At 43.6% G+C, this 288,358-nt stretch overlaps 1 protein-coding gene and 1 long non-coding RNA gene across 2 annotated transcripts; one reads left to right on the top strand and one right to left on the bottom strand.

Annotated features, from left to right (window-relative positions):
• Window positions 1-66,820: 66,820 nt before the first annotated feature.
• On the top strand, window positions 66,821-249,569 carry LOC126109750 (serine protease 33-like). The gene is made up of 6 exons (XM_049914801.1): window positions 66,821-67,274; window positions 155,603-155,745; window positions 165,922-166,028; window positions 206,970-207,115; window positions 219,982-220,268; window positions 249,175-249,569. Exons 1-6 carry the CDS (start codon window positions 67,178-67,180, stop codon window positions 249,355-249,357), a joined length of 963 nt encoding a protein of 320 aa, XP_049770758.1. The 5' UTR covers window positions 66,821-67,177; the 3' UTR covers window positions 249,358-249,569.
• Window positions 249,570-261,512: 11,943 nt separating this feature from the next.
• On the bottom strand, window positions 261,513-287,522 carry LOC126109622 (uncharacterized). The gene is made up of 4 exons (XR_007523697.1): window positions 287,394-287,522; window positions 279,396-279,449; window positions 279,251-279,314; window positions 261,513-262,320 (listed from the first exon to the last, which is right to left on the bottom strand). It is a non-coding gene; the product is annotated as an uncharacterized LOC126109622 (long non-coding RNA).
• Between the last annotated feature and the right edge of the window lie 836 nt (window positions 287,523-288,358).

Here is a 288,358-nt window from a genome sequence, read left to right as displayed (position 1 = left end):
CATTATCGTTACAGATATGAAGATGGTTCTAGCGGAACCGAAATCGATCATGTGAATAAGCATTTTTTTGCAATCAAGACGGATTATAAATAACATTGGAAAAACCAGTGATTGCGGTTATCTTGTCAGACATTATGTCTGTCTTTGTAAACCATAGTCTTCGCTCACATCCGATATCGTATTCAGAAGTGCAGCTTTCTGTCCGCTTGGAGCGCTGCTATTACAGTTTATAATAAAGGATTGTCTGACTGTACGTGTTAGACACTGTATTACTGACTATATACACTCCTGGAAATTGAAATAAGAACACCGTGAATTCATTGTCCCAGGAAGGGGAAACTTTATTGACACATTCCTGGGGTCAGATACATCACATGGTCACACTGACAGAACCACAGGCACATAGACACAGGCAACAGAGCATGCACAATGTCGGCACTAGTATAGTGTATATCCACCTTTCGCAGCAATGCAAGCTGCTATTCTCCCATGGAGACGATCGTAGAGATGCTGGATGTAGTCCTGTGGAACGGCTTGCCATGCCATTTCCACCTGGCGCCTCAGTTGGACCAGCGTTCGTGCTGGACGTGCAGACCGCGTGAGACGACGCTTCATCCAGTCCCAAACATGCTCAATGGGGGACAGATCCGGAGATCTTGCTGGCCAGGGTAGTTGACTTACACCTTCTAGAGCACGTTGGGTGGCACGGGATACATGCGGACGTGCATTGTCCTGTTGGAACAGCAAGTTCCCTTGCCGGTCTAGGAATGGTAGAACGATGGGTTCGATGACGGTTTGGATGTACCGTGCACTATTCAGTGTCCCCTCGACGATCACCAGTGGTGTACGGCCAGTGTAGGAGATCGCTCCCCACACCCTGATGCCGGGTGTTGGCCCTGTGTGCCTCGGTCGTATGCAGTCCTGATTGTGGCGCTCACCTGCACGGCGCCAAACACGCATACGACCATCATTGGCACCAAGGCAGAAGCGACTCTCATCGCTGAAGACGACACGTCTCCATTCGTCCCTCCATTCACGCCTGTCGCGACACCACTGGAGGCGGGCTGCACGATGTTGGGGCGTGAGCGGAAGACGGCCTAACGGTGTGCGGGACCGTAGCCCAGCTTCATGGAGACGGTTGCGAATGGTCCTCGCCGATACCCCAGGAGCAACAGTGTCCCTAATTTGCTGGGAAGTGGCGGCGCGGTCCCCTACGGCACTGCGTAGGATCCTACGGTCTTGGCGTGCATCCGTGCGTCGCTGCGGTCCGGTCCCAGGTCGACGGGCACGTGCACCTTCCGCCGACCACTGGCGACAACATCGATGTACTGTGGAGACCTCACGCCCCACGTGTTGAGCAATTCGGCGGTACGTCCACCCGGCCTCCCGCATGCCCACAATATGCCCTCGCTCAAAGTCCGTCAACTGCACATACGGTTCACGTCCACGCTGTCGCGGCATGCTACCAGTGTTAAAGACTGCGATTGAGCTCCGTATGCCACGGCAAACTGGCTGACACTGACGGCGGCCATTCGACGGCCAACACCGCGGTTCCTGGTGTGTCCGCTGTGCCGTGCGTGTGATCATTGCTTGTACAGCCCTCTCGCAGTGTCCGGAGCAAGTATGGTGGGTCTGACACACCGGTGTCAATGTGTTCTTTTTTCCATTTCCAGGAGTGTACGTAAACGATGACAAAGCGCTTATTCCGGTTCACTTTAATATATAGCCGTTCTACAGTGAGACAGCATAACCTCAGACTAAACAAGTATCTAATTCTTGCCAGCGTTACCGTTCCATTGTAGGACCTCTTCGAAGCGTCTCTCGACGCAGTAATTTAATTTCCGCCTGCTGTTAGGCTGTATACGACGCCGTTGGTACCTTGCTGCTGACATTTAGAATCAACGAGTGTTGGCCTTATTGAATTTCTCGTGACGCTTAACACGCGTTGCTCTCAACCCTTATACATGAATGCGAGCCGTTTTCGGACAGAATCTGTGCGGTGGATTTTCGATCATCGCTTTGGTAGAACTGCCAGTTAAAACAAACCAGGTTTTACGGTAACTTGTTGATATTACGAAAACATGCAATACCACTTTCTTACTGTTTGCACAGTGTAGTAGTAGTCTGGAGAAGTTGTTCAAATATGGTCCATTACTTAATGATAATTTTCTGTGTCATGCTACGAATGTTAATTTTCCTACAAAGTTTTACGATGAAGTACAATATACAATCTTGTTTTCATTTCTGCGTCGTAAAATTGATGGAATATCATTCATAAGAAATATTAGATATATATGATTAATTTACAGACTTCATTTTCAAACTTAGTTCAATCTGTTCCCGTGAGTGGCGCCGTTATAGCATGTCTTCAAGAGGGCTGCTACACTTGACGTTCGTCAGAAGCAACGTGTTGTCTTAGAATTCCTGTGCTGTGAAAACGAGACAGTGGGAAACAGCCACAAGAGGTTGAAAAAGGTGTATGGAGATGCTGCTGTCGATCGCAGTACAGTTAGTCGGTGGGCAAGCAGGTTACGTGATGAAAGCGGGCACGGCAATATTGAGGATTGTCCTCGCAGCGGCAGGCCTCGTACTGCACACACTCCAGACAACGTGCAGAGAGTTAACGAATTGGTGACTGCTGACAGACGCATCACAGTGAACGAATTGTCACGCTACGTTGGGATAGGGGAAGGAAGTGTTTGCAGAATACTGAAAGTTTGGCCTTTAAAAAAGGTTTGTGCCAGGTGGATTCCCAGGATGTTGACAGTGGCTCACAAAGAAACAAGTAAAACGGTATGCAGCGAACATTTAGAACAGTACGAGAATGGTGGAGATGAATTTCTTAGAAGAATTGTGACAGGTGATGAAACATGGCTCCATCATTTTTCACCAGAGACGAAGAGGCAATCAATGAAGTGGCATCACGCAAATTCACCCAAGAAAAAAATTCAAAACCACACCGTCTGCTGGAAAAGTTATCGCTACGGTGTTTTTCGATTCCGAAGGACCCCTGCTTGTGGACACCATGCCAAGTGGAACCACCATAAATTCTGACGCATATGTGACGACACTGAATAAACTTCAAGCTCGACTGAGTCGTGTTCGACCACATCGGCAAAAGCAGGATGCTTGGCTGTTGCACGACAATGCACGGCCTCATGTCAGTCAAAAAACAGTGGAAGCGATCACAAAACTCGGATGGACAACACTGAAACACCCGCCTTACAGTCCTGACCTGGCTCCATGTGACTATCATCTCTTTGGGAAACTGAAAGACTCTCCTCGTGGAACAAGGTTTGAAGATGATGACTCCCTTGTGCACGCTGCCAAACGGTGGCTCCAACAGGTTGGTCCAGAATTTTACCGTGCGGGTATACAGGCGCTGGTTCCAAGATGACGTAAGGCACTTGAGAGGGATGGAAATTATGTGGAGAAATGAAAATATCGTTCCTGAAGGATGTATCTAGACACTGTAAAACTTTCAAACATGTAGAATAAAAGATGGATTTCAAAAAACAAAATAGTGTGCATTTCTTTTGGGGTGACCCTCGTACATTTACGATGAAATTCGCGCTAGTTCACTTTGTCACTTCGGGACATTCTCTCCTTAGTGTTCACTTATAAAATGAGATACTGTGCAGTCTGTCTTTGTTCGAACATTATGATGTAGTACGTATGAAAATGCTTCTGAGTTCTCTTAAAATATGCTTTGTGAAATCTGTGACGAGGGAACTAAAAATAAAAAACATTAATACCAAGAACATGGTATCAAGCTTCAGTTCTATCAGAGAAAACACGCTGCACCGTATGTAATTTCATTAAGGTTATGCAATGCAAGCTACTATTTGACACTGACGCCAAATTCAAGTTAGGCAATTGTTATACAGGATGCCCCACACAGAACGGGCAGGCCTCACGTATCGGTTAATTATCTCCAGCCGAACTGCTCGTGAAGTGGCAACCCTGCTCCAAAGTTGGCTACACTGCATTTAATCGGAAAGTTGAGTGCAGCAATGTGTTCGTGCGTCAGTTGTTAGAAGCACATACTAATGCTACAGAAATGGGGCAGTTTGTTTTACAACAGCGAATTGATATTATGGAATGTTACGTAAAGACAGGCTCCATCACAGACGGTGAAAGAATGTTTCAGGTGAAGTATTCTGGTAGGGAACCCACCGGACCAGCTCTATTCAAGACCTGTACAAGAAATGGAGGATCCGTTCAGAATGTGCAAAGGAATGGCGACCGACAGCGGTGAACAATGAAACTATAGACAGAATTCGCATCGACACTACGAGAAGTCCTCGGAAGTTGGTAAAGAGGTTACCACAGAAGGTTGATGTACCACGTAGATACTAAAAGATATGAAATTAAAAGCCTGTCGATTGAGTATGGTGCAAGAGTTGAAATTTGACGATTAGGAGAAACGAGTTCATTGTTGTAAGTGGCTGTTAACATCATTTGCTAATAGAGAGATGACGCCTGGTTTCATTTGTCAGGTTATGTAAACTCCCAGAATTGTAGATACTGGTCGCGGGTCAACCCACGTACTCTGCATGAAGAACGTCTCCACTCAGAGAAGATAGTTGTTTGGTGTATGTCCCACATACCCATTAATGGCCCGATATTTTTCTATAAGGGCTTAAACAGTACCAGATCCCTAGAGATCTTTGACTCTTTCTCTGCACAATTAACAGACGGAGAGAAGCTGTATGCAGTATTGCAACATGATGGAGCAACCTATCACACTTCCAACCTAAGTGTGGTCCACTTCACCAACGTGTTCCCTGAAGGTAGACGTCAGTAGACGCTTCTGGCCCCTACGGTCCCTGGACTTAACATAGTTTGGTTTTTTATTTATGGGGTACACAAAAAGGAAAGTGTCTGCTGTCAATCCTCTCACAATAGACGACCTTATATGGAACAGTACTATATGTAATAACAACATGACGCCTGCAGATTGGTTCAAATGACTCTAAGCACTATGGGACTTAACAGCCGGCCGGTGTGTCCGAGCAGTTCTATGCGCTTCAGTCTGGAACCGCGCGACCGCTACGGTCGCAGGTTCGAATCCTGTCTCGGGCATGGATGTGTGTGATGTCCTTAGGTTAGTTAGGTTTAGGTAATTCAAAGTTCTAGGGGACTGATGACCTCAGCTGTTAAGTCCCATAGTGCTCAGAACAATTTTGAAAGTAAATTACAAGAATTTACTTAATAGAGTATGCGCATACGTAATTTAACAAATGTACCAGACGCCACCTGTTCGTAATAGTGTTATAATTAATATAAATGACGTGCCTTCCGCTACCCAGTTTCATGTGACGCAGTATGTGAAGGTTGCGTTGTGTGGACTGGTTACTCCCGTAACTGAAATTGCAGGTACGTTCTGGTACATTTGATGGTGATTCAATAGGATGAAAAAGGTTTACATTCGTCAAATAGTAAATTAGTATCATTATCGTTACAGATCTGAAAATGGTTCTAGAGGAACCGACACCGGTCATGTGAATAAACATTTTATGCAGCCAAGACCGATTATAAGTAACATTGGAAAACCACTGAATGCCGTTATCCCATCAGAAATTATGTCTGTTTTTGCAAAACTAATGTATCCAATGTATGATACTTCCGTTTAGCCGGCCGGGTTGTCTGAGCGGGTCTAGGCGCTTCAGTCTGGAACGGCGCGACCACTACGGTCGCAGGTTCGAATCCTTCCTCGGGCATGGATGTGTGTGATGTCCTTAGGTTAGTTAGGTTTAAGTAGTTCTAAGCTCTAGGGGACTGATGACCTCAGATGTTAATCCATAGTGTTCAGAGCCATTTCAATTTCCGTTTAAGATCCTTGAAAATGGCCCAAAGTCGAAATTGTACAATTGTACAGGAAATGAAGAGAATGGCAGCGGAATACTTCAACAAATCTTTCAAAAAGACAGTCATTGTTGATGGGTGATGCATTTTTTTTTAGTGGCCAAACTGACTTCAAGAAAAATGCTGTAAAACTGAGAGAAGATTACATCTCTTAATACCACCGTTAATTTTGCGGAACCGCTGTCTGTTATTTACGGGCGAAATGGAATTGTAGCTTGGAGACTGTTGCCAGATCATTTAAGGCTCTGCGCTTGCATTCTTAAACGCTTCGTGATGGTCCGCAGTTAATCTCAGGGACGCTAATTGTATTCGGCCCTTGCGTCTCCACGCCACGAACCGTTAAGCTCGTGTTGGCCGTTCGCTGCAACATTCGTAAAGCATTTCATGTATCTTTCACCTATTAGGAGAACTATTAAAATCAGAACTCATGAGACTTAACTAATTTACATTAATTTTAGTGCAAATGGTTCTTAAGGTACTATATGACACATCAGATTTGTCTACACAAAAGAAAGATTAGTTGCTTATACGCAATAAGTGCGTCCCATCAGTATAAAAGCTAACAGATAAGAGGAACAGAACAGGAACGCTCTTTACTCACTTTCCAAAAGAAAACGAAAACGTATTATGATCGATCGCAATCGGCGACAACCTGACTGCGGCTGTATATTCGAAGTGTTATTAATGAAATTATGTCCGCCCCAGTAGCTGAGTGGTCAGCGTGACGGATTGCCGTCCTCCGGGCCCGGGTTCGATTCCCGGCTGGGTCGGAGATTTTCTCCGCTCAGGGACTGGGTGTTGTGTTGTGTTCATCATCATTTCATCCCCATCCGGCGTGCAGGTCGCCCAATGTGGCGCCGAATGTAATAAGACCTGTGCCAAGGCGGCCGGACCTGCCCCGCGAGGGGCCTCCCGGCCAATGACGCCAAACGCTCATTTCCATTTCCAATGAAATTATAACTACATTTCACAAAAATCATGTACATAGATAGATATGAAGTTATTTACAGTAAAAGAAGAGATTATTACGCATTTTTGTTCTTTCCGTCGTTTTTTCAACGTTACATTCACATAAAATTACGTGGGTCTGCCCATGTAACGCTTCACCCTCGTATGCATATACACATATCCAAAAAAAGTTTTGTATGACCTCGGTTCCGAGTGTTGGCCGGCCGGTGTGGCCGTGCGGTTCTAAGCGCGTCAGTTTGGAACCGCGTGACCGCTACGGTCGCAGGTTCGAATCCTACCTCGGGCATGGATGTGTGTGATGTCCTTAGATTAGTTAGGTTTAAGTAGTTCTAAGTTCTAGGGGACTGATGACCTCAGTAGTTAATTCCCATAGTGCTCAGAGCCATTTGAACCATTTTTTGAACCGAGTGTTGCAGAACCTGTACAGAAAATTGGATTAGAGATCAACATTATCATCATTTCCGCCATTTTTATTGCTCATGAAAAGCACACAGTACATGTTGTACCACCATACAGCGAGACCTTCAGAGGTGGTGGTCCAGATTGCTGTACACACTGGTACCTCTAACACCCAGTAGCACGTCCTCTTGCATTGATGCATGCCTCTATTCGTCGTGGCATACTGTCTACAAGTTCATCAAGGCCCTTTTGGTCAGATTGTAAATCCGTCAGAGAGGTTGGTGGGTCACGTCGTCCATAAACAGCCCTTTTCAATCTATCCCAGGCTTGTTGGATACGGTTCATGTCTGGATAGCATGCTGGCCACTCTAGTCGAGCGTTGTCGTTATCCTGAAGGAAGTCATTCACAAGATGTGCACGACGAGGATGCGAACAGTCGTCCATGAAGACGAACACCTCGCCAATATGTTTCCTGATACGTTGCACTATCGGTCGAAGGATGGCATTCACATATCTTACAGACGTTACGGCGCCTACCATGACCACCAGCGGCGTACGTTGACCCCACATAATGCCACCCCAAAACAGCAGGGAACGTCCATCTTGCTTCACTCGCTGGACAGCGTGCCTAAGGCGTTCAGCCTGACCGGGTTCCCTCCAAACACGTCTCCGACGATTGTATGGTTGAAGGCATATGCGACACTCATTGGTGAAGAGAACGTGAGGACAATCCTGAGCGTTCCATTCGGCATGTTGTTGGGCCCATCTGTACCGCATTGCATGGTGTCGTGGTTGCAAAGATAGACCTCGCCATGGACGTCGGGGGTGAAGTTGCGGATCATGCAGTCTACTGTGCACAGTTTGGGTCGTAACACGACGTCCTGTGGCTGCACGAAAAGCGTTATTCAACATGATGGCGTTGCTGTCAGGGTTCCTCCGACCCCATAATCTGTAGCGTTCATCCACTGCAGTAGTAGACCTAGGGTAGCCTGAGCGAGGCATCTCATCGACAGTTCCTTTCTCTCTGTATCTCCTCCATGTCCGAACAACATCGCTTCGGTTCACCCCGAGACGCCTGGACACTTCCCTTGTTGAGAGTCCTTCCTGGCACAAAGTGCGGACGCGATCGAACCCCGGATTGACCGTCTAGGCATGGCTGAACTACAGACAACATAAGCCGTGTACCTCCTTCCTGCTCGAAAGACTGGAAGTGATCCGCTGTCGGACCTCTACCATCTAATAGGCACTTCTCATGCATAGTTGTTCACATCTTTAGACGGGTTTAGTGACCTCCCTGAACAGTCAAAGGGACGGTGTCTGTGGCACAATGTCCACGGTCAACATCTATCTTCAGGAGTTCTGGGAACTGTGTGTATATATACACTCCTGGAAATTGAAATAAGAACACCGTGAATTCATTGTCCCAGGAAGGGGAAACTTTATTGACACATTCCTGGGGTCAGATACATCACATGATCACACTGACAGAACCACAGGCACATAGACACAGGCAACAGAGCATGCACAATGTCGGCACTAGTACAGTGTATATCCACCTTTCGCAGCAATGCAGGCTGCTATTCTCCCATGGAGACGATCGTAGAGATGCTGGATGTAGTCCTGTGGAACGGCTTGCCATGCCATTTCCACCTGGCGCCTCAGTTGGACCAGCGTTCGTGCTGGACGTGCAGACCGCGTGAGACGACGCTTCATCCAGTCCCAAACATGCACAATGGGGGACAGATCCGGAGATCTTGCTGGCCAGGGTAGTTGACTTACACCTTCTAGAGCACGTTGGGTGGCACGGGATACATGCGGACGTGCATTGTCCTGTTGGAACAGCAAGTTCCCTTGCCGGTCTAGGAATGGTAGAACGATAGGTTCGATGACGGTTTGGATGTACCGTGCACTATTCAGTGTCCCCTCGACGATCACCAGTGGTGTACGGCCAGTGTAGGAGATCGCTCCCCACACCATGATGCCGGGTGTTGGCCCTGTGTGCCTCGGTCGTATGCAGTCCTGATTGTGGCGCTCACCTGCACGGCGCCAAACACGCATACGACCATCATTGGCACCAAGGCAGAAGCGACTCTCATCGCTGAAGACGACACGTCTCCATTCGTCCCTCCATTCACGCCTGTCGCGACACCACTGGAGGCGGGCTGCACGATGTTGGGGCGTGAGCGGAAGACGGCCTAACGGTGTGCGGGACCGTAGCCCAGCTTCATGGAGACGGTTGCGAATGGTCCTCGCCGATACCCCAGGAACAACAGTGTCCCTAATTTGCTGGGAAGTGGCGGTGCGGTCCCCTACAGCACTGCGTAGGATCCTACGGTCTTGGCGTGCATCCGTGCGTCGCTGCGGTCCGGTCCCAGGTCGACGGGCACGTGCACCTTCCGCCGACCACTGGCGACAACATCGATGTACTGTGGAGACCTCACGCCCCACGTGTTGAGCAATTCGGCGGTACGTCCACCCGGCCTCCCGCATGCCCACTATACGCCCTCGCTCAAAGTCCGTCAGCTGCACATACGGTTCACGTCCACGCTGTCGCGGCATGCTACCAGTGTTAAAGACTGCGATGGAGCTCCGTATGCCACGGCAAACTGGCTGACACTGACGGCGGCGGTGCACAAATGCTGCGCAGCTAGCGCCATTCGACGGCCAACACCGCGGTTCCTGGTGTGTCCGCTGTGCCGTGCGTGTGATCATTGCTTGTACAGCCCTCTCGCAGTGTCCGGAGCAAGTATGGTGGGTCTGACACACCGGTGTCAATGTGTTCTTTTTTCCATTTCCAGGAGTGTATTTGTCAGAAACAAACCGTTTCTGCTTGTGGCGTAAGACACGACGAAATGTTTGAAACTTTACTATGAATGATGGAGGTGGGTTTACTTTAAAGAAAATCGATATGGGAAATTCTGATTATTGACAAAAAGACTGCTAAACATAAGAAGACTCGAATAATTACAAAATTCCCTTATTGCAAACAAACTACCAACATGTGCCCGAGCAGAGTTCAATATACCACTATTCTTGAAAAAAAGAATGTCAAAACTGCACTCGCAGTAAAGATTCTGGACAGCCGTGACTGCGTTCGACTACAAACAATTGATGTTCCGGTTAACATGAGAGGCACCCACATACCTTGCTCATACTGTGGCATCAAGCAGTCAGGCCTGCAAGATGAGTGGACTGCCAAGCGAGTGGATTCATTTTTTATTTATCAAGTAACATGAGCTCTAGTACTCACAATTAAGTTAAAAGTTATTCTCCTGCTTGGATATTACGCAACGGAAACGCACATCTGACTATTAGTAATTTACACAACACTGACTGTTCACTACGCACTGGCAATACCACATTTTCTTTCTTATTTAACGGCTTTTATCAACACGTGGCCATCGCACTGAATATGAATGGCGCACACATTATAAATTCTGGATATCATGACAACATACAATTCGAAGGAAAAGGCCACCAATCTTTTTCTTGTCACTATCTTATTTATTCCGATAAATTCTATAACCTAAACACACAAATTCTATAACCTACAACAATAACACATGAGTAATTCCGCCCAGTGGGCATGGCTCTTTACATTGGTGATTCTCTATCTTATGGTCTCGTAATTATTTAATGCTACAGTGCACTTTCTGGATAGGATGGTGGATCTTTTTCTATATCTCATACTTCGACTCTCACAACCATCATCACGAAACTTTCCTCCAGACCGAGCGGTACAAAAGGAACATGCATAACCCACTACCTCTGAAACTACCTTGCTACTCTCCCATGCAAACCACACATACTTCAATTACACGACATACACCACACTGCAACATGGAATACGACATAAGGAATAGTCACAACATTATAATCACATCACTTTCAGCTTTCCCACTTCAATTAGTATTCATCCCAGTTCCACACGACACTGCCCCACTTCATAATTTTTCTTTCCTACTACTAACTCTGGACGTTATATGCACGTCTTCCTGTGCAATGCAAGCCAAGTGGCGTTGCTGGATAGACGGCTGACTCACCTTGCTTCTCTCTCAGAGTATTATAGTTTGAATCAAGCGTCACACGGAAACACAACACGCAAAGTAATATTAAGAACATATTCATCACACACGCGAGTCCTCAACTGATACCATGGACGAGTACTTCTCTTTATCCTTTGTCTCATACACAGATTGAGACTCACACAGTACTCACCACGTGGAAGTACTCATCTCTAATTTCAAGTCCTGCACACGCCATTTCTTACATATTTCAAACTTATAGTACACACGCTAGTAATCCAGCTTAAGTTAAGCACTCAGAAGTATATCAACTTATTGCTACACGTGGTTTCATAGTGACCGTTGGTCACTTCCGAACATTGCTACGATCCCATTAATATTACCTGCCTGACATTTAATTCTCCCCACAAAAGTTCCTGAAATAGAGAAATTATTATTCTAAACTACTCTGAAGTATTTCACATGCATACCATGTCTCCACTCTTTTGTCCTTACGGATCACGCCTAAGACAGGTCTTACCAACACTAGATCCAGCGGCAGAGTGCTGAAACATGGCCGTTCTTCAGGTCATCTCGCACCTCTGTCGAGGTGGGGGAAGACCATGCTACCGTATTGGTCAGCCACATTTCAGGCGCTCAAATCTCAGGTAAGTTTCATCTCTTTGGTTCCAAGATGATCATATATTCACATTCACTATCTGCGGTTAGCAGACGACCATACTTTCATTCATTTCACAGATCTCACCAAACTGGATGTAGGGCCTTATTTTGTGGGAGTGCATATGTGATCAATTAAATAAATAAATTGTCATTCTTTCCCACACTGGTATCCTGCTTCGCTGTATTAATTGAAATTGAGTTATTTTTCCAAAAAATATGTTGTACTGACAAGAATAACAAAGAATGTTGTACCTATTTTCAATGTCGGGCGGTACTGTGCCCTTTCAAACAACAGTACAATGAATCGAGAAATATTACTAATGCGTGCACGTATTTCGCACCCTGCCTGCAGTTGTTCAAATATTATAGCCCGCGTCCACATTCTCCGAGAACCGGGTCGGTTCGTATCTGTGTGAACGCGCGGCCTGCATTGTGCAGGTATTGTTAGCCGTGTGTGGTGCTGCGCGCTTGAGTTCGGCCAGCGCTGCTGGGGCGTGGCGTGTGTGCCGTGGCATTCCGCGTATGTGAGACGTGTCCCTATACACACAGACACACACATGTACACGGCCACACCGAATGCATTCGCTGTATACGCATTCAGACGTGTACCTCCTTCCTGGCTGAATGACTGGAACTGATCGGCTGTCGGACCCCCTCCGTGTAATAGGCGCTGCTCATGAATGGTTGTTTACAATTTTTGAGGGGTTTAGTGACATCTCTGAACAGTCAAAGGGACTGTGTCTGTGATACAATATTCGCAGTCAACGTCTATCTACAAGAGTTCCGAGAACCGGGGTGAAACGTTTTTTGAAGCCTTTGTTATACCCTGCAGTTGCATTTTTTCGGCAGCATACATAAACGATTTATCAGGTAGGACCGTAAGGCTGTTTGCTAACGATATTGTTATGTACATAAAATGTATTGTCCGTATCACGCGAGTGTTACGGAAATGCTTCAGGAACTCTGGTGGGAGTCTCTAGAGGAAAGGAGGAGTTCCTTTCGTGAATCGCTACTGAGAAAATTTAGAGAACCAGCATTTGAGGCTGACTGCAGTACAGTTTTACTGCCGCCAACTTACATTTCGCGGAAAGACCACAAAGATAAGATAATAGAGATTAGGGCTAGTACAGATCCATATAGGCAGTCATTTTTCCATCGTTCTGTTTGGGAGTGGAACAGGGATGGAAGATGCTAGTTGTGGTACGAGGTACCCTCCGCCACGCACCGTATGGTGGATTGCGGAGTGTGTATTAGATGTAGAATAGATAGTAAGGAAACGTAGTAAAACTTGAACAAAAATTCTACGTGGTGCAAAGAGCAGCAGCTCTCTAGATGTGGGTAAATGTAAGATAATTCGTACAACAGAGACGAAGAAATTAGTTCAAATGGTTCAAATGGCTCTGAGCACCATGGGACTTAACATCTGTGGTCATCAGTCCCGTAGAACTTAGAACTACTTAAACCTAACTAACCTAAGGACATCACACACATCCATGCCCGAGGCAGGATTCGAACCTGCGACCGTAGCAGTCCCGCGGTTCCGGACTGCAGCGCCTAGAACCGCACGGCCACCACGACCGGCAAGAAATTAGTAATGTCAGATTACAAATCAGTAGTAAGCATTTTGATCACCTCATGTCATGTAAGTATTTAGGAGTACCAAGAAGCGATACGAAATTGCACTGCCTGGTGCAATCCAAGACGGATTCATTCCTATAATGAATATTTTAGGACGCTTGCACACACAGTTGCAGTGCGAGATCTGCAGTGGATACAATGAATCAAGCGATTTAGGAATTAGGTCGACGTCCACAAAATTCATCGGTGACTGTAGAACAGCAACAATGAAACAGTCGTTTCTGAAGTTCGTTGTTCCCGAAAAGTTCAAAGAATCGACTTCATGCATTGTCGTTGAGTTACGCTTTACGAAAATCGTGCAAAGTCATGCAATGTAAATCTCCACGCGAGATTTATTTATTTGGACGCCTAATGAACTTCCCATACTTTTAACAGTTATAATTCATTATTAATATTTGTACATACACTATGTGATCAAAAGTGTTGCGACACCCCAAAAACATACGTTTTTCATATTAGGTGCATTGTGCTCCCACCTACTGCCAGGTATTCCACATCAGCGACCTCAGTAGTCATTAGACATCGTGAGAGAGCAGAGGTCAGAAACACAGAAGACATAGTTGCTGAATCGTTCAAAGAAGAGTTTCATATCAAAAAAATTATACTTTTAAAGCTGGCGCCAGGCATAAAACGTCATCCGAAATTGAGCTGAATGCTTTCTCAGATAATTATTTTGAACAATTAGTTCGTGACCCTACTGGAAGCGTAAATGGTTGTGAAATTATACTCGACCTTTTAGTATGAAATAACCATGGACAAATAGTGGGTATAGTGGCAAATACAGGGATTAGCGACCACAAGGCAGTTATTGCTAGGCTGAATACCGTAACATCCACAACCATCAAAAAGAAAAAGAAAGTATATGTATTTAAAAAAGACAATAAAAATGTTCTTAACGCCTTTTTAAGAGACAGTTTCCTCTCCTTATGATCTGATGATGTAAGCGTAGAAAAGTTGCGGAATGATTTCAAAGAGATAGTATCGACAGCAATTGAGAGGTACGAGGTGCATTCAAGTTCTAAGGACTCCGATTTTTTTTTCTAATTAACTACTCACCCGAAATCGATGAAACTGGCGTTACTTCTCGACGTAATCGCCCTGCAGACGTACACATTTTTCACAACGCTGACGCCATGATTCCATGGCAGCGGCGAAGGCTTCTTTAGGAGTCTGTTTTGACCACTGGAAAATCGCTGACGCAATAGCAGCACGGCTGGTGAATGTGCAGCCACGGAGAATGTCTTTCATTGTTGGAAAAAGCCAAAAGTCACTAGGAGCCGGGTCAGGTGAGTAGGGAGCATGAGAAATCACTTCAAAGTTGTTATCACGAAGAAACTGTTTCGTAACTTTAGCTAGATGTGCGGGTGCGTTGTCTTGGTGAAACAGCACACACGCAGCCCTTCCCGGACGTTTTTGTTGCAGTGCAGGAAGGAATTTGTTCTTCAAAACATTTTCGTAGGATGCACCTGTTACCGTAGTGCCCTTTGGAACGCAATGGGTAAGGATTACGCCCTCCAAGTCCCAGAACATGAACACCATCATTTTTTCAGCACTGGCGGTTACCCGAATTTTTTTTGGTGGCAGTGAATCTGTGTGCTTCCATTGAGCTGACTGGCGCTTTGTTTCTGGATTGAAAATTGGCATAACGTCTCATCCATTATCACATCCGACGAAAAGAAAGTCCCATTCATGCTGTCGTTGCGCGTCAACATTGCTTGGCAACATGCCACACGGGCAGCCATGTGGTCGTCCGTCAGCATTCGTAGCACCCACCTGGATGACACTTTTGGCATTTTCAGGTCGTCAATCAGGATTGTGTGCACAGAACCCACAGAAATGCCAACACTGGAGGCGATCTGTTCAACAGTCATTTGGCGATCCCCCAAAACAATTCTCTCCACTTTCTCGATCGTGTCGTCAGACCAGCTTGTGCGAGCCCGAGGTTGTTTCGGTTTGTTGTCACATGATGTTCTGCCTTCATTAATCTGTCGCACCCACGAATGCACTTTCGACACATCCATAACTCCATCACCACATGTCTCCTTCAACTGTCGATGAATTTCAATTGGTTTCACACCACGCAAATTCAGAAAACGAATGATTGCACGCTGTGCAAGTAAGGAAAATGTCGCCATTTTAAGTATTTAAAACAGTTCTCATTCTCGCCGCTGGCAGTAAAATTCTATCTGCCATACGGTGCTGCCATCTCTGGGACGTATTGACAATGAACGCGGCCTCATTTTAAAACAATGCGCATGTTTCTATCTCTTTACAGTCCGGAGAAAAAAAATCGGAGCCCTTAGAACTTGAATGCACCTCGTACATACCACATAAATTAAGAAGTGATGGTACTGATGCCTCATGGTACACAAAACGGGTCACATCACTGTTGCATAACGAAAAAAGCACGCAAAATTTAAAAGAATGCAAAATCCACAAGATTGGCTAAGTTTTACAGAAGTTCGAAATATAGCGCGTATTTCAATGCGAAATGCTTTTAATAATTACCACGACGAAACTGTGTCCGGAACCTGGCAGAAAATCCAAAGAGATTTTGGTCATACATAAAGCACACTTATGGCAAGAGGCAATCAATACCTTCACTGCGCGATAACAACGGTGAAGTCACTGATGACAGTGCCACAAAAGCAGAGTTATTAAAAACGATTTTGCGAAACTCCTTCACAAAAGAAGACAAAGTAAATACACTCCTGGAAATGGAAAAAAGAACACATTGACACCGGTGTGTCAGACCCACCATACTTGCTCCGGACACTGCGAGAGGGCTGTACAAGCAATGATCACACGCACGGCACAGCGGACACACCAGGAACCGCGGTGTTGGCCGTCGAATGGCGCTAGCTGCGCAGCATTTGTGCACCGCCGCCGTCAGTGTCAGACAGTTTGCCGTGGCATACGGAGCTCCATCGCAGTCTTTAACACTGGTAGCATGCCGCGACAGCGTGGACGTGAACCGTATGTGCAGTTGACGGACTTTGAGCGAGGGCGTATAGTGGGCATGCGGGAGGCCGGATGGACGTACCGCCGAATTGCTCAACACGTGGGGCGTGAGGTCTCCACAGTACATCGATGTTGTCGCCAGTGGTCGGCGGAAGGTGCACGTGCCCGTCGACCTGGGACCGGACCGCAGCGACGCACGGATGCACGCCAAGACCGTAGGATCCTACGCAATGCCGCAGGGGACCGCACCGCCACTTCCCAGCAAATTAGGGACACTGTTGCTCCTGGGGTATCGGCGAGGACCATTCGCAACCGTCTCCATGAAGCTGGGCTACGGTCCCGCACACCGTTAGGCCGTCTTCCGCTCACGGCCCAACATCGTGCAGCCCGCCTCCAGTGGTGTCGCGACAGGCGTGAATGGAGGGACGAATGGAGACGTGTCGTCTTCAGCGATGAGAGTCGCTTCTGCCTTGGTGCCAATGATAGTCGTATGCGTGTTGGGCGCCGTGCAGGTGAGCGCCACAATCAGGACTGCATACGACCGAGGCACACAGGGCCCACACCCAGCATCATGGTGTGAGGAGCGATATCCTACACTGGCCGTACACCACTGGTGATCGTCGAGGGGACACTGAATAGTGCACGGTACATCCAAACCGTCATCGAACCCATCGTTCTACCATTCCTAGACCGGCAAGGGAACTTGCTGTTCCAACAGGACAATGCACGTCCGCATGTATCCCGTGCCACCCAACGTGCTCTAGAAGGTGTAAGTCAACTACCCTGGCCAGCAAGATCTCCGGATCTGTCCCCCATTGAGCATGTTTGGGACTGGATGTAGCGTCGTCTCACGCGGTCTGCACGTCCAGCACGATCGCTGGTCCAACTGAGGCGCCAGGTGGAAATGGCATGGCAAGCTGTTCCACAGGACTACATCCAGCATCTCTACGATCGTCTCCATGGGAGAATAGCAGCCTGCATTGCTGCGAAAGGTGGATATACACTGTACTAGTGCCGACATTGTGCATGCTCTGTTGCCTGTGTCTATGTGCCTGTGGTTCTGTCAGTGTAATCATGTGATGTATCTGACCCCAGGAATGTGTCAATAAAGTTTCCCCTTCCTGGGACAATGAATTCACGGTGTTCTTTTTTCAATTTCCAGGAGTGTATTTCTGAATTCCAATCAAGAACAACTGCCAAGATGAGAAACATAGAAGTACATATCCTCGGTGTGACAAAGCAGCTTAAATCATTTAATAAAAGCAAGGATTCCGGTCCAGATTGTATACCAGTCAGGTTCCTCTCAGAGTATGCTGATAAAATAGCTCCATATTTAGCAGTTATAGACAACAGCTCGCTCACAGAAAGATCCGTACCTAAAGACTGGGAAATTGCTCAAGTCACACCAATACCCAAAAAGGGAAGGAGGAGAAATCCGTTGAATTACAGGCCCATATCACTAACGTAGATTTGCAGTAGGGTTTGGGAACATATACTGTGTTCGAAAATTATGAATTACCTCGAAAAAAACAATTTATTGACATATAGTCAGCACGGTTTCAGAAAATATCGTTCTTGCGAAACACAACTAGCTCTTTTTACTCATGAAGTAATGAATCCTATCGACACGAGATGTCAAATTGATTCCATATTTTTAGTTTTCCAGAAGGCTCTCGAAGTTCCTCACAAGCGTCTTCTAACCAAACTACGTGCCTGTGGAATATCGCCTCAGTTGTGCGACTGGATTCGTGATTTCCTGTCAGAAAGGTCACATTTCGTAGTGATAGACGGAAAGTCATCGAGTAAAACAGAAGTAATATCCGGCGTTCCCCAAGGAAGTGTTATAGGCTCTCTATTATTCCTGATCTATGTTAACGACATAGGAGACAATCTGAGTATCCCTCTTAGACTGTTTGAAGATGATGCTGTCATTTACCGTCTTGCAAAGTCAACAAAGACGAAAACGAATTGCAAAATGATTTAGATACGATATCTTTAGGGTGCGAAAAGTGGCAGTTGACCCTGAATAAAGAAACGTGCGAAGTTCTTCACATGAGTACTAAAAGAAATCAGCTAAATTTCGATTACGCGATAAGTCACACAAATCTGAAGGCTGTAAATTCAGCTAAATACTTAGGGATTACAATTACAAATAACCAAACTTGGACCGATCACACAGACAGTGTTGTGGGTATCTCAATACAAAGACTGCGATTCATTGGCAAAACACTTAAAAGGTGCAAGAGACTGTTTACACCACGCTTGTCCGCCCTATTCTGGAGTATTGCTGTGCGGTGTAGGATTCGCATCAGGTGGGACTGACGGATGACATCGAATATGTACAAAGAAGGGCACCTCGTTTTGTATTCTCGCGAAACAGGGGAGAGAGTGCCACAGACATGAAACGTAAATTGGAGTGGCAGTCATTAAAACAAAAGCGATTTTCGTTGCCACGGCATCTCCTCATGAAGTTTCAATCACCAGTTTTTTCCTCCGATAGGAAAAACATTCTGTTGGCACCCACCTACATAGGGAGAAATGATCGTCACGATAAAATAAGAGAAATCAGGGCTCGCACAGAAAAATTTAAGTGCTCGTCTTTACCGCGTGCCGCTGGAGAGTGGAACGGTAGAGAGAGACAGCTTGAAGGTGGTTCATTGAACCCTCTTCCAGGCACTTTATTGCGAATAGCAGAGTAATCACGTAGACGTAGACGTACCTTACGTCCTTCTCAATTTTAATCTTGCACAACTGAGTGTAGTCAGAGGTTTACTACGCACGGCCTGGGCTTCATACCCCAACTTCAACACAGCAACTACTCAGGAATGCACCACGCACATAACTCTATGATATACTGTACAATAGCAAATGGTAAATTTCAGAAAGATAGTAATGTCGCATTTCAATAACGTCATGTTATACTCCAGTGAAGAAATTAAAAAGGCGACCGCAGTATCTAGGAACATAAAATTATCTCTCGGTGTCAAAACTGAAACCAGTTTTTAAGTTCTGAATGAGAACAAACGGCACATATTCGATAGTACTACATTCCAGGTTTCCCCAGTACGGGCAGTCTGTATCGCATACCTCCCTGAGGCGTGAACGGTTGCGTTCCTGGGAGAAGCTTCGGAGGGAATGAACGCGTCCCATCTGCGACGCGCAGAACATTCGTCGATACTTCCTTTTTCCTCTTTTTTCCCTCTTTAGATTCCCCGAAGGTGCAGCGCTGCGCTGTTTTTCCCCCTCGCCGCCCTGCAGCTGACGAAACACGGCGCCGCTCCCATTGTCTCGCCCGTGAGTAGAATGGCGAATGCGCGCCAAGCGAGCACGATCGAAAAAAACTACGCACACAAAATTTTAGAATCTCTAGATGACACAGATAGAAGATGTTTTTTATTCACCATTGGGAGTCCATGAAGGTTTGAAGCCAGCGACGTTCAGAGACGGTGTTCAGACTGTCGGGTTGGTTTGAATATTGTTCAATTGTGTTTCGGTCACAAAATAAAATTATTCTTAAAAGAAAATTACTACACTCACGTTCACAAATTAAGGATAATTGCAGAATGTTGTCCCACACAACGTGGCACTGTACAAAACTGGCGCTAATATCATAGGCAAATAGGGAACACACACTACACAGATCTGTAAGCCCACGGTATTGGTGATAAGTTGAGAAAACCGTCCCGAAAAACATGTGCCACAAAACGCCACTGTTTCTTGCGCATGTTCCCCTACATCCATATGGGATATGATTCTTGCATCAGTGCCTGTCGGAGCTCCTGAAGTGTCCTAGAGGTGCTGCGATACTTCGACCGAGAGCATCCCAGACGTGCTCGATGGGGTTTAGGTCTGGAGGACAGGCAGGCCACTCCATTCGCCTGATATTTTGTTTTAACGTACTCCTCCACGATGGCAGCTCGGTGGGGCCGTGCGTTATCATCAATCAGGAGGAATGTGGGACCCACTGCACCCCTGAAAAGATGGACATACTGGTGCAAAATGACGTCCCGATACACCTGACCTGTTCAGTTCCTCTGTCAAAGACATGCAGAGGTGTGCGTGCACCAATCATAATCCCATCTCCCACACCATCAAACCACAACCTCCATACACATCCCTTTCAAGGACGTTAAGGGGTTGGTATCTGGTTCCTGGTTCACGCCAGATGAAAACCCGGCGAGAATCACCGTTCACACTATACCAGACTTGTCCGAGAACATAACCTGGGACCACTGTTCCAATGACCCTGTACTGTGTTCTTGATACCGGGCTTTACGGTCTCTCCTGTGACCAGGGGTCAGTGGAATGCACCTTGCAGGTCTCTGGGCGAATAAACCGTGTCTGTTCAGTCGTCTGTAGACTGTGTGTCTGGAGACAACTGTTCCAGTGGCTGCGGTAAGGTCCTGAGCAAGGCTACCTGCAGTACTCCGTGGCCATCTTCGGGCACTGATGGTGAGATATCGGTCTTCTTGTGGTGTTGTACACTGTGGACGTGCCGTACCGTAGCGCCTGGACACGTTTCCTGTCTGCTGGAATCGTTGCCATAATATTGAGATCACACTTTGTGGCACACGGAGGGCCCGTGCTATGACCTTGGTTCTAGGCGCTTCAGTCTGGAACCGCGAGACCGCTGAGGGTCGCAGGTTCGAATCCTGCTTCGGGCATGGATGTGTGTGGTGTCCTTAGGTTAGTTAGGTTTAAGTAGTTCTGTTCTAGGGGACTGATGACCTCAGAAGTTAAGTCCCATAGTGCTCAGAGCCATTTGCACCATTTGTTACAACCTGCTGTGTTTGACCAGCCTCCAGTCGCCCTAGTATTCTACCCCTCATAACGTCATCAATATGTGTTCTTTGAGCCATTTCCAACGCACAGTCACCATTAGCACGTCTGAAAACGTCTGCACACTTACTCGCTGCACCGTACTCTTACGTGCACCAACATACCTCTGAGTATGTGGACTGCCGCCAGCGCCACAGTGCGACGACTGCAGGTCAAATTCACCGCATGGTCACATCCCGAGGTGATTTAAACCCGCAAACCGCCCACCAGAGCGTTGTTTCACCATGTATCAGCACTATCCTTAATTTATGAGCATGATTGTATAAAGGAAGTTCGAAGGCCTTACAGTCCAGGATCCTTACGCCAATCGGGCAAAATCGCAGTGAGCACTGAGGCAACCATCGCAGTGACGCACCACGTTGAAGATATACGTTTCTAAATCACCGTGTGCTGCTGCGTAAAGAAGTCCGTAATTGCTTTCTGCACGTCCTCTTCCGACAGGAATCGCCGACCCTTCAAGGCCCTTTGTAAGGGATCGAAGACATGATAATTGTATGGGGCGAGATCAGGATTATAGGGTGGATGCTCGAGTGTGTCCCAGTTCATTTGGCGTAACTTCTGACCCCTCCCAGGCCGACTGACCTGTGTCGAATCGTGACTACCACAGAACTCGGTGCACCATTACATAACGGTGATTTTAACTGACATGCTACGCCACAGACATTCTTCACTCTCTGATGGATGTCTACCAGTGTTTGTCCTTCGGTAGCCACGAAAATAAAAACGGCACATTGATCATATTTGGTCCCTATTTGTAAAATAGTAGCAATACGAGGGCCATTCAAAAAGTAGGGAAAGTTTTGGCATTTAAAAAAAAGCAAGTAAAAGAAATACTTTTTATTATATACATCTGAAAGAGCGACTGACATAATACTTTCCCACATAGTCACCAACCACATTGAGGCACTTAGCGGTGGACAAGCTTTGAAAGACCTGCGTCATAAAATTCTGCCTCCTGAGACTTCAGCCAGTGAGTCACGCCCGCCTGGAGTCCCGTGTCGTCATCAAAGCGCTGCGTTGCAAGCCAGTTCTCCATGGTGGGAAAGAAGTGGAAGTCGCTTGATGCAAGATCGGGGCTGTAGGGCCATTTGAATGAATTAAGGAGTTCTTTAGTGCGGTTTGCCGTGTGAGATCGGGCATTGTCGTGCAAAAACAAAATTTTGGACGTCAGCTTTCCTCGGCGTTTGTTTTGAACTGCTCTTCCAAGTCGTGCAAAGTTTGACAGTACCGGGCTGAATTTATGGTTTCTCCATGTTCGAGAAAACCAATAAGAAGCACACCTTGCCTATCCCAAAACACTGTCGCCATCAACTTCCTTGCTGAAAAGGTTTGCAAACATTTTCTTGGTTTTTGGGGGGACCTTATGAGGCCCCACTCCATGGACTGTAATTTTATCTCGCAGTTGACGTGTTTCACCCAAGTCTCGTCACTGGTTACGATTCGATCCAGTAATGAATCACAATGTTTTTGGTAGGCCTCCAGAAATGTCAATGTTGCCCCCATTCCCTGTTCTTTATGGTGCTTTGTAAGCATTGTGGACACCCATCGTGCACAAAATTTGTGGTAGCCTAGCTTTTGAGTGACAATTTCAAACAACGAAGTCCGTGAAACTTTTGGAAAGGAAATCGAAAGCTCCGTTATTGTGAAGCGACGGTTTTCACGAATCGTTTCAACTTTAGCGACAAGATCGTCAGTCACAATGCCCTTGCGTCCACTCTTCTCTTCGTCATGAACGTTGGTTCAGTCATTTTTAAACCGAATGCACTATTTCCGGACGGAACATTCACTCACTACGTTGTTTCCGTACACTTCGCACAGTTAACGATAAATTTCCATAGGTTTTAGGTTTTTTGCCAACAAGAACCGTATCACAGGCCGCACCTCACAACTGGCGGGATTTTCGATTGCAGCACACATTTCAAATTCAAATATCGAAAAACCCAGACGCGCAGAGACGTTCCCGCTGTCACGGATGGATGCCAACTGAACTGCCGAGCACGCACACACAAAAATATATGCGATCGGCGCGCGCCTAGCGGCGTCAGACGGAAACATTCCCTACTTTCTCAATAACCCTCGTAGTTCACATTTCCTCATTTACCGCATGCATGTCGTAAAGACATTAATGCCACACTAATCCCCTAGTTTCATGCCGATGCTTATATACCCTTATCAGGTTCGCGCTACGTTGCATATAAGCTGCAACTACACTCTTAAACGGAAACATGTTGGTCGCCCCTTGTATTAATCACTATTTTATAAGAGTGTAATGCTCGTTGCGAAAGTTACCAATAAGTATATTTTTTCCGGTACTAGGATTCACACATGACACAGTGTGACTGAGTGTACAGCTTGTGAAATGAAGATATTAACTACCAGGAACTCTTTAAGGCACAAGCGGCATAAGCCGCTGCTTGGGGTTGAATCCGCACAAAATACTGTGACTGATAGACCCGCAGTTGGCAGGGCACGCATAGTTAGGCGGGAGGGGGGGGGGGGGGGTAGTTGTGGGAGGTATGATCAGGAGCTGCAGGGGAAATGCCGAGCAATCTAAGGGAAGTGCCACTCCAAACAGAGGCCTATGGTGACATTTTTTGAAATTACTAAGTTGAGCCCCTTCACGCCCACACGTGCATGGTGACCATTCAAAAAGATCTTTCACCTCTGCTTTGATTAGTATCTAAAGAGAATTCAGATGAAAATGCCGCGATTTATTTCCGCCTGGCTTGTTATGCATTTGTAACTTTCAGAGAAGCGTCAAGTGTGGCGAATTTTGAGTAATACCTACACATTTCTCTTGTTTCTATGTTAAAATTTATTCTTTTGCTCAAACCCGGCGGTGTTTAGATAGTGTCACCTCTCTGACATGTTATGTTCAAATGGTTCAAAATGGCTCTGAGCACTATGCGACTTAACTTCTGAGGTCATCAGTCGCCTAGAACTTAGAAATAATTAAACCTAACTAACCTAAGGACATCACACACATCCATGCCCGAGGCAGGATTCGAACCTGCGACCGTAGCGTTCACGCGGTTCCAGACTGAAGCGCCTTTAACCGCATGGCCACACTGGCCGGCTGACATGTTGTGTACGCACAATTGAGAGCGATTTCTGAATCTGTGCTTTATTAAATTTGTTAACTGAGGAACTGAGAAAAAGTAAGGTCAGTAGCTTATTAAAAAAGCACATCCAGTGTACAAAATAAACGTTTAATGTCTTCACTTATATTGTTCCAAAACCGATAGCGTTTCTCGTTTCACCAGCTATCAATGGGCCATGAAAAGTACATACTTTCACCGAAAAAGTTTGTAGTTAGTGGAATAAAATGGTAGATACTGAAGTTTTGGGTTGGTGTTCTTTGTGGGAGGAGACGAGACAGCGAGGTCATCGGTCTCATCGGATTAGGGAAGGACGGGGAAGGAAGTCGGCCGTGCCCTTTGAAAGAAACCATCCCGGCATTTTCCTGGAGCGATTTAGGGAAATCACGGAAAACCTAAATCTGGATGGCCGGACGCGGGATTGAACCATCGTCCTCCCGAACGCGAGTCCAGTGTGCAAGCCACTGCGCCACCTCACTCGGTCTGAAGTTTTGGATAATAACCATATGGTAAAATACTCTCCTCTTTGCCTGCTATCATTTGCCAAATACTTATTTGGATATCTCAAATCGTTTATGAAATGTGAGGAATGCTGTGGACATTTCTTCTGGCTTTATCGCTGGCGCGGCGCGATCGCTAATGAGTGTGCTACGTCAGATCAATTTTCTCAAGACTGGTAACTAATAGAGACCTCAACCCAAGTCTAAATAAAAATTCAGTATTTTACGTAAATTTTATACCCAGCAACTTATTATGAAATTTGCATCAAACTCAAATCATAGCGACCCCCATTTTTCATTGCAAAGATTTTCCGAATTTCGCGCATTGTGTTACTTTCATGTAAATATCAAAATAACTACGACCGTTAACTAAGCGATGGGCACATCATCACGAAGCCGACATGTAAAGCTATAAGTAACGTAAAAATGATTTTTTTTTTTTTGAGAAATGTTTCTGTAAAATCTGTGGTGTCACCGCCAGACACCACACTTGCTAGGTGGTAGCTTTAAATCGACCGCGGTCCATTAGTACATGTCGGACCCGCGTGTCGCCACTGTCAGTAATTGCAGACCGAGCGCCACCACACGGCAGGTCTAGAGAGACGTACGAGCACTCAGCCCCAGTTGTACGACGACTTTGCTAGCGACAACACTGACGAAGCCTTTCTCTCATTTGCCGAGAGATAGTTAGAATAGCCTTCAGCTAAGTCCATGGCTACGACCTAGCAAGACGCCGTATTCCATTGATATTGAAATTCTATTACTGTATCAACAAGAGCAATGTTCTACAAATGTGGATTAAAGTTAAGTATTCCAGCAGCTACGTACTTTTCTTTATAACATTCATTCCGTATCCTGTTTCAGACCTCAGCCAGGCGCTTGAGTTAAACGCGTGCATTTCGGCCTTCTCTAGCTATATAGCAAAATCATTTGAGAAATACGGCAGGGCGTGCGCCTTCATTCTGTTGTCGCCGACAGGTCGAAACAAATGAATGAACTAGCCCAGTACTTGGACGGAAATTGACCACAGCACATTGGCCAATTTATTCTGCGCAGACTCTACCAGGAGTGCAACATTTGTATACAGCGTGTATCACAAGTAGTAGCCGAAACTGACACAGGCAAAACCGTACGACAGAAAAGTGATGTATGGGAAGGGCATCAATTGAAGTCGTTTGTGTGGAAACATGTTCTCGAACCGGGCCTTGTCCACTAGACACGTACTGTACTCCGCACTTTGTACTTTTTACGATGTTTTACTGTACTATGCACTTTGTACTTTTTACGATGTTTCTATGATAGCAAAATTGAGAAATAAAGGTCACGTATGCTTAAACATCTCTGATTTGTAGGTAGTTCCCACAATGGAGAAGAAATTGCTTTATCATGCACTTCACAACAGAAAAACCATCTAGTCGACAGCACAGCTTAACAGTAACTATGGAATGGCTACTAGATTGCTGTGGGGCTTACACAGCATTATTGTTATTATTATTATCTTTAATAGGAGTGATCAGACACAAAATATTAGCAGCCTGAAGTCTTTGTTTCTGCCAGTTCAGGAGCAAAGAGTTCAGCAATCATATGATTTACAAGCAATAAGTATAGTGCATACATTTTAACTTGGATGATTTGAAATGGGGGGGGGTCTTCATTTATGTGGCCATATTGCACATACTTACTTTACAATTCCTGAGTTTATTTTCGTTCCGGCGCTACAAGAAAATGCTTGTTTTTCCCACCAGACGCGTTTCGCTTTATTGAAGTAAACCATCATCAGCCCGCCCGGCTAGCCGCGCGGTCTAACGCGCTGCTTCCCGAGCGGGAAGGCGCGCCGGTCCCCGGCACGAATCCTCCCGGCGGGTTAGTGTCGAGGTCCGGTGTGCCGGCCAGCCTGTGGATGGTTTTTAAGGCGGTTTTTCATCTACCTTGGCGAATGCGGGCTAGTTCCCCTTATTCTGCCTCAGTTACACTGTGTCTGCGATTGCTGCGCAAACACTATCTCCATGTACGCATACACCATAATTACTCTACCACGCATTTGTGGTTACACTCGTCTGGTATGAGACGTTCGGGGGAGGGGGTGGGGGGGGGGAAGGGGGGCTCCACCGGGGGCGGAACTGCACAATAACACTGGGTTCAGTGTGGGGCGGCGGTGGGGTGGGTGGACTGCTGTGGCCTGTTGTGGGATTGTGAACCGCTGAGGGCTACGGCAGGGACGAAGGCTCTCTTTCGTTTCTATGTTTCCGGTTTCAATACACAGTACAATACACACCATCATCAGGGGTCTTTAATTAAACGTATCTACAATTTGATTTGTTTTTAGGTTCAAAAATCAGTTCATTAACTATGGTATTTGTCGGTTTTCATTTACAATAATTCCTGGTTGGGGTTTCGCCTACATCAGGAAATGCCATCTGCTACATCCTTAGTTCCTTCCTTCATTAGACACTGATACTTGTGGTCTCATTTTCGCTGCTTTGCGGAGCTATGTATTTTTTACGTTTTACACCCTTTTTCGCACACCACTATCATTTTTATTAGTATACTTCTAAATAAGTATTGTGTTTTTACTGTTGCCAGCATCGCCACTAGTTTACCTTTGACCCATAATTTTTTTTTCTTTTCTATCTTTTTCTCTGTAGTTAATTACATGTGTGTTACTCTATTTCATTATGTTGCTGTGTATTTATATATTGTGTAAGAGTAATGAATGGATACTGACGGAGTTCCTTTGTATCGCGAATTGGTGGGGGAGGGAGGAGCAAAGATGAGTGGACATAAATGCATGGTAGTGTGGTGGAGAGTGAGCTGAAGGGAAAGGTGTGGAGCAAGAGGTGAAATGAAATTGGGGGGGGGAGGGGGGCAGGGGGGGGGAGGGGGGCAGGAGGGGGGATTAACTGGAGTACGAAAAAGTGCTGTGTAAAACGTAAAAAAATATGTAGGTGCAAAAAATTGAAAAATCAGGCCACATGTAGAAGTGTCTAAAGAAGAAAGAAACCAAAGACGTGCTACTAGATGACATTTCCTGATATAGGCGAAATACCAAGCAGGAGTTACCATAAGTAAAAACCAACAAATTTATAACGAGCTGTTTTCCAATCTTAGAAAACCAAACAAATTGTAAATATCTTTAATTACAAACCATTGCTGACGCTTTATTTCAATAAAGCGAAACGCGACTGATTAGAAAAACTCGCGATTTCTTGTAGTTGTGACGACGGAACAAAATTACTCTGACGAATTAAACGGGGGTGTCTGAACTGGGTGGAGCAATTGGCGCTAGCGACAGGAGTCATGCAGAGGAAGCATGTCTTGTAACAAGTGTCAATACGAATAGTTAGCTTTCCTTTCTGAGGAGATGGACGTAGCACTCAAACGCTCTGAGAATTGCTTCATAATTCCATAAAAAAAAGTTTGTTTGAAATAACCAGCACCAGTACCTCAGTAAATCGTTAATTCCTGGTTTAATAAAACACTTACAAAATAAAATGTCATTTATATTTATGTTTCGTCATATATATTTGTAGTAATACTAATCATAAAATTGTTTGTGTTTAGATTAGTAATGGCGTAGTACACCAAAGATCAAGGGCATGCTGCTGTTTATTTTTTTTTCTTTTTTTATTTTACGTCGATGGCAGAGGTATTTTCGAAACTTTGTGTCAGTGACAGAATTAAGCGCCGCAGTATTATGTCGGCGAAGACAAACTAACATTTAATTTACTTGGCTAGAATATATGAATTTACTCATTTCCATTTGTGCATTAAAAACTTAACGAAGTTCCTCTGCTTCTTCCGATAAATTTTATTTGTATTTGACTTCTTGGCTAGGAGAAACGAAGTTACTGATGAAGTGAACCTTGTTATCGACTGAGGTAAGGAAAGTTAAACAGCGACGGAATGCAGAGGTCATACTTTAACTTCCATTGCGAAGTACCGGCGTATAGCTAGTTTTAAAAATTAAAGTGTCCAAAGAAAATGGTTTGTGGACAGTAAAATACCTAAAACTTAAAACGAAGAGAGAAAGCCCGCCTTATATAAGACACTGTTTTATAATTTTGTATTCAGCCACACATGTTTCAGCACTTTTTGTTCTATTTTCAGTGGGTTTATTTTTTATTTTCTTCGTCACATCAAGCTATGCCTCATGCGAGAAATAAAGTAAACAAGTAACCCATTGCAGATAGCACAGAAAGTGTTGAAACGTGTCTGGGCGAAGGCAGTTTTTCTTAGCAATCTCGGAAAAAAGAAGTACCACAAGACGATTACTCCTGAAATGGAGTATCCAGCCCAGAATGCTGACCTGAAATCGAATAGAAAGCGGGCGTCCAACATCCAACGCCACCGGTTTCGACTCTTGAAACAGAACGGATTCCACAGACATTCCGACACATTGAGAGCGTCCCCAGAGTCAGAAATGACTAAGACGGAAACACGAAGACGGAGCAGGCGTCACGGCTAATCTACATCTACATCCACGTGATTACTCTGCTATTCACAATAAAGTGATCGGCAGAGGGTTCAATGTACCACCTACAAGCTGTCTCTCTACCGTTCCACTCTCGAACGGCTGTTCGAGCCCTGATTTCTCTTATTTTATCGTTATGATCATTTCTCCCTATGTATGTGGGTGCCAACAGAATGTTTTCGCGATCGGAGGAGAAAACTGGTGATTGAAATTTCATGAGAAAATCCCGTCGCAACGAAAAACGCCTTTGTATTAATGATTGCCACTCTAATTCACGTTTCATGTCTGTGGCACTATCTGCCCTATTCCGCGATAATAGAAAACGAGCTGCCCTTCTTTGTACTTTTTCGATGTCATCCGTCAGTCCCACCTGATGTGGATCCCACACCGCACAGTAGTACTCCAGAATAGGGCGGACAAGCGTAGTGTAAGCAGTCTCTTTGGTAGACCTGTTGCACCTTCCATGTGTTCTGCCAATGAATCGCAGTCTTTGGTTGGCTCTGCCCACAACATTATCTATGTGATCGTTCCAATTCTGGTTATTTGTAATGTAATCCCTAAGTATTTAGTTGAATTTACAGCCTTCAGATACGTGTGACTTATCGCGTAATCGAAATTTAGCGAATATCTTTTAGTACTCATGTGAAGAACTTCACACTTTTCTTTATTCAGGGTCAACTGCCACTTTTCGCACCATGCAAATATCTTATTTAAATCATTTTGTAAATCGTTTTAGTCATCTGATGACTTTACAAGACGGTAAATGGCAGCATCATCTGCAAACAATCTAAGACGGCTACTCATATTGACCCCTGTGTCGTTAAACACTTCCTTGGGGAACGCCGGATATTACTTCCGTTTTACTCGATGACTTTCCGTCTATTACTACGAGCTGTGACCTTCCTGACAGGAAATCACGAATCCAGTCGCACAACTGAGGCGATACTCCGTAGGCACTCAGTTTGGTTAGAGGACGCTTGTGAGGAACGGTGTCGAATGCCTTCTGGAATGGAATCAATTTGAAATGCCCTGTCGATAGCACTTATCACTTCATGAATATGAAGAACTAGTTGTGTTTCACAACAACGATATTTTCTGAAACTGTGTTGCCTATGTGCCAATAAATCGTTTTCTTCCAGGTACTTCATAATGTTTGAATACAGTATATGTTCCAAAACCCTACTGCAAATCGACGTTAGTGGTATGGGCCTGTAATTCAGCGGATTACTCCTACTCCCCTTTTTGAGCAATTTTCCAGTCTTTAGGTACGGATCTTCCTGTGAGCGAACGGTTGTATATAATTCCTAAATATGGAGCTACTGTGTCACCATACTCTGAGAGCAACCTAAGTCGTATACAATCTGGACCGGAAGCCTTGCTTTTATTGATGTAAGCTGCTTTGTTACACCGAGGATATCTATTTCTATGTTTCTCATGTTGACAGCTGTTCTTGATTGGAATTCAGGAATAATTATTTCGTCTTCTTCGGTGAAGGAGTTTCGGAAACCCGTGTTTAATAACTCTGCTTTTGTGGCAGTGTTCTCAGTGACCTCACCGTTGTTATCGCCCAGTGAAGGTATTGACGCGTCTTGCCACTGGTGTGTTTTATGTATGACCAGAATCTCCTTGGGTTTTCTGCCAGATTTCGAGTAAGAGTTTCGTTGTGGAATTTATTGAAAGCATCTCGCACTGAATTACGCGCTATATTTCGAACTTCTGCAAAACTCTGCCAGTCTTGGGGATTTTACGTTCTTTTAAATTTAACATGCTTTTTTTGCTGCTTCTCCAACAGCGATCAGACCCGTTTTGTGTACCATGGGGGATCAGTACCATCACTGATTAATTTATGTGGTATATACCTTTCAATTGCTGTCGATACTATATCTTTGAAATCATTCCACATCTTTTGTATGTTTACATGATCAGATCGGAAGGAGTGCAGACTGTCTATTAAAAAGGCGTTAAGAGCATTTTTATCAGCTTTTTTAAATAGATACTGTGGTGTCACCGCCAGACACCACAATTGCTAGGTGGTAGCCTTTAAATCGGCCGCGGTCCGTTAGTATACGTCGGACCCGCGTGTCGCCACTGTCAGGGATTGCAGACCGAGCGCCGCCACACGGCAGGTCTAGAGACAGATCCTAGCACTCGCCCCAGTTGTACAGCCGACTTTGCTAGCGATGCTACACTGACAAATACGCTCTCATTTGCCGAGACGATAGTTAGCATAGCCTTCAGCTACGTCATTTGCTACGACCTAGCAAGGCGCCAGTATCATTTAATATTTATCTATGGATGCCTGTACCGTCAGAGAGATGTTCACCAATTGTGGATTAAAGTTAAGTATTCTACCAGTTACTCTTGTTTTACTAGTCTTATTTCTCTGACCTGTTCCAGACCTCACGCCAGCCTGCGTGAGCTTAATCGCGTGCCTTTCGGCTTCCTCCAAACTCCGTGAATTGGCTCCTGCCAATTCACAACAGATATACTTCGCGTTTCTTTTTAATGGTTGTAGGAGTTACGGTATTCAGCCTAGCAGCAACTGCCTTGTGGTCGCTAATCCTTGTATTCGACACGATATTCGATATTTGTCCAGTATTATTTTTTGCTAAGAGGTCAAGTATGCAGAATGAGATTTTCACTCTGCAGCGGAGTGTGCGGTGATATGAAACTTCCTGGCAGATTAAAACTGTGTGCCGGACAGAGACTCGAACTCGGGACCTTTGCCTTTCGCGGGCAAGTGCTCTACCATCTGAGCTATCCAAGCACGACTCACGTCCCGTCCTCACAGCTTTACTTCCGCCAGTACCTCGTCTCCTACTTTCCAAACTTCACAGAAGGTCTCCTGCGAACCTAGCAGAACTAGCTCTCCTGGAAGAAAGGATATTGCGGAGACATGGCTTAGCCACAGCCTTGGGGATGTTTCCAGAATGAGATTTTCACTCTGCAGCGGAGTGTGCGGTGATATGAAACTTCCAGGTAGATTAAAACTGTGTGCCGGACCGAGACTCGAACTCGGGACCTTGGCCTTTCGCGGGCAAGCGCTCTACCATCTGAGCTATCCAAGCACGACTTACGCCTCGTCCTAACAGCTTTACGCCTACGAGGTACTGGCGGAAGTCAAGCTGTGAGGACGGGGCGTGAGCCGTGCTTGGATAGCTCATTGGCCTTTCGCGGGCAAGCGCTCTACCATCTGAGCTATCCAAGCACGACTTACGCCTCGTCCTAACAGCTTTACGCCTACGAGGTACTGGCGGAAGTCAAGCTGTGAGGACGGGGCGTGAGCCGTGCTTGGATAGCTCAGATTGTAGAGCACTTGCCCGCGAAAGGCAAAGATTCCGAGTTTCGGTCCGGCACACAGTTTTAATCTTCCAGGAAGTTTCAGGTCAAGTATGCCTTCGCAACCATTTACGCGTCGAGTGGGATCGTGAACTAATTTTTCAAAATAATTTTCTTAGATATCATTCAGTCCAATTTCGGATGACGTTTTCTGCCTGCCGCCGGCTTTAAACGTATAATTTTTCCAGCATATCGAGGGTAGATTAAAGTCACCACCGATTATAATTGTGTTTATGTATATCCTCCGTGACGATTATCATTTAAAATTCGCGTCGGGTTCCCATGTTTTCCGAGATTAACTCCGGGAGTCGGAGTGCCGTAGTGCAGTTGCCTGGGCGTGTTTTCTCTGTGTGAGGACCGGCCAGATATACGCCTCGCGGCTGTGGTTATATCGGAGCAGGCCAAACAGGAGCCCGCTGTAGAAACAAACGACGGCTGCGGACACAGGCCACCTGGTCAGCTTAGCACATTCCCCGGTTGCTTCACGGCTTAGCTCTTCGGCACTTTCTGCTAACTGGCGTCAGGGGACGAAGAGCAGAAGTGTTTCTGTACCTGCCGGCTGGCGCTGCTGGCAGTCACCCGGATCCAAAACAGTCTTGACCTCTGGTGACTCAGTCAATGTCCTTGGTCATTCTATAAAGTGCAAACATCAAACAGGAAACGCTACTGCGACACCCTGTAGATACCACTAACACGTAGGAGATATACTGTATGAACAGGCTCTAACAGCACTGCAATACGTAGGTGAAAAGCTCTCTCTCTCTCTCTCTCTCTCTCTCTTTTTTTTTTTTTTTTTTTTTGCTGTGAGACCACACTGATGGGGTCATCGGTCCCTTGGCTTACTTAAACTAACTTACGCTAAGGACAACACACACTCCCATGCCCGACGGGGGAGCGGTGCGAATCGTGACAAGACGCCTTAGACCGCACGGCTACCCCGCGCGGCTCGTAATACTGCAGTAAGTTGTACTGACAAGACCTTGCCCAAGCTCAACGACGTAAACTGTGTGACGTGAAATAATAGTCTGTACTAACACAATGACATCGCGTAAGATTTGATACTCAGTATCCTATGCTATAAATCACACTACAGCTCACTACAATATCACTTTGTACAAAAGGATAAACACAGTAACACTCATCCGGCCGCAGTGGCCGAGCGGTTCTAGGCGCCTCAGTCTGTATAACGTCCTCTGGCAGCACGCATCCACAGCGAAAGTTAAAAGAACATTTCGATGTATAATGCTTACTGTAACAAATAATTTATATGTATTTCTGTTAATCGAATTTCAAAAGGACACTTAATTTTGTGAGGAAAATATAATTACGAATTTTGCTATTATAAATGATTATTCAAAGAGTGTGAAATACTATCTGTGGCGGAGGATGTGAAAACCGCCACAGAAGAAGTGATATGTAATGAGAAATGACAAAGGCTGTAGAAGAATTAGTTAAGATATAAATAGGCAATATATTGTAATAGAATCGCTTGTCTTCTGCACGGACTGAATGGGAGAGGAACCAGTGGCGTTGTATTAGGTTCTTACGTCGTCTTCATTTGTCATAAGTCGATGATCGACGCCATTTGTAGCTGGGATTGTAAAAGGTGTGTAAAGATTCTAATTGTTTCTGTTAAAATATATTTATCTAGTAAAATCTGTTCGTCAGAATTACTGCAAAGTTCGCACCGAACATTACCCATTTTATTTAAGAAATTTCAACTTTTTATTGGATATCGCTGGCGGTGCGGAGCTGCGCCGCGAGCGAGCAGTCTGGGGCAACGGCAGATTTAAACATACGATCGCAAATACATCCACATCCTAAAAAGGGTACAGGTAAAGGTGAACGAAAATAATAACGACCACATCCTAAAAAGGGTACAGGTAAAGGTGAACGAAAATAATAAAGTGTTTCTTTTCACAGCATTCCAAACCCAGAATAAAAGGAGATAGTAGATTTTATCTTGTGCATTTACAGGTGGATACAAGCTGCAGCTTTTGTAAATTTTCATTCAAAAAGTGATAAATTATGAACATATCGTAAAGTGTATTTAAAAGTAGATAATTTTTCAGGAGAGATTAGCAATATAAAAGAAAACATTTTCATATAGTAAAGATAGTCTTATGCTTCAAAGCTAGGTGGGGTATATCCAGTTAAACAAAAATCCACTGCAACGTGAAAATGTTTGCTAAGTTCGATGGACAATAATATTTTCATTCTTGCACAAACAGCTTTAGTACTTGAATAAAAGTAAAACTTGAATCATTATTTTGGAATATTCAAAGAAATTCACTTTTATTAATCTTCAACAGAATATTTCATATGTAAAGTAATAATCACAGATGGAAAATTTATTGCAACCTTTGATTTCTCATGCCCATCGATGTATATGTTAAGTTCAATCTCAACGGTTTCCCAATCAAATTAAACGCAAAAAGCAAAGAAACTTTAAAACCAGACGGTCAACTACCGAATAATTAAAACAGACAGAATCGCATTAAATCTGGAACCGCGTGACCGCTACGGTCGCAGGTTCGAATCCTGCCTCCAGCATGGATGTGTGTGATGTCCTTAGGTTAGTTAGGTTTAAGTAGTTCTAAGTTCTAGGGGACTGATGACCTCAGACGTTAAGTCCTATAGTGCTCAGAGCCATTTGAACCATTTGAACAATAACACATTTCGTTGTAAAATGGGGTCAATGGTAGCCATCTGGATATTAATTACAACAACGTATCTATCAGGGTTCACAAGGTTCGAAAGATAAATCACCACCAAAGCTAGTATCAATCACCAGCAATATACTAAATGCGACACTCTTCAGGGAGTGGGAATGATATATTTACTGTACCAATAACAGCAACCTACAGCGAAGGTGCTCTGACAACATAGCTAAACCCTTTCTTACCAACGTAGGCACCAGAACCGACAGCTTTCGTGTATAACTGATGAATACGTCATACAGATCCGTTGCCTGTTTTAGTTGTTAAAACTTCAACGAATAATTGTACATGCAAACAATCAGTGTGACCGTTATAAATTTTACGTAAACTGGAGAACATAAAGATGTAATTTAAAATTGTTTATCTTTCGTTGTCAGTCGGAGGTGATAGTCACTGGGCGCCAAGTCAGGACTATAGGGTATAGGGTGTGTGGGTGATTATGTTCCACTGAAACTGTTGCAGGAGAGCAACGGTTTTTCGAGCGATGTGTGGGCGAGCGTTGTCATGAAGAATGTGCACGCCCTTGCTCAACATTCCTCTTCTCCGGTTCTGCATTGCTCGTTTGAGTCTGACAGTACCTGCCAGAGTTAATTGTGGTCCCAACGATTCAGCTCCGACGACGAGGTGAGAGAAGAGGTTCATAACTTTCTGAACGGCATGGCGGCGAGCTGGTACGACATGGGCATACAAAAACTGCCACAGCGTCTACAAAAATGCATCGACAGAAATGGTGATAATGTCGAAAAACAGCTAAATGTTCAAGCTGTGAACTGATGTAAACCATTGTAGAAACAAACAGGTCTATGTACTTATAAAAAATAGGAGATCTTACTTTTGGGATTACCCTCGTAAATACAGATTAATTATCTTTCTTTTCGTTCCAAGTTATTAACTGAAAAATACTATTCCTTCTCTTTAGGGTTTTAATTTCTTTGAACTTTGCTTTTACCAATATACTTTATTGGCCTTTGGATTTCATTTGATACGAAAAGATATATTCGGGATATTACTCTGCTTTGAAATGAACTTTTGAATATTTTTCTTGTAATACTGTAGGGATAAAGGACAAGTCGTGTACTGACTTTTTCAGCTCAAAACAGTTAACTGTTTATGTCCTGCCATTAATTGGTTTACAGATACAAGTCGGCGTATTACCTTACGAGTCCTGGTTCTCTATTCAAAAACTCACTAGGCGGAAATGCAATTAAAGAAAACGGTCACCGGCACTTTTCAACTACATGTACTTTAAATAATCAAACAAGCCTGAACTGCTTCAGGCGTTGACTTCCACGATGCACTATTATTTAAAACTCAAAACACCGCACACTATGATCTTTATTAGAGAGAATTAACTTGTTTTCTAATAAATGGTTCTTAATTTGTCGTTGAGGGAGAAGGGAAAATATTTCAAACTCTCAGTAAACTTCCTATTCTTTCTCAATAAATTATTACGTAGGACCGACGGCACATTCAGCGCATCCAATGAGATTACATGAATTTACTTTATTACTTCGCTCTCGCCGAAGTCACACAATAAATCCTGACCAATGTAACTATTCCTCGATGCTTGCGTACTTCTATACGACCAGAATAATGCAGTGCAACGCTGCTACCCCTTACTGCGTGCTTTAATCCTCAACCACAATGTAACTAAACGACTTCGGGCGAACTTGTCTCTTCACGTACACCATACAACGGAAAACCTCCCTAAAATATTGAAACACGGTGCGCCTACAAACGCGTAGCTGTTAAGCAGCACAACACACCATTGATCACAAATAGGAGAAATTAATCTTACGCTTCAATAAATCGGAGGTTTTCCCATACTTGGTGAGTCTGCACTCTACCAAAATCGGCGAAATAATCACTTTCTACACAGTCAGCATCTACATGGATACTCTGCAAATCACATTCAAGTGCGTGGCAGGGGGTTCATCGAACCACCTTCACAGTTCTCCATTATTCCAATCTTTCTGTAAAAGCTCTGATTTCCCTTATTTTATCGTGGTGATCGTTCCGCCCTATTTAGGTCGGTGTCAACAAAATATTTTCGCATTCGGAGGAGAAAGTTGGTGATTGGAATTGCGTGAGAAGATTCCGTCGCAACGCAAAACGCCTTTCTTTTAATGATGTCCAGCCCAAATCATGTCTCATTTCTGTGACACTCTCTCCCATATTTGGCGATAATACAAAACGTGCTGCCTTTCTTTGAACTTTTTCGATGCACTCAGTCAGTCCTATCTGGTAAGGATCCCACACCGCGCAGCAGTATTGTAAAACAGGACGGACAAGAGTAGTGTAGGCAGTCTCCTTAGTAGGTGTGTTACATTTTCTAAGTGTCCTGACAATAAAACGCAGTCTTTGGTTAGCCTTCCCCACCAAATTTTCTACGTGTTCTAGTATGATAAAAAATTATTATTATTATTATTACGTTAAATATATTTCAATTCTATCAATTTAAATCGGTATTTCATACTAGAATGTCGTGTTTCCAGTCTGGCACAGCTTTGCCACAGGAGACACGAAAGCGGTCGAAGACGTCCGTCTTCTGGTCGGCTCCTGATCGTTGTCAGAAGGAGGCTAGGTTTTGATTACGCAAAGACTTCTGTTATTTGGAAAAGAACAACCTGGATTTCTTTACGTAATTAGTACGAATTTTATAATTACCTAAGGGACCTTTAATAGTGAACAATAAAATTGCATTTGCAGATGAAATCATTAATAAATGGGGCAGCTATGAATTGTATAGAAGACAAGGAGCGGCCTTCTGTCTACGACCAGGATGCCGCAGTATTCTCTGCTGTAGTAAAGGCTGTTTGACATTTATAAAAATAATATGGCATTGAGGATAAAAAAGTATAAAGGAAAAGAACAGAATAAGAAGTCTGGTAAACACTAAATATATTCAAACAATTCTCACTAGCAAAATTAGGGCTTATTTATAAACAATACAACTTACATAATTACTTTTCTAACAGTATGGTGCGATCAGATTTCAGCCTGTCCTGTGCTGTCTCCTTGGTTCACGTTTTTTCTTTTTTTGTCACAAATTATAGTCACTACTTTTCTCCTTTCGTTGAAGACAATTCTTGCACTGTTCAACACCTCCAATAACAATAACTTGCTGATTTACAGTTTCGAACATGAATTACCTTAATTTTATTAATTAATAATGTCTGCGCGCTAGCAAGACCGCTCACTTTTTTAACTTAAAGTCGACCTCCTTTACGTTTTCACATAACAAGCAGAAGCACATTAAAATCTGAAGATCTACAAAAGTTTTCTACCGTCATCTTTTATTTAGATCGAAGCGGAACGACAGTTCAGCTTCTGTTAAAATGTTTCTTTGACTGCGCAATCGATGTATTAGCGTCCGCGCTAGATGCGCATCTTTACAGTTATGTAAATTATACAAAACAAATGTCTTTCAAAGGGTACTCAAAGCTTTCGTAGGACGGAAATACCAATAATTTCACATCGCTTCCCGCGTGAGGAGTAATGAGTCTGAAAGATCGTTACGACTCACGCGCAGTCGTAATATTATTGGATTCACGTACTTAGTGAATGAAGTATTTAAGGATCTCTCCTTGTAGGGAGCAAAACAAACATAAGGCACATAGAATTATATACGTTTCATACTAAGTCGTCAAAGCTACTCACAGTTGCTTGATCATTAACAAACTTGGTTGTGGCATGATGCCATCATAAGTGTTCAAGGATTTAACATAGGTTCTCAAGAATTACTCTCATTCAGTCAATTGAAACTTTGAAATACTAACATAGATAGAAGTACAAATTAAATACACATACAGATACAAATATACATAAATATTGACAATAAGAAAAAAATTCTATTACAATATTGGTGCATTTCCGCCAATTGTGAACAGAACATAAAACTTTTATCACTCTTTCTCGTAGCGACATCACTCTTCACTTTGTAGTTGGGAGTATTTCCCATGAACTCGGGTGATTTTCACAAGGGAATTCTTTCATCGCCTTTCACTTTTCACTGCACTAAAACTGGGGATCACCTTTTCACATTCTGGTGAAAAAACACTGGGAATTTCACTATGTGAAGGGGAAGTGATATTTCTTGACTCGACGATCCATCGGGTCATGTCGGGAATCAGGAAAGTTGATGACTGGTTCAATGACGAATGAGTCAGTTTGGTGGCTGTCTTAATCTCATTCCAATTCATGTTTCAGCACATGAAAATACAGAAAAAAAAATCTGTATTAGGACTTGCTCATTAACTAGCATCTTAATCTAAGGGAATATAGAGTAAGAATTTAAGACAATAAAAATTACTACATATACTATGTACATATACATTGTATATTATTCATATTTTGTGTCTAGGTTTTATATTCTTTCGTTAGCAAATATCAGCAAAACACGTTTCGTCTTTCTTAAGCAATGTATTTAGCAATATTGCCGTAGCAATTTTCATAGTTAAGGAGAAGTCATCATTAGTGTCCTTTTAATGTAAATATAGTAAAATCGTGCGTAGTTTATCAACGTTTTATTGTTTTTATGTCCATTTTCATCTCAAATCTGGAGCACGCTCGCGCCCGTTACGGAGAGGAATGCTTATTGTTGAGTGCGGGCCGGCGAGCAGTCATTGAATGTTGCCAGAGTGCTTCACAGTCACGTGGTAACGAACTGGCGGTTTGACAGCGTTGGCAGTCCGCGTCCTGCACAAGGCAGATAGTTCAGTGGCTTCCAACCCTCCTTTTGTTTTTAACTTGTGCATTCTGTTGAATCGTGGGTACTGGAGCAGCTCGTCAAGGCGACATGGTCAACCTGGACGGTAAATTGACTGCACCAGCAACGAATAACAGTCATCGATGAAAATGACTACTGTCACCTATTGTAGTAAGTACAATAGCTTGTCTATCCTTTGACTGATAGTCACTGTATCGTCGTTACAACGTGAGAATACTTGTAATGCTACTTCACACGCGGAACATCACACGCGTCCATAAGTTTAGTACAGTTTTGATTCACACAAGAGATAACTAGTTTTTCGTGTCCATACATGTGCCAAATTACGATTTTACACACGTGTCCATTATTTTGTCACTGAGTCACACGCAGCAATCCACACGTGTCCATATATGTGTCTCTATACCACAGAGTAGCACAGGTAATGCTAAAATTACTTATGATAAAAGGATCATTTACAGAACAAACATAGTTTTTTTTAATTACTGTCCAAGACCTAACGAAAAACGTGTTCGCTATTCTGAATGGTGCTTCTGATGCACGTTAGATTTTACATGTATTTTAAATCTGATTCTTTTCCTTTTTCTTATTTTCTATAACAGCCTTTTTTTTCTCGATTACATCAATAATCAGTAAAATATACCCACTTTGGCGTGCCGAACAATTCACGTTCAAAACTTCATCTAACAGAAATCGGGAAAATTATTCCTATTTCCTAGGATGCTTTTGCTCACAGCAAATCAGATTTACATCACGTTTCGATAAGTAACTGCAGATACGCATTAACCAACGAGCCACGATCGTCAATACACACAACATACACACGTCAAGTCTTTTGAACCAATTTCCAAATTTCTTCCCCTACCGGGTAGGGTAGAAAGGTAAGAATGCTAAAGAGGAAAACTACAATAGGATAGTGCAAGGAAATGAAAGATACGAAGATAGATAATAGGTGAAATAATCAGTTGAGCAAATTCATTCTTCGGCTCCACCGTTTTTAGTGTCATCCACGTGGCATAACTTGACTTCAGTATTAAAATGTCGCACAAATCCGCTTCCAAAGCATCTTCAAATATATATATTTCAAAATCACGGCATGCGGACATAGCAGAAGAATATAAGCAGATTATCTCAGCCCTCAACTAGGTGTATTAATATCGAAGGTTTCTGTATAATACTCGTGACATAGGAATAGTCTCTCTAAGTTTCTCCAATACAGGACCTAATTCTTATTATAAATGCAAATTTCTTAACTGGTTGACTCATAGTAATAAATAAATTAAAGTTGCTCTCCAGTTGTGAGTACCACTATTCATTTCTTTGTATATTAACTATATGTTGCTGCTTATACTCGGTGTAATCTACAGATTACAATGTATCAGTTTTGCATCGTACATGGTTCTAGCGACTTAAAATATCAGTCCTTTGAAAGCTTAACTTAGGTTAATACTTCACATATACGGACATTCTGGTCTGAATGAGGGATTGAAAGAAAACCTTTACTACTTGGTAAAAAGGAGATTTGCCATAACTTAAAACTAAAACAGCAGGTGGCACATCCCTTACTCAATTCAACGACTGCAGTCTTTTATTGCTCAAGAAACTTAAAACTACCTTAAAACTAAAGCAAATCTTATTTTCCAAATCCGTAGAGTACCTTCTTCAATCACTTCATATCTTTCAAGCTCCATCATAACTTTGTGTCCACCTCACTCAAATGATTACGTCACCTGCAGAATACATGTACAGTACATGCTGTTGATTCACATACTTTCTAAACAGATCACACTCTTGTTTCAAGTTGCAGCTTAACATAATAAATGATATTTTTTTATGTTTTTCATGGTACTTCTTTAGGTTTACATGGTGGTAAAGTCCTTTTATTCGTCCACTAACTGGATCTGCCAACACGTAACAACCAATATGTCGCTTCCTGACTATAACAAACGGCCCTTCGTATAGGTGTTGCCACTTACGATTTTTACGTAAGATGAGAGATGGTTTGAAGTGTGTTCTCAGAAGAACACGCTCGTTCAGGCGATACGACAGAACTTTATTGACATGCTTGTCAAATGCCTTTTTTCTTAAATTGGCATGAGTTGTGAGAGAGATCAGGGCTTGTCTTAACTTATTATCTAGGTTGACTTCTGGACCTTCTATCTTGGGGATGGGATCAGTCCATTCATTGCTTTCCCTTTGCCTGGAGATTAGTTCTGAAGGTGTGAAACCGGTAAAAGTGTGCTTTTAGTTTTCCGCATGTTCATTAGATTGAAATTCGCTCACAATTACTTTTGAAGTACCGGGCGGTACGCTCGATACGAAGTTTGCTTCCGTATTCCACCGAAGTTGCGAGCTATTTGCCGGAATTTCAGTCGAGATGGTGTGTGTTGGCGGGTTTGCTCGGGCATAATAGATGCGAGAATTTTGAGGTTCATGATTTTGACTTTGATAGTTAGTAAAAGGTGGAGGACTATTCCTAAAGTTTGGAGCATACTGTTGTTTTTATTGCTTGGAAGGATCTGGAGCATTTCTCCCTCGAGAACAGTGCTGGAATCTAGGCTGGTTACCATACTGCTGTTGACTGTTGGTGTTAATCCAACGTCCTTTTCCATTGAAATTATTATTATTTTGGCGATCGTTATTGTAGTGATAGCGATCATTGTAAGTAACTGGTGAATTACCGTATTGCTGTTGTGTTGTCTGGTATATGGGGTGGTACCTGTTTTGATCCTGGAATTTATGTTTCTGCTTCCCGTTACGGCGATAGTAGTTGTTATTATCGCACGGAACGTCGTGTCCTTTACTGTTGTTGGGTTGGTATGACATACCTGAGTCTGCGCCTACACCGTGCGGCTGTGTAGTGTGCGGGCCAAGATTACAATTACTCCGCGCACTAGCACGCACGTCTTCTTGAATCATGTCAAGGTTGTCAAGTACTGACAGAAAAGCCTCCGTGTTGTCGTCACTGAATTTACTAACTTCTCCCTGATTGATACCGGTAGCTTTGACTTAAGGATCATAATTACGTCCTTCGTGGAAATGGGCGTGTCCCAATATTGTATTTTTCGCAGGTATTTCTCGAAGTACCTACGGAGACCAGCACTTCTCGCGTTAAACGGTTCAGCATTATATACCTCCTTTCTAAGGCGTTGTTGTATGCCTGAACTCCAGAATTTGTTCAGAAATTGCTTTTCGAAGTCAGCGTAATTATTACATCTGTCAAGTACTTCTGTTCCCCAGACAGAACCCTCTCCTTGAATGTAACCTACTATAAAGTGCATACGTTGCTTGTCATTCCAGCTCTCAGGAAAAACACCATTAAATGACTTCAGAAAACCCATTGGGTGGATGTTGCGTTTCTCTGGCAGAAAGAGCTGGAACACGCGGTGCTTGAGAACGCTTTCTTCTTTCATTAGCTCGACAAGAGTTACTTGATCATTCTGGTTGCGTACTAACGGATTCTTACTGCTGTGTCCATGTACAAATGGAGAGAATTCAACACGAGACGCGGGATTATTATTATATTCATGTTCTGAAGAAAGCAAGTATGAATGCTCACTTCTATTGTCATTAGGAAAATCATTGACTTGTCGTTTCAACTGCTCGATTTCCTCAGTGAGGTGTCGTTTCCACTCGGGAAGGTCTCGGTGAAAAACTCTACGAATCTCTCCTAATTCAGTGAGAATCGTATCTCCTGATGTACCTGGAGCAGCTAAAACTTCAACTGTGGCTGACTTAACGGCTTCTTTTAAGTCGTGTTGAACCTTGTTTTCTATGTACTGTTCCTTAGTCTCGACCCATTCTACAAATTCTTTTCCTATTGTGGAACGTACGTTGGCTGCAGCATCATTCACCCTCTTTTCAATGTTTATTTCGGATAGCGCCTGTGTCAGGTCATTGACCTGGCCTTGCAGAGTGACGACATTGTCTGCAAGCTTGTTTATTTTAGCTCCGACCTCAGCGGATTTTTTTGAAACTTCTGTTGTAACTGCCTGGCAACTTTCGATTTGTACTTTGATGTCTTTGTGCACGTTACCTACTGTGCTCTCACATGCATCTACCTTCTGCAGAATACCTTCTATCCTTTCATTAACTTTAGTACTTAATTCCGAGATATATTCCACCGTGACTGTCCTTATTCTTGCCTCTAAGTTGGCATCAATATTATCTAACCTATTTTTCATTGTACCAATCATGGTATTCAGGTCAAACCATTTTCGCTCTGTCTCCCGTTCCTTTTGCCTTTCTTTTTGTTCCCTTTCTTGTCTATCTCGTTGTTTTTGTAATTTATAAGCTTCCCTTTCCCGTTTCTCCTGTTCTCTATCACGTTGTTTTTGTAATTTATAAGCTTCCCTTTCCAGTTTCTCCTGTTCTCTATCACGTTGTTCTTGTAATTTATAAGCTTCCCTTTCCAGTTTCTCCTGTTCTCTTTCTTGAAAAAAAATTCTCATCATTTCAACCATCAAATTTTCTCCCGCTTGCTGTGACGATGATTGCTGTGACGATACGTCACGCACACCATCATCGTCTACCGTTCTCTCCATTCGCGAATCGGGTCTGCCTGTTCCCGTTCGCGAACGTAGTGGGTATGACTTGACAACTGTGTCATCACCGTCATCCAGACTGTTTGTCGGCTTTCCTTTGTCATCTGCCATGTTTATTTTCAAGTTTGTGACGTAACTGCTCAAAGAAATATTTCGCGGTACGCCGATCGTCAACTCTCAGATGCGCGCGCTGATAGTCAAACGTCACACCACGGTAGGTGACAATTGCAGAGCTATACCGGGTAGAAGACAAGATGGCACCTAACTTTGAAAATAAGTGACAAACACCTACTAGACACTTAATCCAGCTATTATGGCATCCATCTTGTGTTCTTAACCGTAGCAACAATGAAGATGCTAATAATGCTAACAAATAAACTTTGCATGAAGAGATGATCAGAAACGAATTCTAACTACGTAAATAAGCAACTCTGCAAGGAAATAACGGCGATAGGATAAAATGAAGCAGTAAGGAAAGAAATTCCGGAAATCAGTTTTTTTTTATACAAGACGCGAGATTTTATGCGTAATGAAAACCGTACTTACATCAGTCGTTTTGCGCACTGCTGTCATTTTTCGAATTTTTTTTTTAATACTTCCTCGGTTTCGTTCAGTACTTCCTTTACGGCTTCCCGATGTCCACCGGATGATGTCATGAAACAATAACAGAACAGATTAAAATTTTTTATCAGGTCCCTGTTCGGGCGCCAGATCTAGTATGATAAAAAAATTATTATTATTATTATTATTATTATTACGTTAAATATATTTCAATTCTGTCAATTTAAATCGGTATTTCATACTAGAATGTCGTGTTGCCAGTCTGGCACAGCTTTGCCACAGGAGACACGAAAGCGGTCGAAGACGTCCGTCTTCTGGTCGGCTCCTGATCGTTGTCAGAAGGAGGCTAGGTTTTGATTACGCAAAGACTTCTATTATTTGGAAAAGAACAACCTGGATTTCTTTACGTAATTAGTACGAATTTTATAATTACCTAAGGGACCTTTAATAGTGAACAATAAAATTGCATTTGCAGATGAAATCATTAATAAATGGGGCAGCTATGAATTGTACAGAAGACAAGGAGCGGCCTTCTGTCTACGACCAGGATGCCGCAGTATTCTCTGCTGTAGTAAAGGCTGTTTATCCTCCATGCCATATTATAAAAATAATATGGCATGGAGGATAAAAAAGTATAAAGGAAAAGAACAGAATAAGAAGTCTGGTAAACACTAAATATATTCAAACAATTCTCACTAGCAAAATTAGGGCTTATTTATAAACAATACAACTTACATAATTACTTTTCTAACAGTATGGTGCGATCAGATTTCAGCCTGTCCTGTGCTGTCTCCTTGGTTCACGTTTTTTTTTTTTGTCACAAATTATAGTCACTACTTTTCTCCTTTCGTTGAAGACAATTCTTGCACTGTTCAACACCTCCAATAACAATAACTTGCTGATTTACAGTTTCGAACATGAATTACCTTAATTTTATTAATTAATAATGTCTGCGCGCTAGCAAGACCGCTCATTTTTTTAACTTAAAGTCGACCTCCTTTACGTTTTCACATAACAAGCAGAAGCACATTAAAATCTGAAGATCTACAAAAGTTTTCTACCGTCATCTTTTATTTAGATCGTAGCGGAACGACAGTTCAGCTTCTGTTAAAATGTTTCTTTGACTGCGCAATCGATGTATTAGCGTCCGCGCTAGATGCGCATCTTTACAGTTATGTAAATTATACAAAACAAATGTCTTTCAAAGGGTACTCAAAGCTTTCGTAGGACGGAAATACCAATAATATTACAATGTTCCTTCCAATTTAAGTTGCTAGTAATTGTAATTCCTAGGTATTCAGCTGAATTTACGGCCTTTAGATTTGACTGATTTGTCGCGTAACCGAGCTTAAACGGATTCCTTTTAGTAATGTGGATTATCTCACACTTTTCGTTATTTAGTGTCAACTACCAACTATCGCACTATTCAGATATCTTTTCTAAATCGTTTTGCAGTTTGTTTTGATCTTCTAATGACTTCATTAGTCGATAAACGACAGCGTCATCTGCAAACAACGGAAGACGGCTGCTCAGATTGACTCCAAAATCGTTTATATAGATTTGGGGAACGCCAGAAATCACTTCCGTTTTACTCGATGACTAACCGTCAATTACTACGAATCTTTCGAAATTATCTCTCTACTCGAATTACACCTGCTTTGAACACACTTGAGTTCTGTATCCGTTGCAGACTAATTCACGTATCGTAAGAGTGTGCCTATCGCATCACACTGCTGAGATTCTCTCCCTCGTTGCTGCTTAAAACCAGCGCCCTAGACCGCTTTTTTTGTGTGTGTCGGAGGGAACAGGTTACGGGCTGGCGGAGTCTGGGGTCGCATTCCGAGGCCTGGCCACCATGTCTGCACCTCCCTTTCCTGGGAATGTGGACCAAGGTATGAAAGGTATTTGTATACCGGGTGATCAAAAAGTCAGTATAAATTTGAAAACTGAATAAATCACGGAATAATGTAGATGGAGAGGTACAAATTGGCACACATGCTTGGAATGACATGGGGTTTTATTAGAACCAAAAAAATACAAAAGTTCAAAAAATGTCCGACAGATGGCGCTTCATATGATCAGAATAGCAATAATTAGCATAACAAAGTAAGACAAAGCAAAGATGACATTCTTTACAGGAAATGCTCAATATGTCCACCATCATTCCTCAACAATAGCTGTAGTCGAGGAATAATGTTGTGAACAGCACTGTAAAGCATGCCCGGAGTTATGGTGAGGCATTAGCGTCGGATGTTGTCTTTCAGCATCCCTAGAGATGTCGGTCGATCACGACACACTTGTGACTTCAGGTAACCCCAAAGCCAATAATCGCACGGACTGAGGTCTGGGGACCTGGGAGGCCAAGCATGACGAAAGTGGCAGCTGAGCACACGAACATCACCAAACGATGCGAGCAAGAGATCTTTCACGCGTCTAGCAATATGGGATGGAACGCCATCCTGCATAAACATCGTACGTTCCAGCAGGTGTTTATTAGCCAGGCTGGGGATGATGCGCTTCTGTAACATATCGGCGTACCTCTCACCCGTCACGGTAGCAGTTACAAAACCACAATCACGCATTTCCTCGAAGAAAAAAGGCCCGATAACTGTAAATGTGGTAAATCCAACCCATACCGTGACTTTCTCGTCGTGCAATGGAGTTTCCACAACAGTTCTAGGATTTTCGGTAACCCAAATTCTGCAGTTGTGGGCGTTGACAGATCCTCGGAGCGTGAAATGAGCTTTGTCGGTCCACAACACGTTACTCAACCAATCGTCATCTTTCGCCATCTTTTGAAACGCCAACACCGCAAATGCCCTCCGCTTCACTAAATCGCCAGGTAACAGTTCATGATGCCGATGGATTTAGTACGGATAGCATCGGAGGGTACGCGTCAGTGCCAACCAAACAGTAGTGTATGGAATGCCGGTGCGACGTGCGGCTGCACGAGCACTGACTTCCCGGTACATGGACGAACCCGCTACAGTCTCCATTTCTTCCTGAACTGTCTCAGCAGCATTACGCCTTGTGCTCGGTCGGCCACTACGGGGATCTATCGTCTAAGCAACCCGTGGCTTTCAAACTTCGAAATCATTCTCGCCACAGCTGCATTTGTCAACGGACCCTTACCCGTTCGAATACCCTTCCTATGGCGATAGGATCGTAACGCTGAACTAGCACATTCCGCATTCTGATAATATGGCTTCACTAAAAGCGCATTTTCAGGTAACGTCAACATGCTGCGACTGCTGGCGCATCTGATTCTCTCTCTCTTTTTTTCCTTTATTGGGTTTCGATTCCCCGTAAAGGGGGCGGGCTGGCAGCAGCTTATTACGCCGCTCTTCAGCCTATCTCTCTCTCATCAGAGCTCCTTTTATACACGATTTTCATGCGCAGTCACTGACGTTTTGCTGTCCAGCGCCATCTGTCGGACATTTTGTGAACCTTTTTCTTTGTTTTAATAAAACCCCATGTCATTCCAAGCATGTGTGTCAATTTGTACCTCTCTATCTACATTATTCCGTGGTTTATTAAGTTTTCAAATTTATAATGACTTTTTGATCACCCGGTACATATATATTTAATTTTTATTTGCTGTGTTTCTCGTGTCTATTGATTTTTATTGTCTTTCATTGATGCTAAACACAACATACAGAAACTGAAGGTGCCATTCAACGCATCCAAAAGTAAAAACGGCTCCTAACGCAGTTTAGATTTAAAGAGTTCACTAGAAAAAGAAAGAAAAGAAAACGGGACCCTGCAACGGCCCTATTGGCGTGTATCCAGGTCGGCTTCTCGTTAGCATAAATACTCTGCATAGTCCCCTGAATACATCAGGCTTGAACGTCAGTTCCTGAACGTTGAGCTGCCTCGTCATTTCCCTTCTGATACCCGGAACACCCCAGCTAACCGGAGGGTCCGTGAATAACGAACCCAAGTAATTGGCAAAACGTGTTCTGTATTTCATGTGTCACCGCAAGATATCATGTTGCTCTTGCAGTACGTACCAGAAGTATATGACGTTCTTGTCATCGGTGCGGTACAAATAATACGTCGCCATCGCCTTTATCCAGTTTACGGCGTTTGTCCTGGCGCCGGGAGAGTATACTTTGTCCGGGAAAAGTAGGTCGTCAGCTTTGATCGCCGTGTGCACCGTACGCAGTAAAAGGGCCAGCATTTTCCTCGTTAGAAGCCAACAGTCGATTGCCGTGCGACGGACCAAACGGTGCTCGTCGGAGTCGACGACCGCGCAGTGCGGGCATATCGGCTTGTCGACCAGATGAATAGAGTGCAGTCGTTGACGGTTCGGGTTCAAAACGGCTCTGAGCACTATGGGAGTTAACATCTGGGGTCATCAGTCCCCTAGACTTAGAACTACTTAAACCTAATTTAACCTAAGGATTTTTTTTCAGTGCCAAGTAGACGCTGACATAATGTGCCAGACACCACACTTGCTAGGTGGTAGCTTTAAATCGGCCGCGGTCCGCTAGTATACCACGGACCCGCGTGTCGCCACTGTCAGTAATTGCAGACCGAGCTCCGCCACACGGCAGGTCTAGAGAGAGGCGTACTAGCACTGAACCCAGTTGTACAGCCGACGTTGCTAGCCATGGTTCACTGAGAATTACGCTCTCATTTGCCGAGACGATAGTAGCATAGCCTTCAGCTACATTTGCTACGCCGGCCGCGGTGGTCTAGCGGTTCTGGCGCTGCAGTCCGGAACCGCGGGAGTGCTACGGTCGCAGGTTCGAATCCTGCCTCGGGCATGGGTGTGTGTGATGTCCTTAGGTTAGTTAGGTTTAAGTAGTTCTAAGTTCTAGGGGACTTATGACTTAACATGTTGAGTCCCATAGTGCTCAGAGCCTACATTTGCTACGACCTAGCAAGGCGCCATTACCAGTATAGATATTGAGATCCTATTAATGTATCATCAAGAGCGATGTTCTACAAATGTGGATTAAAGTTAAGTATTCCAGAACCTACGTGCTTTTCTTTATAGCATTCATTACGTATCCTGTTTCAGACCTCACGCCAGCCTGCGTGAGTTTAAGCGCGTGCCTTTCGGCTTCCTCGCATTGTGTCTAGGCTGTCTTGTCTAGACACGACACATCACACACATCCATGCCTGAGGCGGGATTCGAAACTGCGACCATAGCAGTCGCGCGGTCCCGGACTGAAGCGCCTAGAATCGTTCGGCCACAGCGGCCGGCGACGGTTCGGGAATTTGCCGTTCACCACTTCGTATCACAATGCGCGTACCTCTGTAGGGAGGGAGGGGAGATGGACCGCTCTCCATGTTCTCTGCCAGTGTATCACCGGATACTTCTGTTCGGCCACATAGCGAGATTGTTGCTGAAGGAGTCTTCCGTATATGTCGTTGTGGGCAACCTGGTCTCCGGCAAACTGTGCTGAACGTAACTGCAATCGATGAAGAAGTTCCGAAGGCGTGCGAGTGCTGCCGTGATGTGGCCTGCATTTACTGGTGGACAGACTGAATGGGGAGCCAGTTGGTCGATCACAGCGCCCTTTAAGGGGCTCCGGAACGCCCTATACTTGCAATGTTACAATAACGCTTATAAATTACATCTTTCCTCACAAAGTATTTGAGGTAGGAAGTTGAACTTTTTACAGATTATTTATTGGAATATGGGCTACAACATAACACAGTGATTTTACAAAATTTTAGTTCAGTTATTAAAGATGATTTTTTTTTCAATTGTAATGAAAATTCACAACATTGTTTTGCAATTTTTTATTTATATATTCAATAATATACAGTTTTTTGGAAAAAGGCTGTGTAAAATTATGCACAAGGTATTGTGTAACATTTACTGAAAGTTTGAAACAAATATGTTTGGAAGATCCTTACAAAACATGTAATTAGTATGAGAAAATAAAAGTTTTGGGAATCGAGCGACAAAGATTGGATTAACTTTTTAGTGCATTCCAGGTCCATAGGATGGATTATCTTCATCCTCTGCAATCGCCTCCTCCAGCTTCCTCCTGTTCCTCCTCCTGTTTACTCTTGCTTGTATTTCTAGACTCTTTACAGCCCTGTCTGCAGCCCGAAGGCGTTCCTTGTCTAAAGCAAGCATCGCTCGTACCATGTTAGAACCTATCTTCATTCCCATATTTCTAAATACCTTGCACCTTACAATGTTGAAATCATTGAAAGTCGCAACAGCATCTTACACACCAAAGTGAAGTGTTTCTATTCCAACAAATACAGTCTTGGGGATTCTCGACCATATAACACTATTTACACTTTCATTGGGGTTTTGAGTTTTTCCGTGAATACACTTTTTCAACAGTTCAGGTGCTGCTAAGCCTCTGAAAATAGGTTTTATCACCTTCATTATTGCATGAGGCAGACTATGCTTATGAGTGTACACTTCACCAGTTAGCAATCCTTTGTTATATTTACACCAACTGTCTTCTTCTTTGGGACACAAGCTATGTTGGGGATTTTCATCGGTTGAAGAAGTATGAAAAAAAAGAGCCCAAACAGCCTTCTTCATTTCGTCGACACTTTGTGTATTTTGCCTAATAGCCTTTACTTTTACTCATTATTATACTTCAACAAATCAGAGACTCAAGAAACAGAATTATTTACGAATATTTTCGAGATAACGACAGAGTAAATAAACATGAAACAATCGACAATCACACCAGCGATATATATTGAACCATCACAGGTTAGCCACAACACATACTTTATCTCACATCACTAAAATGTACCTGATGAACACGGACGTTAATAATAACACCATTTGGCAGCAGTTTAACAGCGCCACAGTGGGTCACGCCCATGTAGAACACATTTCAAAAAAAAATTAAAAATAGTTGTAGTCTTCGGAATTGAATAAATTATATATCTATTAAAAGGTAATAGTCTGCAGATTCGGAAAACGCAAAAAAGTACAAATTGAACTTTTCATGATTTTGAGCCTTTCCGGAGCCCCTTAAGGTGACGTGCTAGGTTCTCCAATAGCGTTGCATCGTACTAAGAAATAGCGCACGCGCCCTGTCCACGTTTACGAGTCCGATGCCTCCTCCTCTCTGTGGCAGCGTCAAGTTATCGTAGCGGATTTCGAAGAGGAGGTCAGCACTTACGAAATGCCCGAGGACCGGCTGAAGTCTTGATGCGATCGTGGTGGGCAACGGCAGTGTGTGTGCCAAGAGATTTTTTCTCTGTGCCAAGTAGACGCTGACATAATGTGCCTGCTGGAACATGTCTATGGCGCGCAGTGCATGTTGTCGTACAAACGCGCGAATCTGTCGCCGTAGCCGTCGATAATTATCGGCCGCTGTACGTCGTATGTTTCCATGGGATACCACTCCCAAACGTTTGAGTGTGGGGACCTCGGTGATGGGCACTGCTGTCCCTGGTGGCAGCCGTCTGCCCGCCTCCACACATCGGGTCTCTCGTAGGTTGATGACACTACCCGCCACCGCTCCATACTGCTCGAGCAGCTGGGCGTTGCAAACTCGCTGACGTGACAGGACACAGATTTTCTCGAACATTGGGTGTCACACACCTACAAAATTTTGACACAAAAAATATAAGAATACTTTATAAACCTCTTAACAAACTCTTCATTAACTCAAAACATTAAAGTCGATAATAAGTTGAGGCGATACTAAGAAGTGATGCACTTTTTCGAGCTGAGGATGTTTGGCGCGTTACAAAACGTATGGGCTTTAAACAAAATGCGAGGCCACAGTAACGAAAGACTTTCGGTTTGGAGCTGTACCGGCTTTATATGAAGGTCGTATTGCTTCAATTATGTTGTTATAGGACGCGCAGTAACATGTCAAGTTTCGGTGTGATCAGCAGAATGGTTTTGCTAGTACGACTTTCTAAACCAGTCTTGTTGTTGTTGTTGTGGTCATCTGTTCGAAGACTGGTTTTATACTGCAGCCTGCACCCACTTAAGTCTGTTTATTGTATTCAACCCCTGGAATACCTCTACAGTGTTTAGTCTCCCGCCACAGTTCCCTCCTGTACCAAACTGAGGTTTCCTTGAGGTCTCAGAGTGTGTCCTGTCAACCGAATCTTTCCTTTAGTCCAGTTGAGCCAAAACTTTCTTTCTTCGACTGTTGAGTTCACTGCCATCTCATTAGTTATTCAATCCATCCACCTCACTTTCGGAATTCGTCTTTAGCATTCTTCTGTAACACCACTTTTCCAAACCTTCTATTCTCTTCTTATTTTCCATGTTTTGCCTCTTACAAGGCTATAGAAACCCGTTGACGAAAGACTTTCTAATACTTAAATTTATAATTTAGAAGTTAACAAATTCCTCTTTTTCAGAAATTCTTTCCTTGCAATAGCCGTTGTTCATTTGTTTCCTCTTTAGCTTGGCCTTCATCAATTATTTTGTGGTGTCACCGCCAGACACCACACTTGCTAGGTGGTAGCCTTTAAATCGGCCGCGGTCCATTAGTACATGTCGGACCCGCGTGTCGCCACTGTCAGTAATTGCAGACCGAGCGCCACCACACGGCAGGTCTAGAGAGACGTACTAGCACTCGCCCCAGTTGTACGACGACTTTGCTAGCGACTACACTGACGAAGCCTTTCTCTCATTTGCCGGGAGACAGTTGGAGTAGCCTTCAGCTAAGTCCATGACTACGACCTAGCAAGGCGCCATTAGCCTTACAGTGCTTGTAGTTAAAGACTCTCTCTTGTATTATCAAGAGCGATGTACCACAAGGATGAATTAAAGTTAAGTATAACATCAGCTACGTACTTTTCTTTATAGTATTCATTCCGTATCCTGTTTCAGACTTAAGCAAGCCTGCGTGAATTAAACGCGTGCCTTTCGGTTACCCGTCACTGTGGACTGGCTGTCTTGTCAGTCCACAACATATTTTGCTGCTGACACCCAAACATCCAGATTTCAGACACTCAGATCGATACTGAACACTGTATGTCGTTAGTGTATGAACCAAAGCTCCGATTTAATTCGTCCTATGTGCTGTCGGCGGGCAGAACGGCCGTAAACGCTAGCTAAAAGTAACACCAGGGCTATGGAGCACAGCAAAAGAACAGCTCTATCTGCTACATCCAGCTTCTCTGGGGAAGTTGGTGGATCTTTAGATCACCGTACAAACTGTGCTGGGTTCAAAACTGCCAGCGCCGTAGCTCAGCGTGTTCGATCAGAGGGTTAGCTGCCCTCTGTAATTAAAAAAAAAACTGAGTTAATGGATCGACGATGAACTTGAATAGGCGTCATGGGTCGTCCGTCCCGAACTAATACAACGACCAGTCAAGAACAAAATTAGGGAAAAAAAAATCTTCAATGATGACAACTTTTTATAACTGTACTATTCGTCAAAGTGTTACATGGGATAACATGTTTATGGCATATAAAAGGGCTGTTCGGTGTTCCAGTGACGATAAAAATTGGTTCAAATGGCTCTGAGCACTATGGGACTTAACTTCTCAGGTCATCAGTCTCCTAGAACTTAGAACTACTTAAACCTAACTAACCTAAGGACATCACACACACCCATACCCGAGGCAGGATTCGAACCTGCGACCGTAGCGGTCGCGCGGTTCCAGACTGTAGCGCGTAGAACCGCTCGGCCACCCTGGTCGGCCCAGTGATGGCAACTTTTTCTTATTGTACTATGCATGAAACTGATACATGGGACAACATGTTTATGACATATAAAAGGGCTGTTTGGATAACGCAGCAATGTTCTCTTGACAGTCTGCTTTCGCTTAGTTCCGCTGAGGCGCGCGCCGGCCGCTGTCCTACGCTCGCAGGTTCGAATCCTGCCTCGGGCATGGATGTGTGAGATGTTCTTAGGTTAGTTAGGTTTAAGTAGTTCTAAGTCTAGGGGACTGATGACCTCAGATGTTAAGTCCCATAGTGCTTAGAGCCATTTGAACCATTTTGAGCTGGAGTAGCAGCGCGGTTTGAGGCGCCATGTCACGAATTGCACGGCCTCTCCCGCCGGAGGTTCCAGTCCTCCTTCAGGCATGGGGGCGTGTGTGTGTTGTCCTAGAGTAATTTAGTTAACGGTAATTTAAGTAGTGTGTAAGTCTAGGGACCGATCACCTCAGCAGCTTGGTGCCTTAGGAATATACACACTTTTTTTTCGTTTCTCTGAAAGTCGCAAACCTACAGAGTACATTTGTAGTTTCACGGAATATACAGTCAGAACAGAAGAATAAAAAAACAAATGCATCACGCGTGCGGAAGTGTGAGGTAGCTGTTTCTTTATTCTACAATTCCCACGGTTCATGTTTATTCTATGAAACTATATGTGCGCTAGCTGCTTCATCACAAGTGGTGTCTGTTATGTCGCACATGTGCGACAGAACACCGTATCTATCTATACAAATGTACCTACTCTATAGGTTTGTCGCTTTCAACTAACGGAGCGAAAGCAGACAGCCTAAAGAATATTGCTACAATCTCCGAAAAGTCGCTTTACATGCCAGGAAAATGTTCTCCCGCATAACAGTTTCGCGAGTAAACAGTATAAAAAAAATTGTCGTCAGTGAGATTTGTACGCGGTGTCGTAGGTATGAGGAGCACACCCTCTACCAGTCCACTGTATTGTAATAATACGAGGGTGAGTCAAATGAAAACCTTAAATATTTTTTTTTTAATATTATTTATTGTGCAGAATTGGTACAAAGCTGTATCACTTTTCAACATAGTCTCCCCCACGCTCAATGCAAGTCCTCCAGTGCTTACAAAGTGTATAAATTCCTTTAGAAAAAAATTCTTTTGGTAGTTCACGCAACCACTCATGCACCGCGTGGCGTACTTCTTCATCAGAACGGAACTTCTTTCCTCCCATTGCGTCTTTGTGTGGTTCAAACATATGGAAATCACTTGGGGCAAGGTCTGGTGAGTATGGAGTATGAGGAAGACACTCAAAATGCAGGTCTGTGGATGTTGCAACTGTTGTACGGCCAGTGTGGGGCCTTGCATTGTCATGTTGCAAAAGGACACCTGCTGACAGCAATCCACGTTGCTTTGATTTGATTGCAGGCCGCAGATGATTTTTTAGGAGATCTGTGTACGATGCACTGGTGACAGTGGTCCCTCTAGGCATGTAATACTCGAAAATGACGCTTTTTTCGTCCCACAAGAGAGTCACCATAACCTTCCCTGCTGATGGTTCTGTTCGAAACTTCTTTGGTTTTGGTGATGAGGAATGGCGCCATTCCTTGCTCGCTCTCTTTGTTTCCGGTTGGTGAAAGTGAACCCAGGTTTCGTCCCCAGTAACGATTCTTGCAAGCAAGCCATCACCTTCTCGTTCAAAGCGCCGAGGAATATCTTCACAAGCATCAACACGTCGTTCTCTCATTTTAGGAGTCAGCTGCCGTGGCACCCATCTTGCAGACACTTTGTGAAACTGGAGCACATCATGCACAATGTGGTGTGCTGATCCATGACTAATGTGTAAACATGCTGCAATGTCATTCACTGTCACTCGGCGGTTTTCCTTCGCTATGGATTCAACTGCTGCAATGTTCTGTGGAGTCACAACTCGTTGTGCCTGACCTGGACGAGGAGCATCTTCCACTGAAGTCACACCATTTGCGAACTTCCTACTCCATTCGTAGACTTGCTGCTGTGACAAACATGCATCGCCGTACTGAACCTTCATTCGTCGATGAATTTCAATAGTTTCCACACCTTCACTACTTAAAACCGAATAACAGAACGCTCTTCTTCCCTGGTGCAAGTCGCAAGTGGGGCGGCCATCTTTATACTGATACTGCGACGGTATGTGTGCATCTGCACTATGCTGCCACCTACAGGCCATTCTGCACGCTGTTTGTAGCACGCTTACCAGCTTACAGAATAACGGCGCGAAATTTCGATTTGTTATTACAAATTTAAAGTTTTCATATGACTCACCCTCGTAATAAAAAAGTGACATAATTAAAATGGAAAAAATTAAAGGATAGTTCAATTGCAGTGTTAGTAAATGTTCTGCGTGTACGAAATTGTGCTATTCTTCATTCACTTTGCCTTGCATCGCTTCTTTTTTTTTCTTTGTGTGTATGTCCATCACTATATATATACATATATATATACTAATTATATCTGTCGCCTTCTGAAAGCTCTTACACTTCTGTTAATCTTACGAAATAGGACCAAATGGTTCAAATGGCTCTGAGCACTATGAGACTTAACATCTGTGGTCATCAGTCCCCTAGAACTTAGAACTACTTAAACCTAACTAACCTAAGGACATCACGCACATCCATGCCCGAGGCAGGATTCGAACCTGCGACCGTAGCAGTGGCGCGGTTCCGGACTGAGCACCTAGACCACCGCGGCCGGCGAAATAGGACCACGGACTTCCTCTCCTACATTTCAATTGTAGATGCAGACAGCCGACTCCAAGGACACCAGTGCCTCTCAAGATGAAGGAAATCCTCCCAACTTGGCCCCACTTCACTTCAATAAAAATTCTTAATACTGTTGTTAAGTCTTCTCTTATTCAGAATCACATATAATACATAACACTCGTAGCACGTCATACTTCGAGCAGTACATCTTAACCAACCTTCTACATACGAGAGAATGAAACAAAATCATGTACAAAGAAAAGTGAATGATGTTTTTTGTTCATTTGTCTGCGCCTTACTGCGCATTCATAATTAATGTCTTTGCCGACGCTTATGGTCGATCCTTACTTCTGCCATTATCGCTGTTTCATTTTTTTAACAGATTTTAACTTTACCATAGCTGTGGGGGTCTTTCACTATGTACCTACACATCACCCACGCGACATCTACAAAACAATCCTGTGCTGCGTAGTTCTGGTATCACTTTTTATTACCGTTTACGTATGTTCTATTGGACGACAGTACATAGCACAAATTAAATATTTGTTTTCGTTTATACTCTCCCGACATACAACGTGTAGTATCGTTCCGAGTGTCTGAAATCTCTGCCCGCATCTCGTGGTCGTGCGGTAGCGTTCTCGCTTCCCACACCCGGGTTCCCGGGTTCGATTCCCGGCGGGGTCAGGGATTTTCTCTGCCTCGTGATGGCTGGGTGTTGTGTGCTGTCCTTAGGTTAGTTAGGTTTAAATAGTTCTAAGTTCTAGGGGACTGATGACTGTAGATGTTAAGTCCCATAGTGCTCAGAGCCATTTGAATTTTGTCTGAAATCTGGAGATTTGTGTATCAGATATGAAAACTGATCTATTACTTTTAATGTCTCATTCCTAAACTATCACACTTTGATTGTAGCCCCATCAATCGCATACACTGCAGTACTTGACCCAGAGCAGTAGCTGTGGAAACACAAAAAATAGGTTAGGCCGCCATTACCACTCTGCAATCCCCAGCTCCCAGAGGATTTTCAGTTTATATCTTGCCAATGCAAAACAGGTTGCCGGGGTCGGTGTGGGTATAAACCAGCAAGACTGTTCTGCACGAAACTGTTCCAGCAATTTGAATGGTCGTGCTCCAACAGCGTCGTCAAATTTGATGTAGAATACGATCAGGAGAAACCCCTTGCAGTACCTCTGTCTGAAGCAGCTGAGGCGACAGAAAGTATCTGGTACGTGGATTCCCTTATTCGTACCACACTTACCTACCATATCTTAGATACCATAAAAGAGGAAGCGAGATGCAATTATGCTTGGTAGTCACAATTTGTAATTAAGACAGTTTATTGACATTACGCCTTTTAAGGAATTTGACAATTACAAATTGTGGACGAGCCACTAGACAAAGCTTTGCAAATACAGTTAGAAACCCAATGTACTCAGTACTCAAATAAGTCCCTTAAGAGAAAGTGATAAAAAACTAAATGTGCCAGGCATTTATAGAAACCTTGAGTATAGCAATTATCAATTACTTCACATAGCCACTTCCTCAAAATTCTTAAAACCAGTTATTACATTAAGATGGCCACACTTAAAACATTCTTCACCAAAGTACCCTCATAAACTTACTATTTCAATCTGTTAAAGAAGCACTTGTTAAAAGGTCAATTACAAACTCAACGTTGCTGGGGACTAATACCCCTCGCTTTATTTTCCCTTATTTAGAAAACAGAATTACTGACAAACTTCAAAAATTCAAACTCCCACATTTCCCTCAAAATACACTCCTGGAAATGGAAAAAAGAACACATTGACACCGGTGTGTCAGACCCACCATACTTGCTCCGGACACTGCGAGAGGGCTGTACAAGCAATGATCACACGCACGGCACAGCGGACACACCAGGAACCGCGGTGTTGGTCGTCGAATGGCGCTAGCTGCGCAGCATTTGTGCACCGCCGCCGTCAGTGTCAGCCAGTTTGCCGTGGCATACGGAGCTCCATCGCAGTCTTTAACACTGGTAGCATGCCGCGACAGCGTGGACGTGAACCGTATGTGCAGTTGATGGACTTTGAGCGAGGACGTATAGTGGGCATGCGGGAGGCCGGGTGGACGTACCGCCGAATTGCTCAACACGTGGGGCGTGAGGTCTCCACAGTACATCGATGTTGTCGCCAGTGGTCGGCGGAAGGTGCACGTGCCCGTCGACCTGGGACCGGACCGCAGCGACGCACGGATGCACGCCAAGACCGTAGGATCCTACGCAGTGCCGTAGGGGACCGCACCGCCACTTCCCAGCAAATTAGGGACACTGTTGCTCCTGGGGTATCGGCGAGGACCATTCGCAACCGTCTCCATGAAGCTGGGCTACGGTCCCGCACACCGTTAGGCCGTCTTCCGCTCACGCCCCAACATCGTGCAGCCCGCCTCCAGTGGTGTCGCGACAGGCGTGAATGGAGGGACGAATGGAGACGTGTCGTCTTCAGCGATGAGAGTCGCTTCTGCCTTGGTGCCAATGATGGTCGTATGCGTGTTTGGCACCGTGCAGGTGAGCGCCACAATCAGGACTGCATACGTCCGAGGCACACAGGGCCAACACCCGGCATCATGGTGTGGGGAGCGATCTCCTACACTGGCCGTACACCACTGGTGATCGTCGAGGGGACACTGAATAGTGCACGGTACATCCAAACCGTCATCGAACCCATCGTTCTACCATTCCTAGACCGGCAAGGGAACTTGCTGTTACAACAGGAAAATGCACGTCCGCATGTATCCCGTGCCACCCAACGTGCTCTAGAAGGTGTAAGTCAACTACCCTGGCCAGCAAGGTCTCCGGATCTGTCCCCCATTGAGCATGTTTGGGACTGGATGAAGCGTCGTCTCACGCGGTCTGCACGTCCAGCACGAACGCTGGTCCAACTGAGGCGCCAGGTGGAAATGGCATGGCAAGCCGTTCCACAGGACTACATCCAGCATCTCTACGATCGTCTCCATGGGAGAATAGCAGCCTGCATTGCTGCGAAAGGTGGATATACACTGTACTAGTGCCGACATTGTGCATGCTCTGTTGCCTGTGTCTATGTGCCTGTGGTTCTGTCAGTGTGATCATGTGATGTATCTGACCCCAGGAATGTGTCAATAAAGTTTCCCCTTCCTGGGACAATGAATTCACGGTGTTCTTATTTTAATTTCCAGGAGTGTACATACAATGAATACAGTAACCAATAAAGGGTGACTTAATGACATTTCAACACTAGTGCCAAGCTAAGATCCAGTTACATAACATGACAGAACCACTTACATAAAAAACTACAACAGAAACACTGATCTTTAAAAATGAATGTTCTTGTGGTCAGACGTGTTAATAAAAGACTACTAGAAAGAGCTGCGCAAGGAACTCAGCCGATGCTATGCATTTTAAAGTTTAGCCAATTGCCAGTCGCCAGTCGCTAATATTTAAGGGGCTCCGGAAAGGCTCAAAATCATGAAAAGTTCAATTTTTACTTTTTTGCGTTTTCTGAATCTGCAGACTATTACCTTTTAATAGATATATAATTTATTCAATTCGGAAGACTACAACTATTTTTAAATTTTTTTTTTGAAATGTGTTCTACATGGGCGTGACCCACTGTGACGCTGTTAAACTGCTGTCAAATTGTGTTATTATTAACGTCCGTGTTCATCAGGTACATTTTAGTGATGTGAGATAAAGTATGTGTTGTGGCTAACCTGTGATGGTTCAATATATATCGCTGGTGTGATTGTCGATTGTTTCATGTTTATTTACTCTGTCGTTATCTCGAAAATATTCGTAATTAATTCTGTTTCTTGAGTCTCTGTTTTGTTGAAGTATAATAATGAGTAAAAGTAAAGTTATTAGAAATCCTCTGAAGGCTTTTAAGAAAAGGAGAAATGTTGTAAAGCCAAAGGTATGTGTTATTACTGTAAATAATAACATTCTAACATGGTACGAGCGATGCTTGCTTTAGACAAGGAACGCCTTCGGGCTGCAGACAGGGCTGTAAAGAGTCTAGAAATACAAGCAAGAGTAAAGGAGGAGGAACAAGAGGAAGCTGGAGGAGGAGTTTGCAGAGGATGAAGATAATCCATCCTATAGACCTGGAATGCACTAAAAAGTTAATCCAATCTTTGTCGCTCGATTCCCAAAACTTTTATTTTCTCATACTAATTACATGTTTTGTAAGGATCTTCCAAACATATTTGTTTCAAACTTTCAGTAAATGTTACACAGTACCTTCTGCATAATTTAACACAGCCTGTTTCCAAAAAACTGTATATTTTTGAATATATAAATAAAAAATTGCAAAACAATGTTGTGAATTTTCATTACAATTGAAAAAAAATCATCTTTAATAACTGAACTAAAATTTTGTAAAATCCCTGTGTTAAGCTGTAGCCCATATTCCAATAAATAATCTGTAAAAAGTTCAACTTCCTACCTCAAATACTTTGTGAGGGAAGGTGTAATTTATAAGCGTTATTTTAACATTGCAAGTATAGGGCGTTCCGGAGCCCCTTAAGGAAACAGGTTCGTATAAGAACTGGTTACATACAATATATATTTATATATCTACCAGCTTAACCGGCCTTGGTGGAAAGAAGATAAATACTAAACTTCGGAAGGCGGTATGTGAACAGCTTCCGGCAGTGGCCAGGTTCTTAAACACTGCCAGGTCTAGACATTTCACTCCCCGCCAAGGCGCTGGCACAATCAAAGACATTCCAATAACTCAAACATACAAACACTCGGCAGAACCTTCTGACTCGATATATGCATAAGCGTGTAAAGGAACACGTTTCACTACGGACGAATTCGGAACTTTGACCTTTATCATTTTACTCATGGGCAACTGTATTAATAGAGTGTAGGCTTTGAGAACGCCAACGTATCATTTGATTACGAGAAACACAGAGCACTAGTAAAACTTCTGAGAAAGCTTTCAGATAACGGCCACCATTTAACTAGGCCAACTGAACTCTTCCACCATCTCCAAAGTTCGACTATGAAAGTCTCACCATAATAATAAAATTTTAAATGCCTCTGAGTGCGTCGGTCAACAAAACAAAATTACGACCACTTACTCCTTATCACGTACACAATGCGAAGGAGCGGATTCCACGGCTTCACCGCTTCACTTCAAATTTTGTTCCCAGCGAAGTCATAGAACTCGTGTCTCCAAGCTGCCCATGTCGCCAAAACGCCCGACCAACTTCACACCACAACATATAACGGTCATCACGCTCGTTCGGCAGCCGATGACACTCGTCTCCCAGCGAATGTCGCGAAATCTCGAGGGTTACCTGTCGAAGGCTAACAACCATGGAGGTAAGAATAGAGGGAGACGCCGTGACGTCACAGCTGTGAAGCCGAGGGTAGCCATCTCAATCCGACCAAAACATTCCTGCTGTAAGCTTGTGTGCATAGGCTTGTCGCTCGCTTTTCGAAGGATTTTGCGCTATTATGGTGACTTGTGTGGTGTTCGGATGTACGAATCGTTCTCATTGTGATGCGAAATCGAAGGGAATAACATTTCATGTGTAAGTTGTCTCGTTAAGTGTTATTTTACAACTTCATTGTGAATGAACGTGTGCTACATCGGTACTTGTACTATTGCGTGTTTTTCTCCTGTACGATTTTAGATTTCCTAAAAATGAAAGTCGGAAAGCTCTGTGGGAGAATGCCGTGAGGAGGAAGAATTGGCGTGCGTCTAAATGGAGCACTATATGTTCTCAGCATTTCCGAAAAGAGAACATAGGCCGAACTTCCCTTTCAACAGTAAGGCTCCGAGAAAATGCTGTACCATCAGTTTTCCCTACACACCCAAAACATTTGCAAAAGGTATGTTAATTCAAAGAATTAAATTCTTAGTTTTCAGGTTCACGTTTCAGTATAATACGTACGTATCGTCGATAACCGAAGTGTTGAGTAACTCACTTTGTCTTCATCATTAAAAGCTAACACTACATTAACTGGCGTAAAGTATAGGCCTAAACAGGACACTGTGTAGATTTGCCATTGTATGTACCGTATGTCAGTAAATATTGGTGGTAATGAACAGTGTTTCCCAGTAGTGTAACGTAACTGAAATGTCCCAGTACGTATTACAAACAAGATGTATTTATGGGGCTTTGGAGGGAGGGTATAGCTAACTTAGTTTTCAGTTTCTATTATTTAGTTTGTGATACACGTTTATTACTGAATTAACAAAACTGTATCGTTTACATTGAAGGCTAGCTATTCGTAATATTACATTAAAAACTATTTTTAATCAGAAGAAACACGGAATTTCGCCTTCACGAGATTTTATTTTAAACAGAAACTTTGAAACAACCAATCTGATGACGTAACATGCGTATATGGTGCAATTAGCGACTGTAATACACGCAGCGCTATAGCACACTGGCAATGTCTTGGTCAGAGTGTCATGGCAGCGAGCCACGCCCCCATGGCGTCAAAACGTAGTACGGCTGGGATACGTAGCGCCATCTCCCCTTATTCTTACCTCCATGCTAACAACCAACTCGCTTCGCCCGCCAACCCGGAAGATAAGACACGCGAAAAGCAAAGATAGCTTAGCTCAACCACAATCGATCTCAACGATACATGAACAAAATAACACTGGCGCCAGCTCGCCACGGCTCAGTATCATTTCGTGTAATATTTTGCAGCATTATGCATCTTTGCTTATCAATTTTTCTCAGTTGAGATATTAATTATTCAAGTTGCGGTTTTTGAGGTGAAGAACAACACAACTCAATGTTCAGTCTGGACCTTCCGCAACCCCTGACGCTTTGCTTGGACCTACTATCGCTAACGACCTTTCACCTAACCTTCTAGTGCCCAAAAAATATGGTCTAGGCCACCAACAGCCACACGTACATCGGTAAAAAAAATATAAAAAAGCTGCGCACGTGACGTCACTACAGTTATTTCTTCATACATCGACAGTTAACTATACAACTTACCTGAATGTTGTACCCATATTCTATTACTAAATAGCTCCTTTCTTTTCCGGATGAACAGCCCGCCCGAAGTGATGACCCAATTCTGGGTTTGACATTCACTCATTTCACGACATACTGCATATTCATCTTTCTATTCAGCACCATGTGCCTAACATGTGGTAAATATAATTTTATAATGTATTCGTCAGACTAGATTTCCCATTAGTTCATTCAAAACAATTTTTAGCTGTGAGGACAGAAAAGAATGGTTGAAATGGCTCTAAGCACTATGGGACTTAACATCTGAGGTCATCAAACCCCTAGACTTAGAACTACTTAAACCTAACTAACCTAAGGACATCACACACATCCATGGCCGAGACAGAATTCGAACCTGCGACCGAAGCAGCAGCGCGGTTCCGGACTGAAGCGCCTAGAACCGCTCGGCCACAATGGCTGGCAAAGGACAGAAAGATTTTGTAATTTTCGCTCTGTTCCCTCCCCGCTTGTGAGTAAATTGAATGTTACAGACGTTCTTGTACCTTCGCGTGGTGTAGCGGTTTTTGTTAATAACATGTACACTTTTCCTGCTGTAAAGGGTGGGAGTGGGCGTTTTTGACGCTCTCGTGGAAGGCCCAAAACATCGTTCCTTTTCAGCGCGCTCTGGCGCCGATAGCGCTCATCAGAAAATCGAATCTGGCTACTGCATTTTGTAGGAAATTTTTTTCTCCAATTTTGTATACAGTTGTCACATTCGAAAAACGCACAGTTTTCTAGACACCGCCGAAAAACTGAAAAAAGTGCAACAATTTTTTTTTTTTTTTTTTTTTTTTTTTTTGCGCTTTTCGTTGGGGAACGACCTCCTACATTCAGCAAACATGAAATTCCTATTCAGCATCCACCAAAAAACATAGAAACTTCCAAAATCTTACCGCAGGGAAATCACTGTTTGACTCGGGTATAAATACAACTTCCTTATTTTCTGTTAACACCGATGGTATAGAAGAAACCAAAACAGCGTATTGTGCATACAATTTTTGTTCGAGATTACATACACTATTAAATAAAAATTTTATAAACAAAGAGAAAAAACTGTATATATAAAGAGAAACAATGTATTTAGTAGTTGTGCTGTAACAGCACAACTCCTAAATAGATTATTTCTCTTTATATACACAGTTTTTTTCTGTTTATTTATAAAATTTTTGTTTAATAGTGTATGTTAAGAAAACTTTTTCATACATCACAACACAGCTCCTAAATACATTCTTTCTCTTTATGTATACAGTTTTTACTCTATGTCCACCCAAATGTTTATTACAGCATCATGCAAAAATTTGAAGTAAATCAATCTAGAACTTTTCAAGAGATTTTGTTAGAATGTACGTATGTTACAAAATATGCAGCTTATGTCCTTTCGAATGTTTGTTAGAGTAAGATGTAAGAATTTGAAGCAAGTCAGTTAAGATCTTTTCGAGAATTTTGGGGACTACGTGTGACAATGTCTCATTTTTATAGAGTAATACAGATGAAATTAGATCACTGCCTCGATTGTATATGTGGAGCAACTGTATCTGGTTAAATGAGCTCTACCTGAAAGCGAATAAAATAAAAAATGAAAAATAGGCTATTAAATTGTGTCCATGTCGAGTTAGGCGAGATTATCTATCGGTGTTTCCATTGAATGTGTGGCGCTCCTTACAAGACAATAGCACACGTATACCAGAACAGTATCCAGTTACATGCACAGTCGTTGACATTCAGCGCGTCGGAAAGTGCGAGCAAAAAACTGGCCTTTTGTGCAGGGTTACCTGTAATGAGCCAAGGGAAAAGTGTCCGAGAATAAAAGAAGCGGGACGGAAAGAAAATAGAAAGGGAGAAACAAGTCGCTGCCGCAATGGAAAGCGGCTGAGTACCGCCGTCACGTACATCTGCCCGTGCGGCGTTCCCTTTCTTGCGGGACGAACAAAGTGCGCGACAATTCAGTGAGCACGCCGACATGCCCCACAGACGGACGCGCGGCGCCTATGGCCGCCACTGGCCTACTGATCCATAAAACGCCAGCTGGAAAGGAGGAAAAATTTGTCGCAAAGCGGTGGATGCACTTTCGCTCGCTCAGATGCTGCCTACCCCCTCCTTCGGACTCGGCGCGGTCCTTGCGTCACAAACCTGCGCACGCGCAGTCTTCAATAGCGCGCTGACAAGTGACAGTCGCCGTCTGCGATCGTCAAATGTTCCCGCGCTTATCGTCAGCTAGAAGACTGCGCGCCCTCGCCAAGACGTTTAAAACAGTGGACAAGCCCGCGCACGCGCAGTCCTGATCCGCAGGCCGACAACTGACTGTTGCTCTAGCCGATTGTCAAATGTTCCCGCGGCTGGCTTCGACTGGCAGTTAGCGCGGACAGGCGAGGATTTCTAAAACGTTGCACAGGCTGCATATGCGTAGTGTGTTAGATCAGTGCTCAATATTATAGTGTTTATACGCAGACATATATCCGACAAACGCTGTTTACAGCTAATTTCATTGAAGCGTGAGGAGAATAATGACATTGTTAAAATTGAGTGATGCGCCGTTATACCTCGTTACAATTTGAAGCTGGCAACACGTTGTTGGTGATACTGGTTGTTGTCTGCCTCCTCCATGCTGCATATGGTGTTCCAGGTAAAAAAAATTCAATTTTTTGGGAAATCATTTACAGCATTTGTATATCATGTACACATTATTTGTTTCGTAGGCCCATAGTAATGACATGCTCTCGAATAACACGAAATAAAAACAAAATATATAATGTATAAATAATGAAAATTCATATAGTATGCAAATAATGATTCTTTTTAGTGTCTAAAGATTTTTCAGCCCATTTGTACCGCCATCAGTAATGTTAAGGTCTGCGCGATCTTCTCTAAATTGTTACATGACTTGTCACATTTATTTTGTGGTATCTGTCCTCGTGTAAATGCTCATAAATTGTGTAAATACGTGCTGAAAGGCGGGAAACATTTTTAATGAACCGCAATAGCGAGTGGTGAGCAACCACACAATAAGCAACATAAACATTGTGATCTATGAAGTTGTAGATTGCGAATATGATTCATTAAAATTTGTCTGCGTGTATTTCTGCAACAAATAAACATGCAGATGGGACATTTAACCACAAAATAATGTGTCAAGCTGTACAATAACGTATGGGCATTAAAATGAGTTGTTGTTTGCATAATAGGCGGACCAGCATTTTCATAATATAGCCTGCAGGCACGGCTGCATTTAGAGCTGCAAAACAATTGACATGCTACGTAACATTTAATGTTCTTTTCATGGAATGTCAGTCTGCTACCTTACTAAAATTTGATAAAGTGTGTTTAGATGGTGGTACTTGGTTGTTTAGGAAATGTAGAATATTGACAGGATGATGTTGAATGACTATTTGGGTTAATTTGAAAACGTATGTGACGTTGCAAATATTACTTTGAAGCGCATGCCTTTAACGCTAATTCGGAAGTGTGGTAATCGAAACCCCTTTTCGCCGGCCAGGGTGGCCGAGCGTTTCTAGGCGCTTCAGTCTGGAACTGCGCGACCGCTACGGTCGCCGGTTCGAATCCTGCCTCGGGCATGGATGTGTGTGATGTCCTTAGGTTAATTAGGTTTAAGTAGTTCTCAGTTCTAGGGGACTGATGACCTCAGGTGTTAAGTCTCATTGTGCTCAGAGCCATATGAATCAGTTGAAACCCCTCTTCCTGAATTCGTGGTTGTGATGACACATTGATTTGTAGCGCAGTCCAAGTTCTAAGTTAGGCTGGAGGGTGACAATCCGGTTGCGAGTTGGCGAAGCCAACGAATCTGAAAGTAAAAAATCTGATTGTGGTAAAAAAATTGAGCGGCAGTGGCGCCTAATTTTTACGTCCGCGCCGTATTGAAAAAAATGCGAGGAATTCAATACGTAACTTTTACCCTAATTCTGGCACGAGCATAGAGAGAAATGGTTGTTGTCAGAAATGCTGTATGAATGACGGATTCTCACTACCAGACAGTGTAAAATGTTTTTGCACGACAAGTTGAAGATTCGCGCGGTGGCTATCGGGAAATGCAGGAGGCGTGGATATCTTTGACCTAGTGCCGATTTTCTCCACTTATGGCAACTCCAGTAAAATCGTCAACTTATTGTGTACAAGCGCAGCCTTGTTATTACAACGACACCAGCGACAGTTTATCCATGTGGGTGCGCTATGGGTCCGCAGCAACGGCGTCCAGTTTTACCGAGGGAAATTGCTAGCTGATAGTTGTGACTTCACGATAGTAACACTTTTCAATGAGCCTTTTGCTTTCATGTTTGCCTCTTCCAACAAAAGTTTGATGGCGTTGCATTTAATAACAGCTGCCTGATTATGAAAAACTTTCCCTGCACCTAGAGTGTGCAGTAACTGCATTGCTCGCTATCAGTAGAGATAGAACAACGGAAATGAAGTGCATTGTGAACAGGCGACAGTCATCTGACGGACTACGGGATTGAATTGCCCAGGGCTCGGGACCAGAAAGCATTTCTGCATACGTATTATGTTATTTTGTGGAGCTCTACTGCGATGTATTACTATTCTCTTATGCCCTTGTGCTTAAGAGGCCTTATTCCTTGTCATGTCGTGCACAATACTAAATGGTTCAAACGGCTCTGAGCACTATGGGACTTAACATCTGAGGTCATCAGTCCCCTAGAACTTAGAACTACTTAAACCTAATTAACCTAAGGACATCACACACATCCATGCCCGAGGCAGGATCCGAACCTGCGACCGTAGCAGTCGCGCGGTTCCAGACTGTAGCGCCTAGAACCGCTCGGGTACCGCGGCCAGCGAAGACGAAGAGATAGAGAAAGTATGTGAGGATATTGAAAGGGCAATGCTTTACATAGAGGGAGTTGAAAATGTAATAGTCATGGGGTCTGGAATGCAGTTTTAGGGGAAGGAGTAGAAGAAAGGGTTACAGGAGAATATGTGCTTGGGCCGAGGAATGATAGAGGAGAAAGACTGAGTTCTGCAATAAATTTCAGTTAGTAATAGCGAATTCTCTGTTTAATAACCACAAGAGGAGGTGGTATACTTGAAAAAAACCGGGTGATACGGGAAGATTTCAGTTAGATTACATCATGATCAGACAGCGATTTCGAAATCAAATACTGGATTGTAAGGCCCAGGAGCAGATTTAGACTCAGATCACAATGTAGCAGTGATGAAGAGTAGGCTGACGTTTAAGAGACTAGTCGGGAAAAATCAATGCGCAAAGATGTGAGATACAGAAGGATTAAGGAATGAAGACATGCGCTTGAAGTTCTCTGAGGCTATATATACTGAGATAAGGAATAGCTCAGTAGGCACTTCAGTTGAAGAAGAATCGGCAATCGGCAATCACAGAAGTTGGAAAAAAACTATTGATAGAAAGAAGGTAAATGTGGAGGAACCATGGCTAACAGAAGTACTTCAGTTGATCGACGAAAGAAAGAAGTACAAAAACATTCTTGGAAATTCAGGAATGCAGAAATGTAAGTCACTTAGGAATGAAATAAATAGGAATTGCAGTGAAGTAAAGGCGAAATAGCTGCATGAAACATGTGAAGAAATTGAAAAAGAAATTTTTTTAGTATAGATAGAAGTAAAAACAGCTATCGGTGAAATTAAAAGCAATAATGGTAACATTAAAAGTGCAACGGGAATTCCGCTGTTAAATGCAGAGGAGAGAGCGAATAGGTGGAAAAAGTACATTGAAAGCCTCTATGATGGGGGGTACTTGTCTGATGACGTTATACTGTAGAATAAGAAACAGACCTTAGTGTAGAAGAAATAGGGGATCCAGTATTAGAAAAAGATTTTAAAAGAGCTTTGCAAAACTTAACGTCGAATGAAGCCGAAGGGATAGATAACTTTCCATCATATTTCTAAAATCATTGGGGGAAGTGGCAACAGAACGACTATTCACGTTGGTGTGTAGAATGCATGAGTCTGGCGATATACCCTCTGAATTTTGAAAAAACGTCATTCACACAATTCGGAAGATTGCAAAGGTCGACAGGTGCGAGAATTATCTCACAATCAGCTTAACAGTTCAGGCATCCAAGTTGTTGACAAGAATAATTTACAGAAGAATGGAAAGAGAATGCGTTAGATGACGATCAGTATGGCCGCTGTAAAGGTAAAGGCACCAGGAGGTGGTTGATAAGGGAAGCAACACTAAAAAAAAAACTGGGGCACATTCATAGGATTTGTCGACCTGGAGAAAGCGTTCGACAATGTAAAATGTTGTAAGATGTTGGAAATTCTAAGAAAAATAGGGGTAAGCTATAGGGATAGGCGAGTAATATACAATATGTACAAGAACCAAGAGGGAACAATACGACTGGAAGACCTAGAATTAAAAAGTATGTAAGACAGGGATATATTCTTTCGCCCCTACTGTTCAATCTGTACACCGAACAAGCAACCGCAGATATAAAAGAAATGTTCAAGAGTGGAATTAAAATTCAAGGTGAAAGGATATCAATGATAAGATTTGCTGATGATATCGTTATCCTCAGTGAAATTTAAGAACAATTACAAGATCTGCTGAATGAAATGAACAGTCTAATGAGTACAGAATTTTGACTGAGAGTAAATTGAAGAGAGGCGAAAGCAACGAGAAGTAGCAGAAATGAGAACAGCGAGAAACTTAACATCAGGATTGGTGGTCACGAAGTAGATGAAGTGAAGGAATTCCGCTACCTAGACAGCAAAATACGAGTAACCCATGACGGACGGAGCAAGGAGGACTAGAAAGCATTAGCCAACAAAAGTGTACTAGTATCAAACATCGGCCTTAAATTGAGAAAGAAATTTCTGAGAATGTACATTTGGAGCACAGCAATGTATGGTAGTGACACATGAACTGTGGGAAAACCGGGAAAGAAGAGAATCGAAGAATTTGAGACGTGGCGCTACCGATGAATTTTGAAAATTAATTGGACTAATAAGGTAGAGAACGATGAGATTTTCCGCAGGATCGGCGAAGAAAGAAAGTTGTTGGAAACAGTAGCAAGAAGAAGGGACATGTGTTACGACATCAGGGAATAACTTCCACGGTATCAGAGGGAGCTGTAGAGGGCATAAACTGTAGAGGAAGACAGAGATTGGAATACATCCAGCAAATAATTGAGGAGGTAGGTTGCAAGTGCTGCTCGGAGATGAAGAGGTTGGCACAGGAGAGCAAATCGTAACGGGATACATCAAACCAGTCAGAAAACTGACGACTCGAAAAAAAGATAAAACCTCTTGTCAGTTGTTTGTTTCTCTACCCCAGGAATGATTGTTACTACGTCGTCCATACCGGGGTCTTTGCGATGATCAAACGACTGTTCTTCCATACGGGAGTCTGTCCAATGGTCACACGACTGTTTGTTTGGACAATCCTCTGTGTGGACGATTTCCTAAACACGAAATTTAAAACTGAGATTTTTGCTGTCTTCTACTGCCACACCAGGCAGGTCAACGAGCGACTGACAGAAGCGTAAGACCCACTTAATGATTTTACATATAACCAGAATTTTCTCGAAATTAGAATTATATTAATACCTTCAGGGGCTAATGGGCGTTAATATATATCAACGGGGAGAGGTGATAATGTGTGTGCCCCGACCGGGACTCGAACTCGGGATCTCCTGCTTACATGGCAGACTCTTTGAATTCGAAACTCGATTACAGCATGCTGTTTCTCACGCACTGGCGTAGTTACGTTACACACCGCCATGTTACACGCTACAATTCGGAGACCTCTAGAGGTAGAGGGCTGTAAATATCTAGACATGAAGGATAAAGATGTACACTGAAGCGCCAAAGAAACTTGCATAGGCATGTGTATTCAGATACAGAGATATGTAAACAGGCAGAATACGGAGCTGCGGCCGGCAACGCCTATATAAGACAACAAGTGTCTGGCGCAGTTGTTAGATTGATTACTGCTGCTACAATGGCAGGTTATCAAGATTGAAGTGAGTTTGAACGTGGTGTTATAGTCGGCGCACGAGCGATGGGACGCAGGATCTCCAAGGTTGCGATGAAGTGGGGATTTTCCCGTACGACCATTTCACGAGTGTACCGTGAATATCAGGAATCCGGCAAAACATTAAATCTCTGACACGCTGCGGCCGGAGAAAGACCCTGGAAGAACAGGACCAACGACGACTGAAGAGAATGTTCAACGTAACAGAAGTGCAACTGTTCCGCAAATTGCTGCAGATTTCAATGCTGGGCCATCAACAAGAGTCAGCGTGCGGAACATTCAACGAAACATCATAGATATGGGCTTTCGGAGCCGAAGGCCCACTCGTGTACCCTTGATGACTGCACGACACTAAGCTTTACGCCTCGCCTGCGCCCGTCAAGACGTTGCCTGGTCGGACGAGTCTCGTTTCAAACTGGTTCAAAATGGTTCAAATGGCTCTGAGAACTATGGGACTTAACTTCTACGGTCATCAGTCCCCTAGAACTTAGAACTACTTAAACCTAACTAACCTAAGGACATCACACACATCCATGCCCGAGGCAGGATTCGAACCTGCGACCGTAGCGGTCGCGCGGTTCTAGACTGTAGCGCCTAGAACCGCTCGGCCACTCCGGCCGGCGTCGTTTCAAACTGTATCGAGGGAATAGACGTGTACGGGTATGGAGACAACCTCATGAATCCATGGACCGTGCATGTTAGCAGGGGGCTGTTCAAGCTGGTGGAAGCTCTGTAATGGTGTGGGGCGTATGCAGTTGACTGACATAGGAGCACTGATACGTCTAGACACGACTCTGACTGGTGACACATACGTAAACATCCTGTCTGATCACCTGCATCCATTCATGTCCTTTATGCACTCCTACGCACTTGGGCAATTGCAGCAGTACAATGCGACTCCCCACAGAATGGCTCCAGGAATACTCTTCTGAGTTTAAACATTTCCGCTGGCCACCAAACTCCCCAGACATGAACATTATTGAACACTGCAGGATTCATGGTGTCATTTCCCGCTAGCACTACTTCAGACATTAGTCGAGTCCATGCCACGTCGTGTTGCTGTACTTCTGCGTGCTCGCGAGGGCTCTACACGATATTTGGGAGCTGTACCAGTTTCTTTGGCTCTTCGGTGTTGAATGTTAATAACATTAGATTTATTTGTGTAGCACTAAGAGTTTTCACATAAAAAATTCTGAAGCATTACTTTTCAGCACACCTTTTTAGATATTCAGTAGTAAGGGAGAAATTAGAAATGCAACTAAAGACCCAAAGAAGAATGGGAGTAGGCATTAGGAGTGATTTACAATGGAATGACCATATAAAATTAATCGTCGATAAAGCAGATGCTAGACTGAGATTCATTGGAAGAATCCTAAGGGAATGCAGTCCGAAATCAAAGGAAGTAGCTTACAGTACACTTGTTCGCCCACTGCTTGAATACTGCTCACTGGTGTGGGATCCGTACCAGATAGGATTGATAGTACAGATAGAGAAGACCCAACGGAGACCAGCACGCTTCGTTACAGAATCATTTAGTAATCGCGAAATGATAGATAAACTCCAGTGGAAGACTCTGCAAGAGAGACGCTCAGTCGCTCGGTACGGGCTTTTGTTGAAGTTTCGATAACATACCCTCACCGAGGAGTCAAGCAGTATATTGCTCCCTCCTACGTATATCTCGCGAAGAGACCATGAGGATAAAATCAGAGAGATTAGAGCCAATAAAGAGGCATACCGTCAATCTTTCTTTCCACGAACAATATGAAACTGGAATAGAAGGGAGAACCGATAGAGGTACTCAAGGTACGCTCCGCCACACACCGTCGGATGGCTTGCGGAGTATGGATGTAGATGTAGATGTTCTTCGTATGCAGGTACAAAGACTTCCTAAACTAGCAATGGATTATAAACCGCGTGGCAAGAAACAAAATTTTGGAAATTTGTGTTAAGGTTCTGTGGGACCAAACTGCTGAGGCCATAGGTCCCTAGGGTTACACACTAATTAAACTAACTTACGCTAAGGACAACACACACACACACACACACGCCGGAGGGAGGACTCGGACCTCCGCCGGGGAGAGTCGCGCGAACCGTGGCAAGGCCCCAAAGACCGCGCGGGGTACTTACATAACGATGTAAGTAGGCTGTTTATGTTTTCTTATTGGCAACGTTACGTAGCGCTCTATATGAAAATCACTGGCTGTGCTGTGTGCAGTCTGTGGCTAGTTTGCATTGTTGTCTGCCATTGTAGTGTTGGGCAGCGGCAGCTGGATGTCAACAGCGCGTAGCGTTGCGCAGTTAGAGGTGAGCCGCCAGCAGTGGTGGATGTGTGGAAGGAAATGGCGGAGTTTTGAAATTACATATATTATGACTTTTGATGATATTAAGGTAAATACATTGTTTGTTCTCTATTAAAATCTTTCATTTGCTAACTATCCCTGTCAGTAGCTTGTGCCTTCCGTAGTTTGAATCTTTTATTTAGCTGGCAGTAGTGGCGCTCGCTGTATTGCAGTAGTTCGAGTAACGAAGATTTCTGGTGAGGTAAGTGATTTGTGAAACGTATAGGTTAATGTTAGTCAGGGCCATTCTTTTGTAGGGATTTTTTAAAGTCAGATTGCGTTGCGCTAAAAATATTGTGTGTCAGTTTAAGCACAGTCGTTTCCAATTGTTCTAAGGGGACGTTTCAACGAGAAAGAGATGGTGAGGCCGGAACAGACTATAGGCCTAACCCTGGAGTGACGGAAGGAGAATACTAGTGTCAACCTGAGCTAATGCCTTAGTGCGTGTAGTCGCAAGGATTTTATCGGCAGTAGTACGACGCCGGGAGTCATAACAGCCAGCTAAACAGCCACCAGCTTGGATACTGGCAGCTCCGGACTTTCCTTCTGCTGCATAAAGTGTTTAGCAGTGCCCACATGTCAAGGACGCGCTGGACAATAGCCCCATCAAAGTGCGCGGCACGCTTTCTTCCAGCAGCGAGAGCTGGAGCGGAAATAACTGTCGTTTGTAGAAGGCGTCCCCGCGTTCAGTTGACGGCTGGGAGAGTGTGATTCGCCACACCGCTGCAGTGGAACCTACGAGGCGAAAGCAGTGGACAACATGTGTTAAGGAAACTTGTACTAACGGTATTGAGACTGAGGCGCCTTACTGTTTAACTTTCGAATTCAGATAGCTTTTCTCTTTTTATGTGTAACTCCAATACTGATCCATAGGTCAAAGTTCATAGATAATATTATTTGTACATCATGATCTTTGCTATAGCAGGTATTTTCCAGTTCCTAAAGGAAATCAAAGAAAAATTCGGAGTAGGAATTAAAGTTCAGGGAGAAGCAATATAAAATTTTGAGGTTTGCCGATGACATTGCAATTCTCTCAGAGACAGCAAATGGATTGGAATAGCAGTTGAGCGGGATGGACCGTAGATTTTAGACAACTAGAGAATACAAGCTTTTGAAATATGGTGCTGCAAGACAATGCTGAAGATTGGGATCTCGTAACTAATGAGGAGGTGCTGAATAAAACTGGGGAGATAAGAAATTTGTTGCACAACTTGATTAAAAGAAGCAATCGATTGATACGACACATTCTGAGACATAAAGGGATCACCAATTTAGTACTGTAGGAAAGTGTAGGTGGTATAAATCATAGAGGGAGACAGAGAGATGGTTACAGTGAGCAGATTCAGGGGGATATAGGTTGCAGTAGTTATTCGGAGGTGAAGTGGCTCGCACAGGATAAAGTAGTGTGGAGAGCTGCATCAGAGCAGTTTTCGTACTGAAGACCACAACAACTACTACATCAATAATAATAACAAGAGTTAAATCTGAGACACAGTAATAATATTTCAAGGAATTTTCTGTCCTCTACGAAATTTCTTCCTGTATATTTCCTTTCCTGGTTGGCTTACTTCCTAGATATCTGAAAACATCTACTTCTTTCATAATTTTCCCATGATAGCCGTAGAAAGGCAAGTGGTATCGTATTATCAAATGGTTCAAATGGCTCTGAGCACTATGGGACTTAACATCTATGGTCATCAGTCTCCTAGAACTTAGAACTACTTAAACCTAACTAACCTAAGGACATCACACAACACCCAGTCATCACGAGGCAGAGAAAATCCCTGACCCCGCCGGGAATCGAACCCGGGCGAGGGAAGCGAGAACGCTACCGCACGACCACGAGCTGCGGACTATCGTATTATCATCGCTAGCAACAATCAAACGTGCATCGGACCAAAACAAGTTAAATGCGTAAATGTAGTATATAAATTATAGATTTATAAACTTTCTAAAGAAATTGCAAGTAAAACGAAATCTGTATCTGTTCGTTTAAGGCAGCTACAGTACAGTGTCTTTAAGACGACGTATAGTAAAAAACGGATTTTATTTGCTAGTCATATGTTGATAATGACGCATAAGCGATTAATTAACAATAAAAGAAAAAAATCTAAAATTTAGAACTGTAGAACTGACAAAATATACTTTGTATTATTTTGGGGACGTAGCAAAGACGCTCCGTCCCCGCCTTAGCCTTCAGTGGTCCACTCACCTCACACCGAACCCAGGGTTATTGTACGGTTCGGTCCCCAGTTGTCCCCCCCCCCCCCCCTCCCGCAGCAATCGTCGACATGATCGTTTTGGTGGTCTTGGTGTTATGATGTACGGAGGCGTAGTTTTGCATGGGCGTATTGACCTCCGAACCTTTGAGCAAGGTACACTGGCCGGTCGACGATGTTATTCACACTGATGCGATACAGCAGTGGTAGTCAACCCGGACCCGGACGATTAGTGGGCGTTCAAGCTTACATGGTGGGCAGTAGGCGGTTAAAAACATTTGCGTTAGGTTATCATAAAATTTTGACAATGTACTTGGTAAGTGATTTTTATTATGTGGTTTTGTTGCGACTCTACTTTATAAATATTATAACATAAAGTTACTTTCCTACTTCATAAGTCACATTACTGTATAACTGGAGGTAGGTTAAAAAATTTTACTACTGACGAAAACACCAAAGTGGGCTCTTGACGGAAAGGTTGACTATCTCTATGATACCGTATTCAAAACTGTAGCTTTCTATCTGCTTCGGCCGCTTCTGTCTCAGTGTACGAAAAAAATGGACAGGAGTTTCGTGACTGTATATGCTAAGACTGTGGTTTCAGTGGCATGGTATATTACCTGGAAAGCAAATGGCGAGATTTTCTGCACATAAATACTGACGGATCCAAAGCACCTGAGGGAGTTGGTTGCGCATATTATTTCCTTAGGTTGCAGGTAGCTAAAAAGTTTTTATTACCACCAGCATGTAGCACTTACATTGCATTAAGTAACTGTAATTAAAGGAGCAGTTTGGAAGTGAAGAAGGTAACAAAACGCTATTTCTGACTGACTCTTAGAAGCATTCTGAATCAATCAGAGCATTGAAAGTGGAAAGCTGATCACCTACTTTTTGTTGTGCCTTTTTCCCGCATCGGCGTTGCATCTGTATGGTTATTAGCGGTTTTGGCACTGTTAATTTAGGGGAGGGGGGGGGGGGCAGATGCCCTTCCTGTCGCTACTCCGTTATCCCCGGGACAGGATATGAGCACGCCACCTGGCGGCATTCGTCTGGAAGTGTGCGAAAATTTAAATGTTTTCTAATCATGTAACTGAAGTACGGTGACCTGAGCACCAGCCTGGTATTCATCTAGAGGGATATGGAAAACCGCCTAAAAACAACACCCAGGCCGGCCGGTTCACCGACCTTCGTCTTTAATACTGCTGACAGATTCGAAAAGGGGACGGCACACCTCCCTGTCCCGGAGGCGTCGGTTTAATACGTGCAGCTTGAACGTTAAATTGTTTAGATTTATTTTTGTGAAAGTGATTCTGTAATGTTGATTCTATTGCAATGTTAACTTTTCTGTTAAGACGCTAAACTTTGGCATTCTTGCTTTGAATGGAGCGTATATCAGCTCTTAAATCAGATAGTTTGCTTAACGCTGTAACTGTTTGTAACAAAATTCTACTGCGAGAATGCATTGAGAAATCTTAACTGCGAGAATTCTAAGAAAATGTTTACCTGTCTGAAACTTACTGTTACCACAAAATCTGACTATGAACTTTGATGAAAAACTGATTGTATTGTATTGTATTGTATATTAAGCGGGACCTAGAAATGACGTAGAGGCTCCAGGCTCCGTCCCCGCCGCAGCCGCAATCCCACGACGACTCGACTACCGCAGTCCACTTCACCCCTCCACCGCCCCACCACACCGAGCCCAGGGTTATTGTGCGGTTTGGGCCCCGGTGGACACCCCCCCCCCCCCCCCAGGGAACGCGTCTCACACAACACGAGTGTAACCCCTATGTTTGCGTGGGAGAGTGATGCTGGTGTACGCGTACGTGGAGAACTTGTTATCGCAGCAATCGCCGACATTGTGTAACTGAGGCGGAACCAGCCCGCATTCGCCGATTCAGATGGAAAACCGCCTAAAAACCATTCACAGATTGGCCGGCTCACCGGACCTCGACACAGGTCCGCCGGGCGGATTCGTGCCGGGGACCAGGCGCTCCTTTCCATTCGGGAAAGCCGTGCGTTAGACCGAACGGCTAGCCGGGCGGGCGATAAACTGACTACTTTGACACTGAGGTTGGCCCATGTGAAATATAACTAAATGCCGGCCGGTGTGGCCGAGTGGTTCTAGGAGCGCCAGTCTGGAACCGCGCGACTGCTACGGTCGCAGGTTCGAATCCTGCGTCGGGCATGGATGTGTGTGGTGTCCTTAGGTTACTTAGGTTTAAGTGGTTCTAAGTTCTAGGGGACAGATGACCTCAGATGTTAAGTCCCATAGTGCTCAGAGCCATTTGAACAATATAACTAAAGAAATAATGTTTTCTACACAATTTGGCTTACCTGGGCCATACTGAGTAACACCGTGCAAACTGCTCGCGTAGATACAGCACATCTCCATGTCCGCCTCCGTAGTGCAGCGGTAGCGTTACCGCTTACCACGCAAGGGGGCCCGGGTTCGCATCCCGGCAGGGGACTGGGTGTTGTGGGTCCTTCATGATTTTCATCATCACTGACACGTAAGTCGCCGAAGTGGCGTAACTAAAAGGTATTGCAGTACGGCGGCCGAATCCCGAAGGGAATATCCTGGCCAATAAATGCCATACAGTCATTTCATTTCATTTCAGCGCGTCTCGATAACAGAGCTGCAAGACCTAACTACTGAAATACGCAACGGTGCAATGTGTTCTCTAAAAATATTGGTATCATTGTTGGTTTAACATTTTTGATAATGGTTTTAAATAAACTGGAAATTATGTTTCCACATACCAAAAGTCAACGACCCCGTGCTGAATGAACTTAAATGAACTTGACTTACTAACGTTTGAAACTTGTAAGCTACTACAAACAGCATAGTGAACGCATTATTGTTGCCAAGATAGATACGAAGCCCACGCCTACCACAGTAGTACAAGTTTATATGCCAACTAGCTCTGCAGATGACGAAGAAATTGAAGAAATGTATGATGAAATAAAAGAAATTATTCAGATAGTGAAGGGAGACGAAAATTTAATAGTCATGGGTGACTGGAATTCGGTAATAGGAAAAGGAAGAGAAGGAAACGTAGTAGGTGAATATGGAATGGGATTAAGGAATGAAAGAGGAAGCCGCCTGGTAGAATTTTGCACAGAGCATAACTTAATCATAGCTAACACTTGGTTCAAGAACCATAATAGAAGGTTGTATACATGGAAGATGCCTGGAGATACTGACAGATTTCAGATAGATTATATAATGGTAAGTCAGAGATTTAGGAACCAGGTTTTAGACATTTACAAGTGCAGATGTGGACTCTGGCCACAATCTATTGGTTATGAACTGTAGATCAAAACTAAATAAACTGCAAAAAGGTGGGAATTTAAGGAGATGGGTCCTGGATAAACTGACAGAACCAGAGGTTGTAGAGAGTTTCAGGGAGAGAACGATTGACAAGAATAGGGGAAAGAAATACAGTAGAAGAAGAATGGGTAGTTTTGAGAGATGAAATAGTGAAGGCAGCAGAGGATCAGGTAGGTAAAAAGAAGAGGGCTAATAGAAATCCTTCAGTAACAGAAGAGATACTGAATTTAATTGATGAAAGGGGAAAATACAAAAATGCAGTAAATAAAGCAGGCAAAAAGGAGAACAAACGTCTCAAAAATGAGTTTGACAGGAAGTGCAAAATGGCTTAGCATGGATGGCTAGAGGACAAATGTAAGGATGTAGAGGCGCCTATCAGTAGGGGTAAGATAGATACTGCCTACAGGAAAATTAAAGAGACCTGTGGACAAAAGAGAACCACTTGCATGAATATCAAGAGCTCAGATGGAAACCCAGTCCTAAGCAAAGAAGGGAAAGCAGAAAGGTGGAAGGAGTATATAGAGGGTCTATACAAAGGCAATGTTCTTGAGGACAATATTATAGAAATGTAAGAGAATGTAGATAAAGGTGAAATAGGAGCTTTGATACTGCGTGAAGAGTTTGACAGAACACTGAAAGACCTAAGTCGAAACAAGGCCCCGGGAGTAGACAACATTCCATTATAACTACTGACAGCCTTGGGTGATCCAGACCTAACAAAACTCTACCATCTAGTGAGCAACATGTATGGAACAGGCGAAATACCCTCAGACTTCAAGAAGAATATAATAATTCCAATCCAAAAGAAAGCAGGTGTTGACAGATGTGAAAATTACCGAACTGTCAGTTTAATAAGCCACGGCTCCAAAATACTAACACGAATTCTTTACAGACGAATGGAAAAACTGGTAGAAGCCGACCTCGGAGAAGATCAGTTTGGATACCGTAGAAATGTTGGTATACTGTCTTTGAAACTCTAAAGGTGGCAGGGGTAAAATACAGGGAGCGAAGGGCTATTTACAATTTGTACATAAACCAGATGGCAGTCATACGAGGCGAGGGGTACGGAAGGGAAGCAGTGGTTGGGAAGGGAGTGAGACAGGGTTGTAGCCTATCCCCGATGTTACTCAAACTTAATATCGAACAAGCAATAAAGGGAAAAAAAATTCGTAGTGGGTATTAAAATCCATGGAGAAGAAATAAAAATTTTGAGGTTCGCCGATGACATCGTAATTCTGTCAGAAACAGCAATGGACTTGGAAGAGCAGTTGAACGGAATGGACAGTGTCATGAAAGGAGGGTATAAGATGAACATCAACAAAAGCAAAACGAGGATAATGGAATGTAGTCGAATTAAGTCAGGTGATGCTGTGGGAATTAGATTAGGAAATGAGACACTTAAAGTAGTAAAGGAGTTTTGCTATTTGGGGAGCAAAATAACTGATGATGGTCGAAGTAGAGAGGATATAAAATGTAGACTGGCAATGGCAAGGAAAGCGTTTCTGAAGAAGAGAAATTTGTTAACATCGAATATAGATTTAAGTCGTTTCTGAAAGTATTTGTATGGAGTGTAGCCATGTATGGAAGTGAAACATGGACAATAAATAGTTTGGACAAGAAGAGAATAGAAGCTTTCGAAATGTGGTGCTACAGGAGAATGCTGAAGATTAGGTGGGTAGATCACATAACTAATGAGGAGGTATTGAATAGAATTGGGGAGAAGAGTTTGTGGCACAACTTGACGAGAAGAAGGGACCGGTTCGTAGGACATGTTCTGAGGCATCAAGGGATCACCAATTTAGTATTGGAGGACACGTGGAGGGTAAAAATCGTGGAGGGAGACCAAGAGATGAGTACACTAAACAGATTCAGGAGGCTGTAGGCTGCAGTACGTAGTGGAAGATGAAGCAGCTTGCACAGGATAGAGTAGCATGGAGAGCTGCATCAAACCAGTCTCAGGACTGAAGACCACAACAAGAACAACAACAACATGAAAACGTCGTGTCTATTGTGAAGTCATTCTCACAGCACGTTTCAGCGTAAAATCGCCAAAACCACAGATGAAATACAGCAGCTTTTATTCCTTCGGTTTTTCCCCCTACTTTAATTTCAGTTAGTTGCTTCAGAAAATCTGTTCTTATAAGGTAAATATCAATTCTTGAGGTAAATATATCTTGATTTATAAATCAAAATATCCACTGAATAACGTTCAATAGTTGATAAATATTCATTGCGTATAATCAGTGTACTCATTACTGCCACGTATAGCGACGTTAATTTTCACTGATTTGTAATCAAGCGTGGCTAGATAAGTCATGAATACAGAACATAATTTCAGAATTCATAATTTCATTTTTTTACAATGTTTTGTCTCTTGCCTTCCCTGTTCGCTGCATCGGACTACCTCCTGTCACTGACGGCTGTCAACTCGTTAACACGGGCGTCCGGCCACTCGACACGAGAATTTGTCGTTACTCATCCGCCACTTCCCGCGATGAACGTGAAACAGGCAAAACGAACCAAAATACATATTCGTAGTGTTACATCTTATCAGGAAAAAATACACTAATAAAAAATCTGTAATACGTCGTATCTGTGTGTTTGTCTGTTTGAACACAGTAATCTCCAAAACTACTACTGGCCATTAAAATTGCTACACCAAGAAGAAATGCAGATGATAAACAGGTATTCATTGGACAAATATATTATACTAGAACTGACATGTGATTACATTTTCACGCAATTTTTGTGTATAGATCCTGAGAAATCAGTACCCCGAACAACCACCCCGGGCCGTAATAACGGCCTTGATATGCCTGGGCATTGAGTCAAACAAAGCTTGGATGGCGTGTACAGGTACAGCTGCCCATGTAGCTTCAACACGGTACCACAGTTCATCAAGACTAGTGACTGTCGTATTGTGACGAGCCAGTTGCTCGGCCACCATTGACCAGACGTTTCCAATTGGTGACAGATCTGGAGAATATGCTGGCCAGGGCAGCAGCCGAACATTTTCTGTATCCAGAAAGGCCCGTACAGGACCTGCAACACGCGGTCGTGCATTATCCTTCTGAAATGTAGGGTTTCGCAGGGATCGAATGAAGGGTAGAGCCACGAGCCGTAACACATATGAAATGTAATGTCCACTGTCCAAAGTGCCGTCAGTGCAAACAAGAGGTGACCGAGACGTGTAATCAATGGTACCCCATACCATCAAGCCGGGTGATACGCCGGTATGGCGATGACGAATACACGCTTCCAATGTGCGTTACCCGCGATGTCGCCAAACACGGATGCGACCATCATGATGCTGTAAACAGAACCTGGATTCATCCGAAAAAATGACGTTTCGCACTCAGGTTGGTCGTTGAGTACACCATTGCAGGCGCTCCTGTCTGTGATGCAGCGTCAAGGGTAACCGCAGCCACGGTCTCAGAGCTGATAGTCCATGGTGCTGCAAGCGTAGTCGAACTGTTTGTGCAGATGGTTGTTGTCTTGAAAACGTCCCCATCTGTTGACTCAGGGATCGAGGCGTGGCTGCACGATCCGTTGCAGCACTGCTGATGAGATGCCTGTCATCTCGACTGCTAGTGATACTAGGTCGCTGGGATCCAGCACGGCGTTCCCTCCTGAACCCACCGATTCCATATTCTGCTAAGAGTGATTGGATCTCGACCAACGCGAGCAGCAATGTCGTGAAACGGTAAATCGCAATCGCGATAGGCTACAATCCGACCTTTATCAAAGTCTGAAACGTGATGGCCGGCCGCGGTGCTCTCGCGGTTAAGGCGCTCAGTCCGGAACCGCGCGACTGCTCCGGTTGCAGGTTCGAATCCTGCCTCGGGCATGGATGTGTGTGATGTCCTTAGGTTAGTTAGGTTTAAGTAGTTCTAAGTTCTAGGGGACTGATGACCACAGATGTTAAGTCCCATACTGCTCATAGCCATTATGAAACATGATGGTACGCATTTCTCCTCCTTACACGAGGCATCACAACAACGTTTCAGCAGGCAACGCCGGTCAATTGCTGTTTGTATATGAGAAATCGGTTGGAAACTTTCCTGATGTCAGAACGTTGTAGGTGTCGCCACCGGCGCCAACCTTGTGTGAATGCTCTGGAAAGCTAATCATTTGCATATCACAGCATCTTCCTCCTGTCGGTTAAATTTCGCTTCTGTAGCACGTCAGCTTCGTGGTGTAGCAATTTTAATGGCCAGTAGTGTACTAGACGAATTGAGGAGAGCCGGAGCAAAACGCGATATATCCACTTTTGCTGTATTCGCGTGTTGGAGCTGCAGGGGGGAGATACGGGAGTAATAATAGATGGTGCCACAAAAAAAATTTCAGCAGAACGCGACATCAAGTGTTTTATGGTGTGTTTCTTCTTTTTATAGCTTGTGGAACCATTTAGAAATCACTATTTGTTACTTTCTGTATTAACGGCAAATGCGAATTTATTGGTTTTTGTTCCGGCGCTCCTCAATTTTCGTGGGATTTTGGCAGATATCTTGAGCATAGCTTGGGACACCGCATATGTTTTATTTCATCTAAATCTGATTACGAAAGAACAGCTATCGTAATTAATGTTTTTATCCATACCAGTATTTCAAATCCGATGGTCCTCCGTTACGTTCTCATGACTAACCGTTCAAGCGATTTCGATGAAATCTGGGATGGAGATAGCTTGAACTCTGAGGAAGAACACAGGCTTATTTAGAACGTGTGTAGTACAAGATACTTGCTCACTACATTTACATGCCACACATCTTCCGAAGGATTAAAACCGAATTTCGGAAACCGGTTTTCGCTGTCCTGTTTGCATGTTAAGGTCTGAAGCTGATTTGCTAGCCTAGTTAAATATGGCGTCTGGAAAGCAGCTATTCCAGTTTCTGATTTAGGCAGCACAGTTGCTATCTCTCTTCACCTAAATACTAAGAGGCAGACAGCTTTACGATCGGTCTAATATTTCTGTTTCTCCTTGATTGTACAATAAGCCACTCCATCCGTATTAGTCCATATTTTGAAAACAAGACGCAACCTGACAGCTCAAACACGTTTAAAAAACGGTTGTGCGTTTAAATGGGAGCGAATATTGATTATGGAAGTGCGAAACCGGCAGCTAGAAACGGATTTCCAGAATCGATTTTGGAGTCTTTCACAAACCAGAATCGGTATTGGTAAATCGCTTCACCAAATCCAGTTTTGGGAGCGCATGTAAACATAGTGGCTGGTTTGAAGAATATTACGCCATTTAGGGAAAATATTTACTCTTTGAAAAATCTGCTTACCGTATTGACCTTTGTTCTCTATCATATTTCTATGAAACGCTTTTATTGGTTGATACATGCTACGTGACAGGATTCAAAGCAATTAATACAATCTCCAATGTGTTTGAGCCATAGTTCCACATTGTTTGTTGCATAATGTGCACACTGTGTAATGTATAGCAACTTCAATGGCAGGATGCATAGATGTGCGTTCCTGCGTATCACCATCTGTACGCACTGCTCGGCAGCTACGTTGGGACAGCGTGGGTGGGGGAAGTGGGGCACACATCATGAGCTGTGCTCACCCTAACAGGCAGGCAGGTGAGGGCAGCTGACGTTATTGCACGTACAGTAGGTTGTTTACTCACCATCATGTATCATAACAAAAAATAAGATATGTCAGCACAACCGCAGGTAACAGCTACTGCATGAATAAATTATAATAATGCATCTAATACTTATCGCTACTTACTGTCTTCTGTATTGAGTGGTGGAAGAGATTACAAGTGATAGAGTGTTTATAAATATTGTAGATGTGCCGTATTGTGTCGTCAAAAAAATGGTCCAAATGGCTCTGAGGACTATGGGACTTAACTTCTGAGGTCATCAGTCCCCTAGAACTTAGAACTACTTCAACTTAACTAACCTACGGACACCACACACATCCATGCCCGAGGCACGATTCGAACCTGCGACCGTAGTCTGTCGCCGAGATAGCTATCCTTGACAGCCAACTTTCAGTGCAGAACGCTATGCAGAAGATAGCACGTGCATGTACAGTGAACTGTAAACTTCCTCTGCATGCTGTGGGACTCTACCACAATGCACTTTCTCCTCGATAGTTGTCTTCGCCGCAAGCTTGCGTGCGCACCGGCTGTGTTACCAGTGGGCACAGAGGGATGTAGTCTCGTGGTTGACTAGGGCCTTGAGTACTCATAGCACTGTTTCCACTTTAGGCATCTCTCCTGTGAATATTATGGCTAGATGCAAGGCAGCATCATACTACTGGCTGCAGGGTGGAAACCAAGCTAAGATTCAGCACATAATAGGGTGTAATTTTGACACTAATATACTGTACAATTCGGGGAATGATTCATTTCCTTACGGGACATGGTCCGTGCCCAGCTTACCTGCGTAGGACTGTGGGGCGCAACACAAGCATACAAGCCTCTGGTGTACAGAGCACCCTGGGACTTGTAATCTTGCAGTGCCCGACTTATGATGTTGATGGGACACCTATCAATTAACAATATGAATGGTGTATATAACTTTGTGGCAACGGCCTTGCCGCAGTGGATACACCGGTCCCCTTGAGATCACCGAAGTTAGCGCTGTCGGGCGTGGTCGGCACTTGGATGGGTGGCCATCCAGGCCGCCATGCGCTGTTGCCATTTTTCGGGGTGCACTCAAGTCTCATGATGCCAAGTAGCTACTCGACCGAATACACTCCTGGAAATGGAAAAAAGAACACATTGACACCGGTGTGTCAGACCCATCATACTTGCTCCGGACACTGCGAGAGGGCTGTACAAGCAATGATCACACGCACGGCACAGCGGACACACCAGGAACCGCGGTGTTGGCCGTCGAATGGCGCTAGCTGCGCAGCATTTGTGCACCGCCGCCGTCAGTGTCAGCCAGATTGCCGTGGCATACGGAGCTCCATCGCAGTCGTTAACACTGGTAGCATGCCGCGACAGCGTGGACGTGAACCGTATGTGCAGTTGACGGACTTTGAGCGAGGGCGTATAGTGGGCATGCGGGAGGTCGGGTGGACGTACCGCCGAATTGCTCAACACGTGGGGCGTGAGGTCTCCACAGTACATCGATGTTGTCGCCAGTGGTCGGCGGAAGGTGCACGTGCCCGTCGACCTGGGACCGGACCGCAGCGACGCACGGATGCACGCCAAGACCGTAGGATCCTACGCAGTGCCGTAGGGGACCGCACCGCCACTTCCCAGCAAATTAGGGACACTGTTGCTCCTGGGGTATCGGCGAGGACCATTCGCAACCGTCTCCATGAAGCTGGGCTACGGTCCCGCACACCGTTAGGCCGTCTTCCGCTCACGCCCCAACATCGTGCAGCCCGCCTCCAGTGGTGTCGCGACAGGCGTGAATGGAGGGACGAATGGAGACGTGTCGTCTTCAGCGATGAGAGTCGCTTCTGCCTTGGTGCCAATGATGGTCGTATGCGTGTTTGGCGCCGTGCAGGTGAGCGCCACAATCAGGACTGCATACGACCGAGGCACACAGGGCCAACACCCGGCATCATGGTGTGGGGAGCGATCTCCTACACTGGCCGTACACCACTGGTGATCGTCGAGGGGACACTGAATAGTCCACGGTACATCCAAACCGTCATCGAACCCATCGTTCTACCATTCCTAGACCGGCAAGGGAACTTGCTGTTCCAACAGGACAATGCACGTCCGCATGTATCCCGTGCCACCCAACGTGCTCTAGAAGGTGTAAGTCAACTACCCTGGCCAGCAAGATCTCCGGATCTGTCCCCCATTGAGCATGTTTGGGACTGGATGAAGCGTCGTCTCACGCGGTCTGCACGTCCAGCACGAACGCTGGTCCAACTGAGGCGCCAGGTGGAAATGGCATGGCAAGCCGTTCCACAGGACTACATCCAGCATCTCTACTATCGTCTCCATGGGAGAATAGCAGCCTGCATTGCTGCGAAAGGTGGATATACACTGTACTAGTGCCGACATTGTGCATGCTCTGTTGCCTGTGTCTATGTGCCTGTGGTTCTGTCAGTGTGATCATGTGATGTATCTGACCCCAGGAATGTGTCAATAAAGTTTCCCCTTCCTGGGACAATGAATTCACGGTGTCCTTATTTCAATTTCCAGGAGTGTATGTAACGCAGCCAATGAGATTGCTGCTAACGTAGAACCTTTTCTCCTCGCGGATCACACTAGCGCAGTGATACCTGAACGCTCGAGGTATTATAACAAGTGTACAGACCTCCGATTAGTCAGTCTGCGTTAGTCTATAGTCAAGTTTCAGCCTGCGCCTAATAAGATTACCATATTCCTGTACATAGCCATGAAGATAAATGAATAGACACTTTGTCAAGTATCAGAGATATGTGAGATTAAGATTAACGTACCAAGACCAAAGGAACTTCAGATTGTCAATTGTAAATAGCATCCAGAATCAAGTTAAGTAATGTTTATGCTTGTTATTATTTTAATAAATGTATGTGAAAATTAATCAAGTTCTGTTTAAAGTTGGTAACCGTCAATCTGCTACTCTAAGCGTGCAAGTGGCATTTCTATCGTCTGACCTAACGGCAGAAGATAAACACGCCACGATAAGACCACGAGGCATATTGCAGACACTCGGTTACTTCGTTAGAGCGACAAGTCAGGTAATCTGATGGTGTGTGTACTGAAGGTCTTACAGTACGCACACCACAATGAGTAATTCGGTAAACTCATCATAGTACACTTTCAACACCGCGCATAGAGTAAAAGCCGTATGACTCGTTGCATTGTCCTGCTGGCGGATGCCATCGCACCGAGGAAAATTAAACAGTATGCAGGAGTGGACATGGTCCCGAGCATAGATCCAGATTTTTGTTGATCCACTGTGCTTTCTAGAATGACAAGATCACCAAGGGAATGCCATTCCCTCGACCATAACGCTGTCTCCTGCGGCCTAGACCCTTCCAACGATTGTTGCCGGGTGTTTGCTTTCACACGTTCAAGCCAAAGGCTATGACTCTGATGGAGCATAAAACGTGACTCAGCTGAAAAGGCCTCCTGTATTCATTCAGTGGACCTCAAGTTGCGGCACTGGGGTGTAAATTCCAGTCTTCGTCGCCAATGAACAGCAGTCACCATGGGTGCATGGAACAGGCACCTGTTGCAGAGGCCCATGCTCAGCAACGTTCGCTGAGCAGTCGATGAGCAGACACTGTTGGTAGCGTTAGTTGCTCAAAGTTGCACGTCCTTGTGCCCGTACACATCTCCGTAGCGGTACTTGAGTCCTCTCAGCTCTTGCCTGTGCTGCACCACAACTAACTCGGCGCCAGTTTTGCATAGCGCCATTTTTCTGTGCACAGTATACACTACCGACCATTAAAATTGCTACACCACGAAGATGACGTGCTACAGACGCGAAATTTAACCGACAGGAAGAAGATGCTGTGATATGCAAATGATTAGCTTTTCAGAGCATTCACACGAGGTTGGCGCCGGTGGCGACACCTACAACGTGCTGACATGAGGAAAGTTTCCAACCGATTTCTCATACACAAACAACAGTTGATCGGCGTTGCCTGGTGAAACGTTGTTGTGATCCCTCGTGTAAGAAGGAGAAATGCGTACCATCACGTTTCCAGCTTTGATAAAGGTCGGATTGTAGCCTATCGCGATTACGGTTTATCGTATCGCGACATTCCTGCTCGCGTTGGTCGAGATCCAATGACTGTTAGCAGAATATGCAATCGGTGGGTTCAGGAGGGTAATACGGAACGCCGTGCTGGATCCCAACGGCCTCGTATCACTAGCAGTCGAGCCGACAGGCATTTTATCCGCATGGCTGTAACGGATCGTGCAGCCACGTCTCGATCCCTGCGTCAAGAGACGGGGACGTCCGCAAGACAACAACCATCTGCACGAACAGTTAGACGACGTTTGCAGCAGCATGGACTATCAGCTCGGAGACCACGGTTGCGGTTACCCTTGACGCTGCATCACAGACAGGAGCGCCTGCGATGGTGTACTTAACGACGAACCTGAGTGCACGAATGCCAAACGTCATTTTTTCGGATGACACCAGGGTCTGTTTACAGCATCATGATGGTCGCATCCGTGTTTGGCGACATCGCGGTGAACGCACTTTGGAAGCGTGTATTCGTCATCGCCATACTGGCGTATCACCCGGCGTGATGGTATGGGATGCCATTGGTTACACGTCTCGGTCACCTCTTGTACGCATTAACGGCACTTTGAACAGTGGACATTACATTTCAGATGTGTTACGACCCGTCGCTCTACCCTTTATTCCATCCCTACGAAACCCTAATTTCAGCAGGATAATGCACGACCGCATGTTGCAGGTCCTGTATGGGCCTTTCTGGATACAGAAAATGTTCGACTGCTGCCCTGGCCAGCGCATTCTCCAGATCTCTCAGCAGCTGAAAACGTCTGGCCAATGGTGGCCGAGCAACTGGCTCGTCACAATACGCCAGTCACTACTCCTGATGAACTGTGGTAACGTGTTGAAGCTGCATGGGCAGCTGTACCTGTACACGCCATCCAAGCTCTGTTTGACTTAATGCCCAGGCGTATTAAGGTTGTTATTACGGACAGAGGTGTTTCTTCTGCGTACTGATTTCTCAGGATCTATGCACCCAAATTGCGTGAAAATGTAATCACATGTCGGTTCTAGTATAATATATTTGTCCGATGAATACCCGTTTTTCATCTGCATTTCGTCATGGTGTGGCAATTTTAATCGCCAGTAGTGTACATTAACCACGGCGCACCCAAACAGTCTAGAAACTTAGCATTTTGGGAAATGCTTCCACTCTTGGCCCAAAAGCCAATGATCATGCTCTTTAGAACGCCCCGTTCTCACATTTCGACAAAGGCTTCATTGTTTTCATGTTACTCTATCCTGTGCAAGCTTCTTCATCTCCCAGTACCTACTGCAACCTACATACTTCTGAATCTGTTTAGTGTAGTCATCTCTTGGTCTCCCTCTACCATTTTTACCCTTCACGCTGCCCTCCAATACCAAATTGGTGATCCCTTGATGTCTCAGAACATGTCCTACCAACCGATCCCTTCTTCTACTTAAGTTGTGTCACAAGCTCCTCTTCTCCCCAATTCTATTCAATACCTCCTCATTAGTTATGCGATCAACCCACCTAATCTTCAGCATTCTTCTGTAGCACCACATTTCGAGAGCTTCTATCCTCTTCTTGTCCAAACTATTTATCGTCCACGTTTCACTTCCATACAATGCTTACTCCATACAGATACTTTCAGAAACGACTTCCTGACACTTAAATCTATACTCGATGTTAACAAATTTCTCTTCTCCAGAAACGCTTTCCTTGCAATTTCCAGTCTACAATTTATATCCTCTCTACTTCGACCACCATCAGTTATTTTACTCCCCAAATAGCAAAACTCCTTTACTACTTCAAGTGTCTCATTTCCTAATCTAATTCCCTCAGCATCACCCAACTTCATTCGACTAGATTCCATCATTCTCGTTTTGTTTTTGTTGATGTTCATCTTATATCCTCCTTTCAAGACACTGTCCATTCCGTTCTACTGCTCTTCTAAGTCCTTTGCTGTCTCTGACAGAATTACAATGTCATCGGCGAACCTCAAAGTTTTTATTTCTTCTTCATACCTATTCCGAATTTTTCTTTTGTTTCCTTTACTGCTTGCTCAGAGAAGTAATGGCCAACTTTTTGGGCAACGTCAAACATAACTATAATAAAACCATGATTTAAATAATATTCCAGAGTTTCATGATATTAGAATGTAACATGAGTGTGAATCTTCATTTTCTACATTCAGATATTCACTTTTTTCCGCGAAACTTGGAAAAGTCAGTGAGGAAGAAAGATCACGGTCCCAGGACATCAAGGTGATTGGAAAGAGATGCCAGGCAAGATGGAAAGCAAACATGTTGGCTGACTTCTGTGGTATGCTAAAAAGAGCTGAAACTGCTGAATGGAGACAATCAAGGAAGACAAGGTTCTCCCCTTGCCAGAAAGAACTTGATGCAGTGAAATCGGCGAAGGGAAGTTAAACTACCATAATGTGTTGTGTTTTTACAGTAACTGATAGCTTACTTAAGTGAACATAAAACGACTATCCACTCTAATGAATGGTGTAGTTATTCTATACAAGGTTACAAAATAATAGTTAACTATTAACGCAATTTTAAAAAAATCCCCGTCAATAGAAAAATGTGATTTCAGCTAAAACTTCAGAAGTGATTTGTAGGAGAATCTGACGTGGTATAAAAAAAATCCGATTTGTAATCAGAATGAGAAATATTTTAGATGTCACTTTACAGTCATAAAAATCGTGCCAAAATTTATAAAATGCAGCTAAGTGTTATTAACACTGTTGTAAAGGTAACGGAAAGAAGCGTGCCGAATTTAAAAGAACAAAAAATATCCTAGATAAAAAAATATCCTAGATTGGCGATGTTTTACGGAAGCATGAAATTTACCGCGGATTACAATGCGAGGTGATTATAATAGTTTGCACGAAGAACTGTGTCCCGAAATTTGGTATAAAATCCAAAGAGATTCTCGTCGTATGTAATGTACATCAGCGACAAGACATTAGCTGTGGCATGGTTTATATTGGAACAACTAAAAGGAGTGTTAACACCCGCCTAACAGAACACAAAAGGAACTGTAGATTGGGACAGATTGACAAATCAGCTGGAGCGGAACACGTTTTCAGAGACGGTGATGACGAAATAAAATTTAGTGAGACAAACGTGATAGCTAGGACCTCACATTATTATACCCGCATGTATAGAGAAGCTATAGAGATCTACAATCACGGAAATAATTTTAATAGAAAAGAAGAAGGATTAAAACTAGACAAGATATGGCGGTCGACTTTGCACCAACGAAGTGACAATCGATTACCTGTAATCGAGAGAGATGGCACTAGCCAGAGATAGTTTTAAAGTCGAAAGCACGTGATGAGTGGTGACGCCATCTAAGCGCTGTATATAAGCGGGACCACCAGCGCCTGGCAGCCAGTCGCCGACTCACCTCAGAAGATGTTGCCCGCAATAGGTAACGAAACGTCAGGAAGGAGTAGTTGTTTTATATATGGACCACGGCAATTCAGCCCGGAAGTTTTAATCAATGAAGACGCCGGCCGTGAAAGCTTACATGTTATGATTCTGGCTACCTCCGCTGCTGTCACCCCTCTCTGGAAATCAAACAGAAGAATATGTCGGAAATGTTCCCGCTTTCTCCACTTGGCTCCACATTTTCTAGCATCCACAGTTACTCTCACTATCACCAAATGGCAATATGTGAACTCAAATAGCAACAGTGAACTACAAGTAAAAAATTACAATGGAGAAATAAAACCATAGCAACCGGAATACCAACATGCAACATAATACGAACTTATGGACCAACCTAATAACTTGAAGGTGTTCGATGCAACCTCTGCCAGGCACTTAATATTGAATTACAGAGTAATCATGTAGATGTAGATGAAGTTGCGGCAGGGTGCTTCACGCATGTCAGGAGACTGAAAAGAAAAAAAAGTAAGAACGCGGTTGAATTTGTAAGTAGGCTGTTTAGGTTTTTATATTGGTAACGCCAAGTAGCACTCTGTATGAAAATCACTGGCTCTCCTGTGTGCAGTCTATGTCTGGTTTGTACTGTTGAAAAATTGTCTATTGTAGTGGGCAGTTGGCTGTTAACAGCGCGTAGCGTTGCGCAGTTGGAGGTGAGCCGCCAGCAGTGATGGATGTGGGGAGAGAGAGATGGCGGAGTTTTGAGAGCGGATGATCTGGACGTGTGTCCATCAGAGACAGTAAATTTGTAAGACTTGATGTCATGAACTGATATATATATTATGACTTTTGAACACTATTAAGGTAAATACATTGTTTGTTCTTTATCAAAATCTTTCATTTGCTACCTGTGCCTTCAGTAGTTTGAATCTTTTATTTAGCTGGCAGTAGTGGCACTCGCTGTATTGCAGTAGTTCGAGTAACGAAGATTTTTGTGAGGTAAGTGATTTATGAAAGGTATAGGTTATTGTTAGTCAGGGCCATTGTTTTGTAGGGATTATTAAAAGTCAGATTGTGTTGCGCTAAAAATGTTGCGTGTCAGTTTAGTGTTGATCAGAATAAGTTATGAGAGTAATGCCTGAGTACGTTTAGATTTGCTCAGCTGTTTGAAAAGCAAATAATGTAAGAGGTTTATCAGCACAGTCATTCATTAATTTTTCTAAGGGGACGTTTCAAATTTAGAATCGTCGATGTTGGTTTCGATGCAGAAGGTCCCTTCGCTTCTGGTGGGTCACGCTCTGAGAACATGTCGGGATTCACGAAATCCAACTGGAACGTAGTTGAGCCCGTTTGGCGGGTACGGGCGCAGAAACTGGTCGGCGATGCGGCGACGGGCGTGAGAAACGGGTCGCAAAAGTGTCCACTCGACCTGGAGAACTGGCTGCGCTTCGGGTGCCTCCGGTCTGCCCTGGAGCAGCGGATGTGCCGATCAGCTCAGCAGCGGCGGGCGGGCCTCGCTGGACTCCAGCCCCTCTGCCCCATGTCCCACTGACGGCACGGGCTAGGCTTGGTCACTCAGGCTGCTTGATCTCCAGTGTCAGTGGTCCCATATCTTAGCATGAAGCGCACGTTCGTCCAGTTGTGAAACTCCTCCTTGAATCTTTCCTCTCTCTTCCATAAATCCGTACTTGTAACGACCACTCTCTCTCTCTCTCTCTCACTCTCACTCTCATACACACACACACACACACACACACACACACACACATATATATATATATATATATATATATATATATATATATATATATATATATACCGGGTGGTCAAAAAGTCAGTATAAATTTGAAAACTGAATAAATCACGGAAAAATTTAGATAGAGAGATACAAATTGACACACATGCTTGAAATGACATGGGGTTTTATTAGAACCAAAAAATACAAAAATTCAAAAAATGTCCGACAGACGGCGCTTCATCTGATCAGAATAGCAATAATTAGCATAACAAGGTAAGACAAAGCAAAGATGATGTTCTCTACAGGAAATGCTCAATATGTCCACAGTCATTCCTCAACCATAGCTGTAGTCGAGGAATAATGTTGTGAACAACACTGTAAAGCATGTCCGGAGTTATGGTGAGGCGTTGGCGTCCGATATTGTCTTTCAGCATCCCTAGAGATGTCGGTCGATCACGATACACTTGCGACTTCAGGTAACCTCAAAGCCAATAATCGCACGAACTGAGGTCTGGGAATCTGGGAGGCCAAGCATGACGAAAGTGGCGGCTGAGCACACGATCATCACCAAACGACGCGCGCAAGAGATCTTTCCCGCGTCTAGCAATATGGGGTGGAGCGCCATCCTGCATAAACATCGTACGTTCCAGCAGTTGTTTATCAGCCAGGCTGGGGATGATGCGCTTCTGTAACATATCGGCGTACCTCTCACCCGTCACGGTAGCAGTTACAAAATCAGAATCACGCATTTCCTCGAAGCAAAAAGGCCCGATAACGGTAGATGTGGTAAATCCCACCCTTACCGTGACTTACTCGTCGTGCAATGGAGTTTCCACGACAGTTCTAGGATTTTCGGTAGCCCAAATTCTGCAGTTGTGGGCATTGACAGACCCTCGGAGCGTGAAATGAGCTTCGTCGGTCCACAACACGTTACCCAACCAATCGTCATCTTCCGCCATCTTTTGAAACGCCCACACCGCAAATGCCCTCCGCTTCACTAAATTGCCAGGTAACAGTGCATGATGGCGATGGGTTTTGTACGGAGAGCATCGGAGGGTACGCCTAAGTGCCAACCAAACAGTAGTGTATGGAATGCCGGTGCGACGTGCGACTGTACGAGCGCTGACTTCCCCGTGCATACCGGTAGACGAACCAGCTACAGTCTCCATTTCTTCCTGAACTGTCTCAGCAGCATTACGCCTTGTGCTCGGTCGGCCACTACGGGGTCTGTCGTCGAACTTCGAAATCACTTTCGCCACAGCTGCATTTGTCAATGGACCTTTACCCGTTCGAATCCCCTTCCTATGGCGATAGGATCCTAACGCTGAACTAGCACATTCCGCATTCTGATAATATGGCTTCACTAAAAGCGCCTTTTCAGGTAACGTCAACATGCTGCGACTGCTGGCGCATCTGATTCTCTCTCTCATTACAGCTGCTTTTATACGCGATTGTCACGCGCAGTCACTGACGTTTTGCTGTCCAGCGCCATCTGTCGGACATTTTGTGAACTTTGTTTGTTTTGTGGTTCTAATAAAACCCCATGTCATTCCAAGCATGTGTGTCAATTTTTACCTCTCTATCTACATTATTCCGTGGTTTATTAAGTTTTCAAATTCATACTGACTTTTTGATTACCCAGTATACATATATATATATACGTAGACACAAACACACACTGTGTGTCCCAAAGGAATTCTCAATATCAAAGGATATGACAGGAACGATCTTTTCAAACAAACAATTCTGTAAGAACAGGCACGCACCAGTCAGTCACAATCCCATTAGCTTTTATTCCTAGATTGCAGTTTATTCCTAGAATTCTGAAGGGATGCAGTCCTTCAACAAAAGAAATTGCTTACAATACGTTAGTTCGTCTAGTCTTAGAGTATTGTTCGTCTGTTTGGGACCCTTACCAGTTGGGTCTGATTCAAGAGTTTGAGAAGGTCCAAAGAAGAGCGGCAAGATTCGTGACTGGTACATTTATCCATCACGAGGACGTTACAAATCTCATAGAAAGTTTGAAGTGGGACGCACTTGCAGATAGACGACGCGCTAAGCTGAAGGGGCTCCTCACTAAATTCCGAAATCCGATCTTCGCCGAGGATGTAAAGCATATATTATTACCACCAACTTTCAAATAGCGCAATGATCACCATTCAAAGATAAGGGAAATTAGAGCTCGTTCTGAGGCGTTCAGACAGTCGTTTTTCCCTGGCGCGATCAGCGAATGGAACAGTGGGGGAGAAATGTGACTTTGGCGCGACTTGTGCCCTCCGCCACACAACGCTTGGTGGCTAGCGGAGTATATATGTAGATGTAGACATTATTCTTGGAAATCTAGTGTCCTTCTGCCTATAACTGTAAGAAGATGTGGTGACATGAACTGCGGCTAGTCTGTTGAAATATAACTAAAATGCACTAAAGATAGCTATTTATAGGCCACATCTAGATTTGCAAGAATAATAAAAGCTAATGGAATTGCGACTGACTGCTGTGTGTCTCTCCTTCCTTATAGTCTACTATCGCTGTGCGCAGCGGTGCAAATGGTTCAAAGGGCTCTGAGCACCGTGGGACTAAACTTCCGAGGTCATCAGTCCTCTAGAACTTAGAACTACTTAAACCTAACTAACCTAAGGACATCACACACATCCATGCCCGAGGCAGGATTCGGCAGGATTCGAACCTGCGACCGTAGCGGTCTCGCGGTTCCAGACTGTAGCGCCTAGAACCGCTCGGCCACCCCGAACGGCCGCAGCGTTTCCTGATGGAATCAAAGTCTACATAACCGGGGCTCTAAAATACATACCTTAAGAGCTATGAGCACTTCTTCATCTCTGCTGTTGGGAAACACGTCTCTTCTACTGAACCATTGTTCATAGCTCCTAAGATATGATTTTTGGAGCCCATGTTTACTAGACAATTTTTTCTTGTTTTGGTCCATACCACCTGCTCACAAAAAATGGAAGGCAATGAGCTTGCCTGCAGTAGAACTTCAAAACAGTTACCAAATACTGCTTTAAGCAACACCAAATTTTACCAATTTGTCGGTAGACGACCCCAACTGTCCTTTTGTTAACCCATATTCCATACCCCCAAACCCTCTCCCCCCCGTTAGACCCCCCCCCATGTCTGACTTCTATAATCGCCTCTGACGTATCTTACAGAATGTACGAAAAAATTATGCGAATTACCTGAAAGATCCAAGAAAACCGCTTTTATTCAAAATGAATATCAAAAACATGTGCGATTTGTATCAATCTTTTCCCGAATAAATAAAAAGAATTGCGATAACACTACGGATGTGAAACGACAGAGTCGCGCCGCGGGCAACTCGAAAAATGTGCCGTACAGCGAAGCACGGCCGAGCTGGACCAACGCTCGTCCATAGCGCACGGCGCAACAATCATGGCGCCGGTGTGAAAGGGTTAATTTATCTGGAGCACAGTGAGAAGTAAGTCTAACGCCAGAACATTCATATACACTACCTTATGATAATTATCCTGTGTCCACCATTCACCGTTACGACAGCTTCAACTCTACTGAAGACACTTTCAATGAGGTGTGTGTCAATCGCTGTGGAGGAATGGCAGTCCATTCTTCTTAAAGAGCCGAAACCAGAGGAAGTCTTTTCTTGGTTTTGTGTCGGGCGAAGATTTGTATGGAAGTGAAACATGGACGATAAACAGTTTAGAGAAGAGAAAAACAGACGCTTATGAAATGTGGTGCTCAAGAGGAATGCTGAAGATTAGCTAGATCACGTAACTAATGAGAAGTTATTGAATAGAACTGAGGCGACAAAAAATTTGTGGCGCAAACTAAATGAAAGAAGGGATCGAATTTAGTACTGGAAAGAAGTATGGGTTGGGGGGGGGGGGGGGGGGAGGGAGGCGTAAACTGGCGCGGAGGTTATTTTGTGGTGGAGGGGAGTGAGGGAATGGTTATTGCCATTTCCAGCCCACGTCCCCCACCGCCCACATATAACTTACCGCCAGCCCCAATCCTATCAACAAAATATATAAATGATTTTAATGAATTAATACTTTGTTTACAGCAGTGCTTAGTACGTTTTTACCGGTCGAATGTGCCCCGCCGCGAATTCCTCTCCTGCTCTAACCTCTTCATCTCAGAGCAGCACTTGCAACCTACGTCCTCAATTATTTGCTGGATGTATTCCAAGCTCTGTGTTCCTTTACAGTTTTTGCCCTCTACTGCTTCCCCTAGTACCATGCAAGTCAGTCCCTGAAGTCTTAACAGATGTCCTGTCATCCTATCCCTTCTCCTTGACAGTGTTTTCCACATATTCCTTTCCTCTCCCATTCTGCGCACAACCTCTTCATTCCTTACCTTATTATTCCACCAAATTTTCATCATTCGTCTGTTGCACCACATCTCAAATGCTTCTATTCTCTTCTGTTCTAGTTTTTGCACAATCCATGTTTTACTACCGTACAATGCAGTGTTCCAAACGTACATTTTCAGAAATTTCTTCGTCGGTTGTGAACATGGTCTAGAGATGGATTGTGCGCCCGTGTAAATGGAGTGCTGTTCTTTCTGTCTACGTTCGAGAAAGTCACTCTTTTTGTAATTTTTATCTTTCTGGAGGCATATATTTCTTTCTGTGTTGCCTTAAATTTCTGTGGTTTACCGGGTCTGGCACGTAGTAGTGGTAGTTTCTTCGTCCATGAATTACTTTTGCAAGGATATTGAACATGTCATGGTTTTACAGTTTAAGAACAACAAAATTAACATAACTGATATACACAGGGTGAACGTTAATAAAACGCACAAACTGCAGGGAAGGATTCATGACAGGAAATGACCAAAAAAGGTCCTGTGAACTTACGACCAAACATGGACGGTGCGCGTGAAAGGACAATAAATCGTCGCGGAAGACAGTACAGAGCTGCATTGCATTCATATCACAATGTGGCCTCCATGGGCTTGAAGGCGATAGGAATAGTAGCTGTTATCATGCAGGATGTACATAAGCGTACTTTGGAGTGCACCATATTGGCTGGTCCGCAGCCCGTGGTATTGCGGTAGCATTCTCGCTTCCCGCGCACGGGGTCCCGGGTTCGATTCACGGCAGGGTGAGGGATTTTTCCTGCCTCGAGATGACTAGGTGTTGTTGTCTCGTCTTCATCATCATCATTCATCCCCATTACTGTCGGAGGAAGACAATGGCAAACGACCTCCACTAGGTCCTTGCCATGTCATTTTCCATCTCAGCCATACGACTATGGAACGCGCTCCCCTGTGATCTGCGTCTTACTCAGAACCACTCAACATTCAAGAGGGAACTCAAGACTTACATATTAGGGACGGTATAGCCACCATTGTTGTGCCCCTCTCATCTTTTTCTTTCTCCTCTCCATCATAGCTTCGAATTTTACCATTCTATTTCTCTTCCTCTAACCTATCTACCTCTTCTATATCTCTTTCACCCCATTCTGTCGTCTTATGTCTCTGCTTGATGAGAATAACTCACAAGCTGCGAGAATATAACGAGAAAATTCCCAACTAGCAATAGGACTGACATTCATAAAAGAAAAATATGTTTACTTTCATATACATAGTCATTATTAGTATTATTATTATTCTTGATTGTTATAATTATTTTTTGATTGTTATAATTATCATTGTACTACTTTTATAATCTCTATTCTTTTCTTTAACATTAATACTGTATAACATGTTATATGCCCTTAATGTTCTGTAGAAACTGAAATTTGTTGAATCTGAGTATGCCTGGTTAGGTGTAAGAGAGGGCCTGAAGGCCCTAATCTTGCCAGGTAAAATAAATGCATAAATAAAAAAATAAAATAAAAATAGTACGACGCTATGGGTCTCCTGCATCGTCCCCAATGCTCCTCGGAGTATGGGACCTCATCACCATATTAGCTGGTCACTTCCTGGAGCTTTACTGGTATTCGTCTCAATATCCTGTAAAACCAGGTCCTCCAAATCTGGTGTGCGCACAGTACGCCGCCTCCTCGCACGTTCGTCTATCTGAAAGGACCCATGGTCACAGAAACGCCTGAAAACGACATGAAATGTTGTGTGATGTGGTTGGTACCTGTGAGGTCACTTCTTTTGGTGTAACCGTGCTGCCTCTCGACCGTCTCCGTCTGCTTGGCCGTACACAAACATAAACTCGGCTCGTTGCCGACGTGAATACCGGACCACTCTGCTGCTTACAGTACGCTGCGTCAATCAGACAGCCTGCAACACACAGGGAATATACGGCACGTGGTCAGAGGAACTTTCATTCATCAGCGCCATCTATCGTGGCAACGATGCATTTCCGGACAGAGGTTCATAGGACTCGTTTTTTCTCCATCTCCAGGTCAGAAATTTGCTCCTGCAATTTGTTGGTTTAATTAATGTTCATCCTGTATACGAGGTGTGGCTAGAAAAACACCGGACGAGTACTGGTGAAACAATAAAACGAATGCAATAAGGCTGAAAGTCGCGTGGCCTGTCACGTGACTCTCGCTCCGCCTACTGCTCGAGTTTCATCTGCCTCCTGCACTCAGTCTGCCCGTGGCGTCTGTTTTAAGTAGTTGACGTTTTGTCTGTGCGTCGGAAAATGTTGAGTGTACAGAAAGAACAGCGTGTTAACATCAAATTTTGTTTCAAACTAGGAAAATCTGCAAGTGAAACGTTTGTAATGTTACAACAAGTGTACGGCGATGATTGTTTATCGCGAACACAAGTGTTTGAGTGGTTTAAATGATTTAAAGATGACCGCGAAGACACCAGTGATGACACTCGCACACTTTGTTCATGTTGAAACTTGCATGAAGAATCTGCCTAACACTTTCCTTGTCAACTCCTGTTAACTCAGACACTGCTCTGATTGTTAAACGGCGATCTTGTCGAACAAGTTTACCGATTTTTTCAATGTTTGCATCAGTTTTTGCTGATAATGGTCTGCCAGTGCGAGTGTCATCACCGGTGTCTTCGCGGCCATCTTTAAATCGTTTAAACCACTCAAACACTTGTGTTCGCGATAAACAATCATCGCCGTACACTTGTTGTAACATTACAAACGTTTCACTTGCAGATTTTCCTAGTTTGAAACAAAATTTGATGTTAACATGCTGTTCTTTCTGTACACTCAACATTTTCCGACGCACAGACAAAACGTCAACTACGTAAAACAGACGCCACGGGCAGACTGAGTGCAGGAGGCAGATGAAACTCGAGCAGTAGGCGGAGCGAGAGTCACGTGACAGGCCACGCGACTTTCAGCCTTATTGCATTCCTTTTATTGTTTCACCAGTACTAGTCCGGTTTTTTTCTAGCCACACCTCGTACAGGATGGTCCATTGATAGTGACCAGGCCAAATATCTGAGGAAATAAGTATCAAACGAAAAAACTACAAAGAACGAAACTCGTCTAGCTTGAAGGGGGAAACCCGATGGCGCTATGGTTGGCCCGCTAGATGGCGCTGCCATAGGTAAAACGGATATCAACTGCGTTTTTTTAAAATAGGAACCCCCATTTTTTATTACATATTCGTGTAATACGTAAAGAAATATGAACGTTTTAGTTGGACCACTTTTTTCGCTTTGTGATAGATAGTGCTGTAATAGTCACAAACGTATAAGTACGTGGTATCACGTAACATTCCGCCCGTGCGGACGGTCTTTGCTTCGTGATACATTACCCGTGTTAAAATGGACCGTTTACCAATTGCGGAAATCTCGATATGGTGTTGATGTATGGCTATTGTGATCAAAATGCCCAACGGGCGTGTGCTATGTATGCTGCTCGGTATCCTGGACGACATCATCCGAGTGTCCGGACCGTTCGCCGGATACTTACGTTATTTAAGGACACAGCATGTGTTCAGGCACATGTGAAACGTCAACCACGACCTGCAACAAATGATGATGCCCAAGTAGGTGTTTTAGCTGCTGTCGCGGCTGATCCGCACATCAGTAGCAGACAAATTGCGCGAGAATCGGGAATCTGAAAAACATCGATGCTGAGAATGCTACATCAATATCGATTACACCCATACGATATTTATATGCACCAGGAATTGCATGGCGACGACTTCGAACGTCGTGTACAGTTCTGCCACTGAGCACAAGAGAAATTACGGGACGATGACAGATTTTTTGCACGCGTTCTATTTAGCGACGAAGCGTCATTCACCAACAGCGATAACGTAAGCCGGCATAATATGCACTACTGGGCAACGGAAAATCCACTATGGCTGCGACAAGTGGAACATCAGCGACCTTGGCGGGTTAATGTATGGTGCGGCATTATGGGAGGAAGGATAATTGGCCCACATTTTATCGACGGCAATCTAAATGGTGCAATGAATGCTGATTTCCCACGTAATATTATACCGATGTTACTACAATATGTTTCACTTCATGACAGAATGGCGATGTACTTCCAAATGATGGATGTCCGGCACACAGCTCGCGTGCGTTTGAAGCGGTATTGAATAGCATATTTCATGACAGGTGGATGGCCCGCACGTTCACCGGATCTGACGTCCCCGAATTTCTTGCTGTGGGGAAAGTTGAAGGATATTTGCTATCGTGATCCACCGACAAAGCCTGACAACATTCGTCAGCGCATTCTCAATGTATGTGCGAACATTACGGAAGGCGAACTACTCGCTGTTCAGACGAATGTCGTTACACGTATTGCCAAATGCACTGAGGTTGACGGACATCATTTTGAACATTTATTGCATTAATGTGGTATTTACAGGTAATCACGCTGTAACAGCATGCGTTCTCAGAAATGATAAATTTACAAAGGTACATGTATCACATTGGAACAATAGAAATAAAATGTTCAAACGTACCTACGTTCTGTATTGTAATTTAAAAAACCTATCCTACCAACTGTTCGTCTAAAATTGTCAGCCATATTACAGCCATATTACAGCGCCATCTATCACAAAGTGAAAAAAGTAGTCCAACTAAAACATTCATATTTCTTTACGTACTACACGAATATGTAATAAAAAAGGGGGTTCCTATGTAAAAAAACGCAGTTGATATCCGTTTGACTTGCGGCAGCGCCATCTAGCGGGCCAACCATAGAGCCATCTGGTTTCGCCCTTCAGACAAATTTCGTTCTTTGTAGTTTTTTCGTTTGATGCTTATTTCGTGAGATATTTGGCCCGGTCACGACCAGTGGACCACCCTGTACAGAATTTACACACATACAGGTTGTAATAGAACTGGTCAGTGACACTCTCCCTCTTTAACATTTTTCTCGATACATTCAAATAAATATACGAGGGTTGTCCAGAAAGTAAGTTCCGATCAGTCGCGAAATGGAAACCACTGGGAAAATCTGGTAAAGCTTTGTACAGATGTGTTGTGCAGGGTCTCTAGTATGCCCGTCGATCGCGTCGCGTCGCTCTTTTCAGTTCTGAGTGAACAGTCAGCACGTAAAGATGCGTAGGGAATAGCGTCTCCCGCCAAGTATGACGGCCTGGTTAGAGATTTCGCCTGTGTCATGCAGCCCACATAACACAACTGTCGAGCAGTTCCTTCTTCATGCCAATTATCGGCCGCACACTGCAGGGGCAATGAAGACGCTCTTGCAGCGTTTTCGGTTAGAAGTATTTGATCACCCACAATTAAGTTCGTAATTGGCTCCCCCTGAGTCTCATCTCTGCTCACAAGAACCGCTGGCTATGAAGACAAAATTTTTCCACAGACAACGAGCTGCAGACTTCTGCAGATAACTGGCGGAAAGCACAGGGGGCTGCTTTCTATGACGAGGATATCGAAAAGTTGATACAGCGACTATGCAGAGAAGTAGGTGGAAGGTGTACCTAACTATTGCAAATAAAACCTTTCTGGTTTTGATTGTGGTTTCCATTTCACGACCGATCGGAACTTACTTCCTGCACAACCCACGTACTATCCGATCCTCTTGCTTTCTTTATAGATCGCAACTAGTAAATTTTTATTTGTTACGCAGCTTATAGAAGTACTAATAAAATTAATAGTGTCACTTTTGTTGTGACTTGGCAAGACAGCCAAGCCACTATGATGGGTAGCCGAAAAGCACGCGTTGAAGCTCACGCAGGCTGGCGTGAGGTCTGGAACAGTTATAGGAGTTTATAGTAGGAAGAAAAGTACGTAGCTTTGGGAATACTTAACTTTAATCCATAATTGGTGAAGATCGGTCTGACGGTACGTGCATCCCAAGATAAATAGCAAATGATAATGGCGCCTTGCTAGGTCGTAGCAAATGACGTAGCTGAAGGCTATGCTAACTATCGTGTCGGCAAATGAGAGCGTAATTTGTCAGTGAACCATCGCTAGCAAAGTCGGCTGTACAACTGGGGCGAGTGCTAGGAAGTCTCTCTAGACCTGCCGTGTGGCGGCGCTCGGTCTGAAATCACTGACAGTGGCGACAAGCGGGTCCGTCGTATACTAGCGGACCGCGGCTGATTTAAAGGCTACCACCTAGCAAGTGTGGTGTCTGGCGGTGACACCACAACTTTCCCTCTTCAAACTGAAATACAAGGCATCTGTTTTCATTATGTTCATCTAGTGACCCGCCCCGGCTTTCTACTTGTAGCACCAAGTGTGTGTGTGGCCGGCCGACTTGTCTGGCGTAATTGTAATAAAGTTACCGGGCGTGTCTCTTAAGAATCTTCAGGTGCATTTTCTCTGCTGTTTCAGCAGATATTTGTGATTTCGCTTTTCCAATGTTTAGCTGGTGTCAACCCAAACAGTTACTCCACGCCACATCTTTCATGCATCACCCATTCTCAACAGACAGCGTTGGTTTGTTTCCCACTACAAAAAAAGTTATTTCTCAAGCTGAACTGTGCGAGCTGATTCGGAAGAGCGCTCTCACATTCGTCTACTTCGATATTCGTTTTATCGATACGTATTAACAAGGACCTCCATATCGGCATCCAGGGACGCCTGTGGCTGTGGATGACACGGCGGCCGGTCAGTGCTGTTGGGCCTTCATGGCCTGTTTGGCCGGAGTTTAGTTAAGTTCATTAACAGGGACAGTAAAACACAAAGAATAACGACTACTTCAGCATCAGCGACAGCGCCGCCCTGCACCACGGTGGCTGCTACCGCCACGCATGCAGCGCTACTGAGTCGCTGCTGGAGTCCAATGAAAAGAATATCGATCTAGACGAATGTGACCTGGAAAAAGCGTTCGACAATATAAAATGGTGCAAGCTGTTCGAGATTCTGAAAAAAGTAGGGGTAAGCTATAGGAAGAGACGGGTCATATACAATATGTACAACAACCAAGAGGGAATAATGAGAGTGGACGATCAAGAACGAAGTGCTCGTATTAAGAAGGGTGTAAGACAAGGCTGTAGCCTTTCGCCCCTACTCTTCAATCTGTACATCGAGGAAGCAATGATGGAAATAAAAGAAAGGTTCAGGAGTGGAATTAAAATACAAGGTGAAAGGATATCAATGATACGATTCGCTGATGACATTGCTATCCTGAGTGAAAGTGAAGAAGAATTAAATGATCTGCTGAACGGAATGAACAGTCTAATGAGTACACAGTATGGTTTGAGAGTAAATCGGAGAGAGGCGAAGGTAATGAGAAGTAGTAGAAATGAGAACAGCGAGAAACTTAACATCAGGATTGATGGTCACGAGGTCAATGAAGTTAAGGAATTCTGCTACCTAGGCAGTAAAATAACCAATGACGGACGGAGCAAGGAGGACATCAAAAGCAGACTCGCTATGGCAAAAAAGGCATTTCTGGCCAAAAGAAGTCTACTAATATCAAATACCGGCCTTAATTTGAGGAAGAAATTTCTGAGGATGTACGTCTGGAGTACAGCACTATATGGTAGTGAAACATGGACTGTGGGAAAATCGGAACAGAAGAGAATCGAAGCATTTGAGATGTGGTGCTATAGACGAATGTTGTAAATTAGGTGGACTGATAAGGTAAGGAATGAGGAGGTTCTACGCAGAATCGGAGAGGATAGGAATATGTGGAAAACACTGATAAGGGGAAGGGACAGGATGATAGGACATCTGCTAAGACATGACTTCCATGGTACTAGAGGGAGCTGTAGAGGGCAAAAACTGTAGAGGAAGACAGAGATTGGAATACGTCAAGCGAATAATTCAGGACGTAGGTTGCAAGTGCTATTCTGAGATGAAGAGGTTAGCACAGGAAAGGAATTCGTGGCGGGCCGCATCAAACCAGTCAGTAGACTGATGACCAAAAAGAAAAAAAAAAAAAAAAACGAATGTGAAAGCGCCCTTCCGAATGGGCGTGTAAAATTGCGCTTTAAAAATAACTTTGTTTGCAATGGGAAACAAACCGACGATGTCTGTTGACGATGGCCGCCGCATGAATTGTTTGGGCTGACACCAGCTACACATTGCAAACGTCAAATTGCAAATATCTCCAAAACAACAGAGAAAATGCGCCTCACGGCTCTTAGTAGAGGTTCAAATGGTTCAGATGGCTCTAAGCACTATGGAACTTAACATCTGAGGTTGGCAGTTGGAACTTCCATTTAAGGAGATTGTCCCTCGATCTTGCGGCTTCGGTCCGTAGTCTGTTCAAGGACTTCCAGATGGTCCACTTCTCCATGTGTCCAGGTGGCAGGGATTCCTGTTGTGTCATCCAGTCTGCAGGTGTTGGCATCTTTGTTTCCACTTGCTGAGTCGGGTAGCCGCAGCTGATCCTTCTAAGGGCTTTGAGGTTGTTAGGGAACTCTTCCTGGACTTCAGTCTTGGCTTGGCAGGTTGATGTCCAAAGAGTGGATGTGAGGTCACTGTATTTGATTTATGCCTCTCGATGTTAGCGGCTACTTCTGATGTCACATGGAGCTATCCCAGCGAGACATTGAACTTTGTCCATTGCAGTTGGCCTTAGGCAGCCTGTAACAACGCTACAGGCTTACAAAGCACTCGTTCGGCCTATACTTCAGTATTGCCCATCAGTGCGGGATCCGTACGGGGTCGGGTTGACAGAAGAGATAGAGAAGAGCGGCGTGTTTCGTCACGGGGTTATTTGGTAAGCGTGATAGCGTTACGGAGATGTGTAGCAAACTCAAGTCGCAGACTCTGCAAGAGAGGCGCTCTGCATCGCGGTGTAGCTTGCTGTCCAGGTTTCGAGAGGGTGCGTTTCTGGATGAGGTATCGAATATATTGCTTCCACCTACTTATACCTCCCGAGATCACGAATGTAAAATTAGAGAGATTCGAGCGCGCGCGGAGGATTTCCGGCAGTCGTTCTTCCCGCGAACCATACGCGACTGGAACAGTAAAGGGAGGTAATGACAATGGCACGTAAAGTGCCCTCCGCCACACACCGTTGGATAGCTTGCGGAGTATAAATGTAGATGTAGATGTAGATGTACAGCTGTCATTTAAGGGGAGCCGGAGGTGGTCAAACCCAAAAAATTACGATTTTTTTTTCCCTACCGAAAATTAATTGGAACGTTCCTCTTTAATGTAAACTTTGAATTATTGTTCTACTCGCCCTAGAAGTGGACTTATTACCATTTCCCCCCACGCCTGCAGAGGAAATGGGCGGCCGCTGAATGCATGTAACACCCTCTCGTAACTTCCTGGCGAACTGCTTGGGATTTTCTCGGCCTGTTACACATACCGCGCCTTATGTTACGCATACAGCGAGTGTGCAAGGGTTGGCTACAGTGTTTTCTGTAACAAATGAAGCGCTAAGAGCGCGGAACATCGTCTCTCTGCTGTTTACCGTTTCGAATTAGTCCAGTGTTGCGCCTGTTGTTGGTAGTATTATACTTCTTGTGTAAAGCGTTGTTCTGGTTACGATGTAACGTTTTAGTAACCGTGTATATAAGAAGAGGAAGAACGTAGGGAAAAGAAATTAACACTAATACCAAGTTGCGATACTACAATTACTGAAACAGTGCGTTCTTCTGCTAAGCAACACATGGCCAGCCATAGCCCTGTGACATCTTCTAGCAAGAAGCTGACTGGTGAAAGTGACAGATTTCGTGAATACGTTCGTGACAGTGATGATATTAACGAAGTACTGAATATTGGATTATTATCTTCTGGGCTGAAAGAAAGTGCTCTGTGCAAAATGTGTTCAAGTGTAAGAGTGGGACTAGAGATAACAAAGCACTTTCGTTTAGCTTGTGAGATGAAGATAATCTGTGTATGTTGCAAGTATCAAGTGACTTTCTACAATTCACATGCCAGTCTCTTTGGTGAAAATGGACGATCTAGAGTGTTTGATGTGAATGTTTGACTTGTGTATGGTCTCCGATCCATTGGAAAAGGGTCTGCTGCTGGTAAACTGTTTTGTGGTATTATGAACTGGCCATCGCCTCCAAGCAAATTAGGGTTCTACTGTGAACTGGTAGGATCCTCTGTTGAAGATGTGGCTTTGAAAACCATGAAGGAAGCAGTGGAGGAATCTGTAGGGATGAACGGGTGGTTCTAGGGATTTGGTAGTGGCATTAGATGGTTCCTGGCAAAAGAGGGGTCATAAATCCCTGAATGGGGTTGTAACTGCCACTTGTGGTGATAGTTCAAAAGTGATAGATGTTGCAATATTATCAAAACATTGTAGGTGCAAAAATAAAATAAAGCACAGGAGACACAGTGGAACCTGTGAGGCAAATTTTAGTGGATCAAGTGGAGCAATGGAAGTGGATGGAGTGAAACAAATTTTTGAACGTTCAGTTCCCAGATACAACGTTAGGTACAAATACTACCTTGGGGATGGTGACTCTAAAGGTTTCAAGACTATAGAGGAACTGAAACCATATGGAAATGAATTTGTAGTTGAAAAAAAGTTGGAATGCATTGGGCATGTGCAAAAGCGTATGGATGCACAGCTTCGAAGGCTCAAACAAACTTTGGGTTCAAGTAAGCTCAGTGATGGAAAGACAATAGGAGGGAGAGGCAGGCTTACTGATGAGGTGATTGAACATCTACAGAGATACTGTGGGTATGCTATAAGGCAAAATACTAGTAATGTTAGTGACATGCGAAAAGCAGTGTGGGCATTGTTCCTTCATACTGCCTCTTCCAATGAATACCCTCAACACAGCCTGTGCCCAAAAGATTCCTGGTGTAAATATAATGCAAAAAAGGACTATGATCACAAACATGGTTTGCCAGCAGCTGTGATAAATGCAATAAAACCAATTTTTCATGACTTAGCACAGCCAGAATTGTTACACAAATGTCTACTTGGAAAGACGCAGAATCCTAATGAGAGCGTAAACAATTTGATTTGGAAAGTGATTCCTAAAAGGGTGTTTGTAAGCATAAAAACACTGCACTTTGGCATGTATGATGCAATAGCAACATACAACCAAGGGAACAGTGTGAAGTGCGAAGTTCTGAAGGCATTAGGATTTACAGCTGGGGTGAACACTGTACGAGCACTAAGAAATATTGACAGAGAAAGGATAAGAGGAGCAGAAAGAAGAGAAAGGCAATGAAGTATGATGGAACAACAGGCCGGAAAAGAAGACAGCAGAGAAAGCTTTTGGAGGATGAAGAAGAAGATCCTGATAATCCATCCTATAGTGCAGGAATGTATTGAGGAACTTTGATAGCCATTTCCCGTAAATTAGAATTTTTCGAATATAAAGAACATTTTCTCAATATCCACTCAAGCTAGAGAGATGAAATTTTTATACAGCACTCCTAGTGGTCAAACTTACATTGTAACACAGCCATTTGGCAACATGTTCTGTAGTTTCATTTCAGTTTAATTATAAAGCAATTATTTGTAAAAAAATTTGGGTCATTAATAAAAAAAATAATTGGAAGGAAACTAGAAAAGATACTCCAAAATCCCTCTGTCATAACTGCAATACTAAACCATTCTATATGTAAAAAAATTCAAATTTTTCTATTTGGTAGTTTATTCATAAATGTTCTTCAAACTTAGTGATTTTAACATGAGCAGCATAGGCACCTCCGGCTCCCCTTAAGGCTACATCAACCTGCTTTGCATATACAGAATTGTACTACACTGGGCTAGCATACTCTCCTGGAGAATAGCATAAAGCAAGAGCTGTTGTTCTTACGTTAGTGGATGTGTACCCCAGTTCGATCCCGCCAGTTTCTGAAGAAGGCAGTTTCTGAAGGATACTTTCTGCTTCAGGTTCAGACAACGTTCCTTGTAGGTCAGTGTACGGTCGAGAGTGACACCCAAATATCTGGGGTGGGAGCAATATTCTAGTGCAACTTCATTCCAGAACATTTCATATTTCGTGTCAGCTTGTTTATGTTTCTGATGGAATGAACACACTTGCGATTTCTTAGGATTGGGTGCGAGTTGATTCTTTTCATAGTAAGTATCAAGCTGTTGTAGACGGTGTGTAAGCATTATCTCTTCATCTTCAAACCGATTGCCCTGGGCAGCGACAGCAAGGTCATCAGCATGTATGAAGCTTTTGCATCCTTGAGGCAGTGGTTGATCGTTGGTGTACACATTAAATAAAATAGGTGACAGTATACTTCCTTGAGGGAGTCCGTTCTTTCGAATTCTCCATCGGCTGCATTTTCCTTGGAAGTCCACGAAAAAACGTCGATTCTGTAGGAGTGTTGTAATTATCCTCGTCAGCGCGTAGCTCAGGTAGCAAAGACGGTTGCACTCGCGGTACAAGAAAGATCGGGAGAATGAGGACAGGCAAAAGTTAGTAGAGATTCGTGCTGCTGTAAAAAGAGCGATGCGCGAAGCATTCAACCACTACCACCGTCATACCTTAGCAAAAGATCTTGCTGAAAACCCAAGGAAATTCTGGTCTTACGTAAAATCGGTAAGCGGGTCGAAGGCTTCCATCCAGTCACTCACTGATCAGTCTGGCCTGGCAACGGAAGACAGCGAAGCGAAAGCTGAAATTTTAAATTTAGCATTTGAGAGATCTTTCACGCAGGAGGATCGTACAATCATACCGCCGTTTGAGTCTCGTACAGATTCCCGTATGGAGGACATAGTGATAGACATCCCAGGGGTTGTGAAGCAGCTGAATGGGTTGAAAGTAAATAAATTGCCAGGTCCTGATGGGATTCCAGTTCGGTTTCACAGAGAGTGCTCTACTGCATTGGCTCCTTACTTAGCTTGCACTTATCGCGAATCTCTTGCCCAGCGTAAAGTCCCGAGCGACTGGAAAAAAGCGCAGGTGGCGCCTGTATATAAGAAGGGTAGAAGGACGGATCCTCAAAATTACAGACTAATATCCTTAACATCGGTTTGTTGCAGGCTTCTCGAACATATTCTCAGTTCGAATATAATGAATTTCCTTGAGACAGAGAAGTTGCTGTCTGTGCATCAGCGCGGCTTTAGAAAGCATCGCTCCTGTGAAACGCAACTCCCCCTTTTTTTACATGATATCTTGCGAACCATGGATGAAGGGTATCAAACGGATGCCATATTCCTTGACTTCCGGAAAGCGTTTGACTCGGTGCCCCACTGCAGACTCCTAACTAAGGTATGAGCATATGGGATTGGTTTCCAAGTATGTGAGTGGCTCGAAGACTTCTTAAGTAATAGAACCCAGTACGTTGGCCTCGATGGTGAGTGTTCATCGGAGGTGGGAGTATCATCTGGAGTGTGGTAGGTCCGCTGTTGTTTTCTATCTACATAAATGATCTTTTGGATCAGGTTGTAGATTTTGTACGGAAATACTCTGTGGTTCACGGTGTCAAAGGCCGCCAAAAGTTCAACAAAAGCTACACTTGTTATCTTTCTCTGCTCAAAGCCATCTTCTGTCAACTGAGTAAGATAAAGGATTTGTGAAGTGCAATTCTTGCCTGGTCTAAAGCCAGCTTGAGAGGTAAATGACTGATTAAAAAGCAATCCGAAAACTCCGTAGCTCGACTGGGATTTGGCCTCTCGACCTTTCTGCTCAGCCATGCACTTCACTTTTTTTTACGCTAGGCCACCAGTCGCGAAAAAGGTTCCTGTCAAACTTCGCCCTCCTCTGCCGTCTCGAAGGCTGTTTACTTTACTTCTTCTCCCAACAGATGCCGCATGATGTGTAAATGACCTCCTCATAGGACTGTCACTCCAAACACCAATTAAACATGCAACAGATAACAAAACGTATATTACACACTCGCCGTTACTTCGCATCAGTAAATTATACACATATACCTCCCCCGTGAATCAATCTATCTATCGATTGGTGACAGCCCTATCAGAATCCCTACATTAGTTTCTGAGATTGGCCTGACATACAGACGCAGATAATACAGTTGTAGATGTTATTTTATTGCGTATTTGGCAAATGTAAACTTCCTTGAGGGTTTCTTATGCTTTCTCTGCAAGAAGTTTGTTGTGGGTTCGCAGGAGAGCCAACACCGGTTTTGATAGGAAGCCGAAAGGCACGCTTTTAGCTCACGCAGGCTGGCGTGAGGTCTGGAACAGGTCAAGGAAATTAGACTTTAGCAAAAAAACTGACGAAGCTGGTGGAATACTTAACTTTAATCCATAAATGGTGAACGTCGCTCTTGGTGGTACATGTTTTACAGCATCAATAGTAACTGGTAATGGCGCCTTGCTAGGTCGTAGCAAATGACGTAGCTGAAGGCTAATGAGAGCGTATTTTGTCAGTGAACCATCGCTAGCAAAGTCGGTTGTACCACTGGGGCGAGTGCTAGGAAGTCTCTCTAGACCTGCCGTGTGGCGGCGCTCGGTCTGCAATCACTGATAGTGGCGACACGCGGGTCCGACGTATACTAACGGACCGCGGCCGATTTAAAGGCTACCACCTAGCAAGTGTGGCGTCTGGCGGTGACACCACATTCCTCCCCCGCAAATTTCCTCCCTTTTAATCGACGATTTGACAAATTTCCACAAGCGCTCATATTATGTATGTGGGCCGATGGATCGTCCGACGAGACAAATTCCATAGAATGCAATTCATGCTGGAATCTTTCTTTTTTCAAGGTGTAGCAAGACTTAAAGCCATGGTTCAAAGGGGTTAAGCACTATGGGACTTAACATCTGAGGTCATCAGTCTCCTAGACTTAGAACTGCTTAAAACTAACTAACCTAAGGACATCACACACATTCATGCCCGAGGCAGGATTCGAACCTGCGACCGTAGAACCAGCGCGGTTCCGGACTGAAGCGTCTAGAACCGCTCAGCCACAGCGGCCGGCTTTAAAGCCATTTGTTATAACTCTGGTCCCTGGCAACGAATGTTTTTCCTGTCATAATTGTTCACACATCACTTTTCACATGAGTCTTACTAAAGATTGAATTTGCGACCTCGCACTCAAGGAATTGCTTGTGAGTTATCGACAAACACCGCTTGCGACTACTACGCGTTCTGTCGAGATGTCGGCTATGTGATATTCGCGGATGACAGTACTCCTATCGGTGAACAAAACAGGATAGCTGAAATAGACGAACCGTATATAGCTACTAAGAAATGCAGTAAAGGACGGTCACTAAAAAATGAAACTGAATAGAAAAACTGATCTTCGGAGGCATTGAAAGGGAATCCTGGAAGTGCTTCATAGTTCGCTTATATTCGAGGTGCAAGAAAACTTCTGTCTCTCTCATAAAGCACTTCATCTTACCAGGGATCAAAGTTGTAACAGATCGCTTTAAATCCTACAGTACAATGAGGAAAGGAGGATTCTGAGCCGTGTGTCTCGATGAGCGACGTTCCCGCCGCCGGTACGGGTCATCTTTCCGGCGGTGTGCGCAGAGCGCGCCGTGGCGCCACCTACTAGGGCGATGAGGGAGCGAGGGCTAAGCTCTAGCAAGTAGCGAGGATTTTGCTTTGGGACGCCTAGCAGTAACGTCGTTTGCCAAGTCTGGCGGATAGTACAGGTGCCGTGCGAGGCAGCAGGAAGAGCGCATCTAAAAGGGGCTGATTACTGGGGTGACGGCGCCGTAGCAAATATCGCCGGGGTGGAAGCAGTCACGTCACTGGGAAGTCGCTGGTGTATTTCGCTTGCTACATATCTCCGGGCACCGGGATCTGCGGTGGCTGGCTTCGTCGAACAAGCAAGAGGGTAAGGGCCTTGCTTGTGCTGTAAATTGTGGTCGGAATCGACTATTGGGTTCAGTGCTGCTGACTTCATTTTCTTGTCCGGCCGTTGCTACTCCTACTGAGTCTGCCCTCGACTGTGTTTAATTTCAACTCGCTTAGTACGCAATGTTCTAGTGAGAGCTGTATGTGATGTGATGATTAACATTTACTAGGGCCTGGACTGCTGATACATTCTGTTTTTAGATTGCTACTGTCAGTGTTTAACCTTCATTGAAAACAGTTTGGCTTGTCCTTGTCTAAGTGCCGTCTGGTTATTGTATTTATATGACACGACGGAGTTAAGCTGGCCAATTGCTTTAGATATACATGGATTAAATTTTCTCTGGATGTATTTTGCCGTGAATTGCACTAACATTACTGTCACGTTTCTGTCTGAAGTACACTAGCGGCCATTAAAATTGCTACACCACGAAGATGACGTGCTACAGACGCGAAATTTAACCGACAGAAGAGATGCTGTGATTTGCAAATGATTAGCTTTTCAGAGCATTCACAGAATGTTGGCGTCGGTGGCGATACCTACAACGTGCTGACATCAGGAAAGTTTCCAACCGATTTCTCATACACAAACAGCAGTTGACCGGCGTTGCCTGGTGAAACGTTGTTGCGATGCCTCGTGTAAGGAGGAGAAATGCGTACCATCACGTTTCCGATTTTGATAAAGGTCGGATTGTAGCCTATCGCGATTGCGATTTATCGTATCGCGAGATTGCTGCTCGCGTTAGTCGAGATCCAATGACTGTTAGGAGAATATCGAATCGGTGGATTCAGGAAGGTAATACGGAACGCCGTGCTGGATCCCAACGACCTCGTGTCACTAGCAGTCGAGATGACAGGCATCTTATCCGCATGGCTGTAACGGATCGTGCAGCCACGTCTCGATCCCTGAGTCAACAGATGGGGACGTTTGCAGGACAACAACCATCTGCACGAACAGTTCGACGACTTTTGCAGCAGCATGGACTATCAGCTCGGAGACCATGGCTGCGGTTACCGTTGACGCTGCATCACAGACAGGAGCGCCTGCGATGGTGTACTCAGCGACGAACCTTGCTTCACGTATGGCGAAACGTCATTTTGTCGGATGAATCCAGGTTCTGTTTACAGCATAATGATGGTAGCATGCGTGTTTGGCGACATCGCACTGAACGCACGTTGGAAGTGTGTATTCGTCATCGCCATACTGGTGTATCACCCGGCGTGATGGTATGGCGTGCCATTTGTTACAAGTCTCGGTCACCTCTTGTTCGCATTGACGGCACTTTGAACAGTGGACGTTACATTTCAGATGTGTTACGACCCGTGGCTCTACCCTTCATTCGATCCCCGCGAGCCCTACATTTCAGCAGGATAATGCACGACCGCATGTTGCAGGTCCTGTACTGGCCTTTCTGGATACAGAAAATGTTCGACTGCTACCCTGGCCAGCACATTGTCCAGATTTCTCACGAACTGTAAACGTCTGGTCAATGGTAGCCGAGCAACTGGCTCGTCACAATACGCCAGTCAGTACTCTTGCTAGCCGGCCGAAGTGGCCGTGCGGTTAAAGGCGCTGCAGTCTGGAACCGCAAGACCGCTACGGTCGCAGGTTCGAATCCTGCCTCGGGCATGGATGTTTGTGATGTCCTTAGGTTAGTTAGGTTTAACTAGTTCTAAGTTCTAGGGGACTAATGACCTCAGCAGTTGAGTCCCATAGTGCTCAGAGCCATTTGAACCATCCAGTACTCTTGCTGAACTGTGGTATCGAGTTGAAGCTGCACGGGCAGCTGTACCTCTACACGCCATCCAAGCTCTGTTTGAGCCAATGCCCAGGCGTATCAAGGCCGTTATTACGGCGAGAGGTGGTTATTATGGCTACTGATTTCTCAGGATCTATGCACCCAAATTGCGTGAAAATGTAATCACATGTTAGCTCTAGTATAATGTGTTTGTCCAATCAATACCCGTCTATCATCTGCTTTTCTTCTTGGTGTAGCAATTTTAATGGCCAGTAGTGGAGAATTCCTTCCCAACTTGGAGATACATTTTTCATGTAACCTTATTCTGCGAAAAAAAGTTGCGACGTGATGAATGTAAAAATGAGGAACGCTATTAGGAAATGTTTCGCGGTGGGGGGGTGGGCGGAGAGTGGGTTTACACGTGGGTCCTATGCTCATCTGCCCCCTTCCCCACCTGTACCCGCAAACCGGTTGGGTCCGCGCCATGGAGTGTCATCTCTTTCCTTGTATTCCTCTAGTAAGTGGAAACAGTCGGCTGGTTTGGTGTATCACGTTTCTATGCTCAAATCATCTAAAGCTCTAACAGTCGACTGTCTTGTGATGTGCTTAAGAAGCAAGAGACCCGGTCTGTGCAGTAGTATGGTATACGAGGCCACGAGGAACATCTACAGGATTTGAATAAAACTAAAAAACACGTGAGAAATGCAGATGCTAACCAAGACTGCCGTGTGCGCTGTTGTATTTGACAACGACCAGCAACTGTGCAATGTTCTCAATACGTCGCAAGCGTCAGACGTGGTCAAAACAGTGTTCTGTGTAGCTGTGAGTGCATTATTTTGGAGCTGTGTGCATTCGACCGTTCGCAAAGTATCGGTGTTCGTACGGTGGCTGCTTCCGTAACCAAGATATCCGAACTGATTGGTGTTCCAGGAGGCACCGTATCGAAGATTTATATCGTATGGCCGGCCGGAGTGGACGTGCGGTTCTAGGCGCTGCAGTCTGGAGCCGAGCGACCACTGCGGTCGCAGGTTCGGATCCTGCCTCGGGCACGGATGTGTGTCATGTCCTTAGGTTAGTTAGGTTTAATTAGTTCTAAGTTCTCGGCGACTGATAACCTCAGAAGTTAAGTCGCGTAGTGTACAGAGCCATTTGGACCATTTTATATCGTATGCACGGAAAGCGGAAACGCATCCTCCCTATTTCACAACGCGGACGAGAGAGTGGTTGTCACTGATCGTGCCAGACGGTCATTGAAGAGGATTGTGACGAATAATAAGAGGACGACAACTGCAAAACTGACTGCAGAAGTGAATGTCGTACTCGCGAACACTGTCAGCACCAAAACGAAGCGACGGGAGCTCCGGAAACAGGAAATTCCAGTGAAATTCCAAAACCACTCATCTGCGGTGCAAATGCCCATAACAGGAAAACGTGCTGCGGCGGCCACAAAACCTGGGCTGTAGAACAATGGAAGAAAGTCGTTAGGTCGGACGAGTCTTGTTTCGCACTGTTTCCCATTTCTGATGCCAAGATTGAAACATGACGCCGGTTCGGTGATGATTTGGGCAGTCATATCGTAGTATTGGACTTGGGGTGGCGTCTTTGACTCAGAATCAAAACGTCTTCGGTCTCGGGTCCGAATCCCGCCGGTGCTTAAACTTTGATTAGTAATCAGCATTGGTGGCCGAAAACTTCCAGCATAAGAAGTCACCCTCATTCTGCCAACAGCCTTGTCAAAGACGGCGGAGGAGCGGACAGAGGTCCAGGTCACTGTCTTGTCCTTTGGGTGCGTAACTGCCCCTAAAGGCGGAAATCAACAAAGATCAACGGCATGAGAATGCAGAAGGCAATGGAAACCATTGCAGTAAAGACACGTAACGTGTATCCACAGGACGGCCTGTAACTGAAGAAGTATCATGGTGATCTCTCCTTTAGCAAAAGATTTCGGTATAGTCCCCCATTCGGATCTCCGGGATGCGACTGCCAAGGGGGAAGTTACCATGAGAAAAAGACTGAATAATCAACGAAATAACAACATTATACTAGTCGGAGAGTCGAATGTCAGAAGCTTGAACGTGGTAGGGAAACTAGAAAATTTGAAAAGGGAAATGCAAAGGCTCTCAATCTGGATATAGTAGGGGTCTGTAAAGTGAAATGGAAAGAAGGATTCCTGGCCAGATGAGTATAGGGTAATATCAACAGCACCAGAAAATGGTATAACAGGTGTAGGATTCGTTATGAATAGGAAGGTAGGGCAGAGGGTGTGTTACTGTGAACAGTTCAGTGATAGGGTTATTCTTTATCAGAATCGACAGTAAACTAACACCGACAACGACATGTCTTTAATATAGCCCCATGAAAACGTGTCGCATGTGTTCAGATCCGGAGAATATGGCGGCCAATTGAGGCCGATGCCAGTGGCCTCTGGGTACCCCAGAGCCAGAATGCGGTCCCCAAAGAGCTCCTCCAGGACATCAAACACTCTCCTGCTTCGATGGGGTCGGGCTCCGTCTTGCATGAACCATATCTTGTCGAAATCAGGGCCACTTTGGATAATACGGATAAAATCATCTTCCAAAACCTTCACGTACCGTTCGGTAGTCGTTGTGCCATCGAGGAATATCGCACCGATTACTCTGTGACTGGACTTTGCACACCACAGTCACCCGTTGAGGGTGAAGAGACTTGTCACTCGCGCAATGCTGATTCTCAGTCTCCAAAATGCGCCCGTTTTGCTTACTGATGAACCCATCCAAAAGAATGTGGACTTTGTCCCTAAACCAAACCATACAGCGCATACTAATTCCCATCACGGACCGCCGCCAACCGTACAGTTTGAACGTCCTAACGCAAACCGTTCAGAAGTTATGACGATTTTGTTTCATATAGTTCAACAACTGCCGTCCTCTATAATCTTATGTTAAAGGCTTAACACAATAAGACAAGAAGTAAAATTATAAACTGTGTATTTGTCTTGAGGAAGAGTAACTGACAGCGCGCAAATTACTCAGACTTCATTCACCCAGTATATAAGAGTGAGAGCACTTAACGACTTCCAACAACTCTTACACATAATTTCAAGCGTTTGCGAAATTTGTTCTCGTCAACATAATCCAGAAAATGATGAAAGGGAAAATGTTTATCAGTTAGTACATTATAGGTGTTCATGCAGTAAAACTGCCGCTTCAGGCGCGACGTTTTAACTTATTACTTCTTTAGTACAAATTGTTTGCGCAAAACACTTTGCATACGATATCCACAAACAACGCTGAACGTACCTGCAAAATAATGCCATTGTATAACACATTATATTCTATAGAAGATATGACGTTAGAATCATTCAGATGCGTGAAAAACTAGCTTCTACAGTCAGAATCTGCGCATATGTTTTGAGACAAATACCCAGACTATGTTCATTCAGTGTTTTAGGAGAACAGCACTTCTTGACTTGCAACGAACTTATTCCAAATCTTTACGAAACGTTTTCTCCCTGACACCCTCCCACATTATGAAAGAAGAAAAGTTTATCGATTGCTACATTTTCGCTGCTCATGCAGCAAAAACTTCAGCATCAGGTATGACGATTCAGTATATTACTTTTTTACTACTAACTCTATTCATAACACATTTTTCAAACAGTACCCTCATGTTATTGTTGTGGTCTTCAGTCCAGAGACTGGTTTGATGCAGCTCTCCACGCTACTCTATCCTGTGCAAGCTTCTTCATCTCCCAGTACCTACTGCAACCTACATGCTTCTGAATCTGCTTAATGTATTAATCTCTTGATCTCCCTCTACGATTTTTACCCTCCACGCTGCCCTCCAATACTAAATTAGTGATCCCTTGATGCCTCAGAACGTGTCCTACCAACCAATCCCTTCCCCTTCTAGTCAAGTTGTGCCACAAACTCCTCTTCTCCCTAATTCTTTTCAGTACCTCCTCATTAGTTATGTGATCTACCCATCTAATCTTCAGCATTCTTCTACAACACCTGTAAGAACGCTGTTTAGATTTTTGTATTGGTAATGCCACGTAGCGCTCTGTATGAAAATCACTGGCTGTGCTGTGTGCAGTCTGTGGCTAGTTTGCATTGTTGTCTGCCATTGTAGAGGGGCAGCTGGATGTTAACAGTGCGTAGCGTTGGGCAGTTGGAGGTGAGCCGCCAGCAGAGGTGGATGTGGGGAGAGAGATGGCGGAGTTTTGTAATTTGTCATGAACTGCTATATATATGACGATATTAAGGTAAATACAGTGTTTGTTCTCTATTAAAATCTTTCATTTGCTAACTATCCCTATCAGCAGTTAGTGCCTTCAGTAGTTTGAATCTTTTATTTAGCTGGCAGTAGTGGCGCTCGCTGTATTGCAGTAGTTCGAGTAATGAAGATTTTTGTGAGGTAAGTTATTTGTGAAAGGTATAGTTTAATGTTACTCAGGGCCATTCTTTTGCAGGGATCTTTGATAGTCAGATTGCGTTGCGCTAAAAATATTGTGTGTTAGTTTGAGCATAGTCTTGTACAATTGTTCTAAGGGGACGTTTCACACCACATTTCGAAAGCTTCTATTCTCTTCTTGTCCAAACTATTTAACGTCCAAGTTTCACTTCCATACATGGCTACACTACATACAAATACTTTCAGGAACGACTTCCTGACACTTAAATCTATACCCGATGTTAACAAATTTCTCTTTTTTCAGAAACGCTTTCCTTGCCATTGCCAGTCTAGATATTATATCCTCTCTACTTCGACCATCATCAGTTATTTTGCTCCCGAAATAGCAAAACTCATCTACTACTTTAAGTGTCTCATTTCCTAATCTAATTCCCTCAGCATCAACCGACTTTATTCGACTACATTCCATTATCCTGGCTTTGCTTTTGTTGATGTTCATCTTACATCCTCCTTTCAAGACGCTGTCCATTCCGTTCAACTGTTCTTCCAGGTCCTTTGCTTTCTCTGACAGAATTACAATGGATTTTAATTCCTACTCCGAATTTTTCTTTTGTTTCCTTTACCGCTTGCTCAACATACAGATTGAATAACATCGGGGATAGGCTACAACCCCGTCTCACTCCCTTCCCAACCACTGCCTCCCTTTCATGCCCCTCGACTCATAGCTGCCATCTGGATTCTGAGGAGACCCCTTTAGAACGTCGCTGTAGTTCTGCTCTGGCGCCTGCAGAGCCCGTGACGCGGTTTTCGCAAGCTCCCTGACCTCGCACGTCTGCAGCTCTCCGTCCTGGCAGCGCAAGACGTCTGCCGCTCTAGAGATTCTCATCTCTGGCCGCAGTGTCTGCCAGGCTCTCCAGTCCAAGGTCGCTTTTCTCCTGAAAATGTCGCCGGAGGCAGAAACGCCTTCTCTCATTCCAAAGCGCATGTCTTGTACATTTCAGCGTGGAGGAATAAAACCTTTACTGGTTACTGATATAATTCTGTCAGACGCCAGAGGACTTGGAGGGTAGGTTGAATGGAATGGTTGTTGTTGTTGTTGTACGTTGTCCTCGATGGTGAGTGGTCATCGGAGGTGAGGGTATCATCTGGAGTGCCCCGGGGAAGTGTGGTAGGTCCGCTGTTGTTTTCTATCTACATAAATGATCTTTTGGGTAGGGTGGATAGCAATGTGCGGCTGTTTACTGATGATGCTGTGGTGTGCGTGAAGGTGTCGTCGTTGAATGACTGTAGGAGGATACAAGATGACTTGGACAGGATTTGTGATTGGTGTAAAGAATGGCAGCTAACTCTAAATATAGATAAATGTAAATTAATGCAGATGAATAGGAAAAAGAATCCGTAATGTTTGAATACTCCATTATTAGTGTAGCGCTTGACACAGTCACGTCGATAAATATTTGGGCGTAACATTGCAGAGCGATATGAAGTGGGAAAAGCATGTAATGGCAGTTGTGAGGGATGGTCGTCTTCGGTTCATTGGTTGAATTTTGGGAGGATGTGGTTCAGCTGTAAAGGAGACCGCTTATAAAACACTAATACGACCTATTCTTGAGTACTGCTCGAGCGTTTCTGGTCCCTATCAGGTCGGATTGAGGGAGGACATAGAAGCAATTCAGAGGCGGGCTGCTAGATTTGTTACTGGTAGGTTTGATCATCACGCGAGTGTTACGGAAATGCTTCAGGAACTCGGGTGGGAGTCTCTAGAGGAAAGGGGGCGTTCTTTTCGCGAATCGCTACTGGGGAAATTTAGAGAACCAGCATTTGAGGCTGACTGCAGTACAATTTTACTGCCGCCAACTTATATTTTGCGGAAAGACCACAAAGATAAAATAAGAGAGATTAGGGTTCGTACAGAGGCATGCATATAGGCAGTCATTTTTCCCTCGTTCTGTTTGGGAGTGGAACAGGGAGAGAAGATGCTACTTGTGGTACAAGGTACGCTCCGCCACGCACCGTATGGTGGATTGCGGAGGATGTATGTAGATGTAGATGTGGTGGTATTCAGTCAAAAGACTGGTTTGATCAACCTCACCACCATAGTCTATCATCTGCAAGGCTCTTCATATCTCTGAATAACTACTGCAAACTACATCCATTTCAACCTCCTTAATGTATTCAAGCCTTGTTCTTCCTCTATAATTTTCACCCTCCACTTTATTAAGGAAGGAAAGGAAGATTGGCTATAACATCTCGCCGACTTCTATATCGCACAAGCTCGTATTGAGTCAAGAGCGGGAAAGGAAGTCGGCCGCGCCCTTTCAAAGGAACCATCCCGGCATTTGCGTGGAGGGATTTAGGGAAGTATCGGAAAACATGATGTGGATGGCCGGACGCGGGTCTGAACCGTCGTCCTCCCGAATGCGAATGCAGTGTACTGACCACTGCGCTTCCTCGCTCGGTGATTACTTGATTCCTCAGAATACGTCTTGTCAACAGATCTCTGCTTACAGTCAACTTACGCCATGAAGTTCTTTCCCCTCTGTTTCATTCAGTACGTCCGCATTAGTTATTCGCTTTACACATATCATCTTCAACATTCTACTACAGAAACAAAGTTTCTTGTCTGAATCGCTTATAGTCGACGTTTCACCTCCATTCAAGGCTACAGTCCGTACAAATACCTTCAGAAAAGACTTCATTCAAAAATGGCTCTGAGCACTATAGGACTTAACATCTGAGGTCATCAGAACATAGAACTATTTAAACCTAACTAACCTAAGGACATCGCACACATCCATGCCCGAGGCAGGATTCGAACCTGCGAGCGTAGCAGTCGTGCGGTTCCGGACTGAAGCGCCTAGAACCGCTTGGCCACTGCGGCCGGCAGACTTCATTCCAGTTAAATCTATATTCGACCTTAACAAATTCCTTCTTTTCAGAAATGCTTTTCTTCCTATTATCAGTCTACAGTTTATATCCACTCTACTTCGGAAATCATCAGTTACTTTACTGCCCAAATACGAGGAGGGTTCAGGAAGTAATGCAACACATTTCTGTCTGAAAGCTGGTTAGTTTTATTCAGGATTCCAATACATCATATTATTCCCTACTTTTCTGCGTACAAAACCCTACCTTTCAGCATAATCTTCGATCACTGCGACGACCTTACTCCACCTTATTGGGAGGGCCTGTGTGCCGGCATGGTACCACTCTATTGGTTAACGTTGGAGCCAACGCCACCGGCCGCTGTGGCCGAGCGGTTCTAGGCCCTCAGTCCGGAACCGCGCTGCTACTACGGTCGCAGGTTCGAATCCTGCCTCGGGCATGGATGTGTGTGATGTCCCTAGGTTAGTTAGGTTTAAGTAGTTCTAAGTTCTAGGGGACTGATGACCTCGGATGTTAAGTCCCATAGTGCTTAGAGCCATTTGAACCATTTTTTGAGCCAACGTCTTGCTGCATCCACGTACTCTTTCCCGCGGAGTGCACCCTTCATTGCGCCAAACAGATGGAAGTGGGAAGCTGCGAAATCTGGACTGTAGGATGGATGAGGAGAAACAGTCCAGTGAATTTTTGTGAGCGCCTCTCGGATGTGCGGACTTGTGTGAGGCCATGTGTTCTCATGCAGAAGAAGAAGTTCGCTTGCACTTTTGTGGCGACGAACACGCTGAAATCGTTTCTTCAGTTTCTGAGGATAGTACAATACACTTCAGAATTAATCGTTGCTCCACGGGGGAGTACTTCAGACGGAGTAACACAGTCCCAGAAGACCGTCGCCATGTCTTCTGTAAGACGTTGAGAAACCCAGCGGACACACCTGTGAGTACCCCAACTAGTGGACAACTGTGTCAAGGCGACCTAGACAGACGTCCAGTTATGCAGTGAGGCTTTTGTGGTCCGTCGATCCTTTCGAATGAGAGTTTGTTTGCCGGCCGCGGTTTTAGGCGCTTCAGTCCTGAACCGCGCTGCTGCTACGGTCGCAGCTTCGTATCCTGCCTCGGGCATGGATGTGTGTGATGTCCTTAGTGTGGTGTCACCGCCAGACACCAAACTTGCTAGGTGGTAGCCTTTAAATCGGCCGCGGTCCGCTAGTATACGTCGGACCCGCGTGTCGCCACTGTCAGTGATTGCAGACCGAGCGCCACCACACGGCAGGTCTAGAGACACTTCCTAGCACTCGACCCCAGTTGTACAGCCGACTTTGCTAGCGATGGTTCACTGACAAATTACGCTCTCATTAGCCTTCAGCTACGTCAATTGCTACGACCTAGCAAGGCGCCATTATCATTTGCTATTTATCTTGCGATGCATGTACCGTCACGCCGATGTTCACCAATTATGGATTAAAGTTAAGTATTCCAACAGCTACGACCTTTTTTGCTAAAGTCTAACTTCCTTAAATGTTCCAGAGCTCACGCCAGCCTGCGTGAGCTTAAACGCGTGCCTTTCGGCTACCAATCATAGTGGCTTGGCTGTCTTGCCAAGTCACAACACTTAGGTTAGTTAGGTTTAAGTAGTTCTCAGTCTAGGGGATTGATGACCTCAGATGTTAAGTCCCATAGTGCTTAGAGCCATTCGAACCATTTCTTTTGACAGTTTGTTTTGTTTTAGGGTGCTAAAAACAACTAAGGTGATACCCGCCCATGGGAGAACCGTAGAAGACGAAGCCAGATAAGGAATTAAAAGAGAATACACGTTAAGCTCAATCGTCGGAAGGAAAGATAGCTAAAACCAGGGGCTTCCTCTTTGGCGAAAGTCTATAAAATACGCCAGGGAGATAACGGAGGTGCTGAACTTAAGATTAAATGTCCATCGCCATATCGCTACGACGAGTAAATAGCAAAACGCCGTGACAGCCCGCGGGTCGTTCGCTAAAACAGCCGATAACTCAGACGGCGAACATAAATAGGAACGTAAGTGGTTAAAAAACAGGGGGTTGCGGTAGTCACAGCAGTGATGGCAGACGCCCAATAACTCACCGTGCTTTTGTTGACTGCCAGGTCTCTGTAGATATTCTGCAAACGCTTATGAATACCTGGGATGCTCTGGTTTTCCGTTCAAAGAAACTCAGTGATCACTCTGTACTTGGAACGCACCTTTTTAAAGACTGCACACAGCGCTGCCACCTGTCAGAATGTGTTGCATTATTTATTGAAAGCCTCTCGTAGCAAAACTCATCTACTATTATTACAGTATCATTTCCTAATCTAATTCCCTCAGCATCTCCTTAGTTGGACAACATTTCGTTACCCTGATTTTAATTTTATTGATGTTCGTCTTATAATCACTTTTCACTGCATTCAACTGCTCTACCAAGTCCCTGGTCGCCTCTGAGAGAATTACAATGTCATTTGCCAGGAATATTGCGTATCCAATTGTCCTTAACCTTTGCACAATAGCTTTTGAAAGGTGCATTTACTCCAGCATCCAATGGCTGTAGGCGGTGTTTATGGCGGGAATGACAGCATTGTAATGGAGTTAGATTTCGCTTTTTCCAGCACATTGGTATCAGTATGAAATTGGTGATTATCGAGAAACAACAAAATCGGATCTGCAGGTGATGGTTTAGTATGTTTGGTAAAATGTTCCATATTTTTCACGAACTCCGCTGCTGTCATCTATCCTGAACTGTTTCCTGCGCCGATAGATCCCTGTGGTCCGCCTTTTATAAACAAATCCTTGTATTTAAGCCTTGGGAAAATAAACGTGGGAGGAACTGCATGACCTAATGCATTTACTGCCAGTTCCACTGCAACCAAGTTCCTCGTTCAGCAGGTACAATGGCTCCAACTTCCTTCATTAAGTTCTTGGCAACAATTTTCCTCGGCTTTAGCACTGTGGTACCGCCTGTTTCATCTAAATTATAAACTCTTGAAGATGGAAATTTATATATATCCAACACTGTGTTCAGCTTTGTAAAAAATCCGGTAACATTGTTTTTGTTAATTGAAGTCGCCCAGCTGGCACTCGTTGACTCCGGTGTTCTTATTGGCAGGTGAGGATGTCTTTTTAAAAAACCCAGTCTGGACCAGCTTTATTATTTTCGTGCCACGATGGTGGAATATTGCGAGCATTGAATTTCAGTGCTCATTCGTACGCTAACTTTTCTTCTGGCAGAAGACCAAAGAAAATTGAAGCACATAGCAACAGTTATTCTGCTATCTTATCTTCCTGTTCTTCAGTAAAGACCAGTCTTACTTTTTTATAACCAATCGCGATATTTTCTACCCCAGATCTTAGCTTCTTGACAAATCTATTTACCGACCGAGGTGGCGCAGTGGCTAGCACACTGGACTCGCATTCGGGAGGACGACGGTTCAGTCCCGCGTCCGGACATCCTGATTTAGGTTTTCCGTGATTTCCCTAAATCGCTTCAAGCAAGTGCTGAGATGGCTCCTTTGAAAGGGCACGGCCGAGTTCCTTCCCCATTGTAATGGTATTTTGACTTCCGCGCCTCCGCCAATACAAAGATATAATTTAATCGCGCACGCAGAAGAGCGCTGCGCCAGCGACCGATTTTTATAAATAATTTTGTTCGTCTTTTTACTTTTGCGTAGGTTTTTGTTTTTAACGACGAATTGATTAGACTCTCTCTCTCTCTCTCGTCTATATTCGAAAGACGTTTATTTTTCGGCGATGTGTTGAATGTGCTTTTGGGTGGAAATTAAAATTACATTACAAAGCGAGGTTGTTTCAATAGTGATTCGAGGTGGTTATCCCCAAATTTGTAAATTGATCATGACAGTGACAACTTGAAGAAGTTTTCAACAGACGGAGAAAAGTGAAAGACGGGTCGTCCTACAAGAGAAATTAGGAGGACAGCCATGAAGACTATATTGTAATTAATACTGCATATCTAACAAGATTATAAGGTAAATTTCAATTAGTTGTCTGATGCTATTTCCGTACAGTCGCTTTTTGTAGTGTTGCCGACCCGGTCTGCCATGCACGGTCAAATTACAGCACGATCTCAATCAATAATACGAAGTCCGCCTTATCCGTAACTGAAACCACCAAAATTCAAGATATCAATCAGATTTTCTATTTCATATATTTCACGGCAGAGCCCCGTGGATAAGGTAACACTACACCATCCTTCGCTAATCCGATGAGACAGATGACCTCGCCGTTTGGTCTGCTCCCCCAAATCAACCCAACCCAACAAATCTGTGTGAAGTTATATGACAAATATATAATTCTTTTGCAACAGTTTTTATTTTCCTGCAATCGTTGAGAACTGCATCTGCTGCTTTTTGCATAAACTCCTCTGACACACAACCTCGTGTTGTTTTTCGGGTACACGTTCTCATACTAGAAAAGAAAAAATATGACAATATTTATATTCCATTGATGGCACAAATGAATTGGGACAAGTTGTTCCGGAGTCCCAACGTGCCCCCGAGAAACGGAACATCTAGCCCCAATCACACATGTTGAAATAAAGGCAAGATATTGATTACATTACGAATCATAGGTAATTTACGCATTGTGTGCCAAAACAGCAGATAAATCCATGCAATAAAACACTGAAACACTAAAGGCTAGTTAAAATTCGTGAGACTGATCAAAAATACCAAATTCGAAAATATTTACTTACGTGAACCAGCGCCGCACATGCTGTCGTTCCGATGTTATGGTTCAAATGGCTCTGAGCACTATGGGACTTAACTTCTGAGGTCATCAGTCCCCTAGATCTTAGAACTATTTAAACCTGACTAACCTAAGGACATCACACACATCCATGCCCGACGCAGGATTCGAACCTACGACCATAGCGGTCGCGCGGTTCCAGACTGTTACGCCTAGAACCGCTCGTCCAGTCCGGCCGGCCGTTCCGATGTTCTGAGGAGCACTAGCCTGCTTACGATGGCTGCTGTCGGTGCGCTGTGGCGTTTCATTTCACGACGTGTTTATTCATATCTCTTTCCCTCGCGGAATTATTTCAGTCGGAGCAACTTACCTCGATAACTTCTAGCCGCGCTCTCCTCTAGTCAAATCTGTAACTTGCGCAACGGCTGCGCAGATTCGGTTCTTCAAACCTGCTAAATTGTTTGGTAGGAGAGTAACGGTGCGAAATTTACGCCGAACAGTTGTTGCAGAGTTTATTTCATGAAATCAAAAGACACAGCCAGCACGCTCCGTAGCAGTGAAAGTAGCCATCCTAACTGCGCTCTGCACTGACACTCCTGGTGGCGGAAAGCGGTACTGATGCACAACCCGAAACAAACATGAAACTGTTTGCTACAAAATGACACATCTGCCGATTCTGTAAATTATCCAAGTAAATTTCTATATCGATCTAAACATGTAAAGTCCTTTTTGACTCACCATATATTCTGGATAATTTGCGCGCTGTGAGTTGCAGTGCCTCGAGCTACATACACAGTTTTCAGGTTTAATATTTGTCTAAGTTTGTTGGTCCGCTAGCCGCGCGGGATTAGCCGATGTCATTTCATTGTAGCCATTTTTGTTACTGTTTTTGTGGAATAATAAAAAAATTTAAAAAAAGCGGTGTAAAGGCGCTGCAGTCATGGACTGTGCGCCTGGTCCCGGCGGAGGTTGGAGTCCTCCCTCGGGCATGGGTGTGTGTATGTGTGTGTGTGGGTATGTGTGTGTGTGTGTGTGTGTGTGTGTCTGTGTGTGTGTGTGTGTGTGTGTGTGTGTGTGTGTGTGTGTGTGTGTGTGTGTGTTTGTCCTTAGGATAATTTAGCTTAAGTAGTGTATAAGCTTAGGGACTGATGACCTTAACAGTTAAGTCCCATAAGATTTCACACACATTTGAACATTTTTTTTGTTGGTCCAGTAAGATTATACAATGAGGTGACAAGTCATTGGATACCCTGTAATATCGTTTCGGACCTCCTTTTGCCCGACGTAGTACATGTAGTCAACAAGTCGTTAGAAGTACCCAGCAGAAATATTGAGCCATACTGCTTCTAGGGACGACCGTAATTGCGGAACTGGTGCCAGTGTAGGATTTTGTGCGTGACCTCTCGATTATCTCGCATAACGTTCGACAGTTGGCAAAGTCCAGAATGATCTTCAAACCCATCACGAACAATTGTGGCCCGGTGACATGGCGCGTTGTCATCCATAAAAATTCCATGTTTGGGAACATGAAGTCCATGAATGGTTGCAAATGGTCCCCAGTCAATAAAAAATGGTTCAAATGGCTCTGAGCACTATGGGACTTAACATCTGAGGTCATCAGTCCCCTAGAACTTAGAACTACTTAAACCTAACTAACCTAAGGACATCACACACATCCATGGCCGAAGCAGGATTGGAACCTACGACCGTAGCGGTCGCGTGGTTCCAGACTGAAGCGCCTAGAAACGCTCGGCCACACCGGCCGGCCCTCAGTCAATGATCGGTTCAGTAGGGCAAAGCAGCGAGTCTGTTGCATGCAGCATTATGGAGCCACCCACCACCAGCTTGCATGTCGCCTTGTTGACAACCTGGGCCAATGGCTTCGTGGGGTCTGCATCACACTCGAACCCTACCATCAACTCTTAACCAACTGAAATCGAAACTCGTCTAACCAGGCCACGGTTTTCCAGTCATCTAGGTTACAACTGATATGGTCACCAGTCCAGACGGCGTAGTGTTCGCGAAGCTTAAGCGAAGCCATTCGCATCGGTCGTCTGCCACTGCAGATTAACGCCAAATTCCGTCGCACTGTCCTAACGAATATGTTCGTCGTTCGTCTGCCGCTGATTCCTGCGGTTATTTCACGCAGTGTTGCTTGTCTGTTAACACTAAAAACTCTACATAAACGCCGCGACTTTTGGTCGTTAAGTGAAGGCCGTCTACCATAGCGTTGCACCTGATGGCAAGTTCAGATGGTTCAAATGGCTCTGAGCACTATGAGACTTAACATCTGGGGTCATCAGTCCCCTCGACTTAGAACTACTTAAACCTAACTAACCTATGGACAGCATACACATCCATGCACGAGGCAGGATTCGAAACTGCGACCGTAGCGGTCGCGCGCTTCCAGACTGAAGCGCCTAGAAACGCTCGGCCATAGCGGCCGGCTGATGGGAAGTAAATTTGGTTTTCTCGGCACGCTCTTGACACTGTGCATCGCGGAATACTGAATTCCCTAACGATTTCCGAAAAGTAACGTCTCATGCGTCTAGCTCCAACTACCATTCCGCGCTCATAGCCTGTTAATTACCGTCGTGCGCTCATAATTACGTTGGAAACCTTTTCACACAAATCACCTGAGTAGAAATGACACCACCACCCACTGTCCTTTTACACCTTGTGTTCGCTATACTACCGCCACCTGTACATAGGCATATCGGCGACCCAATACTTTCTTCACCTCCGTATAGCTCTTAATGAGTAGATAATAACAAGAATTTGAATAATGTGACATATTGAAAGTCAAATTTTAGCCGCTTCTGGAAGCATATAGATAGGCAAACTGCAACTGGAAATCTTGCTCTATGAAGCGTGTTAGACGTTTAGTAATGGAAATTGGGATCCCTTCTGTCCCACTAGCGTCTCGCCTGACATTCGTCTGAATAAAACAGCGACTCCGTAATGGGACGGATGTCAAAGAGTCCGGCCTACTGCTCGAAGAAGAGAATGAAAAGAAAAAAAAAATTGTGTGCATTTTGGTTCCGCGCTGTTTCCCTGAAAACGTCGGGATGAAATCATAGCAAGTGTTTTATGTTAATGTATAATTTAATTAACCATTTCTTTAAAACAATGGTTACCTAGAGTGGTCTAATGGTTAGAGAATAGCTAAATGACAATTATTTGAAAATCTGCACTGGGCAGGTGCAGCGTCGAATTTGCTGTCGTCGTTGTAACTACACTTATGCTCATAAATTAAGGATAATGATGATACGTGGTGTAACAACGCTCTGGTGGGCGGTTTTCGGTTTTAAATCACCTCGGGATATGACCATGCGATGCATTTGACCTGCGGTCGTCGCACGGTGGCGCTGGCAGCAGTCCACATACGCAGAGGTGTGTTGTTCCATGGCGGAGTACACTGCAGCGAGTAGCAGACGTTTTCAGACGTGCTAATGGTGACTGTTTGTTGAAAATGGCTCAAGGAGCACATATTGGTGACGTCATGAGGGGTATAATACTAGGCCGACTGGGGGCTGGTCAAACACAGCAGGTCGTCGCACGGGCCCTCCGTGTGCCACAAAGTGTGATCTCAACATAATGGCAACGATTCCAGCAGACAGGAAACGTGTCCAGGCGCTACAGTACGGGACGTCCACGGTGTACAACACCACAAGAAGACCGATATCTCACCATCAGTGCCCGCTGACGGCCACGGAGTACTGCAAGTAGCCTTGCTCGGGACCTTACCGCAGCCACTGGAACAGTTGTCTCCAGACACACAGTCTACAGACGACTGAACAGACATGGTTTATTCGCCCGGAGACCTACAAGGTGCATTCCACTGACAGTACATGGTCACTGGAACAATGGTCCCAGGTTATCTTCACGGACGAGTCCATGTATAGTCTGAACAGTGATTCTCGCCGGGTTTTCTTCTGGCTTGAACCAGGAAACAGACACCAACCCCGTAATGTCCTCGAAAAGGACCTGTACAGAGGTCGTGGTTTGGTGGTGTGGGATGGGATTATGATTGGTGCACCGTCATCCCTGCATGTCTTTGACAGAGGAAAAGTAACATGTCAGTTGTATCGGTACGTCCTTTGCACCAGCATGTCCTCCTTTTCGGGGGTGCAGTGGGTCCCACCTCCCTCCTGATGGATGATAACGCACGGCCCCACCGAGCTGCCATCGTGGAGGAGTACCTTGAAACAGAACATATCAGGCGAATGGAGTGGCCTGCCTGTTCTCCAGACCTAAACACCATGGAGCTATGCTCTCGGTCGAGGTATTGCTGCATGTCTTCAAACCCCTTCGACACTTCAGGAGCTCCGATAGGCACTGGTGCTATACCCCAGCAGCTGCTCGACCACCTGATCCAGAGTATGCCAACCCGTTGTGCGGCCTGTGTACGTGTGCATGGTGGTCATATCCCATATTGATGTCGGGGTACATGCACAGGAAACAGTGGTGTTTTGTAGCACATGTGTTGGTTCAAATGGCTCTGAGCACTATGGGACTCAACTGCTGAGGTCATTAGTCCCCTAGAACTTAGAACTAGTTAAACCTAACTAACCTAAGGACATCACAAACATCCATGCCCGAGGCAGGATTCGAACCTGCGACCGTAGCGGTCTGGCGGTTCTAGACTGCAGCGCCTTTAACCGCACGGCCACTTCGGCCGGCCAGCACATGTGTTTTGGGACGATTTTCTCAACTTATAACCAATACCGTGGACTTACAGATCTGTGTCGTATGTGTTCCCTATGTGCCTATGCTATTAGCGCCAGTTTTGTGTAGTGCCACATCCTGTAATTACCCTTAATTTATGAACATGAGTGTACGTATTGACTGTATTACACTAATTGAAGAGGGGCGAAACTATGAAAGGCGTCTTAGCCTAAATAAATACAGATAACAAAGTGCCTGATCGCTGAATGTATTAAAATAAGATTAATCACAGGCTTCAACAGTCGCTAGTCGCTTTGTGCTTGATGGACCAATTACGTAATAGATCGGCTGTTTTTTCATTTCCTTTTCGACGCTGCCATAGCTCTCATATTCACTCGACACCAGATTTTTTCGTTTTCTCTTTTTTTTTCATTCCTTTCGGCGCCATGTTTCGTCTGACGTGCGTTTTCTGTAATTCGGAGCATATTTACTCATACGACACGACAGCTTTCATTATTTCGTAATTTTCGGTTTAATACCGATTTTCACTTGCGAATATTTTCGTTGTCTTACTAACGGTCCTACTAGTGCTCCACAAGCTCTTTACAAGGACACCCGAACCAATGTCCTAGCTAAAAGTATTTCCACACGATACCAATTTATAACTTTGACACAGAGCTGATTCGTAACAATGACACGCATCCAAAATGACTTCATGGGCAAAACAAATACTCAGTGACAAAGACGTACAGACATGATCTATCCATTGTGGAGCTTAGCCAATGTTTATGCGCTATAACTCTCGTAGTCATTCATATTTTGTTACACAAGCAAATTCGACCGACGGGCGAATGGTAGGGCTGGCGGTTATCTCTCAAACAACTGGTTTTCGGTTATATCTGTATTTTTCTTCACCACTTTAACCTGACTGTTGAAACCGCTCAGAATAACCGGTTTCTGAAAAACCGATTATTCTCATTATTTCTGTAGTAGACATAGAAATCGAACAAATAATGAAAAATTTTGACCCTCTCAGTTTCAAGGTACATAGAATCAAAACATTAATTTCAATAGGCAAATAAAAGCAAACTAACTGATTTTGTCGAAATGTGGTAAATGGTTAAATACTACAGAAAATCGCCAGTGTTATCCTACTGATTCTAGTTTTTTGAAACTGTACTCAAAAATCATGATGTAATTGGCGTTCACACCTCGATTTAGACATTACGAATAGTCAATGCTGTTGTTGTGCTCTTCAGTCCTGAGACTGGTTTGATGCAGCTCTCCATACTACTCTATCCTGTGCAAGCTTCTTCATCTCCCAGTACCTACTGCAGCCTACATCCATCCGAATTACCGAGCGAGGTGGCGCAGTGGTTAGCACACTGGACTCGCATTCGGGAGGACGACGGTTCAATCCCGTCTCCGGCCATCCTGATTTAGGTTTTCCGTGATTTCTCTAAATCGCTTCAGGCAAATGCCGGGATGGTTCCTTTGAAAGGGCACGGCCGATTTCCTTCCCCATCCTTCCCTCACCCGAGCTTGCGCTCCGTCTCTAATGACCTCGTTGTCGACGGGACGTTAAACACCAAGATCCTCCCCTCCTCCTCCTCCATCCGAATCTGCTTAGTGCTCAATGCTAAAGGGTGAATATTGAAGAAGTTTGTTTTTCGTGTTAATTTTTCAAGGGCTACTGGCAGATAAAGGCATATGATGTAGTCACCGGAAGCAGGTCAGCTACTTTCTCATCTACATCTACATCTACATGGATACTCTGCAAATCACATTTAAGTGCCTGGCAGAGGGTTCATCGAACCTTCACAATTCTCTATTATTCCAGTCTCGTATTCCAATCTCGCGGAAAGAATGAACACCTATATCTTTCCGTACGAGCTCTGATTTCCCTTATTTTATCGTGGCGATCGTTCCTCCCTATGTAAGTCGGTGTCAACAAAATATTTTCGCATTCAGAGGCGAAAGTTGATGATTAGAATTTCGTGAGAAGATTCCGTCGCAACGAAAAACGCCCTTCTTTTAATGATCTCCATGCCAAATCCTCTATCGTTTCTGTGACACTCTCTCCCATATTTCGCGATAATACAAAACGTGCTGCCTTTGTTTGAACTTTTTCGATGTAATCAGTCAGTCCTATCTGGTAAGGATCCCACACCGCGCAACAGTATTCTGAAAGAGGACGGACAAGCGTAGTGTAGGCAGTCTCCTTAGTAGGTCTGTTACATTTTCTAAGTGTCCTGCTAATGAAAGGCACTCTTTGGTTAGCCTTCCCCACAACATTTTCTATGTGTTCCTTCCAATTTAAATTGTTCGTAATGGTAATTCCTAGGTATTGAGTTGAATTTACGGCTTTTAGATTAGACTGATTCATCGTGTAACCGAAGTTTAACGCGTTCTTTTTAGCACTCATGTGGATGACCTCACACTTTTCGTTATTTGAGGTCAACTGCCACTTTTCGCACCATTTCAATATTCCTTCTAAATCGTTTCACAGTTTGTTTTGATCTTCTAATGACTTTCTTAGCCGATAAACGACAGCACCATCTGCAAACAACCGAAGACTGTTGCTCAGATTGTCTTCCAAATCGTTTATATAGATAAGGAACAGCAAAGGGCCTATAATACTACCTTCGGGAACGCCAGAAATCACTTCTGTTTTACTCGATGACTTTCCGTCAGTTACAACCAATTGTGACCTCTCTGACAGGAAATCACAGATCCAGTCACATATCTGCGACGATATTCCATAAGCACGCAATTTCACTAAGAGCCGCTTGTGTGGTACAGCGTCAAAAGCCTTCCGGAAATCCAGAAATACGGAATCGATCTGGAATCCCTTGTCAATAGCACTCAGCACTTCATGTGAATAAAGAGCTAGTTGTGTTTCACAAGAACGATGTTTTCTAAACCCATGTTGACTGTGTGTCAATAGGCCGTTTTCTTCGAGGTAATTCATTACGTTCGAACCCAATATATGTACTAAAATACTGCTGCATATCGACGTTAAAAATATGGGCCTGTAATTTAGTGGATTGAGTCCTACCACCTTTCTTGAATATTGGTGTGACCTGTGCAACTTTCCAGTCTTTGGGTACGGATCTTTCTTCGAGCGAACAGTTGGTTCAAATGGCTCTGAGCACTGTGGGACTTAACTGCTGTGGTCATCAGTCCCCTAGAACTTAGAACTACTTAAACCTAACTAACCTAATGACATCACACACATCCATGCCCGAGGCAGGATTCGAACCTGCGACCGTAGCGGTCACGCGGCTCCAGACTGCAGCGCCTAGAACCGCCCGGCCACGAAGGCCGGCGAGCGAACGGTTGTATATGATTGTTAAGTATGGAGCTTATGCATCAGCATACTCCGAAAGGAACCTAATTGGTATACAGTCTGGACCAGAAGACTTGCTTTTATTAAGTGATTTAAGTTGCTTCACTACTCCGAGGATATTTACGTCTACGTTACTCATGTTGGCAGCTGTTCTCGATTCGAATTCTGGAATATTTACTTCGTCTTCTTTTGTGAAGGCATTTCGAAAGGCTGTGTTTAGTAACTCTGCTTTGGCAGCACTGTCTTCGATAGTATCTCCATTGCTATCGTGCAGAGAAGGCATTGATTATTTCTTACCGCTAACATATTTCACATACGACCAGAATCTCTTTGGATTTTCTGCCTGGTTTCAAGATAAAGTTTCGTTGTGGAAACTGTTATAGGCATCTCGCATTGAAGTCCGCGCTAAATTTCGAGCTTCTGTAAAAGATCGTCAATCTTGGGGATTTAGTGTCTGTTTAAATTTGGCATGTTTGTTTCGTTGTTTCTGCAACAGTGCTCTAACTCGTTTTGTGTACCAAGGAGGATCAGCTCCATCGTTTGTTAGTTTATTTGGTATAAACCTCTCAATTGCTGCCGTACCGTTTCTTTGAATTTAAGCCACATCTGGTCTGCACTTATATTATTAATTTGGAATGAGTGGAGATTGTCTCTCAGGAAGGCGTCAAGTGAATTTTTATCTGCTTTCTATTTTTGTTATGCATCGTCAATAAATAGTTGTTAAGTTTTTAATTTATTATTATCACGATAATGTCCTTCCTCTTTCATTATTTCATCGAAGTTTCAGACACACCTTTAATGACGCGTTTTTCTTCGTTGCTACGTCATTTTGTAAAAATACGAGGGTTGGAGCGTAAATAGTGGCAACTATTTATTCACAACTGATACAAGAGAGTCACATGTTTGCACCTGTTACTGTGCTTCAAAGTAGTCACCAGCGTTGTGTAGAACTCGTTGCCAGCGATGTGGAAGGCGTAGTATACCGTTAGCAGAGCCTATTCTGTTGATGGTGCGAATGGAGCGGTCTACTGCCTGTGGAATCTATGGAACTGATCTAAAACGAATGCCACGTAGTTGTTCCTTCATCTTCGGAATCAAATAAAAGTCACCATCACCTGCGACCAGCTTCGCGAGAGAAGCGGCGACACTTTTCGCGCAACCCACGCATCGTTTTGCACGACAATGCGCGGGCGTATACAGCGCAAGCTGTGGCTGCTCTGTTCGGTCGATGGGACCACCATATTCCCCGGACTTAAGTACTTGTGACTTTGATTTGAGTCCGAAGATGAAGGAACAACTACTTGGCATTTGCTTCAGAACTGTTCCAGAGATTTGACAGGCAGTAGACCGCTCCATTCGCACCATCAACGGAACAGGCTCTGCTAACGGTATACTACGCCTTCCACATCGCTGGCAAAGGGTTCTACACAACGCTAGTGACTACTTGGAAGGACAGTAACAGGTGCAAACATGTAACACTTTTGTATCGGTTGTGAATAAATAGTTGCTACTCTTTAAGTTCCAACCCTCATATTTCCAGGCTAGGGTTAGTGGCGTTTCCAATGCAACGAATGTCTGGCGACGACAGCCGTAGAGACCATATGGGGGGAGGGGGGGGGGGGGGGCAAGTCTCCCGCACTGGACGTAGACGTGTGCCTTAAGCCACGACACACGGTAACAGTGACCTTATTGTCTCACAAATGCTGTACCAATGCTTATACAAAGTTTGTTTAAAGTCAGTACCACCATTAGACTGTTTTTTATTTGCAGTGTTACATTTACACGATCATGATTTCGGCTTTAAAGTGCGTTATCAAGTATTTTAATGTTATACAGTGCCTAAGATGGAATACTCTCGTATTTAAAATACGCTATTAGACACATTGTCTAAGAGTCAGTATTTCTGGTAAAAGCCTACTGCTTTGTTTTATCACTGAGTATACCATCTTGACTGAATGACAGTTGGCTAAGTGTAAGAAATACCGGGTGATCAAAAAGTCAGTATAAATTTGAAAACTTAATAAACCACGGAATAATGTAGATAGAGAGGTAAAAATTGACAGACATGCTTGGAATGACATGGGGTTTTATGAAAACAAAACAAAAACAACAAAGTTCACAAAATGTCCTACAGATGGCGCTGGACAGCAAAACGTCAGTAACTGCTACCGTGACGGGTGAGAGGTACACCGCTATGTTACAGAATCGCATCATCCGCAGCCTGGCTGATAAACACCTGCTGGAACGTACGATGTTTATGCAGGATGGCGCTCCAACCCATATGGCTAGACGCGTGAAAGATCTCTTCCGAGCGTCGTTTGGTGATGATCGTGTGCTCAGCTGCCACTTTCGTCATGCTTGGCCTCCCGGGTCGCCAGACCTCAGTCCGTGCGATTATTGGATTTGGGGTTACATGAAGTCGCAAGTGTATCGTGATCGACCGACATCTCTAGGGATGCTGAAAGACAACATCCGACGCCAATGCCTCACCATAACTCCGGACTGCTGTACAGTGCAGTTCACAACATTATTAATCGACTACAGCTATTGTTGAGGAATGATGGTGGACATATTGCGCATTTCTGTAAAGAACATCGTCTTTGCTTTGACTTACATTGTTATGCTAATTATTGCTATTCTGATCAGATGAAGCGCCATCTGTCGGACATTTTTTGACCTTTTCTATTTTTTTGGTTCTGTCATTCCAAGCATGTGTATCAATTTGTACCTGTCTATCTACATTATTCCGTGATTTGTTCAGTTTTCAAATTTATACTGACTTTTTGATCACCCAGTATATTATGACTGGGCCTCACATTACGAAAAAATTATTGTATATCTTATACAAAGTGTTTGTTGCTCGTTTCTGTCTGCACTCCAATAAATCTCTTTTCCCATTTTCTGTAATAACGCAAAATTTGAAACCAATACAAATTTAACGAATGAAAATTAGTCCTCCTTTAAAAAAGGTTCATTTAAAAACAAACTTATACAACTGCTGCTATGACTAATTGATATTTCGGTTTTTTACTCGGATATTAGTAAAAAATAAAAAAGACATCTGTTATAACCGAGACGAAACAGGTACCGAAAAGTATCGATTATTCGGAACTAAAACAGCGGTATCGGTTTTAACTGGCCGGCTTTTCCCTGTCCCTGGCGAATAGACGTTTTGACGTCAGAGTGCAAAGAAAATTAAAAACAGGCTTTCCTACGTAGTCAGTGGCACGGTCCGAGTGACCGCACCACGACACCGAGCGTCTTGTCCCTGGGAACAGGTGCGCGCGGTATGCAGTTTTCACTGGCCGACCTCGCTAGCCGCCAGCGCCGCCCGGACTGTCTTTTGTTTTCACTGCCCATTGTTTGCGGCGACAGTGGCGGACCGCGACAGGCTGCCGTCACGCCGCGGTGGAGTTGCGGCCGGCTGCCGGGGAACGCCGGGGAAAGTGCCCCGCGGTCTCCTAGCGGCCTACACCGAGGTCAGCCGAGCGCCCGACTCAGGGACGCCATATTACTTTCCTCCGACCGCAAACTGGAGTACAGTGACGAGGAGATGTGCGCACGGACCGGAAAGATACACGCTCCAGACTACCGCCCGTGTTCGACGTCAACGTGCTATAATGACTCACAGGCGACAGATGGCAGCACCAGCAGTGGAGGGTACACAGCGTGTTCCCGTAACAGCGTGCAAAAAGTTGAGGACATAGAGGATGCTCCACTGAACAATTTGAGGTGGGGAACCTTTGGTCGGAGAAGCCAACGTAAGTAGTGTTGTGGATTGGCAAGAGAGCCAACCCACTATGAAGCCGAAAGGCACGCGTTTTAGCTCACGCGGGCTGGCGTGCGGTCTGGAACAGGTCAAGGAAATTAGACTAGCAAAAAAGACGTAGCTGTGGAATACTTAACTTTAATCCATAATTGGTGAACATCGCTCTTGACGGTACATGTTTTACAGCATCAGTAGTAACTGGTAATGGCGCCTTGCTAGGTCGTAGCAAAAGACGTAGCTGAAGGCTATATGCTAACTATCGTCTCGGCAAATGAGAGCTTATTTTGTCAGTGAACCATCGCTAGCAAAGTCGGCTGTACAACTGGGGCGAGTGCTAGGAAGTCTCTCTAGACCTGCCGTGTGGCGGCGCTCGGTCTGCAATCACTGACAGTGGCGACACGCGGGTCCGACGTATACTAACGGACCGCGGCCGATTTAAAGGCTACCACCTAGCAAGTGTGGTGTCTGGCGGTGACACCACAAGGAGATAACAGGGATCACATTACATGCGCACTTTTTTATTTACAGTAGTTACAGTTAACTGGAATTACCCTCACGGATTAACTGGAAATACCCTCACTGACACAAGGAACGTACCATTTTTACTGTATGTTACAAAATGTGGTGAAAATGACGGCCATCACCCTCAGTGCTAGCTAGTATCAAATGGTTCAAAAGGCTCTGAGGACTATGGGACTTAACTGCTGAGGTCATCAGTCCCCTAGAACTTAGAACTACTTAAACCTAACTAACCTAAGGACATCACACACATCCATGCCCGAGGCAGGATTCGAACCTGCGACCGTAGCGACTGTAGCGCCTAGAACCACTCGGCCACTTCGGCCGGCTAGCTAGTATCGGCGAACAAGATTCTGACGCACTCTGAGAAACATCCCTGGTGTGTTTCGAATCACATCACAGGCAGCTACAATTCTGCCAAGTAATTCAATCTTTATATCCACTAGGGTCTCATAAACAAGTGACTTTAGACATCCCCATAGGTCAGGTGACCTCACGGGCCGTGGAATAGGACCTTCCCTTCCAATCCAGAGAGCAGGCCCATATGGCCGAGCGGTTCTAGGCGCTTCAGTCCGGAACCGCGCTGCTGCTACGGTCGCAGGTTCGAATCCTGCCTCGGGCATGGATGTGTGTGATGTCCTTAGGTTAGTTAGGTTTAAGTAGTTCTAACAGGGGGAGGCCACGACGTTTGGAACGCGGATTTACTGCAAACTTCGCACACTCTTAGTACTCGATGAGGACAACAAAACATGCAAGCAGTAGCGCGTACTTCTCAAGCGATACTGAGAAAATCGCAAGGTAATTTCAGTCGTCGAATGTATAACTGTGCGTGGCCTTTTTTACTATCAAGCGGTGGCAGTCGAGTGGCGCCGGTACGGTAACTCAGCGTGTTTGGTCAGAGGGCTGCGTGCTCTCTGTAATAAAAAAACTGAGTCAAGGAATCAACGATGACCTTCAACGCAAGTCTTGTGACGTCCGCCCAGACCAAACGCAACGAACTACACTCCTGGAAATTGAAATAAGAACACCGTGAATTCATTGTCCCAGGAAGGGGAAACTTTATTGACACATTCCTGGGGTCAGATACATCACATGATCACACTGACAGAACCACAGGCACATAGACACAGGCAACAGAGCATGCACAATATCGGCACTAGTACAGTGTATATCCACCTTTCGCAGCAATGCAGGCTGCTATTCTCCCATGGAGACGATCGTAGAGATGCTGGATGTAGTCCTGTGGAACGGCTTGCCATGCCATTTCCACCTGGCGCCTCAGTTGGACCAGCGTTCGTGCTGGACGTGCAGACCGCGTGAGACGACGCTTCATCCAGTCCCAAACATGCTCAATGGGGGACAGATCCGGAGATCTTGCTGGCCAGGGTAGTTGACTTACACCTTCTAGAGCACGTTGGGTGGCACGGGATACATGCGGACGTGCATTGTCCTGTTGGAACAGCAAGTTCCCTTGCCGGTCTAGGAATGGTAGAACGATGGGTTCGATGACGGTTTGGATGTACCGTGCACTATTCAGTGTCCCCTCGACGATCACCAGTGATGTACGGCCAGTGTAGGAGATCGCTCCCCACACCATGATGCCGGGTGTTGGCCCTGTGTGCCTCGGTCGTATGCAGTCCTGATTGTGGCCCTCACCTGCACGGCGCCAAACACGCATACGACCATCATTGGCACCAAGGCAGAAGCGACTCTCATCGCTGAAGACGACACGTCTCCATTCGTCCCTCCATTCACGCCTGTCGCGACACCACTGGAGGCGGGCTGCACGATGTTGGGGCGTGAGCGGAAGACGGCCTAACGGTGTGCGGGACCGTAGCCCAGCTTCATGGAGACGGTTGCGAATGGTCCTCGCCGATACCCCAGGAGCAACAGTGTCCCTAATTTGCTGGGAAGTGGCGGTGCGTTCCCCTACGGCACTACGTAGGATCCTACGGTCTTGGCGTGCATCCGTGCGTCGCTGCGGTCTGGTCCCAGGTCGACGGGCACGTGCACCTTCCGCCGACCACTGGCGACAACATCGATGTACTGTGGAGACCTCACGCCCCACGTGTTGAGCAATTCGGCGGTACGTCCACCCGGCCTCCCGCATGCCCACTATACGCCCTCGCTCAAAGTCCGTCAACTGCACATACGGTTCACGTCCACGCTGTCTCGGCATGCTACCAGTGTTAAAGACTGCGATGGAGCTCCGTATGCCACGGCAAACTGGCTGACACTGACGGCGGCGGTGCACAAATGCTGCGCAGCTAGCGCCGTTCGACGGCCAACACCGCGGTTCCTGGTGTGTCCGCTGTGCCGTGCGTGTGATCATTGCTTGTACAGCCCTCTCGCAGTGTTCGGAGCAAGTATGGTGGGTCTGACACACCGGTGTCAATGTGTTTCTTTTTCCATTTCCAGGAGTGTATATGGAACAAAAAAAAAAAAGTGGTTAGCGTTCAAGCCCTGTAATCGCTAGATCGCAGGATCGAGTCCCGTTGGTCAGTTTTTTTAAAATTTCTAACACAGTCATTTTCCTTACTATTGATATTATAATTGATATAATGGGAAAAATACGTGTAATCGGATGGACTTTTATTAAATTTGCAATGTCATTTGGCAGTCTACAAATTTTTACTATCACAAATAACATAGTATTCATAACTATCGACTAGTAAATTACCAAACGCATGAAATGATACTGAATATGTATGCTTGTCTGTGATTTGAGAAATCCCTTATACCTGAGAGGAGCCCGAAACGACTTGTTACCTGCAAGTCTTTACCGGCACAGACGGCTCTCGAAAGATGTACAATTAGTCGTCGCTTTCGACATTACAAGTTGCAGGATGGTATTTTTCGTAAAAACATGGAAAACATAAAATTAAACGGCACCAGCTGCATTGAATAAATGCTGTGTTTCCGCATACGCAAGGTCTTTTGAGGTTTTCCGCGGAAAAACAAACCTCGTTAACAATTTCAAAAGCCTCTCTTTCAGCCGATAATTTGCAAGCAAGCCATGAATAACGCAACATTTCCTTAAATATCGGCGCCGATAATTGGTCATGCAGTATCGAGCGTGTTTTAATAGCGTCTTCACGAGAAGCAATTTCTCGTTCTCTTTCGATTAAATGCGAACAATTTTGAAGACACGGACAAGCACACATTTTCAGTATCATTTTATGCGTTTGGTCGTTTACTAGTCGATAGTTACGAATATTATATTATTTGTGATAATAAAAATTTGTAGACTGCCAAACAACATTGTAAATTTAATAAAAGTCCATCCGAATACACGTATTTTTCCCATTACATCAATTGTAATACAAATAGTCAAGAAAATGACAGTGTTAGAAATAAAAAAAACTGACGAACGGGACTCGACCCAGCGATCCAGCGATTACGGAGCTTGAACGCTAACCACTCGGCTGCCACCACTTTATGGTGTAAATGGCCACGCAAAGTCATACATTTGATGACCGAAATTATGTTGCGATTTTCTCAATAATACGCGCTACTGCTTACACATTTTGTTGTCCTCATGGAGTACTACGAGTGTACGAAGTCTGCAGTAAATCCGCGTTCCAAACGTCGCGGCCTCCCCTTGTAAGTCTAGGGGGCTGATGACCCCAGATGTTAAGTGTCATAGTGCTTAGAGATATTCGAACCATTTTTAACCAATCCAGCGACCAGGAAGTACACCGTTGAGATGATTGCGGACATTTATACTGAAGTGAGGCGGTGCACCGTCATGTTGTATCCATGTCCTCTCACAAACAGCCAAGGGTACGCTCTCCAACAACTCTGGCAGAACTATTTGCACGAACCTCAAGTACATTGCTTCCGACTAATCAGGCTTGTCCTCCTTGTTTCCTTGCAGTAAATAAAGAATGTATGTGTAAATAAACAACGCAGTATGTGTAAACTTCTAGCCGTGTTATTTCTAAATAAACTGGATAATAGTAATGCTAGACAAAGTGGTAGACAAGTTTAGTTCGAAATCTCCTTAAATTGGCTTCTCCGACGCTACGTTTCGTGTCTGAAATTGTTCAGTGGAGCATTCTCTATGACCTACTACATTTTTACACGCTCTTATGTAAACACCCTGTATCAAGCGTGCCGGAATGGACGCGAAAAACAGTGCAGTCCTTGTCCTAATGCAGAAACGAAGTCCAAAAGGGCACGATCATTGTCTTTCGGGCTAAGGGTGGAATGATTTCCGAAACGGCTAAGTTTGTAAACTGTACACGTGCCGCTGTGGTTAAAGTGTACGGTGCGTGACAAAATTCCGCTACCCGAAACGGCGCCTAGCCAGCAGTGGTGCGTCACAGGCCAGAGATGACAGGGTCGAACGACGGCTGCGGAGATGTCTACAGGCGAAAAGACGTGCAACTGTTGGGCAACTGATAGTCAAGATGAACCAAGGAGCTACCAACAGTGTCTGCTCGACGGCCGTTCAGCAAACGTTGCTGCTTATGGGCCCCTGAAGAAGGCGCCTGGTTGATACACCCATTCTCACTGCTGGTCATCAGTGACGAAGGCTGGAATTGGCACGCCAAGACTGCAACTGGATGTCCATTGAGTCGTGACACGTTGCCTTTTCAGATGAATCACGTCTCATGCCCCATGAGACATACAGCTATTGAGATGTATCGTGTGAAATGTATGACTGGAAACATCCTGCAACAATTGTCGGGTCCACTGGATGATCCGGTCATTTTTGAAGACACAGGTGATCAACACAAGTATACATCCATCCATGGGTACCATGTCCATCCTTACATGCAGTTTATCTTTTCTTCGGCAGGATGGCATCTACTAGTAGGACAGTCCAACATATCACACAGCTTGCAGTGTACATGCGTGGTTCAAAGAGCACCAGGGTGATTTTACTGTGTTCCCCTGGCCTCCAAACTCCTTGGATTTAACCCCAATCAGAAATCTACGGGACCACCTCGATCGCACCATGGATCCGCAGCCGAGAAACCTAGCGCACCTGGCCACGGCACTGGGGTCGGCATGACTCCACATTGCTGTCGGTTCCTACCTGAATGTCAGGGACTCTCACTGTACGGCTCGCAGCGGTCGACGCTGCAAAAGGTGGTTACTCAAGCTTTTGACTTGTGGCCAGTTAATGTCACTGAACGGTGTAGGAGCTTAATAAAGAAGATGTAAACCAAATAAAAAGTTATAGTTAGACAATGGAATGAGATGATGGAGCGGATGAGGACTGCCGAGCGGTTCTAGGCGCTTGAATCTAGAAGCGCGCTGCTGCTACGATTGCAGGTTCTAATCCTGCCTCGGGCATGGCTGTTTGTGATGTCCTTAGGTTATTTGGGTTTAAGTAGTTCTAGGGCACTCATGACCTCAGATGTTAAGTTCAAATGGTTCAAATGGCTCAGAGCACTATGGGACTCAACATCTGAGGTCACCAGTCCCCTAGAACTTAGAACTACTTAAACCTAACTAACCTAAGGACATCACACACATCCATGCCCGAGGCAGGATTTGAACCTGCGACCGTAGCAGTCACGTGGTTCCGGACTGAAGTGCCTAGAACCGCACGGCCACCGCGGCCGGCTCAGATGTTAAGTCCCATAGTGCTTAGAGCCATTAGAACCATTTGGATGAGGCTCAAAGCTGGCTCTGAGCACTATGGGACTTAACTTCTGAGGTCATCAGTCCCCTAGAACAGAACTAATTAAACCTAACTAACCTAAGGACAGCATACACATCCGTGCCTGAGGCAGGATTCTAACTTGCGACCGTAGCAGCAGCGCGGCCCTAGACTGAAGCGCCTAGAACCGCTCGGCCACCCCGGTCGGCTTTGGATGAGGGTGTAAGTCAAGGCTGCTCACTGTCACAAGCTATTTAACGTATATGTGGACGAGAACCGACAGGTAAGGCCATTGAGAATCATACGAAGTGTTTGAGAAAGTAATGAGACTACTCTTTTATTTACCGAAGCTTTTAATTTTTTTCAAACAGCAATATTGTCCCCTTCAAAGCAGTTCCCTTCGGCAGCGATACACCGGCCGAGTCGTTGTTCCCAGTCTTTGCAGCAGCGCTGAAAGGCTTCAACTGGCAGAGCCTTAAACTTGTCCATCACACTCTTTTGAATGTTCTCCAGAATCCCAAAATGGCGTCCTTTTAAGACACTTTTCAATTTGGGAAAAGAAAGCTGTTACAAGGACAACTCAGGTGAGCAGGGGGCTTTGTGAAAACAGGAATTCCTTTTGATGTCAAAATTTCCGTGGGGCGTTGTCATGACGCAGCTTCCTCTTGTCTGCAATGTGTGGTCTCACTCTAGTCATCCTTTTCCTGAGCTTTCAAGGACATCTTTGTAAACCACTTGGTTGACAGTGTGTCAAGGAGGAACAAATTCTTTAAGCACGATACACCTGGCAACGGTCTTGCCGCAGTGGTTACACCGGTTCCCGTGGGATCACCGCAGTTAAGCGCTGTCGGGCGTGGCCGGCACTTGGATGGATGACCATCCAGGCCGCCATGCGCTGTTGCCATTTTTCGGGGTGCACTCAGCCTCGTGATGCCAACTGAGGAGCTACTCGACCGAATAGTAGCGGCTTCGGTCAAGAATACCATCTTACGACCGGAAGAGCGGTGTGCTGACCCCACGCCCCTCCTATCCGCATCCTCCACCGAGGATGACACGGCGGTCGGATGGTCCCGGTAGGCCACTCGTGGCCTGAAGAGGGAGTACGATAAACCTACTGTCAAAAAAGCAAATCAGCATTGTTTTGATCTTTGATTTGCCCATTGGAGCTTCTTTCTTTCGAGGAAATGTCTCAATGTGCCACTGCTCACTTTGCCGCCTCGTCTCAGGATCATACTCAAAAATCCAGGATCTACCATCTGTGATCACACTACCGAATCATTTGTGGTCATTGGCAGTTCTCTCAAAAAGATCAACAAACACGTTTCTTCCATTGTCCTTCTGCTCAGTTGTGAGGGTTTTCGGCACCATTTTCACACAAGCCTTTCGCATTTGCAAATGTTCGGTCAAAATTTGACGTATGGTGAGAGTGTTTAACAGATCATCCATCATCATTATTGTGTCCGGCCTGATAGCTGAATGGTCAGCGTGACGGACTGCTGTCCTAAGGGGTGCGGGTTCGATTCCCGGCTGAGTCGGGGATTTTCTCCGCTGAGCGACTGGGTGTTGTGTTGTCTTCGTCATCATTTCATCCCCATCCGGCGCGCAGGTCGCCCAATGTGGCTTCGAATGTAATAAGACCTGCACCAAGGCGGCCGGACCTGCCCCGTAAGGGGCCTCCCGGCCAATGACGCCAAACGCTCATTGCCATTTTTTTCATCGTTAATTTTAAACATTTATCTGATCTCACAAGAGCACGCACACGCTCGACATTTTCGTTAGTTTTTCAAGTTGAAGGCCTCCCTGTGCGACGTTCATCAACAACTTGTTTTCGGCCTTCCAAAAATGTTTTATACCAGCGAAAAACTTGTACTCTCGATAAGGAATGTTCCTCGTAGGCCTGTTTCAACTTTTCAAAGATCGCGTTCGTGAATCCCCAAAGTTTAACACTACACTATAAATTTCGCCGTTCCATTTTTATAATACACAGCGAAAACACAATTTCACTGATGGCACTCCCAAAAATCACGTGGTGGCTGTACAGAAACTCGGACTGAGCATCTAGAAGGGATGAACACACCAGTCTATACAAGTAGAACTACACAGGGTCGCCATACCGCTCACAGTGTTGTCAGTCTCATTTTCTCACACACCTCGTAGAGGCATTGTAATTGGAGGAGAAAGGATAAGTAAGCGCTCTAAATACCATACGCGGACGATCAAGCAGCACTGGCGGAATCAGAAGATGAGCTCCAGAAGAAGTTGAAGAACACTGCAAGAAGGGGCAACTAGTATGGGGTAAAGATAAATATAGGAAAGACAAAAATAATGAGAATGAGTATGAAGGGATATCCAGTTAACATATCCCTAGACGGAAAATAGAGGAACAAGTAAATTCCTCTCTGTACCTGGGAAGTTTAGTGACATGAAACGGGAGATGTAAAGAAGAAGTAAGATGGAGGAGATCTGTGAGAAAGAGAGCAGTTGAAAAGGTGAAACAGTTACTAGCATCTAGAAGAATTCCAGTGGAGCTGAAAAAAAGATTTTCTAAATGTTAGGTCTGGAGAGTAGTGCTATACAACAGTGACACATCGACAACTAAAGAGAAAGAAGTAAGATGTTTTGAAATATGGTTTTGGAGAAGATTGCTTAAGGTGAGGTTGACTGACAGACTCAAGAATGGAGAAATAATGAAGAAAATTGGGAAAGAAAGAAGATTATTTGAAGCGATCAAGAAGAGGAAAATATCTTGGTTGGGACATATACTGCTTAGAAATTGTCTGCAACAATGAATTATAGAGGGAAAAGTTGAAGGAATGAGAGGAAGAAGTAGGAAGAAAATTGGACTGATGCTCAGATGAGGACACGACGCAGAGCCTGCAGCTGGAGCCTATCTAGAGACAAGATACACTGAAGAAGAAAGAAGAACCACAAAACCACTCGGAAAAATTTCTTAGGACGCATTTAACACGGAGACGACAAAATGAACGCTGCCCAGTTAGAGTACAACTTCGTACGGCGATTTGGCGTTAAATGAAACTCTTCGCAATTCGAACCTTGATAAAACTAATTTTTGTGTGTCATCAATCATCCGATTGGTTTGATGCTTCTCTGCTACTCTGCCAACCTCTTCATCTCATATTTACATCTAGATCAAGCCCCGCTAGCCACGTCACGACTTGTGGTAGCACCAAATGATCCCCACCTTATCTTTTCCACTCGCGAATGGCGCGTGCAAAGAATGATTATCGGTACGCCTCTGTATTAGCCCTAATTAATCTCGTCATGGTCATTTCGAGAGATTTATGCGGGAGGAAGTAATATGTTGTCCGACTCTTACCGGGAAGTGCTCTCTCGAAATTTCATTAGTAAACATATCCGTGATACAGAACACCTCTCTTTTAATGTCTGCCACTGGAGTATGTTGATCATCTCTGTAACACTTTCGCGGCGACTAAACGATCCCGTGACGAATCGCGCCGCTCTTCGTTCGATGTTTCTCTCCCCCCCCCCCCCCCCTCTCTCTCTCTCTCTCTCTCCTGTCAGTCCTACCTGGGTGATCCCAGATTGATGCACAGTACTCAAGGTTCGGTCAACAAGCGCCTTGTAAGCAACTTTCACCGTGGCTGAGTTACGTCTCCTTCAGATGAACCTGTCTGGCATCTGCTTTTTCTACTGTTTGTTTCATCTAATCATTCCACTTAGAGTCGTTCTAGATAGTTACCCCTAAATAACTTACGGTATAAATTGTTTCCAGCAATTTGTCTTCAATACCTTAGTTATACAGTAGTGGATCGTTGGTCCACCTATGGCCCTTATGCAGGCAGTTATTCGGCTTGACATTTACTGACAGAGTTGTTGGATGTCTGCTGAGGGGTATCGTACCAAATTAAGTCCAATTCGCGCATTAGATCTTCAGAATCCCGAGCTGGTTGAACGGCCCTCCCTATAATGCTCAAAACCTTCCAAAATTGGGAAGAGATCCGGCGACCTTGCTGTTCAAAGCAGGGTTTGGCAAGCACAAATGTATTGCTGTGTACAGGCGGGTATTATCTCGCTGAAATGTAAGCCCGATATAACTTGCTGTGGAGGGCAACAAAACGCTGCGTAGAATATCGTCGACGTAGCGCTGTGTTGTAAGCATACCGTGGATGACAACCAAAGGAGTCCTGCTATGAAAACAAACAGCTCTCCAGACCGGTGTGGCCGTCCGGCTCTAAGCGCTTCAGTCTGGAACCGAGCGACCGCTACGGTCGCAGGTTCGAATCCTGCTCGGGATGGATGTGTGTGATGTCCTTACGCTAGTTAGGTTTAAGTAGTTCTAAGTTCTAGGGGACTGATGGCCTCAGATGCCATAGTGCTCAGAGCCATTTGAACCATTTGAGCCTATCACTTCTGGATGATGGGCCGTATGATGGGAGACAGACAGGGTGGTAACCCACCGCTCTCCAGAACGTCTCGAGACATGTTTTCGTGGTCGTCGGGGTCAGTTCGAAGAGGAACACATCACTGAAGACAATTATACTGCAGTGAATGAGATGCCAGGACGAAGACGTGTCTGGAGGCGTCGTAGACAGCGGAAGAGTTACCCATCATATGATCCGACAGTCAGGAGTGATGATCTGGTGTTCCATTTCTTTTCATAGCAGGACGCTTTGGTTATCATCCGCGGCTCCCTTGCAGCACAGTGGTACGTCGACGACACTCTACGCCCCTTTTTGTTGCCCTTCAAGGCAAGCCATACTGGGTTTACATTTCAGGAAGATAATGCCCGCCTACACGTGGCTAGAGATTCTACTGTTTGTCTTCGTGTTTGCCAAACCCTACCTTGGTCAGCAAGGTCGCCACATTTTTCCTCAATGGAGTACGTTTGGAGTATTATGGCCTGTGCCCTCCAACCAGACACAATTTGGCACGATATCTCTCAAGAGGACATCCAACAACTCTGTCGGTCAATTCCAAGCTGAATAACTGCTTTCAAAAGGGCCAGAGGTAGACCAAAGCTTTATTGACGTGTTCAATTTGTGAAGCCCTTTCTCTTGAATAAATCATCCAGTTTTTTCTGAAACTGTGATCATTTTTTGCCTGTACATGTACATCACGTTTACTGGTGTCTGTCCCATTTGGATAATTCCTTCGTGGTCCATCGTTTTTTTTTGTCCGAGAGTGTGTATACACTCTCTGATGATGATGATTATCCGGACACCCCTATGTAATGCGATCCAGATCGCTGGGTGTCATGAGAGACGGACCCGTCAGTGTAAAAGGACGCAGGGAGTATTTTGTTCTCAATAGAGATGCAATAACGTCACAATGGCTTGGTCAGGAGAGTTCAGTGGCTTCGAACCTGGACGAGTCATTGAATATCACGTGAATAACGGATCCAACAGGCACATTTCATCCATTCTATGCAGCTGCTCAAGTCGACTGTTTGTGATGTGATCGTGAAGAGGAAAGGCGAACGAACAACCATACATAAACCAAGTCCCGATAGACGTCATCTGCTGACAGATGGGGACCATCGAAGATTGCGGAGAATGGTTGCTATGATCGCATCACTTGTGAGTTCCAAAGTGCTACCGGCAGACCAGCTAGTAAAATGGATGTGCGTAGGAAGTAAAAAAGAATGAGGTAATATGGTCGAGCAGCTCCTCATTGTCAACGCATCTCTACAGTCAATGCTAAGCGATGCTGGAGGTGGTGATGTAAAGAGTGACGCCAGTGGACAGTGGACGACCTGAAATGCTCGTTTTGGAATGATGAATCGCGCTGCGTATCCTACTACAGTCGGATGGAAGAGTTTGGTTGTGGCGAATGGCTGGAGATCGTTACCTACCATCATTGTTTAGTGTCAACAGTGAAGTGCCAAGGAGGTGGTTTAGAGCATGGGTGTGTTTTCATTAGTTAGGGTGTGAGCGCTTTAATGCTCTTATGGAAACTCCAAATGCAGCAGAATATGAAAACAGTTTGCATCAATGTGTACTGCGTACAGTAGGGAAACAGTTTGGTTCAAATGGCTCTAAGCACTATGGGACTTAACATCTAAGGTCATCAGTCCCCTAGACTTAGAACTACTTAAACCTAACTAACCTAAGGACATCACACACATCCATGCCCGAGGCAGGATACGAACCTGCGACCGTATCAGTAGCGCAGTTCCAGACTCAAGCTTCTAGAACGCTCGGCCACAGCGGCTGGCAAACAGTTTGGATTCGATGATTGTTTATATGGACAGGACAATGCATACTGTCATAAAACAGCCTCTGTGAGGCAATCGGTTGTGGACAGTAACGTCCTTGAAATGGACTGGCCATCGAGACTCCCGACCTGAACCCAAAAGACCATCTTCGGGATGAGTTAGAACGTCGACTTCGCTCCAGACCCCTGCGTCCTGCTATTATACTCTTAGATGTTGTGGAAGAATTTTGCAATTTCTCCGCAGACATTCACACCTCACAGAAAGTGTCCCCAGAAGACTTCGAACCGTCTTAAAGGCGAAGGCGGGAAACAATCCCCATTACTGTTGACTAATAGATGTCTCGATACTGTGCAGGCAGTGGCGGATACATATGGGGGGCGCCCCCCCCCCCCCTTGCCCCCGCCAGTCAACCCGCACGCTATTCGTTCGCTTCTTTCGTCAGTCGACTCGACTGAATCGAGTTATCGAGCAGTTGTACTTTCCTATGTAGCATTATCATTTAAAACTGAACAGACTTTTGCCCTCAAAACTATTGAAACATGACGGTAATGATCTGACACATGAACTGAATCTGTGCTTAACTGAACTACCGTTCTTTGAAGAACAATCACTCTCTGTGTCTAAAAAGAGACTAATGGGAGAGATTCTTCAATACAATCAAACGAGCATAAACGCCCTTAATGATCGTGATTCTGTTATGCAAGCGTTGTCTATTTGTGCTAGATCTGACTATCATACTTTGCACACACTGTACAAAATATTTGCTTGTCTACCTGCATCTGTTGCTACAGTAGAAAGAAGCTTTTCAAAACTGCGGCCTACAATGAAGGAGGATCGCCTTAATGACTTAGCTCTGTTGAACACTCACCCTGACATTGATTGTCCTATTGACGATGTAATTAATTTGCCAGGAAGAATATGCGCATAGGATCCATCATTTAAGGAAGAGAGTCACAATTGTAACTTTTTTTATATCATAAGATGGCATTGTCTTGTATATGTATACAATCAGTTTAAATAAAATTTTCTTAAACTTTGCATGTGACTTGATTATTTTTTTATTACGTTAAAAGTAAAGATAGCCCAAAATATCTTCATTGCCCCTCCTTGAGGTTTTTCTGTATCTGCCACTGTGTGAAGGTTCATATGAGATGCGTAACTGCTTCAAGCCGTACCAACGAGATGGATTTGAGTGAACACCAGATAGTATTATTACTACTTTCTTTTGTGTAATCAGTGCTTTCTAAGCAATGAGTTACCAATGAAATTACTCCGCAAGACATTATTTGGTGGAAATACGCAGAATATCCTAGGAGGTTGTTTCTCCCGCATTACACGAAGAGCAAAAGTAGCTGAACTTAAACTCTCTGAGCAGCACAGAAAGATGCTTCTTCCAGTTCAGTTTTTGATCGATACATAGACCCAAAAATCTGTAACATTTAATCCTGTTTACTGGCTCCTGCCCATGTGCTACATCAGTGGTTGGTATTATTCTGTTTTATTTATTTACTATCGTAAAAATTTTTGACATATTAAAACAATGCGAAGAGTGTAGAGCATAATAATTTCAGTATAAAATCTTGTAACAAAACATGTAGACTATTTATACAGTCAGTCGACTTTCGAGTCTCCTGTTCTAACACCGTATGATCTTGTGAAGCATTCTTCTGTGATGTGATCGATTTTGTGTGCTTCTCAGGAGTTACAAAGTGGGGATGGCTGATTTCCCCATTTATCTAAAAAATATGCGCATCTGACATTTTGGGTTCTATTTCTCTTGAGCATTGACCATGTTTTGCTTGGCATTAAAAATCCTGGTGGTTTTGGGTGATAGATGGCATATTATTTTTTTGTTGTCGAGTTTATTATTGAGTCAGTGCTGAACTCGTCTTCCGCAGCGACCCTCGCTGTTATTGTTTTTGGTCATCTAGAGCGGAATCGGTTATGTTTGCATCATCGATGTCTTAATGGATTGCCAAATTTTTTATATCCAGGATCTTTTTGTACTTCATCTGCTATCTACATGGATACTCTAAAAATCACACTTAAATGCCTGGCGGAGGCAGAGGGTGATTCTGAGCAATGACACAGTGGGGGGGGGGGGGGGTTGGTTTCCCCATTTGTCTAAAAAATATGCACATCTGACATGTTGCGTTTTAGGTCTCTTGAGCATTGACAGCGTTTGGCATGCCATGTCAAATCCTGTTGGATTCGCTGGTATGACTTTGTTCTACAGAACTGAATACGAAGTGTTTTGTCAAAATTCAGTGCAAGTCAGTTTATTGGAATTGTTTCACAAGTATCATCTGCAAAAAGTACCGATTTTGCCTGATGAATATTAAATGGTGTGTATTTCATAGACATAAAGAATAGGAGTGGACCTAAAATTGAACACTGTAGGACTGCCTTCGTAATTTCGCAGGTCACTAAAAACACTCACTCCACAGATGTTCTTACTCAGTAGGATTGCAATGTGTTGCAGGTTGTGGAGTGGCCGGCGCCGAAGGGAGGCGGAGACAGCCGAGGGACGCCGAGGTGTCGCTGGCAGATGGGCGTGGGTCGGCCACCGGGAGCGGCAGAATCATCAACGGGCGCGAGAGCGCCAAGGGGGCGTGGCCCTGGCAGGTACGCCTCGCTGACTTCAAGTGTTCTTCTGGAGACTTCAGTCTCATTTTTAGGAGTATAATTCGGTCTCACGAAGTCGAAAACACGGAGCGGGGTCGAATATAGAGGCTTATTTGCTTTTACACTGCACAACACAATTAAAGGATCACTTTTTCGGACCCCACAATTGTCTCCCTATGCGACGCATAAGCTTGAAATTTGGCTCATAGGTTCGTACAACCTACGAGGTGCATTCAAGTTCTAAGGCCTCCGATTTTTTTTCTCCGGACTGGAAAGAGATAGAAACATGCGCATTGTTTTAAAATGAGGCCGCGTTCATTGTCAATACGTCCCAGAGATGGCAGCACCGTACGGCAGATGGAATTTTACCGCCAGCGGCGAGAATGAGAACTGTTTTAAATACTCAAAATGGCGACGTTTTCCTTACTTGAACAGCGTGCAATCATTCGTTTTCTGAATTTGCGTGGTGTGAAACCAATTGAAATTCATCGACAGTTGAAGGAGACATGTGGTGATGGAGTTATGGATGTGTCGAAAGTGCGTTCGTGGGTGAGACAGTTTAATGAGGGCAGAAGATCGTGTGACAACAAACCGAAACAACCTCGGGCTCGCACAAGCCGGTCTGACGACACGATCGAGAAAGTGGAGAGAATTGTTTTGGGGGATCGCCGAATGACTGTTGAACAGATCGCCTCCAGAGTTGGCATTTCTGTGGGTTCTGTGCACACAATCCTGCATGACGACCTGAAAATGCGAAAAGTGTCATCCAGGTGGGTGCCACGAATGCTGACGGACGACCACACGGCTGCCCGTGTGGCATGTTGCCGAGCAATGTTGACACGCAACGACAGCATGAATGGGACTTTCTTTTCGTCGGTTGTGACAATGGATGAGATGTGGATGCCATTTTTCAATCCAGAAACAAAGCGCCAGTCAGCTCAATGGAAGCACACAGATTCACTGCCACCAAAAAATGATGGTGTCCATGTTCTGGGACAGCGAGGGCGTAATCCTTACCCATTGGTTTCCAAAGGGCACTACGGTAACAGGTGCATCCTACGAAAATGTTTTGAAGAACAGATTCCTTCCTGCACTGCAACAAAAACGTTCGGGAAGGGCTGTGCGTGTGCTGTTTCACCGAGACTTCGCACCTGCACATCTAGCTAACGTTAGGCAACAGTTTCTTCGTGATAACAACTTTGAAGTGATTCCTCATGCTCCCTACTCACCTGACCTGGCTCCTAGTGACTTTTGGCTTTTTCCAACAACGAAAGATACTCTCCGTGGCCGCACATTCACCAGCCGTGCTGCTATTGCCTCAGCGATTTTCCAGTGGTCGAAACAGACTCCTAAAGAAGCCTTCGCCTCTGCCATGCAATCGTGGCGTCAGCGTTGTGAATAATAGGTACGTCTGCAGGGCGATTACGTCGAGAAGTAACGCCAGTTTCATCGATTTCGGGTGATTAGTTAATTGGAAAAAAATCGGAGGCCTTAGAACTTTAATGCACCTCGTAATTAATAACCGGAATTCCCGATAATTTCCTGGAACCTTTCGCGGTTTTTATTGACGGCTCCGAAGGTCTGCATAATGGTAGAGTGGGTTTCGCGTTCTGCGCACAAGTTGCAAGGAACTGATTTCGCCTCCAAATCAAACTGCAGAAGCCACAGCTGTACTCGCAGCTTTAAAGTACTTGAAGAACTTCACAGTAAGCAACATTTTGACTTTAACGGATTGTAGTAGCTTATTCCAAAACAAGCAGACACCAGCTATTCTCTGGAAAACTAATTCACTGGTAACGGACGTCGTGAAAGCTATCGAGGTAAACGAAAATCTCTAAAAGAGGTACAATTTATGTGGATCAAAGGATACGCCAACGTCAAATATAATCGAATGGACGACGACTTAGAGAAAACCTCCGCTCAGAAGGGCAAGACATCAAAGTGAGTTCGATGTTCCGCTTCTCAAACCACTGTAGCACTATTGTGACCTTGTGACAGGGTCAGTTATGGTGCTGGAAGATGCCATTGCCTTCGAGGAAAACATAAAATACGAAGGGATGAGGGTCGCTTGCCATAATTTTTACGCAGTCTACAGCTGACATCCTGCTTTCGACTGCTGCCGGTCGCCACATGTCAGACTGTATGAATGTCCGTGTAGCACAGGGCCGGCCAAACGCTGCACAGTCTGCAGACGTGCGCAAGTGCTGCACATGTGGGCACGTGTGCGACAGCGACATCTGTTATTAGACATGTGTCCTAAATGAACGGCGGCGGCTCCACTTCCCTGTTTATGTGGTACAAGCAAGAGCGCAACATACCCAGTCCCGTTTACCGCTGGTGACCGTAACCTTAACACAGAAGTACTGAGAAATGGCAGGTACTGTGAAAAAGCAAAGGACGGGAGGTCTATGTTCTCAGTCGTTTAAAAATGACTGGGAACTGCAATTCTTTTTTGTAGCCGTTGGTGAAAACTCACAGTGTTTGCTATGCCGCTGAATAATAGGCGGCCAGCGTAAGTTTTCAATTTAAAGACACTACAATACATATCACAAAGACGAGTGTAGTGTACTAAAGAGTGAAGAACGGCAAGCAAAATTAAATGTCCTTAAGAAAATGGATGAGACACATCAACTCGATTATCATTTCTCATGACCAGTGATAAACGTGTTTGGATTTATTTCTTTCATAATTAAAAATTATTTTTTACTAACTGTGCATTAGTGTCTCATTCTGCTCCATGTTACATTATTATCAGGAAAGTTGGTCATTAAACCGATTGTTCCAATGTATACTTACATTTAGGTTTTTTTTTTTTAATGTGTGAAGGGGTACGCTCAGCTGAAGCCGATAAAACGTGGCATTCATCTAATTCTCAGTTATTATTTATTATGCAGATTTCAGATGGAGTTGATTAAAGATGTAGCAATAATGGTATTGAAATAACAGGTGATCATCCAGAGGTCTGTGGTTATCATTCTGTTCAGAGGTCAGTGAGACAGAAATTATGTGGGTGTAACTGAGGGCACCGAGAATTAGTAATAGCAAACCTTGCATTAGTTTAATGTTATTTGAAATCATGAATAAGGTTCGTTGGAAGTCACTATTTTTTTTCTTTATTGTGATTTCATTCCCCTGCCCCATATGGGCAGGGGAGGGCTGTCAGCGGCACAATCCGCCGCTCTTCAGCCGAGAGACACGACAACTAAAACAAGAATAAAATGATACATACATAAGGAGATAAAAAAAGGGGAACATAAAACAGAGTAAGGGGAGAAAATGGAGGTAAAAAGACATGGACATGTAGACGTTCATGGGGGACAGTTAAAAAAGTCACCAGAAAGTTAAAAAACACAGTTGGCGATGCTTGAAACACAGAGAAGACACTGAATGCGCATGCACAGGTTAAAAGTTGGCCACAGTATTAAAAACACTCTGAAACAACACACTTAAAACCCACTGGCAGCACACACGACGAAGAGTAAAACTACCAGGTGGGACCTGCCGAGGGAAAGGTCAGAGAGGATGGAAAAGGAGGGGAGAGCATGGGGCAGCTGAGGAAGCGGCGAGATGAAGAGAGGAGGGGCAGCCGTGGGTTCACGAAGAGGCAGGAGACACGTGGGGCGGGAGGAAGTCACTAAGTGCTCTCTTTCTCAAATACTAGATCAAAAACATTACTCGTATTTACGTGCCGTCAGTCAAGCTGCCTTAATAAAAACCCACTGTTGTTAACTGTATTACTTGTCTTACTGGGTTAAACTGTTAACATAAAAGTAGACGTCTCAATGAGTAGACTGTGACAGTATTTTAAATGTTTAATACGCGAAATACCTTCCCGTGGTTGGCTTGCAAGCTGTGGAAAGAGCACTAGAATGCGCCGGTACAGAGTATCCCAGCAAGTGGATAAAGCGACATCTGTGGGTAGAAACATGCACTACATGATCGCTGATGGCTGCGGCGTGCACGCTGTGACCCGGAAGTTGCACATGTGCAGGAGCACCACACGCGTGCAGAATTTCTGGCCGGCCCCGGTGTAGCATAATACTGCCCCAACTGTAGCCCTGTTCTGTATCTTTCGGTCGCTCTGCCGATCACTTCGGTAGGTGAGCACAGCAACTGATAGGGTTACCACAACTGAGCCTCCATGCAATTCGGTAAGCCGTTCGGTAACGACTCAGTAAGGTTCCTGAGGAACCGAGGTGGGCTCGTGCCATGTTCCCATCTGTCCTCGCGCGCTGATAACCTCGTTGTTGAGCGCCCTAAAACATCTCAGCCGACGACTCTGCACCCGACACGATCCACCACTGCGTGCACTACGCCCCACACCCAAAGCAATCAGCTGCTGCCACTACCAGAGACGCTGTTTCCATTCTTGTTTTCCAAAAGTGTGTTTACAGTGAGTAGTGTTGGTGATATAAGAAATCAGTGGAAATGGCGGAAGAAAATGAGAAGGTTATTACGGTCACATCCCAGTGACACTGAAATGGCTTCGTGTACTGTCATTGTGAGTCCCTTGTTCATGTGCACTAGATCTGAAACAAAACCAGGTCTAATAGTCACTTTATTATTGAGCAGTTTTGGCCAGTAGGCTTTGTCTGGCATTCCTCAGGAAAATTACCTGTGTTAAGAATTGTATGGCTGATAATGATTGTCCAACTGAGTGACTCATTGAAGGACTTTCTAAACAAATATACCTTCAGGTACAAACGGACGGCTGAATTTTTTTTTTAGGCTCTCATGTACAACGGCAATTCCTCAACAAGGTTACAGAAAACAACCTACATGAAATGAGCGGCTGGAACGTCTGTTTTTAAAGTATTTCTTGAACGAATAACTCGTGTTCTTGTTTTTATGTGCACTCGTTGTAGTGCTTAATAGTAATGAAAATCACAACAAGTTTATGTGTATGTGTGTGTGTGTGTGTGTGTGTGTGACAGTGAGGTTAGATGGTGACGTTTTGTAGGGATATCCGCAATAAGCTATGACTACCTTTTTGTAATTAATAAGGCATGTTTTCTGCTCAGACAGTACCTTGCCAAAAAGTTGCTCGCAGGCATTTCAATAGGCTTCACCTTGTCCCTCAAATGATGTTGCCAAATCTCATGGCGCCGCATTTCCTCAAGATGCTTTGCCCACCTTCGTTGCTCTTGCCTCCTTCTTAACAGTTCCATGCACACCATGTCCACTTCCATGATTCTTGGTCGAAATACATACATAATAACGTTTATGAACTCACTTTACACTTGGATGCATCACAGCGATACTTCAGTAAAATGTCTTCTCTACATCCAAATGTAAAAATCTTTAAATATTTCTAAAATAACAAATTGTCTCCGCAACGCCCATACCACACCTCCTCTCTGTACAGTAGATGAAAAATCGGCAGGCGGACCGATTGGTAACAGGCCTCAGTTGCTTGCAGAATAGCGTCAGCAGCTACCAGACCGAAAATGACGTCACTACCGAGGCTAACTGGTCTCCGCCTGTGGCATGGTGCATTTTTCGAGAAGCTGTTTGCCCTGGATGACTCTGTATACAGGGTGTTACAAAAAGGTACGGCCAAACTTTCAGGAAACATTCCTCACACAAAGAAAGAAAATATGTTATGTGGACATGTGTCCGGAAACGCTTACTTTCCATGTTAGAGCTCATTTTGTTACTTCTCTTCAAATCACATTAATCATGGAATGGAAACACACAGCAACAGAACGTACCAGCGTGACTTCAAACACTTTGTTATAGCAAATGTTCAAAATGTCCTCCGTTAGCGAGGATACATGCATCCACCCTCCGTCGCATGGAATCCCTGATGCACTGATGCAGCCCTGGAGAATGGCGTATTGTATCCCAGCCGTCCACAATACGAGCACGAAGAGTCTCTACATTTGGTACCGGGGTTGCGTAGACAAGAGCTTTCAAATGCCCCCATAAATGAAAGTCAAGAGGGTTGAGGTCAGGAGAGCGTGGAGGCCACGGAATTGGTCCGCCTCTACCAATCCATCGGTCATCGGATCTCTTGTTGAGAAGCGTATGAACACTTCGACTGAAATGTGCAGGAGCTCCGTCGTGCATGAACCACATGTTGTGTCGTACTTGTAAAGGCACATGTTCTAGCAACACAGGTAGTGTATCCCGTATGAAATCATGATAACGTGCTCCATTGAGCGTCGGTGGAAGAACATGGGGCCCAATAAAAACATCACCAACAATGCCTGCCCAAACGTTCGCAGAAAATCTGTGTTGATGACGTGATTGCACAATTGCGTGCGGATTCTCGTCAATTGGGCCAACTGGCGGGGAATTGAGGAAGTACTGTACATACTGACGAAACTAAAATGAACTCTAACATGGAAATTAAGCGTTTCCGGACACATGTCCACATAACATCTTTTCTTTATTTGTGTATGAGGAATGTTTCCTGAAAGTTTGGCCGTACCTTTTTGTAACACCCTGTATAGACACGACCATTGATATTATGTAACAATAAACGTAATTCATCTGACCAGTGACGGGGTTTCCATTGATGCAAGTTCTGCTGACAGTGATCTTGTACTCAGTGCAGTTGTGACCGCCTAGGACACTGAGTTGACATGGGAACATGTAGGAGTGGGCTGCTGCGGAGCAACATGGTCAGCAACGTCTGTCCTTTGAAACACTTGTGCCCACACCAGCGCTGTACTCTGGTGTCAGACTTGCCACAAATTGCTTCCTGTCCTGCTTTACAGACTGCACAACCCTACGACCTGGCACATTCTGTGATGAGACCTGAGCACCCAACACCTTGTCGCCTACTCGTGCTGCACCGTCCTTCAGCTGTTTTCCGTAGACCCTCGGGACAGCAGGACGCGAACAGCTGACTAGCTTTGCTTTTCCGTGATGCTCGTTCCCAGGCGTCATGTCATAACAATCTGCCAAAGTCGCTTGCGTCAGTGGATTTCTCCCAATGTGTCCCACATCGTCACTAGAACAACTTCCCATTCGTCTCTACTCAGCTTACATCTTTGCCTTACTGTGTCATATCCCCACAATGGCACTAAACAGCAGTGTGTAGGCAATGTGTTTTCGATCGAAAGTGTTGTTTTTAGAAGTAATTATCTGACACTCCACTGCTTTTCACATTCGTCAGACATCAGCAAAAACACCCTGTGAGTGCATTAGTGTCATTAGAATAAATTACTGGTGTTAGGAGTGGACCCTTATTCTATGACAGAGCACATCGGTGTTTAGCGGTAAAATTTGTTTAATTTATCTGTTGTTTCCAAAGAAGCACATGGGTTTACATAGATTGTGACATAACAATTTCAGGACAGTTGTCAAGATAACGTGTTATGTCCTGATCAGCAGAAATAAAACTGAAAAAAATAATATCAAATTTAACAATATGATTACAAAGTATGGCCAGATAAAGAAGATTTCTAATTTTTAATATTTAGGGGAAATCGTCCAGCCCAATGCTTCAGATAAAGAAGGAAATAAAACAAGAACAAGAAAAATGGAAATGGCATTCCAGCTAACAAAGAATGTGTACAACAAGAAGTCAGTATCAATTAACACAAAAATAAGGCACTAAAACACTGTGATTAAGCCAGAGTGTCTGTATGCATCTGAATGTTTAGCAATGAACACTAACAAGGAAATGGAAGCTATAGCAAAAAAGGAGCGAAAAATCATTAGAAGAGTACTTGGGCCGAGGTTTGAGAATGGGACTTGGAAGCTTAGAAGTAATAGAGAAGTGTATGACAAAATTGAGAAAGTGGGAGATACTGTGAGGAAGAGAAGAGTAAGCTTTTACGCCCATGTGAAAAGAATGAATGATGAAAGGCTGACAAAGAAAATATTCATGTTTTTTGACAAGAACCCCAGAACCCAAATTACCTGGTTCAAACAAGTCAAAGCAGACTTAGAGGAGATGTGTATAGGAGAAGATGATATAACCAACAGAGACTTAATGAGAGACAAAATTCAACATTTTGAAGGATTTGAAGTGAAGAAGAGAAGAACTGGAGGAACAGTGTGGACAGAAGACCGAAGGGAGCAGCACAGAGAGAGGATGAAGACATATTGGCAGAAGAGAAAAGAGGAGGAGCGCAATAGGAGAAATGTACATTGAAAAATAGTTGTTTAACGCGGTCCCTAGACGGCCAAAATCGGAATAAAAAAAATCAAATTTAAGTAGAAGGTTGTCTACAAGCTTTTTTTTTTTTACTTCTAGACAGTGAATCACTGTCTGAGTTGATCAATATTACGACTAATCATCCGGTTGCAGTTCTAAGTTTGGTACTATTTAGTATGACAGTCAAGCCTACAGAGGATGGTTAGTTTTTGTGACAAGATGAGCAGAAGATTACTCGACGTTGCTCGAGTTCAAAGTGGACGCAGGCTGGTGATCCAACAATTTTACCCCTCTGCAAGCGGCATTTACCTGTAGCTGCGACGTGCTGTCAGCTGCATGGCTGCTCTCGCCCTCTGAAAATACTATAAAAAGCTAATCAAAATCTTTACTGATTTTATCAGCCGAAACTGTCTCGTTAGGCGAGAAAACATGCATTCATCCCTAGTCTGGAAAATATGGCGATATACACGTGTGGAGCTGGAGCAGCGTGTATACTTCAATGCCCTCTCCAGTTCTCACAAGAACAATTAACTATGTGGCTGTTTCGTTTCTCTGCTATTTGAGCTCAACGACTCTTCAGCTAATTTCTAGCTGAATGCTAGCCAAAGTTAACGCAGTGTTCATACAAAAATTCCTCTTTACGCGTCGTACAGAGCGTGATATGCCCTTTTCTACACTTGACACTGGTTCAGAGGAGAGTCCCCAAAGTTTTCGGCATTGTGTCTTTCGTAACAAACTGTCCCCCACCTGTGTCCTTTTGTGCTTCATGTCACGGCTTTTTCAGACCAAAGGCAGCATTCCTTTCATCTTGTGGAAACTAACCCAGCCAATCGCAAAGGGCCTACCTTTAAACTGCGTTGAAATATCCCCAATTTTACTCCTTCCGAGTTTATTTCAGCCAGTCGGACATTTTGTGCCTGCTACTATGCCTAGAAGTTACATGCGTACATCACAAGAACTCCACAGGCCTTTCACGTGGTCAACTGCGTCGCTGATCTGTCTGTATCCATCTGGAATTTCCCCAACGCAGTTTTGTAAAGAATTTCTCCGTCGCAGGCAGCACTGGGCCGCTACCTGCTCCCTTCTCTATATCGCCCGGCGCGTTCGTTGTCTCTGTCACTGCGTGTCACCAACCCCTGTTAGAAGCCTTTCGTTGTATGCGGGCCTTGACGGCACAGCTCGCATCTGCCCCCAAACTAAAACGTTTCTTCCAGCAGATTTTTTCACCTTTTACTCATTGACATGCAGGAATTGGGGTCGGTGTGTTAATACCGTCGAATCGAGTGTCGTCCCTTTTGGCATTACCTACTGTACATTTTGATAGGCAAATCTGTTCACTAAGTATGTCAGGTGACATATGCATCTACTTGTTACTTTCTTTCTTTCGCTTGTGCCTTTTCCCGCAGTTAGGCAGGGATGGCAAGGTTAATTGAATGTGGCAATGTTAGTGGAAAGGGTGGCCAGATGCCATTCCTGCCGCCACCCATACCCCCCGGGACAGATTTAGTGTACCCCAACTGTCTGCGACTAGTGTAATCCATGGAATAGTACGAAAGTGTCCAAATGTCTGGGAGCCGTGTAACTGAGGCGGGATGTGGGGACCAGCCCAGTATTCATCTAGGGGGATGTGGAAAACCGCCTAAAAACCACATCCAGGCTGCCCGGCACACCGGCCGTCGTCGTTAATCCGCCGGGCGGATTCGATCGGGAGCCGGCGCGCCTACCCGAGTCCAGGAAGCAGCGCATTAGTGCTCTCGGCTAACCTGATGGGTTATCCATCTACTTGTTATGACGAATAACATCTCACGTAAGGTGCAAAATTAACATCAATTCAAGCTGACATCTTACAAGTACTCCAATACAAATTATTCCGTTTTGACCTAGGGGTAGAAGGACTTGTCAGACACAGGTATATGCTACAGCAGGAAAAAAGAAAGTTGTTTGTGCTATTAGTCATACGTGTGGTTTTCATGGAGCGAGCACCAGCGAGAGTCTGGAAATTCCATAGACACACCCTGTTGTTGTTGATGTTTGGACATTAGTATTTTGCTGTTGTTGTTTGGCAGGCGTCCCTGCAGCTGTTGCACCCGCAGCTGGGCCTGCTGGCGCACTGGTGTGGGGCCGTGCTCATCCACCCGCTGTGGCTGCTCACCGCCGCGCACTGCATCCACAAGTGAGTCTCGCCCTGCAGGCCTGCACTGCTCTAATCTGCAGCAATAACTGGACAATTTTACAGTTACAGTATCTACTGGCCATATAACAGTAATGCATACTAATATTACGAGGGTGATTCAAATCAAAACCCTAAAAGTTCCGTAACAATTCCAAAAGTTGTGTGATTGACTTGGTAGGTGGCACTGATATTCCTTGAGGTTAAGAATGACCGACAGGTGGCAGAGTCATGCTACAACGCCGGACGAGGCAGCAGCATCCACAACAAGGTGGCCGCCCCACTGTCAACATGATCTGCGATTGAGCAGCCATCTGTGATGCACTTTATGTATTCTCAAGGTACATCGCAGAATGACAGTGCGATACAGAGATTTGTGGTTGTTATTGGAGAAAGTTTACAAGTTCCCCAGGAAGTTGAAAAGTGGTATAACTTCTGTGGATGATGCCCCAAGACCAGGGCAGCCTCACCGTGTAGTGACGGAAGAAAAAAATGGCTCTGAGCACTATGGGACTTAACAGCTATGGTCATCAGTCCCCTAGAACTTAGAACTACTTAAACCGAACTAACCTAAGGACATGACACAACACCCAGTCATCACGAGGCAGAGAAAATCCCTGGCCCCGCCGGGAATCGAACCCGGGAACCCGAGTGGCGGAAGTGAACATTACATTACTGGAGGAGCTTGTAAAGGAGAACAGCCATTTAACGCGGGCCATGACAGCGCACCTCGCGTCTGCCACCAAACTAAAACGTTTCTTCCAGCAGCTTTTCTCACCTTTTGTTTTGATTTGGGTTTTGTGAGTTAATACAGTTGAATCGAGCGTCATCCCTTTTGGCATTACCTACTGTACATTTAGACAGGCAAATCTGTTCACTAAGTATGTCAGGTGACATATCCATCTACTTGTTATGACGAATAAAATCTCTTCTAAGGTGAAAAATTAACATTCATTCAAGCTGCCACCTTACAAGTACTCCAACACAAATTATTCTGTTTTGATCTAGGTTTGAAGATTAGTACTCTGTCAGTGCAGAATATTGTTTACAATGTATTTCACTTCAATTAGGTGTCTGAAAGATGGTGCAAATGGCTCTAAGCTCTATGGGATTCAACATCTGAGGTCATCAGTCCCCTAGACTTAGAACTACTTAAACCTAACTAACCTAAGGACATCACACACATCCAAACCCATGGCAGGATTCGAACCTGCGACCGTAGCAGCCGCGTGGTTCCGGACTGAAGCGCCTAGTACCGCTCGGCCACAGCGTCCGGCTCTGCAAGATGGGTACCACATCGACAGACTGCCGAATCGAAAGATGATCGTGTCAGAGCCTATAAAGAAATTTTCCTCCGTTTCCACTTTGAAGGTGATGTATTTCTGGTAAAAACTGTTACAAGCGGTGAGATTCGGGTCCACTATTATCAACTGGGGACGAAAAGGTCAAGCAAAGGAATGGCGCCACAGCTCATTGCCAAAACCAAAAAAATTCTGCACTCAACCGTCTGCTGGAGAAGTCACTCTCATTCTCTTCTGGGATGCAAATGGAGTAATTTAGAAGCATTACATGGATAGAAGAGTTACACTAACCCTCATTTCTTGTTCAGATATCTGAAAAATTAGCTTTATCCTGAAATCATGAGTAAATGAGAAGGACTTCCGAATTGAGAGTATTGATAGAGACCGCACACAGCCTGCAAGGCAGCTGGACTATTGAGGACATTAAATTTGAATGCCTGGTAGATCCTCCTTTTTCACCAGACCTCGTTCCTAGTGACTTCTATCTGTTCAGTGCGCTCACAGGAGGAATGGGAGGCGGCCATTTTAGGAGTGACCAAGAGGTGAGTACTGCGGTACACGACTGGCTACACACACAACCAAAAGAATTCTTTCATTATGGTATTTATGCACTCCCGAAGCGGTCGAATATTTGCGTCCAACATCAGGGAGGCTATGTCGAAAATTACATGTAAGGTTTTTGTTCACTAGTACAATTAAAAATATTATAGCACTTTTAATGTTTTAATTTGAATCGCCTACATATAAATGCGGATGTGTGTTTGTCTGTTAGCTCTTCATGACCAAACTGCTTAACCGAATTCAAAGACATTTCGTATGGGGCTAGGACAGCTTGGAACTTGAGGAAGAGCATAGGCTGCTTAAAAAAATAAATAAATAATAAAATTCTACCTCTAAGAAGAGGGTGAAGTAGGGAATGGATCATCTGTTTTCGTATCAGTCAACAAAACCACGTTAAAAATTGTTAAAAATGTTGCATAACGTACACATTGTGTCATGTGCAGCTACTTCAGCAGCACAATGAATAGCTGTACACTCGTGGGCACACCCCTCTGCACACACCACTCGCCGGCCGGGGTGGCCGAGCGGTTCTAGGCGCTACAGTCTGGAACCGCGCGACCGCAACGGTCGCAGGTTCGAATCCTGCCTCGGGCATGGATATGTGTGATGTCCTTAGGTTAGTTAGGTTTAAGTAGTTCTAAGTTCTAGGGGACTGATGACCTCAGAAGTTAAGTCCCATAGTGCTCAGAGCCATTTGAACCAACACACCACTCGGCAGTGACGCTGCGTGTGTTGTCGCATCATGCGTTGGTGCGATTGGAGCAGGGGGGTGTGGGGGCGGAGCACATCACGAGCTGTGCTTTACCCAAAAAGGCTGATAGGTGAAGGCAGCTGACGTCATTACACGTACAGTAGCCTGCTTACTCACCATCACTCATCATAACAAAACTTCTGACGTGAGGGCGGACCTGTCGGGTAACGCTTATTGTAACTTATACTCTCAACTGTGGTGTAACGATTGTACCACTCTGTATTATGCGTGAATGTGTGATATGGGACGACGTATTCATAAAATATGCGTGAATTTGCGATATGGGACAACGCGTTCATAACATGTAAAAATGCAGTCTGGAGTTTACAGCAATGTTCTCCTGGCATCTGCTTTCGCTTCGTTTCTTTCAACGTAATAAACCTATGTAGTATATTTGTAGTTTCACATAATATACAGAAGGGTCCAAAAAAATGTATCCACTGTTTAAAAGTCCATAACTTGCAAACTAATAGACGGAGTTGTATCTTTTTTGGTGAAAGTGTAGCTTAAAGTCCAACTTAAAGATATCACTGTAGGTGTTCGAAATGGTCACCATTAACATCCACACACAAACGATGCTGCCGAACTGCAGCACCAACTAATGACTGCAACGTGTTCTGTTGGATATTTGCACATGAATGTACGATGGATTCTCGAAGTTCATCCAGTGTGCGTGCCTTTTGTCGATAAACGACGTCCTTTAGGGTTCCCCACAGGTAAAAGTCCAGAGGAGTTAGGTCTTGGGAACGTGGTGGATACTCCGCAGCACCTCTACGGCCTATCCATCTTCCTGGTAGATTTTCGTCGACATACGCCCCAACACGATTTTGGTAGCGGGCTGGGGCACCATCTTGTTGAAAGTAAACTCTTCCGTCTCCATACAAGTCTCGGATGGCAGGTAAAATGGATGTCTGAAGCTTCTGAAGGTACACCTCACCGGTAACTGTGCCGTCAAAGAAGAATGGCCCAATCGAGCCCCGGTAAGACAACCCACACCACACATTTACTCCTGGCAAATTCACGGCTTTGTCTACATGGACGTTCGGATTTCCGGCGGCCCAGTAGATTCAATTTTGGCTATTTATTGTACCATTGAGTTTGAACTGTGCCTCATCAAAAAATGGTTCAAATGGCTCTGAGCACTATAGGACTTAACATCTGTGGTCATCAATCCCCTAGAACTTAGAACTACTTAAACCTAACTAACCTAAGGACATCACACACATCCATGCCCGAGGCAGGATTCGAACCTGCGACCGTAGCGGTCACGCGGTTCCGGACTGTAGCGCCTAGAACCGCAAGACCACCACGGCCGGCTGTGCCTCATCAGACCACACAATCATCTCTGCAAACTCTTCATCGTTGCGCAGTACTCCATTCTACGATCTGTGTCGTCCTCGTTCATTGCGTGTAGCAATCGTGGGATGGAGCACTTCCACTTTGCTGTGTTCCAAATTCGCCGAACAGTTGAGCGACTCACTCCAGTTTCACGGGCACACTGTCTCACAGATTTCTGTGGTGAGCGAGTGAATTGTTATAACGCACGACGGGAGTTAGCTGGACTTGTTACTGTTACAGGTCGGTGGCTCTGTTTGATACTCATTTCGCCATTGTCGTTGAACCTCATTAATGTTTTCGTACTTAAAATACCACTTCAAAACTGACTTCCTTTCATCGGATGTAAGCCTTGCGCCAGCCGTGTTTTTTCGAGTAACTAGGTGCAACTAAGAACATAACACTATCTGGCGACTGTCATCTGACAAAACAAAACAACGCAATACAACGCTTATGTGGCGACTGCCGGAACTATAAACTATTACACTACCAAAGATGAGACAACTCCGTCAATTAGTTTGCCAGTTATGGACTTTTAAACAGTGGATACATTTTTTTGGACCCTTGAGAACAGAAAAAGAAAGAAACATTTGCACCACGTGTGTGGAACTAACAGTAATAATGAAAATAATATTAATAATAACGGTTGACAAATGGAGCTTGTGTTTGTTGGAATTATGTGAATTGTGATTTTGTCTTCCCATAGGTTTTTTGTATGTGCAGGTCACAAAGAACACTAGATAATGATGATTATTATTATTATTATTATTATTATTATTATTATTATTATTATTATTATCATCCTAAGGGCCCGGGTTCGATTCCCGGCTGGGTCGGACATTTTCTCCGCTCAGGAACTGGGTGTTGTGTTGTTCTAATCATCATCATTTCATCCCCATCGACGCGCAAGTCGCCGAAGTGGCATCAAATCGAAAGTCTTGCACCCAGCGAACGGTCTATCCGACCAGAGACCCTAGTCACACGACGACTACTAATTACTTTTAATACTTCCGCAAGAGTGATGCAAGTGTTTCTTTCTACTGTTCCGATTGTTTATGTTTATTCAGTGAAACTACAAATGCACTAACCGCTTCATCACGAGTGGTGTCTGTTCTGTAGCACGTGTCCGACAGAATACCACACCTGTCTATACGAATGTACTCTATAGGTTTGCTACACTCAACTAACGAAGCGAAAGGAGACTACCAAAACAACATTGCTACATACTGCGAAAAGCCCTTTTACGTGTCAGGAAAATGTTTCCTAATCTCTGATTGCACTCGGGGTAATGGTCTCAGGAAGATTGGAAACTACTGCTCTAAAGAAATGATCGCGACATGTCCAGTGTAACTAAATAAAAACGATCATTTTCTCGCAAGGGCTTCGCGAACGAACAACATCTATTGGTTTCGGTTGATTTTGAAACACGCAAACAGATAGCTGTTTTTGCAAACGAGTTTTGGATAGCACTAGCGATAATCGCCTTTGACTATAGAAGTTATTTGTTTGCGTTACTGCCGTTTTCGCGATCACCAAGTGGTACAACTGTACTTTAGCACATATCAAAATCTAAAAATCTTCTGCCGTCTTGTATACAGGTCATCGTCAAAAATGGCCCTGAGCACTATGGGACTTAACTTCTGAGGACATCAGTCCCCTAGAACTTAGAACTACTAAAACCTAACTAACCTAAGGACATCACACACATCCATGCCTGAGGCAGGATTCGAACCTGTGACCGTAACGGTCGCGCGGTTCCAGACTGTAGCGCCTAGATCCGCTCGGCCACTCCGGCCGGCACAGGTCATCGTCGTTCCAAATGTTACATCGAATTTAGAATAGCGCAAAAAAGTAACTTTTGCAGTGAAAGGTAACTGTGACGTCACTTACAAACTTTTACATTACTGTGAACGAAACTACTACAAATTTATTAGTTGATTACTGCGTATTTTCCGGCTCGTACGAGTTTATCTAAGCCTCGTCTCCTGTTACAATGTTGTATGAACATTTTAAATTCCTCGGTCCAATTTTTGAGCATTTCCTTTCACCAGTGCAGAGAAGCCTTTGTTTGTATTTCGGTCAGATTATGCAGAATCCATCTATTACAGACATTTTTTTGCAGCTAATCGTTCATGCAAAAAGAGTATACTGCGGACTTCAGTATGCCTCTAACTCACACAACGATTGTCTTCAACGATGTTCCGGACACAACATCGCTGTGTTATGGAGCTACAACCAAGATTGGGCGACCTTCGAATCATGCGCCACAGACGGAAACGGGACCATGATGAAATCCTGCGGAGCAACTTTGAATAACCATTCCTAAAGTTGTTTTTTTTTGTGGCAGTTAACTATTACACAGCGTCACCAGGTCAGACCCGGTCCAACTGTCTTGGTGGACAAGTGAGGGGGACTCAAAGCAACGGCTGAATAACAGCCGATCATAGCACTTTGGAAGTGTGACGTGCCACCCTCCAACGGTGGAAGTTCAGAAATAAAGTGATTTCTTTTTCCTTAATTGATTTTCGATCCCCCCACCTGGGGAGGGGCAGGCTGACAGCAGCTTAATACGCTGCTCTACAACCGAGGGAAAACTTAAACAAACAATGGTGAGAGAACAAACAATATAAAAAAGGCGATAAAACGGTTTTTTGTGAATAACAGTAAAATGGCGGAAAGTTGCGGAACTTAAAACACAAAAACACAGCGTTGATGATGCGGATGAAGACACACAGGAAGGAGACAGGCACAATTAAAAAATACGGCAACAGTCTGGTTTTTGTTCGCACGAGATAAAAACACAACTACCGACAGTATGGGGCTGTTCGCAACACTGACAGGAGATGCACAACACGGAACACTCACTTAAAACAGCACTGTAGGGGCAACACAGCGGCAGATTGGGCGGTGGGGAAGGGGGTGGGGGGAGGACCCGGACTGATGAGGGGGAAAAAGGGGAGGAGAAGAGGAAAGGTACAAAAAGGGGGGAGCCGATGGAGGGAGGGGCCATAGAATCGAAAGGGGGGGTTGGGCAAGTGTGAGAAGGGGTGGGAAAGGCAATGGAAGGGGGAGCAAAAAGGACTCAGTGGTAGAGAAAGGAGGCAGAGAGAGGGTAGGTGGGGGAAAAAAAAGGATGGAAGGGGGGATGGAGGGAGCCCAGGAAAAGGACAGAGGAAGGGAGAGGCACGTTAGAATCAGAGTTGATAGGAGGGATAAATGGAGGGAGAGAGGGCATCATCCGGGAGGAGGAGTTGACGGAAGCCACCTTGGGAAAGGAGATAAAGTGTGTAGAGGTGGAGGGTAGGGGGGACACAATGGTGAAAATGGTGAAGGTGCGGCAGAGGACGGGGGTTGGGTTGGACAGGAGAGGAGCAACCAGGGGATGAGGGGGATCAAGGTGGTGGGAGGTGTAGAGGAAATGGATATGATCGAGGAAAAGGAGCAGATGGGGGGAAAGAAATCAGGTCATAGAGGATGTGTGTGATCCGCGTGGGGGACGGAAGGCGTATACAGAAGGTGAGGCGGAGAGCATTGTGCTCAAGGATCTGGAAGTACTTATAGAATTTGGGGGGGGGGGGGAGCGTATATCCAGATGGGACTGGCATAACAGAGGATGGGAAGGATTAAGGATTTGTAGGTGTGGAGGATGGTAGAGGGGTTCAACCCCCATGTCTGGCCAGAGAGGAGTTTGAGGAGTTGGAGGCGGTTGTAGGCTTTGGATTGGATAGAACGGAGATGAGGGACCCAGATGAGGTGACAGTCAATGGTGAGGCCAAGGTAGGTGAGGGTGGGGGAAGGCGGACAGGACGGGCGCAGATGGTAAGGGAGAAATCAAGGAGCCAGAAGGAGCGAGTGGTACGACCTACGATGATTGCCTGAACTAAAGTGATTGACTGCCAGAATTTGAACGAAGCGGTTGTAGGCTCAGTTGTCAAGTTTTGTTCCTCGTGAAAGCTGTACAAAATCGCCATCCTAATACCTTCGCGCGAAATTTCAATTTTTCAACAGCACTATTTCTGTAAATATTGACTGTGTACGAAATACTCGGCCATGCTCCCCACTGCCATTGATTGAAGAACACCAGTGGCAACAGAAGTGCTGCCACACCTACTAGCACCATCTAATGGTCGCTTGTGGCAACTAAAACCAGCTCCCAAGTGGTCTCTCTTCTTGCCCTGATTTGAGCTGGCATACAATATTAACAGTAACCTCAAATGTTTTGCAGACGATACAGCTACCCATAATGAAGTACTGTCATAAAAATGCTGCATAAATTAATTTATTTAGATGTGTAGTTCCGTATGACGAAGCTGCCAATCTCCATGCCCATAGAACGAATCAGTACATGAAATTAACAGTAGTGCAATCTGAGCTCAGATTCTGTATGGGTGTGTAGGCGTGTTACATATGCTGGTGCGAATACTGGTTCGCTTTTCCATGACATTTAGTCTGCCAATGCAAGCTCAGCCACTAAGTTACCATAGAGGGCCTGATGATGGCGTAATGGAAAGCCGAAACCGGTTGCCTCTGGAATAAATCACAAATGAAAATACAGCTGTTGGTTTGTGTAGTCAACACTAAGCGAAGCTTGAGTTGGTAGTAAGAGCAATTCCACTGGGCAGTGGATGACTGGAAACGAGCGATTTGGAGTGATTAATCACGCTGTGCCCTGTGACAATCACACTATACTATACCGATGTAACGGTTACCTGCAATCATGTGTGGTGCCATGGAGGAGGAGGTTATAGGGTAACGGGGTATTTTTCATATTTGGTCCCCTTATTATACATGAGTTAACGCTAAATGCAGAAGGATATGAACACATCTTACAAGGGAACCTCCCCATCGCACCCCTTCAGATTTAGTTATAAGTTGGCACAGTGGATAGGCCTTGAAAAACTGAACACAGATCAATCGAGAAAACAGGAAGAAGTTGTGTGGAACTATGAAAAAATAAGCAAAATATACAAACTGAGTAGTCCATGTGCAAGATAGGCAACACCATGGCTAGCGTGAAGACAGGAGCGCCGTGGTCCCGTGGTTAGCGTGAGAAGCTGCGGAACGAGAGGTCCATGGTTCAAGTCTTCCCTCGAGTGAAAAGTTTACTTTTTTTTAAGTTATGATCTGTCCGTTCGTTCATTGACGTCTCTGTTCACTGTAATAAGTTTAGCGTCTGTGTTTTGCGACCGCACCGCAAAACCGTGCGATTAGTAGACGAAAGGACGTGCCTCTCCAATGTGAACCGAAAACATTTGATCGCAAGGTCATAGGTCAACCGATTCCTCCACAGGAAAACACGTCTGATATATTCTATACGGCATTGGTGACGGCATGTGCGTCACATGACAGGAATATGTTGTCGACCCACCTAACTTGTACACTTGGCGAATGGGTAAAAAGATTCTTCTACCTTGCCCGATTTAGGTTTTCTTGTGGATGTGATAATCACTCCCAAAAAAGTGATGAAAACATAAGAGTTTGTCACATAAACTGCAACAAATGAATGCAACAGTTTCACAGTTTTCCCTGTGCTCTGTCAAAACATATGTTTTTAACGTTTTCAAATTTTTCCGTGTGTAGACCATCAAATCCTGCATATGTCCAAGGAAATCAGAACATGTCCTGGAATATTGGAGAGCGAATTTGATTATGTGTGAGTGCCTGAACTTTGATAATTGCCTGAAAATAAATTAAACTTTTCACTCGAGGGAAGACTTGAACCAAGGACCTCTCGTTCCGCAGCTGCTCACGCTAACCACGGGACCACGGCGCTCCTGAGCTCAAACTATCCTTATTGTTGCCTGTCTTGCACATGGACTACTCAGTTTGTACATTTCGCTTATTTTTTTCGTAGTTCCACATAACTTCTTACTGTTTTCTCGATTGATCTGTGTTTAGTTTTTCAAGGGCTATCCACTGTGCCAACTTATAACTAAATCTGACGGGGGTGCGATGGGGAGGTTCCCTTGTTAGGGCAATGTCTACTGCTTACAGTAGAGCGGTTCAGAGAGGATGTCTGTATCAGCATGACTGTGCACCCTCTCATGAAGCGACGTCTATGAGTTGTTACGACGGATGGCCACTTGTTACGACTTCTGCACCACTTGTTAGCAGCAGACACAGTGGCTGCGCCAAAGACTGAGACGGCGTGGAGTTTTACACTTATTTATTGAACTTCGTTTACGATTTGTCCCTCGTCGTCGCTGTCCAGCCCTGCGGATCCCTCCGCCTGGCTGCTGCTGTGTAGGTTCTCCGACAGTGCGCGCAATGCGCGCCGCCGATCGCACTCGGAGCCTCAGGCCACCAGTGCTCCGCTGCAGCCAGGATGCGCTGTGGTTGAGATGAACTCGTCGCCGTGAGGTCAACTGCCGACGCCTGCTGCATCGGCGGCTGGGAAGCCGTCAGTCGCGATGTCCGCGCGCTCCCGTCAGGGCTGGACCACGCGGCGTGGTCGGGTTGCCGTGAAGTCCGGGCGTCAGTCCCCGGCAGCGCCTGTGACCGAGACCGCGCTGCGGTCGGTCCTGCTGGAAGTTCTCGCTGTAGTTAGTCAGCCGTGGTGCCGACCGAACTCGGGCCTACCTCCAGAGCTGAAGTTGACATCTGACGGCAAATGGATGACTCCTGCGAGCTGAAACAGACTTCCAGAATCGTCACCTACGAAGATTGAACATTCCGACACGGACCACGTCCGTCCTCAGATCCGAACTGCTTCCTAATGGCTTCTGTCCGTTGCTGCCTGCGCTCCACTATTTATATCCGGCAAGAGGACGTTCTTTACCCTCGGTGGCAGCTTCTTGTTATTACACCCGCAGTATATTGCAGTGTAACTTAGCGTGCTGGCCTCACTTCCCCTTACTCAGCACTCTCCAGGCTTCGCTCGGCGCTCGGTCCGTGTGCGTCCTTGCGTCAGCTTGTTGCTAGACTGCAACTGTCAGCAAGGCTATCTGTGCCGCGCTTACTTCGCATTGCCGCGATCGCTGGCTGCCTCTGTTTTGCCATTCTCCACTGCATGAAGCAACGCTTACTACATGTGGCCGCAACAGAGGCAATGGTCTGTGGGCAATAACATTCCTGAAGCGGAGCGGCTTGCCCACTGTCCCCATCTGTAGAAAATTGAACTCCCAAGTCGTGCACTTCTGCGGCACTTTAAAAGTGGGGAGGAAGCCAATTCGTACATTCCAGAAGTAATGCCACAAAACCTTATTTTTTAACATAGTCTCCCTTTAATGCGACGGCCTTAAGCCACCTTACTGGGAGCGCCTGTATGCCCGCATGGTACCACTCTGCTGATCGGCTTCGGAGCCAACGTCTGGCTACATCAACAGCCTCCCTGTGCTGTCACCGCCAGACACCACACTTGCTAGGTGGTAGCCTTTAAATCGGCCGCGGTCCGTTAGTATACGTCGGACCCGCGTGTCGCCACTATCAGTGATTGCAGACCGAGCGCCGCCACACGGCAGGTCTAGAGAGACTTCCTAGCACTCGCCCCAGTTGTACAGCCGACTTTGCTAGCGATGGTTCACTGACAAATTACGCTCTCAATTGCCGAGACGATAGTTAGCATAGCCTTCAGCTACGTCATTTGCTACGACCTAGCAAGGCGCCATTACCAGTTACTATTGATGCTGTAAAATATGTACCGTCAAGAGCGATGTTCACCATTTATGGATTAAAGTTAAGTATTCCACAGCTACGTCCTTTTTTGCTAGTCTAATTTCCTTGACCTGTTCCAGACCTCACCCCAGCTTGCGTGAGCTAAAACGCGTGCCTTTCGGCTTCCTCTCATACCGGGTTGGCTCTGTTGCCAATCCACAACACTCCCCTTCACCCACGAACTGCTTCCTGTGGAGTGCATCCTTCATTGGGCCAAACAGCAGGAAGTCGGAAGGGGCGACATCCGAGCTGTAGGGTGGGTGACGAAGAACACTACTACCCAGACTTGGATGAGGCCTTGCGTTGTTTTGCTGAAGTGGTTTATTCAATTTCGTGAGGATATCACAATACACTGCTGACTTGATCATTACACCATGAGGGAGAGTATCCAACAGAATAACCCCATCAGAGCCCCAGAAGACCTCCGCTATGACTTTACCAGAAAAGGGTGCGGCTTTGAACTTAGGCAGAGAGCCAGTTTGGTACCACTCCGTGGATTGCTGTTTCATTTCCGGTTCGAGATGATGAACTCATGTTTCATCGCCTTTGACAGTGGTAGACAAAAAAATTGCTAAGATCAGGCTCTTAACGCACAAGCAATTACGCACAGATGGTCCCTTGTTGCTGTTTACGGTCTTCCATTTGGCAGTGAGGAACCGACCGGACGCACACTTTCGAGTACCCCAACTGGCGGCCGAGTGTCAGCGCTACCAACAGAGACGTCCAGCCGTGCAGCGAGGTGTTTGATTGTGATTCGTCGATCACCTTGGACGAGAGCGTCCGCACCTTCGAACTTTGCAGGAGTCGCAGCTACATGCAGCAAGCCGGACAGGTTCTAGCGGCCTCGTGGCGCGTCGCCCGAGGACTCACCGTGCTTTTGTTCATTGCCAGGAGTCCACAGGCATTCTGCGAGCGACTAGTAGTATCTGCGATGCTGTGATTTTCCGCAAAAGAAACTCAGTGACAGCTGTGACTCTTCAAGCTTTCCCGGCGGATGTGTTGTAAATAGTCTTCACGGGTTTGCCGCCGGATCGCGTTGTACAATTTCCACAATACTTCCTCGGAGCAACTGTCCGACATCTTCAGTGGTTCAACCTGAAGAGAGACGGATATGTAATGCATTCAGGCCCAAGCGAGTTCAATCTATGGAACAGAACGAAGATACGAAGACACCCATCACTTTGTCCTTTTTGCCGTATTTTGGTGCCATGTCGTCAAGAATCGGAAGAGTCCTCGGAAGATACGGAATTAAGTGTGTTTTTCAACCATCTGCAAAACTGAGAAAACTGTTGGGTTCGATTAAGGATGATCTTGGACTGAGGAAATGTGGTGTGTACCAGATTCCTTGTCAGTGTGGGGCAGCCTATATAGGTCAGACATGCCGCTCAGTACAAAAAGGCTGCGATGAACATCAGCGTCATACACGCCTTCGTCAACCGGAAAAGTCGGCAATTGCGGAACACTGCCTGAATACAGGACATCGTATGTTTTATAAAAAGACGGAAGTTTTATCCCCGGCATCATCTTTCTGGGATTGCGTCATTAAGGAAGCAATACGTATCCGTACAGCCGATAATCTCATCAACGAGGATGCGGGGTTTCAACTGAGCACAACCTGGAACCCTGCATTGGCTGCTATTAAATCACGACGCGAAAACCAAAGTTCTTCGATAACAGGCCCGTCATAACACACCTAGTACGGCCGTTGGTGAGTAACGTCTGGCCGAACTGTTGACAAACGCGGCGTACAGCGCACGCGCAGGAGAGCCGCTCTGCGATTTTTGGCAGAGGGAGTTTGAACGACACCCCTGGGATAACAAGGCCGCCCAGCAGTGTTAGTGACGTCACACTAAGCGGCCCATAGCCGACGCAGCCGACACCCCCGGGATAACAAGGCCGCCCAGCAGTGTTAGTGACGTCACACTAAGCGGCCCATAGCCGACGCAGCAGTCCACGGACACCTCCGTGCAGACGCGCCTGATGCTAACGACCTTCTGTCCGTCATACAGAAAGGAGAGGACTATAATTCGAAACAAAGACCAAATTATATATATTCTTGTAAACAGCATAAAGGTTCATAACGCAATACCGATTACATATACGGGCAGGAATAAGTTTAATCGATTGAGAAACTTTGCCACTATTTTATAATTGTCAGAACACTATTTAGCTTTAAAACTCGCATACAGGTGGTGACAAATGCCAACTGACAGCAGGATTTAACATTTTCAAGCTATTACACTGAAAGCAAATTATCTTAAACACTGTCATACATAGCAAAACCCTCACAACTTTCGTTTACAATAAGGTAACAAGAGTTCGCCTTATCTCATAAAACACATGACTATCGTGAATTTACTCATATGTTCATGTTGACAACTCTTTTCAAGAATTTTTACAAGTGTATCCCCAGTAATAAAGAATGGAAACAAAAGATAGATATCAAATATTCTCCTTTTAACATAGACATCACTGAACACAAGATTCTGTCTTGCACTGTGATACTAAGGGACTGCTCTTTCCTTTAAGAAAAGCCTGACAATTTGAAGTTCACTCTGCTATTGAAGATACACTTCTTGAAACAATATTAAAAATGTTATGAAAGGTAAGGAAATGAAAAACAACCAAGTGCATTACATGTAAGAATGTGAGCAAAAGGCTGAGGCTCTCTTTACTTACCATTTTCAATCTCTCTACAGCTTATTTCCTTTTCCACGTAGAAATCACCAACTGCAAGTCTCATTATTGCTGTCTGTTACTAACAAAGTGCTTTTCTATTTAGAAAACCTGACAATTTGATGTTCATTCTGGTACTGAAGATAAACACTTTTCAGAGGAGTTCTAGAACCTATTCCTGCCCGTATGTGTAATCGGTATTTCGTTATGAACCTCTATGCTGTTTACAAGGATATATATAATGTGGTCTTTGGTTGGAATTATAGTTCGCTCCTTTCTGTATGATGGACAGAAGGTCGTTGGCATGAGGCGCGTCTGTACGGAGGTGTCCGTGGACTGCTGCGTCGGCTATGGGCCGCCTAGTGTGACATCACTAACACTGCTGGGCGGCCTTGTTATCCCGGGGGTGTCGGCTGCGTCGGCTATGGGCCGCCTAGTGTGACGTCACTAACACTGCTGGGCGGCCTTGTTATCCCGGGGGTGTCGGCTGCGTCGGCTATGGGCCGCCTAGTGTGACGTCACTAACACTGCTGGGCGGCCTTGTTATCCCAGGGGTGTCGGTTGGAATATGGCAAATCACTGCGCATACGCGATTTCCGCGGCTGCGCATTCTTCGCCCGCATGTTCTAAAAATGGGGCGTCGGTGTGCGGATACCGTCAGTCGTACCTAGCCACGAGCCAGGTTGAACCACCTGAGCCGCGCGGGATTAGCCGAGCGGTCTCAGGCGCTGCAGTCATGGACGGTGCGGCTGTTCCCGGCGGAGGTTCGAGTCCTCCCTCGGGCATGGGTGTGTGTGTGTTTGTCCTTAGGATAATTTAGGTTAAGTAGTGTGTAAGCTTAGGGACTGATGACCTTAGCAGTTAAGTCCCATAAATTTCACACACACATTTGAATATTTTTGAACCAGATGTCTGACAGTTGCTCCGAGGAAATATTGTGGTATCTGCACAGCGTGATCCGTCTGCAAACCCGTGAAGACTATTCAGTGACAGCTCTCTCCTTGGAACGCACCTCCGTTACAGACGCAATTTTGGAGGCTACGTATAACACTGCCACTTTCTGGAACTTCGTGAAACTGTAAAGGCCGAAGCTTGAATATTCCAGGATCTCACAGCAAATGTCGCACTTTTTTTTTCAACCGAAATTAGACGAGAATAAACCACGTTGCATTATTTGGTCGTATGTAAAGTACACAAGCGGCAAGACGCAGTCAATACCTTCGCTGCGCAGTGCCGATGCTACTGTTACCGACGACTGTGCCGCTAAAGCGGAGTTATTGAACGCAATTTTCCGAAATTCCTTCACCAGGGAAGATGAATGGAATATTCCAGAATTTGAAACACGAACAGCTGCTAGCATGAGTTTCTTAGAAGTAGATACCTTAGGGGTTGCGAAGCAACTGAAATCGCTTGATACGGGCAAGTCTTCAGGTCCAGATTGTATACCGATTAGGTTCCTTTCATATTACGCTGATACAATAGCTCCCTACTTAGCAATCATATACAACCGCTCGCTCACCGATAGATCCGTACCTACAGATTGGAAACTTGCGCAGGTCGCACCAGTGTTTAAGAAGGGTAGTAGGAGTAATCCATCTAACTACAGACCTATATCATTGACGTCGGTTTGCAGTAGGGTTTTGGAGCATATACTGTATTCAGACATTATGAATCACCTCGAAGGGAACGATCTATTGATACGTAATCAGCATGGTTTCAGGAAACATCGTTCTTGTGCAACGCAGCTAGCTCTTTATTCGCACGAAGTAATGGCCGCTATCGACAGGGGATCTCAAGTTGATTCCGTATTTCTAGATTTTCGGAAAGCTTTTGACACCGTTCCTCACAAGCGACATCTAATCAAGTTGCGGGCCTATGGGGTATCGTCTCAGTTGTGCGACTGGATTCGTGATTTCCTGTCAGGAAGGTCGCAGTTCGTAGTAATAGACGGAAAATCATCGAGTAAAACTGAAGTGATATCAGGTTTTCCCCAGGGAAGCGTCCTGGGACCTCTGCTGTTCCTGATCTATATAAATGACCTGGGTGACAATCTGAGCAGTTCTCTTAGGTTGTTCGCAGATGATGCTGTAATTTACCGTCTAGTAAGGTCATCGGAAGACCAGTATCAGTTGCAAAGCGATTTAGAAAAGATTGCTGTATGGTGTGGCAGGTGGCAGTTGACGCTAAATAACGAAAAGTGTGAGGTGATCCACATGAGTACAAAAAGAAATCCGTTGGAATTCGATTACTCGATAAATAGTACAATTCTCAAGGCTGTCAATTCAACTCAGTACCTGGGTGTTAAAATTACGAACAACTTCAGTTGGAAAGAGCACATAGATAATATTGTGGGGAAGCCGAGCCAAAGGTTGCGTTTCATTGGCAGGACACTTAGAAGATGCAACAAGTCCACTAAAGAGACAGCTTACACTACACTCGTTCGTCCTCTGTTAGACTATTGCAGCGCGGTGTGGGATTCTTACCAGGTGGGATTGACGGAGGACATCGAAAGGATGCAAAAAAAGGGCAGCTCGTTTTGTATTAGGACGTAGTAGGGGAGAGAGTGTGGCAGATATGATACGCGAATTGGGATCGAAGTCACTACAGCAAAGACGTTTTTCGTCGCGGCGAGATCTATTTACGAAATTTCAGTCACCAACTTTCTCTTCCCAATGCGAAAATACTTTGTTGAGCCCAACCTACATAGGTAGGAATGATCATCAAAATAAAGTAAGAGAAATCGGAGCTCGAACAGAAAGGTTTAGGTGTTCGTTTTTCCCGCGCGCTGTTCGGGAGTGGAATGGTAGAGAGATAGTACGATTGTGGTTCGACGAACCCTCTGCCAAGCACTTAAATGTGAATTGCAGAGTAGTCATGTAGATGTAGATTTCCTAAAGGTCTCTCGTATTTGGGGTGAGAGAGAGACAGCAAGGAACTATTAAAGTGTGCCCCCCCCCCCCTCCCCCAACGTCCGTCCAGAACCGAACCCTGGATCGGCAGGAGGTCGCGCGTCGCCGAATGCGGCCAGTTGGCCCACTGAGTCACCGCCTGCGACAGCTCGTGCGTCTTGAAACGACTGTGGCGGTAGGAAATGGCCGACGCGTGTCGGCTCGCGGCCATCTGCGACCACGTGCCGCGCACGTGGCGACAGCACGGCATTACAATCGCCGCCCGCTTTGTCCGAACACGGCGTGTGGGCGTGTAGGGAGCCGCCACGCGTTGCCACCTGCCGCATCCCGCTCACGCACTGCGGTCGGTGTAGGGAACCGCGCCACGCATCAGTAAAGCTGCAGTACGAGGTGCATTCAAGTTCTAAGGCCTCCGATTTCTTTTTTCTAATTAACTACTCACCCGAAATCGATGAAACTGGCGTTACTTCTCGACGTAATCGCCCTGCAGACGTACACATTTTTCGCAACGCTGACGCCATGATTCCATGGCAGCGGCGAAGGCTTCTTTAGGAGTCTGTTTTGACCACTGGAAAATCGCTGAGGCAATAGCAGCACGGCTGGTGAATGTGCGGCCACGGAGAGTGTTGGAAAAAGCCAAAAGTCACTAGGAGCCAGGTCAGGTGAGTAGGGAGCATGAGGAATCACTTCAAAGTTGTTATCACGAAGAAACTGTTGCGTAACGTTAGCTCGATGTGCGGGTTCGTTGTCTTGGTGAAACAGCACACGCGCAGCCCTTCCCGGACGTTTTTATTGCAGTGCAGGAAGGAATTTGTTCTTCAAAACATTTTCGTAGGATGCACCTGTTACCGTAGTGCCCTTTGGAACGCAATGGGTAAGGATTACGCCCTCGCTGTCCCAGAACATGGACACCATTTTTTCAGCACCGGCGGTTACCCGAAATCTTTTTGGTGGCGGTGAATCTGTGTGCTTCCATTGAGCTGACTGGCGCTTTGTTTCTGGATTGAAAAATGGCATCCACGTCTCATCCATTGTCACAACCGACGAAAAGAAAGTCCCATTCGTGCTGTCGTTGCGCGTCAACATTGCTCGGCAACGTGCCACACGGGCAGCCGTGTGGTCGTCCGTCAGTATTCGTGGCACCCACCTGGATGACACTTTTCGCATTTTCAGGTCGTCATGCAGGATTGTGTGCACAGAACCCACAGAAATGCCAACTCTGGAGGCGATCTGTTCAACAGTCATTCGGTGATCCCCCAAAACAATTCTCTTCACTTTCTCGATCGTGTCGTCAGACCGGCTTGTGCGAGCCCCAGGTTGTTTCGGTTTGTTGTCACACAATGTTCTGCCTTCATTAACCTGTCGCACCCACGAACGCACTTTCGACACATCCATAACTCCATCACCACATGTTTCCTTCAACTGACGATGAATTTCAATTGGTTTCACACCACGCAAATTCAGAAAACGAATGATTGCACGCTGTTCAAGTAAGGAAACGTCGCCATTTTAAGTATTTAAAACAGTTCTCATTCTCGCCGCTGGCGGTAAAATTCCATCTCCCGTACGGTGCCGCCGTCTCTGGGACGTATTGACATTGAATGCGGCCTCATTTTAAAACCACGCGCATGTTTCTATCTCTTTCCAGTCCGGAGAAAAAAAATCGGAGGCCTTAGAACTTGAATGCACCTAGGATCTGTCGGTCTAGTCGTACAACGCTTACCAGAAAACCGATACGTCGCGGGGTCGTTTGCAGGTCGATCCACGGAAATCGGTGTGCATACGACAGCATGCATACCTAACTTGTTCCAAAACGCTGCGGCTAGAGACGAGATTCTTCTGGGGCTCCTACCTTGGGTTCTGTTGATGACAGGAAGGCGGGGTCAAGTGTTTCAGGTAGCCCTTGGACTAAGGTCCATTTTCATACCCAACAGAAGTATCCTGTTATTGTCTTTACCCTACAATACAGCGACAAAGTACGAATGTTACACACTGCCTTTTGGTTAGGCAAATAGAGCAAATCGGTTGGTTCTTTTTGCATTTGATGTAGCCTACAGTGGGCTTCATGAGACTTTTGGAGGCACCATTAGTTCGTCGACGGTTCTTCGGAAAACACCACAAAAATAGTCAAACTACTATGGTCAAATGGTTGTAATGGTACTTGAATTACGTAACCATTACGGCACCTCACCTCAACCTCTCGATACTAGAAATATTCTACTGTGTTTCTGTGACAACAGTCAGATTTGATTTCATTAATGTAGAGGTACTTCGATACATCGATATGTATATATTGCAATGATATTATTCTTATGTGTATTCTTTCTTTTGTCACTATGATCTTTGATGTAACTCTGATTTTTGGGCGCGTAAGCGGTTATTAGGGAGCCAAGCTTTGGTCGTCGTGTTAAAAAGACGCAAATTGTAGTCAGTTTATGAAATGTGAACTTTAACAGATATTTTCAAGTATGTTTTATATTGTAAAGTGATGTTTTGGAACGAGTTACGTGATATTGCAACAAAAGTAATAAAAAAGAAGTGTAACTTAAATTCGGAGTGCTGATTACCTTTTTACATCACCATTGTCCTAACTTGCAAAAGTTTAATCTTCAAGAATGGCTTATGAAACACATCTATAAAACTTTTGAATATCGCAGAATAACACCTAGGCCTCTTTGCATCCGAGCTTGGAATCATCACTGCCTAGATTTTCTACGATTGAGCCATGAGTTCGCAACGAAACCAGCGTGGGAAACACGAAAAGATGAGTGCCTAGTTTATTCATTATTTCAAGAAATGACTTTATTAACTGTGCTCTAATGACACCTGCCATATAATATAACTTTGTTGTTGCCCGAAAATGCAATATTTAGCAGCGTGAGCAACACGACAATCATAATTAATTTTTGACCTTTGTTGTGGTAGGCTTGTTAGATGGTGAAACTGTCAAAATACTATCACACCGTAATTGACGTTATTTTCAATATATTACGTCATTCACCACCTTATTAAAAGAGTGACAGTTATAAGACCACTCACTAACGACGTAATACCGACGTCACATCAGTCTAGACGTGAGTTCAATATAGATACTTAAATATAAATGACATTCACGTTTATACACCTTCTCATCAAAATTGTATTCGTAAGTACTTGACAATAGCGATAAATGACGAAACAGTCTGTAGTAAATAAAGATTTGTCACTATAAGCAGGTAATTTTGTGCATCTGTTCTAATAACCATGTCGTTATCAGACTACGATATGCTGCTGGCCCTATAGAAGAAAAATTGTTCCCTTTGCCATATTTCCATCGGATCGCATTAAATACACAGAATAATTGGAATAATAGTTATTGTAATGAAAATCAATTCGTTGGCTCGCGAACATACAGTCAAAAATCTGTCATCTTTCCTCTAATCTAGACATCGAGCTCCCCTATAGATCAGTCTGTCATTCTAATTTGTTTTCTATTCCTTTATTTCAATTCCTCACGAAAGGACGGGTTGGTAGCGAATAAATCCGCCGTCAGCCAAAGACTTTACATAGTTATTAGAAATTTCAAAAAATTAAAAATACACTTTGACGGGCAATTTATGATTTTTATAGCTTTATAGACGATTTCATCTTACAGCAAAAATATAATCACTGATTAGAATGTTTATGCTGCTGTGGTGTAACGGAGATGCTGATGGTGCATGAAAATGATCGTGTTCATGATGGTGGTGGATTGGGGAGTATGACTACAGGAGCTTGTGGACCCGCACGTAGCGACTAAAAGTCATTGAGTGGGAGCGAAGAAAGTCGATGGATGGTGTGAGCTGGTGAGAAGCGACTAGCGCTGGAGAGAAGGGTATATCTCGGGACGGATTACATTGCCGGGTAGTAAGAGAAGGTTGAAGTTCTGGCGGGGTGATGATAGATAATGCGTGACGGTGAATGAAAGGTGGAGTATTATACATGTAGTGGCGGATTAGTTACTTAGTTAAATGTTCCATACATCAGGTGAAAGTTTTTTTTAATTGAAATCATATGTAACGAGTCAGTTTACAGGATATGCACAGGTGATTGGAGTTAACATTAATGAATATACTATTTTAGTCCTACTCATGTAACTACACTTAAAAACTAGACTTTTTTCTACAGGCTGCCAGTTTTTCGATAAATATTTGCCCGTAGAACAGAAGGAGCTGTCAAAGAGAAATGATTTGAGGTTAGATTTAAAACTTGCTTTGCTACCTGTCAGTAATTTTATATTATTGGACAAATGATCAAAAATGTTTGTTGCTAAATATTGAACTCCATTCAGAGCCGCTGGTTTAATAATTGATAATGAAGGTCATTTTTCCTCTAGTGTTGTAGATATGAACTTCTATTCTTCTAAAATTGTGACGAATTATTTATGACAAGTTTCATTAGCGAATGTATGTATTGTGATGGTAGAGTTAAAATGCGTAACTCCTTGAAGAGGTACTTCAAGAAGTGGGAGGACACCACATATTGTCCTTACTGCTCGCTTATGTACTTTCTCTCTAAGCGATGAGTTGCCCCAGAAAATTGTTCCGTAAGACATTATTGAGTAGAAATTTGCTAAATGTGTCAGGAGGCTGAAGTATAAAAAGGGCAAAAGTAGCTGTACTTAATTGTTCGAGAAGCTCAGTAATATAAATCTTCATATCAAGTTTTCATCAATATGTACACCCAAAACCTTGCAGTATTCTGCCCTATTTAGTGACTCCTTTTCACATGCTACATCAGTTGTTGGTAGGACTGTATTTGTTGTACGTGACTGAATGCACTACGTGGCCAAATTATTAGGAACAGTGTTCATATTTATTTACGGTACAGTTCAAAACAACAGCTTGAACAGAGTGGTCATCAAAGGGTTGTTTTATTTTCGTATTGCTACTGGTATCATTATTATAATTTTTGACAAGGGGCAATACTGGAAACGTGAATCATTTGTCAATTATGTGATGTTTCTTCTCATTCGGTTATAGTTCCTTAAAAAGTTCAGTTTGCTGTATTTTAGTTTTTAATATTGCATATTCGTTTTTCATTAATTTTCGTATATAAAATAATCAAAAAGTAAGTAATGCTTCTTATTATCATACTTTTACTAAGTTTTATCCGTTGATTTAAATTTTTGTTAACGATTCGGCGTGATAACCTCAAAATGGCTTCTTTTTAGAATGGGCACTGCTTCGGACACTTCTCCAAGAAAATGTAGAGAAAAAGAAACCTTGTTACTGCATTCCACGAATTCGCAGAGAGATATAATAACTATTGCAGGGCTTTGTAAGTTGATAATGAGAAATCCCTCTAAGCAGATAGTGTAGAAAAATGTGGCAGGAAAAGGATCATCACCCCAAATCAGGCACATCTGCCTCGAAAATCGTAAAATGATTGTTGCTCGTTTCATTGCGATGATGAACGACGAGGTATAAAAGGTTCGAAAAGGAATATCCTGAGGCAGTTGGTCGAGGAGAATCTGATGGGTCGTTGGCCTACATAAAACCACACCTCTCCGACATCATGAAAAAGAAACGACTGCAATGGGTTAGACGACGCAGAAATATCACTGTTGCAGACTGGAGTCGAGTAACTATAACTTTCTTGAATAGTGCAGTTTATCATTAACGATTTTGCACTGTTTATTCTATTATTTTACGGGTGTGCTTCTACGACGAATCAGCATTCCAAATTTGGCTTGACAAAGGCGTGGAGAACAATTCAATGCAGACTGCCTTGTGTCTTGTGGAGAGGGATAAACACCCGGTTAGTGTCATGGCGTGGTCTGCCAAATGAGCGAAAGGCATGGGGCGTCTATCCATCGAAAAGTGGATAGTGAAACAACACCAGTACAACGAGTGGTTGGAACTAGCGCAGCGAAATAAGTAATTCTGAACACGGAAAATGCAGGAAGAAGGCAAGCTATATTTTGACATCCATAACACAAAAAAGCATATTTACAATTAGTAGTTGAGGTAACGCCACAGAGTAAACAAAGCAGTTATGTCTATTACACTCTGTGCACTATATTCTGCCACATGCACATTCACAAAGGAAATTACTGATCATATATCCCCAGCATCCCCTCCCTCCTCCCCTTTCAACAGATGTTTTGGATTTTACTTTCACAAGTCAAACCATATTGTCTCACTGTCTTCCAAAATTTCTTCTTGTTCAAGGCTTTGGTTAGTAGATCAGCTAGCATATTCTACATACGTGTTCCTTTGCTGTACGTAATACCTTATAAAATTGTGCTTTATATTATTGTGTTGGTTCTGGCGCTAGTAACATTATTTCTGGCTAAATTTATAGCTTCCTTGTTGTCACGGAGTATCTTGGCGCTTTCTGTACTAATATTGTGCTCTATATCATTCATTACCGTCCCGATCCACAATGCTTCTTGAATTGTGTGTGACAGAGCCATATACTCAGTTTCTACAGTGCTCCAGGCTACTGTTTTCTGTCTTTTACAGGATCAAGACATAAGACGCCCCATTAATCTGAAACAACATCCAATAATGCAGTGTCTCCTCTCCAACTCACTTCCCCAATGTCCATCACTATAGCCCTCGAGTTTCATATTTCCCTTTTTACAATATCTTAATTTATAGTCTGTTGTTCCCTTAAGATCTCTGAATATCCTTTTAACGGCTCTTCAGTGTCTCTCTCTTTGGCTTTCGCGGAATCAGCATACAACATTTGGCAAAAGCAATATCAGGCCTCGATGTTTATGACAAATACAAACGGTTCCCGATTGCCTCTAAATATGGTACATTTTCATTACACTCTGCATCTTCCTCATTGGCCGTTAACTTGCCCCTGGTTCCAATGGTAAATAGAAATATTAAAAAGGGTAGGAAGATTTTTCTGTTTAGAAAAAGTGACAAAAAGCAGATTTCAGAGTACCTGTTGGCTAAACACAAAAGTTTTGTCTCAAGTACAGATAGTGTTGAGGATCAGTGGACTAAGTCCAAAACCGTCGTACATTATGCGTTAGATGAGTATGTGCCAAGCAAGATCGTAAGAGATGGGAAAGAGCCACCGTGGTACAACAACCTAGTTAGAAAACTGCTGCGGAAGCAAAGGGAACTTCACAGCAAACATAAACATAGCCAAAGCCTTGCAGACAAACAAAAATTACGCGAAGCGAAATGTAGTGTGAGGAGGGCTATGCGAGAGGCGTTCAATGAATTCGAAAGTAAAGTTCTATGTACTGACTTGGCAGAAAATCCTAAGAAATTTTGGTCTTATGTCAAAGCGGTAGGTGGATCAAAACAAAATGTCCAGACACTCTGACCAAAATGGTACTGAAACAGAGGATGACAGACTAAAGGCCGAAATACTAAATGTCTTTTTCCAAAGTTGTTTCACAGAGGAAGATTGCACTGTAGTTCCTTCTCTAGATTGTCGCACAGATGACAAAATGGTAGATATCGAAATAGACGACAGAGGGATAGAGAAACAATTGAAATCGCTCAAAAGAGGAAAGGCCTCTGGACCTGATGGGATACCAGTTCGATTTTACACAGAGTACGCGAAGGAACTTGCCCCCCTTCTTGCAGCGGTGTACCGTAGGTCTCTAGAAGAGCGTAGCGTTCCAAAGGATTGGAAAAGGGCACAGGTCATTCCCGTTTTCAAGAAGGGACGTCGAACAGATGTGCAGAACTATAGACCTATATTTCTAACGTCGATCAGTTGTAGAATTTTGGAACACGTATTGTGTTCGAGTATAATGACTTTTCTGGAGACTAGAAATCTACTCTGTAGGAATCAGCATGGGTTTCGAGAAAGACGGTCATGTGAAACCCAGCTCGCGCTATTCGTCCACGACACTCAGAGGACCATAGACACGGGTTCACAGGTAGATGCCGTGTTTCTTGACTTCCGCAAGGCGTTCGATACAGTTCCCCACAGTCGTTTAATGAACAAAGTAAGAGCATATGGACTATCAGACCAATTGTGTGATTGGATTGAGGAGTTCCTAGATAACAGGACGCAGCATGTCATTCTCAATGGAGAGAAGTCTTCCGAAGTAAGAGTGATTTCAGGTGTGCCTCAGGGGAGTGTCATAGGACCGTTGCTATTCACAATATACATAAATGACCTGGTGGATGACATCGGAAGTTCACTGAGGCTTTTCGCAGATGATGCTGTGGTGTATCGAGAGGTTGTAACAATGGAAAATTGTACTGAAATGCAGGAGGATCTGCAGCGAATTGACGCATGGTGCAGGGAATGGCAATTCAATCTCAATGTAGACAAATGTAATGTGCTGCGAATACACAAAGATAGATCCTTTATCATTTAGCTACAAAATAGCAGGTCAGCAACTGGAAGCAGTTAATACCATAAATTATCTGGGAGTACGCATTAGGAGTGATTTAAAATGGAATGATCATATAATGTTGATCGTCGGTAAAGCAGATGCAGACAGATTCATTGGAAGAATCCTAAGGAAATGCAATCCGAAAACAAAGGAAGTAGGTTACAGTACGCTTGTTCGCCCACTGCTTGAATACTGCTCAGCACTGTGGGATCCGTACCAGATAGGGTTGATAGAAGATATAGATAAGATCCAACGGAGAGCAGCGCGCTTCGTTACAGGATCATTTAGTAATCGCGAAAGCGTTACGGAGATGATAGATAAACTCCAGTGGAAGACTCTGCAGGAGAGACGCTCAGTAGCTCGGTACGGGCTTTTGTTAAAGTTTCGAGAACATACCTTCACCGAAGAGTCAAGCAGTATATTGCTCCCTCCTACGTATATCTCGCGAAGAGACCATGAGGATAAAATCAGAGAGATTAGAGCCCACACAGAGGCATACCGACAATCTTACTTTCCACGGACAATACGAGACTGGGATAGAACGGGGAACCGATAGAGGTACTCAAGGTACCCTCCGCCACACACCGTCAGGTGGCTTGCGGAGTATGGATGTAGATGTAGATGTAGAATGGTATAGAAATGTGTTTACAGTGACTCATGCAAAATTTTTTCAAAATTTTCTTCGTGTATGACGATTGGTCTATGCATAATTCTTCTGTCTCCTTATTTTTAAAACTCTTCATATCCAAATCGTGCATGTTAAACTTGGTTTTTAATTGTCTTTTAAAATTGTTCGTCTGTTCTTCATGTTTAGTTAGAATGAAGATATCTTACACACATATAGCCATTATTGTGACCTATTCAATCCTTTTTCTGTAATAGAGACCAGGGTCTGCGTTAGATTGTTTCGTACTTATCTATAGCAAGGTTTCATGCAGACATCTGTTCCAGCAACGGCCACTCTGTTTCTATCCATAAATACTTTTCTTCAATCGCCAAATCTTCCCTTTTTCTAAACGAATTTTTTTACCTTCTTCTGGTGGGATCGCATGTATTTCTTCATCTAGTTTCCCATTTAAGTAAGCTGTCTTCGCATGCACTTGTTGAATTAGTAAATCTTCTTTTAGTGCCAGGACTGAAAGGTACCTAAGTGACTATTACTTTACCATTGGCGAAAACATCTTCCTAATGTCTACTCCTTCCTTTTGTGATGATAATCATTGGTTTGTGGGACGCTCAACTGCACTCTCATTAGCGTCCGTACAAAGTCCCAATTTTTACACAGTCCAATTGTTACACAATCCAATATAGCCACTGTCGTGAATGTTGATGGTGAGGGCAACACAAACACCCAGTCCCCGGGCAGGGAAAATCCGCAACCCGGCCGGGAATCGAACCCCGGGACCCTGTGATCCAGAGACAGCAACGCTAGCCACTGGACCACGAGCTGCGGACCCTTCCTTTTGTGAATATGCCGTGACCACAAGCCGTGCTTTATGTTTTGGTGCTGCGCTCTCAGGATTTTTTTATGCTAAACACCCATATTTATTGTAACATTTTTCCTTTCTGACATTTCAACCCATTCGAAAGCTTCATTTTGATAAAATGACTAATTCTCTTTCGATAGCTTCTCTTCTTTCTTGAGAATTCGGACCACTCATAGCCTCTTCTACTGTCCTAGGTTCATCATTAAAAGATTGGGATACATACATTTCATAATCATGGTATTCTTTAGGTTTAGGTACACGAGAAAACGTCTCAAAACATTTTCTTCCTCTTCTTCGTTCTCTAAAACTTCATCTTCATAGAAAGTATCTATGTATTTGTTGCCATCTTCTTCTGCCTCTTCTTCATTTTCTGCTTCTTTTCCAGAATTAGTATTTCTTGAACGACGTTAACGAAGTGCTTATATTCTCTTGATGATCCTTTTTTATTGCGTTTTTTTTAATACTGAAGGAATACAACATCCCTACTACCCAGCATCGTCTCATTCGTAGGATTCATGAGTCGGTAACCCTTTGAGTATCCACAATAGCCCACAAAAATATAATTCTTAGACTTCACGCCCCATTATCCTCTCAATTGTTTCGGGATCTGTGCCATAGCCACGCATCCAAAAAATTTTAAGGCACTTAGATTTGGCTTCTTCCCTACCCACATTTCGTAGGGCCGTTTCATTTTTCACTGCTTTGGTAAGTGATTAATTAATTAATTAAACACACAACTGTCGACACGGCCGCTGCCCAAAAACAATTAGGTAACCCAGCATCAATTAACATACTTCTGGCTCTTTCAACAATAGTGCTATTTGCTCTCTCTGAACGCCGCTCTGGACTTGACTGTATCAGATCATGGTTTTCATTTTCTTTCGATTTTTTTTATTTTGAGGTTTTGATTCGTATACTCTATCCCATTATCAGACCTGACAATTTTAACCTTCGTTCCCGTTTCTCTTTCTACGATATTACGAAAGTTCTCAAAAATATCACTCACTTGATCTTTAGAACTTAAAAAATAAAAATTGTTACATGTTGAATAGTCGTCTATAAAGGTAACAAAATAATGGCTTCCTCCTGTAGATTCACACTCCATCGATCCACAAACATCCCTGTGTATTAACTGCAAGACGTACTTCTGCTTTTCCTAGGCTTAAAGGGTAGTCTAATCTGTTACCGTTGTACGCATATTTCACAGTTTTGTTTACATTTACTGCAGTCTTCCATTTCTTCACCATATCCTGTAATATTGACAAGCCTTTTCTGTTTAGTTGCCTGAGTCTTCTATGCCTTAAGAAACCTTTTGCAGATACACAAAATGATTTACAACTTCATTTACGTTGTCTTTAGCAGTATCTAACTTGAAAATTCCTCTTTCATTTGTAGCCGTGGCTATAACTTCCCAATATAGGGTAACTATTTTTGCTCGATCTATATCGAAGGTTACTCTGTTTCCGTTCTTGACTATTTCACTTACAGATAAGTTAGTTGCAACATCGTTTACATAGTGAACATCATGTTCCGTAATATTTTCTTGCTTTCCATTTATTGTTATCTTAAGATCAACTTTCCCAGCGAGCTCGGACTGTATCTTGGAACCAACCACTGTGGATATCCCCATATACGTTTTTTGTCTGTAATAATATGCACTGATGCTCCTGAGTTTAATATCCATTCTGTTTCTGTATTACTCGTTACTCCGAAAGACTAATAAATGGAGAGTGCCTCACTTTGATCAGCATTTTCCTTCTGTGGACTGTTTGCGTCATATATATATATATACACAATTTTTTTTTTTTTTTTTTTTTTTTTTTTTTTTTTTTTTTTTTTTTTTTTTTTTGTACCAGTACTTAGCATTTGGCGCACATTGGGATGCGATGTGACACATCTTCTGGCAGTTGTAGCACTTGACTGGTTTCTTCTTTTTTGTCGTAGAATTAAGTACTGTAGCTGTTTCCTTCTCTGAAGCAAGACACAGTGACGTATTTTTCACGTCCTGCAGGATCTTCGCTTTTATGCAGTCTCCCGCTGCCTGAACTTTCTGACCCCATAATCTTGGGTGCAAATTTTTTGGGCAGTCCTGCTAACAATAATGTGCCTACCCATTCATCGGCAATCTCGAACCCAGTGTTCCTTAATCGATTCGATATCTACATCTACATGTATACTCTGCGAATCGCATTTAAGTGCCTGGTAGAGGGTTCATCGAACCACCTTCTCGTATAGCGCACGGAAAGAATGAACTCCTATATCTTTCCGTACAAGCTCCGATTTCTCTTATTTCATCGTAGTGATCGTTCCTTCCTATGTAGGTAGGTGTCAAAAAAATATTTTCGCATTCGAAGGAGAAAGTTAGCGATTGGAATTTCGTGAGAAGATTCCGTCGCAACGAAAATTATCTTCTTGACATAGTCGTCTACGTTCTTGAAATTATCCAATCAAGTAATTATAATTCCATGTAATAATCCAACTTTCCTTGTAAGGCCACTGTCTTCAAATCTGCTCTGTTACTTGTCTCAAACTTCTTTTGCCGTCACAGCTTTTTTACGTATATGTACGTACACTCCTGGAAATGGAAAAAAGTACACATTGACACCGGTGTGTCAGACCCACCATACTTGCTCCGGACACTGCGAGAGGGCTGTACAAGCAATGATCACACGCACGGCACAGCGGACACACCAGGAACCGCGGTGTTGGCCGTCGAATGGCGCTAGCTGCGCAGCATTTGTGCACCGCCGCCGTCAGTGTCAGCCAGTTTGCCGTGGCATACGGAGCTCCATCGCAGTCTTTAACACTGGTAGCATGCCGCGACAGCGTGGACGGGAACCGTATGTGCAGTTGACGGACTTTGAGCGAGGGCGTATAGTGGGCATGCGGGAGGCCGGGTGGACGTACCGCCGAATTGCTCAACACGTGGGGCGTGAGGTCTCCACAGTACATCGATGTTGTCGCCAGTGGTCGGCGGAAGGTGCACGTGCCCGTCGACCTGGGACCGGACCGCAGCGACGCACGGATGCACGCCAAGACCGTAGGATCCTACGCAGTGCCGTAGGGGACCGCACCGCCACTTCCCAGCAAATTAGGGACACTGTTGCTCCTGGGGTATCGGCGAGGACCATTCGCAACCGTCTCCATGAAGCTGGGCTACGGTCCCGCACACCGTTAGGCCGTATTCCGCTCACGCCCCAACATCGTGCAGCCCGCCTCCAGTGGTGTCGCGACAGGCATGAATGGAGGGACGAATGGAGACGTGTCGTCTTCAGCGATGAGAGTCGCTTCTGCCTTGGTGCCAATGATGGTCGTATGCGTGTTTGGCACCGAGCAGGTGAGCGCCACAATCAGGACTGCATACGACCGAGGCACACAGGGCCAACACCCGGCATCATGGTGTGGGGAGCGATCTCCTACACTGGCCGTACACCACTGGTGATCGTCGAGGGGACACTGAATAGTGCACGGTACATCCAAACCGTCATCGAACCCATCGTTCTACCATTCCTAGACCGGCAAGGGAACTTGCTGTTCCAACAGGACTATGCACGTCCGCATGTGTCCCGTGCCACCCAACGTGCTCTAGAAGGTGTAAGTCAACTACCCTGGCCAGCAAGATCTCCGGATCTGTCCCCCATTGAGCATGTTTGGGACTGGATGAAGCGTCGTCTCACGCGGTCTGCACATCCAGCACGAACGCTGGTCCAACTGAGGCGCCAGGTGGAAATGGCATGGCAAGCCGTTCCACAGGACTACATCCAGCATCTCTACGATCGTCTCCATGGGAGAATAGCAGCCTGCATTGCTGCGAAAGGTGGATATACACTGTACTAGTGCCGACATTGTGCATGCTCTGTTGCCTGTGTCTATGTGCCTGTGGTTCTGTCAGTGTGATCATGTGATGTATCTGACCCCAGGAATGTGTCAATAAAGTTTCCCCTTCCTGGGACAATGAATTCACGGTGTTCTTATTTCAATTTCCAGGAGTGTAGTTCACTGTGTCAGATAATAATATCAACTTTTATCTCGCCCTACTGATCTTATTTGCGTAATTTTGCTCAGTGGGCTTCAGTGCACCGTTCACTACGTCCCACAAATCGTCCATGTGTCGGTACGTTTCCACAGCAAATTTCCGTGTATCGTAGTTCTCGTGACCTACAAGTCTCTCATTTACGGTACTTGTACCGCACTCATTTTCACAATAACTTTTAGTGGTAGTAAAGGCAGTATTTAAACTACGCCGCAGTCGGCTCGTTCCGATACATCTCACTACACATTTCCAGGACCATTCGACAACGATATTACCTTCTATATGTCAGCATGCCTATTGCAACGCGTTCACTGCTGCTTGGGCCCATAACCTGTTGGAACTAGCACAGCGCAATAAGTAATTCTGAACACGGAAAATGCAGAAATAAGCAAGTCCATTACACAGAGCAGCGCATTTACAATCGGTACTTAAGGTAACACTATAGAGTATAAAAAGAAGCCATAGAGGTCTACTGCTCTCCGTGCACTACACTTTGCCGCATACACATTCACTTACGAAATTACTGTCCGTACAGTATATGATCAAAAGTATCCGGACACCCCCAAAAACATGCATTTGTCATATTAGGTGCATTGTGCTGCCACCTACTGCTAGGTACTCCATATCAGCGACCTCAGTAGTCATTAGACATCGTGAGAGAGCAGAATGGTGTAATATAATAAAATATTTTTTTATTGTGACTATTAGTGTAATGTAATAAAATAAAATATGAGCCGTGACTTATATAAAAAAGAAACACACATTAATGCAATGGCTCAGCATAAAAGAGAAATAACTAATGTAGGAATATTATTGACAGTGTAATATGTTGTTTAATTTAGCCCGACGTGTATAAGCACTCAGTAACTAGCTCAGTTCTCAGGGTAGTTACGTAATCGTCGATAATTAATTGTCCTTTTCTTATTTCCCAACACTACGGATGTGCTTATTGCACCAGAGAATATTAGCCATGTCTGTTCGATGAACACTACTGTAATAAGTATTTCGTCTCGATTCCCCAATATAAGATCACAAGAGTAGCATCTACAAATGAAATCCTATAATGGAACTGGAATCCTGTGACCAGACCTTTTCTGCCTGGGATGTTATCTCGTGATATAAAGAAAATCACGAAATAAAATTGTTAAAGTACGAGGGCTATCCACAAAGTACATTACGTTTTGGAATTAAAAATAAATAAAGTATTGGAAATTTTTTTTTATTATATACAGATGAAAGTCACACTTAAATACTAATTTTCTACATAGTTGCCATTTAAATTAAGGCACTAATCGTAGCGATGGACGAGCTCGGAAATTCCTTAGTCGTAAAATTCGGCCGCCTCCGCCTTCAACCACGTGGTTACCTCTTCTTGAAGCTGTGCGTCGTCATCAAAACGCTGCATAGCCAACCACTTCTTCATTGCTGGGAATAAGTGGAAGTCGCTCGGTGCCAGGTCGGGACTGTACGGCGGATGAGGAAACAACTCCCACTTAAAAGATTCGAGAACTTCGCGAGTGGCATTTGCCGTGTGGGCCCGGGCGTTGTCGTGAATCAGCAAGATCTTTGAGCCCAACTTTCCCCTGCGCTTGTTTTGTATTGCTCTTCTGAGGTTGTGCAGAGTTTGGCAATACCTTTGAGAGTTTATTGTAGTGCCTCTTTCCAGGAAATCCACAAAAATCACACCTTTTCTGTCCCAAAAGACAGTTATTACGTGGTTGAAGGCGCAGACGGCCGAATTTTACGACAATGGAATTTCCGAGCTCGTCCATCGCTACGATTAGTGCCTTAATTTAAATGGCAACTATGCAGAAAAGTAGTATTTAAGTGTGGCTTTCATCTGTATATAATAAAAAAAAATTCCAATACTTTATTTATTTTTAATTCCAAAACGTAATGTACTTTGTGGATAGCCCTCGTATTAGTAGCTGCTTCCGGTCTCGTGGGATCTGAAATAAAGTTAGTTGTCCTAACCGACGGCACGTCTCGTAGATGAGCTAAAAGATAAATGTTAAAGGTTTTTCTAAGATGGCGCCTAACAATGAAAATTCTTTGTTAAGGCCCATATCTACTTACGGCAATAGAGGTATCAGACTCACAATAGATTGACCACATACACAAATTCTTTTGATAAAATAACCATTACATTTTTCGGGTTTTAAGTACAACTTACATTATAAGCTGTTACAGTAAGACGAGCTTCACTCAAGAACGTCCTCTTAGGTCCGAATGCAAGCAGATAAGATAAGCGAATGACAAAGGAAAGATAGTTCATGCATAGAAGCGCAAGATTCCATGGAATAGCATGTCCATTGTAGTTCTATCTCTTCTTCTTTGGCGTACTTGTCGATTATTTATAAAATGTATCGTAATATTTAGTTTACATTCTTTTTTATACCCAAGTCCACCCAGGAGAAACAGTACAATGGGGTGCTCCGTGGAGCTCATGGACTTTGAACATGGACAGGTGATTGGGTGTCACTTGTGTCATACGTCTGTACGCTAGATTTCGACACTCCTAAACGTCCCTAGGTTCACTGTTTGCGATGTGATAGTGAAGTGGAGCGTGAAGGGAACAGCGCAAAAGCGTACAGGCCGACCTCGTTTGTTGACTGACAGACACCACCGACAGTTGAAGAGGGTCGCATTGTGTAATAGGCAGACATCTATCCAGATCATCACACAGGAATTCCAAACTGGAATGATCATATAAAATTAATTGTTGGTAAGACGGGTGCCAGATTGAGATTCATTGGGAGAGTCCTTAGAAAATGTAGTCCATCAACAAAGGAGGTGGCTTACAAAATACTCGTTCGACCTAAACTTGAGTATTGCTCATCAGTGTGGGATCCGTACCAGGTCGGGTTGAGGGAGGAGACAGAGAAGATCCAAAAAAGAGCGGCGCGATTCGTCACAGGCTTATTTGGTAAGCGTGATAGCGTTACGGAGATGTTTAGCAAATTCAAATGGCAGATTCTTCAAGAGAGGCGCTCTGCATCGCGGTGTAGCTTGCTGTCCAGGTTTCGAGAGGGTGCGTTTCTGCATGAGGTATCGAATATATTGCTTGCCCCTACTTATACCTCCTGAGGAGATCACGAATGTAAAATTAGAGAGATTCGAGCGCGCACGGAGGCTTTCAGACAGTCGTTCTTTCCGCGAACCATACGCGAGTGGAACAGAAAAGGGAGGTAATGACAGTGGCACGTAAAGTGCCCTCCGCCACACACCGTTGGGTGGCTTGCGGAGTATAAATGTAGATGTAGATATACTGCAAATACTTCGACAGTTAGGCGGGAGGTGGGAAAACTTGGATTTCATGGTCGAGCGGCTGCTCGTAAGCGTCACATGACGCCGGAAAAATGCCAAACAACTCCTCGCTTGTTGTAAGGATCGTAAACATTGGAAGATTGAACTGTGGAAAAACGTTTTGTGGAGTGACGAATGTGGTGATCCGATGGCAGAGTGTGGGTATGGCGAGTGCCCGGCGAATGTCAACTGCCAGTGTGTGTAGTGCCAGCAGTAAAATTCGAAGGCGATGTGGTCGTGTTTTTCATGGGGAGGGCTTGCACCCAATGTTGTTTTGCGTGGCACTATCACAGCAGTGATGTTTTAAGCACCTCCTTGAGCAATTCAGAGAGGGCGATTGCATCTTTCAACACGATCGAGCACCTGTTCATAATGCACGGCCTGTGGCGGAGTGGTTACACGACAATAACATATAATAACAATACTCGTATGTCCCAAACAGTGTGCTACGAGCGCTGCTACTGCCGCAGCTCATTGACTGGTTCCCTGACGATGATGATGACAACTACATTTTTATGCATGCCTCCGCACCGCGCCTCAAAACCAGAAGTGTTACCGCATTCTTAGGTGGAAAATGGTATTTATTTTGCCTTGGCCACCGAATTCACCAGACACGAACCCCACAGAAAACATGTGAAGCTCACCAAATGAGTGATTGCGAAGAAAGTGATCACCATTAAGCACTGGTTGCTTTAAATTCTCATCAGAGACTGGTGCCACAACTCCGAACTCCAAGAAAATGCTAAGACATGCATAGAGAGCATGCCATGGTGCATAAAAAGCTCTTTTTCCAGCAAAGGGTGGTATCACTAAAATACTGAAATTTATTTTATTAGATTTTTATCAGTGCCAATATTACGTCTACGAACAGTAAAAAATAGTTTTCCTACAGTTTTTGTTGGTTTTATTATCCCAGTAGAATGCATCCACAAATAAAAATACATAAGAAACCTGCAACCAATCATTTGTCAGAGAAATCCAATTAAAGTAGTAAGTGCAAAAATCTGAGTGTTGTCCCTAATGTTATGGCCACCTACTGTATGCTGTCTCTTCTAAAACTTTATGGAGAGTCCATTTTCAGAAAACCACATAACAAGTCTTGGAAAAGATCATTAACAATCTCTATTGTTGCTTTCTTTCTACTGGGATTCACTGTAACTGTAGATTCGTCTGCCAAAAGTACCAATTATGCTTGTTGATTGTTAAGCGTATCGTTATTCACATACATGTATATACGGAATAAGAGTGGACCCAAATTTGAACCTTGTGGTACTCCCTTTGTGGTTTCTCCCCAACCATTAAAATTTTGTATCGTTCCAACATTGAATTTTTCAGCACAGCTTTTTCCATTTTCTTTGTTAGATATGGTTCAAACCAGTTGTGTATAAAACCGTAATTCCGTAAAATATGCTTTTCTAAGAGTGTACAACATGACCCTCTGGCAGGAAGGAGTGTGAGTAGTGATTATAAAATGTGGCCCTGTGTAGTGAAACTGAAGACGACACATTGCATTTCTTACTGCAAGACTACTCCTATTATCACTCGCACAAGTAAGTAAAGTAATCAAAGATGACGACGGGGTATTGTGAATTTGAATGATAGAATTAAATATCACGACAGGTTTCTTCATAAAAAACGTGAATTAAATAGAATATGGGTCAACACAATTATACTCCACCTACTATTCGTAAAGTAAAATGATCTGATTGTGAGCTGACAAAGTTGAACGAGCAGTGATGACTCGACGTTGGTCGTGACTTTAAAAGTGCGCTTGAACTGGTCAAGAATTACTGTTGCTGTGGGTGATCTGCAGAGTAGGCGAATTCATTCTAAAGATTTCCGGTGCCGGTGCTGCGAAATGCTCACCTTGCACATGTATAAAGGGCGTTCAAAAAGTTTTCTCAATCCTCTCTAAATTTATTTATTTATTTGTTTATTTATTTATTTATTTATTGCAGGAGGAGAATGCAATTTTTTGTGAACATACTTGGAACATTTAACTATACATTGAGTCTACTCAATGTAGCCTCCATCAGCTGTGACACATCTGGCCCAATGTTCTTTCCATGATGTAAATGCACTTTGGTAAAATTCTGGGGATTGACTTTTACACCATCGCTTGACTTAGGAAATAAGGTCTTTCTCACTATCAAATGTTTTACCACGCAGGTGGGCCTTCAGACGACCAAAGAGGTAAAAATCAGACGGAGCCAAGTCCGGACTGTAGGGAGGATGGGGAATAATTTTCCAACCCATCTTCCTGATTTTCTCCTGTTTCATAAGGGCTGTATGGCGTTTGGCATTGTCGTGGTATAGTCTGATGAGCTGACCCTGAAGCTGTGGTCTGTGGGTCTTGATGGCTCGTCTCAGCTTGTCCAATGGAAAACAGTAACGGTCCCGGTTAATTGTGGAGCCAAGTTCCAAAACGTCAATGAAAATGACACCACACTGATCCCAGAAGAAGGAAGCCATCACCTTTCGGCCTGCTGTTCGTGAAAGTCTTGGTTTCTTCTTCCGAGAGGAACCCGGATGACGCCACTCCATGGATTGGGTTTTGCACTCAGGTTCGGACGAAACCAGTCATGTTTCATCCTGGGTAATGACGCCGTGAAAATATTTCCACTCTTCAGTAAAGGTCTTCATGACACCCTCGCACACATTCTTTCTCATCGTTTTCATTTCTCTTGTCAATGATCTAGACACCCAACGTGCACAGATTTTTCTGTATCCTAGTGACTGCACCAGTGATTCCACACTATCCAATGACAAACGAGTCATTTCAGCAAGGTGTCGTGTCGTCACACATCTGTCATTTAGGATGATTTGATGAATAGTGTCCTTATTCACATAACTCACTGCCGTCGATGGTCTACCTTATTGTGGATTGTCCAGTAGAGAGAAATCACCTTCTTTAAACCTGTGCAACCACCGCTGGATACTGCTGCGATCCACTGTGTCCTCCCCATAAACAGAGAGCAACTTCCTGTGAATCCATGTGGCAGAGTCATCGCCGGTCTTGTAGAGGAACTCCATCACCGACCGTTGTCGCAACCTGACATCTACCTCATGGTCCATTTGGCGCACTTGTAAGTAAAAGAAAATACTTTTATATACCAACTTACAGCTAAATGTTCCAAGTATGGTCACAAAAAATTTCACTCTCATCCTGCAAAAAATAAAAAAATTAGAGACGAATTTGCAAAACTTTTTGAACGCCCTTTGTAGAAAACTTGCGATGCAGTGCCCAGCTCACCTCGGCGTCTAGTCGGATGGTGGACCTCCATCACCTCCTCTCGTTCGGATGCACTTTCGCGCCCAGAGTCTAAGCCTAAAATGACTAAATCACCTCTGGAAGACTCTTTCATACTACCTGTACTGCTTTTTCGCCGCCGAATCCCTTTCTCCTAACATTACCTGCCAGGCCAGGGGAAATCCCACATGGAGTTCCCGCCAAGTAAACCAAAACCAGCAACTGAAACCTCGGTAAACAATCCTACGCCAGTTGTGCATCGCTTCACGTACCATTGTTTCTTCAACGCCAGTACACTGACAGGTGTCCACTGGACGATTTCTGACATCACAGAACGCAATCTAATCTCCACCCCGTTACTTTGAGCGCGCTTGCGTACGTAACTTAAAACGCCAGAGCATTTTCAGACAACCAGCGTGCGGCCAACAGCAGTGCTCCCGCGAAATGTTTTCGCCAACCAAGCTGACACCGAACTCAGCTGGAACAAGAAACAATATGAAGATCTCTGCCAAAACGGCGGACTGCGCTTCGCCTCGTCTGGAAACAATTGCCTCTAACAAGTGTAACACGATCTACACAATCAGACGCCTTGTAAAGATCACAAAAAATACCAACTGGCGATATTTTACTATATAAAGCTTGTAATATTTGCTGAATGAATGGATAAACATTGTTGTCAGTCGAGCAATCCTTCAGCTGTCCAAACTTTGATATGCTAAGTAAATTGTTTCTACGTAAATTTGAAACCACTCATGAGTACATTTCGTTTTCGAATATTTTGCAAAATGATATCAGTAAGAAAAATGAACGATAATTATTTAAGTCTGTCTTGTTGGTGATTGGTGGATAGCTATCTGGTACTGAGGCTGGATTTTGCGGTTAGTGTATTGTGTCTGAAAGTTTCCAGGAATAGAAGAAGGCGTCGGAAGTAGATGAGTTGCTGTAAGATTCGAGATGGGGAAGGCAGGTGGATGCAGAAGGCGAGGCATGTCTTTCCAGGATTTCAAGATGTCTATAGAATTTACAGGTGGTAGAGATACAGGTATGGTATCATATGTTAGAGTGAGTTGGATGAGGGATTTGTAGGTGAGGATAGTGGTAGAAGGATGCAGACGCCAGGTTCTCACCACAGCCTATGTTCCAAGCGTATAAAAACTGTCGGTGATCTGCCATATCTCCGTTTGTAAAAGTATGAGGTAGCGAGTCAAAATATCACTCTTGGCATAACTTGTTCTCCATTATTGCATGCACCAAATTCAAAGCCAGTTATCAGCAGGCTCAACCCACCACACTGCTTATGCTAACCTCGTAATTATAATCGAGACATCATGCTCGTCTTGTCAGGCAAACTTGCACAAATATCCACCCTGTCATAGTAGAGAATCTATTTTCCTAAACAACCTGCACCTGTGAGCCTCACATAGTTAGCAAAGCTTGCTCTAACGCCTTGATTAAAAATTTTCTTTTAATTAAAAGATTTGTTTTCGTAATTTTTAAGGGACAATAACTTTTATAAGAAGTTCAAAAACAAATGATGCAAAAAAGGAGCTAAGGTATCAAAATTGTATGCTAAAACCTTAAGGTAAAATTTTGTGATATATTTTTTTAAAATTTTTATTCAAGTCGTTACTGTAAACTTTGCCTACTGCACTGCAATACATGATACACTTATGCATAAGGGGATGGTTTAATAGTGTTAATATAATAATACTTGCACCCTAAATTTATCTAGTCCGACAAAGCATTACTTGGTGACAATCTGATGATGGCCAATGGTATTAAGCTTAAAAGAAAGCTGCCTTTGTTTTGATTATTACTTTGTTTTTATTTTTTTTTAAAGTTACTTTTTTCCCTCATGAGGCTTTGTCATTCCATGCCCCCCTTAAAACCAAACAAAGGCAATACTCAGCTGATAAAAGCCTTTCAGCAAGCTGTCTATAAACCTAGGTATGGTTGGGGAGTGGAAGCTCAGTAGGTGCTTATTGTTGCTGCTGCTGTTGTTGTTGTTCCTGCGCTGCGAGTTGTTCAACCTGCTGCTGAAGGCGCTGTGGATGGCGGTGCTGGATGAGTGGGACTAATCGCGTAGGGAGGGCCCTGGGTAGCGGCTGCTCAGTGCAGCAGTTGTTCAACCTGACGCTAGCAGCGCTGTGGACGGCGGTGCTGGACGAGTGGGACCTCTCGAGTAGGGAGGGCCCTGGGTAACGGCTGCTCACAAGGTGGCTGTTGTTGCCGTTATTGTTGTTGTTGTTCCCGTACAGCGAGTTGCTCAACCTGCCGCTGGCGGCGCTGTGGACGGCTGTGCTGGGCGAGTGGGACCTCTTAAAAGAGGGCTCGGGCTAGCAGCTGCTCACAAGGTGGCTATTGTTGTTGTTCCTGTGCATTGCGTTGTTCAACCTGCCGCTGGCGGCGCTGTGGATGGTGGTGCTGGGCGAGTGGGACCTCTCACGTAAGGAGGGCTTGGGCTAGCAACTGCTTAAGAGGTGGCTGTTGTTGTTATTGCTTGTTGTTCCTGTGCAGCGAGTTGTTCAACCTGCCGCTGGCGGCGCTGTGGATGGTGGTGCTGGGCGAGTGGGACCTGCTATGTAAAGAGGGCTCGGGCTAGCAGTTGCTCACAAGGTGGCTGTTGTTGTTATTGTTGTTTGTTGTTGCTGTGCAGCGAGTTGTTCAACCTGCCGCTGGCGGCGCTGTGGACGGCGGTGTGGGCGAGTGGGACCTCTTACATAAGGAGGGCTCGGGCTAGTAGCTTCTGAGGAAGTGGCTGTTGTTGTTATTGTTGTTTGTTGTTCCTGTGCAGCGAGTTGTTCAACCTGCCGCTGGCGGCGCTGTGGATGGCGGTGCTGGGCGAGTGGGACCTGTTATGGAAAGAGGGCTCGGGCTAGCAGTTGCTCACAAGGTAGCTGTTGTTGTTATTGTTGTTTGTTGTTCCTGTGCAGCGAGTTGTTCAACCTGCCGCTGGCGGCGCTGTGGACGGCGGTGCTGGGCGAGTGGGACCTCCTACATAAGGAGGGCTTGGGCTAGCAGCTTCTCAGAAAGTGGTTGTTGTTGTTATTGTTGTTTGTTGTTCCTGTGCAGCGAGTTGTTCAACCTGCCGCTGGCGGCGCTGTGGACGGCGGTGCTGGGCGAGTGGGACCTCTTACGTAAGGAGGGCTTGGGCTAGCAGCTGCTTACAGGGTGGCTGTTATTATTGTTTGTTGTTCCTGTGCAGCGAGTTGTTCAACCTGCCGCTGGCGGCGCTGTGGATGGTGGTGCTGGGCGAGTGGGACCTGTTATGGAAAGAGTGCTCGGGCTAGCAGTTGCTCACAAGGTAGCTGTTGTTGTTATTGTTGTTTGTTGTTGCTGTGCAGCGAGTTGTTCAACCTGCCGCTGGCGGCACTGTGGACGGCGGTGCTGGGCGAGTGGGACCTCTCGCACCGGGAGGGCTCGGAGCAGCGGCTGCCCGTCGACCGCATCGTGCTGCACCAGCGCTTCCGACACCACCTGCACGACATCGGTGAGTGAGTCAGCCCACTGCCGGTCTGAAACAGCCTCTGCTGCCGGCAAGCGCCTCGGTGGAAGTGTGTGTAACACTCGGTTCACAATTGCTGAGGCAAACGTGACGTCATTTCGATGTCACACGCTGTATCGAAGATGGCATGAGATGTGTATCGACTTTCGTGATCCTTCGAAATTTAGGAGACGCCATATTTGACTTGGTCGTTTTAATTGAAACTCGCCTTTGGTGGGTTTCTTACCAGGTGTTTATAATTAAAGTGCAGCTGCTCACTGAGGTCGAGGGTGGGCTATAATTATCGTATGGCCGCGAAACTGGCTGGATATGGTAATGCGTTAATGGGGAGCCGATTGAGGAACGAAAACAAATTAGTACCAGTTCTGGACACCAGGTGCAAATCTGGCGCTCTATACTGTCTGTGTGACGGTATGTCATTCATACTGTCATTTGACAAGCCATAATATGAGTGAACAGTATGGCTATTGAGAAGAGTGCACGCATACTGTTGTATAACTGCTTCATGTGAATAGCACCAATTACAGTGCTGCATCGAGAGAGTATCGTCGACTGAAAGGTGTGAGGAGATGCTCAGTGTCATTAAATGGTTGTTGTTGTTGTTGTTGTAGTCTTCAGTCCTGAGACTGGTTTGATGCAGCTCTCCATGATACTCTATCCTGTGCAAGCTTCTTCATCTCCCAGTACCTACTGCAACCTACATCTTTCTGAATCTGCTTAGTGTATTCATCTCTTGGTCTCCCCCTACGATTTTTACCATCCACGCTGCCCTCCAATACTAAATTGGTGATCCCTTGATGCCTCAGAACATGTCCTACCAACCGATCCCTTCTTCTGGTCAAGTTGTGCCACAAACTTCTCTTCTCCCCAATCCTATTCAATACTTCCTCATTAGCTATGTGATCTACCCATCTAATCTTCAGCATTCTTCTGTAGCACCACATTTCGAAAGCTTCTATTCTCTTCTTGTCCAAACTATTTACCGTCCATGTTTCGCTTCCATACATGGCTACACTCCATACAAATACTTTCAGAAATGACTTCCTGACACTTAAATCTATACTCGATGTTAACAAATTTCTCTTCTTGAGAAACGCTTTCCTTGCCATTGCCAGTCTACATTTTATATCCTCTCTACTTCGACCATCATCAGTTATTTTGCTCCCCAAATAGCAAAACTCCTTTACTACTTTAAGTGTCTCATTTCCTAATCTAATACCCTCAACATCACCCGACTTAATTCGACTACATTCCATTATCCTCGTTTTGCTTTTGTTGATGTTCATCTTATATCCTCCCTTCAAGACACTATCCATTCCGTTCAACTGCTCTTCCAAGTCCTTTGCTGTCTCTGACAGAATTACAATGTCATCGGCGAACCTCAACGTTTTTACTTCTTCTCCATGGATTTTAATACCTACTCCGAATTTTTCTTTTGTTTCCTTTACTGCTTGCTCAATATACAGATTGAATAGCATCGGGGAGAGACTGCAACCCTGTCTTACTCCCTTCCCAACCACTGCTTCTCTTTCATGCCCCTCGACTCTTATAACTGCCATCTGGTTTCTATACAAATTGTAAATAGCCTTTCGCTCCCTGTATTTTACCCCTGCCACCTTTATAATTTGAAAGAGAGTATTCCAGTCAACATTGTCAAAAGCTTTCTCTAAGTCTACAAATGCTAGGAACGTAGGTTTGCCTTTCCTTAATCTTTCTTCTAAGATAAGTCGTAAGGTTAGTATTGCCTCACGTGTTCCAGTATTTCTACGGAAACCAAACTGATCTTCCCCGAGGTCGGCTTCTACTAGTTTTTCCATTCGTCTGTAAGTGGTATACAGGAGATAATAACGAAATTCGTAAACGAGGATGATCTTGGTGTGGTACCTGAAAGAAGAACGCATCCTATGCTGGTCGAAGTTACTGATGAGGTTGCTGTTGCTGTAACTTACCATGCATCACGTGACATGGGTAGTGCTAGTACTCGCGCAACGGCACGAGAATTGTCCATCCCGTGGTCAACAGTATGGAAAGTTTTGCGATCTATTTTACGCTGGTACCCATACAATACCCAAACGGTGCAGCAGACGAAACCTTATGATCCGCAGCAGTGTTCTCGATTTGCCCTTCGGGATCTGGCACGGATTGAAGTCATGATACGCGGCTGCGCGATATTCTGTGGTGTAACGAGGCACATTTTACACTACGGGGTCCAGAACATACAAGGAACTGCCGAATTTGGGGTACTGTTAAACCGAGTATTGTGCACGATGGGTCATTGCACTCGCCATATGTGACTGTGTGTGTCAGGTGTTCTGTGAATTCTGCACGTTATCGAGACGTCCTTGTAAAGTACGTGATTCCTGCTTTGGAACAGCGCGATGTGTGGACCCCGCTATACTCATGGAAGAGCGAGCAACACCCCATTTCACTCGCCCATGGAACATCTGCTTAATGCAACACTCCACAAACGTGTTATCCCAAGAAGTTTTCCAGATGCATGGCCTGCAGGATCACCTGATCTGAGTCGACGTGCCTTTCGGCTCTGGCGCTATCTAACAGATCGCGTTTACCAGGTACACGTTCGGTCTGTAACTGATCTGAAGGCCAGTATACACGAACACGTAGTGATAGACCCTACTAAACCCGCAAGACAGGACAGGTAGTTGCAATTGGGGAAAGGGGCCAAAATGAGCGGCTGTAAGTAACACTCGAACACACATAACTTTATTTATTTGACCAAACATTGCAGTACAAATTCTTGAACTTAGTTATCGGCTGAATACGCCACACTACCTTATCCCTTAAGGGCACAACCACTTTAATGGCTAAAAGTCATTAACTCCAAATTCAGACGCCTAAGGAATATTTAGAAGGCCTTACGTTAACTAAGTTCTATACTTTGGCTGAAGGTCCAAATATCTAACACTTGAAAAGCAACAAACTTAATTTAAAGATGGCTGAAAGTCGATGATTTAAGACTCAAGGTAAAATTAAATAAAAAAACACAAGACAGAAGGCCTTATCTTCAACAGCTCGAAAGACAAAGATCCTTAATTTAAAAACAGCTAAAGGCCCCATGACTTAAAACTCAAGGTAAAATTAATTTAAACAACAAAGCCTTATCTTAAATTAGGCTGAAAGCCCCAAACAATCTAACATTTGACAAGCAAGGAACTTTAATTTTAAAGCGGCTGAAGGCCCATGACATGAAACACCACTAAAAACAGTTCAACTTTAATTCAAAACCATGAGCTGTGAACCATACAAATACACACAACAGAAAATAAGAAAAGGCAGTGCAGCTAATGGAGCTCAGAAGTTTCGGTGGTCGGCCAGCACTTGAAATACTAACGATTACTTAGGTGAGACAGGCAGTCGGCCCAACCATTCTCGATTCGACGACAACCCAACCAACAGACAGTCAACAGACCCGCAGTGCAAACGTAAAAGACATGGACGCCCACAACCAAGCATACAATAAGCTGTTGAACTACACACCATGCTGGACAGCGTCAACAACTGTGAGGAAAGGACACTGCCTAAATTAACGTTAACGTCCAGGGCAGGTAACTGGAACGTTAACGGCCACAAGGCAGAAAATTCTGCTGGTGCACTTCAATTGCAAATAACCAGAGTTAGACTCCGCCAGACGGTGGCTAAACCTTCGCTTACTCGAAAACACACGTTGTTGCTCGCGGGAATGTCCCTACGGCCAACAACGAGAAGCAAACGGCACTGTATGAACAGTCTTGACTTGCTGGTAAATTAAATCCAAACCCAACTTTCGTGTCCAGGGTCTGTGAGCCACAGACCTCGTAGCAATGGGAACAGCACCACACACTCCGACACTGCGTAGAGACCTCCAGCGGGCCCGGCCAAACTACGCCCCACGGAGATTTCCTCGCTGCTCCACCCCAACCGACCGACTGCTCGCACACAGCACAGCTGGAAGCTATAAGCACCAGACCAAAGATAGTACAGGGTTATTACAAATGATTGCAGCGATTTCATAAATTCACTGTAGCTCCATTCATTGACATATGGTCACGACACACTACAGACACGTAGAAAAACTCACAAAGTTTTGTTCGGCTGAAGCCGCACTTCAGGTTTCTGCCGTCAGAGCGCTCGAGAGCGCAGTGAGACAAAATGGCGACAGGAGCCGAGAAAGCGTATGTCGTGCTTGAAATGCACTCACATCAGTCAGTCATAACAGTGCAACGACACTTCAGGACGGAGTTCAACAAAGATCCACCAACTGCTAACTCCATTCGGCGATGGTATGCGCAGTTTAAAGCTTCTGGATGCCTCTGTAAGGGGAAATCAACGGGTCGGCCTGCACTGAGCGAAGAAACGGTTGAACGCATGCGGGCAAGATTCACGCGTAGCCCGCGGACAATTGGCTCATGCCACAACTGGAGACCGACAGCGCCGACTTCATCTTTCAACAGGATGGTGCTCCACCGCACTTCCATCATGATGTTCGGCATTTCTTAAACAGGAGATTGGAAAACCGATGGATCGGTCGTGGTGGAGATCATGATCAGCAATTCATGTCATGGCCTCCACGCTCTCCCGACTTAACCCCATGCGATTTCTTTCTGTGGGGTTATGTGAAAGATTCAGTGTTTAAACCTCCTCTACCAAGAAACGTGCCAGAACTGCGAGCTCGCATCAACGATGCTTTCGAACTCATTGATGGGGACATGCTGCGCCGAGTGTAGGAGGAACTTGATTATCGGCTTGATGTCTGCCGATTCACTAAAGGGGCACATATCGAACATTTGTGAATGCCTAAAAAAACTTTTTGAGTTTTTGTATGTGTGTGCAAAGCATTTTGAAAATATCTCAAATAATATAGTTATTGTAGAGCTGTGAAATCGCTTCAATCATTTGTAATAACCCTGTACAAGGTGCGAATATCGATACACACCGCTGCTGCCTCTCACGGAGAGAGCGAGCAACAGCATAATCGCTATAACTAAGGGAAACCAAACACAGAAGAGGAGCCAAGATTTAAACCAACGCATAACATGAGCCCAACACAGCTCACGTTGCCGGCCGGAGTGGCCGTGCGGTTCTAGGCGCTACGTCTGGAGCCGCCTGACCGCTACGGTCGCAGGTTCGAATCCTGCCTCGGGCATGGGTGTGTGTGATGTCCTTAGGTTAGTTACGTTTAAGTAGTTTTAAGTTCTAGGGCACTGATGACTACAGCAATTTAGTGCTCAGAGCCATTTGAACCACCTCACGTTGCTCAGATTCAACCGGAACTGCTTCGTGCAACTGTTGATCACGATGTCTCACAATGAACAAACTGTGTAAGCGGCAGCTTATAATAAAATCAAAACTACGCCTTTCTCACTTGTTTGACTTTCCCTGTCCACATCCTGGTCCTAACCCACTACAAACAGAAACATTTAGACACGTCTTTCTTGCATTCGCGACGTCACAATTTCACCTGGTGGCAACAATTGGAACTAATGTTTTTCCAGCGTAATTCTATTCTTCATTAACACATTAGAATACCTACAAATTTCGCTGCCATAGGAGAACTACAGCCGATCCTGGACCTCTGTAAGTTACTGCACTTTAATTACAACCATCCGGTATAACAAGTTATCTCTTATGAATGTATGTGTGGTCGGGAATGGAAATCTGGTAACTGCATCTGTCTGCGAAAATTCGGAATTCCAGTAATCAGCAACTCTATAATCAAAGAAGATTTGTAAGTGCATGAATTTCTCTTAACTGTCAATAACTAGGCTTCTGCTATGCAGTTGCACATGAAGCAACTTTCCACCGTTTTTGCTTCACCTACAAAGTTTAACAAAACGGGCTTACGAAGATTTCATTGCCTGCCATCGATATGCTGTTTCAAAACAAAAGCACACTCAGAATCTCTCGAAAACGTGTCGGTGTTGGTACAATTTGTTGTAATAAAATGACGAAAAACGTCATATTTGTCATCAAAGAATTTTCGTATTGGATTCTTTTCGTATTATACAGAGAGGCGCCCATAAAACCGGCCCGAACCGGAATGCGAACGCGCGTTTGTTGTCCAACAACAGTAGCGTGTGAGTAGTTCATACGGAAAGTAGTCGCTATAAAGCGTGTACTTCATTGTCATGCCTTACTCCATTGAAGAACGTTTGTTCATTGTTGAACAATATGTGCGATCTGAATCCATTAAAGTTGTTCGTGACACTTTCATGAATAGTTTCCTATAAGTAGTATTCCTGCAAAATCAACGATTCAGGATCTAGTGAGAAAGTGGCGTTCGACAGGAAGTGTTGTTAATTCAGAGATAGATAAGGCACCGACTGAACGTACACCTGAAGTTGTGGCAAACGTGACGGCACACATTAAAAGTCCCTACAAGTCAACACGACGATTATCACAGCAATATGGAATATCTCGCAGGTCATGTCAACGCATCCTTCGTGGCTTAAAAATGAAACCTTGCCGTGTGAGTGTTGTTCAGCAAATAAAAGAAGTGGACAAGGGTAAGCGTACACATTACTGTAATTGGTTGCTGGAAAATTTCGCTGGGAGACATCTTGATACGTTCCTCCTTTTTTCGACGGATGAAGCTCGGTTTCATCTGTTGAGTTACATTAATTCACAAGACACTGGGCTACAGAGAATGCCCACGGCTTACTGCAAAAGCCGTTACACGATTTAAAAATTGGTGTACGGTGTGCTGTATCTGGTAACAGAATTGTCAGGCAATTGTTCTTCAACGAAACTGTCAACACACATGTTTACTTGCAACTCTACAATGAATTTTCGGCTCCGTTAACTCCTATGTTGTGCATATTTCCAGCAAGATGGGGCAACTTCTCATACGTCAGATTTGTCCTTAGCTCGTATACATACTGATTTTACAGACGAGAGGATCATTAGTAAGGGCTTGTGGCCACCCCGCTCTCCCGACTTGTCACCATGTGACTTTTGTCTGGGGATGTCTAAAGGCTAGAGTCTACCGCAACAATCCCAGAACACTTGACACATTAAAAAACAACGTATGTGAAGAACTGTCGAACATTTCACAAAGAGTAGTGAAAAGTGTTTTTCTTAACATGCTTAGACGTGCACAACTTTGCTTGGATGTTGGCGGAGAACAATTTGAACACAGACTTTAAATTCCTTTCTAAAATATGTTTATTAAACTAATAAAAGTAAATCTGTTACTTAAACTGTTAATTACGTAGTTAATAATGAAACTGTACAATAAAAATGTAAGAAAGTGATGATGTATGTTGATTTTCTTTATTCGTATTTCTTTCAGTGCTGGGGCGGGTTCTATGTGCGCCACCCTGTAGCTTATGTGTTATGAAAGTATGCCGTTTTAAGGCACCAGTGCATTGAAAACTTATCAGAAACACGTTGTTTATCGTACAATCTGATATAATTAAGTGTCAGGTAATGATATATTCACAGTTACAACCTTAAAGTGAAACAAGCCAAATGGCATGGTCGAAAGCTGCATGAGTTCACTGTGGCGTAGCAGACAGAAGCACGAATCTGCGAAGTGTAAAACAGTTGGTTCGTGTACTGCTACTTCCAAATATTCTTTTTATTCAATTTATTGTTTCTAAGAGATAGAGGTTACTATTCCTTGATCCTTCGATTCACGACACGTGTGGCTGACGTGACGATCAGAACAAAACATTCGCCTCAGAGTGAACTGGAGGCTAATCTTTTCTTTACCGCAGGGTACATTAACCTCGGAGTTAAATCAAAGTGTTCGCAAATCAGCCAGCACTGAATCCAATAACGTTTATATTCGACCTGTTCATTAAGGTATCTCAACAACATAATTTTTAGGTAAATTGAAGTATTAGTTTCAGGGGTCCGTCTGTAATCAGAAACGGAGCGATATTGCATCTCTTTCTGGATAAGGGGATTAGTTGTGCAATTCCTTTTATTAGTGTGGCTAATCAGTCTTAAAATGTAGTGTCTGAAATGTAAAATGAGAAAGAGTGCCTCCTATTATAAATAAAGTAGATCGTGCTGTCCAGAATGCGCAGACAATACCAAAGCACGAAAGTCGATAGCAGGTCCTACAGGCTTCGGCCCTGCATGTGACGTTAAAATGACGTCATGGTTGCTTCAGATGTTGTCAACTGACTATTAACACGAACTTTAGTGGTTTTCGCGTGGCGTGCAACACAATGTCAATTTCATCTTTATAGCCGACAGCTGCACTTTATTATCACTGAACAAATATGTAAACAAACGCAAAGCAGCAAGTTCTGTTATTATACATAAACTGATGTGCACAACTCAAGAACGGAAGTAATTTTCGCATGGTGTGAGAGTGCCAATACCACCGGCCGGTGTGGCCGAGCGGTTCTAGGCGCTACAGTCTGGAACCGCGCGACCGCCACGGTCGCAGGTCCGAATCCTACCTCGGACATGGATGCGTGTGATGTCCGTAGGTTAGTTAGGTTTAAGTAGTTTAAGTTCTAGGGGACTGATGACCTCAGATGATGTCCCATAGTTCTCAGAGCCATTTGAACCATTTTATTTGAGAGTGCCAAGTAACACAATTCGATGACACTTGGACCAAATACAGAGTACAAACGTTAACTGGAAGAAATACGCAATGAGAAGAACGGAAATGACACTTTTATTCAAAGACGATAATGAAATTGAACTGACTGTGATTCACGATCGTGCCCTGGACATTACAAAAAGCGGGATTTAGTTCTTAACAAGGTGCGTGATCACCACGGACGACAGTGTATGTTCTGCAACGTGCTCCCATGTTGGCCACATGGTTGGTCAGGAGTTCTTGTGCTACGGTTTTCCCTCCCTCCACGAGCGCGTTTTCATGTGGACGTGCTGCTATATGACTCCCCAACGCAACCCACACGTGCTCAGAGCGCTACAAGTTGGCGTAACGGGCAAGCCAGTCCACTCGCCGAATATTCTCTCGTTGCAGCACCATCGCACTGTACTTGGCAAGAAATTTAGATTGACAAGTAAAATGTTTGAAGTCGACAGTGTATAAGGCTATACTGAAGTCTAAGATACTTTAGTTGTACGAAAATATTTTCCAATGATACACTGCATGAAGTACCACTGCAAAATACTTTGTTTTGAGTGTTTTTTATTGTGGGACAGTGGTAAGGTGTGTGACTTTTTTGTATAAAGGTTCTGCCATTGTAGTTACGTACATATTATTAATTTAAGAGGTGAAAGTATATGATGTTCCTATTATATGATGCACAAATAAATTTTGTATGTGAGGAAGCAGCTATTATTTGATTAGTGAAAGGTGATGTGTGGTTTCACAGCAGCTCAATTTATTCTAAAAATGGTGAAAATTAATGCCATACTGGCAGTATATTCAGATAACAAGATTCTGGTACTGAAAACTTCAGCGCTCTTTAAACATTTGTCCAGTGGATTTGAAAAAGGAAGTACCAAGGTTTCTAGTGGCAGTATTATTTCAGATTGAGTTTGATTTTTAATAAAGGAAATCAACTATATCTCGTGTCTTTTACTGCACTGGCACGAAGGATAGCTCCAAAATTCGGTAAAGATAGGATATTTCGTTGTATTTAACTGATGTGGGCTGCAAAAGTGACAATATAGACAGAATCCAACATACCACACACAATCTTTGAAATTGTACTTTTGAGAAAGTGGTGTGGGCCTAAGTATTGGAAATATGTAATGAAAGGATGGCGATTACCGCAGTGTCACTTCTAGTTTTACTTGAGCCAGAATTGCTTCTTTAATGTGAGTGTCGGAGTTAGAGCTCAAGCCACAGCTTTAGAAATACTCTGTCTTAGCTTTTTGTTATCAGAAAGTGTTTGATGTATGGGTTTTCGTTTACGAGTGTTACGTCCATTAACTTTTTTGATGCCTTTGTGCATAAATTCCGCTTCTAAATCCAACATTCGTGCTTCCTCTTCTTCAGGGTGTATACGACCCGGGACAACCGGGAGATCCTGGAAAAACCCGGGAATTTTTTTTATCCGGGAGAAAACCGGGGAAAACCCGGGAATTTTTTAGAATTCCGGGAATTTTTCATTGTTTTAGTTTTCAGTTAAATTTTTGTGATTTTGGCTGGTAAGAACCAATACTCTAACAAAGGATATTACTGTATCCCGCTTCTGCAGAATAATGCTGCAGCAACAAAACATGAACGACAGAAAAAATAACGAAAAAGCAAATACGCCATATACAACAATAAAACACAGTGCTCATACAAGCGTCTGCCAACAGCAAAGTGTGTCAAAGGCTTTAGGAAGACTACGCAATGCTTCCTAACAACAGACTGTCTCCGATGAGCGTCACGTGTCAGCTGTTTGTATTAGATTCGGTTGAGCAGTTGCGGGCGAGCTCTTGTGCATGTGCAGTTACGTCGCGTATGACTTCTACCTTCATCCCGCTTCTGGCTACAGATGTGTGGCTGGGCGCCATTATCTTAGTATTGCCGCCGTTCGGAAATATCGTAGATCCGGGGCTGATGCACAGAGCAGTCTGAGTTGTGGTGGGGAGGTGGGTAGTCTCCACGTGACCCGTGTTTACGTTGAGTGATTTTGCTGTTTCCTCTTCATTTATTGCTCTCACATTAAATGAAAACAAACTGGATTTCTGTGGCCGGGAGCTATCAAATGAATTAAAATACGTTCGCATAATTACGGAAGGCTAAAATATGTTATTAGTTTGATGTTTTATTTCCATCTTTCTGACAGTCAAGCATTAACCGCCTTGCAGAATAATGAAGTTATTTTTGTCGGTTTGCTAAAGAGATTTGGCTTTCATTAATCTTTTGCTCTGAGACAGTTAATTTATTTGAAAGGAACTGTTTAATTTCAGACTGTTGGCTAGTTTCAACTGTACGCTGCATTTCAAGTGCACGTTTTCCATCTTCTAGCTCGTGTGGCTTATGCCATAATAAAGAACCAAACATCAGATAATACAGTACTGGTACTCAAGAAAATGTACATCCTATTCTGGATATACGAATTTCCACTTTAAGCCGAATTATGCATTTTAGTATGGTTCACGAAATTCCGATGCTCTTGAAGTATCCTCTGACGTCTTGTTCCTTTTATGCCATAATGCAAGATCTTTTAATGTTCTACACGTACAAACATGCGGGCTTCCTACGTCATCGTAGCTGCGTAAGCGTGGTGACGCCTGTTACCTGGTGCTCTCTGGCAACTGCTGAAACGAAGCTATTTCTAACATGTCGCGGGAAAATATTGCGCATGGTGGTTTGAAAAGCGTTACTTTCAAAGTAAATTTCCTTTTACGCAAGATGAACTATGTGCGAGAATGTACGATGAATTTATTAAATCACAGAGCGTTTGACTCTCAATTAGAAATCGGCTCTTTGAGGACGACCATCTAGAAGAATTTCGAGCCCAGAAGATTAGACATTTACGTCGTTATTAAAAATTTTATTGGCACGTTTGTAAAAGAACCAGACATCAGATAATACAATACTGGTACTCAAGAAAATGTACATCCTATTCTGGATATACGAATTTCCACTTTAAGCCGAATTATGCATTTTAGTATGGTTCACGAAATTCCGATGCTCTTGAAGTATCCTCTGCCGTCTTGTTTCTTTTATGCCATAATGCAAGATCTTTTAATATTCTACACGTACAAACATGCGGGCTTCCTACGTCATCGTAGCTGCGTAAGTGTAACACGCGCTTCTACATCTACATACATACTCCGCAATCCACCATACGGTGCGTGGCGGAGGGTACCTCGTACCACAACTAGCATCTTCTCTCCCTGTTCCACTCCCAAACAGAACGAGGGAAAAATGACTGCCTATATGCCCCTGTACGAGCCCTAATCTCTCTTATCTTATCTTTGTGGTCTTTCCGCGAAATGTAAGTTGGCGGCAGTAAAATTGCGGCGTATTAATGCTAAAGAGCAATATTATATCTGAAAGCTTTGTTTTTCTTGTAGCAACACTATGTACATTAATTTAAACCATTAACTTTTCTTATTTGTGCGTTCACACTTCTTAAGAGTGATCTTGCTATTGGCTGACTACATCATGTGTACTATTCTGTCATCAGCTGGCGAGATCACGTGACATGAGCTATGACTGGCTCACAAAAGCGCGTCGCAATCTCGTTTTCTATGCTTCGTAAAGTAACATGCGTTGTTTAGTGGAATTCGAATTTATACCATCGTAACACGAAAATAAGCAGCGTACATGCTGCTGCACATTAAAGATCTTTCGAAGACGGGTTTTCTTCCCCCTGAGTTTCATTTTCTAAAGTGCTCGGAAATTCAACGTCGGTGTATAAAACCATAAACATTCAAAGGATTGATGAGTTTTACAGTGCCGAGGATAAGTGTACTGTCACTTAACACGGAAAAACAGTATTTTCACCTGGGAGAAAGTGTATTTTCAACTGGGAAATCCGGAACTTTTTTCCTTGTGCATGTATACACCCTGTTCTTCTAATTAGGTTCTTAGCTCAGTTCTACACCATAACCAGAATGACAACACCAACATCCAAACGAACAACCCCAGCTGACGCTGTACTGAAAACAATGCCAAGACAATTTTGACAGGAGCAGCATCGAGCGCCGCTGCTCCATGACCCATCATATCTCTTGCTGTGTCATTTTTGTTGCATGTGGAAATCCAGCTTGATGCGTTTTATGTGTGTGGCATGTCACTGTCCCGCTTCAGTCGATGCACTGCTTGTCTATGGCGGTTCGCAGCCCTGCCACCGCTGACGGGAAGTTTGTGTGGCAGCCCTGCTGCAGCTGACGTGGCCTAACTTTAAGCCAATATGTCGCTTGTATGTGGGGTTGGCAGCCCTGCTTCCGCTGACGCGCTGTTTGTGTGGCAGCCCTGCTGCAGCTGACGTGGCCGGCCAGCGGCGTGACACCGGCGTGCCTGCCCCCGCCGCGAGCCGCCTCCGCCCCCGCCGCCGCCAGCTGCGTGGCCACGGGCTGGGGGCGGTCCAGCCGCTCCGCCGCCGCCTCCACACCCGCCCCCGGCCGGCTGCTGGAGGCTCGCCTGCCTCTCCTGGAGACGCGCCGCTGCCGCCGCCTCTACCAGCGCGTCTCTGACGTGTCCCTGGGGCCGGGACACCTCTGCGCCGGCCGGCTAGACGGCTCTCAGGCCGCCTGCGTGGTGAGTCGGGCACTGGAGTCTGTCCAGGCTGCAGGCAACGAGCTCACTTTTTTCCCAAAATGTTTGTTTAGTATGTAGCATTTTCACATAACAGAAAACAAACTAAATTTACCAATAACTAGCTGAGTACCCAGTGTCTATTAGTCCATTAGTCTATCTCCTTCTCTCCCTCTCTATGTCCACCTCCAACCATCACACTCTGCCCATCTGCTTCTGATCCTCTTCCTACCCATCTGCTCCTCCCCAATCTGTCTGCCCACCTGCTCCTACCCACTATCCCTATCCATCTGCTCCTTCCCTCTATACACTCATGGAAATTGAAATAAGAACACCGTGAATTCATTGTCCCAGGAAGGGGAAACTTTATTGACACATTCCTGGGGTCAGATACATCACATGATCACATTGACAGAACCACAGGCACATAGACACAGGCAACAGAGCATGCACAATGTCGGCACTAGTACAGTGTATATCCACCTTTCGCAGCAATGCAGGCTGCTATTCTCCCATGGAGACGATCGTAGAGATGCTGGATGTAGTCCTGTGGAACGGCTTGCCAGGGTAGTTGACTTACACCTTCTAGAGCACGCTGGGTGGCACGGGATACATGCAGACGTGCATTGTCCTGTTGGAACAGCAAGTTCCCTTGCCGGTCTAGGAATGGTAGAACGATGGGTTCGACGACAGTTTGGATGTACCGTGCACTATTCAATGTCCCCTCGACGATCACCAGTGGTGTACGGCCAGTGTAGGAGATCGCTCCCCACACCATGATGCCGGGTGTTGGCCCTGTGTGCCTCGGTCGTATGCAGTCCTGATTGTGGCGCTCACCTGCACGGCGCCAAACACGCATACGACCATCATTGGCACCAAGGCAGAAGCGACTCATCGCTGAAGACGACACGTCTCCATTCGTCCCTCCATTCACGCCTGTCGCGACACCACTGGAGGCGGGCTGCACGATGTTGGGGCGTGAGCGGAAGACGGCCTAACGGTGTGCGGGACCGTAGCCCAGCTTCATGGAGACGGTTGCGAATGGTCCTCGCCGATACCCCAGGAGCAACAGTGTCCCTAATTTGCTGGGAAGTGGTGGTGCGGTCCCCTACGGCACTGCGTAGGATCCTACGGTCTTGGCGTGCATCCGTGCGTCGCTGCGGTCCGGTCCCAGGTCGACGGGCACGTGCACCTTCCGCCGACCACTGGCGACAACATCGATGTACTGTGGAGACCTCACGCCCCACGTGTTGAGCAATTCGGCGGTACGTCCACCCGTCCTCCCGCATGCCCACTATACGCCCTCGCTCAAAGTCCGTCAACTGCACATACGGTTCACGTCCACGCTGTCGCGGCATGCTACCAGTGTTAAAGACTGCGATGGAGCTCCGTATGCCACGGCAAACTGGCTGACACTGACGGCGGCGGTGCACAAATGCTGCGCAGCTAGCGCCATTCGACGGCCAACACCGCGGTTCCTGGTGTGTCCGCTGTGCCGTGCGTGTGATCATTGCTTGTACAGCCCTCTCGCAGTGTCCGGAGCAAGTATGGTGGGTCTGACACACCGGTGTCAATGTGTTCTTATTTCCATTTCCAGGAGTGTATTTTATCGTCCCCTCTCTCTTATCCAGCCCTTTCTATCTCCTCCTCATCTCCTCTAGCTCCTTCCCATCCCCTCTATCTCCTCCCCACCCCTTTATTTCCTCCTCAACCCCTCTGTCTCCCCTTTGAAACACCCCCGTTATGCCCTTTATTGGGTTTTGCGTGATTTACCGAAGCCGCCAAACAGTTAATTATTATGATTATATATGACCGTGTGCTTAATGGATGAAAGCCTATCGGTTTTTCTGCTGTGGTTTCGGGGGTACTTCACCCGAGAGCGGCTGTTCTGAGACGGAATAGTTAATGATTGAGAGTTTGTCTATTATTAAAAACCATAAAGGTAGCGATGTACAAACTGTATTGTATTTTCTACGAACACACAAATTCTGTGGCAGTTGCTGCCTTCGCCTTACACGTTTAATTACGGTTACATCTTTTTATTGGTTGCTGCTTTTAAGTACTTCGTCACACGCAATGATGATGGCTAACATTCACAACAATGCTCACTGCAATCCATGGTTGTTGCTGCCCGACGCGTTTGACGCGAAACACGTAATTAGGTTTCATATCACTCGCGAATCGGTATCGATGAGGGAGACTCGTTCATTTGTCATACTCCGATGAATTTACCGTTTACTACTCACTCGATCACCATTCTTGCCCGTCTCTCCAGTACCACTTCTCACTCGACACTAATCTCACTGCCTCCTGCAGACCTCGACAATCGACTCCTGTCTGCTATCGACCTGGGTGTCGGGTACTAGCATCTATGTTCGTGGGATCACAGATCCCATACACCTTCACACATTCTGTCTCCTCCTCCCCTCTCTCTGTCCACCTCCTCCTTCCCCTCTCTTTCTCCTCCAGCCTCTCCTCCTCTTTCCTTTCTCTGTCCATCTCCTCCTCCTCAATCTTGCTTTTCCCTTTCCTGTCCACTTCTCCCACACCCTTTCTCTGTCCATTGCCTTGTCCCCTCCCCCTCTCTCTCCACATTATCATCATTGCTCTTTCTTACTCCAAGAGTATTTCTTTCCAGACTGTAAGTAATACATGTAACAAGTTTCGTAGAAATTGGTTTAGCAGGAGCTGTTTACTCTCACATTTGCCCACATACGCATATCACATATTTCACCTGTATCCAGTGCTTTTTTTCTTTAAAAAAAAGTTTGAGGGTACTTCGACATTGGATATAATTCAGCGAAAATTACTTATAACTGAAGCATGAGATACCACCCGTCTGCTTTTAGCCATAACGTCATCAACATTTCGAACCACAAACAAAAAACGGTATCGGACTATTCAGTTAAAATGCTGCTAAAATAAAGCAGACAATACGGAGAAACACCCAACATACAAGAGAATGTGGTATCGAACACTTCAGTTTACATCACCTCAAATGAAGCATGCGATTCCCTAGTTTTCTGCTCATCTCTCACCTCCAACTTAACTTACAATTGCAACGAAAGACAGGACACACTCTAAAACTTCGCACAACCGACAAGAATGGAACAGCAAACGCAAACGAATAAAGAATAACAAAACAAAGACGGTAATGATTCGCGAAGGATGATGGTAGCGGGGCCGTAGAGACATTTATCGGTAGCTCGGTGTTTGAGCGTACGCATATCCGTTTAACACTACCATCGCCCACTATTAGGGGGCGAGGGCACTACATGCTTATCGAACTGGCTGCCAGCGATTCCCTTGTCGAGAACGGTTGCCGCAGCTTCGAAATGCTTGAAAGAGTCAATGACATCGCTTTTACCACCAAAAACTGCACTGGTACCGTTTGTATTGCAATTACCAACACTGAAAAATGAAATAAAAAATTTACGTCCGTGAAATAAATCTTTGGCACTCTTCCAAGTTCTCAACATCGTAAAAAAAATTACATTGTCGACGAAGAAGTTTAGGGGTACGCATCCCCCAGCGTTCCCCCTGAAAAACAGCACTGCCTGTATCGCAGAAAATTTCACCCTGCAAATTCGTTTTCACACAGCTCAATGTTTATGTAGTCATATCCTATGAAATATGTGCCTTACAGTGATATAATTCTACAGGGACGTTCATCGGCGTATGTCTATACAGGGCTATTACAAATGATTGAAGCGATTTCATAAATTCACTGTAGCTCCATTCATTGACATATGGTCACAACACACTACAGATACGTAGAAAAACTCATAAAGTTTTGTTCGGCTGAAGCCGCACTTCAGGTTTCTGTCGCCAGAGCGCTCGAGAGCGCAGTGAGACAAAATGGCGACAGGAGCCGAGAAAGCGTATGTCGTGCTTGAAATGCACTCACATCAGTCAGTCATAACAGTGCAACGACACTTCAGGACGAAGTTCAACAAAGATCCACCAACTGCTAACTCCATTCGGCGATAGTATGCACAGTTTAAAGCTTCTGGATGCCTCTGAAAGGGGAAATCAAAGGGTCGGCCTGCAGTGAGCGTCGAGTGTGGGAGGAACTTGATTATCGGCTTTATGCCAGCCGAATCACTAAAGGGGCACATAGCGAACATTTGTGAATGCATAAAAAAACTTTTTGAGTTTTTGTATGTGTGTGCAAAGCATTGTGAAAATATCTCAAATAATAAAGTTATTGTAGAGCTGTGAAATCGATTCAATCATTTGTAATAACCCTGTACTATCTGCAAAATGTGTTGCGAACAGAGTTTGTAGCAATGAACTAATAAAGTTAAACAAAATTCATGATGCAGCAGTTTTTCATGCATCTCAGTGTTTATGACTTAATATATCCTGAACTGCGTGTCGTACAATGACATAATTTTTCAGGTACATTTAGTGGTATATGTGAATACTGTCTGTAAAGTGTGTCACGAGTAGGGCTGTTGATAAAATATCGATATTTTTCCAAAAGATATCAATACAGCAGCGATATTTTTTCGCCGATATATCGATTTCAAAATGGCAATCTCGAGTGCCAATATTTTTATTTTATATTATTTTTATCAGAATTTTCGATAAATATTTGAAGTTGTTATTTTGAAATTGTAGTGGAACATAATTTTACTTTCACTGTGTGAAGGAGTCCTACTACTTTTTGTGCTTTCATCACGTCCATTGAAGATGGGTGTCGGTGTGAATGGAATAACAAGATATCCGATCAGTCGCGATAAAAAAATAAAAAAAAATGCGCAACTAGTGTGCTATTTCTTCACTTCGGCATTCCTTAACAAAGTTGCTGAAACTGATGAACAAAAATCTAAATGACAAGATTTGTATTTGCGGTGGGCGGAGACATGTGAGTGGAAATGCTGACGTAATCGGCGCTCGGCGCTGCCTACGGGAACTGCAACGTTTATCTTCACCACGCAGTTTTGCCACTACAACTGCTAGGTCGCTGTCGTTTGCAGAAATGAAAAAAACATGGAAGTCGACATGAGGTGTTCCAGACAAATCTGATATGTCATGAAACCGAACGACGGATCCATCGGACACCTTTTATTGTTCCACTTACCTGTAGTTACCATTGTTGGCAAAATGGCTATCACCAAGTGTGGACGTGCATCGTTTTCCTTTCAGTTCTTGCCCTGAGGGGGTTGTTAAGCAGGCTGCTAGCTTGTTGACGTACAGAATATCTAATAATAAATCAATACTTCAGTATACAGCTCTAAAATTGGCAGCATATTTACAATGCGCAGCCGATATTTCTCTTTGGCCGGTACGTCGATAGTTTTTCCGTCGATGTAACGATAACTTTTTTCGGCATATTGAGGGCAGGTAATGATATTTTTTAAATACCGATATATCAGGTTCCCGATATTATTAAAAATATCAACAGTCATAGTCGCAAGTATAACTGAAAGTAAAGAAGTAATCAGTTAAAACGTCATAAATGATGCGGCCGTATTTCTGCATGAACGGCAGAAATGTAATAATCGGTAAACTTCTTTGCTTTCATTATTTGGTGGGGATTGTCAGCGAGAAAACGTTTCGTGATGGTTTGAAATTGTGTGTAAAGTTTGTTGCATGTTACTAAGTGCTCTCTTTCTCAGACTCTGACTAAATAAAGTCTAGATATTCCTAAGCCGTGGCCTACAGCTATTTTTTCATCCCCATCCTCACCCCTTGATAGGTGGGTGGTTCTTACCACCATATACACTGTTTCCATAGATAATGATACTAATTAGTTTAGGTGGTGGGTTATTTGTATAATTATCATTGTATTGTATTAATAAAGATTATTTTTAACAAAAAAATAATAATGATAGGTTTACCAAGTTCGGCTGAAATCGATCCAGTGGCTTAAATGTTAAGCAAAATATGTTAACACTATCCACTCTTTACCAGGCAGTTCTTCAGACTGACCAAATTTAAAGTGACTTCGTTGCACGAAGGCGCGTAATTACCACTTCTGGCAGTCATTCTGATTGCAGCTGGTCATCATACGAATATGCGCACTTTCAATTCTCTCAACGGGTAATAAGTATTTAGTGTATTTCCATAGAAGCACTGAGATTAAAAAAATAGTCAAACATGAAATGTACACAAAGTTTATTGATTACAGCGTCATACACAATTTTTAGGATTTTTTTCCTTGAATGACAGCCTAGCTTTGTAACTTTTAGTAGCTTTCATTTGACTAAAGTCTCTCAGCAATTAACTGTAGTACACTGGAATATGTGCCTTCAGTTCTCTTTCTTTTCCAAGGCATTAAAAACTTGGCTGTAGCATACTCTTCTACATTCAATGTGGTTTTGGTGGTGGCATTTGCAATGTTAAGTCCGATTCATCCAGAAATGCCACATCTGTAGCGTCAGTGATACTACTTGTGGATGCTCCTGCACATCACTTTAATGAGTTGAGCCTTCACTTGCATGAAATGGACAAAACAGTGGTTGAGATAAAACTATTCAGCTAGGTTTGCCAACCGTCCTGTTTTAGACCGGACAGTCCAGTTTTTAAATAAAAACTGTGATGCCCGGTCGAACGTCACGAGCAGACGTTAAAAGTCCGGTTTTCGTGCTCCCTAAAATTAGGATAAATTAATATTTACTAATTTCATTTTTTTTAATTTTTTACAGAAGCTAAATAACGGAAATGTAGTCAGTTAAACTTTTCACTTTGATTATTCTTTGGTTTCAGTATTTTGTATCAGATTGTGTCACAAGTTGAGAGCACTGTGGATTTGTCGCGCCGAATTCTAATGTATTTTAATGTTAAGTTGGCGCGTTCGTTTAATCGACAAGCGGTTTCAAAGCCGCCTTGAATTTTTATTACACTGTGGTGTCCATTGTCATCGATTGTAGTCAAGTCATTTGAAGGACACTCCAATAAGAATGAACTAGGAAAAACAGCCCAGTAATAGCTTGTATTTTCTTATGAGAGCAGAATGTCATTTCGATGTGGATAATAAAGCAGAGTTACAATATCAGTTTATGCCTAATCGTTCTTCTGCACAGTTATATTGTATAGGGGCAAAAACAACAAACAAAGCAAGGCGTGACAATGTCGCATTATTTTTATTTTTTATTTTTTTTTATTTGGCCTTTGAGTGTGTACTCAATTTAGCCATCGGCAACACATAGTGCCAATGTACACATAATTGAATAAACAAATACAGAAATGCATATTTACAAGAATAAAAAGCTTAATTGTTACAGGTTTGTACATAATGTTTTAAAAATGGAATTGAATTGAATTGGAAAATAATTAATAGTGCCTTCTCGTACAATTCACACCAAATCTGAAATATCTTCATCAGCAAGACATATTTATAATTTACGTACACCATTAAAACCTACAGATTTTGACCAGTACTCTTGATGAAGTTAACTGTCACTTTATATAGACGAACGTCTTTAGTACACAAAAGAGAAGAAGCTGATTGAGGAAGATGGTAGCCCATACTCAGCAATGTCTTCAGAAAGACCAACCGTTCACGGTCAAATTTGGGGCATGTACATAAGATGTGGTTGACATCAGCTTCCGATTCAGAATCACCATTTTCATTTTATTATCAGTGCTTGCAATAAAGACCTACTAATTTTAAAAGGAACGCCGCTGTCGAACAAATGATCGCTCCAGTAAACCCACTGCTGTGCGCGGCTGGTTGATGTAGTGAAGTATTTGTCGTGGCTGTATTACGTGAATCGCACACGGCATGCGTTTAGTTTAAAATTGAAGTGTTTAGGAACGGCATTGTAATGACTGATTGTTACGTGCGCGTATATAACGTCGTACTGCAGTGAGCTTCTCAAATACAGCAGGTTAAAAAACAGCGACGTGTCATTTCAATAACAAATGGCTACAAGAAACAGACGTTTCGGGATGGCTTTCGAAAGAAGATGAATATACTGGGTATTCTAAAACATGCCGTGTAAGTTTTATAGTGCAATACGACTCAGTGAAAGCGGTAAAGCATCATGCCATCACCAAGCCTCACATTGATAAGGTGTAATATGCCTTAAGAAACTCCACTTTTCAAAGGTATGTAGTGTAAGCGGAACTAGTAAGGAAGAGGAAGTGTCAGCAGTGGAATTAATATTAACGTATAATGGAGTGAAACATCATCACAGTTACCGTTCACAAGACTGTGGAAACGCTCCACTATCACACTTTTTGTTTCAAGATTCGAAACTACCGTCCAAGATTCACTGTGGGCAAACTAAAGTAGAGAATGTACTGGCCTCACACGAGAATGTGGGAAAAAGTTGGTACAACTCATTATCGACTGCAGGTGATGCGTCAAATAAAGGAAATATGAAATTACTCCCAGTTGCTATCCGGGAGCGACATCAGCTGTTATAGTTTTTTCCATAGACGCTGACGATACATCAACTTCTGTAGCGGAGAAGCGTAAAGAGAATATAACGAAGCCTGGTCTTTCAGCATCGCATCTAATTGCTTATGGTGCTGACAACTGTTCCGGCAATCGCAGAAAAAAAAAACAATCTATTTTCGTGGAGCTGAAAAAAAAATGTTTGAAACACCACATCTTATTGCAGGACATTGTAACATACATACTGTATACTGCATAATAATGCGAAATATGGGCTAAAACTACCGTCACACTAGAATCGTTAGTGGTTAAGCTCTTTAATGAGTTTTCTTCAAGAGCGAAGAAGGTGGCTGAGATGAATTTCTTTCAGTTCCTGCAGTCAAGTACTCCACACTACTCCGGCATATTCCTACACACTTTTTTTACTCTTTTTTTCCTGCTGTAGATACATTGTTCCTGATCTGGCTACTGTTGATGTTCTATTTCCTCAGCCAGGGTGAAGACAATACCGCTGAACTTATTTGGACATTCGTAGCCCATGAAAACAACAGTGATGTGGACGATGAAGTAATGTAGGGTCCTGTGAGAGCATCAGGATGGGAGCTGATGCTGTGTGCAGTTGTGAAGTGGCTCGTCCATTTCATAGACCTGGTGCCTGAGAACACGGGCTGGATTTTTTTCAGATAAAGAAAATCTGCGGGGAAAAAGGACGAGAAACTAAGTTCCATCCAGCGTCTGAGGCAGACTGAGATCGGAATCTGAACCTCCCAGCAGCTCCGGCTGGTCCAATTACATACACTATGGGATCAAAAGAATCCGGACACCTGGCTGAAAATGGCTTACAAGTTCGTGGCGCCCTCTATTGGTAATGCTGGAATTCGATATGGTCCCGGCCCACCCTTAGCCTTGACGACAGCCTCCACTCTCGCAGGCATACGTTCAATCAGGTGCTGGAAGGTTTCTTGGGTAATGGCAGCCCATTCTTCACGGAGTGCTGCACTGAGGACGTCAGTCGATCAGGCCTGGCACGAAGTCGGCGTTCCAAAACATTACAAAGGTATTCTGTAGGATTGAGGTCAGGACTCTGTGCAGGCCAGTCCATTACAGGGATGTTATTTTCGTGTAACCACTCCGCCACAGGCCGTGCATTATCAATAAGTGCTCAATCGTATTGAAAGATGCAGTCGCCATTCCCGAAACGCTCTTCAACATTGGGGAGCAAGAAGGTGCTTAAAACATCAATGTAGGCCTGTGCTGTCATAGTGCCACGCAAAACAACAAGGGGTGCAAACCCCCTACATGAAACACCCAACCACGCCGTAACACAACCGCCTCCGAATTTTACTGTTGGCACTACACACACTGAAGATGAGGTTCACTGGGCATTCGCCATACCCACACCCTGCCATCGGACAGCCACATTGTGTACCTGACTCGTGTCTCCACACAACGTTTTTCCACAATTAAATCGTTCAATGTTTACGGCCTTTACACCAAGCGAGGCGTTGTTTGGCATTTACCGGCGTGATGTACGCCCCGATAGCTGAGTGGTCAGCGTGACGGATTGACGTCCTACGGGCCCGGGTTAGATTCCCGGCTGGGTCGGGGAATTTTCTCCGCTCAGAGACTGGGTGTTGTGTTGTCTTCATCATCATTTCATCCCCATCCGGCGCGCAGGTCGCCCAATGTAATAAGACCTGCACCAAGGCGGCCGGCCAATGACGCCAAACGCTCACTTCCAATACCGGTGTGATCCGTGGCTTATGAGCAGCCGCTCGACCACGAAATCCGCGTTTTCTCACCTCCCGCCTGCCGTAGTACTTGCAGTGGATCCTGGTGCAGTTTGGAATTCCTGTATGATGGTCTGGATAGATCTGCCTATTACACATTACGACCTTCTTCAACTGTCGGCGGTCTCTGTCAGTCAACAGACGAGGTCGGCCTGTACGCTTTTGTGATGTATGACTCTCTTCACGTTTCCACTTCACTATCACATCGGAAACAGTGGGCCTAGGGATAGTTAGGAGTGTGCAAATCTCGCGTACAGACGTATGACGGAAGTGACACCCAGTCACCTGACCACGTTCGAAGTCCTTGAGTTCCGCGGAGCGGCCCATTCTCTGCTCTCTCACTATGCCTAATGACTTCTGAGGTTGCTGATATGGACTATCTGTCAGTAGGTGCCATCACAATGCACCTAATATGGAAAACGTATGTTTTTGGAGGTGTCCGGATACTTTTGATCACATAGTGTAGGCTCGCGTGACGCGTCTCCCATGCGATCAGGGTCTGGCCTCCCGACCTCGGCTCCTTCCAGAAGCTACTATGCTGCTGGTCACGTAGCGCGTATTGCTTTTGCCACAAAAACGCAGTTCCCCCTTCTTCCTAACGTCCCTGCTGACGTCACATTACTCCTTTGCTGGCACACGTTGTGCAATATTATATCCTTAGCTATACACTTTCAGCACATTCGCGACACATATGCGACAGTAACACTCTCTGAGATTTACATTTATTTTGTCCACAATGTTGTGTATTTATGTAATACAACCATGAAACACGTGAAAAGTGATTATATTCAGATAACTTGAATATATTCTGTATTCCTGAAGATGCGTACAGAAATTATTAATAGACAATGAAATAATTTCTTCGGGTTCAAAGTACTACAAGAGATGAAAAAATGTCCGCAACATGAACAAGCAAAATTTGTCAGCGAAGCTCAGCAAGGAATATTAAGAAAAATGATTTGACGTCAGTGAAGATTCAATTTTTAAACTTACCTCTCAGTTAAATCTTGAAGAGCCCCTTAAAATTGGGAACACAATGAAACTTATAGATTATTTCAACATAACTATAAATGGTGACGAACTGTTTTCGGAAATATGTGCACTGAATGACGTCTTGCCGTTCGTTAAGGACTTATCACTCAAACATTTCAAACAAATGGATTACTTCTTTTTAAGCGCTGCAAAGCACATAATTTGCTGAAAGCTGTACAACGTGTTCTAGTTCCACCGTCCAGTGTTTTAGTAGAGCGGATTTTCTGTGTGATGCTAGATGCCGGGAGCAATGATAGAAACAGACTGAAAGTGTAAATGGTGAAAGCTGAACTAATTTTGAATTTTAATACGCGGGGAATGAAATGTGCTGAAATTACTAAATTTGACAAATACGACAACGGGAGAGAACCTGTTAAAGCTTTGAAGTCAGAAAAGAAGTATAACTTCAAAACATAACAAGCAAAAAACTAGAGGCACGCAGAAATGGTTGTATTCGCAGTATTAACAGTGAGTATCGTGTTAATTAAACGCATGCTTCCTGTTGTAGCGGCTATAATGTATGTATTGTGTAATGTATTGTGAATAATAATAACAGTAATATAATAATAATACATATTTGAGTTGTCTGGTTTTGTCTCCAGTTAAAGTTGGTCACCCTATAATCGAGCTTTGTGTTTTAGGCTAGTGGAGAAAAATTAATTACTTATTATTAACTTTTGGCATTAAATGGACACTGATGAAGTTCTGAAACCTCTGGATTTATGGGTTATAGTTTCAGCAGTAGATGTATACTTCGTTCATCACAAGACTAAACCTGATGTAAACAAACACAAACGCGATGATTGATCGCCAGCCGTAGCACATGTACACCGGTATTGTTACGCTGTTGGAAGTGTTATGTATCTTGTTACTGTTTTTCGGGGAATGAAACTGTAAGAAATTCTAATGTATTAATAGCCATCAACGTTTTTCTGAATCACACTTTAGCTAAGTAGGTTTTATTCAGAATCCGAGTATGGACGCAGTCTCTTTACTGTTGTGCTCATTGTCGCGTTTTTAGTACGTAGTGTGACAATGGCTGATGCTGCTTCCTTGTCCGTAGTGAAATACGCGCGTGGAACGCCGTTAAAAAGTGGCGAGAAACAGGTTGTTCTCAATGCTTTTCACAAGTGTATAGAAAAAAAATCCGCTTTGAAATTTCCCGAGGAAATGTGTTTACTGAAGTATAATCGTTCCTCTAAGCCGGATGCGTAGCTCAGTCGTTAGCGTTATCGAATCGTAATCTGGTACACCGTGGATCACTGGTTCAAATCTCCCTTTGTTCAATGCGGACTTCATGAACATTTGAAATATAAATTCCTCAAATAAATGGTAAGTAACACATATCTAATCATAATTTAATGAAAAATGCACGTCTTCCTGTTTCTAATTACATAGTGCACACAAAATTCCAGTTTCCTCTTGCCAATATAAATTCTTACTTATCGACATTTTATAAAAGATTGTTAATAAAGATTGTTTTCATTAAGAGAACATTACAAAATTAAATTTCTGAACAAAAATGAAAAACAAATACTTTTTATTTGGACTACGTCCACTGTTTTATACGATAGATGTGCTCTCATACTTAAGCTTCGTAGAACACGAAGAACAATCATCTTCACGGCATCGAGCACACCATACAAACGCTGCATTTTTACAGTTGGCACCGTACCACTGCAGTATGAACCAAACAGAACTGATCTGCAGCCAAGCTAAGGGAATTTTTGGGTACAGAAAGGCACGTCATAAAAGAAGAAAAGAAAACGTGGCGCATGGGGAGCTTCGTGGATTCTGTTGTTGATTGACTTGTTATCGACGTAGCATATGACAGTTTCGATACTGAAACATATTTCTCGGATTCGGATGTGGGAGGAGGTTGTATATTGCCAGACAACTGCCTGTAAGTAATACTTTTATCGGCTTCAATATTTAACTATACGGCGTAATCCCTGTAATACGCTTTTGAGTCACACATAGGTCACGCAGAAAAATTGCCACATGTTTAAGTTAGGTATTTTAGTTATTCTGGTTTTTAATTATAATACTATGTTAGCTAAGAACGGGAGCATACTATGCTTTCCGTCGGATCCCTGAGAAGCGTGTAGTATTGATGGAGTTTTGCCGAATATTATTTCATTCTGTTTATAAATTAAATGACACTCAAAGCTGTAGTGTTCTTTGGTCGTCAGTTTTTACGTGCAGAATGCCGTGGTTGTGATGGTAGCAGTAGATTCAAAAATTGCACTTGTGTGGATTATACATGCTGCCAGGAAACGTCCAGACAGCATTGAAATAAAATATGGAGTCGAGAAGTCCAAATTAAGATTAGCTGAATGAAGTAATCTGCACACTTCTGCTGCTGGTGATTATTTATTAACATCACTGCTAAAATATATAGTAGTCAGTTAACAATAGTTTCACTCAGGTTAAAAAATCCTATACAAACTTATCAATGAAATACAGAGACTGAGATATCAGAAGCGAAAAGACAAATGAAGTTTTCTCTTTGACGTAAGTGCAGATTCACACTGCAAGCCTGAATGAAATTTCTGGAGAAAATAATATTTCCATCCTCACTATTGCACTTTCTCAAATTGAACTAGCGCCACAAAGTGCTTCAGTTATATAATATTGCGTACAAAACTATTGGGTAAAAACACTCACTACTGAACCATCATGCTTGTGGCAGGATGCATCGCAAAGTACAGCATACATCAAATAGTTAGCAGTCTAATATAACGTCAACAATAACCGGAAAGTACATGCATGCAGTTAATAGTGGTTTTCAGATTACCAAACACTTGCTGCACAAAATCGATTTTACGTTGAAGTACAAACCTGAAAACTGTAATTATGTTCATTTGATTTTAATGAAGTTGCCTTACTATGTGAGGGTACATAACGCTCTTCTACACATTCTTGTGTCTGCAGCTTCCATAAAGCCAGCATATATATATCTGAAAATGATTAGAAACGAATTATGAAAGCGGCTGCAATTTATTTTCAGTTTACATGTACTATCCAGTACTTAAATTATTAATAATCCAGTGGGTGAAAAGTGAATACTTCACGTCGTCTGTTCCGACTCCATATTTTCTCTTTCAGTTCCCCATGTCGTATCCCTTCATTTCGCAATCGGGGTTGCTCAGTTGAAGCCCAACGCGCATCATTTCAGAAAAGACGCGAGTTAGTGCTTCTGAAACTCGACCCGTGTGAGAATGGCGTAAGATTACGGTGGGACTAGCTTATGGCGGCTCCATCACAGAACACCGAAACATGTGCAGTGCCCGACAGATGAGAAAACATCGCGCGAAAATCCGTGTTTTTAATTATAAATGCGATTTAGATGACAATACTTTACATTTATACAGTACTGGCCATTAAAATTGCTACACCAAGAAGAAATGCAGATGATAAACGGGTATTCATTGGACAAATATATTATACCAGAACTGACATGTGATTACATTTTCACGCAATTTAGGTACATAGATCCTGAGAAGTCAGTACCCAGAACAACCACCTCTGGCTGTAATAACGGCCTTGATACGCCTGGGCATTGAGTCAAACAGTGCTTGGATGGCGTGTACAGGTACAGCTGCCCATGCAGCTTCAACACGATACCACAGTTCATCAAGGGTAGTGACTGGCGTATTGCGACAAGCGAGTTGCTCGGCCACCATTGACCAGAGTTTTCAGTTGGTGAGAAATCTGGAGAATGTGCTGGCCAGGGCAGCAGTCTAACATTTTCTGTATCCAGAAAGGCCCGTACAGGACCTGCAACACGCGATCGTGCATTATCCTGCTGAAATGTAGGGTTTCACAGGGATCGAATGAAAGGTAGAGCCACGGGTCGTAACACATCTGAAATGTAACGTCCACTGTTCATTAAGTGCCGTCAATGCGAACAAGAGGTGACCGAGACGTGTAACCAGTGGCACCCCATACCATCACGCCGGGTGATACGCCAGTATGGCGATGACGAATACACGCTTCCAATGTGCGTTCACCGCGATGTCGCCAAACACGGATGCGACTATCATGATGCTGTAAACAGAACTTGGATTCATCCGAAAAAATGACGTTTTGAAATTCCTGCACCCAGGTTCGTCGTTGAGTACATCATCGCAGACGCTCCTGTCTGTGATGCAGCGTCTAAGGTAACCGCAGCCACGGTCTCCGAGGTGATAGTCCATGCTGCTGCAAACGTCGTCGAACTGTTGGTGCACATGGTTGTTGTCTTGCAAACGTCCCCATCTGTTGACTCAGGGATCGAGACGGGGCTGCATGACCTGTTACAGCCGTGCGGATAAGATGCCTGTCATCTAGACTGCTAGTGATACGAGGCCATTGGTATCTAGCACGGCGTTCTGTATTACCCTACTAAACCCACCGATTCCATATTATGCTAACAGTCATTGGATCTCGACCAACGCGAGCAGCAATGTCGCTACTATCCGACCTTTATCAAAGTCGTAAACGTGATGGTACGCATTTCTCCTCCTTACACAAGGCGTCACCAAAAAAAAAAATGGTTCAAATGGCTCTGAGCACTATGGGACTTAACATCTATGGTCATCAGTCCCCTAGAACTTAGAACTACTTAAACCTAACTAACCTAAGGACATCACACAACACCCAGTCATCACGAGGCAGAGAAAATCCCTGACCCCGCCGGGAATCGAACCCGGGAACCCGGGCGTGGGAAGGAGGCGTCACAACAACGTTTCACCAGGCAACGCCGGTCAACTGCTGTTTGTGTATGAGAAATCGGTTGGAAACTTTCCTCTTGTCAGCACGTTGGAGGTGTCGCCACCGGCGTCAACCTTGTGTGAATGCTCTGAAAAGCTAATCATTTACATATCACAGCATCGTCTTCCTGTCCGTTAAATTTCGCGTCTGTAGCACGTCACCCTCGTGGTGTAGCAATATTAATGGCCAGTAGTGTATGATTTAATTCTTACCTTTGGTATGTGAGACAGCCTCCCTCATGACTCTGTCACACTTGCTAATTCCATCTTCTATCATAGACAGCAGCTACTCGAGACAGCCCATGTCCATCCTCACGAAGTTCCGAAATTCTTGCTGGTCTTCGGGCCTTAGTTCTTTTATAAACAGTGAATATAATCACCTGCCTCCGCCCCTTCTTTCCAGCCAGTGTGGAGCCCAAGAACGTCTGGCTTTTTGTTTTCGTCGTTCTGCCCTAATCCGAAGATTTACTGTCACTGCCAGGGCAACAGCTCCAAAAACAAGTGCGCCCTCCATGTGCAAAATGCTGTATAAACACAAATACCTGTGTAACCAAGAGTCATAATATAAAAGTAACTGTTGAGTCTGTAATTCAGAACAGTAGTTACCTACATAAGAGAATAACAATTACTTAATAAATAATGATAAGAAACAATTTCTTATTAAATAGGAACTTTGAGCTCACATAAATAATTTGAACGAATGACATTCCAATATGTCACACGGTCCCCTTGTGTTTCGCGTGGTAGAATGAACAGCCTTACAAGAGATCAGACAGTTCTACAGGGCTATTACAAATGATTGAAGCGATTTCATAAATTCACTGTAGCTCCATTTATTGACATATGGTCACGAAACACTACAGATACGTAGAAAAACTCATAAAGTTTTGTTCGGCTGAAGCCGCACTTCAGGTTTCTGCCGCCAGAGCGCTCGAGAGCGCAGTGAGACAAAATGGCGACAGGAGCCGAGAAAGCGTATGTCGTGCTTGAAATGCACTCACATCAGTCAGTCATAACAGTGCAACGACACTTCAGGACGAAGTTCAACAAAGATTCACCAACTGCTAATTCCATTCGGCGATGGTATGCGCAGTTTAAAGCTTCTGGATGCCTCTGTAAGGGGAAATCAAAGGGTCGGCCTGCAGTGAGCGAAGAAACGGTTGAACGCGTGCGGGGAAGTTTCACGGGTAGCCCGCAGAAGTAGACGAATAAAGCAAGCAGGGGGCTAAACGTACCACAGCCGACGGTTTGGAAAATCTTACGGAAAAGGCTAAAGCAGAAGCCTTACCGTTTACAATTGCTACAAGCCCTGGCACCCGATGACAAAGTCAAACGCTCTGAATTTTCGGCGCGGTTGCAACAGTTCATGGAAGAGGATACGTTCAGTGCGAAACTTGTTTTCAGTGATGGAGCAACATTTTTTCTTAATGGTGAAGTGAACAGACACAATGTGCCAATCTGGGCGGTAGAGAATCCTCACGCATTCGTGCAGCAAATTCGCAATTCACCAAAAGTTAACGTGTTTTGTGCAGTCTCACGGTTTAAAGTTTACGGCCCCTTTTTCTTCAGCGAAAAAAACGTTACAGGACACGTGTATCTGGACATGCTGGAAAATTGGTTCATGCCACAACTGGAGACCGACAGCGCCGACTTCATCTTTCAACAGGATGGTGTTCCACCGCACTTCCATGACGATGTTCGGCATTTCTTAAACAGGAGATTGGAAAACCGATGGATCGGTCGTGGTGGAGATCATGATCAGCAATTCGTGTCATGGCCTCCACGCTCTCCCGACTTAACCCCATGCGATTTCTTTCTGTGGGGTTATGTGAAAGATTCAGTGTTTAAACCTCTACCAAGAAACGTGCCAGAACTGCGAGCTCGCATCAACGATGCTTTCAAACTCATTGATGGGGACATGCTGCGTCGAGTGTGGGAGGAATTTGATTATCAGTTTGATGTCTGCCGAATCACTAAAGTGGCACATATCGAACATTTGTGAATGCCTAAAAAAACTTTTTGAGTTTTTGTATGTGAGTGCGAAGCATTGTGAAAATATCTCAAATAATAAAGTTATTGTAGAGCTGTGAAATCGCTTCAGTCATTTATAATAACCCTGTATTTGCGTTTCGCTCGTTATTACCGTCTACTGCGCATGTGCGCCAGCTATATCACGCGTAGATGGTGTAATAGGTCTACCTCAACCAGCCTGTAGTCACAGATGAGGCGCTGGTGCATAGGTGAACGGTTTACGCGCATTGTGCAATAGGGGCTTTTAGCCACTCGTGAATGTTTAAACTCACTGGGTCTGGCGTAGTCATTGGAGCAGTGGAGGGCGCGATCGGAGCGCGCGTGCGGTTGTAAAAGCCGTGGCCACGCTGGTGTTGGTCGATCGCCGTCCAGCGGGGTTTGCCACGTCGGCAACCTCATCGGCCACTCCACTAGACTAGATTAGATTAATTATTCATTCCATAGACCCATAAAAGAGGGAATCCTCCTGGGTGTGGAACTTGTCAGATAAACACATTACAAAAATGTAATTAGAAAAACTTGAGTTTCAGTAATTTTAATGATCCTCAGTCAATAAACAGTAAAATTATGTACATGAATTAAATTTAAGCTTCTAATATTTACAGGTTTAATACTTACATCTGCTTTCATTAAATCCATCATTCATACATTTGCTAGTTTCTTGGCTATTACAACCAAGTATTGTCAAAAATTAAAGTAAATTATCCATTTCAGTGATCCTCAGTTAAGAACAGCCAGATTATGTACAAGATTTAAAATTAAACGTCCACTATTTACAGACTTAAGACTTAAATCTACTTTCCATACATCCATCATTCACACAGTAGGTAGTTACTTGGCTGTTACAATCAAGTATTGTCAAAAATTAAAGTATAATAAATTTTCATTAAAATGGTCTACTGCACTTGTTGAGAAACTCATGGATGGAATAGGAGTTGGCCACCAAAAATTCTTTTAAGTTGTGCCTTGTCTGAAACTAAACACTTAATGGTTGCTGGTAACTTATTGAAAATATGCGTTGCTCAATACTGGACTCCTTTCTGGGCAGGTAAATCGTTATATATATTGTTCTTATTCCTAGTATTGATACTGTGCACTAAGCAGTTCGTTGGAAAAAGAGGTGTATTATTTACAACAAACTTCATTAAGGAATAAATATACTTATAAGCTGTGGTTAATATGTCCAATTCTTTGAAAACGTTTCGACATGATCTTCTTGGATTTACACTACTCTGTACTCTAAAACATTTTTCTCTGTTTGTGGAGTTATCTCCAAAGTATGATACCATATGACATAATGGAGTGAAAATAAACAAAATATGCCAGTTTCTTTTATATTTATATCTCCTATGTCTGACATAACGACGGACACGGCAAAGACTGGAGGATCATCGACGCTGGCAACCTAGGCTGTGGACATGGTTTACGAGAGGCAAGGACAGACAAACAGAGAAACATCAGACTCCCGGAATAGGACATTAACGGGCGCCGTACTAAAACATAAGAATGGAAATATGCGTCTAAACTGTACGAAGATGTCTTCATTATCCACCAAAAGAAATAGAAAGAGATCTGCGAGGGAATGCGACATGTCATCCAACAAGCTAGACAAAACGCTGAGAATCCAGCAGCAGCTTCCAATAATCCACCACTGGAGTGTCAGAAGAACAATAATGCCACAACACTGACGGTGAAGCGACGATGGAACAAGATTGCTAAGAAGAAGGAGGTGCACCCTTGAATCATGGTATGGAGGATTTCACAACATGCACTACAAATGAAGACAGAACAACGACACCCATAGTGAATATGAAAACCTGCATAAAAAGCGGAGGGAAGGAATGCAAACAACACACTGCTACGCGCCAATAGTGCCGCAAGAGAAAACACTATGAAACTACGACATCAAGATAAACATGCTCCAGAAGGTACCACGGGTCACCATTTACCATACCGAACATTACAGAGAGCTCAATAAAGTACAGTACTCAAAGGACAACTAGATGACAGCCTTAAAGCCATCTGCCGAAACGATCACATCAAGTGCCATTTCAAGACCTTTGACGAGCAAAGGGCAATCAAAGTTTTTTCTCTCAACATACGGGGTGTTCAAAAGGTCTCGCCGCAGTGCCGTATGATTGTTAGCCGCGCGTGCTGTATGCCGCAGTGAATATACCGAAATTAAACTCAGTGAAATACAAGTTATTAATTTATTGAGTAATCACTTCTACTTACAAATTTTCACATTAAACGTTGAAAATGTCCCCCATGTTGTTGAATACACAATTCAATTCGTCTAATCATGTTTCCAAACACAAGCTGTAACATTTCTTCTGTAACAGAAGCAGTGAAAGTGGATATTGCAGTTTTCAGTTCATCGGTGGATTTTGGACGGTTTTCAATGACAGTTGCTTTCGCTGCAGGCCAGAAGAAAAAGTCAGGTGGTGTTGGGTCAGGTGATCGTGGAGGCCAAAGTCCCTGTGAAATTATGCGATCACCAAAAACATCAGCAAGCAGTGACATTGAAACGCGAGCTGTATGCGCGGTTCCACCGTCTTGTTGAAAATAACCGTTCAGCATCTCACTTAACTCAAGGTCTCCTATGAATGGTTACAGAATATCACTGCAGCATCGTTGTGCGTTTATTGCTTCTTTGAAAAATATGGGACCCACAATCCTACGTCTAGTAATTGCAATCCAAACTCCTATTTTCACAGAATGAAGTGGTTCATCATGAATACACAATGGATTTGCTGTACTCCACGTACGAGAATTTTGCGACTTCGTGTACCCGGATAAGTAAAACCACGCCTCATCAGTGAAAAACGTTTCATTCGGAATATCCCTTCCATTTTTTTGAACGAAATTTTTGAACCATTGACAATAATGACGTCTCTTGACATGATCAGTATTTTTCAGTTCCTGCACAACTGTCACTTTGTATGGGAAAAGTTCTAATTTTTTCCTTACAGCTGTGTGGGCCGTTCCGACACTAACATCAATTTCCTGGGCGAGCTTTCTTACTGACTTGTTCAGACTCATGGACATTTTATCGGAAATATCGAGTAGTTTATCCTTAGACAAAACGCTAGGACGACTACTTCTCGGTGCATCTGTCACTAAACCCGTACTTCGAAATTTGTTAGCCAAATCTCGCACAGTATCGCGATGTGGGAGTGTTGTCTCCGGGAAAACTGAATTAAATGTTTGACGAACTGAAACTGTGTATTTACCTCCAGCCTTGAACATTTGTTCGACTAAAAACACACGTTCTTCAATGGTTAGCATTTTAACAGTGACGAAAACAAAACAGACGAACAAAGGAACTAAACTTATTAAACGTTCACTTCAACACGTGACGACACACACCAACGATACTACTGACGCTGGCTGAGATAAACGGAACAGTGGAATGTTGGGAGAGCCCACTTTTAAGGCCCGTCCACACGCAACGATCTGTCTGCGCAAATGTCTGCGCACATCACATCTGCACAGACAGATCGTTGCGTGTGGACGGAAGATTTGCACCAACCTGAGGTGTGTGCAAACCTGGAAGTTGGAGTTGGAGGTTTGAGCGAAACCTCTCAAATCTGTGGGTTCAAACCACATCTGAGCAGACAAGTTGGAGCGTGTGGACAGGAGATCGCCGCAAATCTGGCACGAAACAGCTGTTTGCTCAGTCTAGTGTTTGCATTTATGCGCATAGGGCATTAAAATGGCTGATACTCGTCAGTGTTCTCGAGAGTTTGTAAGTGAATTCATTGAAATATATAGAAACCACCCATGTTTGTGGAAGATTAAAAGTAAAGAATATAGTGACCGAGACAAAAAGACAGTAGCATACAATGCTCTAATTGAAAAATTGCGGGCAGTTGGCGCCTCGGCAAACAGAGAAACGGTAATAAAAAATAAAAAAAATTCGTTGCGAACTGGCGAAATTATTTGCGGATGGATGTCGAAACTTATAATTATCTCTTAAAGCTTGTAACCCTCATATTATGAGAAAAAATATTTGTATGAGAAGGGCAATGTCTCCTCGTGAACGGCTGGCGGTAACATTAAGATTCCTAGCAACAGGAAGGAGCTACAAGGATTTGGAATTTTCAACTGCAATATCGAAACAAGCGTTGAGTAAAATATTACCCAACACATGTGAAGCTATTTACGCTGTCCTGAAGGATGAGTTCATGAAGGCAAGCTAAGTAAATTAAGTCTGTCAGCGAACTGTTTACCGAAAAGAGTTATCCAAAGTTCAGAAATCTACAAGATCTGGTGTAAGAGTAGATCAAGTATACCCGCCAACGTTATGGTATTTTGATCTGCTTGGCTTTCTTAGTGATCAAGAAACGCCAAGACCAAGCAGAAGTACAATTGAAGATGAAATTGAAGTGTCAATGTGCCAGGAAATGGAACACGAGTTAATGTAAAACAAAACAGGTTCGCCCTGCAACTCTCGCAGTAAATGTACGTGAGAAAACTGCTTTCGCTTTAGCAACCATTGTCGACACCATTTTGACCGCCTTCTCTGTTTCCTGCGGTTGGTCTGAATGTTTTTTGCAACACAAATTGCGAACACAGACCACAACAGAACTTCCTCCATTTCCATATTTCAAAATAACTGAATTAAATTTTTGACGTTTACGGGGAGCGACAGATGGCGGGCGAGTAGTAGATTGGGGTTTGTGTCGTGTGAACACACCACATTTGCAGCGATCTTTTGCATGTACAGACATCTGCGCCAATGTCTGCGCAGACAGATCGTTGCGTGTGGACCGGGCTTTAGGAAAGTAACCCAAGCAGGCGAACAATCATACGGCACTACGGAGAGGCTTTTTGAACACCCTGTAGTTTCTGCCTGCAGAAGTAACAGGAGAAAAATTGCTTCAAGAACTGCCAGAGAAAGGGTTCAGCGTCCTACAAGTTAACCAGTTTAAAATTCCTGACAAAACACAAAAGAGCTCATACACGAACCAGTTTACTGTGTCACCCTGCCTGCAGGATAGGACAGTGACAAAATCTATGACGTTCGCTTTCTCTTGTGCACAAGAGTGCGAATTGAGACATACAGTAGCAAGGACGGTGCTGTCCAGTGCTGACATTGCCAGCGGTTCGAACAAATTGCGAATTATCCCAGTATGGTAGTGAGATGCGTCCGTTGTGCAGGGCATCACAGATCAACAGAAAAACCAAAATGTGCAAACTGTGGGGAAGCACACTCTGTACCATTCAGAGGATGCCAAAAGTTCCAGGAAGTACTTCAAAAATACAAGCAGATGACAAGAACAAAATATAAACGAGAAATCAGCCGAAAAATCACCGTAAGTTGAAATCAACCTATTCTCGCGGAACTGTTTTTCGATCTAAAAAGCAAATCAAAATGTAAATAACTTAATTACAGGCCACTGATGGTGCTTTACCTCAATAAAGCGAAACGCGTCTGGTGAAAAAATCACGCATTTTTGCAGTTGCATCGACGGATGAAAAATACTCTCATGAATTATAAAGCAACTGCGGACACTATGGCCCCACAAATGAAGACTTTAACAAGCAAACCACCCACACAGTGTAAGATTATCATAAAAATTCAGCAGTGCCAGAAGAACAAGCTCCCCAACAACAACCCAAACCAGCAATACAAGAAGTCTAACCTAAACAAACGGCATCACTCAGGACATCACGACAACCGAGACAGCCAAGACAAACAGAATCATATGCCAACACCGCCTATCCACCAGTGAGATGCCGACAGTCCTGCCACAGTCTACCAGGCCACCAAACTACCACTGCACTGCAGCAGAAACTGAAAAATATTTACTCTCTAATTGAGACTGTTCAGAAGGCTTTCTTCACACCGTAAACGGACGGCCGCCAATGAACAAAAAACTTTAGATTCTGCATTTGGGATGCAAATGGACTGCACACAAAGATGACTGAGTTCACATCGCTACCAGATAGACATCGCCCTCATTTCGGAAACCCATCTCCAAGAAACAACTGAGTCGTGGATAATAAACGTGAATGTTTACAGGATGGAACAAAAAGGACAATGAGGTGGAGGGGCCACTGCCGTAGCCGAAAGAGAAATATGCCACCGTCACGTGTAGCTGCCATGGCTGTGAACACTTGACGTCACAGTCCAAATGGCAATGCTGCCTGCCTGAGTCCAGAGAAGAGTCTCATCCCAGATCACATGCGTATAGTATTTAGGTTATGACAGAGTAGTCCTAGGAGGATACTTAAATAGCAAAAACAGAGCATATAACTCTCAAAAAACAACCCAAAAGGACTGATCCTGTTAGACCTCAAAGCAAACCTCAACATAACAGTTCACGGATTCAGAGAACCAACGACGACACCTTACTTCACACATCTGCACTCCAATGCACTGGACATTGCAGTATTTAAAAACTAAATCCTAACCTGCAATTGAGGATGGTCAACAACTTATCCTCTGATCACAAATCGTCAGTTTCACAAACCAAACATTGACAGAGAAAATTAAAAAGGGAAAACAAAGAGCAGCCACACAACACTTCTTCACAGACACCCATCTTTGACAAATTCCCACCATTGTTTCAAGAACTGAAGATACAAAACAGAAGCCATGAACAGTGGGTTCACTTTTGTAACCTGGAAGACAAGAGAGAGGCCCATAGACTGACCCGTAAACTCCAGAAAAAGGTCAAAGAATGGAAACAACAGTCCTAGGAGGACAGAATTTCTGCTACGAAAGAAAGATGAATGGCAGATAGTAAACAACATCTGACAGAAGCGTCCCCCTAATAGGGCAATTCAAGGAACAGATGGGTTCATTTGCAACTCACTCGCACAGGCACTGAAACTAACCAGAAGCAGATGACAACACTCCTAACTGTGCCCAACAACAACAATGTGCACCACATTCATAAATATATAAAGAATACACTTGATCCTAGCGCATAAGATAAAGCTAATATCACAACAATATTAAGTCGTACTCCTCGTGATGACATAGTGAAACACTAACTGTTTATTTTTATAATATTGTAGCACATTTGAAAAATTTTGCACAAACCACCATTGCTCAACATAAACAAACATAAAAAAAACTCCACTTAAATAGGAAGAAGTATATTCTATCATATTTCAGGAGTGTATGTCAGACAGCAATAATTCACCTTCCAATATTTTGGTCTTCAACTGTACAACCATGTTCAAAGCAAGTCAGTGACCAAATTAAAGGCAGTTGACAAAACATGCCGGTTGGAGTTAAGATTATGGAGTGATGTAAAGTGGAAATGTCATGTAACAATAGTTTTACAAAAGGCGGATGTCATACTGTGTCATTGGAGGAATCATCAGAAGTGTAATTCAATCACAAGAAGGCACCGGTAGCTTATGAAACCAATCTTTACTCTTCAACCAAACCTCGAGTGTTAACTCTTCAGTCTGGGAGCTGTATCAGGTATGATTAAAAGAGAATACAAAGAAGAGCAGTGCATTGATACATTTAGTAAGTGTGAAAGTATCATGGACAAGAGTGTACCCTTATAGAAAAACTACACATGTAAGAGCGAGGGATGCATCAAACTCCCATCTTGCCCTGCCACACTGATATACGTATCTGCTGGTATCAGTTTAAGGAAAGGATATCGATTGCTGTTAGTAGCAAGTCTACCAAGAAACATTCGTTGTGAAACCTCAAAATTATTCAGCTGTTTGCTGCTGTTCCCTTTGAAACTAAAAATGCTAGATGGCCCTGCTTTTTAAAAGCTTACAGTATTGCTGCATCTTCAATTTATGATTCTTTTATCGTATTACTAGCTAATGTTAAAAACTATGAAAAATGTGTATTGCAGAAGTATTCACATGGATCTGAATTTTAGCTGTGACAGGCAAATACGAGGGGGTGCTGAAAGGTAATGGCTCTGAATTTTTTATGTGAAAACTCTTAAAGCTTTTTCAATAAAATAGACTTTGTTAAAAAAAATCTACATCTTTATTCTTCATGTCTACATATTTATTTCTCAGCATAGTCATCCTGGCAAGACACATTTCTCCTAACAAGAGAGCAGTTTATTGACAATGTCATTGTAGAAAGTTTGACTTTGCTGACAGAGCCATACCCTCACCTCCTCATGAACTACTTAGTCACTAACAAAGTGAAGTGCTCAAAGGTGATCTTTAAGTTCTGCAAACAAATGAAAATCAGATGCGGCCAAGTCTGACTATACACAAGATGATCGATGATGGCAAACCTGAAGTGCCAGATTGTTGCATTAGTCACAACGCTCGTGTGTGTTCAGGCATTGTCATGAGGGTGCTCCATGTGTGGACAAACCCTTCATTGCTTTCAGTTTTCTGTAATGGGAAACTCAGATTACAGCCCACAGTTTCTCGTGAACCATCATAGTAAAATTACCAACTGCCATGTTACACACTAAAATTCAGAGTGCTGTATCAGGGAAGCAGGAAAGTCAGCTGGGTAATATGCTTGACCTGTAGTACCTCAGCCGATATTGAGAGCAGAATAAAAGAACTGTAGGCATTATTTTCAGCATGCCTTTGTAATATGTACAAATCTCATGCAATCTATACTCTCTTGGTTAAGAATATTGCAGGGAACCTAAGAGCAGACTGACTGAAAATTGCATGAGCTTTTGGCTTATAGACTCGCTCCAGGATGTTGCTCAACTTTGTTAATTTGTAATAGTTTACAAATTCTGTAGGTCAGAAAGTTCATCTTTTATCGGCTATTGATTTTGTGATTATGTTTTGTTTGTATATAATTTATCATGAGCAGCTTCTATTAAAATATGCAGTACTACTTTATGCTTACGTAGCTGAGAATGCCTGGCTTATGATGGTGGGATTCATTAATATTGAAAAGTTAGCAATTTATAATTAAGAAACCTTGTTCTTTAAATTGGGTGTCAGTAGAAACAGAAAAATCAGGTGATCAAAAGTACATTGACAGATCCCAGAAATTTGCATTAGTTTGTCTATAATTTTCACTAAAATATTGAATCAGGTGAGATCTTCAGTGAACAATATCTTTTAAACTAATTAAGTTTGATCTAATGTAAATATGTTTGGAATTAATCTTTCCTTCCAAATTTACCTATTTGCTCATAAGATTTTCCCCATGGAATTTTATAGTTCCAGATTTTAAACATGGCTGAAACAGCAACTGTTGAAATTCTTTACGGTAAATGATGACAGCCAAAACAGTTCCAGGATAAAGATTTATTAAAATTCTTGACCACAGTTTTGGTATATCTAAATATACCTTCTTCAGAAGTAAAATACCTAAAATTACATCCTGCAATGATTATGGACATAATCATGTTGTATAAGTGGAGATGATGTTTTAATTACTGACGACACATTTGGCACAATTGTTTTATTAATCTCCATTGCAGGATGTAATTTTAGGTATTTTACTTCTGATGTAGGTATATTTAGATATACCAAAACCATGGTCAAGCATCTTAATAAATCTTTATCCTGCAACTGTTTTGGCTGTCATCATTCACCATGACGAATTTTATAGTTCCATTACTATTGGTTGCCAACATTTCTGATGAAACTAATTAGCTCATTGCAACCGGGTAAAAGCTTTTTTATAGTAGTCATTTTATTGTTCCAAAAAAGTATTTATCTTTAAAATTTGTAAACTTTTGCACTCAGACCACATCTGGAAACATTTCTTCTGCTGTCATGTTACTACCTCAGAAACACAGTTTTTAAATTATTCTGTAGCTTCTTGAGATATTGAAAACTGCTAGCCACACACTTTTTGTTTCACATATGGAAACAAAAAGAAGTCATTAGACAGAAAATCGGGGGAATATTGGCAATGAGACTTTAATTCCATCTGTTTTTCATTCAAATAGTCAGCTTTTTGAGCTGCTTAGTGACAGCTGGCATTATCACAGTGAAGGATGATCCTCATTTTTGGTAGTTTCATTGATCATTTGTTGCAAACAGACTGTTGTACACCACTCAGCATTAAAAGTTTTTCAGCCCTCTAAAACGATGGTCACAACAAGTTGAGAGAAGGGCATCATGTCGTAGCTGCGTCAGTTGTTCTCAATTCATCTTGGAACCCTCAGACAAGTGATTGGTGCTCATAACCAAAATAAGTATGCTCTTATGATGTTGTATACTAATTTTGTATTTTGTGGTTAAATATTTTGACCATTCCCTTACAGCAGTTAACATGTGTCCGATTGTGATCTTCAGTCACACTATGTTGAATCCATCAGGAACAGATCTTTTTCACAATTAAATTTTTATGCAAAATTGCATGGAATATAGTCTTCGAAATGCCTAAGGATTCCTCTATCTCAAAGGTAAACCACATACCGAACCTCTTCGGTTACGTAACACACATTGTCAATGTTTTTCTGAATGACAACCAATTGCAATCAGTCTTCATGAATTTGACCACTGACTGAAGCATTACTGTGACAAAATTCTGCAGATCATTTGTAAATGAGTCTTTTCTGAAGATAATCAATTACAAAAAGTGGAATGACATGATTTGAGGCACTGTTACCAAGTAAAGCCTTTATGAAAATCATAAAAAATAATTCGACGAAAAACTTCATGTGACACAACATTGTTTCTTTAAACACTCGCTATAAACAAATTACTTGTCCAGTTTCTGAGCTGCCATTATTTAGCAATAACAAATAACAAATTTTTAAACAAAAGTAATCTCTCTACTCAATGGTGACATCTATTGCTCATTCTTAAAAACAGAAGAACAAGCCTCGTACATTAAAAGACACGTTCTTTTCCAGGTAAACCTCACATGTAGCACACACTGGTGCTTATGATAGTCTCTCTCAAAAGATAATGCTGGTCCACTTGACAAACAGTCTGTCTGATGTGTGCTGCTAATGCGTGTGTCTAACCCGGAAGAAATTATGGAAGCTGCTCAATTTCTGTTTCTGTTTCCGTTCAAGGGAGACTCTGGAGGCCCACTGCAGTGCCCCTCTGGCGACGGGACGTGGTTTGTGGCCGGCATCACGTCGTTCGGGTCTGGCTGTGCCCACCCCGGCCTGCCGGACATATTCACCCGCGTCTCCCACTACCTCGCCTGGATACACGACACCATCAATAACACCACATATGTATCTGTTCAGTGAAGTCATCTCAAGTTGAAGATGTACCAGTAGACATTCAGAGTGCAAAAAACTTAGTTTTCAATGGTTTCTCTTTACAGATTAGTAAAACGTGTGAAAAAGATTATTTTCCTTCCATAAATGACATTCAGTGTTACAGAGTGGAAAGAGAGAAACAGAGGAGCAATAATGAACATAGTGCTTCGGATATTTAAGTTGTTCATTGTCTTACAAGCTCTGTGTGTTTTTATTAAGTAAGAAAGAAAAGATATTTATTTTTAATACTGTTTTTTTGTTTTAGTACCCTCCAGGATTCCATATACAATGTCAATGCCATTCTCGTGTTGCCTTTTGTTGAATTTCTTCATGGTTTCCTCTTCTTTCCTTTGTTGAATGTAAGTCAAAAGTGACATAGAACATATATATTGTGCGTGCTTTCACAGCCAGAGGCAGCTGACATAAAAATTTTCTGGTAACAGAACAGATGTTTTAAGTCTCTAGAACCACACACAAAACATTGGGTTTCCCCCTCCTCACCTCGTGTGACAGTTTTTTACAATATAACAAAGCATTAAGTTCAGAAAACTTTTATATTAATAAACAGGTAAAAGATGTTATTTATTTTTAACTAGAATGGCCATTCCATAGCAGCATTCACAGTTTTCCTTTCTCTTCTCTTTTTTCCCACCCCATCCCCCCTACATGTGACTATTGCATTGTCTTCTCGTCTCACACTTTCACGTGTCAATTTACCCTTAATAAACTGTAATGCAGCATAGGGTAAAAACTGTAGAGGAAGACAGTAATTGGAATATGTATAACAAATAATTAAGGACATAGGTTGCAAGTGCTGCTCTGAGGTGAAAACGTTGGCGCAGGAGAGGAACTCATCAGAAGACTGATGAGGAAAAAAAAATTAACATGTATTGTAATTAATATCTGAAAGTGAAAAGAAGTTGGTGTGGGATTATTAAGCTTAAAGAGAGAGAAGAAAAAAGGAAGAATGTATCTGACTACCACAGCAAATGTTGGAAACAACTGTGGATGAAATTAGAACCATTTGCATCATCAGCAAAACAGAACTCCACAAATTACAAGGTGAAAAAGAAGAAACATTTAGTAGGGATGTTCTGGAATGAAATGAAATGAGCGTATGGCATTGTTGGCCGGGAGGCCCCTGTGCAGGCAAGTTCGGCCGCCTTGTTGCAAGTCCTTTTTAGTTGATGCCACTTAAGCAACTTGCGGGTCAATGACAATGAAAATGATGAAGGACACACAACACCCAGTCCCCTGCCAGGAATCGAACCCGGGCCCCCTGTGTGATAGGCAGAAACGCTACCGCTACGCTATGGAGGCAGACAGTTTTTATAATTACAGCACGCCACTCTTAAGAAAGTATAAGAAGTGTGACAATAAACAGACAGTCTCATTTCAAATGGTTATAAGAGGAAAAAAGGAAAACTTTACAAAAATTCACTCAGAAAGGCTTAGTTATCTCATTTATTTGGCATAAAATGAGGCAAATTTCTAATAAATTAAACAACTAGTAGCTTTAAATTGTGCCAGCTGAAACTATTCCAGCTTATTCTGGGTCTGTGCAGCAGAATGTCCATTTCATCTGGTAATTTTCATGGAAAGTTCTCTTCTGTCATCGTAACGGTTAAAGAGTAACATACTGCACTCCTGTGCCAGTGAGTCTTACCACCACTACAGGTATGGCGGATCAAAAATTCACAGTCTCGCTGCGCATGATGTCTACTACCACATCCTGCCCCACTGCACCTCGTAGCTGCAAGATTGTGGAGAAAAGCTTACGAGTGAGTCTGAAGCCTCTACTGCAGTGGCTGTTTTTAGCTGTTCTCAAATGATTTGACTCGTTCCACAGCTTTGAAGGCTCTCCATCGATTTACAGAACATGAAGAATGGGTGAATTAATTAATTAATTAAAATTTTATTGCTACTGCTGCCATCTCTTTTCAGCTGATGCTGTTGTGTATTTCCATCTTTCACTACTCTGCCTCTGATAGGAATGGATAATGGCATGCTGTGTTAGTGATGAAAGACAAGGAGGCAGATTATTAACACACACATTTACATTTTATTGGAACATAGTAGGATTTATAAATATTACAAAAGCTGCAACTTGGAAGAAATAAACTAGGTATTTACACAACACTAACAAAACATTTGCCATACACAACAGACATTGTCAGAAAATTATCTATAGAGTAATGAGGTTTGTGAAAACTGAACAAGTCATTACAATAAAACAGTTGGTTTATAAATTGTAAAATCAGCAACAAGGAATTTGTGAAACTATGAATGTATCTGTCAAAGCATTCTTTCAGGAGCTTTCATTGACATACTGTATTCATAAGAAAATACACAGTAAGTCTTACCATAATGCGCAGAAATTAAAAACAGCACCAGTTTCCCTACATTTGTGAATAACGGTTCTGCACTTTTTTTGTACCTTTCATTTAATTGTAGATTGCATTCAAGTTATATGACTATAAGATTAATTATATAAACAAGAGACTCAAAAATTACTCATAACTTTCTCATATACAGAATAATAATCCAAAACATTTCAGCAATGTACATTTAGCACTGGCCATTTTCTGTTTCCTTTCTATTGGTTAAGTAGTATTGAACATAGAGTGTAACAGGTTTGGTTGTGCTGAGAACTAAATGTAGCATAAACAAGCGAAAGAGAGAACATGGCTTCCAGTTGCATATCATCATTTTGTCATAATTTAGTGACCCAATGATATACTTTATACAAAAGTAGACAATAAATAAGTGCGAAACCAGACTGATGTGCGTACCTCAGACACAGGAAAGGGATTACAGTGTCTAGTTGAATTAACTACTGCATTTTGCACCACTGACATTCAATTATCGATATGTAAGAATTTGTTGAACTGACACATAGATATAACATTGACAAGCAGAATCTGGAGAAGCAACATTAATACATATTTCAGTTGACTAGTTGTCTACATATCACATCAAAACACATTTATGTTTTAAGCAAACACACTCCAGAAACAATGAACCACATTTATACATGCCTGTCTACACACAAAAAATTACACACAAAATACTGATAATTCTGAAAATGCAAGCAGCTACAAATATACATGTATCTGCCAATGACTGTCAACTTAAGGAATGGATTATTTCTTTCTGATTACTCATCTTATATTTTTTCATCCTATTCACAATATATGTAAAATATTTTTTGTGTTATTAATCAATAATATATACACAATGTTCACCAGGTAGTGGCGATTAAGTCATCTTTTCACAACATAATAACCATCGAAACTCCTTATGTTACATCCACATAAATCTCCAGTCAAAAATGTGTAGCTGTTCTTTTTGAAAAACAGCTATTTGAAACATTCACAACTCCACTACTGGCATCACAATGGATAAACACAGCCACTCGCCACACAGTTGAGGTACAGAGCAGCAGTTCAACAAGTAAAACAACATATGAATACTGCCATTCACTTTTTGAACTAGTATCTTGTTAGTTTATGAAGATAACAGTCTCAAAAGCCACACAAAAATGTTTTACTCCTATTTTGCATTTCAATCTGCCGCTCAACACCTCAAATATACAGTGACTGTGCTTATTGTTTGTATTCACAGAACTTCCCTTCATACAACACAACCCTGGTTAACAGAACTACTGGGGTAGGGAGGAGATTCAATTTCAGACAATAATTTTTTTGGTTAAACCATGAACACTACGGTATTAAGGATTATTGAAAGTTTTGACAGCCAGACAGATTCAAAAATCTCTTTGTAGGCTATGCTTATGTTCTTTATTAAAGTTAAAATTAAATTTTTAAGATTACATTACATAAATGTACAGTATACTGCACTTTATTATTTGTAGCATAGCACAAAATACACACACAGTGGAAAGAAACAATCAATTGAATACACTATTGTTGGCATTGTAACTTTTTTTTTTGGACTGGTGAGGGATTTTAGTAGTTGTTTTGGATAACCCGGGTTTTCGTTGACCCTGGTTCAGTTAACCAGGGTTTTAATGCTTTGCCATTTTATATCATCCAAAAATTTCTTCTGTCAGTATGTATGTCAAAGTAGGTTGTTTTGGATTTGGTTTCAGCAAACTGTAACACCTGCAAACATGTTTGAATGGCCAGTAGGTGTTACAAGTGTGTAACTATGTACGGTTGAAAAAATTGTTATTTCTTTAACAACAGCTCTGCAGAGAGAGATTAGCTTTTCACATGAAAACTTTACATACATATTTTAATATTTAAATGTACTCCACACTATGATTCGACGTAAACAGCATAGCATCTACAAAAAATGTACTCACATTTTGCAAATTTTATACTGTTCCTTCAACTCAACTCGTATATCACCTGATGCCATATTTGGGGGAAGAGAATGGAGAGAGGATGCACTATTCCTTAAGGCTCAACTGAATCTCTGCTGTTGTCATACAAAATGCTTCTGGACAAGAGCTAGTGCACAGAAAGAAGTATATGAATGATCTGAAGAATAACAATGACACAGAATTTCTGAAAAAAATGAATATACCAAAAGTTATAACTGGTAAAGCTGCTGTACAATCACTAGCAATATGTTTCTCTAAATTATACTAGGTGTTATTAAAAGAAGAGTTGCTACATGACGACTTGTTATTGTAACTGGAAACTCATTCAAATTTAAGACAAAGCCATGTGATGTATTTATGTGTGAAACAGATTATAAAGTTTATAAAATTTGTTTGTTTTTTCTGCTTTTGTTATCTCTGTGATGCAACGTATCTCGAATAACAATCCTACAAGGTTTGAATATCCTAATTTGTCACATGAGTATGTACATGGCTATTCTGTATACCTCTTAATCATTAATGAAGCCATGCAGCTTTGCTATGCACACAGTCACAAGCACTTATAGAGAGACAATAATTATATACAAAATGACTGAGTCAACAATAACACCATTATCACTTCTGTTTTCTACAGAATATTTCTTGTCTGTCTGGATCACTTGTGTGAATTTTGGCAATTACCTTCTTTAATTCGTATAATAAACCAGTTTCAGATGTTCAATTCCAATAGTAATAAGTCGTATCAATGAGCAATAAATCACTATACTAAAAGTTCCATAGCATTTTGGCACAGACTGCAGTATGATATGCTTATTGATAAGACCTATTATTACTGCTGTGTAAGATCTAAAACAGTTTGTTACATAAACCCGAAGCAGTAGTTTCCACAGCCTCTGTCAGTGATCCTGGTGGATAATATATATTTTGTTAACATACACATTTAATGTAAAACTGAGTTTTCTTTTAGCCTTTTGAGCCCAGTGGTTTCTGCCTGAAACCACAATTTTATTATTATTATTTTTTTAAGTACCAATGCATTTGCATGACACCATCAATTCTATTGCAAGACAGAGACTTCTAGTGGTACACTGAGGTACTTCTATAAATGTAGCGGATTGTAGGAAGGTTCAGCATGCAGACTGTGCTACATGATTGTAGGAGATTCTGACTTTGGTTTCTTTTATAGTGCCCATACTGAAGGGATCTTGACAGTAAACGTAAGTGTAAGAAATTATATATAAGTTATTGTAACATACATTTAAGTTTGTACTACTGCTTTTATAATATTATCAGAATGAAACCATGGGAGAGAATGTAATTGTGATACATAATTTATTGAATTTTAGGCCCATTTTTGCTTGTTATTTAGGCCTATATAGTTTTACGCATTAAGAGACTATGGAAGTTTTGAGCTGTGGGGTTTTGTCTTGGAATAATGTGAATTTACTTTCAAATAAATTACATGAAATGTCTCTTACTATGATAATGAAGGTTAATTACATGAAATATTTTAAATTTACATTTTTTTTAAATCATTGGACTTAAAAGGTTAACCAGAGCTGGATATAAATTACTATTCAGAAAACAAATGATACACACTGAATGTAGAAAAATTCTAAACATTTTAACAAATAATAGCTAAGGATAAACATAATTATTGCAGTTAATAAGGCTCCCCAGCCTAATAACACAGTGAGCATAGATTATTAAGAAATGAGATTTTCCATTATTCCTTTCCATCAGTACAACCTATACCTTAAATACAAGACTTTCCAGGCAAAAGCACACTTTCAAACATTCATAAATGCTTGTTTGCTATGCTAAAGTACAGTAAGCAGTAATGAGCTATCAAATGGAGAAGTTCAATTTACAACACAATTTGACCATACAGTGTACACTTTTATGCACTATATAATAGAGGGAAACATTCCACGTGGGAAAAATATATTTAAAAAGAAAGATGATGAGACTTACCCAACAAAAGCGCTGGCAGGTCGATAGACACACAAATAAACACAAACATACACACAAAACTCTAGCTTTCGCAACCAACGGTTGCCTCGTCAGGAAAGAGGGAAGGAGAAGGAAAGACAAAAGGATTGGGTTTTAAGGGAGAGGGTAAGGAGTCATTCCAATCCCGGGAGCGGAAAGACTTACCTTAGGGGGAAAAAAGGACAGGTTTACACTCGCACACACACACATATCTATCCACACATACACAGACACAAGCAGACATTTGTAAAGGCCCCAAACTCTTTGCCTTTACAAATGTCTGCTTGTGTCTGTGTATGTGTGGATGGATATGTGTGTGTGTGCGAGTGTAAACCTGTCCTTTTTTCCCCCTAAGGTAAGTCTTTCCGCTCCCGGGATTGGAATGACTCCTTACCCTCTCCCTTAAAACCCAATCCTTTTGTCTTTCCTTCTCCTTCCCTCTTTCCTGACGAGGCAACCGTTGGTTGCGAAAGCTAGAGTTTTGTGTGTATGTTTGTGTTTATTTGTGTGTCTATCGACCTGCCAGCGCTTTTGTTGGGTAAGTCTCATCATCTTTCTTTTTAAATATATATATATATATATATATATATATATATACACACACAATCTTGAATATACAGTTATTTTTTACTTTTAATGGCAAAACATGTATCAAAATTGCATGTAACTTAAAAAATATACACTAATTTTATATATACACTGGTATAAATATGTTACTAATCTCTTTGCAGGATTGTAGCACATTTTGTGGTCATTATGTCAAGTAAAACTGTCAAAATTCCTCACCTAGCACAACATTTGAGATTTTATCGTCAGATTCCATTTCTTTCATTACCATCTGTTGGAATGACAGCTTCATTTTTTGATGTTGCTAAATGTGGTTTGGTAATCTGTTTCTTTTTACTGACTTCAAGAATACTGTCAGAAAAATTGAGCAGATCTCCATCTGCAAGTACATAAATCTGTCTGTCCAGTGTAATTTTTGTAGACAGAGAGTGGATCAACCAAGTTTTTGTGCAAATTATTGTGGAAAATAAAGCCAGATGGGCACTGTCAGTCAACATGACACATTAACCTAATGTAATTTAACTGAGTGACAAATTATAAATGGCAGAATATAAGTCTGTTTCTGTTCCCTACCATTGTATGTGAACTACTCATCCATTATGTTTGGAACTGTCCTTCAAACTGCATTATGACATACATATCTCCAGAAGTAACAACACATATGTTCAATGCAGAGCATTCTATTAATTTTTCTGGTACCGCAATTATTTCAGTCTGCATGTGACTGTGACCATTATTTAGTTTTGTTTCTTTCTTGTCTCTTCTTAATCAAAAGTCAGTCATTTTCATTTGTCTTTCTACCTCTGGCAAATATCCATCATTTATACATGTCCTGATGATAAAGAAACAATGCAAGCATCCACTTTAATGTTATATACAACATGTGCAACTTTCATTTTAACATTATGTATTAAAAGTTCAGTGCTTGTCAGGTGAAGGTCTGCCCTAATGCTTACAGATGCACACTGATGGGCATCAAATGGGCAGGGCCACAGAAGTTGTTGTAAGGTTCATCTAAACAGTTTATGGAAACACATAGCAGCTAAGTAAAAGCAAGAGGAAGGGCCAGATCTCCTTTGGTTTCTAATGACCACATCAGCAGGTGATGCTAGGATAATATAACATAACTATCCACAGTGGTGCCAGTCCTGGAGTTTAATAGTCAGTCTTATACGAAACGGGACACGATGAATGGTTGTGCGGTGTTTGGCCCACTTCCTCAGATGCAGATATGTGGCCTACTTCCTCAGGAACAGATGTTCACTTGAAGTAAAGCTACTACTATAATGAATATTTCAGGCCAGAATTAAAAGTATAAACAACAAAAATTGTATATGACACACACTCACTCTGCCTCTCTAGCCACACATACTAGCCTCATTCCCCTCACAGTTCAAGAAGCTCTGAAGATGGTTTATTAGATCAATCATAAAATGTTTTTGTTTTCCTGGTGTGTGTGAGTGTGTGTGTGTGTGTGGGGGGGGGGGGGAGGTTTTTTTTTTTTTTGGGGGGGGGGGGGCAGCACTGAAGCTAGATCAAGAGTGAACATTTGAAAACTATAAGTAGTTACCTGACCACCTTGAATTCCTATTGTCAAAGCACCGTTCCTCTGACTATGAGAGGTTAAAGTCAACGTAACTGTTTCTTTCTTCTGCATACTGAACTGGAGGAGAGAAATGTGTCCTCTGAGAAAAGTGCCAGTCCTCGAGACAAACATCACATCTTACACTGGTAATTTAAAAGGGCAGTTTGCTAATTCATAGTTTTCGAAAGGAAGGGAAAGAGGAAGGAAGAGTAGCTCAAATAACCAAAACAGATAAGAATGGTTGATCTACAACATGGGTAATATACACAGTTTCACACTGGGAGGCAAGTGCCTTAGACACAGGCCTTTTGAGTGGCAAGTGATTAATTCCTCAAAGATCTCCTGTGACTGGCATCATATTCAGTTAATTTGACACAATTTAGAGCTGGTGCTCACTTTTATTGAACAGGAAGATTATAGCAGAATCAACATTTAATAGTACTGTGATACAGAATACAAATAAAAGTAAAAAACTACTCTCTGCAGTCAGGTACTTACAAAAAATGAAAAATTTAAAAATAACATAAAAATTATAATTCTGCTAGTCGTATACAGGGAGTCCTACGAAGACTGGTCAAAGCATAAAAGCCTAGTAAACATGGGCTCTAAAGTGCATACCATACACACTATGAGCACTTTTCATCTACACTACTGAGAAACACATCTTTTTTACCAAACAAGTGCTCATGGCTTTTAAGGAACGCATTTCAGAGCCCGCACTAACTACAATTTTTTGCTTTGAATGATTGTTCCCTGAATACTGACCATTCCTGCTGGGACACCCTGTATATGCTGAAGCAGAACACAACTAAAATACAGACAACAAACATCTTTTGGTTTGCTGCTGAACTATATGACAACAAAAACTGTTGTTATATTGACAAAAATTCCAGACTAGTTATTTACAAATGCACATATATTTGTAGAATTATAAAGAAATAGAACTTTTGCCCAATGCTTATTTTCAGGAGACAAAATTCGAAGTTCTATCAATACATAGAGCTAAAAAAATTATACCTAGGCTGCAGAATGATTAGTTTCCTCTTCAGGAAGAAAAAGATATTGGCTTTGGAAGGTTGAAAGAAGTGACAGGTCATCAGACTGCAGCTTCAGAGGAACCTATTTGAGTTCAAAACTCAAGTATGTCAAAGCCATTTGTTGGAACTCTACAAAAATTTTCAAGAAAATCTACTTTGAAATTTTCCATGGAATTTCAAGAATTTTAATTCCCCAAAATGAAGGTGATTTTCATGATAGGCACAATGGGTCACTGAATAGTGTTGGAGAATGGTAACTAGGTAATCATAGAACCGCTCGTTCCGATCTCGCCATGGACTTTTTCCCACATTCACTTTGAATAACTACATAATTTAATATAACATTAATCAAATATGTGCTAATTAGCACATATCTAATCATTATTTTTATGAAAAATGTATGTCTTCTTGTCTCTAATTACATAACACATGTAAAATTACGCTTTCCATTGCAAACATAAATTCTTCAATATAAATACTATATAAAAGATCATTAAAATTAAAAAATATTATAAACATAAGTAGCATTTACATTAAAAGCAACATCCTATATTTATTAACAATCTTTACTAATATATTGACAGTTAAGAAGTTATATTTTCAATGAATGCCTGGAATTTTGGATGCGGGATGTAATTAAAAACAAGATGATGTGCATTTCTCACAAAAAACAATGATTAGATGTGTGATAATTAGCATATAGCTGATGAATTTTATTTTTAAATGTGTAGGTATTCAAACTGAATGGAAAAAAGTCACTGCAAGATTCGAACCAGCAATCCATGATTACGTGATCCAATGCTACCCAGTGATCCACACTGCCTGTTGTGAAAATTGCCAACATTTTAGGGTGTTAAAGTTCCTCAAGTTCACTGGAAAACTGCAATGTCAAGTTTGTCAATAATTTTTTTAGAGATGCATCAACCTGCTTTGGGATATTGATATTTGAATTATGAACTTCATGTTCCATGAATATAAAAAAATTACAAAAATCCAATTGCTGGGTGGTATCCTTGTTACTGGACAACACCACTTGCCTATCCTTCCATTACTTCCCGAGAAAGGAATTAACAGCTGTGAAAGCTAGTTTTTTTTGTGTGTCTTACAATATTACTTGGAATTTTGCCTACTGAACGCAAGTACTGATCATCTGTTCTGTCTTCTTATAAATCAACAACCAATTTTTTTCCTCTTAATATACCTACTGATAACACTTCTTCAAAGAAAACATCGATAACTACAAGGATCTGTTGCGATGTTTAGCTATATTATGTAATGCATAGGAACATACAAAATGAGCAAAAAGTATATAAAGCTGGAGAAACCTTTCAAATACAGCAGTGTTTCTCTTGCACAAAGGAACTGATAAACCATGTGGCCCATAATTTACATTATAAACACATCAAGACTAAACATGTTTAAATATTCTATCTTGAGTGTGGTTTTTGAAGTTGTCCCAGAGGATCAAATATCCAATAAGGCTTGCAAACAGAGAATTATCAGATCTCAGATCAATTCATAAATTCCATTGTCTTTTTTTCTAAGAGCATTTTCCATTCAGAACCATTCTCACTTGATATTTGTGACACCTGCCACCAATTTGAGGTTTCATTTGTTGATCTCTGCAACCTCTGAATCATGTTGGTGTACAGATATTTCTGTAAGGTAGCTATTAAAAGAAAAGACTGGTAAATCATTTAAGCGCAGAACTGTCTGCCAGACTGCCCTGCATTATTTCGTATCTGATGCACACATCTGATGAACTGTTTCATTTGTGACGCATGCATTGTGAGATAGCACAACACGTCACATTTTGACCCAAGTGTAAAAGAAGCAGATGCGGATCTTGATGAATAAATAATTGTAGATTGTATTCATGTGATATACTTCAAATTGCCTTGAAAATGCCTGAGAGTTCCCAGCCAAATATTGGTCCAGGAAATGATGACTTGTTTGTGCTGAAAATCTTCTGAAGATATCTAAAGATATCTTAATTGGCCATTTGTGTTAACATTCGACAACCTACTAACACTATAATGTCTTTATACTAATTCTAGCCAACAACTGAAAGTGAAGCAGAAGTCACACTTTCTCTTGGATGCACTAGCATATTATGACAGTGAATACATATTTTGTATTTTAGAACATTTGGCTCACAGCCTAGTAAACACAAAAATGGTGTAACCAATGTACATAGTAAAATTCTAACACCCTGGTATGAGAATTGTTCAGTTGACAAGCCTTTCAAAATTAGTATAGTCTAACTGATTTGGCACGTAATCGATCCTCACTTTACATTAACAACTCCAACATCAGTTTGAGTCTGATATTTGAAGTAATTAATTCATCAACTCATATATTTGACAGTTACCAGAACTGTAATGAAACACAGACAGTATTGAGTGTGCTTATTTATAAGCAGCTTCTGACAGCTTACAGTCTCATCAAAAGTTTATGCCATCTATCTGGCAGTACTAGTAATCAAGAAGACAAAAACATCAAAACATCAATCACACAACATGCAATACATAACTACATTTTCCTCGAGTTTGTGTGTGTGTGTGTGTGTGTGTGTGTGTGTGTGGGCATGAGCGCGTGCACTCACACTTGTGTGTGCACACATGCAGGCGCACACGCACATTACTACATTGTTATCTGACAAAGCAAACCGAAGACTTGGCCCTAGTACACTTCTAAAAACATTGGAGTGTATGCTATTACCGCTTTTGCTTTTGGGCATAAACACAGTGTGATGCTTTTCTGGCCAGGTCTTCAGCTTCCTTTGCCAAGTAACAAAAGAAACTACATGTTTGTATACACATGACTGATTATAATCTTTACTTTACAATAAAATATATATGATAACAACATTAACATTTAAAGTTACACAAGCTTCACATTATTTCTTATAGCTCTTAAAAAGAATATACATCAATTTCTGCATATAACAGACTACTGGAAAGATTATATTTTCTTCTGCACTTTCTTTTAATTTTATTTTTCCTCCTCATTTTGGGTACGTGCAGTATCACACATATGGACACACATGGGGGACACTGACATTACAGTCAAGATAAATGTATGTAGTCAGTAGTAACTGGCAAAGTTTATCACAGTGCCCTTTCTCTATGGACACAGTGTAATACCCTGTACATGGGAAAACATCTGCCAGCTACATTTCTAACTTTGGCAACTACTAGCAATACATTACATTCTATCAGTACTTTTGTAAACACAACACCAAAGAGGTCAATTCTCTTAATTCAGTTATCCCACACAAAAGTTTACATAAGACAAAAGGTTAACATGATACACGCTGTGATGTACATGTCAGGACTTATGCTTCACTCATTTCTCCACTGCTTCCTCACATGGCTGCGTACCACAAAACATATGCCTGTCCAAATTGGCAGCTAGTTTTCCTACAACAGAGCCAAAAATACAATTTTTCAATCTTCATTGTCAAGTCAAATATTTGCAATATGTTGGTGTGCAAAACTTAAGGGCAGAAGTAAATTTCGCATGACGTTTAAATGCCAAGTAACATTGCTCGATGAAACTTGGACAACATAGAAAGAACTGCTACAATGTAATACAAAAGGTAACTGAAAGAGAGACACAATGAGGCGAAAGTAAATGATACTTTTATTCAAAGACAATAATAATTCTGTAGTCATCACAGTTCCTGACAGTCTCCTGGACATTATAAAGAATGACATTGGTTCTTAATAGCATGTGTGGTCACCACAGACAGCAATGTGGGCTCTGCAATGTGCTCCCAGGCTGGCTACAGGGTTGGTAAGGAGTTCTTATGGTAGAGCATTCCATTCCTCCACGAATGTGGTTGACAACTGCTGGAATGTCGTCGTTGGATGTGGGCAAACTGCAATATCTCTTCCCAACACATCCCATATTTACTCGATAAGATTTAAGTTGGGGAAAAAGGCAGGCCAGTCCGGTCACCAAATACTCTCTCATTCCACAGCTGCACTGTGTTGTCCGCCGCTCGTGGTCTCGCGGTAGCGTTCTCGCTTCCCGAGCACGGGGTCCCGGGTTCGATTCCCGGCGGGGTCAGGGATTTTCACCTGCCTCGAGATGACTGGGTGTTTGTGTTGTCCTCATCATTTCATCATCATCCAGGAAAGTGGCGAAATTGGACTGAGCAAAGATTGGGTAATTGTACGGGCGCTGATAACCACGTAGTTGAGCGCCCCACAAACCAAACATCATCATCATCAGCTGCACTGTGCCATTTGTAATGTCCAGCGAACCATCATAAATTGCGGTGACTTCAATATAATTACTGTCTGTGAATGAAAGTGTCATTTCAGTTTATCTCATAGAGTATTCCTTTCAGTTATGATCTTTACTACACTGTAGCAGTTCTTTCTACGTATGGTCCAGGTTTCACTGAGCAGTGTTGTGTGGCAGTGACACATCACATGAAAGTTACTTTCATCCTTAAGTATCACAAACCAGTGTATATGCAGTACTCATTTCATAAATACAGTATTAGAAAAGCAAAAATGGCAATGTACTGGAAAAATTCATTCATTCAGTCATGTCAAGGTATAAACTGACACAAGACAAAGAAATCATACATATTCTTTATTTTTTATTAACACTAAATTATTACCATTCTGCTTAGGGCTATTCATGCTTATGCCTTATAAATTTAAAGAGTCAAATGAGTAAAGAAGCTGCTACGAGGGTCACTCCAAAAGAAATACACACTATTTTTTTTAAAAATCCATCTTTTATTCTACATGTTTGAAAGTTTTACAGTGTGTAGATACATCCTTTAGGAACAATATTTTCATTTCTCCACTTAATTTCCATCCCTCTCAACTGCCTTACACCATTTTGGAACCAGCGCCTGTATACCCACACGGTAAAATTCTGGACCAACCTGTTGGAGCCACTGTTTGGCTGCGTGCACAAGGGAGTCATCATCTTCAAACCTTGTTCCATGGTGAGAGTCTTCCAGTTTCCCAAAGATATGACAGTCACATGGAGCCAGGTCAGGACTGTAAGGTGGGTGTTTCCGTGCTGTCCATCCAAGTTTTGTGATCGCTTCCATGGTTTCTTGACTGACATGTGGCTGTGCATTGTCGTGCAACAGCAAAACATCCTGCTTTTGCCGATGTGGTCGAACACGACTCAGTCGAGCTTGAAGTTTCTTCAGTGTCGTCACACATGCATCAGAATTTATGGTGGTTCCACTTGGCATGACGTCCACAAGCAAGAGTCCTTCGGAATCGAAAAACACCATAGCCATAACTTTTCCAACAGAAGTTGTGGTTTCGAATTTTTTTTTTTCCCCCCCCCCCTTGGGTGAATTTGCATGATGCCACTCCACTGATTGCCTCTTCATCTCTGGTGAAAAATGATGGTGCCATGTTTCATCACCTGTCACAATTCTTCCAACACATTCATCTCTACCATTCTCGTACTGTTCCAAAAGTTCGCTGCATACCATTTTTCTTGTTTCTTTGTGAGCCACTGTCAACATCCAGGGAACCCACCTGGCACAAACCTTTTTTAACGCCAAAACTTTCAGTATTCTGCAAACACTTCCTTCCCCTATCCCAACGTAGCGTGACAATTCGTTCACTGTGATGCATCTGTCAGCAGTCACCAATTCGTTAACTCTCTGCGCATTGTCTGGCGTGTATGCAGTACAAGGCCTGCCGCTGCGAGGATGATCCTCAATATTGCCGTGCCCGCTTTAATCACGTAACCTGCTTGACCACCAACTAATTGTACTGCGATTGACAGCAGCATCTCCATACACCTTTTTCAACCTCTTGTGGATGTTTCCCACTGTCTTGTTTTCACAGCACAGGAATTCTATGACAGCACGTTGCTTCTGACGAACGTCAAGTGTAGCAGCCATCTTGAAGACATGCTGTGACGGTGCCACTCACGGGAACAGGTTGAACTCAGTTTGAAAACAAGTGGAAAGGATGTATCTACACACTGTAAAACTTTCACACATGCAGAATGAAAAGTGTATTTTTACAAAAATAGTGTACGTTTCTTTTGCAGTGACCCTCATACTTTAAAAGTTTATGAAGTAAAGCCACCACAGCCGCATTAACCGTTTCGCTGCTACAGAGACGTGCTCCCCGCATTCCGTGATGTGCGTGATTTTGTCATCATTGCACTGTTCGCCTGTGCAGACACATGGTGTTTCGACTGCTTTGACATACTTTATCATTCGATTTCACAAAAACTATTTGGGTCAAAAATTTGATTTTTACACACCTTCTTGACTGATACGTTCCCCCCACAAATGACTTAATTTTATTTTGATGTTCAACGCAGTTATTGTGCAGCATTAGATGTAGTAAACCATTGCACGAAATTTTGAAGAGTTTGCAGAGGTAAAAGTCCATAGCGTATACTTTCGGTATGGTCGATTTTAGTTGCCACTAGAAATTTCAAAAAATTACATTTAAACGAATAAAATTAATGAAGTAAGACACTTTGATATTGTTTTTAAAATACAGAAAATATGAAGCGCTGATCAAGATTTGAACTCCGAACCTTTCGCTTAGCAGCCAAACACTTTAACCGCTACGCTAACGCAGCTCGTCATTGAATGTTTCTCCCGGAGGACTTTAAAATATCATGCAAAATACCGACAAACACTGATGGTATGATTATGAATTATTCACGTTTCGTCAAAGTACAATAGGAAATAAACAATTACCGCTGTTCTTTATTGCGAAAAAGTGGTTAGTGACAATGATACAAACGCTTTTCCTTGCTATCGCCTGAATTAGGAGGCTTATTGCTTGTTTGGTTTAATTAATTAATAGAATATGAAGCAATTGCTTTTTCCAAACTTTCTATAAAAGAAAGTCTGCTATCAAGACATTGCTTTTGTTCAATTACTTTATTTTTGACTGAACGTTTCTAAAACTGAAGACACTCGTCTGTGCTCTGCACTGGAGTCGAGCTCTGGCAACGTCGTTCTCTGTTCATTGGCTGACTGTGTTTTGTGACGTCAGATGCACAGAACGAACCTAAACTCGGCCGCCGTCATAAATGACGCGCACTTTAATGAATCATTACAGCATGTATTTAAACAAACCTTATTTGCAGCCTCGTAGTGAGGCCACTAGTGCCACACTTGTGTGTCTGGTATCAAATTTGAATAGATATGCTTATCAACTTTCCTTTGTGTCGCACAACTCTTTCTCGGTGTTGCAGTTTTTTTTCCCCCTTCATTGTACATAATTTTGTACAGAACCCTCAGAGCAGAGCACACAACAACATATTGAACTCTGGACAGAGGGGCAAAGTCTACATGAAAATTATTTTGTGTCTTCTATTGTGACTGCAGATCACAGTTCACTGATTTTTACTGTCAGCAATAAAAACCATTAAGGACTAAACGTATTGGGAAGGGAGTGTAAGAACTCTTCAGTTTCTCGAAAGAGCTTCTGCAAGACGTACAGTTATGTACTTTACACAATATTCTTACAACTCACACGTGCTGAACAAACACTTCATTTACTTTAGGTACACTGCTTGTGATGATAGACTGACAAGACTGGAAAAAAACTCGAAAACCTGCAAAAAGTGGCCAAACGGCCAAGGCTGTCAACAGTGAGCTGAGAAAACAACAACAGCAAGACAGAAAACAGAGGCCGCACAGCAGAATAACAACTCCAACGAGTAACCTGAGAGTGAAAACCTACGGTGTAGCAGAGTCCTGTGACACCTTGGAGTGACAATGATATAAGAGCACAGTGGGATCACGACTTAAGACTGAGCTGCTAGGTTAAAAGGGAGGCCGCGAATGCTGATAGGCTGGCAGAACAGACGTGGCCCCGTGGCCACTACAGCAGTGGTGCATCCAGTGCTCGTAGATGTATCAATGCTGTCTAGTGGTTGTCCTCAAGTTCTGTGCCTTCCACCAGACTCACCGGGCTGGGATATCAGACTGCCTTAGAAGATAATTCCATATGACAACAGCAGGTGAATATACACTCCTGGAAATTGAAATAAGAACACCGTGAATTCATTATCCCAGGAAGGGGAAACTTTATTGACACATTCCTGGGGTCAGATACATCACATGATCACACTGACAGAACCACAGGCACATAGACACAGGCAACAGAGCATGCACAATGTCGGCACTAGTACAGTGTATATCCACCTTTCGCAGCAATGCAGGCTGCTATTCTCCCATGGAGGCGATCGTAGAGATGCTGGATGTAGTCCTGTGGAACGGCTTGCCATGCCATTTCCACCTGGCGCCTCAGTTGGACCATCGTTCGTGCTGGACGTGCAGACCGCGTGAGACGACGCTTCATCCAGTCCCAAACATGCTCAATGGGGGACAGATCCGGAGATCTTGCTGGCCAGGGTAGTTGACTTACACCTTCTAGAGCACGTTGGGTGGTACGGGATACATGCGGACGTGCATTGTCCTGTTGGAACAGCAAGTTCCCTTGCCGGTCTAGGAATGGTAGAACGATGGGTTCGATGACGGTTTGGATGTACCGTGCACTATTCAGTGTCCCCTCGACGATCACCAGTGGTGTACGGCCAGTGTAGGAGTTCGCTCCCCACACCATGATGCCGGGTGTTGGCCCTGTGTGCCTCGGTCATATGCAGTCCTGATTGTGGCGCTCACCTGCACGGCGCCAAACACGCAAGGCAGAGTCGCTTCTGCCTTGGTGCCAATGATGATTGGCACCAAGGCAGAAGCGACTCTCATCGCTGAAGACGACACGTCTCCATTCGTCCCTCCATTCACGCCTGTCGCGACACCACTGGAGGTGGGCTGCACGATGTTGGGGCGTGAGCGGAAGACGGCCTAACGGTGTGCGGGACCGTAGCCCTGCTTCATGGAGACGGTTGTGAATGGTCCTCGCCGATACCCCAGGAGCAACAGTGTCCCTAATTTGCTGGGAAGTGGCGGTGCGGTCCCCTACGGCACTGCGTAGGATCCTACGGTCTTGGCGTGCATCCGTGCGTCGCTGCGGTCCGGTCCCAGGTCGACGGGCACGTGCACCTTCCGCCGACCACTGGCGACAACATCGATGTACTGTGGAGACCTCACACCCCACGTGTTGAGCAATTCGGCGGTACGTCCACCCGGCCTCCCGCATGCCCACTATATGCCCTCGCTCAAAGTCCGTCAACTGCACATACGGTTCACGTCCACGCTGTCGCGGCATGCTACCAGTGTTAAAGACTGCGATGGAGCTCCGTATGCCATGGCAAACTGGCTGACACTGACGGCGGCGGTGCACAAATGCTGCGCAGCTAGCGCCATTCGACGGCCAACACCGCGGTTCCTGGTGTGTCCGCTGTGCCGTGCGTGTGATCACTGCTTGTACAGCCCTCTCGTAGTGTCCGGAGCAAGTATGGTGGGTCTGACACACCGGTGTCAATGTGTTCTTTTTTCCATTTCCAGGAGTGTAGTTAGGTGTCAAGCACTTGTAGGTGTGTTCAGCTATCATTTGAGCTGAGTCTGCTAAGTTTAAGGCAATAAAGTCTGTTAGTCATAGATGTACCCAAATAACATGGAGACTTTTGATAAAGTGGCACTGTATATAATTGCAGTTGGTTAACAAATTTATTGATTAATGGAATGACATTTTTCTCAGGTGCAAATATGTAATGCATGGCTTTGCTTCCGTTTCTATGTTTGGGGTAAGTGGTTGTTGAGCACAGATAAATCCACAATGACCTTTGCAAAGAGATGCCCAATTATTTCATGCAGAAAGGAAGTACACTTCAAATATGTATCAATGGACTAAGGACAGATGGGGAGCAGAGTCACATATTGCACCATATAGGTAACAGTAGTGTCAGCACAACATCTGCAGGACATGAAAGCACTGAGGACTTACTGATATAATTTTCATGAATCTACTGCTTTTTAATAGTCAAATACACAATACTCAATATCTGACATTGTTTTGACCAAGTGCTCTCTGTTTGATTAACTTCAACTTCCCCCCCCCCACCCCCCCACCCCCCCACCCACCCACCCTCCGTATGAAGACCTCTTTCCAATCTGCATGCAGTGAGCTCCTTCGTGTGGCCAGTATTCAGGGCACAGAGCTGAAGCCATGCTCACCGTAACTCTGGTGTCATGTGCTAGCGGAAGTGCCACCTGTCACCATATTTTTGCAAAACTAATCACCCACAAAACATCTGTGACAAGGTTGGTTGGTTGGTTGGTTGATATGGGGGAGGGCACCAAACAGCCAGGTCATCAGATTAGGCAAGTGTGGGGAAGGAAGTCGGCCTTGCCCCTTTAAAAGAACCAACCCAGCATTTGCCCAAAGTGATTCAGAGAAATCATGGAAAACCTAAATCAGGATGGCCAGATGTGGGTTTGACCCTCTTCCCCCCGAATGTGAGTCCAGTGTGCTAACCACTGTGCCACCTCACTAGGTCTGTGACAAGGGAAGTAATGGCTGCTGCAAGTGTTGTCCAGAAAAGAAACAACTGGTGCCTTCCAATAAGTAGTTCTTAATTAAATTTGGAGCTTTCCATTGCTTTCATGAGGCACATCAATCAAATCCTGAGTAATTTTACAAATTTTGTTGTACGTGAATGACACTTTTGTTTCAACTGCTTAACCCCAACGTGAGGGGTTACAAAAACAAAGAAAATTTTATTACAATTGAAAAAAAAGAACACATTGTTACAAATGTACATAAGTCCAACAAACAGTCTAATATCTAAAAGCTTCTCTGAAATTGACAGATACTAATAGATGTCTTTGTAGGTAAGAGAAATCTTATCAACATCCATAAATCCCGTACACATGCAGGGTGGCACATGAAATGTGTTACCAATTCTTTCTTTCACAATTTACAACACACATTACATATGCCGCTGGGATCTCTACAGCAGTACCAGCAGAGCTTGGAAAAACAAATGAGTTACAAAATGACGTGTAATTCACGATACTGCCACTAGGAGACTAGTAAGCAGCAATGGCTGACAATGGAAGACTGATGACACAGCAACGATTGGCAATTGTGTTACTTTTTCATGAAACAAAAAGCCTTGTTGTGACTCAGAGGCGTTTTCGACAACAGTTTAACACAGGATGCGTCCCTTGTAAGAAGACCATCCACAGGTTGTACGATAAATTTGTACAGGAAGGAACAGTATTGGAAGCGAAGCGACCTCGGCCTAAGCCTGTTTGTTCGCCGAAGAATATTGAAGTGGTATGAGTTGCTGTACAGAGAAGTCCCGTGAAATCGTGTACAAAGGCAGCAGTGCAACTGTGAATATCCAGACGCTCCGCTCAACGTATTCTTAAAAGTGACCTCCATTTGTGCCCATAGAAGATGACCTGTGCACAGAAGCTCACTGAGAACACAAGCAGCAGAGACTACTGTTTGCTCAGTGGGTGGAGGATAGGGAAGAAACTCTCAACAACATTCGGTTTTCAGACGAGGTGCATTTTCATGTAGACCGTGTGGTTAACAAACAAAATGTACGCTTTTGGGCCACTGAAAACCCACAAGTGCTTGACGAACGACAACATTATGCTCCAAGGATTACAGCGTGGGCAGCAATTTCCAGTCACGGACTTATTGGACCCTTTTTCTTTGAAGAAACTGTAAACAGCGAGCATTATTTGAGCATGCTTCGCAGTAGCTTCATTCCACAGCTTTTTGCTACTGCCTTGCCCTTCAACACACAGTGGTTCATGCAAGATGGAGCAAGGACACATACTGCAAACAATGTGTAGGAGTTTTTACATGAGCATTTCGACATGCAGATCATTTCACTCAGGTTTCCAGGTCGCTTCAATGACAGACAAAGTTGGCCCCGCAATAGTCAAGACCTCAATATATGTAACTCTTTTTCTTTTGGGGTACCTAAAGGAAAAAATTTTCCCAAAACGTACACGATTTAGTGGAGTTCAGAAGACTTATTCTCCAAGCTTGCAGTGAAATTACAGAAGACATGTGCTGTAGGGTAATCACTAACTTCAGTGTTCGTTTGAAGGAAGTTAGGAAATGAAATGGTGGACATATTGAGCATGTGCTGAGTTAGAACAAATCTCCATCGACGGCTCTTCATTGTAGTATATGTTCCTTTCAGGTTGTATTGACAATAAAGTTTATATTCAAAAACAAAATGGTAACACATTTCATGCACCACCCTGTATTTGCAAACACATTTTCAACCTTTTTATCTGCAGATGACTAAATTTTGCAGACTACTTTAACAGTTAGGCGTACCGGAGCTCTGACAGTAGGCTTGTGCATGGTCTTTTTTCATCTGCTGATGTCGCAACTTGTAATTTATATTTCCTAGGCTACAACAGTAGAGATGGATAATAACCTCATTTCAATAAAACAGTCTATCATATTCTTAACACATGCCAAAGTTACTACTTTCTGTCATAATTACTGAAAAGAATTTTGTGAAATTTTATTGGAACATTACTGTAAGACTGGAATCTAAAATGAAATCATGTTACAAAATGAAACCACTTACATTATACCACTAAGCATTAGTCATATAGTTATTTATGAAATGTTCATTAATTCATCATAATGCTGAAAACCATTTTAAGGTACTACTCTTCTCAATGTAATGATCACTGCATCTCGTACTTGTAAAGATGTTTATCAGAAATGTTAGCAGTACCATAGTACCATAGACCACTGTAGTTGTTGCTGGTGCAGTGAACTTCAGTCCAAAGCTCTCCATTCTAATTATTATGTGCAAGCATTTTTTACCCCTGCCCAACCTCCCTTCAATTACCAAACTGACAGTTCTCTGATACCTCAGAATGTGTCCTACCAATCTAGAGATTCTTTAAGTCAAGTTGTGCCACAAATTTCCTGAATTCGATTCACTAGTTATCTCATCTAGACATCTAATTTTTAAGATTCTTCTGTAGCACAACATTCCTGAAGCTTATATTTTCTTCTTGTCTGAAATCCTTACTGTCTACATTTCACCTCTGTACAAGGATATGCGCCAGACAAATACCATTAGATAAACTTAAATTTACAATTGATGCAACCAAATTTCTCTTTATCTGAAACACGATCACACCATTGCCAGGCTGCACTTATATCCTCTCAACTTCAGCCAATGTCAGTTACTCTGCTGCCTAAATAATAAATCTCTACTTTTAGTGTCTCGTTTCCTAATCTAATTGTATGGGTATCATCTGATTTAATCTGACTACATTCTATCACCTTAGTTTTACTTTTGTTGACATCTTATAACATGTTTTCAAGCCATCATCCATTTCGTTCAAATATTCTTGGAGTTCCTTTGCTACTTCATTAATTTGTGAATGAATTTTGGTCACTGAGTATATTTCACACAACAGATTTTCAGTTATCTGACACATGTTAAATATGCACAAACAAATGTAAAAATGGATGAATGTTTCTGTTATGGTATCTCTAGGTAACTGACAGGTGAAGGTACTCTGTGCATGTAACCATGCCACTGACTGCAGCATTCATTTTAAAAATGGTTCTTATGTTAAAAAATGCAACTCATAGGTAAGCTATTGAAATCCTATAACACTTATTTGAACTGGAAATATTTTTTATTACTCTTTTTTGAATAACTAGTCTCTACAGCATGAAGATGCAGAAGGCAATGGAAACCACTACATTAAAGAACATGTGGCCTGTAATTGAAAAACTGTCATGATGATTTCTCCATTAGCAAAAGATTACAGAATACTCCCCCATTCGGATCTCCGGAGGAAGACTGACAAGGAGGTGACTATGAGAAAAAGTGAGAAAAAGATTGAAGAACCAATGAAAGGATAATATCCTATGAATCAGACCATGGGATGTCAGAAGCTTGAATGTGGTAGTGATGCCAGAAAATCTGAAATGGGAAATGCAGTGGCTCACTTTAGGTTTACTAGGGGTCAGTGAAGTGAAATAACAAGAAGGATGAGGATTTCTGGTCAGATGAGTATAGGGTAATATCAACAGCAGCAGAAAATGGTATAACGGGCTTAGGATTTGTTATGAATGGGAAAGTATGGCAGAGAGTGTGTTACTGTGAACAGTTAAGTGATAAGGTTGTTCTTATCAGAATCAACAGCAAACCAACACAGACAAAAACAGTTCAGGTGCACATGCTGACATCGCTGGCTGAAGAAGAAGAGGCAGAGAAAGTATATGAGGATATTGAGAGGGTAATAGAGTACATAAATGGAGATGAAAATCAAATAGTCATGGGGTACTGGAATGCAGTTGTAGGGGAAGGAGTAGAAGATAAGGTTACAGGAGAATACGGACTTGGGGCAAAGAATCAGAGAGGAGAAAGACTAACTGGATTCTGTAATGAATTTCAGCTGGTAATACCAAATACCCTGTTCAAGAATCACAAGAGGAGGAGGTATGCTTGGAAAAGGGTGAGCGATATGGGAAGATTTCAGTTAGATTATATCATGGTCAGACAGAGATTCTGAAATCGAATACTGGATTGTAAGGCATACCCAGGAGCAGATATAAACTCAGATGACAATATAGTAGTGATGAAGAATACGCTGAAGTTTACGAGATTAATCAGGAAGAATCAATATGCAAAGAAGTGGGATATAGAAGCACTAAGGAATGACGAGATACACTTGAAGTTCTCTAAGGCTATACATACAGCAAAAAGGAATAGCTCAGTAGGCAGTACAGTTGAAGAGGACTGGACCTCTCTAAAAAGGGCAATTACAGAAGTTGGAAAGAAAAACTTAAGTACAAAGAAGTTAATTGCAAAGAAACCATGGGTAACAGAAGAAATACTTCAGTTTATCGATGAAAGAAGAAAGTACAAAAATGTTCACGGAAATTCAGGAATACAGAAATATAAGTCACTGAGGAACAAAACAAATAGGAAGTGCAAGGAAGCTAAGATGAAATGGCTGCAAGAAAAATGTGAAGAAATCGAGTGTCAGAACGACTGTCTCAACATACAGGAAAGTCAAAGTAACTTCAGTGAAATTAAAAGCAAGGGTGGTAACATTAGGGGTGCAATGGCAATTCCACGGTTAAATGCAGAGGAGAGAGCAGATAGGGAGATAGAGTACATTTAAGACTTCTATGACAGGGAAGGATTGTCTGATGTGATACAAGAAGAGAAAGGGGATCCAGTATCAGAATCAGAATTGAAGAGTGCTTTGGGAGACTTAAGAACAAATAAGGCAGATCGTATAGATCACATTCCATCAGAATTTCTAAAATCATTGGGGGATGTGGCAACAAAATGACTATTAATATTGATGTGACATATCACCTGTCTTTCGGAAAAGTATCATCTGCGCAATTCTGAAGGCTGCAAGAGCTGACAAGTGTAAGAATTATCATACAATCAGCTTAGCAACTCATGCATCCAAGTTGCTTACAAAAAATAATATACAGAAGAATGTAAAAGAAATTGAAGATGTGTTAGATGATGATCAGTTTATCTTTAGGGAAAGGTAAGGTACCAGAGAGGCAATTCTGACATTGCTGTTGATAATGGAAGCAAAACTAAAGAAAAATCAGGACACGTTCATAGAACCTGTTGACCTGGAACCTTATAAATGTTCAATGTGAGCACCATCTGTCACACAACACACATCCAAGTCTGTAGCAGAGTTCTTCCCAAACGTTGATAAGTGTGTCTTCAGTGATTGTAGCAACAGCTGCTTCAATAGAGTTTCTTAATTCAGGGAGGTCTGCTGGTAGTGGAGGCACATACACACAATCCTCGATGAAGCCCCAAAGGAAAAAATCACATGGTGTTAGGTCGGGTGAATGAGGAGGCCATGCAAAGCAAGCCCTGTCACTGGGCCCCTTGCGGCCTATCGAGCACTTCAACCAATTCAGCAGACTATGGCGGAAACACTGAACGCTGTGCATGCACACTGGTGCCAAACACAACTGTTTAAGTTGCTCTTTCATTTGACATATCATTTATGACTGTAAGTTTAATGTAATAAATTTTATAAAGCGTTAAAACTGTGATATGAATTTATAAACACCCTGTACAATACGAACAGGAGCCAAAAGGGAATAATAAGAATGAAGTGCTCGGATTAAAAAGGGTGTAAGACAGGGACATAGTCTTTCGCTCCTATTGTTCAATCTGTACATCGATGAAGCAATGATGGAAATAAAAGAAAGGTTCAAGAGCAGAATTAAAATTCAAGCTGAAAGAATATCAATAATATGATTCACTGATGACATTGCCATCCTGAGTGAAAAATTACATAATCTGCTGAATGGAACGAACAGTCTAATGAGTACAGAATATGGATTGAGAGTAAATTGAAGAAACGCGAAAGTAATGAGAAGTAGCAGAAATGAGAACAGTGATAAGGATTAATAGTCACAAAGTAGATCACGTTAAGGAATTCTACTACCTAGACAGCAAAATACCCATGACAGATGGAGCAAGGAGGACATCAAATGCAGACTAGCACTGGAAAAAAGGGCATTCCTGGCCAACACAAATCTACTAGTGTCAAACATAGGCCATAATTTGCGGAAGAAATTCCTGAGAATATACATTTGGAGCATAGAATTGCACGGTAGTGAAACATGGACTGTGGGAAAACCGGAACAGAAGAGAATTGAAACATTCTACGGACAAAGGTTGAAAAAATTGGAATACATCCAGCAAATAATTGAGGATTTAGATTGCAAGTGCTATTCTGAGATGAAGAGGCTGACACAGGAGAGGAATTCGTGGCAGGCCGCATCAAACCAGTCAGAAAACTGATGAGTCACAAAAACCTCATGTTGTCCACTTCCACAAAATTAACAATAGATATGTAAAGATTTTGCATGGACAGCTATATTCACACCTTCTTGTGAAAAGCATGGGGGGGGGGGGACTAAAAACCCCCAACAGAGTGGTAAAAGTAAGACTTTTAATTTTTTATGTCTGCTGAGTTTAAAATATCTTATACCTAGGCTTCCAGTTTGTCTCAATTTTAATTAAAGTGGACAGTTTTGAAGTGGCTTGTGACAGAAAGTATGCCAGTTGTGTCCAGCGAGGGTTCTAGATGCACTTTAACAGTGCCTCAGAGTCTGTCCAATCAGGAGCAGAGAGGAGACTAACTGACTGGATGTTTTTAATCAAGTTAGGAAATGGAACTTGTACAGGAGAATGGTCAACAATGAGGTTTGATAGCATACAGAGACGCTACAGCATAACCTCGAGAGTGTCCAGAGACTTTTCCAGTGGTCAGGAAGTAGCACACGGAATAAGGGTGCATTTAAAATCTGTGCATCTTGCACCTAGTTCCCTTGTGCCTGTGTTTTCCTTCACATGAAATGCAGGCACACACACGTCTCTCTACATGTACACATGTGTGATTCCGTTCACACCTGGACAGAATGATGCCTGACGTTCCATTGACAGAGATGTCTGTGCAACTGTTGCTGCAACCAGTATATTTTGACAAAAAGACAAAATTGAAGAGCGAAGTGTAAGTACTGGGATGATTAATAACTTTTGCGTAAAGCATGCGTGAGGTCATAGAATGAATAAAGATGTCATCGAGTATTGTGTCTAATAACTGTATTCTAAGCTATACTTGATCCTGTTGGGATACTGATAATGATGGGAAACGTAAAATACAATGACGCTATACCAGTGGCAACAAGGTCAGATCTGACACTTTTAATTCTCACCACTGGGGACAATTACCCCAGTTTAAAACTCCAGTTCCAGGTATCTACTGCACTGGAAGCTAACATTATAACAAAATTTTTTCCAGAATCTGGTGAAATCCCTGGATAACCATATTTCACTAAGTTAATGACCATTTAATGTTTTTTTCCTCAGGAAAAAAACACTTATTTGATACATAGTTCAAGGCTATGTGAATGTCTGTTTCTGTGCCTGCAACACTGTAGACATAAGACAGTGCTAAAGGATAACATATTTCCGTTCACATGCCAATCAATTGGATGCCACTTCAGTAATGGGGCTGAAGTTTAAAGAGGTGAAGGCAGACTGAAAAAAAAACTGTAGTCTGATCAGGATCCAATTCGGAAGAACTTTTGGTTTCCATGCACATGCATTACTGCTAGATCACTGGCCATGACTTTGTTTCAGAATTTTATTAAACCAAATTAGTTTCTCACTCAAAACCTGTTACTAGCTCACACTGTATGTTGAGTATTTTTTGTTTGTACATACTATGAATAGCTAATTTATGAGACAAACAATTTTATTACATCACCTTGACACACGGGTTAGCCGCGCGGTCTGAGGCGTCTCATTGCGGTTCATGCAGCTTACCCCGTCAGAGGTTCGAGTCCTCTCTAGGGCTTGGGTGTGTGTGTTGTCCTCAGCGAAAGTTAGTTTAAGTTAGATTAAGTAGTGTGTAAGCTTAGGGTCTGATGACCTCAGCAGTTTGGTCCCATAAGATCTTACCACAAATTTCCAAATTACATTACCAATGTGGAGGAGCTAACATACATCAATAATAAATATAATTGTTTTTGGTGTCTACCTTCCAGTGTCCGCCAACTGGTTTTCATCAATGTTTTTGAGATGCTGTCCTGTGGGTCACATATACCTGTGACCATTCTCATGGCTCCTTCTTGTATACATTGAGTCTCTCCTGTTAGCCGTAGAAGCTCGAGCAATATCCTACGACGGATCACACGAGTGTTTTGTAAGCCTTCTCCTTTAAAAGCAATGTATTTTCTCAGTATGCCACTGATGAACCAAAGTCTGCCACCTGCTTTACCTATGACTCAGTCTATGTGCCTATTCCATTTCATATCTGAAAAAAGTGTTACATACAGATGCAAAAAAGTGTTACATACAGATGCATGCCTCTTATGCTGAGATGTAAGTGCCCTGTCCTTTTCAACCTCTCCCAAAGTATCCCCCTTTCCTCCACAACGGAGCAATTAATAGTTTTGAATGCTAGGATAGTGTTGCCACTTTTACATTTGACTAGCAGCAGTAGACTACTTATTTCATCCTGTGAAGGTAAGTACTGCCAGTAGTTCTGTCTCATAGCTAATTAAACCCAAATGGTGGTACACGGACCACGGGTGTCTAGTGGTTGCAACAAATTGGTTAAAAGATGTAGTGTTTGAACTTTATTAACTGAAACACCATCATATTTTCCTACCTGCTTTTAAGTACTGTATTTGTTTATCGAAAATTGTTGCATTTAAGCATTGTGTCTCTTTTCTGCCTATTGCGTGTCACGTCTCAGAACACTGCTCAAGTGTACGGGACCCATACAAAGAGAGACTTCGCGAGATATCAAATGTATGCACAAAAACACGAAACAGCACAACAATTGGTCACAGATTTGTTTGACCCACAGAAATAAGTTACTGAAATTCTGAAATGCTGAACTGCCTGAAAACTGACACCAGTTGCCATCTATTCCACAAAAGCATTCTTGCAAAGTTTGAAGAATCTGTATTAAGCGAAGAATCTATGGATATGCAACGGCCTCCTACTTATCAGTGCTGTAACTGTAGATTTACTAATGCTCACACAGAGGCATTAAAGCAGTCATTGTTCCCACATTCCATACATGAATAGAATCATTAATAAATGGTAATAGAAAGTACCCTTTTGCATGCACACCACAGTGGTTTTCAGAGAACAAATGTAGATGAGTATGTAGATCTCTTGGAAACTGCAACTGCCACATTCAACTGAGCCATAATTTTTCTTGCCCTCACAGTCATCCGATGAGTATTATCCTCCAGACCTACAGGCAAAACAAGCTGGGTATGGCTCCTCTCACCACTACAATAGCACTCCTGGAGACTCACCTGGAACAAACCGTCTGGAAACACAATTTCTTTCTCATCTCTAGGGAAGGCTTATGGCAGAACACTTGAAATGATTTATTTCCATTTATCAAAATTTTAGGAAATCAGATATATAAGCACTAAAACATAATGTAACTGTAAAGATAAAAAAATCTACTCACCAAGCTGTGGCACAAGAATACACATGTAAAGGCGTTCAATCCATGTTCTCTTGCTGTTCCAAAAACTAATTATTTTTGTAGAAATGCAAGTGTGCTGTACTAAATTTTGTAAACAATACACTTACAATTACTTTGCTCCTTAAGTAAGTATATTGTACACAAAATGTGATGAAATAAATAAGACAGTATTTATTTAAAATACATTAAAATCAAAGACTAGCTTCAAGCACTGTTCGACATTATATGGGACACCATGCGAGGATGCCACCACTGACTGGTGTTTGAACTTTCAACAGTTCTAAAACTAGTAAAGTGAGCATTGTGCCCCAAACTAGTTTACTAGAATAAAGTCATAAACAACAAGCAACCGCCAACTTTCCCGTTTTTCTCAACATTGAAAACATTTCACTTACATTTAAAATCTCGGGCCCTGCTGCCCGGCTGCACGAGGGATGAAGCTGCGAACGTTTGCGGGACCTGCGAGACAGAAAACAAAGTTTGAACACCCCATTCACCGGAGTTGAAGAGAGAACGTGAGTAGGACAAGTCAGAGCTTACTTGGTGGCGGGCGCCACGGACGGGAGCGTGTCACGTGGCTGGGTCCGGCAAGACCTGCAGATGGGCACAAACACTTACAGTCTAGTCTGACAACAACATAGGCTCAGCACAGTGATATACATGCTATGTACATTGCCTGAGAAAAAAAATGTGAAGCACCCAGAAGACACAGTTCTATGTTAATGTAACTTCATACATACCGTCCTTATGTACACAGTTAAAATTGCAATTCTCTGCAGCTGCTAGACTGGCCAGTAAAATATACCAATGTTGTTGATAGTTAATGTTGTTACCAGGCCTGGTATGTAAGGGGCATGAGGTGTCAGACATTGAGTGATCACTGAGAAAGAAACAGAGATGCCATGTAGTTGTCTGTGACAGACATATCGGCACCTGACAGAGCTCGAAAGGGGCTTCATCGGGGGTCTCCGTTTGGCTGGTCAGTTGGATCACAGATTGTGGGGCATTCAGATGTGACAGATGATGATGGACTGTATGGGAATGTGAGGGCAGGCACAATCGAGGTCAGTTCCGATCGACCATGTCTGACCACCACGAGGTAGGATCATCATGCTGTGTGCAGAGCACTTTGTAATGCCTCCACATCTGTGCTACCATCTCAAAACGAGTAATGGACTCCCTGCAACAATCTGTGTCATCCTGCACCATCGGTCGGAGATTAGCTCCATCTGGACTAGGGAATTACCATCCCACGTGTAGGCTTCTTGTAACACGCAACATACACTGCTGCATTTGAGGTGCTGTGACTGAGAAGCACTGACAGATGATGAATGGCCCTGCATGGTGTTCAGTGACAAATCTCAGTTGTGCACCATCATAAATGACTAGTGTTGGTGAGTGTGGTAGTTGCCTGGGGAAATGTCTCTCTCTTCCAATATTTTGGATATGCACAGCACTGTTTTTCCTGGTGTGGGAAACCATGGGGTATGACCAGGTTACAGCTGATAGTGACTGAGGGAACTCTGGTGGCACAATAGTATGTCCCGTACATCCCACATCATCACGTGTTACCTCTCATGCTAAAGTATCGTGGTGCCATTTTTTAACAGGATAATGCTTGTCTACACACAGCATATGTCCCCACAAACTATCTGTGTGTCAGTGAGGTACTCCTGTTGCCAGGAAGAACCGAACACCTGTCTCCGACAGAACACGTGTGGACCCAGTTCAGGCATCAACGCCTTCCCAGAGGCAGTACCCAGGACATCAAGGACTAGTCACAACAGTTGACTCAGGAGAGGATGCAATGGATTTACAACACACTTTCTAAGTGAATCAGTGCCAGGCCAGAGAAGTACATCATACTGATAAGTGGGTTCACACTGCAAAGTTCTTTATAAATCTGACTCAATTTTGTAATCACTGAAACAACACAACACACCTTCTAAGCTCATGAAGTTTCTTTTCTTTTCCTCTTCCCCTTCTGGGTGTTTCCCTTTTTTGTTAGGCAATATATCTCAGATTATGAGTTAATATGTAACAAGGATGTATGAATGTGAGGCCAAAAATAAACTGCAAGAGTTACTATACCAACATTAATCTATTGAGATATACTTTCAGTTTATTACTACTCACAAAATATTTCATTACCTCAATTTCAAATACACTACTATGCCAAAAACCTGTGGTAACCCATTGCTGTTCATTCAAAACTATATAAAGAAAAGTAGATTGGTGACAATGAGGTCATTAGAGACAGAGCACAATCTTTGGATTGAGAAAGAGAATCAGTCATCATCTTTAGAAAGGATTATCCTGGCATTCACTTTACACCTTAACCTTCAACCCAGGAAAATAATGGAAGACCTAAATCTAGATAGCCAGATGGGGATAAGAACCATTATCTTATTGAATAGTACCCTTTTCCCTGTGGCTTCGCCCATGTGTGTGTTCGACAAACATGCTGACAGCCCCTTCTCCTCTGCACTCTCTCTGTCTCTTCATCTTCTCCTCCCCCACTCTTTGTCCATTTCCTCTTCCCTCCCCCCCCCCTCTGGCAATATCTTCCTCCCCCCCACTCTGACCATGTCCTCCTCTTTTCACCTCAACCTGTCCTCAGCCATGCTCATCGGCACGTGTGTCCCTGATACACCGTTCAATAAATCAGGCTGCAGGGCAGGATACATGACAGAGTGTGGGGGCGGGGACGGGGAGGGGGGGGGATCTTATCTATAATATATGGGCTGCCCTGCAGAGCAGGTTGTTTTGGCACACTGACACGGCTACGTGCCTGTTGTGTAAGGCAACCCATTTGCCACAGACTACGAAAAACACGTTTTTGCCCATATCCCCTCTGATTGGAGGTAGGAGGTTATAAACCCCACAGTGCTGATACTCGTGTTTCTGTGCCAAATATGGTTGAAATCAATCCAGGGGTTTTGGAGGAGATATACACACATATTCTGATATATACGATGCTTCTGATCTTCGCAGCACCCGCTATTGTGATACCAGAGTGTTGTTCCCTTTATCTCTGACATCTTGAGTATTGGCCCCAGATTACATTTTTATTTACCTATGAATCATCCTCCAATTAGTAGATTTTTCAGTTTTCAAATTTGTCAGTTATTAACAAAATTGGGTCCTCGGCTGAAGCACAGAAAGCTAAGCTAAAACACTTGGCTGCATTTAGCACATTTTCAGCTATAGTAACTGTTTAGAATGTTCATAATGTATTAATGAAAATAAACATTCAAAACTGTCTCATCTGTTTACACTCTCTCTCTCTCTCTCTCTCTCTCTCTCTCTCTCTCTCTCTCTAGACGGAAAGTGCTAAATATGTGGGTGTTTAACATAGATTTTTGTGTTTCAGCTGAGAAACCAGGTGTTAAATTTTGTTAATAATTGATGAATTTAAAAAATTGAAAAATCTTCTAATTGGAGGACATTTCATTTCATAGAGTAAATATAGATGTAAGATATAATCTAGGGGCAACAGTCAAGATGCCAGAGATACAGGATAAAACACTATGGTACTACAATAGTGGGTGCTGCAAAGAGCAGAAGCATCAGAGAAAACACGATGGGGAACCAGAAAACTGGTCAAAAGAAAAACAAACAACAGACAAAATGCATAAATAAATGTGGAGGAACATGACAATTATTGTGGGAAACAAGAAGTTGGAACAAGGATGAAAGAGTTCAAACCTGTTGGACATTTATCTCTACATATGTATCTGCACTCCAGAAGGCACATTTGTCCTGTAGCTTAACTTTGTTGAATATTTTGTGAAACTCTTGAGCTAAGATGTCCTTAAATTTTTTTTCATATCCACATGTACTATCATCTGCCTTCCCAAGAAGAATAGCACACTATAAGATAGAAAAGGCAGTTTTAATATAACACAAACTCTATGGTGTATCACCATGCGCAAAATGTGAATCCACGGAAATTTCATGATTGCATTCATTTTTTGCAGTTAGGCCAAAAACGTGATTCACAAGCAGATTCCCGATATTATCTCAGTCATCTCCATTTTATTGACCCTCACCAAACATATAAACTAGGGTTTTTTTGGAAAACAATACCATTATTGTTTGGAACCTGCAGCCAGTGTGGCATCTTGAGCTATTTCTTTCCATACAAGTCATTGATATATATCACATTTTACGGTTTCTAAATTGACACTGAGCTATCTTTTACAAAGCTTTCATGGTCAAACACATTGTACAGCAAAAGGCTCCACAAACACTGGAACAAATGATCTTCTCCAGTAATTCAGGATACAATGTCTCCAAGTGAGCTGTTTTCAAAAAATTAATATATACAGCTACAACCATCTGTGATGAAGGCCACCTGGATTCCAAGGTCATCCTCTGAAGTACGTGTTCTGAAATAATGGCTACAGGGTTCAAGATATAGAGTCAATGTTCTCCATGAAACGAAGATATGAAAATTTGAAGTATCACATGACAATCTACTTAATGTGTTTCTTCCTTTCTGCAGTGCTTCATCCTGCAAAATATGCAGGGTCCGTAAAGAGGAGACGTTAGACCTGTTTTCCAACTACCCGACAAGATAGGACTGCTATTATTTTCTTTATACATAAATGATCTGGTGGAAAGAATGGGCAGCAATGTGCTGACAATGCTCTGGTGTACGGGTGGATATCGATGAACGGCAGCTATCTCTAAATGTAGAAACACGTAAGAAAAACAAACCAGTAATCTTCAGGTACAGCATTAGTAGTGTCCTGCTCGACACAGTCATATCGATTAAATATCTGGGTGTAACGTTGCAATATTTAGGCTTAATGTTGCAACATGATATGAAATGGAGCAAGCATGTGAACATTGTGGCAGGGAAGGCAAATGGTTGACTTTGATTTATCGGGAGAATTTTATGATAGTGTGGTTCACCTGTAAAGGAGATCACATATAGGACACTAGTGTGACCTATTCTTGAGTAACAAAATAAATCTCGGGTGAACAGCCTGGTACGAGTGTGCATAGGACACAATATTTCGGCCATCGACCACGTTGTCATCATCAGGTGCGCTGATGTACTGACCGGCGGTGGGCCGGCGCCAGGTATATATAGGACAATCCCCCTCCCGCTCCTCCCCCAGGCGCTTCCTACGAGTCGGTGAGGTCCGCGCCCCGTGCGCAGTCCAGGTATAGCGTCCGTTCTCCCACCCTCTGGGCGCTGCACCCTAGGTCTTCTCATTCAGGAGGGTCTGCTGGCACCGCTCTCATTATTCTTCCCTCCTCCCCGAAGTCGGTACACTCTGGGAAATATCCTTTTTCTTCTATTTGTACCTACATGCGGATAGCTGCCACCACCCGGCACAAAAGAATGGCATGCTAAAACCCTTGTACACAGAGCTCAGACCGTCTCCGACAGGGACAGTCTCCAACAAGAATTGGACCATCTGAAGACCGTGTTTCGGAGGAACGGTTACGAGGAAGGGCAAATTCGGAAGGTTCTACATCCCGCACCTACAGCACCGGCAGAAACTGAGGATGAACCTCAGGAGGAGGTGGCCTTGGGTATTATTCTGTTTTGTGGGGCCTTATCCGGAAATATTGTACGCATTTTACGTAAACACCAAGTGAAAAAAATCTTCCGTCCTCCAAGCAAAACCAAGAGCCTTCTTGGTAGTGTCAAGGACAACCTCGGTCTACGTAAATCGCAGGTTCATCAGATACCTTGCCAATGCGGTAGTGTATACGTAGGTCAAACCATTCGTACGATTGAGGACCGATGCCGAGAACACCGACGGCACACTAGACTGCAACAACCCAGTAAGTCGGCAAGTGCTGAGCATTGCCTGTCGGAACTCCACAGCACAGATTATGACCAAACAAAAGTCCTGACAAAGACTTCCAAGTACTGGGACTGTGTCATCAAAGAAGTCAGAGAGATCAGAGTAAGGGAGCCACAACTAAATCGTGACATCCTTAGCAAGGCGTGGGAACCCACAATCACCCGGATTAAGAAGAAAAAGGATATTTCCCAGAGCGTACCGACTTCGGGGGAGGAGGGAAGAATAATGAGAGTGGTGCCGGCAGACCCTCCTGAATGAGAAGACCTAGGACGCAGCGCCCAGATGACGGGAGAACGGATGCTGTGCCTGGATAAAGTGCTGTTGGATAAAGTGCCGCCTCAGCATGATCTGGCACTGCTGCCACACTTTTATATGGAGGATGAACTTCACTTTTTACAATCAAACTTGCCCCGAAAATTTTATCGTGACCACACCTGAATTGTTTCCAAGCAAAGTAATACTTATAAATTCGTGCATGACTGCACTTTGATTGTTTGGGATTAGGTTTCAGTATATCATAAAACAACCCTTGAAGCATTAGGCAGAGCAATGGGAGATTTGCTAACAACAACTGTCCTATAGGATGCTGCTTCGGTTTTTTCCCTATTCAATCTCCACCAGTAGTCTCACGAGGGATGAGGACAAAGGAAGTCAAGGCATCTTTGAAAATATCATACCTACAGGCACATATAATAAAACTGGAACTTAAAACTAACATGAGAGTTATATCTTCCAGACAAGATAATATATGTTTTGCTAGTAGATTGCTCAAAATTGGAAATGGTGAATTTCAGTCAAGAAATGCAAAATAAATACAGTATTCATAACGTCAACAATGTGGGAAAACACAGATTGCTAGTTACCGCCAAGAAGGTACGTTAAGTTGCAGACTGCCACAACTGAAAGACACTTACACAAAGCTTTCGGGCACAGCCATAATCATCTTGCATTCTGACCTGAGCTGCAGGAGTGGGCAGTCATGTCTGCGTGACGTGTGCTCGCTTGTGGGTGTGTGTTTCTCTGTTTCTATTTTGCTGATTACAGATGGGGCCGAAAGCTTTGTGTATGTGTCTTTTGAATTGTGTCTTTCCAGAACGTGACGTATTTTCTTTACTGTAAGTAGCAATCTACCTTTTCCTACATTGTTGATATTCCTGTGTGGAGTTTCCATTGTTTGAGTATTAATAATACCTTTGTATTGAAATTAATTTTAAAAAATATACCCGGATATTCACAACATTTCAACTAAGATATTTGATTGGTTTCAGAAAAAGGCTATTTTTCGCCTTCAAATGAACAATTCAATGTCAATAAAGTAAATGACTTCATTCTGTCCAAGTTTGAGGACACATCACAAATTTATTATTCTGCTAACACACGATACCTTTGTGTTCAACTTTGTGCATGTGCCTAAATTTCCAACAGTGCAACTACCCATGCGCAATCGGTCATGCTAATTTCCTGGAAATTGAGGCTGCGCAAAGCGCTTAGCTACGCCCTTCGGTGGGATCCTTTGCGCTTTTCAGCAGACGACAGGCAGCTGGGACCCAGATTTGCTTGATAATGTAGTGTGTTGAGGTTACGCTGTGATGCGATTTATGTGCAATAATGTTGTTGACTTCGAAGGAAGCATGCTTAAGCTATAGATGATAAACAGATGCCACTTCTGAAGATTATTTGAATAAAAATTCGAGATGTGTTGCCCTGAACGTCAAGTAATAGATAAAAAGTCTTCGGTCATATTCCTGTAAAGAATAACATACAGTAAGTTTTGAAGTGGGAAAACTAAGAAGAATTACACAAAATTTATGAAAAGTGTATATGTAAACTGTGGACAAATACTGTATTCGCGCTATGGCGACTTAAAAAGCACAACTTAGAAACCTTACATCTGAACAAAAGAAGTGGTGGCGTATGTGTAGCTCCTCCCAAACTACTAATTATAGAAATGACCAATTTGATGGTGCAAAAAATACGAAATTGAAAAGCACAACCTCTGTTCTAGAGACTTCTGGTGTCTAGGAAATTCCCAAATTTGTTGAGTCCAAGAAAGTTAATCTACATATATTTCACGATTAAAATGCAAGTGACGCATTGAAATTTAATTAATCTTCACATAACGACTAAGAACCCTGCTTAAGTATTCCTCAGTTTCACGAATAATTTCTGAAATACTTTGTTTCGAATTTAGGAATAAATAATTCAAACTCGAATATAAGTTGCCAGTTACGGTACTATCTAACGAAATGTTATTGCCAGCCTTATCGCTGCAGTTTCCAAAGCAGAAAACTTAAAATCTCGCTACGATCCTGAAATTTGCAGATAAAACTGTGACCTCCTTCAGAAGTTTGCAGACAAAACGTTGTCATCACTTTGTATTTCTCGTACCTCTGTTATTTGTATAGGTACTTCTTTAGGTACTGCGGTTCCAGACTGTAGCGCCTAGAACCGCTCGGCCACCCCAGTCGGCCGTCCTACGTATGACTTGTGAAGAGACCGTGAGGGTAAAATGAGAGCGATTAGAGCCCACACAGAGGCATACCGACAATCCACAAGCAATACGAGACTGGAATAGAAGGGAGAACCGATAGAGGTACTCAAGTTACCCTCCGCCACACACCGTCAGGTGGCTTGCGGAGTATGGATGTAGATGTAGATGTAGATGTAGATGTAGAATTATCGTGCAGTTAAAAGGAGACGGGCCACGTACCGCTGGTCGGGATAGGCACGCCGACGGGCAGGTTCCTCTGGGCGCCGGTGGGCGACTCCGGCTCCTGCTTGACGGGCTGCCACGGGTGCTCCTCGCGCGGCTGGAAGTGCTGCGGGCGCGGCCGCCGCCACTGCGGCAGGCGCGGCTGGAACTGCGGCCGCTGCGGCCGCGGCTGGAGCTGCATCTGCGGCCGGTACGGGCGGACCGCCGCCTGCCGCTTGCGGAAGTCGTCGCCGCGCTGGACCGCGTTGGCCAGCAGCGCGCCCACCTTGGCCATCGCCTCCGCCGTCGCCTGCCCCGGCCCCACTCCGTTTACCGCGGCAAGCCCGCCCTCGCGGCCTGCGGCGTCGCCGGCGCGCGGTGCAGGGGTAGCGCTCTGCAGCGGCCTCTGCACCGGGTTTCTGTAGAACGGCCTGCCCGGCGCTCCCTGCGTGTGCCACGAATTTGTGCCGCTGCCTTGGCCGCCGTTACTGCTGCCGCCCTGTGGCGCGTAAAATCCGAACCTACCGTTTGTAACTGTGGGCGTCCGTGTTCCCGGTAAGTGTGAAACACTCGGGATCGGATTCGCCACTGTAGTATTCTGGGGTGTGCGTACGTTCCTCTCGAATGTATTGTAACCACAAAACTTCTTGCGAGACCTGGAAACATAATGAAAATACATTGAAGCGCCAAACAAACATATAGGCACGCGTATTCACAAACAGATATAGAGGGTGATCCATCGATCGTGACGGGGCCAAATATCTCACGGAATAAGCGTCAAACGAAAAAACTACAAAGAACGAAACTTGTCTAGCTTGAAGGGGGAAACCAGATGGCGCTACGGTTGGCCCGCTAGATGGCGCTGCCATATGTTCATATTACATATTCGTGTAGTACGTAAAGAAATATGAATGTTTTAGTTGGAGCACTTTTTTCGCTTTGTGATAGATGGCGCTGTAATAGTCACAAACATACAGGGTGTT

This window comes from Schistocerca cancellata, chromosome 12, assembly GCF_023864275.1.
Source record: "Schistocerca cancellata isolate TAMUIC-IGC-003103 chromosome 12, iqSchCanc2.1, whole genome shotgun sequence".
Lineage (NCBI taxonomy): Eukaryota > Metazoa > Arthropoda > Insecta > Orthoptera > Acrididae > Schistocerca > Schistocerca cancellata.
This window is presented reverse-complemented; position numbering and strand designations above follow the sequence as displayed.

What these genes read in the sequence shown, in the direction of transcription:
- LOC126109750 (XM_049914801.1), top strand. Translation starts at nt 67,178, where the DNA reads ATGCGCCGTTATACCTCGTTACAATTTGAAGCTGGCAACACGTTGTTG. An exon ending in AGGGGGCGTGGCCCTGGCAG is followed by an intron (nt 155,746 to 165,921) that starts GTACGCCTCGCT and finishes GTTGTTTGGCAG; the next exon opens with GCGTCCCTGCAGCTGTTGCA. An exon ending in ACACCACCTGCACGACATCG is followed by an intron (nt 207,116 to 219,981) that starts GTGAGTGAGTCA and finishes TTTGTGTGGCAG; the next exon opens with CCCTGCTGCAGCTGACGTGG.